The sequence below is a fragment of the Aquarana catesbeiana genome, linkage group LG02 (assembly GCF_042186555.1).
Source record: "Aquarana catesbeiana isolate 2022-GZ linkage group LG02, ASM4218655v1, whole genome shotgun sequence".
Lineage (NCBI taxonomy): Eukaryota > Metazoa > Chordata > Amphibia > Anura > Ranidae > Aquarana > Aquarana catesbeiana.
Window position 1 is genome coordinate 44,788,836 of NC_133325.1, and position 265,011 is coordinate 45,053,846.

At 45.2% G+C, this 265,011-nt stretch overlaps 2 protein-coding genes across 5 annotated transcripts; one reads left to right on the plus strand and one right to left on the minus strand.

Moving 5' to 3' along the window:
• Window positions 1-122,082: 122,082 nt before the first annotated feature.
• Window positions 122,083-196,797, minus strand: PRCP (prolylcarboxypeptidase). The gene is made up of 9 exons (XM_073612822.1): window positions 196,627-196,797; window positions 174,197-174,337; window positions 160,314-160,415; window positions 158,484-158,662; window positions 151,017-151,174; window positions 150,748-150,920; window positions 149,354-149,518; window positions 128,076-128,263; window positions 122,083-125,284 (listed from the first exon to the last, which is right to left on the minus strand). Exons 1-9 carry the CDS (start codon window positions 196,732-196,734, stop codon window positions 125,065-125,067), a joined length of 1,434 nt encoding a protein of 477 aa, XP_073468923.1. The 5' UTR covers window positions 196,735-196,797; the 3' UTR covers window positions 122,083-125,064.
• Window positions 196,798-210,227: 13,430 nt separating this feature from the next.
• DDIAS (DNA damage induced apoptosis suppressor) lies at window positions 210,228-243,502 on the plus strand. 4 transcript variants are annotated; one of them, XM_073612823.1, is made up of 6 exons: window positions 210,228-210,316; window positions 215,558-215,618; window positions 221,600-221,728; window positions 225,267-225,425; window positions 237,743-237,860; window positions 241,268-243,502. In XM_073612823.1, the coding sequence occupies exons 3-6, from the start codon at window positions 221,616-221,618 to the stop codon at window positions 243,440-243,442; spliced, it is 2,565 nt and encodes an 854-aa protein (XP_073468924.1). In that variant the 5' UTR covers window positions 210,228-210,316; window positions 215,558-215,618; window positions 221,600-221,615; the 3' UTR covers window positions 243,443-243,502. The 4 variants fall into 4 exon arrangements, with proteins under 4 accessions (XP_073468924.1, XP_073468925.1, XP_073468927.1 ...); XM_073612824.1 differs by having other exon boundaries at window positions 225,270-225,425; XM_073612826.1 differs by lacking the exons at window positions 210,228-210,316; window positions 215,558-215,618; window positions 237,743-237,860 and having other exon boundaries at window positions 221,604-221,728; window positions 225,270-225,425.
• Window positions 243,503-265,011: the final 21,509 nt, after the last annotated feature.

Genomic DNA, 265,011 nt, shown 5'->3' on the forward strand with positions numbered 1-265,011 from the left:
TTTTAAAGGATTTGAAATAAACTATTTTTATGCCGGTAGTGCCGCCACTGTTCTTTCCTTTGATTGTCCATTTATAATTTTAAAAAGAAAAGAAATGCGCTCGGTGCATAAAAAGTAAAATATTATAGAATATTAGAAAATATTATTAATAACTGAAATTCGTGAGAAGAGTCCTGCAGCTGGACACTATAACCCTGATATTTGGGCAAAAAAGTGGATATAGAAAAAAGCAGTGCAGCGCTGGACAAGTATCACAAGAGTAAAATGTGTTGAATAAGTAAATAAATTACCAACTGAAGTGAGTAACAACTGTTAAAGTAATAACGACTGGTATATATATTAATCAATCAATAAAGTGCTCATAAAGATATTGTAATGGCATAATAAAATATAATAAAGTGAACAACAATCAATATAATGAAGTGAAAGTGAAAATAAAGTCCATAAACATTGGTGTTCAAATGTACATTCTGGATCAATGTTCCACCGCTGGTGCTGCCCACCACCTCGTGATAGAGTAATGGAGGCTTACCGGACAGCCTGCGACCACCCTTATTCAGGGATGTCAAAACAGGCTCAGTAGAAATGTGTAGACCACAGGGGATATCCCACAGGGAGCTCTGTAAATGTTCCTCCACCCCCCTTCCTGAATGGCTAATCAGCAACACCAAGGAGCAATACGAAGGATGCGACCCCAGGGATACTTCTTATATGGCAATTAATGTTAGCTTCCGATGAGTTCCAGCAGGGGTAAACCCGGCCAAAGGTGTTGCTTTAGGGAGACATTAAGGTGGGCGTGCTGGAGAACAGGCGAATCGTGCCGCAACTATGCATATCCTACAGTGGCAACTTTACATGGACTCACACTAAGGCAGCATTACCATCCTGGGAGCAGTTAATCAAGTTGAACTTTGAGGAATCAATCAAGCTGAATATGATGATACCTAGCTTGTACTGCATGTCCAGCGATGGCAACTCTACAGTACATGTCTGGACACATGCTAAGGCAAAGGCAGCATTGTTACACTAGGAGCAGTCAATCACACTGAATATGCTGGTACCTAAGCTTGTACCACATGTCCTATGGTTACAACTCTACTTAGACTCATGTTAAAGCAGCATTGCCACCCTATTAACAGTCAATCAAGCTGAACATTTAGGAGTCAATCAACCTGGCCATATTGATACCTCAGCTTCTACTGCATATCCTTCTGTGGCAACACTACGTAGACTCACGTATACTCCATTCAAAATGACAGGTTCACTTTCAAGTCTGCTCCACCAGACACATATACCTTAAAATGGGGAACAAGACAAGGAATTGGTCGCACACTGGAACTCCAAATTATCTCGATGTCATCTTTATTGTCAAAGGGTCAGACAGATACAGGCAATGGTAAAACCATTGCCTGTATCTGTCTGACCCTTTTTTGACAATAAAGACGACATCGAGATAATTTGGAGTTGCAGTGTGCGACCAATTCCTTGTCTTGTTCGTCTTCCATGGTGGTGAGCCGAGGTCTGCACCTGTGATCCATCCTGCACCTGAGTTTGCCTGGAGCGGTGTGCTTCTCTTTGTTCTTTGCTACCTTAAAATGGGGGACAAACTTTCTCTTCCTGGTTCTTACAGTCCTACCCCCCCCCCACCCCCACCCGATGACATGGTGTCAGATCTCAGACAGAGTTCTGATGCCGTGTCATTTTCCTGGGAGGTGATATTATGACTGGTGGGAAGTATTTTTTTTTGGTATATATGATGTAGGTAGCTCAGGAAATAGCAACGCACACATCATCGGAAGTGGGAGACCACCAGTATAACAAGGGCAGAAAAACATATTTTTAATTCATGAAAAAAATCTGTTGACAATTTGCAGGGGAGAGCGAGAATGACATGATTGGCATACGTGAATTTTTGGTTCGAAAGTGCACTTTAAACAATGTTGGGCTGTTTACTGTTTTTTTTCTGTGATAAAAACATAAAAAAAATGGGACTAACAAAGGCCTTTTTCGTCTGCCACAAGAACAGGTCCAGGATAGTTGAAAGGAGCTCCTGCAACCCACAGGTACCCTTTAAAGCCCATTACACTCTTAAAAACCAACCATGTCTCTGCAGCTAGAGAGGAAGCAGTTTGGGGCAGTAAAAACATGGATCAGACATGGGGTTTTACCTCCTCTCAGTGTCAACAAGCCTTAAAGCCGGCCATAGATGGATTGAACTTCAGCCGGTTCTTTAATGGCATCTCGGTCTTAGTCCGTAGGGTTTAATTTTGAGTTGGCCCACCCTTTGCAGCTATAACAGCTTCAACTCTTCTGGGAAGGCTGTCCACAAGGTTTAGGAGTGTGTCTATGGGAATGTTTGACCATTCTTCCAGAAGAGCATTTGTGAGGTCAGGCACTGATGTTGGTCTAGAAGGCCTGGCTCTCAGTCTCCGCTCTAATTCATCCCAAAGGTGTTCTTTATTACAAAAAAGGAGAGGAGTTAAGAAATGAGGACATAGCCTGGTAAGGTCAAATACTTCCATCCCTGTCAATGTTGAAGAGGAGGGAAAAAAGGGGGGAGGAGAGGAAAATGGGACTTTAAATGGAGCGTGCGGTTGTGAGTAAGTAAATAAATAGATAAACTTAATATGTAATGATTCATAAACAAGATATATTATGGTAATAATATATTTTAATCCAATTTGGTTCATACATGGTATTGATACAAAATCAAATAAAGTTCATAATATAAAACAATTACAATACAAAGTTTGGACAATATGATCTTGAGCCTCTCTAATCCCCAACATTAAGGGTAAACCAGTGTAGAATAATTATATTAATTCGGCTTTACAATCAAGATCTGTATTTATGCAGTCTGGGTCCCTTTTAAGCTTTGACATTGAAAAAGCTCATTCAGCTCAGCATAAGACAAATCTTGAAATAGCTAGGTTGTGTGCATGTCATTTTTGTAACAGTTGTTCTACATGTGCTGAGTTAATGACTAAGGTCAGTAGGTCAGTGATTTCACAGATAAGAATATACTCAGTATATCTGTCATAAACTTTATTGTAAAGATCTTTTTAAAGGTAAAAACATATTATCCATAATATAGTTAGTTATTTGATATAGTTATTTAATTAGTTAGTTAGATTGAGTTTGTGTGAATTAGTATATATTTATATATGTATCCAATTATAGTTTAATATGCATTTGTAAGGTTTGGTACAGAATTGCATTTCTGTAGTTTAAAAGATATCCATTACAAGAATTTGGCCATTTGGAAAGGTCATTCACCTTGAGTTTTTTATAAGAAACTGTTGTGTGTTACTGACAATCAAAGAGGTTTAAGAGACGTGTCAGCTGTTGGCAAAGAGAATATTTAGAATAATCACGAATATGATCATTTCATTTTTAGTTCTAGCCGTATATGGCTATGACTTTAGTCTGCTGACTAGTTGATTTGAAATAGTATAAAAACAGAGTGACACTTCACTTCAGCGCGCACACACTTTACTACACACACACGACACATCACACACACACACAAACAGAAGGACTTCATTACCTTTTCACATACACAAAGAAGAACACACGCATTCTTACTCTACAGAAGACATTTCGTTTACATTAGGCCTAAATACAGCCTACCTCACAAACAGCTGCTAGAGCGGACATCTCTCTGACATAGAAAAGCACCAACGGAGCTGAGACATGTCTTGAACCTTCTTGATACAAGTTTTTGTTCCTATTATTATTTTTGTTTTACTACATCAAGCTGTAAGAAGAATTTAACTTTGTATATATTTTCAAGTAATTGCCAAGTGTGACCAAATAAACTCACACTTTGTTTAAAGACAGTCTGGCTACTGAACTTTTGAACAAAACGCCTAAGACACTGTTGACATAACATGTGTCTGAGAAGAGAAGGTTTTTTACACCCTCTCCACATTTTTACAACCAGATTATACAGTAGAGTGATACATAGTCCAGTGAATTCACACAAATATTGCACAGTTTTGCCCAATGTGTCTGAGGTCTCACTGACCCCTATCATTGATAATAAGTCAATAAAAGACAACCATCCTATGAGGAATTGATATAAATACCCATGGAACCTAATGTAGTATGCATAAAATGTTAGAATGATTAGAATTAATAAAACACGGCATCTGTATCTCTACGCGTTTCATGGCTTGGGCCAATCTTCAGTAGCGAAGCAGATCTAAGATAGATAAAAATCGTAATATTATAGTTTCCTAAAATTGTGGGCATAATTAACCACTTGCCGACCACCTGCCGCAGTTTTACTGCGGCAGAATGGCGCGGCTGGGTGAAGCGATGTTATGTTACATCGCTTCGCCCTATGGCCACTAGGGGCGCACGTGCTGCCGGAGGTGTGCGCCCACTGCACGCCCCCCGAGCCGACGCGAGTGCACGGCGGTCATGATCACCGCCGGGTTCCCGCGAACGACACTGAGACACGGAGAACCGGGATCTGTGTGTGTAAACACAGTTTCCAGTTCTCTGAGGGGAGAAGTGATAGATCGTCTATTCATACAGAGTATGAACAGCTATCTATCTCTTTTCCTACACAGTCCCCTCCCCCCTTCAGTTACAAACACAAACAGGGAACACAATTAACCCCTTGATCGCCCCCTAGTATTAACCCCTTCACTGTGACATTTTTACAGTAATCGATGCATTTTTATAGCACTGATCACTGTATTAATGCCAATGGTCCCAAAAATGTGTCAAAATTGTCTGATGTGTCCGCCATAATGTCGCAGTCCCAATAAAAATCGCAGATCGCCGCCATTACTAGTAAAAAAAATAAATAAAAATGCCATAAAACTATCCCCTATTTTGTAGACACTATAACTTTTGCGCAAACCAATCAATATACGCTTATTGCAATTCTTTTTTTTACCAAAAATTTTTGGGGGATATTTAATATGGCAAAAAGTAAAAAATATTGTGTTTTTTAAAAAAATGGTTGCTTTTTTTTGTTTATAGCGCAAAAAATAAAAAAGGGGTGATCAAATACCACCAAAAGAAAGCTCTATTTGTGGGGGGAAAAAGGAAGTCAATTTTGTTTGGGTGCAACGGTGCAAGACCACGCAATTGTCAGTTAAAGCGGTGCAGTGCCAAATCACAAAAAGTGCTCTGGTCAGGAAGGGGGTAAATTCTTCTGGGGCTGAAGTGGTTAATAGATGGTAACAATGGTCTGGATATAAAATACCCCCTAGTGCGTGCTACTTACAGGGTGACTGTGTGATGATGGCATGGTACTGAGGGCCGCGAATCACCTGGGGATATAATTTCCGGGAGCTGAGGTGGCGCGCCAACCAACGCCAACCAACGCAGGACAACATCCAAGGTGGGTATGTGTCAGTAAAAATAGATCAAAAGTAGACCAATCAATAGGGGCCTCTGTGAGAAGTAATATAATATAGGTATGAATTAATAATGTGCATAGTTGCCCAAACACATGATTGCGCTATCATAAATATGTAACTATGGCTCGTTAAAGCCCAGCTGCTAGAATAAAAGGGCAAAAAGTGAGCAAATGAATCACCCAAAAAGGCAAAACAACCGAAATAAGAAAAAAATAAATAGACAAACCTAATAGGTGACTACTGAACTCTTATGCCCTGTACACACGGTCGGTGTGGACGGGAAACGTTCGATGGGAGCTTGTTGTCGGAAATTCCAACCGTGTGTAGACTCCATCGGACATTTTCTGTCGGAATTTCTGACAAATTTCCGACAAACAAAATTGAGATCTGGATCTCAAATTTTCCGACAACAAAATCCGTTGTCGTAAATTTCGATCGTGTGTACACAATTCCGACGCACAAAGTTCCACGCAGGCTCGGAATCAAGCAGAAGAGCCGCACTGGCTATTGAACTTCATTTTTCTCGGCTCGTTGTACGTGTTGTACGTCACCGCGTTCTTGACGATCTGGAATTTCCGACAAGATTTGTGTGACCGTGTGTATGCAAGACAAGTTTGAGCCAACATCCGTCGGAAAAAAAACAGGGATTTTGTTGTCTGAATGTCCGATCCTGTGTACGCGACATAAGGATGCCTCGTTCTAAAACGTGAAAGTCAGAGTGATACCAGTGTCCACTGTAAGGGGATAACATTAGTGCCAGGACCACCTTGGAGTGATCCGACACGGGTGTTCCAACCCACCAACGTCATGCAAAAAGGTGAGAGGGGGGAGCCATCATACGCCAGAGATATCATTCGGTGATTGGCGCCAATCAACTCTCATAGTGCTCACAGATGTAATAACAGCGCCAGCAGAGCAGCGCCGCAAGGACGCCGCTCGTCTGGCGTGTAATACATAACGTCGACGCACAATGCTCATGCACCTCCCAACCCACGTCATGGACGGTAGAGGTGGAGGTAGAGCCCGCAGTGCGTGTCGCAGTTCAATGAAAACCCGGGTGGCCACTACCAGGAGTTTAGGAGTGTGTCTATGGGAAAGTTTGACCATTCTTCCAGAAGTGCATTTGGGAGGTCAGGCACTGATGTTGGATGAAAAGGCCTGGCTCACAGTTTCGGCTCTATTTCATCCCAAAGGTGTTCTATCTGGTTGAGATCAGGACTCTGTGCAGGCCAGTCAAGATACTCCACCCCAAACTCACTTTGGGGAATCATTTTTGGGTGGAACTTCACTTTAAGTGTGTCTGTGTCGTAATAATTTCCCAATTTCCTTTTGGGATTAATAAAGTATTCTGTATTCTGTTTGTCCCCGTGTTCTTGATCTTAGCTGCATACTGCCCTCCTGAACCCTATTCACCCTCTTCATGTATTTATATGTTCCATTCATATCCTCCTTTTCCCTTCTTTCCTCAAGACCGTTCATATTAGGTTCCTGAAGTCTCTTCTGATAATTATCCCTCAGACCATTCACCATTTTTGTTGACCATCTCTGGACTTGTTCTATATTACAAATATAGTTTTGTATCTGAGGTCTCCAAAACTGGACATAGTATTGTAAATGAGGTCTAACTAAAGATCAACTGTATATAGGGGAATCCCCTGCTGGTGATCCCTTTTGTAATACCAAAATATCTATATAGAGGAATTAGAACATCCTTCCTCCTGCTGGTGATTTCTCTAGTAAGCACTAAAATCATTATAGGAGAACGAGGACCTTCTTCGCACTGCTGGTGATCCCTCTAGTAATAACTAAGGATCTATATAGAGGAATCAGGACCTTCTTCCTCCTGCTGATGATCCCTCTAGTGATAACCTAAAATCTATATAGAGGAATCAGGACCTCCTTCCTCCTGCTGGTGATCCCTCTAGTGATAACTAAAGATCTATATAGGGGAATCAGGACCTCCTTCCTTCTGCTGGTGATCCTTCTAGTGATATAAAGATCTATATAGAGGAATCAGGACCTTCTTCCTTCTGCTGATGATCCCTCTAGTGATAACTAAACATCTATATAGATGAAGCAGGACCCCCTTCCTCCTGCTGGTGATCCCTCTAGTGATATAAAGATCTATATAGGGGAATCTGGACCTCCTTCCTCCTGCCGATGACCCCTCTAGTGATTTAAAGATCTATATAGGGGAATCAGGACCTCCTTCCTCTTGCTGATGATCCCTCTAGTGATAACTAAAGCTCTATATAGAGGAATCAGGGTCTCCTTTCTCCTGCTGGTGATCCCTCTAGTGATAACTAAAGAACTATATAGGAGAATCAGGACCTCCTTCCTCTTGCTGGGGATCCCTTCATTGATAGCCAAAGATATACGTAGCGCCCTCTTGTGTACTACTAGTGTTGGTGAAGGCAAATTTAAGTTATGACTCATGGTTAGTTTGTGAGTCTGGAAATTGGGTCAGGGTTACTACAGGTCAGGCTGGATGGCTCTACAGAGGCAGATCTCTGGTACTTCCCCCTGGATCTGGAAGCCGGTAGAAGCTTCTAGAAGTTAGTGGGCGGAGGCCAGTAGGGCATATCTGCAAACTTGAGGGAACTTGGCCAATCCCCAGGCAGAATGTCTTGGCAGGGTGGTTGAGTCAGGCCTTAAATATGGTAGAGCCATGCCAGCAATGGTCGAAGATGGAGTGCAAAGGAGGCTGTAGGTGGCCTGGGGGTCTGGAGAGGGGGGGGGTTCTGCCTCCAGGCTGGGCTTAGGCTGGCTTAGGAAGAGTCAGGATCAAGATCATATGAAGGATGCTTGCCTAAGGAGCAGCAGGGAGCAAATAGGACAGAGTGAGTACATAAGCACACCCAGGGATTCACAAGGGGAGAGACTGCCACATGAAGCAAGCTTTCAGGAGGACAGCGCTGTGCTTAACCCTTCATATATCTTCCCCTGGGAGATCTTCGGAGCAGCCAGGTGGGCTGGTAGACAAATAGCCAAGCCCAGCAGATCCCGGGTAGCCCAGGTAGTTTCTGCAGGCAGTAGAGCTGAGAGCAGTTCTACAAAGGAGAGGAGATACTCCTATATGCAGCTTACAACATACTGTGCTATTTTCTAAAATGGACCGAGAGCTTCTAGTCCTCAAGGGGCTTTTCCTTTTTTGATTGTTAAGGACTGATGGAATCCAGGGAGGAGCACAGTCCAGGATTTTGTACATAAGGAAGGGAATTGTCCCCATTCATTGTTCCAGTCAAGTCGGACATCCCATAACCCCCTTTACCCCATCCATGTTTTTACCCCTAATAAAACAACAAAACCAATCTTGTGTTCAGATACGAGTGGAAAATGCTTGTTACCTGGCTGTACAGGAGTAGGGGAACCAGTTACCAGCAGCCCCTGCGGGGGTAGTGCTACATATATACAGGGGAATCAGGACCTCCTAAAGGTAGAATATTAAAACACATATCCCTAACCTTATTGGAGTATACAGTAATTCTGAAAAGCAGCATTATTTGGACGTTTTTTGCAATCTGCATGCATTGAACATGACTATACGCTTTAATGGACCCTGATCAATGGACGCATTGGTGCATTCATAGGAACCTGCACTGCAAACATACCAGTTATCTTCATAGCATTTTCTGTTTGCACTTGTGGAGTCCCTTTTAGCACATCCCATATGTCAAAGGTGCCAGGTCCTCTTTTAGCAGCATTCCAGAGAGAAGGGCAGAGCCAGGACATCGATCACCTCTGAGTTAAGACCTTCTTTTTCCACTGAAGTGGATAATCTGATCTCCAGCCATTCAGGAAAGCATTACATGGCCATTTGAACACACTGCACAGGGGGGAAATGTCCAGCTTAGCGGCTAAAGGGTTAATGAGGCAGCATAAAAGTGAATGCAAAATGAACAAATATCCGGGGGAAAATCCGAAAAAAAAAAAAAGCTGGATCCCATTATCCCAGGCTGAATTCATTCAAGTAAACAGCTTAAGGGGCTCAGCCGCAGTTAACGGGGGCACTTTATTACCTCCTAAAAATAGCAGCGACCCCCGACCATGGCCCTGGGAACGCTCCATTCACTTGTACTGAGGACCATTTGCATACTATAGGTAGGGATTAGAGATTATCAGGGATGCATAATTGCATTTAACGTGCGTGGTTGCTTAAACACTAAAGGAGGTAATGGAAACCACCCTGGAAAAAATGCACAGAGCTGTAAAAATAACAAAGCTAGCAAAAAAAAAAAATAAAATCTGTAATTTCAAGAGAATTGTTCGTCTATGAAAAATCTTTTCGGCAGAATGGTAGAATTAAATGTGTTTGTTTTGCTGAAATTTCTGTGGAAAAAGAAATTACAAATTGGTGAAATTCACCAATGTAGCAATAAGCAAAATAGTCAAGTGAAACGTAAAATTAATAGAATCCTGCTGATTTTTAAGGGTGTAATAGGCTTTAAATGGCTACTGAGGGTTAATCAGGATGGGCGAGAAGGGCGAGAAGCCAAGAGTATATGTCTCATTCACCAAGAAAGTGGCAGTTGTCAATGATATGGCATTATCAACAACAAAAAATGTGATCACCATGTCACCGCTAACATGGCCAGCACATTCTTTTTTTGAAAGCATATTTCAGCTATTGTCTATCAAGGGAGAAATCGGTAATTTTGCTGCTAAATTATTCAGCCTTCTCCGAGGGACTGAAATTGTTTGCTTGTTTTCCATCCTACCCTGTTTCCCCGAAAATAAGACCTAGCGTGATTGTCAGTGATGGCTGCAATATAAGCCCTACCCCCCAAATAAGCCCTACCCTGTTTCCCCAAAAATAAGCCCCACCCTGAAAATAAGACCTACAAGGACTTTAACTAGGGCTTATTTGGGGGGTAGGGCTTATATTGCAGCCATCATCGACAATCATGCTAGGTCTTATTTTTGGGGAAACAGGGTATGTCTATTTTTCTTCCCTGTGCAGTAGTAGAATGCTGTACCATATTAGCAATTTACTAATACAGTCTATAACTATCTTCTCTAGTATGTCTGCAGTCTATGACCATCTCCTCTGGTGTGTCTGCAGTCTATGACCATCTCCTCTAGTGTGTCTGCAGTCTATAACCATCTCCTCTAGTATGTCTGCAGTCTATAACCATCTCCTCTAGTATGTCTGCAGTCTATGACTATCGTCACTAGCATGTCTGCAGTCTATGACCATCTCCTCTAGTATGTCTGCAGTCTATGACCATCTCCTCTAGTATGTCTGCAGTCTATGACCATCTCCTCTAGTATGTCTGCAGTCTATGACTATCGTCACTAGCATGTCTGCAGTCTATGACCATCTCCTCTAGTATGTTTGCAGTCTATGGCCAACTCCTCTAGTATGTCTGTAGTCTATGACCATCTCCGTAGTATGTCTGTAGTCTATGATCATCTCCTCTAATATGTCTGTAGTCTATGACCATCTCCTCTAATATGTCTGTAGTCTATGACCATCTCCTCTAATATGTCTGTAGTCTATGACCATCTCCTCTAGTATGTCTGCAGTCTATGACCATCTCCACTAGTATGTCTGCAGTCTATGACCATCTCCTCTAGTATGTCTCCAGTCTATGACCATCTCCACTAGTATGTCTGCAGTTTATGACTATCATCACTAGCATGTCTGCAGTCTATGACCATCTCCTCTAGTATGTCTGCAGTCTCTGACCATCTCCTGTAGTATGTCTGCAGTCTATAACCATCTCCTCTAGTACTTCTCCAGTCTCTGACCATCTCCTCTAGTATATCTACAGTCTCTGACCATCTACTCTAGTATGTCTGCAGTCTATGACCATCTCCTCTAGTACGTCTCCAGTCTCTGACCATCTCCTCTAGTATGTCTCCAGTCTCTGACCATCTCCTCTAGTATATCTACAGTCTCTGGCCATCTACTCTAGTATGTCTACAGTCTCTGAGCATCTGCTCTAGTATGTCTCCAGTCTCTGACCATCTCCTCTAGTATGCCTGCAGTCTATGACCATCTCCTCTAGTATGTCTCCAGTCTCTGCCCATCTCCTCTAGTATGTCTACAGTCTCTGAGCATCTGCTCTAGTATATCTACAGTCTCTGACCATCTCCTCTAGTATGCCTGCAGTCTATGACCATCTCTTCTAGTATGCCTGCAGTCTATGACCATCTCCTGTGATAAGTCTGCAGTGTATGACTGTTTCCTGTAGAATATCTGCAGTCTTTGACAATCTCCTGTACTAAGTCTATAGTCTATGAATGTCTACTGTAGTATGTCTGCAGTCTCTGGCCATCTTCTGTAGCATGCCCATAGCTATAGGCAACAGTTTTTTTCCCCAAAAAACATTTAAAAAGCCAGTGCAATCTCTGATTGGCATACCTGTGTAGTGCCCCATAGAGCTACTGTTTGTTAAATTTTGTTTTTGGCCCCCCTGTAATCAGGGAAAGCAGCATTTGACTAGTTAGGTCTGCTCTGGGCTCTATAGGTGTGGTCTCAATTACTTACACCTGACTCCCAAGGAACCCTGCGACATAGTGGTTGGGAGAATATGACCTCAGCCTGCATGTTAATATCCCCCCAGTCAATCCCTGGTCATTATGGCAGGTGACCAGCATGGGGCTGAGGGGGGTATAAATGGGATAGAGGATAGAGTTCAGAGCAGAAGGCTCTGTTCCTGGGGGTAGTAAGACCCAGCCTGTGGCATCTCTGGGAAATCTGCCTGGATCTGCAAGCACTTTTTGTGGGGTCCCAGCTATGGTTTGGTTGGGGGACCTCTGTTCTATCCTCCTGGAGTATTCTCTAAAAGCCTCTTAAAGATCCTGGACACAGGCTGCTGGAGTACAGAAGCTGACTGACCCTCCACATGTCTGCACTGAGATCCTGAACAACTGGAGGGCCATAGTTTGGAGACCCCTGCTCTAGGGGAATAGCCGCACTCAGGGAACTCTTGGCCTGCCCTAAAAGGGCTTTTGTAATCCGCTCTAGCCCCCAACCTCCATTAGGGTCACAAAGTCTACTGACGGCTCTCCTGGGTGCAGGTCAACTCATCCCCAGCTTCCTGCCCTGTACAGGTTCTTCGCGTTCTGGTTACATCTGTGTTTGGCTCCCATGCTCCAAATGCACAAGGGTTCCTCCCAACCAGGCTTTTAACTGGGCACTGACTCACCCATGACATCTCTGCAGGAGGGCTCTGGCTAAAGGGGGCCTAGCACCACGATGACACCTGATGAGTCTGCTGTATGCAGACACCATCCTGGCACAGAGCCACATACTGGCAGATTAGCTAGCTGCACCTGCCTACAAGCAGAACTCATCTCCACATACAAACTGTTGCTCTGTTCCTTGGACAACCTGCCACCCCCCCCCCCCCCCACCACATTAAAATTTGGGGAGCTTTTACTATATAAGCTTAGTTTACTGTTAAAAATAAGTGTGAAATGCATGACTCCGGTGGGTGTAACAAGATGTCCGCTTGCCACCTTCTTACTGTATCCTTACTGTGGATGAGTGCAAGATGGTCGTGACGGAAAATCACTTCCGTTACAAAATCTGACGGGTCGCCTAATCTGATGAAACACCGGGCTGCAGAACTGTCGGAAAACCGGACACTTTATTAATTAAAAAAACGCACATGTGCCATAACACACCGCAATTGAACGCTTAAAGCGTAACTCCACTTTTGTTGAGGAAACCCCCCCCCCCCCCGGGTGATTTATGTACATTGCAAGGATTATAACACCCTTTGTTGCAGATTCCTACCTTTTGTTATTCTGAAGAAATCACGGCCTGTTCCTCATTGTTAGGGTTGCCACCTGTCCGGGATTCACCCGGACAGTTCAGGTTTGGAATCATGCGTCCGGGTTTCAGACTGGACTATGACTTTCCAGCAGGGTTGCTGGCTGCAGTTATCTAAGCCAGAAGTGTCTGTTACACTCTCTCTCACACTGCCCAAAGCCAGCACTATCAATCCCCCCCCCCCACACACACACACACACACACATACATACAGATGGGAGAGGAGAGAGGGATTGATCTGCACCTCTTCCTCCCGGCCCTACCCCTCTGGGTCTGTCCACACTCTAATCCCTGGCACTCTGCCTCAGAAAAGGTAAGTGGGAGCCAGAGATTTGAAGCCCAGCAGCAACAGATACATCTAGATAAGAGGTGCTGACTGCCATGGGGTGAGTGAGCTCACCATCCATCCCTGTCTGTGTCTGAAGTCCCCCCCCCCCCTCCTCCAATCTCTCTCCTGCCTCCTAGTGTGTACACTAAGGTAAATCAGGGTTCTCAGAGCACCCCTTACATCAGAGTTCCTCTTTATACCAGAGGCTGCAATGTTCCCCCTTACATCAGAGTCCTCTCCATACATCAGAGTTCTCAGTGTTCCCCCTTAAATCAGGGTTCCCAGAGCATCCCCTTATGTCAGAGTCCCCAGAGTTCTCCCTTACATCAGAATCTGCAGAGACCCCCCTTACCGTTTAAGAGAAATCTGCAAGTTCAGATGTAAAAGGGGAATTCTGTGGACTCTGTGGGTTGAGATGTAAAGGTGGACTCTGCAGATTCAGATGTAAAGGGGGACTCTGTGGATTCAGATGTAAAGGGGGACTCTGTGGATTTAGATGTAAAGGGGGACTCTGTGGATTCAGATGTAAAGGGGGACTCTGTGGATTCAGATGTAATGGGGGACTCTGTGGATTCAGATGTAAAGGTGGACTCTGCAGATTCAGATGTAAAGGGGGACTCTGTGGTTTCAGATGTAAAGGGGGACTCTGTGGATTTAGATGTAAAGGGGGACTCTGTGGATTCAGATGTACAGGGGGACTCTGTGGATTCAGATGTAAAGTGGGACTCTGTGGATTTAGATGTAAAGGGGGACTCTGTGGATTCAGATGTAAAGGGGGACTCTGTGGATTCAGATGTAATGGGGGACTCTGTGGATTCAGATGTAAAGGTGGACTCTGCAGATTTATATGTAAAGGGGGACTCTGTGGTCTCAGATGTAAAGGGGGACTCTGTGGATTCAGATGTAATGGGGGACTCTGTGGATTCAGATGTAAAGGTGGACTCTGCAGATTCAGATGTAAAGGGGGACTCTGTGGTTTCAGATGTAAAGGGGGACTCTGTGGATTTAGATGTAAAGGGGGACTCTGTGGATTCAGATGTACAGGGGGACTCTGTGGATTCAGATGTAAAGTGGGACTCTGTGGATTTAGATGTAAAGGGGGACTCTGTGGATTCAGATGTAAAGGGGGACTCTGTGGATTCAGATGTAATGGGGGACTCTGTGGATTCAGATGTAAAGGTGGACTCTGCAGATTTATATGTAAAGGGGGACTCTGTGGTCTCAGATGTAAAGGGGGACTCTGTGGATTCAGATGTAATGGGGGACTCTGTGGATTCAGATGTAATGGGGGACTCTGTGGATTCAGATGTAAAGGTGGACTCTGCAGATTCAGATGTAAAGGGGGACTCTGTGGTTTCAGATGTAAAGGGGGACTCTGTGGATTTAGATGTAAAGGGGGACTCTGTGGATTCAGATGTACAGGGGGACTCTGTGGATTCAGATGTAAAGTGGGACTCTGTGGATTTAGATGTAAAGGGGGACTCTGTGGATTCAGATGTAAAGGGGGACTCTGTGGATTCAGATGTAATGGGGGACTCTGTGGATTCAGATGTAAAGGTGGACTCTGCAGATTTATATGTAAAGGGGGACTCTGTGGTCTCAGATGTAAAGGGGGACTCTGTGGATTCAGATGTAATGGGGGACTCTGTGGATTCAGATGTAATGGGGGACTCTGTGGATTCAGATGTAAAGGTGGACTCTGCAGATTCAGATGTAAAGGGGGACTCTGTGGTTTCAGATGTAAAGGGGGACTCTGCAGATTCAGATGTAAAGGGGGACTCTGTGGTTTCAGATGTAAAGGGGGACTCTGTGGTTTCAGATGTAAAGGGGGACTCTGTGGATTCAGATGTAAAGGGGGACTCTGTGGATTCAGATGCAAAGGGGGACTCTTGTGATTAATGTCATATGATTAGAAATGTTATTTAATCACAAAGTATATGTATAGTTTATACTATTAAAAAAATTGCTGTGTTTGGGTTTGACTTGAAGAAAAGGTGTCAACCCTACTCTGTGTCCCTGTGCTGAGTGAGTCTAATGGGAGTGGTTTCATAATTATCAGTCAGCTGTGCAGCTGCAGAGCAGTAATGAGGAAAGCTGCTGGGCCTGCATCCCTTTAGACATATTCCTATTGGAAATATCTCACCAAAACATTTTTGTCGCAGGGGATGCCAGAAATCTCGCTATCTTAGGCAGACTTCTGGGAAAATTGCTGAGCCAATCACGCAAGCAGGAAGTTATGTTTCTGGGAAGTGGTCAGTACACACTCTGTGTATAGAACAACTCCAGGTAGCCATATTGTATTTATAGAAAATGACAGCGGCTGCAGATTGAAAAGGAAAGGTAATTTTTAACAACATTAAATTACAATATGACTTGTATCACAATTGTACACTCTATATTATTTTTTCTTTATTTGCTCAAACCCCCCCCCCCCCCCACAAAAAAGGAGTTACCCTTTAAGTGTGAATGGGCCATAAAGGGCATCTCTTGCTGATACTAGTTTTTAGGGCTTTGAATAAAAAAAGGAAAGGGCTCGTCTTTTTTTACTGTCTATGTCACTGCTGGGGAGATTTCCCCTCACTTTATGTCCTGAAGACATGCTACGGGGTGAAAGATCTCCAAAGTGAGGGGAACTTAGCACACACGTTGCAATCTGTGTATGGTGACCCGTAGGCAGTTGTCCTCAGAACAGAGGCCCCCATTGGAAGGGTTCCATTTGCAGAGTATGATTCTCCAATGCATACTGCAGTGCTTGGACTACGATTTGCAAGGACTGTTTGTATTTGGACTGGAATGTTGATTCATTAATTGTTGTATGGATTAAGCACTGGATAATCATACTCACTGATATAATGCAATTTGCACTGTTTAGGATATGATCGGCACTTTATAACAACATTGCACTTTATCATTTAAGATAGCACTTGGGGTTTATATAAATAGATACGTATAGCATAGTATTTTAAATCCTGCAAGGTTCATATAAACCAGTGGTCTCCAAACTGTGGCCTGCAGACCGAATGTGGCCCTTTGCTTGCCTGTATGTGGCCCTTAGGGGATTGTTCCTCACACTGATACGAGGCACTATTCCTCAGACACCAATGATGGGGCACTATTCCTCAGACACCAATGATGGGGCACTATTCCTTAAACAGACACCAATGATGGGGCTCAGTCTATCCACTTACACCAAGGATGGGACACTATTCCTTCCACTGACACCAACAATGGGGCACTATTCCTTCCACTGGCACAGCGATGGGCAACTAGTCCTCCCACTGACACCAATGATGGGATACTGATCCTCCCACTGACAGCAATGATGGGGCACTGAATCTCCCACTGACAGCAATGATGGGGCACCATTCCTCCCCCTGACACCAATTATCGGGCACTAATCCTCCCACAGACACCAATGATGGGATGCTATGCCTTCCACTGACACCAATGATGGGATGCTATGACTTCCACTGACACCAATGATGGGATGCTATGCCTTCCACTGACACCAATGATGGGATGCTATGCCTTCCACTGACACCAAAGACGGGGCACTATTACTCTCATTGATACCAATGATGGCGCACTATTCCTCTCATTGATACCAATGATGGGGCACTAGGCCTGGCCCCAAGCTATCTCTGCTCTTGTCTTCATAAACAAGCTCTTGTCAGATCACTCAGATCTACCGGCAGAGATCTCCTCTACATCTCGGTGCCCAAGAAGATCCGGCGTGGTGGTCGGGCCTTCTCCCACCAGGGTGCCGTACTATGGAATAGCCTCCCTGTCGAACTCCAGGAGGCCCCCTCTATTCTGGTCTTCTGCGGGTTACTGAAGACTTGGTTTTTCACGCAGGTGTTTTCTGCGTAGTCTCTCTCTCTCGTCTACCCTTCTGCCGCTCTGTGCTGCTTCTGGTCCCTGGGCCCTCTCGTTCCAGGATCTTTGCTATGCGCGTCGGAACCCTTCGGGGTAAGATCGCGCTATATTAAGATTCAACTCAACTATTCCTCCCACTAATATGAAAGATAGGGCACTTTTCCTTCCACTGACACCAATGATGGGGTACTATTTTTCCCACTGACACCAATGATAGGGCACCATTGCTCCCACTGACCCCAACTATGGCGCACTGATCCTCCCACTGACACCAAAGATAGGGCTTTATTCCTCCTCTTACTGACCACAGGGGCTATATAATTTTTTTTCTCCCTCTGACACTGAGGAATTTTCATCTCCAATTGGCCACAGTTCGGGCACTCCTGAAGTCTGATGGACAGTAAAGCAGCCCTTTGTTTAGAAAGTTTGGAGACCATTGGATGCACTGGCACGATATGCAACAACACAAGGATAAGTGTAATGCCGCCTACACACGGTCGGACTTTCCGACGGAAAATGTTGGATATGAGCTTGTTGTCGGAAAGTCCGACCGTGTGTATGCTCCATCGAACATTTGCTGTTGGAATTTCCGCCCACAAATGTTTGAGAGCAAGTTCTCCAATTTTCCGCCAACTTCACTTTGTTGTCGGAAAGTCCGAGCGTGTGTACATACGTCCATCGCACAAAAGTTCCACGCATGCTCGGAATCAAGCAGAAGGAGCAGCACTGGCTATTGAACTTCTTTTTTCTCGGCTCATCATACGTATTGTACGTCACCGTGTTCCCACGTTCGTAATTGTTGGCCAACATTTGTGTGACCGTGTGTATGCAAGACAAGTTGGAGCCAACATCCTTTGGAAAAAAATCCACGGTTTTGTTGGCGGAAAGTCCGATCGTGTGTACGGGGCATAACAGTTCGTGCTATCCAGGTGATCCTGGTAATCCCAGGGATAAAGTGAAAAATGGTGATGAAGATATAGTTCCGTGAGTAAATATCACACACAATTCCTCCTAGGGGGGTGCTTGTGACTTCATACATTGAGTGTCACCCTTGTGCTATGTGTGCTCCCCGGCCTCTCACCTCTAGTTCGGTATCATATAGCAGATATATGATTATCCTCCTGGGTAATGTTGGTGGTTGCCTCCTCTTCCTCCTCTTAACCTCTAGGGGGCTCTCTGTTGGGACATCCTATGGGTTCCAGTACTGGGGGATGCTGTGCCTTTAAGGTAGGTGAATGAATGAATGATTTGTAAAGCGCTGCAAATGCGAACTGAATTGCCTCAAGGCGCTAAATGCATTTAGTGTTGTCAGCTTCCAGAAGAGGAAGGTCTTGAGTTTTTTCCTGAAGGCCAGATGGTTTTCTTCCATGCGGATGTGGGTCAGAAGAGCGTTCCATAGCCGAGGTCCTTGGACTGCGAATCTTCGTTCTCCCTTTGCTTTGTAGCGGTATTTGGGAATGAGGAGGAGGTTTTGGTTAGGTGATCAAAGATTGCGATTGGGTGTGTAGTGTTTTATTTTCTCTCGAAGGTATTGAGGAGCGTTTCCTTGTAGGCATTTGTGGGTGAGGCAGGGGGGCTTGAAAGTGATCCGATTCTTTACGGTTAGCCAATGTAGGCTCCTTAGGTCTACATTCATGCTGCCCAGACGCCGAGCTCATATATCAGGGGAACATTCTAAGAGCCTCTTATGGTGCAGTATTATAGTTAATCGCAATTTTTTAAAATCCAAAATGCACTTACATTTATAATGATTAAAAATGGCTGTAATTACAAACTTCCCGGCCTTCGCTTCCACATGACGTCACTTCCGTTCAACGTCTGCCACCGCTCTCGCTCTACACGTTACGTCACACTCAACCCTGAGGAAGTCACCAAGGTAGAGCAGGAGTACCACCTTAATGCAACAACACATGTTGTCCTTAATGTCTAGTAAGCATATATTCCACATACTACCGTTAATTGCCATGCTTTGCGGCACTCTACAACGTAGGTACACTATGTTGTCAAAAGTATTGGGACGCCTGCCTTTACACGCACATGAACTTTAATGACATCCCAGTCTTAGTCCGTAGGGTTCAATATTGAGTTGGCCCATTTTGCAGCTATAACAGCTTCAACTCTTCTGGGAAGGATGTCCACAAGGTTTAGGAGTGTGTCTATGGGAATGTTTGACCATTCTTCCAGAAGAGCATTTGTGAGGTCAGGCACTGATGTTGGATGAAAAGGCCCGGCTCACAGTTTTGGCTCTATTTCATCCTAAAGGTGTTCTATTGGGTTGAGGTCAGGACTCTGTGCAAGCCAGTCAAGTTCCTCCACCCCAAACTCGCTCATCCATGTATTTATGGACCTTGCTTTGTGCACTTGTTGCGCAGTCATGTTGGAACAGGAAGGGGTCATCCCCAAACTGTTGCCACAAAGTTAGGAGCATGAAATTGTCCAAAATGACTTATGCCATGTACACATGACCGGACTTTTCGTCAGACTGAAGGACATTTCGACGGCGTTCCAATGAAACGGACTTGCCTACACACGATCACACCAAAGTCCGATCATTTCGAACGTAATGACGTATGACTGGACTAGAAAGTTCATAGCTAGTAGCCAATAGCTGCCCTTGCGTCCTTTTTTGTCCATCGGACTAGCATACAGACGAACTGATTTTTCGATCGGATTCGGGTCCGTCGGAAAGATTTGAAACATGTTCTATTTCTAAAGTCCGACAGATTTTTCGACAGAAAAGGTCCGATGAAGCCCACACAAGATCGAATTGTCCGACGGATTCGTTCCGTCGGACCAGTTCGGTTGAAAACTCTGGTTGTGTGTACACGGCATTAGGAATTCCCTTCACTGGAACTAAAGCCCAAGCCCAACCCCTGTAAAACAACCCCACACCATAACCCCCCCCCCCCTCCACCAAATGATTTGGACCAGAGCAACAAAGCAAGGTCCATAAAGAAATGGATGAGCGAGTTTGGTGTGGAGGAACTTGACTGGCCTGCACAGTCATGAGCTCAATCTGATAGAACACCTTTGAGATGAAATAGAGTCGAAACTGTGAGCCAGGCCTTCTCATCCAACATCAGTGCCTGACCTCACAAATGCGCTTCTGGAAGAATGGTCAAGCATTCCCATGGACACACTCCTAAACCTTGTAGATGGTCATCCCAGGAGAGGATTAGAAGACCAGGCTCGCAGTCTCCGCTCCAATTCATCCCAAAGGTGTTCTATCAGGTTGAGGTCAGCACTCTGTGCAGGCCAGTCAAGTTCCTCCACCCCAAACTCGCTCATCCATGTCATTATGGACCTTGTTTTGTGCACTGGTCCAAATCATTTGGTGGAGGGGGGATTATGGTGTGGGGTTGTTTTTCAGGAGTTAGGCTTGGCCCCTTACTTTCAGTGAAGGGAACTCTTTATATGTCAGCATACCAAGACATTTTGGACAATTTCATGCTCCCAACTTTGTGCGAACAGTTTGGGGATGACCCCTTCTTGTTCCAACACCAAGCAAGGTCCATAAAGACATGGATGAGCGAGTTTGGGGTAGAGGAACTTGACTGGCCTGCAGAGAGTCCTGACCTCAACCCGAAAGAACACCTTTGGGATGAATTAGAGCGAAGACTGTGAGTCAGACCTTCTCGTCCAACCTCAGTGCCTGACCTCACAAATGCGCTTCTGGAAGAATGGTCAAACATTCCCATAGACACACTCCTAAACCTTGTGGACAGCCTTCCCAGAAGAGTTGAAGCTGTTATAGCTGCAAAATGGGCCAACTCAATATTGAACCCTACGGACCAAGACTGGGATGTCATTAAAGTTCACGTGCGTGTAAAGGCAGGCGTCCCAGTACTTTTGACAACATAGTGTACCTATGTTGTAGAGTGCCGCAAAGCATGGCAATTAACGGTAGTATGTGGAATATATGCTTACTGGAAACACATTAAGGACAACATGTGTTGTTGCATTAAGGTGATACTCCTGCTCTACCTTGGTGACTTCCTCGGGGTTGAGCGTGACGTAACGTGTAGAGCGAGAGCGGTGGCAGACGTTGAACAGAAGTGACGTCATGTGGAAGCGAAGGACGGGAAGTTTGTAATCGCAGCCCTTTTTAATCTTTATAAATGTAAGTGCATTTTGAATTTTAAAAAATTGCGATTAACTATAATACTGCACCATAAGAGGCTCTTAGAATGTTCCCCTGATATATGAGCTCGGCATCTGGGCAGCATGAATGTAGACCTAAGGAACCTACATTGGCTAACTGTAAAGAATCGGATCACTTTCAAGACCCTCTGCCTCACCCAAAAATGCCTACAAGGAAACGATCCTCAATACCTTCGAGAGAAAATAAAACACTTGGAGTAGAGGAACTTGACTGGCCTGCAGAGAGTCCTGACCTCAACCCGATAGAACACCTTTGGGATGAATTAGAGTGGAGACTGCGAGTCAGACCTTCTCGTCCAACCTCAGTGCCTGACCTCACAAATGCGCTTCTGGAAGAATGGTCAAACATTCCCATAGACACACTCCTAAACCTTGTGGACAGCCTTCCCAGAAGAGTTGAAGCTGTTATAGCTGCAAAGGGCGGGCCAACTCAATATTGAATCCTACGGACTAAGACTGGGATGCCATTAAAGTTCATGTGCATGTAAAGGCAGGCGTCCCAATACTTTTGGTGAATATGGAGTGGCTCAGTTCTAGTGGGGAATTGGAGACATTGCCCACATCCCTAATGAAGCATAGAAACAACAAAACAGAAACCCTCTGGCGGGACTTTGAAAGTTAATGACTCCAAAAATTGTATGTATAGACAGTAGATATAAAAAATATAAATTTAATGATACAAAGATATCTGCTTCCACATTTTTGATTTCATAAACTTTTATGCCACTTTCTCCTGATGAAGAGGAATGACGCATAACCTTGAAACGCGTAGAGTCTCACTTTGTATACTCATACCAGAGTGATGTAAAATAAGTGGTTTTCTATGACTTCATGTGAACATATCATTGATCTTGTATATTTGTGATGTAAATTTTTAATGTATTAATGTTTTAGAATTTGTATCATTAAATTTAGATTGTTTATATCTACTGTCTATACATACAATTTTTGGAGTCATTGCCTTTCAAAGTCCCGCCAGAGGGTTTCTGTTTTGTTGTTCAATATTTTTGGTAATAAAAGACCTCGCCTCCTCTTCCTCCTCTTAACCTCTAGGGGGCTCTCTGTTGGGACATTTCTATGGGTTCCAGTACTGGGGGATGCTGTGCCTTTAATGTAGGTCTACATTCATGCTGCCCAGACGCCAAGCTCATATATCAGGGGAACATTCTAAGAGCCTCTTATGGTGCAGTATTATGGTTAATCGCAATTCATTAAAATCCAAATTGCACTTACATTTATAAAGATTAAAAAGCACAGTGATTACAAAATTTCTAGGCTTTGCTTCCGCATGACGTCATTTCTGGTCCGCGTCTGCCACCGTTTGCCCTACGCGTTACGTCACAGTCATCCCTGAGGAAGTCACCAAGGTAGCGCTGGAATATCTTTGAATGGTATACCGTTAATGATTACTCATATACCAGCTGGGACCACATTATGTCTACGGCAAGAATGTGAAGACCATTTTCTAAGAATGCAATGACCTATAACTCAAGGATATTTTACCTGATTAACTCAGCGTTAGTAACTTACCATTAGTCAGCCAGTGTTACTTGATCTGTACATTTTACATCGACCAATAGCCCCCCCCCCCCCCCTTTTTTTCATTTCATTCAAGGGTATCATCATATTAGAGATCCCTGGGGGCCATTCACAGTGAGACTGTAATATATTCCTCACACCATGGAATTTGGGACTTTTTTCTCCCATTTTTTTCTCTTTTATATGCCATTGATGCGATTTTATCGCATGCCAGTTTCACTGCGAATGGTAGGCTGGTGTCCGGACTTTCTGTGTTTTGGTGTTTTGATTGTTTTTATGTGTATTGTTGTGTTTATATGTTTTTCTGTTTCTGAAGGTTTTTCACTTGATCCTCTTCTTTCGGGGGATCTTCCCTCTCGGAAAGGAGTTTGTTGTACGAAGCTGTATCAATATTTAAAGCCGCATTTTTTTCATCTATGAAGTTTTGCGCCTGCATTGGGGCCAATAAATTTTGTAATTTTATAGAATCAAATCCAGACCTAGACTTTTTTGTTGCAGAAGTAGCCGCCGTTTGATCCTGGTAGGAATACCAGGATTTTTTCTTCTTTGGCTACAGCAACGATACCATATTTAGGTAAACAGTATCAAGGTGTATTTATTCCACTTCTCACCATCAGTTTTTGGTTCAGCAGGACTGTTTTTTTCCCCCTGTCTTCCTTTCTTTGTTAGCGCAGGAATATCACCTTTTATTAATGCAACAACATGTTGCCCTTAAAGAGAAGTTCCCATTTAAAAAAAAACAAAATTAAAAGTCAGCAGCTACAAATACTGCAGATGCTGACTTTTAATTGGACACTTACCTGTCCCAGGGTCCAGCGATGCGGGGGATCGAAGCCCCACTCGTCTCCCCCTCCGTTCCGCGGCGCCGGCATTGCAACTGTGGGCGCCGGGCTGTGGCTTCACAGCCGGGCACCCACTGCGCATGCGCGAGCGGCGCCGCGCGCCGTGATTGGCCGCTCAGTCATCTGGGACCTGTAATGGGTCCCAGATGATTGACAAGAGGGAGGGAGCAGAGCCGAGTCCTTCCTGTGCCAAGGGGAAGTGATGTCACCAGCCCAGGCACTGAAAGAGGCAGACTACGAGGGACCCCCTAGCAACAGGCATTTAGAGGTGAGCAAAAAAAAAAAAAAATTCCAAATGTTTTTTTTTATTTTTTTTTAGGCACATTCATACTTTAATGTGTTTCTAGTAAACATGTAACCCTTTTTTTCAAACACAACAATGCATCTCCACACACTACCGTCTATTGCCATGTGTTGCGGCATTCTACAACGCAGGCACGTTGCCTTAGCATGTTGGGGTGCCATTCAAAAATAATGGCATGAAACGCAGCAATGGCAACTCCCCCAAATGTTTTTCTAGTTAGCTCATACCCTTTTTTTTTCTGACACAATGCACTAGCATATGTTACATCCTACAATGCAGGTGCAATGCCTTGGTGCAGTGCGTTGGGATGCCATTCATTTTGATACGCAGCAAGGCATGTTGTTCTAAATCTTTTTCTAGTTAGCACATTATCTTTTTTTTTTTTTTTTTTTAGCCACCAGGACATTTCTCTGGGAAAATTCCTGCGGGAAAGTGAGTGTCACCGTTCCAGGTCTATGGTGTCACTTCCTAATGGTGCCTTAATCTGATGACATTCTTGTATCAGTGGGAATTTCTGGCCTCGTCTGACAAGCATTATGGGCCGGCTTTGACATACAGCCTGCCGAGCCTAAATAGGGCTCCATTCTTCCTCGCCAGCTGAAAGAAAGCTTTGTGCTGGGGATTCATTAAACTGTGCTACACAGCCTGGCCTAAATGGGGCTCAATAATGAACAGTCGATTTAACTGGAAAAGCTGCTGGACTTGTTAAATTAAAGGGAAAATAACGTCCAGCTCCGGCTCGCTCTGCCAGGAGAAAACAGGAGGGGACCTAGGAGAAAAAAAAAAAAAAGCTCCTTTTTATTGAGATACCGTAAATAATAACTCACAGCGTGTTGTACCGGTGACATGAGAGAGAAAGTAAAGCCGTCCTCTTTTCTTCTACTTTACCACAACAGTTATATACAGAAATGGCAGATATTTCTCCTTCCGTGTTTTGTGCTAACACTCAACTGAAAGTTCAGCTTAGCTTTAGCTGAATATATTCCAAGAGTACTACTTGCTGACCGGGGCCTTTTTCTGACATGTGTTGTTTAACTAGTAAAAATCATGACTAGGGTATAAAAGATGCTTTGTTCTCCTGACTGCTGGATCACCGCTCCACCACTAACCTTTTCTTAGGAAAAGACACATGAAACCCAAGATGGAGTTTAATGATCGTAGAAGCCTTTTATTAACAGCATTAAAAATAACATATCAACATATAAACATATGAACCTATAAACTTATGCAACATATGAACATTCAGAACAGTCTGACAAATAGGAGTAACAAGGTCGTTATGGGCATCTACTTCTAGTACCTGCGTAATCACTGTAAATGTTTAGGCCTCCAGCCGCAACAAACACTGACTCAAGAGACAAACAACTACTCGCAGATACCACCAACCATAATAATGGGAACCATACCGCGGACGGGTCCCAACCATACTAATGGAAGCCGCACTGAGGACGCGTCCCAACCATAATAATGGGAGCCGTACCGAAGATGGGCCCCAACCATAATAATGGGAGCTGTACTGAAGATGGGTCCCAACCATAATAATGGGAGCCATACCAAGGACGGGTCCCAACCGTACTAATGGGAGCCGCACTGAGGACGCGTCCCAACTGTAATAATGGGAGCTGTGCCAAAGACGAGACCCAACCAAAATAATGGGAGCCATATCGAGGACGGGTCCCAACCATACTAATGGGAGCCGCACTGAGGATGCGTCCCAACCATAATAATGGGAGCCGTACCGAAGACGGGTCCCAACCATAATAATGGGAGCCATACCAAGGACGGGTCCCAACCATACTAATGGGAGCCGCACTGAGGATGCGTCCCAACCATAATAATGGGAGCCGCACTGAGGACGCATCCCAACTTTAATAATGGGAGCCGTACCAAAGACGAGTCCCAACCATAATAATGGGAGCCATATCAAGGACGGGTCCCAACCATACTAATGGGAACCGCACTGACAACGCGTCCCAACCATAATAATAGGAGCCGTACGGAAGACGGGTCCCAACCATAATAATGGGAGCCATTCCGAGGACGGGTCCCAACTATACTAATGGGAGCCGCACTGAGGACGCGTCCCAAACATAATAATGGGATCCGTACCGAAGACGGGTCCCAACTATAATAATGGGAGCCATACCAAGGGCGGGTCCCAACCATACTAATGGGAGCCGCACTGAGGACGCGTCCCAACCATAATAATGGGAGCCGTACCGAAGATGGGTCCCAACCATAATAATGGGAGCTGTACCGAAGATGGGTCCCAACCATAATAATGGGAGCCATACCAAGGACGGGTCCCAACCATACTAATGGGAGCCGCACTGAGGACGCATCCCAACTGTAATAATGGGAGCTGTACCAAAGACGAGACCCAACCAAAATAATGGGAGCCATATCGAGGACGGGTCCCAACCATACTAATGGGAGCCGCACTGAGGATGCGTCCCAACCATAATAATGGGAGCCGTACCGAAGACGGGTCCCAACCATAATAATGGGAGCCATACCAAGGACGGGTCCCAACCATACTAATGGGAGCCGCACTGAGGACACGTCCCAACCATAATAATGGGAGCTGCACTGAGGACGCATCCCAACTTTAATAATGGGAGCCGTACCGAAGACGAGTCCCAACCATAATAATGGGAGCCATACCAAGGGCGGGTCCCAACCATACTAATGGGAGCCGCACTGAGGACGCGTCCCAACCATAATAATGGGAGCCGTACTGAGGACGGTTCGCAACCATACTAATGGGAGCCACACTGAAGACGCGTCCCAACCATATTAATGGGAACTGTACCGAAGACGGGTCTCAACCATAATAATGGGAGCCATACCGAGGATGGGTCCCAACCATACTAATGGGAGCCGCACCGAAGATGAGTCTCAACCATAATAATGGGAGCCGTACCGAAGACGAGTCTCAACCATAATAATGGGAGCCATACCGAGGACGGGTCGCAACCACACTAATGGGAGCCGCATTGAGGACGCATCCCTACCATAATAATGGGAGCTGTACCGAGGACAGGTCCCTACAAATGTATATATTTTTCCATAATCAAACCCATATAAGGACCTTGCACTCTACCAATCATATACTGTAAGTGCTATATTAATAATGCTAAACTGCCCAGAAACATCTTCCCAATACCAAATCCCTTTTAACCCTGTCATGCCTGCCCTGCATTCATTCTTTTTCTTTTCTGACTCCGGGCCTTTCTATATTTTTTGCTGGAAAATTACTTAGAACCCCCAAACATTATACATTTTTTTTTATCAGAGACCCTAGAGAATAAAATGGCGGTCGTTGCAATATTTTATGTCACACGGCCTTTCAAACACAATTTTTTGGGAAAAAAATACACTTTGATGAATTAAAAAAAACAAAAAGTAAGGTTAGCCCAATTTTTTTGTATAATATGAAAGATGATGTTACGCCGAGTAAATAGATACCTAACATGTCATGCTTTAAAATTGCGCATGCTCGTGGAATGGCGGCAAACGACAGTACTTAAATATCTCCATAGGCGACGCTTTAAAAATTTTTGCAGGTTACCTGTCTAGGAGGTCTTGTGCTAGAATTATTGCTCTCACTCTAATGTTCCCGGCGATACCTCACACGTGTGGTTTGAACACCATTTACATATGCGGGCGTGACTTACATATGCGTTCACTTCTGCACGCGAGCACTGGGGGGGGGGGGGAATGGGGCGCTTTAAAACATTTTTTACCTTTTAACCGCTTCCCACCTGCCGGCCGTCAAATGACGGCTGGATGGCGCGGCTCTCGTTCTGGGTGGACGTCATATGACGGCCTCCCAGAACGACCGATCTTGCGTTCCCATGGGGGCGCGCATCACGGCGAACGGTCAGTCTGACACACCGCTACACCGATCTCAGTAAAGAGCTTCTGACGGAGGCTCTTTACCACGTGATCAGCCGCGTCCAATCACGGCTGATCACGATGTAAACAGGAAGAGCCGCTGATCGGCTTTTCCTCACTCACGTCTGACAGATGCGAGTAGAGGAGAGCCGATCGGCTGCTCTCCTGACAGGGGACTCTGTGCTGATTGTTTATCAGCGCAGTCCCCCCTCGGATGCCCACTCAGGACCACCAGGATGCTGCCAGGACCACCAGGGATGGCCACCACACTGGACCACCAGGGCAATGGCAATCAGTGCCCAGGCAGCTGTCAATCAGTGCCCATCCCCAATACCTGCCAATGCCATCAGTGATGCATAACAATGCCATCTATCAGTGCCCATCAGTGCCACATATCAGTGCACATCAATGCCCATCAGTGCCTAGCAGTGCCGCCTATCAGTGCCCATCAGTGCCTAGCAGTGCAGCCTATCAGTGCCACCCATAAGTACCCATCAGTGCAGCCTTTCAGTGCCCAGCAGTGTCGCCTATCAGTGCCCATCAGTGCCCACCTGTACCACCCATAATTGCCCATCAGTGCCGCGTATCAATGCCCATCAGTGCTGCATATCAGTGCCACCCATCAGTGCCGCCTACCAGTGCCCATCAGTGTCGTCAGTGCCCATCAGTGCCACCTCATCGGTGCCGCCTCATCAGTGCCCATCAGGGAAGGAGAAAACGTACTTATTTACAAAATTTTATAACAGAAACAAAAGAAACACTTAAAAAAAATTAAAATTTTAGGTCTTTCTTTACTTGTTTAGCAAAAAATAAAAGTGTAGCATGACCGCGCAATTGTCATTTAAACAGCGACAGCGCTGAAAGCTGAAAATAGGCCTGGGCAGGAAGAGGGGATGTAAGTGCCCGGTATTGAAGTTAATTTTACCCTGTCATTTTATTTATTTATTTATTTGATCACTTTTTTTCCCACTACAAGGAATGTAAATATCCCTTGCATAGGTGTGCGCAAAGAGTGTGCCGGGTGTGCCTGGGCACACCCTAATCACCCTGTGTGATGCAGATTCCCCCTGTTTAGACCCCTGATATTTCACCGAAGCCTCCTAATGGGGCTCCTAAAACAATAATAAAAACAAAAAACTCCTGACACTGAGCTTTGGGGTGCCCTTGTAATAGAAATAAGTATGACAGGTCCTCTTTATTGAGAGGTAAAAAAGACCCCAGATCTCTCTTTTACCCTTTAAAAGCAAGAAAAAAAAGACATGTTAGCTTTTAGAAGAAGAGATCTTGTTTATTTGCCGGAGGACCGGAAGTAACTTCGGAGGTCGCTCTGGTCCTCCAAGGGCATAGAGCCGAGTGGGGGCTATTTTGCCCTCACTCAACTTCCTGCCTTGCCATCGGCTATGGCAGCTACTTACTGCCATAACAACGGTATTTAACGTCAAAGTCATAACGTCAATTTACAGTTAGGTGGTCGGCAAGTGGTTAAAAATGAAAGGTATACCAAGTCTTACAGTAGAAAACAGCCACAGCCTGAGTAAAAAAAAGCCAACGTGTCCCCTGCCAGCATGCTGCAGAGAAGCATGCCTGCTCTCTCTGTGTGGAAGCAGCAGTCTCTCTGCAGAGGTCTAACATACACGCGCACTGCTAAGAGATCGACAGAAATTTGTACCTAAGTTGTATTGTGATCTCTATTTGATTGTACAGTTTGATATGTATTTTTAAAACTCATTTTTATTTGATGTGATCAATAAAATGTGTTTAATTTTTTTTATATACCATATAGATTGTAGTATTAATGCCTTAAAAATCCCAGTCCAGACCAATTTATTACAGTAGGTGTGTCAGATCTCTGCAGAGAGACCACTGCTTCCACAAAGAGGGCAAAGAACCTTCTTTGGAGCATGCTGGCGGAGGGACAGGCGCTGCTGCTGCTTCTAAAGAAAATGGACTCTAATGCCGCGTACACACGATCGGAATTTCGGCCCGCAAAAGACCGATGAGAGTTTTTCATCGGAAAATGCGACCGTGTGTATGCTCCATCGGTCTTTTGCTGGCGGAATTCCAGCCAGCAAAAGATTGAGAGCATGCTCTCAATTTTTCGGTCGGGAAAAGTTCCTATCCGAAAATGCGATCGTCTGTGGCAATTCCGCCGCGCAAAATCCCTATGCATGCTCAGAAACAATTCGACGCATGCTCGGAAGCATTGAACTTCATTTTCTCGGCTCGTTGTAGTGTTGTACGTCACCGCGTTCTTGAGGGTCGTAATTTCAGCGAACTTTTGCGTGACCGTGTGTATACAAGGCAAACGCGAGCGGAATCCCGTCGGAAAAACCATCATATCTTTTAACGACGAGAATTTCGATCGTGTGTATGCGGCATTAGACTTTGTACATCTTTTTTGATGCATCTGAAATGTATTTAGTTGGGGGGCAGGAGGCGGAGCCTAGCGGAGCAGACATGCATTGTTAGAGCTCCACACCGCTGAGGAGAGAAGAGAAGGACAAAGCGGAGCCTGCAGGCTCAAAAGGTATCCATTTGAACCTTTTTGCCCCGGGAACAAACTGTGAAAGTTTGGGCAGGAAATATGGTACTGGGAGGAAACCGTGGCAGAAATAAAAATCACCTCACAAAGAGCTCACAGGCACTCACTGCAACTAAAGCAGCTCCAGTTACCTCACAAGATACAGCATCAGGGCGCTCTCACAGACAGAAAATGTCACAGCAAGACTCTCCATTTGAGTCAGATACAGAACAAATCCTCTCACAAACTTCTCCATAAGCCTCCTCAGTATCCCCAGTAATATTATTACAATTTGAAAAGATGCTTCATAAGGCTTTAAAACAAACCTCAGACCAAATAACAAAAAGCCTAACCAAAGAAATAAGAGAGCTGGGAAACCACACCGCAGCCTTAGAAATAAAAATGGATGAAATTGAAATTACAACCCAAGAAAATATAACAGAATTGGAACAATTAAAAAAAGAGAATTTAATACTTCAAACTAAGCTCGAAGATTACGAAAATAGAGCCAGACGTTCAAACTTGCGCATAAGGGGAATACCTGAAACTGTGACAGACCTGCAATCTACTATTACTGCTCTATTACAAGAACTAAAGCCAGATATCCCTATTGAACGTTTAGAACTGGACAGAGTACACAGAGCCCTCACAGCCAAAAAGAAAGATGGACCCCCACGTGATATAATCACAAAATGTCATTATTACAGAACGAAAGAACAAATACTAATTGCTGCAAGAGAAAAAAAGGAACTTAATTTTCAAGGACACAATTATCAAATTTTTGCTGACCTATCCCAACTTACTATTACTAAAAGACGATCCATGAAACCCCAACTAATGGAACTGCAACGCCACAACATTATGTATCAATGGGGCTTCCCCTTTTCAGTCAGATTTAACTACCAAGGTACAATTTACAGAAGCAGATCAGCAGATGAACTACAACAAACCCTTTTAAAATTAAATCTGACAGAACCCACAAGCAGCAACACCCCCACACGCAGAAGAATGGCGTCATCTTCACCTTCAGGCAGCACCCAGAAAATTTCAGAACAAAATGGGAATCATCATTCTCACAAAAGAGGCCGTTATGCCACATCATCCATGGACCAAGAAGATTCAATGGACTGACATCCTAATTCCTGATATCTCTTCATTTATTATACTAAGAGATGGTTCTCTATAAAAAACCTGTATTTATAACTGAATGTAACTGCATTCTGATAGTCACACACTGTGTGGGATCATGTTACATTCCAGTTATATTTCTTATTACTTCTGATTCATATAGCCTTAGAATATATAAGTGAAATAAGGAAATTCTTGTTCAGTTATATATTATCAGGTAATAACAATAGATTTATTACTTTTTAGGACAAATATGTTCAATAATCCAGAAGTAATGGAAGCTTTTCCTTTCTCTTCTTAAAACAAATATATTATTACCTAACTAGTTCCTAGAATTATGTTTTTGTTTATTCTAATCTGAAGCAATACAACCTCAATTTTATGAGTTAACATATCTAAACAGTTACATATGAATAAAATATGTAATTGTTTATTCTAAAAGGGTTAAAATCCCAAAATAATTCAAACTATCTTCATCAATACCAAAGTTATTAACAGTACCTTTCTAACTGAATTATTTAGCCTAGGGCAAGACTAACCATATACAACCACCCTGGAATAAATAATTTCAACAAAAACTATATTCTGCACTCCAATTAATGAAACATCATTTTGATGTCTTTTGACATAGCACTTCTCTCCTGTAAGCGGAAGATCCGTGTACCCCCATTAGCCCTCCTCATTCTCCCAACCATATTATGTGGGAGTGTGACGAAGGCACTTATTCCCCTGAGAGAGATATTTATTCTCTTTCACAGGTAAATTGTGATTACTTGCAAAAAATAATTTATACAATGTATCATCTAATCTCATATGTTTTTTGTTTACTCTTTACTCCAGAATTCACTGGTTTCTTTTCTATCTATTCATCTCTTCAGTCCACACAGGTTGATCTGCGCAGTCAGCTCTGCATAACAAAAAGTAAGTCAAAACTATTTGATCTATTGCCATGGCACCACTGAATATACTTTCCCTGAATGTTCAGGGAATAAATGTCCCTCAAAAAAGGACCAAAGCCTTCCGTACTTTCCATAACAAGAAGGCTCACATAGTATGCCTCCAAGAAACACACTTCACCAAAGATTCTACTCCAAAATATATTTCTCCTTTTTATCAACAAATTTACACGGCTTCTGCCTGTACCAAGCAAAGGGGTACTCTAATTGCATTTCACCGATCCACACCATTCACCTTATCATCAGAAATTAAAGACCCAGAAGGTAGATACCTGATACTCATGGGTTATATAATGGATACAGCAATCACGGTGATTTCCTACTACGCTCCTAACAAACAACCTACACCATTCCTCTCACATATATTACAAGTGATTAATACACACAAAATAGGAACAGTGATAATGTGTGGGGATTCGAACCAGGTCCTCCTCCCATTTCTAGATAAATCACCTTTTACACCATCCAAAATAACCTCTAGATTACCTTTTTCTCAACTTCTTTCCAAATACAATCTGGTAGATTCATGGAGAGAAAGTAACCCAATGAAAAAGAAATTCACTTATTTCTCGCACCCTCATCAAACCTTCACCAGAATAGATCATATTTTTCTAACAATAGGAATGATACCAGAAATTATTGCATCAGATATAATTCCGATTCCGTGGTCTGACCATAATGCAGTATACACTACTATAGCCTCAGCCATACCAAAAGCGCATGACCCAACGTGGTACTTACCAGACATAATGCTCAAACACTCACTACATCAGATGGCCATTGAACAAGCTTTAAAGGAATACATATCAATTAATAATACAACAGACATCTCCCCAATAACACTGTGGGAAGCTCATAAGCCTGTCTTGCGTGGTACAATACAAAGACAAATGGCAATATTTAAACGGGAAGGCAAAAATCTAGCAAAAAAACTAGAACTCAATTTTAATGCAGCCTACATATCATTTCAAGATAATCCATCTCAGAGTACAAAATCTCATCTGGAAAAATCTAGATTGGAATACGATCTATTTCTCACTGAGTCAGTTGATAAATCCCTCAAACGCTCCAAACACAATTTCTACATGAATACAAACAAACCAGGTACATATTTGGCTCGGGCATTAAATTTAACTAACAAATCTTTCAAACCAATACGTTTGAAATTATCAAAAAATGTTTACACTTGTAATCCAGTTAAAATAGTCCATAAATTTCACTCACATCTCGCAACTTTATACAAGACAAACAATGAATTTAATCCTACAGAGGCTGAATCCTTCTTCTCAAAAATAACCTTACCTGAGTTATCTCAGAATTAGGGATGAGCTTCGTGTTCGAGTCGAACCCATGTTCGACTCGAACATCGGCTGTTCGATCGTTCGCCGAATTGCGAACGTTATGGGCCGTTCGCGCTAAATTCGTGTGGCGCGTCACGGCCCATAATTCACTGCGGCATCGCAGTGCATTGCTGGCTGATGATTGGCCAAGCATGCACTATGACCCGCATGCTTGGCCAATCACAGCGCCGTCAGTAGAGAGAGCTGTAATTGGCCAAAGCCAGGGTGGCTTTGGCCAATTATGGCTCAGGGGATTTAGTACACACCCCACACTATATAAGGCCGCCTGCACGGCGGCCCTGTGTAGTGTGTGTTCCGGTGTGCTGAGAGATAGAGAGAGAGAGAGACAGTGTCATTTGATTTGAGTTAGATAGATTAGGCAGAACAGTCAGTCAGTTAGCTGCACTTACAGTGTATTGTGTATATATATGCATCCCAGGTGTTGCATATATATATATACACTGTATTCAGTTTAGCTAGATCCGTTCCTGTTATCTTCTATCTAGACTATTTACATTTAATGCAGTGCGTCCTGCTCACAGTGTTCAGCTAGATCCGTTCCTGCTATTTACATTTAGTGCAGTGCGTCCTGCTCACAGTGTTCAGCTAGATCCGTTCCTGTTATCTTCTAGACTATTTACATTTAGTGCAGTGCGTCCTGCTCACAGTGTTCAGTTAGATCCGTTCCTGCAATTTACATTTAGTGCAGTGCGTCCTGCTCACAGTGTTCAGCTAGATCCGTTCCTGCTATCTACATTTAGTGCAGTGCGTCCTGCTCACAGTGTTCAGCTAGATCCGTTCCTGCTATTTACATTTAGTGCAGTGCGTCCTGCTCACAGTGTTCAGCTAGATCCGTTCCTGCTATTTACATTTAGTGCAGTGCGTCCTGCTCACAGTGTTCAGCTAGATCCGTTCCTGCTATTTACATTTAGTGCAGTGCGTCCTGCTCACAGTGTTCAGCTAGATCCGTTCCTGCTATTTACATTTAGTGCAGTGCGTCCTGCTCACAGTGTTCAGCTAGATCCGTTCCTGTTATCTTCTAGACTATTTACATTTAGTGCAGTGCGTCCTGCTCACAGTGTTCAGCTAGATCCGTTCCTGCTATTTACATTTAGTGCAGTGTGTCCTGCTCACAGTGTTCAGCTAGAGCCGTTCCTGCTATTTACATTTAGTGCAGTGCGTCCTGCTCACAGTGTTCAGCTAGATCCGTTCCTGTTATCTTCTAGACTATTTACATTTAGTGCAGTGCGTCCTGCTCACCTGATGCTGATGTAACCGAATAATTTTTTTTGAAATCTCAGATCCCTTCAAAGACTGCCTATGCTGATGCTGAGTGACTATCCCTGAGTAATTATCCTCTTCCTCCTCAATCATCACGCTGATAGCTTGTAAGAACATTTTTGGTTCTGGGCGCCACCACCAGTGCCTAAGGCACAATTTTTCAGCCCCTGTTTAACAGGGGCGTGTAATTACAATTTTTGATGTAATACTTTGCAGCAGGGCTCGTTCCTGCATTCCAACTAGAGTGTCTGTGAGGGGTTGCAGTGTTGTGGCACAGCACCAGTGCCTAAGGCCCAATTTTTCTGCCCCTGTCTAACAGGGGCGTGTAATTACAATTTTTGATGCAATACTTTGCAGCAGGGCTCGTTCCTGCGTTCCAACTAGAGTGTCTGTGAGGGGTTGCAGTGTTGTGGCACCAGCACCAGTGCGTAAGGCCCAATTTTTCTGCCCCTGTCTAACAGGGGCGTGTAATTACAATTTTTGATGCAATACTTTGCAGCAGGGCTCGTTCCTGCGTTCCAACTAGAGTGTCTGTGAGGGGTTGCAGTGTTGTGGCACCAGCACCAGTGCCTAAGGCCCAATTTTTCTGCCCCTGTCTAACAGGGGCGTGTAATTACAATTTTTGAAGCAATACTTTGCAGCAGGGCTCGTTCCTGCGTTCCAACTAGAGTGTCTGTGAGGGGTTGCAGTGTTGTGGCACCAGCACCAGTGCCTAAGGCCTAATTTTTCAGCTCCTGTTCAACAGGGGCATGTAATTACAATTCTTGATCTAATATTTCACAGCAGGGCCCTGTGAGGGCTTACAGTGTTGTGGCCACAGCAACACCTAAGGCCCAAATTTCTGCTGAGTATATAGGGCAGGACCCTACTTTCAAACATCTAACTTACAAACGACTCCTACTTGCAAACGGAAGGAGACAACAGGAAGTGAGATGAAATCTACCCCTAGGAAGGGAAATTCTCTCCTGTAAGAGTTAATATGGGAAAACAATTTCTCCTTTCCACTGATGCTTTCCAATCCTTGTTCCACAAAAAAACCCAAATTTTCAAAAAACATTTTTCATTGGGACAAAAAAGTGAGGTGAAATCTTCTGAAGAGGAGGAAAGACAGCAAAACAAATGTCACAGGGGTGATAACCCTTCCCTATGTTTTCCAAAAAGCTTAGAAAAGATTTTTTGGCTGGAGCTAAACACGTTAAAAATGTTCAAAATTACAAACAGATTCTACTGAACAACAAACCTACAGTCCCTGTCTTGTTTGCACCGCCTGTATACTGCTGTTCAGAGTATATAGGGCCTGGTGGCCCCACACCTTTCCTTATTTTAATTTGGGTGCGGGGTTCCCCTTAATATCCATACAAGACCCAAAGGGCCTGGTAATGGACTGGGGGGTACCCATGCCGTTTGTCTCACTGATTTTCATCCATATTGCCATGACCCGACATGACATTAAACCCGCAAGCAGTTTTAAATGAGATTTTTTCCTTTAAAAATGACATTTGGTGCAGGGACTGTTCTAAACATGGGAAACACGCGTCACTTTACAGGCATACTATAGACACCCCCCAGGTACGATATTTAAAGGAATATTTCACTTTTTTTTTTTTTACTTTAAGCATCATTAAAATCACTGCTCCCGAAAAAACGGCCGTTTTTAAAAGTTTTTTTTGCATTGATACATGTCCCCTGGGGTAGGACCCGGGTCCCCAAACCCTTTTTAGGACAATACCATGCAAATTAGCCTTTAAAATGAGCACTTTTGATTTCGAACGTTCGAGTCCCATAGACGTCAATGGGGTTCTAACGTTCGTGCGAACTTTCGGTCCGTTCGCGGGTTCTGGTGCGAACCGAACCGGGGGGTGTTCGGCTCATCCCTACTCAGAATCAAAAAAGCAGTTTGGATGAGCCTATAACTATAGATGAAGTTGCTAACGCCATAAAAGACCTAAAACTTAACAAAAGACCAGGCCCAGACGGCTACTCGGCTTTATACTATAAAACATTCTCAGAAATACTCTCTCCCATTCTCACTGAAACTTTTAACAAACTTCTAGATGGACATTCTTTTCGGCAAGAAACACTAATGGCAATTGTTTGTATGATCCCAAAACCCCTTTCTGATGATACTTCCTGTGTGAATTATCGGCCTATCTCTCTGTTAAACCTCGATATTAAATTATTAGCAAAAATAATAGCAAAACGCCTCAATAGCATTATAGGAAAATTAATACATAGAGATCAAGTAGGCTTCATGCCAAATAGACAGGCAGGCGATAATATACGCAGGGCAGTGTTATTGGCACATATTGCTAAAAAACGGAAAATCCCTTTATGTTTTCTATCTCTCGATATTAAGAGGGCATTTGACACAGTATCCTGGCAATATATGCAATATTCATTACAAAAATGGGGTTTTGGACCCCACTTTTTAACATGGATCAAAGCATTATATAATAAACCCAAAGCCTATATAAAATATGCTGGATACAAATCTGAAGCCTTTAATATCGAAAGAGGTACCCGACAGGGTTGCCCATTATCTCCCTTATTATTTGCCCTTATACTCGAACCCATGGCCCAATACATCAGAACAAACCAAACTATAACTGGCATTGAAGTAGGAGGTATTACACACAAATTATGTATATTTGCAGACGATATATTACTTTTTCTATCATCACCACAGGTCTCTGGTCCTAACTTAATACCAGCTCTTGATGGATTTGCAGCCCTATCCGGCCTTATGATTAATCCTAAGAAATGCCTAGTGCTTAATATTTCACTCACAAACATGGAATTGATCCCGGCTAGGGCTGCACTCCCATTCACATGGGCAGAAAAATCAATTCCATATCTTGGAATTCATTTAACAGCATCTCATTCTGACTTATTCTCAACCAATTATCCTCCTGTATTAAGACAGATCACAAATCTAATAAAACAATGGTCGCAACTTCCTTTATCCTGGATGGGGAAGATTAATGCAATCAAAATGACTATTCTACCCAAATTGCTTTATCTATTCAGAGTCCTCCCTATTCCAATTCCTTCCTATTTTTTGAGAATAGTACAAAAAAGAGCAACTTCGTTTATATGGGGCTCTTCTAAACCACGTATACCTATACACACACTACATCTTCCCAAAAATAAAGGAGGCCTGGGATACCCTAATTTTACTAACTACTACAGAGCAGCACATTTGGCCAGTCTGTCCAAATACCATGCAAAACAGGAAATCCCATTATGGGTATTTATAGAGGCTTCAGAAAATGACCCTCTATTAATATCAAATTTATTATGGCTTGATCCTAAAGACCGCTTTAAAATTCATAATCCCATAACTAAACACTTCTTATCTCTCTGGGATAAACTAAAAACCAAATATCAGTTACAATCTCCACACAATCCTCTCCTTTCTTTTATCAGAAATCCAGCCTTTTATCCGGCATGGATCTACCCAAAATCTTTTAAAGCTTGGACAACATCAGGCATTCAGACACTAAATGACTTCATAGCATCTAAATCATTCCTTTCATTCCCATCGCTTAGAGAAAAATATGATCTACCAAACTCAGAGATATTTAGATATCTCCAAATCAAAAATTTCTATACACCATTCCTAAAGGGGATACACCATTATCCCAATTATCCATTTTTGAATCAATCTGTACAAAAGATCCATTTGCTAAAGGTACAATTTCATCACTTTATAATCAATTATATGGAGTAGCAAATCTTAATAGACCCTCTTACGTTCAGAGGTGGGAGGAGGACCTGGGACGAACTTTAGAAGACACGGACTGGTCTAACATATGGCTCACATCTAGGTCATCTTCACCCAACATCTTAGCACTGGAGACAAATTATAAAGTCCTAACTCGCTGGTACCTTGTACCCGCTAGAGTGGCAAAATATTCACCTAATACCTCAGCTCTTTGTTTTCGAGGATGCCCAGAAATAGGCACATATTTACACATATGGTGGACGTGCCCAGTAATCCAAACCTTCTGGAAGGAAGTCTTCGTGATTGCATCTAAAATATTTAAAAAAATAATACAACCAGATCCATATTTAACTTTACTTAATCTAAAACCGGAATGGTTAACACTCTCTCAATTCAAACTAATGATCCAACTAATAACGGCTGCAAAACAAACAGTGGCCAAGGCATGGAAATCTCCTACATTGGTACTAGCAGAAACAATTCACAGAATGAATAATACAATGTCCCATGCTAAGATGGTAGCCATCGATCAAAATCAAATTCCAAAATTTGAAAAACTTTGGCATCCTTGGATAAAACAACAGTTCCTGTCAAACTTCAATGACTCTGTCCTGTTGCCATGGTAACAGAATAAATGACTTACAGAGACACCCATTCTAAGGCTTCAAAGAGAACTAAAAAGAATAATAAACTGACGTGCGGGACAACCTTGTGGACCATACCTCTACCTTTCAACCCTTTTTCTTCTCTTTCCTTTTCTCCACCTTACGATTAAAGCTCATTATCAGAATTTATTTGACCTATATACACTCTACTTGTAAACAATATGTATAGTAGGTATAAATCATTTAAATACCTACAAAAGTAACTAAGGAAATTATATATATCTTTAATTTAGGTTTACGTGAACCCAATGTTTAATATTTATTTTATTTATTTATTTCAGGTACTTATATAGCGCCGTCAATTTACGCAGCTCTTTACATATATATATTATACATTCACATCAGTCCCTATACCCTCAAGGAGCTTACAATCTAAGGTAATATTTGAAATTTCATGATATTTACCTATATAAACCCTACTGTAAAACAATGAGCTTACTTTATAGATCCTTGTAAACTTACTTTATGTATCTTTATAACATTGTATACTCAATAAACTTCTTTTGACAAGGAAATGTATTTAGTTGGCAACCCAGTGTTAATTCAGGGCATTGAATGGGAAATTGTGACAATACATGGGCAACAAGTGGGAAATTATTGCACCTACCTTTGCCTGCCCTGGCTTTGCATTGGAACAGCGCTGGGAAAAGCTGACCCACATAGCTCAATAGACCTGTGCAAATAGTTTCGTTTGGAATTCGTTTTTTAAAGAATTTCGACAAATTAGTTAATTCAGAAAATTAACAAATTAAGGAAAACCCGTTTAACGAATTTTTGCGAATATTCGTAAATTTGAAAATTCGTAAATTTGTAATTTCGGAAATTCGAAAACCCAAAAATTCGAAAATCTGAAATAATAACTAATAATAACTTAACTATTACTAACTATTAAATTATAGGTATTGGAATTTCCTTTCAAATTTGGCTGTTATGCCCCGTACACACGGTCGGATTTTCCGATGGAAAATGTCCGATCAGAGCGTGTTGTCGGAAATTCCGACCGTATGTAGGCTCCATCGGACATTTTCCATCGGATTTTCCGACACACAAAGTTTGAGAGCAGGAGATAAAATTTTCCGACAACAAAATCCGGAAATTCCAATCCTGTGTACACAAATCCGACGCACAAAGTGCCACGCATGCTCAGAATAAATAAAGAGATGAAAGCTATTGGCCACTGCCCCGTTTATAGTCCCGACGTACGTGTTTTACGTCACTGCGTTCAGAACGATCGGATTTTCCGACAACTTTGTGTGACCGTGTGTATGCAAGACAAGTTTGAGCCAACAACCGTCGGAAAAAATCCTAGGATGTTGTTGTCAGAATGTCCGAACAAAGTCCGACCGTGTGTACGGGGCATAAGTGAACGTTAAGAATTTATTCGGAGTTGCGAATTATCCGATATAACAAATGTCGTATCTAAACGAATGGAACCTAACTAATTAATAATAATAAATAACAATAATAATAATAATAATAAAACTTTTTTATTATTATTATTATTATTTATTAATTTGTTGCATTCCATTTGTGTAGATGCGACATTCGTTATTTCGGATAATTCGTAACGTTCACTAACAGCCAAATTTGAAAGGAAATTCCAATACCTATAATTTAATAGTTAGTTAATATTAGTTAGTTAGTTATTATTTAGAATTTTGGGATTTTCTTTCTCATTTTGGGATTTTACGAATTTACGAATTTTCGAATTTATAAGCTTACGAATTTACGGATTTTCGAATTTACAAATTCACGAATTTACGAATTGCGATCATAACGAATGACCCAAAAAAAAAAACGAATTAACAAATTTTTTGTCAGTGCACGTGTCTACAGCTCAATACACCTGGTATAAACACGCCCTAAGGCATGTTGCGGTGATCTGGCAAAAAAATGGTGCATGCGCCATTTTCTTGGCAGCACACAACAGCAGGACACTGCAGCACACATCCATCAGCAAGCTGCATTGGAATGCCATTCAGAATGCATGGTTCGTGCCCCATACCCGGAAATGCAAAATCACGTATATGTACGCGATTCTGAGCAGCCGGCCCACACTGTAGTGCGCAATCTGCAAGTGGTCAATAATTTTGTTTCATCGTTATGTTAAAATGTTTTCAGTTGTTTCGTATATATTCAGATTCAGTTAGTAGAATTGTTATTTTCCAATTGATTAAAATTTTTGAAGATGGCTATATTCATTCTATTCTATTCTATACTAATGTATTCTATTATTTACTTTTCTATTCTTTTCTGTTCTTATCATCATCTTATTTCACTTTGATACCTTAATATATTTATTGTAATATGTTTTCATTTTGAATTCAAATTCATTTCCAAATTTTTCGAATTAATTTTCGAATTTTCCGAATTCAAACTCGTTATTTAATTTCCTTCAATTTTTTTTTTGGATTCATTGAAATTCTTTTTTATTGTGATTTGGAAATTCGGATACATCTGAATCTCCAAAAACAAATGTATTTTTCAAAAAAACAATCGAAACAAAACGCACATGTCTACCCCTGTAATGTATACTTTAAAGCGGTTGTAAACCATGAATTTTGCAAGAAAAAAACGAAAAAACAAACAAACTGCAAGGCATGGGCATAATGTGCTAGTATGCATTGCATACTAGACTTTTCGATGGATTTTACGACAGACTTTCTGAATGAGCGGACTTGCCTACACACAATCAACCAAAGTCCGATGAATTCGTACGTGATGACTTACGACCGGACTAAAACAAGGAAGTTCATAGCCAGTAGCCAATAGCTGCCCTAGCGTGGCTTTTTGTCCGTCGAACTAGCATACAGACGAGCGGACTTTTCGACCGGACTCGAGTCCGTCGGACAGATTTGAAACATGATTCAAATCTAAGTTCATCCAACTTTTGAGAAAACAAAGTCCACTGGAGCCCACACACTATCGAATTGTCCGACGAAATCCAGTACGCCGGGCAAAGTCTGCCATAAAGTCCGCTCGTGTGTACGCGGCATAAGCCCTCCAGTGCTGTACTGTCACTGCTGAGAGGGCTGACTTGTTCCCCCGGTCTTTCTTCCAGGTTCGTGGGCTCCGGCTATGTGATTGGCGAAAGCCGTGATGACGTCACTCCCGCGCATACGCATGGGAACTCTCAGTTTCGGCACGAAGCTCTGAAGTTCCGGCAAGGTATGTCGGACCTTCAGAGAGCATACGCCGGTGATGTCACTGGCTGCATGCAGAGTGAATATCTCGTAAACGGTGCACATTTTACCTTCAGGTAAACCTTATTACAGTATAGGCTTACCTGTAGGTTAAAATGACCAAGCGGGGTTTACTACTGCTTTAATTATTTGCTGCTTTAACATGTTAGTGCATTTATGTATTTTAAAGGTATTCATTCAGGATATTTGTTACTTTTATTTAACCTCTTGCTGACCACCCAACGTACATTTACTGCGGCAGGACGGCCGCTCTACGCAGAATCACGCACCTGTACATGATCCTGCACTTCCGGGCAGTGTTGCCAACCTACCAGATTGAAATTTACTGACACGACACCCAAAATTTACTGGCAAAGCCACGTTTTTACTGGCATTTCCAAAAGTTACAAAATTACAGTTGTAAGTGCAAATTTCAGTATTTAGGCTACAAATAAGTACAATATGCAATTAGCAATGTAATTTAAGATATATATTAAGGCAAAAAGCATACTTCTTATTTTATTCTCAATATAGTAAGTAAGTGGCTCAGGGACAGGACTCAGGGGCAAGAAATTTGAATGGGCGACACACTCCCATGAAATGGACTCTCACAGTGTCACTCACGGCAATTTTGCAGCACAGATCACTGACGCATCCCATCCTGAGTCACAGTGTCACTCTCTGTCCATGCCAGGTGGTCCTCTCAGTCCCCTCCAGTCCAAACAGCACGGACAGTCCTGCTCCCAGCTTGCCTTCCTCCCGTCCCGCAGACCCGCACACGAGGCTCTGGTCGCTCCGCTCGGCTCCCTTGCACCATGACATCACATGACACGCTCAGTCTCCATCTCCGCCAGACCCGCCCCCCGTTGGTACCAACTGAACACACTGTAGCAGGCACTTGGATGGTCCTGGCCGGCTCCGGACCCGAGCTGTGCATGCCCAGTCCTGAGCCAAGCATCACAGCCATATTTTTTACTGGCAACCTTTTCCTCTTACTGGCATTTACTGGCAGGAGAAAAGTGCCCATTTTTTACTGGCTGCCAGTAAAAATACTGACGGTTGGCAACACTGCTTCCGGGTCTCGAGAGCGCACGCACGCCGCCGCTGGCCTGCTCGCCGGTCCCCAAAAAAGTTTTACTCAGAGCTAGTTTACACTTGCTTCAAAACACGTATTCGGACAGGCTTTGCTAAAGCTCTCTGAACGCCACCCAAAGCTCCTGTCATCAAATAAAATGCATAAATAAAATGCTTACAGTCCTGTTTACACCTTGCTTTTGCTTGGGGCTTCGATGAGGCTTTGGTGGAGCTTTGATGAGTTTTTTGGTGGAGCTTCGATGAGTTTTTTTGGTGGAGCTTCGATCTGGCTTTGGTGGGGCTTCGGTGAGGCTTTGGTGGGGCTTCGGTGAGGCTTTGGTGGAGCTTCGATGAGCCTTTGGTGGAGCTTTGGTGAGACTTCGATGGGGCTTCGGTGAGGCTTCCGTGGGGCTGCAAGCGAGCTTTGCCATAGACTTTTATGGAGGCTTTGAAGACGCTTTGAAGCACAACTAAAGCTATATGGGGTATAATTTTTGAAGTGAAGCTGAAGCAAAGCAAAGCAAAGCAAAACACTTCAAAGCGTCTTCAAAGCCTCCATAGAAGTCCATGGCAAAGCTCGCTTGAAGCCCCACCGAAGCCTCACCAAAGCCCCACCAAAGCCCCATCGAAGCCCCATTAAGGCTCCACCAAACCCTCATCAAAGCTCCACCAAAGCCTCACCGAAGCCCCACAAAAGCCCCATCGAAGCTCCCTAAAAGCTTCATCGAAGCTCCCTCAAAGCCTCATCGAAGTTCCACCAAAACCTCATCTAAGCCCCACCGAAGCCTCATCGAAGCACCAAGCAAAAGCAAGGTGTAAACCATTTTATTTAGGGCTCATTTACACTTGCTTCGGCTTCAACAAGGCTTCAGACACACTTTGTTAAAGCTCTCTGAAAGCCAGTCAAAGCTCCTGTCACTAAATAAAATGGTTAGCTTACAGTCCTGTTTACACCTTGCTTTTGCTTTGCTTCAAAAATTATACCACATGTAGCTTCAGTGGTGCTTCAAAGTGTCTTCAAAGCCTCCATAGAAGTCTATGGCAAAGCTTGCTTGAAGCCCCACCGCAGCCTCACCGAAGCCTTATCGAAGTCCCACCGAAGCCTCATCAAAGCCTCATCAAACCCTCATCAAAGCCTCAAGCAAAAGCAAGGTGTAAACAGGACTGAAAGCTAACCATTTTATTCAGTGACAGGAGCTTTGACTGGCGTTCACAGAGCTTTACAAAGCGTTTCCGAAGCCATGTTTTGAAGTAAGTGTAAATGAGCCCTTAATATCCAATTTGTCCGCCTCAATATCGCAATCCCAAGTCACAGATCGGCCCCATTACTAGTAAAAAAATTCTAATAAATTAAAATCCCATAAATACTGTATATTCCATAGTTTGTAGACGCTATAACTTTTGCGCAAACCAATCAATCTACGCTTATTGGGATTTTTTTTTTTTACCAAAAATATGTAGCAGAATACATATTGGCCTAAATTGATGAAAACATTTTTTTATTGGATATGTTTTATAGCAGAAAGTAAAATATTTTTTTTTTTTTTTTAAACATGTCAGCTTTTTCTGTTTATGGCGCAAAAAATAAAAACCGCAGAGGTGATCAGATACCACCAAAGAAAAAATAATATATCTGGCAATTACTTTTTTTCTTTTTTTTAGGTTTTACATTTTTTTTCCGGGGAGGGGCTGAGAATTGGTCTTACACTCCGTAAAATGCAAAGCAAAACAGAAACCAACAGAACTTGTAGCACAAACAGCCTTTATGATGTTAATGGGGGGAGAAGAATGAGGATAGTAGGAATGATGGCACTGATCTAATTATGGTCAGGCCAATATAGCCAAGTCACTGAAAGAGCCTCGCAGAAGCCGCACACAAAACAGCCGGAAAACAATACGCAACTTAGCAACAGGCAGAGAGGAAAAAAAAAAAAAAAAGATCCCTTTCTGCGCACAAAGGACAGTTTATGGCCATTTTCTTTTGTTTCTTATTTACAAGAAAAGTCAGGCCATGTTTTTAAAATGAGTTACTTTTTCGGTTTTCCAGACTTTATTGGCAATTTAGAATCTCGGATATCTTCTAGAACCGGCGAATGCGCCAGAGAATGCCAACAAAGTATCTTCAGAGAGGTTGGCAGCAACAAAAAAAAAAAAAGCGGCGGTTTATTGGCTGTCAGGATTAAAATTTGGGGGAGTTGTTGTACTGGTCATAAGTAACGTACCACCTGATCCCCTCCTGGCATTATACTGACCATTAGGTGATTTCAGTTAAAGGGCAAGTCTACTCAAACTGATATTTTAGGTAATGGTGGAGCCTGGTGGGCTGAGTAGGCTCATGGCTTGTTATACACTCCCCGGCCACTTTATTAGGTACACCTTGCTAGTGCCGGGTTGGACCCCCGTTTGCCTTCATTCTTCGTGGCATAGATCCAACAAGGTGTTGGAAACATATCTCAGAGATTTTGGTCCATAGTGAAATGATAATATCACGCAGTTGCTGCCGGTTTGTCGGCTGCACATCCATGGTGGGAATCTCCCATTCCACCACATTCCAAAGGTGCTCTATTGGATTGAGACTGTGACTCCAGTGTGCTTAGTACAGCCAGTTCCTCCAATGCGCCCATTGCACCCTGGGACTCCCGTGACTCCAGCGTGCCCAGTACACCCAATGACTCCAGTGTGCCCAGTACACCCAATGACTCCAGTGTGCCCAGTACACCCAATGACTCCAGTGTGCCCAGTACACTCAGTGACATCCACTGTGTCCGATATACCCAATGACTCCAGTGTGCCCAGTACACCCAACGACTCAAGTGTGCTCATTACATCAAATTACTCTAGTTTGTCCAGTACACTCAGTGACTTCAGTGTGCCCAGTACACCCAATGACTCCAATGTGCCCAGTACGCCCAATAACTCCAGTACGCCCAGTGACTCCAGTATGCCCAATGAATCCAGTGTGCCCACTAAGTCCAATGACTCCAGTGTGCCCAGTACATGAAATGACTCCAGTGTGCTCAGTACATCCAATTACTCTAGTGAGCCCAGTATACTCAGTCACTCCAGTGTGCCCAGTACGCCCAATGACTCCAGTGTGCCCAGTACATCCAGTGACTCCAGTGTGCCCAGTACACCCAGTGACTCTGGTGTGCCCAGTATGCTCAATGACTCCAGTGTGCCCAGTACACCCAATGACTCCAGTGTACCCAGTACACCCAATGACTCCAATGTGCCCAGGAAAACCAGTGACTCCAGTGCAGTGTTTCCTGTGTGACCTTAGTGCCTGACCATATAGTGTACCCTATAATACCATTGTGCCCAATGCACCCAATGACTCCAGTGTGCCCAGTACACCCAGTGACTCCAGTGTGCCCAGTACACCCAGTGACTCCAGTGTGCCCAGTACACCCAGTGACTCCAGGGTGCCCAGTACACCCAATGACTCCAGTGTGCCCAGTACACCCAGTGACCCCAATGTGCCCAGGACACCCAGTGACTCCAATGTGCAGTACTTTCACGTGTGCCTTCAGTGCCTGACCATATAGTGTACCCTATAATACCATTTTGCCCAGTGCACCCAATGTCTCCAGTGTGGCCATTGTACCTTGGAACCAGGGGTAGCCCATCCATTAAGGGCGCAGGGTCATTGCCCCCTCTATCCATCTCTGCCTCCCCTATGCATGTGTCCAGCCCCTTTCAAGACGCCAGATGCATGGATTCCAATTGGGGGGGGAGTTGCAGAATTACATCAAATTACTCTAGTTTGCCCAGTACACTCAGTGACTTCAGTGTGCCCAGTACGCCCAATGACTCCAATGTGCCAAGTACGCCCAATGACTCCAGTGTGCCCAGTACACCCAGTGACTCCAGTATGCCCAATGAATCCAGTGTGCCCACTACGTCCAATGACTCCAGTGTGCCCAGTACATGAAATGACTCCAGTGTGCTCAGTACATCCAATTACTCTAGTGTGCCCAGTATACTCACACTCCAGTGTGCCCAGTACGCCCAATGACTCCAGTGTACCCAGTACACCCAATGACTCCAATGTGCCCAGGAAACCCAATGACTCAAGTGCAGTGTTTCCTGTGTGACTTCAGTGCCTGACCATATAGTGTACCCTATAATACCATTGTGCCCAATGCACCCAATGACTCCAGTGTGCCCAGTACATCCAGTGACTCCAGTGTGCCCAGTACACCCAGTGACTCCAGGGTGCCCAGTACACCCAATGACTCCAGTGTGCCCAGTACACCCAGTGACTCCAATGTGCAGTACTTTCACGTGTGCCTTCAGTGCCTGACCATATAGTGTACCCTATAATACCATTGTGCCCAGTGCACCCAATGTCTCCAGTGTGGCCATTGTATCTTGAAACCAGGGGTAGCCCATCCATTAAGGGCGCAGGATCATTGCCCCCTCTATCCATCTCTGCCTCCCCTATGCATGCGTCCAGCCCCTTTCAAGATGCCAGATGCATGGATTCCAATTGGGGGGGGAGTTGAAGCACTGATTAGAGCCAGAGGCTCTAATAGGCTTCAAAATAGGGTGCACTCGGGGCACAGAGAATGCGCTCACAGCCCACCCAGGTGTAATACAACAGTCAATGAATATTCGCTATTGTAACACTGATTCTCCTCCCGGCCAATCAGGAAGCAGGTTTTGATGCCCGTCACCCAATTGGCTGAAAGGACAGGCAATCCTATTGGATGCCTAGGAGGAGGAGGGGAGGAGACACACACTGAAAGCCACCGATGGAGGAGAGGACACAGGGCCGCTGCATGCTGCCCGCCAACTGCCTAGATGGGGTAAGTGCCCGGACCGACCGGCAAATAGCGCGGGGGGGTGCTGCCGGCCGCTCGGTGGGTTGTTTGCCGTCCCCACCCCCCCCAAAAAAACACCAGCCACCACTGTTTGTGGCTCCAGAGTGCCTAGTATATCCAGTGACTCCAGTGTGCCTAGTACATCCAATGTCTCCAGTGCACCCAGTACACCCAGTGACTCCAGTGTGCCCAGTACACCAAATGACTCCAGTGTGCCCAGTACACTCAGTGGCTCCAGTGTCCCCATTACTTACCTGTGTGTCTTCAGTTCTTTACCCTGATAGTGTACCTTAGAATTCCAGCGTGCCCAGTACACCCAGTGACTCCAGTGCACACAGTGTAAACTGTAACTCCGCCAGTGTACCCAGAAGATCATGACTCACTGTAGTAGCACCACATACTACAATGATTGTCAACTTCCCCAGCAGCCCATCAGGCAGAACTAATGCTTACTTACATTGTGGCCATGCGGGACCAATGTAAGTGTAATGCAATACAAATAATTTCCAGAGTTCAGCTTCTGGCCTGGCCCCACATCCCTATAAGTGGGCATTTATGCCTAGGGGGAGGGATGGAATCCCCAATCATGTGACCACATTGGCTGGTACCCATTTTTGCCTCTCATGGCACCCTTGGTTGGAAGAGATGCTGAAAAGTGGGAGCAACATGTCTATGGCCTCCCTAATCAATCACCAACTGTTCTGGTACCAGAGGTACAAGCAGACATTAATTGCTACCTGGCCAAATTTCCAGGTAATGATCAGTAAAGCAGATCTAAGCCCTAACTGGATGACCTTCAGGCTTCATGCACACTGGGGCTTTTGAAGGAGAAAAGCAGCTTCAAAAATATACCTAAGCCACGTTCTTGCAAACCTGTTTAGGTGTGTTTAGGAATAGCAGGGTCTTAGATGATTATTTCAGTTGCCAGAATACTAATTTATTTTGGTAATTGAAATGAAAAATGCTCAAGCTCTAAACTTGCCTATTGCTTTGCTGCAGTGTGCACAGTACACCCAATGACTCCAGTGTGCCCAGTACACCCTATGACTCCAGTGTGCCCAGTACACCCAATGACTCCAGTGTGCCCAGTACACCCTATGACTCCAGTGTGCCCAGTACACCCAATGACTCCAGTGTGCCCAGTACACCCAATGACTCCAGTGTGCCCAGTACACCCAATGACTCCAGTGTGCCCAGTACACCCTATGACTCCAGTGTGCCCAGTACACCCAATGACTCTAGTGCCCAGTACAATCAGTGACTCCACTGTGTCCAGTATACCCAATGACTCCAGTGTGGCCAGTGCACTCAATGACTCCAGTGTGCCCAGTACACCCAATGACTCCAGTGTGCCCAGTACACCCAATGACTCTAGTGTGCCCAGTACAATCAGTGACTCCACTGTGTCCAGTATACCCAATGACTCCAGTGTCCCCAGTCCACTCAATGACTCCAGTGTGCTCAGTACATCCAATTACTCTAGTGTGCCCAGTACACTCAGTGACTCCAGTGTGCCCAGTACGCCCAATGACTCCAGTGTGTCCAGTACGCCCAATGACTCCAGTGTGCCCAGTACGCCCAATGACTCCAGTGTATCCGGTACGCCCAATGACTCCAGTGTGCCCAGTACGCCCAATGACTTCAGTGTGCCCAGTACGCCCAATGACTCCAGTGTGCCCAGTACACCCAATAACTCCAGTGTGCCCAGTACACCCAATGACTCCAGTGTGCACAGTAAATCCAATTACTCTAGTGTGCCCAGTCACTCCAGTGTGCCCAGTACGCCCAATGACTCCAGTGTGCCCAGTACACCCAGTGACTCCGGTATGCTCAGTACACCCAGTGACTCCGGTGTGCCCAGTACACCCAATGACTCCAGTGTGCCCAGTACACCCATTTAGACGCGTCTTCGAGCATTTAAAAGCATTTATGCGCTCTTATGCAGCGTACACAGGAGTGGACTTTTCGACCGGACTGGTCCGACAGACTGGTCCGACGGACAGAGTCCGGCGGACAATCCGATCCTGTGTGGGCTTCATCGGACCTTCAGCGGACTTTTCCAGTCGAAAATCGGACGGACTTTAGATTGGAAACATGCTTCAAATCTTTCCGACGGACTCGAGTCCACTAGAAATAACCGCTCGTCTGTATGCTAGTCCGACGAACCAAAAACCGACGCTAGAGCAGCTATTGGCTACTGGCTATCAACTTCCTTATTTTAGTCCGGTCGTACGTCATCACGTACGAATCCGTCGGACTTTGGTCCGTTTGATCAAAAGTCCTTCGGAAGTCCGTCAAAAGTCTGCCGAAAGTCCGCCGGAATGGCCGTCGGACTTTTGTTGCCGAAAAGTCAGCTCGTGTGTACGCGGCCTTAGGCGCATTTTGGTGGGGTTTTTTCCAAACTGCTCCTTTCTTGAAACCGCAAGTGATTTTTTTTTTTCTGCTTTTAAACACCCTCATCTCTAAACCCCTGTACACGCCTCTGTGTGCATCCACACACATAGACAAACATGGAGAGGCGTTTAAAAGCAGAAAAAAAGGGTAAACCATCTGTAAAACAGGCATTTTTTAGGTCAAGCGCCCATGAGCCCTTAGTTTCCTGAAACACTGTGCATCAATGTAAACAATTTTCGCATAAGTCTATTTTGCCTCTCTGTGCTGCTGATCCCCATACATCCTATTTGCAGCCACTTCATTCCTTCATATACTTGCTCCAGCATTATCAGCACATCATTGCTGTAGACCAGCTTCCAAGTCTATGCAATATGTGTCGGCACGGCTTGTGGCCTCCATGAGGGACAATGTGGGAGCACAACTGGAAGGCACTTTCACTCCATAACAGGAAGTGCCTAAACAAAGGCCTCCGAACAAAGGTGGGATCATTATCAATATTATTTTCAATGAAAGCTTCAGATTTAAAAAGACTGAAAAGAGTTTTTGATTGTACCGCTGTCCAGGCCTTTGGCAAACGAACTGCCTCTTGCTACAACCAAATATTTCACATTTTGACAAGAGCACCTGCCGCCATATTTCTGCACCCCTTAGCCGTGTTAGCACATCGGAGGTATGGCTTTTTGGCTGCAAATTCTTCCATGAAGATCACTTCCGGCCAGACTCTTCTCCAGACAGTAGATGGGTGTACCTGGATCATACTGATTTCCACCAGTTGATGGCACTGCTGGACATCTTTTGATGTCGAAGGGAAGAAAGCATGGCGTGTCTTTCATTTGCTGCATTAACGAGGAAGTAAACTTCCATCACTAAATTTTACCTATCGGTAAGCCTATAATAAAGCTTACCTATAGGTAGTGTAAATATTTCCTAAATATGCACCATTTAGGAGATATTTATTGTACATGCAGCCAGTAACATCACTGGCGCATGCGTTCTGAAGGAACGGCCACCCATGCCATTCCTTCAGAGCCCTGTGCCGCATGCACTGGAGTGACGTGCTCCGGAAGCAAGACAGGTGCAGATAGAAGCAGCCTGATGACATTGCATCGCTGGAATGCTTCATTTTAAGGTAATTTTCACACAATGTGCTAGTATGAGATGCATACTAGCACATTATGCCTTTACCTTGCAGGTCAGAGAAAACAAAAAAAAACGTCCAGCGGTTTACAACCGCTTTAAGTTACTTTGGCCACTGCGTCTACGGACCTAAACCTTGTCCATTTATTTGTTCTTTTTCAAAAGAGCTATAAACTTGAAACATCTTGAAACCCCCCAGTCTGCTTTGAAATCTTTGCCTGGGGGAGACCTTGCTGATGCACAATAACTACCTTGTGTCTTGCTGCTATGCTCAGTCTTGCCATGGTGTATGACCTGTGACATCAAACTGTCTTCTACAACCTCACCATAGTAGCAGAGTTTGGCTGTTCCTCACCCAGTTTTAAGCCTTCTGCACAGCTGTTTCTGTTTCAGTTAAAGCTGAGTTCCGCCGATTTTTTTTTTTTTTTTTAAAGTCAGCAGCTACAAATACTGCAGCTGCAGACTTTTAAAATAAGGACACTTACCTGTCCAGGGCACCTGCGATGTCGGCACCCGAAGCTGATCTCTCCCTCGGCTCTCGGGTGCTCCCGCCACCATCTTCGGTAAGGGAATCAGGAAGTGAAGCCTTGCGGCTTCACTTCCTTGTTTCCTACTGCGCACGCGAGACTCGCTCTGTGCTATCCCACTGGTCCCTCCTGTCTTCTGGGACCTGTGTGTCTCCCAGAAGACAACAGGGGGGACGGGAAGTGGCATAGATACCCGCGGGTGGCTCGGGTATCTATGCCCGGAAGTGGGAGCAAAATACCTGTATTAGACAGGTACATGCTCCCCCCTCCCCCTGAAAGGTGGCGAATGTGACAACGGAGGGGGGGAGGATTCCGAAAAGCGGAAGTTCCATTTTTGGGTGGAACTCCGCTTTAATGACTGTGTTTTGACCTACATATGAAATTGATGATCATTAGCACCTGCTTGGCATAATTGATTAATCATACACCTGACTCTAATCCTAAAAAATCCCTGACTTTTTGCAAGTGTAAGAATTGATGCTGGTTTGAAGCCAAAGGGTAGACACACCAAATATTGATTTTATTTAGATTTTTCTTGTGTTAGACAAATAAAAAAAAAAATACTTTTGAAAGCATTTATTCACGCCTGCCTAAAACTTTTGCACAGCATTGTATATGAATGTATGAGGTGTTGTGTCTAAAAAGTTTGGTGAATAGTCCACTATCTGAATGGCAACATGGGCCAGGTGCGCGTATGCACATGGCTATCCAGAGACACGTCGAGAAGCACCACCTAGCGTGGAGTACACGTGACGGTCAGGGTAAACCTGCTGCGGGCAGTCGATCATAATCAGTGTGAGAGGTAGGGCCATAGTGCAATGTAGCAACAAGTGAGCATCAAGTTCTGCTACAAATTCGGGAAAACGGCGACGGAGACGCATGAAATGTTGTTGCAAGTGTATGGGAAGGAAGCTGTGAGCAGAAAATGTGTTTATGACTGGTTCAAATGCTTTCGCAATGGGATGGAAACGGCTTTGGATGAGTCACGTTCGGGTCGGCCGTCGACAAGCAGAATGCCAATTCAATATAATTAAAAAAAAAAAAAAAAACTACAAAAACTTTCTGTGAAAAAAAAAAACATATGGGATGTACTGTATAATATATACGGATGACTGCCTTTACACACACAGGAACTTTAATGGCAGCCCAGTCTTAGTCCATAGGGTTCAATATTGAGTTGGTCCACCATTGCAGCTATAACAGCTTCAACTCTTCTGGGAAGACTGTCCACAAGGTTTAGGAGTGTGTCTATGGGAATGTTTGGAATTAATATATAGGATATATTGGATGAGAAGGCCTGGCTCGCAGTCTCCGTTCTAATTCATTCCAAAGGTGTTCTATAGGGTTGAAGTCAGTTCAGTCAAGTTCCCCCACCCCAAATTAACCTTGCTTTGTGCACTGGTCCAAATCATTTGGTGGAGGGGGGATTATGGTGTGGGGTTGTTTTTCAGGGGTTGGGCTCGGCCCCTTAGTTCCAGTGAAGGGAACTCTTAAGGCGTCCAAGGCAAGGTCCATAAAGACGTGGATGAGCGAGTTTGGGGTGGAAGAACTTGACTGGCCTGCACAGAGTCCCGATCTCAACCCAATAGAACACCTTTGGGATGAATTAGAGCGGAGACTGTGAACCAGGCCTTCTTGTCCAACATCAGTGCTTGACCTCACAAATGTCCTTCTGGAAGAATGGTCAAACATTCTCATAGACACACTCCTAAACCTTATGGAGAGTCTTCCCAGAAGAGTTGAAGCTGTTACAGTTGTGTGAAAAAGTAATTGCCCCTAAACCTAATAACTGGTTGTGCCATCCTTGGCGGCAACAACTGCAATCAAGCATTTGTGATAACTGGCAATGAGTCTTTCACATCTCTGTGGAGCAATTTTGGCCCACTCTTCTTTGCAGAATTGTTTTAACTCAGCCACATTGAAGGGTTTTCTAGCATGAACGGCCTGTGTAAGGTCATGATACAGCATCTCAATTGGATTTAAGTCCGGGCTTTGACTAGGCAACTAAATTTTGCTTTGTTTGAAGTTTGAACCATTTGGAGGTGGACTTGCTGTTGTGTTTCGGATCATTGTTCTGGTGCATAACCCAAGTGCACTTGAGCTTAAGGTCACAAACTGATGGCCGGACATTCTCCTTTAGGATTTTCTTATAGAGTTTAGAATTCATGGTTCCATCAATTATGGTAAGTCGTCCAGGTCCTGAAGGTGCAAGGCAGCCCTAGACCATCACGCTACCACCACCATGTCTGACTGTTGGTATGATGTTCTTGTTATGAAATGCTGTATTCGTTTTATGCCATATGTAACGGGACGCACACCTTCCAAAAAGTAAAATATTTCTCTCATCAGTCCACAGAATATTTGCCTAAAAGTCTTGGGGATAATCAAGATGTTTTTTAGTAAATGTGAGATGAGCCTTTGTGTTCTTCTTGGTCAGCAGTGGCTTTGGCCTTGGAACTCTCCCATGGACGCCATTTTTGCTCAGTCTTTCTTATTGTTGAATCATAAACACTGATCTTACCTGAGGCAAGTGAGGCCTGCAGTTCTTTAGATGTTGTTCTGGATTCTTTTATGACCTCCTGGATGAGTTGTCGTCGTGCTCTTGGAGTAATTTTTGTAGGCCGGCCACTCCTGGGAAGTTTCACCACTGTTCCATGTTATCTCGAGTTGTGAATAATGACTCTCCCCGTGGTTCACTGGAGTTCCAAAGCCTTAGAAATGGCTTTGAAACCCTTCCTAGACCAATACATGTACATTACTTCTAATCTGTTCTTGAATTTTTTTAGATTGTGGCATGATGTGTGGATTTTTGTGATCTGTTAGCGTGCTTCAATTTGTCAGACAGCTTCTATTTATGTGATTTCTTGATTCAACAGGTCTGGCAATAATCAGGCCTGGGTGTGACAAGTAAAATTTAACTCAGCTTTACAAAAAAGTGTGGTTAATCACAGTTCATTCATTATTGAGCATGGGAGGGAGCAACTACTTTTTCACATAGGGTGGGCCAACTCAATATTGAACCCTACGCACTATGACTAGGATGCCATTAAAGTTTATGTGTGTGTAAAGGCAGGCGCCCCAATACTTTTGATAATATAGTGTAAATGGGATCCAAAAAAAATTAACTGCTTCCATGAACCAACAGCACCATTCCCTCCTCGTCTTCCTGTGCCAGAAGGATGCAGCAATGTCACGTACAATAGACACAGTGTGGTCCTCGTTGACTTTTATTTGTCTTGGAGGGAAATTCAAAAGAAACAAATGATGCCAGTCAGTGGAGTGATAAAGATGTTCAGCAAACACTGCACCGGATCTCAAGTAAGAACGTTTATTCTGGATAAGTTAATCTGATTTTTATGTAGTCCTACTTCAGGCAGACTGAGGAGAGCTCCTCACATGTGGGTTGGAAGGGTCTGCTTGTCTATGTCTGTGCTGTTCCAGTCTCAGCCATCCAGTGATCAGCTGTCAGCCAATGACAGCTGATCATGTGATGTAAACAGAGCCAGTAATAGGCTATTTTTGATAGGTGATAGCGTGAGGAGAAAAGAAAAAGCCGATCACCGGCGGCTGTCAGAGGGCATACTTGCCAACTGTCCCGAATTTCTTGGGACATTCCCGGGATTTAGACCCTTTTCCCGATTTAATAGTTTCCCGGGAGATGTCTCGAGAAATTCAGTTTTTCCCGATTTTCGCGGCCGAGGTTCGCACCGCTGGCCGCTAGAGGTCCGCATCGTCATCGACATCGTCTCTGCCGGCCACCATTTTCAAGGAGACCGTAGGCTGGCTAGATGGCTACAATAGAGATTGAGCTGCAGCGCCCCCCACCCCTCGGCCCGCTCCGCCCCGCTGCCAGTCACTGTGACTTGTTATGGAAAGGGGCGGGGGATGGGCGACGCCACAGCTCAATCTCTACTGTAACCAAGCGGTTTCGCTTGACCAACTTTGGGGCCGTATAGCCTGGATGTCACGGGGGGGCCGGTCTAGATGTCACGGGGGGGCGGTCTGGATCGCACAGGGGGGGCCGGTCTTGATGTCACAGGGGGGGCCAGCCTGGATGTCACGGGTGGGCTGGTCTAGATGTCACGAGGGGCTGGTCTGGATGTCACGGGGGGCTGGTCTGGATGTCACAGGGGGGGCTGGTCTGGATGTCACAGGGGGGCTGTATAGCCTGGATGTCACGGGGGGCCAGTCTGGATGTCACGGGGGGTATAGTCTGGATTTTACAGGGGGGGCGGTATAGTCTAGGTGTCACGAGGGGGCCAGTCTGGATGTCATGGGGGGGCCAGTCTGGATGTCACAGGGGGAGCCGTATAGTCTGGGTGTCACGGGGGGGTAGTATAGCCTGGATGTCACGGGGGGGCTGTATAGTCTGGATGTCACGAGAGGGCGTATAGTCTGGATGTCACGGGGGGGGGGCGTATAGTCTGGATGTCATAGGGAGGGCTGTATAGTCTGGGTGTCACAGGGGGGGCAGTCTGGATGTCACGGGGGGGCCGTATAGTCTGAATATAACAGGGGGGCACCAGATGTAAGGAGGACTGATGGGGACACAGATGTAAGGAAGACTGATGGGGACACAGATGTAAGGAGGACTTTGCTGATGGGGACACAGATGTGAGGAAGGGTCCGCTGGGGACACCTGATGGCATCTGGTGGCAGGCAACGTGGCAGGTGACACGCTCAGGGCTCCAACTCATTATGGTGAGTTGAATGATTTCATTTTATATTACAATGTAATAATAGAAATAATGCGCTTCAATCAACCTGACACCATAACAATCATGATGCCGGGATGATGGAAGCGCTAACACCAGGTGTTTGGAGTATCTTTATCTGCTGATTGTTAAACTCTGGAATACACATTTTTATTGTGGTGTAGGATCTGGGGCTGCTGTCCCTCCATCCCTGTCCCCCCCTGTCCCCCCTTTCCCCCTTTTCCTCTCCATCCCTCATTCATCTCAGACTCTAACCACACCCCATTTGAGCCACGCCCATTTAAGCCATGCCCACCCTCCCACATAAACCACGCCCATTTGCCGTGCGGCGTGCTTCGCGCGCTGCATTTTTTATTTCAGCTATGTCACGCCCACAAATGCATGCCCCGCCCCTAACTATAATGCGACTCCACCTACAGCCAAAAAAGTGTCCCTAAAAATATTTTTACAATGTTGGCAACTATGTCAGAGGGACATCGGTCCCGATTAAGGAGCGCTCCCGCCAGCTCATCTGTGCCCACCTGTGCCACCTGCCAGTGTCACCTATCAGTGCACAACAGTGCCGCCTACCAGTGCCCACCAGCGCCACCTACCAGTGCCCACAGTGCCACCCATCAGTGCCCACAGTGCCACCTATCAATAACACCAATTAGTGCCTCATCAACAGTGATGCCCATCAGTGTCATCTACCAGTGTCCATCAGTGTCACCTACCAGTGTCCATCAGTGCCACCTATCAGTGCCATCTATCAGTGGTAAGTATCAGTAACACCTATCAGTGCCCATCAGTGCCATCTATCAGGGCCCATCAGTGCCATCTTATCAGTGGCCAACAGTGCCGCCTTATCTGTGCCCATCAGTGCCACTTTATCTGTGCCCATCAGTACCGCCTTATCTGTCCCCATCAGTGCCGCCTTATCTGTGCCTATCAGTGCCGCCTTATCTGTGCCTATCAGTGCAGCCCATCAGTGCAGCCTATCAGTCCCCATCAGTGCCGCCTCATCAGCGCATATCAATGAACGAGAAAAATGATCTGTTTGCTAAATTTGATAACAAACTATGAAACATGATTTTTGTTTAGCAAAAAATAAAAACCCCAGCTGTGATTAAATACCACCAAAAGAAAGCTTTATTTGTGTGAAAGAAATGATAAAAATTTCATTTGGGTACAGTGTTGTATGACCGCGCAATTGTCATTCAAAGTGCATCAGCGCTGAAAGCTGAAAATTGGTCTGGGCAGGAGAGGGGTTTAATAGTGCCCTGTAAGAAAGTGGTTAAATCAGTATTTTTTGCTAGAACATTACTTAGAACCCACCCCCCAAACATTTTTTTTTAAGCAGTAAACCTAGGGAATAAAATGGCGAATGTTGGAATTTTTTATGTCACACGGTTTTTGCGCAACAGTTTTTCAAACACAATTTCTTTGGAAAAAATACACTTTAATGCATTTTAAATTGCATTTTAATACCCCAATTGTTTTGTAAACTATAAAAAGATGATGTTATGCTGAGTAAATAGATGCCTAACATGTCATGCTTTAGAATGTCATGCTTTAGAATTGCGCGCGCTCGTGGAATGGCGACAAACTACAGTACTTAGAAATCTCGATAGGAGAAACTTAAATTTTTTTTACAGGTTACCAGTTTGGGGTTACAGAGGAGGTCTAGCGTTACAATCATTGCTCTCACTCTGACGATACCGCACATGTGTGGTGTGAACACCATTTACATATGCATGTGTGTATGCGTTCAGTTCTGCACACGAGCACGGAAGGACGGGGGGCACTTTATTTTATTTTATTTTCTATTTTTACACTCTCCCTTTCATTTTTTTTTTTTTTTTTTTAGCACTCTTTTTTTTTTCTATTACAAGGAATGTAAACATCCCTTGTAATATTTCTTGTTTCTTGTTAAAAAAAAAAACATTCCTTGTAATAGAAATAAGGATGAATTAAAATGAAATAAAGATCTCTCTTTACAGAGAGATCTAGGGTCAAAAAGACCCCAAATCTTTCCTTTACCTTTAAAAGCAAAAGATCAAAAGAAAAAAAAATGTTTTGATCTTTTGCTTTAAAAAAGAAAAAAAAAAGATTACTTCCTTCCTAGACGGGAAGTGACATCATGACTTCACTCCAGTCCTCTAAGGCCATAGAGGTGATCAGAGACAATCTCAGGCACACAGGTAAAAACGGTGAGTCCGAGAAACACCGGTGGGAGACGGGGTGGGTGACGTCCCCTCCCACTGCAGCTAATGAGCCACTCAGACTGCTTTCATGAGAAAGCCAGCTTCCGGCTGAAAAAAAACCAAAACACCGGGGTTATAGCTGATAGTTTCAGCCATAGCCCCGGTAAATCATTTGCAAACCACAACGTATACATACGTATTGCAGTCAGCAAGTGGATATAGTATAAGTATTATACCAGGCCAGCTGCACTTAAAGGGGAGTGGGGCTTAGTTAAAGACAAACTGTAATAAAATGATGTTGTCCTTTAACCCTTTTGTGTAGTTTTATGTATTTTTTGTTTATTTATTGTAGGCCTAAAGATTAGTTAAAAACCCTCCAAGACATTATATACAGTGCCTTGAAAAAGTATTCATACCCCTTGAAATTTTCCACATTAAGTCACATTACACCCAAGAACGTAATATATTGGGATTTTATGTAATAGACCAACACAAAGTGGCACATAATTGTGAAGTGGAAGGAAAATGATAAATGGTTTTCATTTAAAAAAAAAAAAAAAATATGTGAAAAGTGTGACGTGCATTGGTATTCAGCCCCCATTACTTTGATACCCCTAACAAAAATCGAATGGAACCAATTGCCTTCAGAAGTCACCTAATTAGTAAATAGAGTCCACCTGTGTGTAATTTAATCTCAGTATAAATACAGCTGTTCTGTGAAGCCCTCAGAGGTTTGTTAGATAATCTTAGTGAACAAACAGCATCATGAAGGCCAAGGAACACACCAGACAGGTCAGGGATAAAGTTGTGTAGAAGTTTAAAGCAGGGTTAGGGTATAAAAAAAATATCCTAAGCATTGAACATCTCATGGGGGACTGTTCAATCCATCATCCGAAAATGGAAAGAGTATGGCACAACATCAAACCTACCAAGACATGGCCGTCCACCTAAACTGACAGGCCGGGCAAGGAGAGCATTCATCAGAGAAGCAGCCAAGAGGCCCATGGTAACTCTGGATGAGCAGCAGAGATCCACAGCTCAGGTAGGAGAATCTGTCCACAGGACAACTAGTAGTCGTGCTCTCCACAAATCTGACCTTTATGGAAGAGTGGAAAGAGGAAAGCCATTGTTGAAAGAAAGCCATAAGAAATCCCATTTGCAGTTTGTGGGGGACACAGCAAGCATGTGAAAGAAGGTGCTCTGGACAGATGAGACCAAAATTGAACTTTTGGCCTAAAAGCAAAACACTATGTGTGGGGGGAAAACTAACACTGCGCACCACCCTGAACACATCATCCCCACTGTGCAGCATAATGTTGTGGGGATGCTTTTCTTCAGCAGGGACAGGGAAGCTGGTCAGAGTTGATAGGAAGATGGATGGAGCCAAACAGAGGCGGCTCTAATTTGGCAGCCGCCTAAGGCCTCGTACTCACAGGGGCCTCACGGCCACCTAATTTGCTTGTGCTCAATCACTGATGTGGACGCCGGCGGCTCCACCGACCCCCGCTGGGACTCTGTGGCCCAGGGGCTGACTGACAAATCAGGTACTGCCTGAGGAATAGCGGCCCAAGCACGGAGCGGCTGCATCCCGGTCCGGTGGCAGCAGGTGCGGGGAGCGGGATAGTAGAGGCCTCTAAGTGGCGGCACCTCCCGGCTCACCTGACCTCTCCGCACCTTCCTCCAGCTGAGCTGCCCAGTGACTGAAGATGAAGGAGTTCTGCCTCCAATCTCCTGATGCCGCCTGGCCGACCAGAGAGAACGTGAGTACCTGTGCAGCCTCCGTGTGTGCCTGGATAGGAGGAGCGGTGGGCGCCTGCATATAGAGGAATTGATCTTTCCATATTCCTCCTGCAGCCGCTGAATGTCTGCAGGAGGGAGAGGAGGAGAAGTGAGCATTCAGCGGCTGCATGGAGGAATATATAAAAAATCACTTCCGCTATATGCAGGCGCCCACCGCTCCTCCTATCTAACTTCTTCTGCGCCCCCCTGCTCTCCGCCCCCTCCCTGTGCTCCCTGGCTCCGGCCCCTGTTCTCCGCCCCCTCCTTGTGCTCCCTGGCTCTGCCCCCTGTTCTCCGGCCCCTCCTTATGCTCCCTGGCTTCCCCCATTATCTCTGGCCCCTCCTTGTGCTCCCTGGCTCCTCCCCCAGTGCTCTCCACCCCCCTGCTCTCCAGCTCCCCCTGCTTTCCACTCCCATTCTTTCTGACTCCCCTCCTCTCAAGCTCCCTCCCCTCCAGCCCCCACCCCTCCTATGCTCTCCATCTTCCCCAGTGCTTTTTGCCCCCACCCCCAGTGATCACCAGCTCCTCCCTGCTCTTTGCCCCCCCAGTACTCTCTGCCCCCACCACCCAGTGCTCTCCAACTCCTCCCTGTTCTTTGCCCCCCTCTCCTGCTCCTGCCAAGTGCTCTCACAGACTGGGACATGGAGCACAGGAGGGTCTGCAGACAGGGACAGGGCTAGGGATCTCTCTCACCCCCTTTCCCACCCCCCCTCTTTCTCACCTCCTGCTATCTCTCTCCCCCCCTCCCCCTTTATGTCACCCTCCTTTCTCTCACTCGTCTCTTTCTCTCTCGCACCACCCTTCTCTCTCTCTCCCTCACCCCCTCTCTTTCTCACCTCCCTCTTTTGTGTCACCCCCAGTCACTCTCACCCCCACTCACCCCTTCCCACCGCTCACTGCCTCCCTCTCACCCCCCCTCTCTCTCCCCCCCCTTTCCCTTGCATGGGAAATTCTTAGAGGGGTGGGTTGCCACCTTGCTGGGTCCCAGATGTTTTATTGGGTGAGGAGGGTGCCCTGGAAGTGGGCATGAGTGGGGTCTCATGTGTAAGTTTCGCCTAAGGCCTCACAAAGCCTAGAGCCGCCTCTGGAGCCAAATACAGGGCAATCTCAGAAGAAAACCTGTTAGAGTCTGCAAAAGACTTGAGACTGGGGCGGAGGTTCACCTTCCAACAGGACAACGACCCTAAACATACAGCCAGAGCTACAATGGAATGGTTTAGATCAAAGCATATTCATGTGTTAGAATAGCCCAGTCACAGTCCAGACCTAAATCCAATTGCGAATCTCTGGCAAGAATTGAAAATTGCTGTTCACAGACACCCTCCATCCAATCTGACAGAGCTTGAGCTATTTTATAAAGAAGAATGGGCAAAAATGTCACTCTCTAGATGTGCAAAGCTGGTAGAGACATCCCCAAAAAGACTTTCAGCTGTAATTGCAGAGAAAGGTGGTTCTACAAAGTATTGACTCCGGGGGGCTGAATACAAATGTACCCCACACTTTTCACATATTTATTTGTAAAATATTTGGAAAATCATTTATCATTTTCCTTCCACTTCACAATTATGTGCCACTTTGTGTTGGTCTATCACATAAAATCCCCAATACAACACATTTACATTTTTTGGTTGTAACACGACAAAATGTGGAAAATTTCAAGGGGTATGAATACTTTTTCAAGGCACTGTATTTTCTGAAAACAGAGACCCTGGAGAATAAAATAGTGGTTGTTCTAATGTTTATGTCACACAATATTTATACAATGGTTTATCAAGTGAAAAATCTGACACTAAAATTCATTTTTAGGGCAATATATATTGCCAATTTTTTTGTGTTTAGGAAAGAGATTCCATCGACTGACATCATCACGCTTGCCAGCAGTCTCACAGGTAGCGGCTTATTTTGAATACATGGAGGAATTTTATATTAACAATTTAGAAAGCCCTGTGTTATCCACACTATTGGAGTGTTTTTCCCATTCCCTGTTGATACCAGTGACTTAATGCGGCACTGGAAGCGGATGAGGCAGATGAGGCGGCTTCGGTAATCCTATATGGGGATTGTACCATACTCCTGTATATACTGATCTCTGTGCTTCGAGGTCCAACCTTCTGGTAAGCCTTGTGCCGCGTACACACGACCGGACTTTACGGCATACTTGGTTCAGCGGACCAGAGTCCCCCAGACAATTCGATCGTGTGTGGGCTCCAGCAGACTTTTTTTCCCCAAAGGTTCGACGGACCTAGAAATGAAACATGTTTCAAATCTTTTCGACGGACTCGAGTCCGGTTGAAAAGTCCGCTATTCTGTATGCCAGTCCGATGGACAAAAACCGACGCTAGGGCAGCTATTGGCTACTGGCTATGAACTTCCTTATTTTAGTCTGGTCGTACGTCATCATGCACAAATCCGTCGGACTTTGGTTGATCGTGTGTAGGCAAGTCCGTTCATTCGGAAAGTCCATCGTAAAGTCCGTCGAAAAGTCCGCGGGACAAAGTCTGCCATAAAGTCCGCTCGTGTGTACGCATTGGATTTACGTACGTTTAAGTTTTGGGTTTGAAGTGGTTTACCAGGGCTATGGCTGTCAGCCATAACTACAGTATTAAATGTTTCAGCCGGCCATCCTCTTTTCACTAAAAGCTATCAGAGTGGCTGATTAGCAGCTGGGTCACATTTAGAAGCCAGATGGTCTCTCCTTCACCAATATAATCTAGGAGGCTGGGAGCGGAGTAATGTCACTTGTGGTTTAGGGAGGATGTAAACAATGTTTTGTTTTTGGAAAGCATCTGATCAGATTTAACGTAGAGGAGAGATCTAGGGTCCTATAAACCCCAGATGTCTCCATAAAGAGGACCTGCCATATTGTTATCACAAGGGATGTTTATAAAAACAATAAAAGTAATAAAAAAAATAATAAAGGGACAGTGTAAAAATACTTTTTTTAAAAATAAAATTAATAATTTAACATTTTTTTAAAGCACCCCCTGTCCCCTGTAGTGGTGTGCAGACAGGGCTGGTGCTACCACTAGGCAAACAAGGCAGGCGCCTAGGGCGCACTGCTGCCTAGGGCGCCCAGCCACTGGTGTTTCTACTCTCTTCTCTCTGCAGCAAGCAGCTAAGTCTCAGCATCAGCAGGCAGCCACTGCTCCATTCGCACATAGTGTCAGAGGTGTAGTGATGGCGGAGGACTGTGTCTGTGTCCCGACTCCGAATGAATGGAAGCAAGCAAACATTCATTGATGGGCACTGGTAGGCTGCATTTGATTGGCGATGGTGAGGCTGCATTTGATGGGCATTGGTAGGCTGCATTGATGGGCGCTGGTGAGGCTGCATTGATGGGCGCTGGTGAGGCTGCATTGATGGGCACTGGAGAGGCTGCATTTGATGGGTGCTGGTGAGGCTGCATTTGATGGGCGCTGGTGAAGCTGCATTGATGTGCATTGGTGAGGCTACTTTTGATGGGCACTGGTGAGGATGCATTGATGGGCGCTGGTAGGCTGTACTGATGGGCGCTGGTGAGGCTGCATTTGATGGGCGCTGGTGAGGCTGCATGGTGAGGCTGCATTGATGGGCACTGGAGAGGCTGCATTTGATGGGTGCTGGTGAGGCTGCATTTGATGGGCGCTGGTGAAGCTGCATTGATGTGCATTGGTGAGGCTACTTTTGATGGGCACTGGTGAGGATGCATTGATGGGCGCTGGTAGGCTGTACTGATGGGCGCTGGTGAGGCTGCATTTGATGGGCGCTGGTGAGGCTGCATTGATGGGCACTGGTAATCTGCACTAATGGGCGCTGGTGAGTCTGCATTGATGGGTGCTGGAGAGGCTGCATTGATGGGCGCTGGTAGGCTGCATTGATGGGTGCTGGTGAGGCTGCATTTGATGGGTGCTGGTGAGGCTGCATTGATGGGCACTGGTGAGGCTGCATTTGAAGGGTGCTGGTGAAGCTGAATTGATGGGTGCTGGTGAGGCTGCATTTGATGGGTGCTGGTGAGGCTGCATTTGAAGGGTGCTGGTGAGGCTGCATTGATGGGCACTGGTGAGGCTGCATTGATGGGTCCTGGTAGGCTGCACTGATGACCGCTGGTAAACTGTACTGATGGGCACTGGTGAGGCTGCATTTGATGGGTGTTTCATTAAAAAAGTTAGTTTGGGCAGGGCAAAGGGGGTGGAGTCAGGGGGGTAGCCAAGGGGGCAGCAATATGAGGTTTTGCCTAGGCTGCCAAAAATCCTTGCACCAGCCCTGTGTGCAGAGGTGAATGTACTACACATGGGAGGCATCACTGCAAACGTTAGAGCAAGAGCAATAAAACTAAGCACTAGATTTCCTCTGTAACTCTAAACTGGTAACCTGTAAAAAAAAATGTAAACGTCACTGAGATTTTCATGTACCTTAGTTTGTCGCCATTCCTCAAACGTGTGACATTTTAAAGTGTGACATATTAGGTATCTATTTACTTGGCATAACAACATCTTTTATATTTGACCAAAAAAATTAGTTATAAATCATGATTTTTTTTTGCAATAAATTTTTTAAAGTGTATCTTTTCCAAAAAAAAATTGTGTTTGAAAAAACGCTGTGCAAATACCGTGTGATATTAAAAATTGCAATGACCGCCATTATATTCCTTAGGGTCTCTGCTTAAAAAAAATGTTCTTAATGTTTGGGGGTGCTAAGTAATTTTCTAGCAAAAAATACTGATTTTAAGTTGTAAACAAAAAGTGACAGAGGAAGGCCTGCTGGTGGCGTTTGGTTTGACATTCACTGAAGTCTCACTTATGCTGCGGAAATTCTGGCGAAGAAGAAGAAGTGAAGTGACGCATGTAGCACCTTGGGTTCTTTTATTTAGAACAGCACATTGGAAGATTCTGTTAAAAATGGTTGTTGAAGAATCTCACTACTAGCACTGCAGTTTATATGTACATTATGCTGAGAAGTCTTTTATTACTATTATTTGGATTTATATAGCGCCAACAGTTTTATACAGTAGACATGTGCACTGCCGAAAAATTTGTTTGTTATAGTTTTCGTTTCATTCGTTTTTTTTTTTCTTTTTTCGTTTTGCAGGTCATTCGTTATGATCGCAATTCGTAGAAAATTGCAATTAGAAAATTCAAAAATTTGTAAATTCGAACAATTTATATATTTGTAAATTCAAAATTTTGTAAATTCGAAAATTCGTAATTTTGGAAATGTAAAAATCCGAAAATAAGAAAAACAATCCAAAAGTTTGAAAGAATGAAAATCAGAAAATTCTAAAGAATAACTAACAATACCTAATTATTAAATTATACGTATTGTAATTTCCTTTTAAATTTGGCTGTTAGTGAGCGTTATGAATATGAATTTATCTGAAGTTACGAATTATTCAAAATAACGAATGTCGCATCTAAGCAGATGGAACGGAACAAATGAATAATAAATAATAATAAAAAGTTCTTCTTATTATAATTATTGTTATTTATTATTACTAATTCATTACGTTCCATTTGTTTATATACGGCATTTGTTATTTCGGATAATTCGTAACTCGGGATAAATTCTTAACGTTCACTAACAGCCAAATTTGAAAGGAAATTCCAATACCTATAATTTAATAGTTAGTAATAGTTAAGTTATTATTAGTTATTATTTCAGATTTTCAAATTTTTGGGTTTTCGAATTTCCGAATTTACGAATTTTCAAATTTAAGAATATTTGCAAAAATTTGTTAAATGGGTTTTCGTTAATTTGGATATTTCCGAATTAACTAATTTGTCGAAATTCAATAAAAAACAAATTCTGAACTAAACTATTTGCACACGTCTATTGAGCTATGTTGGTCAGCTTTTCCCAGCGCTGTTCCAATGCAAAGCCAGGGAAGGCAAAGGTAGGAAATTCCAATACCTATAATTTAATAGTTAGTTATTATTAGTTAGTTAGTTATTCTTTAAAATTTTTGGATTTTCTTTCTTATTTTCAGTTTTCTTTTTAATTTTTGAACTTACAAATTTTTGAGGCTATAATTTAATTTTGTTATTTCAGATTTTAGAATTTTTGGATTTTCGAATTTACAAATTTCCGAGTTTACGAATTCTCGAAATTACAAATTTACAAATATTTGGAAAAAAAAAACATTAAACGGGTTTTCGTTAACTCGGATGTTTCCGAATCAACGAATTTGTCAAAATTCATTTAAAAGACGGATTGGGAAACGAAACGAATTGCACATGTCTATTACACAGCGCTTTACAATATTAGTAGCAACAGTAGTAACAGTACAGTTACAATACAATTCAATACAAGAGGAATCAGAGGGCCTTGCTCGTTAGAGCTTACAATCTAAAAGTCTTTCTGCTGGCTGCTGGTTGCATGATTTTTTTTTGTTGTGGGTTTATATAAATTATTCTATGTAAGTGTCATTACATTTTATTTTATGGATAATGTGGTTTTATTTTGATTTTTTTTTTTTTTTAAAAGCAACTTTTTTCTCCTTTGTACTTTTATTATTGTAAAAGTATAACATTTTGCAGAAAATTATAAATTAATTAAAAAAAAAAGAATAAAATAAAATGCCCGTCCATTGTTTAGCTTATGAATGGGTCTTCTTCTGAAGGGTACGGCTTGGCGCATTTCCTGGCCATCATTTGGGCTTTATTCGTATTGCTCTTTGGCCGCGCCAAACCCAGCAGAACACTTCCTGTGCCTGTCCTGTGTGTGTGGTCTGACGCCTCGCCTTCTCCTCTCAGACACTTCACAGCTCCAAGGTCGAGCAGGTCATCGGAATGCTAATAGGAAGCCTGATTGATGAGCCGGTGTCACCCAGAAGAATGGGATACTTAATTAATGACTTCTGCTCGGTTTAAGAGCAAGGCTCCCCCTCGCTGCAGAATTCCCCCTGTAATCCCAACTTTCCCCCAACATAATGGGGAACTTCAAAGCCACACATGGTCAGGTTTTTTTTTATATCCCGGGGGGGGGGGGGGGGGGGGGGGCTGGTTCACCGCCATTCCGCTTACTTTGTTTACAAGGGTGGCCAGGCTCTGCTCCAAGGTTAAAAAATAAAAGGTTGTATTGTTTGGAGGGAAAATGGTGATTTTTTTTTTTACAAGTTATTCTTTCTGTGGGCTGCAGTTATTGGGGCTTATTTACACCACACCGGGTGTGTTAATGCGCGCAATAAGGCATGCACTGCTGTACATTGTGAATACACGCTGATGTGCGCTGCATTTTTAAAATGCATGGCAGTACTTTATTTTACTTTCCCAGCTTTTATATCATTCTTAGCGCTTATTCACACCAGCTGTATTAGGTTGCGTTGGACAACATTGCCCAACATACTCCCAGCGCAATAACATAACAAGGAATTTTGCTATATGTGTTATGGCGTCGGGTCATACTAATGCAATGCACTGCAGCACATGGGAAGAATTCTAATAAAAAATAACTAATGCGCAAACCAAATGTGTATGAGTCAATGAGTGGCTGCCGACATGAACATTGATAAAAATATAAATGTAAATAATGTGGCGCTTACTGAGTATAAAGTGCGAAAACTTTCAAAGTGACAGTGCAATGATAAAATGACAATGCAGCAATCAATACTACAATAGAGGATAATAATTCCAAAAACGTGATCCAAAATGTCAACAAAAATCCAAAAAGACGAAAAAAGTTCATAAAGCGCTTGTGCAAAAAAAAAACCAATCCGAATCAAATTGTGAAATCAATGTCAAAATTCAGTTCATAAAATGATATGCTTCCACCATCCATAGTACACCAATGATGTGCCCCAGCCTCTCACCTCAGTTTAAGACCCCTACAGGTCTAGTAGTGTTTCTGTTATAAATATCTCTAGTGGAGGCTGGTGCTCAAAATTTTTGAGGGGGGGGGGGGGGCGCAAAAAAATTTAGAAAAAAATCATCAATTGCTGCCCCTGTGCCCTCAAATGCTGCCACTGTATCATCAAACGCTGCCACTGTGCCATCAAACGCTGCCACTGTGCCCATTATACGCTGCCACTGTGCCAAACGCTGCCACTGTGCCATCAAATGCTGCCACTGTGCCCATCAAACGCAGCCACAGTGCCAAACGCTGCCACTGTGCCCATCAAACGCTGCCACTGTGCCCATCAAACGCTGTCAGTGTGCCCATCAAAGGCTGCCAGTGTGCCCATCATATGCTGCCAGTGTACCCATCAAATGTTGCCAGTGTGCCCATTAAATACTGCCGGTGTGCCCTTGAATGCCCCCAATGTGACCCCCGCCCGCTCGCTGTCTGCCCGTCACTTACCCTGTCTTGGTGGGGCAGCAGGTTACGGAGACGAGCGGGGTCCTTCCTCATCTCCCATCCTCTCCTCCATCGTGCGTCTCCTGCCGTCCTCATCTCCCATCCTCTCCTCCTGATAGGCGTCCAATAGCGGCGCCTGTTGTTTTAGCCAAGCAGGTGACAGATAACAGACCTGAGCACCTGATTGGCGAAGAGAAGGTTTAGTGTTAGGAAAGTGAATATTCATTCGCTTTTCTAACACATCAGCTGCTCGCAGGTCACCTTTTTTGACGCCTATTAGAGCCTATGGCCCCGCCGCTGTAATTCAGGCTCCCTGCACCCGAAAAGGGGCCGGGCGCCTAAATAGGGGATGGCAGCGGCGGCCATAGATAGATTCATGCAATGCTGTTCATTGTATACCATTACATCCTGTGGCAGAGGATCGTAAGGGTTTTGTTTCAATCAAGTCTGTGGCAGAGACTTTTGTTTGTGCTGCGTACTGGCTGCTAGGTTGGTGAGAGAAACCTATCCAAAAGATTCAACTCTACAGAGCGAGTATATTCAGCTACAAGTTTTCAATCCCTAATGCTACACAAAGGACATTAAGAAAAGGTATTTGAGCTTCCCTGTAGCTTTCCTTCTACCTCTTTCCTGCTACTTCCTTCAATTTACGTTCATTAAAGCATTGGAAAAGATATTCAAGTGTCCGGTGCCTACATTGTTTATGGTAAACTCAACGGTACCCTAGACCCGGTTCTGGTGAAATAAAGGTAAAGAAGATGACGGTAACAGTCCGCTTAAACCAGCAGCTCCACCGTGAGTTAGTGCTACAGTAGTGTAGGTAAATTTAGGCTTGGCTGGAAGGCAAACCTGTGTTTTGAATCAGTGACATCAGGCAGCACCTCTGGTACTTCCCCCTACTTGCTGGAACTTTGGAGAAACATCCTGAAGAATGGGAGGGAGGTTAGGAGGAGCTGCCTGGAGTATTGATGAGGGCCCCAACCAATCCCCGGCCAAATGGGCTGGCAGGGGGAGGGCACCTCTTAAATACTCTGGGTCAGCCCAGTAGGGACAGTGTGGGATTCGGATGGAAGCTGGGGAGTGCTGGGGAGGCTGTCGGAGGCCCTTGAGGGTAGTCCCCTAGTCTGGGTGGGGAGGTGACCTCAGGCCTGGGGCCCAGGTGCTGGAGGGATCCTCTGAAAACACAAAGAGGAGTCCTGTGGAGAGGTACGGGAGCAAGAGTGAGGACAGAAGGAGTCAGTGAGCACATCTGGGAGATCTCCAGGGAGAAGACAGCCAGGTGACTGGAGAGTGAGCAGTCTGGGAGAACGGAGAGACAGCCTGAGAGGACTGGTGAGTGGCAGTCTAGGACGGCTGGAGAGTCAGTTTGGGAGGACTGTGGAAGAGTAGCCAGGAGGGCTAGTGAAAGGGGCAGCTGCAGCCAAGTGGACTGGCAGTGCCTGAAGAGGGGGTGCTAGGATCAATAGCCACAGGAAGGTAGCTGGACACTGGGACTTTTTTTCTACACACCAAAGGGGCCTGCCTGGAAAGGGCTTTTGTTTTGCTGAATCTGGCTGAGTGCATTGTTAGATCCCCCGGACAGTGTTCCAGTTAGGCCCGAGTGTCTCTGGAAGCAAGGTATGTGTTGGAGGAAGAGGAGTGTATACAGAGAATGCATATAGTTGAAGTGTCCCTGAAGAGACTTTGTTCCAGTTAAGTGGGCATCCCATAATACCCCTATCCCCATCCAAGTTATTAACCCCTAAATAAAATAAAAAAAACAAAGCTGCATGGACTGTTTCCTGTCTCAGTGAACCTGTGGAAAATGTGGTTTGCCTGGCTGTGCAGGGTGGGGGATCCCTATTCACCAGCGGCTCCTATGGGGGTAGCGCTTCATATGGATGAAATGTTAGATCTACATCACTTTTGGCTCTGCCCCACCCTGGCTGCTATATTATTAGGCTATCTGCAGCTTCTGCACACAGCCTGGTGATGTCTATTGTCAGTGTGCAGGAGTATATGTCCTGATTATCATCAGCAGAGGTAAGTATAGCATTTAGCTCATGAGACTGCCAGGCTGCTCTTCACTGTGCTAGGTAACATCATTTTCTTAGGCTCCTCCACTGTAGGCACTGTGAACAGCACCATGGACAGGAGTGATAAGCTGCTGACATTGGATTAAAAATGGCGACACAAAGCACCAGGTGGGGTTCTTAAGCTGGAAAAATGGTGGCCTCATCGGTGAAACTACAAAATGAGGTTAATAGGATAATGGTAAAAGGTGTGAAACAATATGGAGACAGGGGGATGGGGCTATTTCTTGACTCTCAATATGTATAATGGTGTAGCGACCTCCTGAACCTCTAGGGGCCTCATGGTGACCTCAAGAGTTAGGGAGAGCTGACATCCTTGCTTGTAGAGTGGGTTAACAGGCATGGTGGGTGTAATGCAAGATGAAATGATGGGCGCCAGTCACTTTTTGAATGCGAACAAGAGATTTATTGTCTCTTAACAAGAACTGTGGGAGAGTGGGTTATAGGGCCAGGACACCCTTAGGTAGATGTAATGTTAATTGGCAGACTCCAAGACACTATAGGTAGACAGCTATACAGGGAAAGGACTCCAGCCGGATGCCATATCTGTATAGGTAGGACCGCTGTCTCCTATGGCAACTGAACTTGTAACAGTCACTAAACATAACTCTTGGTAACACAGAATAGTTCTTGTCTTATCTCACCGTATCCCACTGTAGGTCTTCACTCACTGAGCTCCCAGTCTCTCACTAGACTTCCAGATCCCAGTCGTCACGGGATCTCCTGAGCTCTTCCACAGCTAACCCGCTGTATTCTCCTCAAGTGTCACCCCCACTAACCCGCTGGGTCCCTGGCTTGGCACTCGCTGAAGCTTTCCCACTTCTTCACTGTCCCTGGCTGGTGAGGAGACTGCTCTGGTACTTAATCAAGCTTACGCACAGTAGTCTCCGGTAATAAGGTGGATGGTCCCTTAGAGGCGACTGTTTCCCCTTTACCTCTGACCACAACTGGTTCCCCGTCCTGAACCTTCGCAACTCAGTTGGACTCCAATCCTGCAGTCCCAACCCTACGCTGCTTCTCCTGCTCCTGGATAGGCCTCAGGCAGCCTAGCAGCCAGGTGTCCCCGGGATAGGCCTCTGTCTTCCGACCTAGAAACCCGGGGTGACACATGTCCACCCAGACAGCCGTCCAGGTAGGCACAGAACGCAGATCACCTGACACCATCCAAATAAATAGGCTCTCCCAGCAGGCCAAGGGACTAAAGAAACCCCTGCCAATTGTCTGAGACACCCCATTAATCCATAATCTGACCTTGCTATGCCCTTGTCAATCCAATGCCACCATCCACAGTGTCACCTAGTAGTGACAGAAGAGAAAAGGGGCAGCAATTCCAGAATTAGAGAGGAATCAGTGGATCTTCTAACAATTAGCCAGCATAATTACTACCTGGCAAACTAAATTTGTTACCAACTCTGCCTAAACACCAGGGTGCTACATAGGTTTAGGTTGAGAGCTCAGATAAGTTGGAGTTAGGGACCACACTTGCAGAGGTGCCATGAAGTGGTAGTTTGGCTTTACATGTATATCCAAATGCATGCAGCAAAACCCTCTGTTTTTAAACTAAACTTTGAAATCTGGATTAAGTGGTAGAGAATTTTTGTGTAGTGCTATTAGTAATGATCTTCAATAAATATTGATCTTTATTTAGTGAACAGCTACATTGTGAATGCCCTAAACCCACTGACCTGGCAATAAAGTTCCAGGAACATTCATCTCAGGTAGTAATTATTTCTTACAGATGGAACATGGAATGGGAACAATTCACTTCAAGATTAACTTGAATTGTCTATTGCACTAGTCCAGTGAGTGGATCTCCAAACTCCCCCAAGATTTTATCCGGCTCACAGGTAAGGTCAGTGGCATTTTCTCAGATGATACCAGTAGACCACTTCCTCTACTTACTGTGGCTGAATAGGTCATACACTTTTTGTGCGGTTCTACCACCACTTTATCCTGCAGGACTTGCTCACTCCCTACTGAATCCACGAGTAACACCTCTACCTTTGCTTATCATTGTAATTTGTTTAGGGTGTATGCCGCTGTAGCACCCTCATAGAGTAGTGTGAGTTATTAGGTAAATTTAGTTGGCTCCTATGTAATTAGTGGAGCAAGGGTTGATTGTTTAAGGGCTCCTCAGTGTCTCACAGGCTGCTGCTCCGATTATTTCCCCCTGTAATCTAGAGGATTGTAGAACTATAGTGGGAGGAAGAACAGAGTAAGCAGCCTGAATATTTATGGGTCTCCAGCCAATCCCTGGGGAGATGTGCCAAGTAGGTGGGTGGAAAGCCCATAAATAGCCTGAGGCTTGAGGCAAGGGCAGAGAGTTCCTGGGTACAGTCCTGCTGGAGGAGACCCCTGTGATTAAATGCATAGATTGAGGATTAAGGTTAACAGAGGCTGCCAATAGTCTCCACTTAAAACTCCCTCCAACCTGCACCCAGACTCTGCAAGGGGGGATTCTGATGGAAACACTGACCCTGATGGAAGGAGGACTATGCTTGGGACCCTGATGTAAAGGGTGACTCTATCTAATGGGAACCCTTATATAAGAGGGGACTCTGATGGGGATTCTGATGTAAAATGGCTCTGATGTAAAAGGGAATCTAACGGGGACACTGATGTAAGGGGGAACTTCTGTATGATATAAAGGGTGGCTCTGATGAGGACTTTGACATAAGGTGGGAATCTAATGGGGGGCTCTGATGTGGGGGGAGGTTATATATATTTTTTTTTTGGCCCGCCAATAATTTGTAAAATATACAATGTGGCCTTGCAGAGGAAAGAAATTTGCACAATTCCCCCATCAAGGGATAGTGCTGACAGGTAAACCCCCCGGGGAAGCCATCCTCCCTGGGCCCAGGAGAAGATAGTGATAGAATATGGCAGGCTGGTTGTACCCAAGTGGATTGATTGATCAACTTGGTACATTCAGTTTGTCCATTAACGGTTCTAATTAAAGATTCAAACCATGTATGGCCGAACTTAGAGCCAGGAGAGACTGACTTAGCCACCTGTGGCTTGAATCTTGGCTGATTCAGCAGAACTTGGCTGAAATTTGAGCCGGGCATGGATGGCTTAGGTCTATAGAGATTGAGGTCAAAGTTTAGAAGTGGGATAATTGATTCAGAAATAAGAAGTAACACAATCCTCACCTCAAATGAGAGTCTTTTTGAAATGCCCATATACCGAATACGCAAAGAAATACAACCATTAATGAAATAAAATAGAAAATAAAATATTTTTCTTGACACACTTGAAAAGTTATGGATGGTAATGGTTATTGTAAAAAGTATACATTCATAATAATCTGAGTTTGAGGCCTTGTTCACACTTGCAGTGACCATATTTGGTCAATAACATTGATTTCTTCAGTTCTAATGAGTGTCAGAAAGATACCCCAGCATTATTATGGACACAGGTCGCACAAACACCTTAATCAAATCACCATGGAAGGGCAGATGTTATTGTTCAAGGAGGAATGTGTTTAATTTCTGGAATCACCCTGTTCTAGTTACATAGTCCCATCATTGATGTCAAGAAGACTTTACAGGCGTTAATCTTTCGATTTACATGGTGTGAATTGTTGTCCAAAGCCAGGTTTGGGATGGTAAACTGGAATTATATGTAGAAGATGGATGCTTTTACACATACAATGCTATATTAACATATCCAACACATACGGTATATCCAAGATACTTTCCCCTCAACCTGAGGTATTTTAGTAAATGTTCTAATACCTGTGATTGTATCGGTTCCTTTCCTAATAGATTTAGGGAAGCATGTAAAAAACAGCCCACAATACCTAATCACTAATTCCTTTATAGGTAGGCTTTTCACCTTGTTTGTGAGTTTTTTTTCTTGTAGAAATGTATAGGGTCTTCTTGTAATTTGATGTAGAGTGTAGAGTGTAGTGCAGCCTTTTCCAATCTTTTTACCTAGAGGAACCCCCAAAATAAATTTTTACATCGCAGGGAACCCCTGATAAAACCAATTTATAGGGGGGGGGCAGTGTGAAAAATGACCCTTACATTGGTGGTGAGTGGAAAGAATGCCCACCTTACCATAGTGGTCAGAATGCCAACCTTACAGACAGATGAAAAGAGCTTTAGAGTATCTTGCAGCTGGCTCTGTCCAGTGGCGTGGCCCCAAAACTATGCAAGCACCTTTGAATGAGAGGTCAATAACCATTAAATAGGAGGTCTCTCGATCAGCTCAAAGAACCCCAAATAACCTCTGGAGGAACACTATGGTTCCATGGAACCCTAGTTGAAAAAATGGCTGGCGTAGTGTTGTCACACCTACACCAACGCAGGTGGTCAGATACTATAACTGGCTACTGTGTTCTTCGCCTATAGCAGCCCCCTTTCCCATAAGGCAAGCAGGCCTACTGGTACATGGTTGCCCCCAGGTCTTATACACAATTCTATAGTGCCTGGCCACCACGCCAGAGCAGGTGAAAACTGAGCAAAACAAAATCACTTGCGGCTGGCAGACAGGTAGAGTGGTTCTATGACAGTCCAGATACAAGGCAGTCTGAGTTGAGGAAATAGTCCAATATCCGGTCCAAGGTCATACACCGGGAAATCCAAATCCAAACTAGCAGAGCAGACCAGACAGACAGGGAGCATGATCGGGAATTAAACACGTATCGCTCTCTATCACAAGCATGAGACTGAAGGTTTGGCTCGCTTATAATCCTTGGATGTGGACAAAGAGACAGGGAGAATGCCATAGCCAAAACCAGAATGCTGGAATGACTAGATGCTCCTAACAAGTGTTTTATACAGTAGCTGCCTGTGTGCTTCCTGTAAATAGTCAGTGGTGTTCATTATACAACATATATAAATGGCACATTCTTTGTCTGCAGGCTTTACGATAATCTGCTTGTTTCTTTCAAGGAACTGATAGCTGAATGTTCCTGTAGCTGCCTTTCTTAGCTTTGCAGAATTTTGTTTATGACTCTTTGCCTGAAGTTCTCAATTAATTTGTCAGATTGGGAATATTTCCAGGTCTAAGGGTCCAAGTGGAGGTTTTTTTCTACATTGTAACATCACGTTGTACTCTGTTATTCTGTGCAGTAACATGTTGCTTTACTTAATGATTGAACTTTTGCACATCTCAACTTTTTTTTTTTTTGACAGGTTGCTTTTAAAGGTCATTAAATGACACGTCTTTGGTAGGGATGAGCTTCGCGTTCGAGTCTAACCCATGTTCGACTCAAACATCGGCTGTTCGATCGTTCGCCGAATTGCGAACGTTATGGGTCGTTCGCGTCAAATTCGTGTGGCATGTCACGGCCCATAATTCACTGCGGCATCGCAGTGCATTGCTGGCTGATGATTGGCCAAGCATGCACTATGACCCGCATGCTTGGCCAATCACAGCGCCGTCAGTAGAGAGAGCTGTAATTGGTCAAAGCCAGGGTGGCTTTGGCCAATTATGGCTCAGGGGGTTTAGAACACGCCCCACACTATATAAGGCCGCCTGCAGGGCGGCCCTGTGTAGTGCGTTCCGGCGTGCTGAGAGATAGAGAGAGAGAGAGACAGTGTCATTTCATTTGAGTTAGCTAGATTAGGCAGGACAGTCAGCGAGTTAGCTGCACTTACAGTGTATTGTGTATATATATGCATCCCAGGTGTTGCATATATATATATATATATATATATATATATATACATTGTATTCAGTTTAGCTAGATCCGTTCCTGTTATCTTCCTACTGACAGGCAGGCTTGTCTTGTTACAGTATTTACAGCTACCTGAAGAAAATTGCCAGTGTTCTTTTGATCCTATTAGTACCACAGTCAGGCAGCTAGACTTATTTACAGTTAGTGTAGTGCGTCCTTCTCACAGTGTTCAGTTAAAGCTACAAGTTAGTTTAGTGTGACCTCTGCACAGTGTTCAGCTAAAACTACAAGTTAGGGTAGTGTGTCCTCCTCACAGTGTTCAGCTAAAGCTACAAGTTAGTTTAGTGTGACCTCTGCACAGTGTTCAGCTAAAACTACAAGTTGGTGTAGTGTGTCCTCCTCACAGTGTTCAGCAAAAACTACAAGTTAGTGTAGTGCGACCTCTGCACAGTGTTCAGCTAAAGCTACAAGTTAGTGTCGTGCGTCCTCCTCACAGTGTTCAGCTAAAACTACAAGTTAGTGTAGTGAGACCTCTGCACAGTGTTCAGCTAAAGCTACAAGTTAGTGTAGTGCGTCCTGCTCACAGTGTTCAGCTAAAGCTACAAGTTAGTTTAGTGTGACCTCTGCACAGTGTTCAGCTAAAGCTACAAGTTAGGGTAGTGCGTCCTCCTCACAGTGTTCAGCTAAAGCTACAAGTTAGTGTAGTGCGTCCTCCTCTAAAGCTACAAGTTAGGGTAGTGCGTCCTCCTCACAGTGTTCAGCTAAAGCTACAAGTTGGTGTAGTGTGTCCTCCTCACAGTGTTCAGCGAAAACTACAAGTTAGTGTAGTGCAACCTCTGCACAGTGTTCAGCTAAAGCTACAAGTTATTGTAGTGCGTCCTCCTCACAGTGTTCAGCTAAAACTACAAGTTAGTGTAGTGAGACCTCTGCACAGTGTTCAGCTAAAACTACAAGTTAGTGTAGTGCGACCTCTGCACAGTGTTCAGCTAAAGCTACAAGTTAGTGTAGTGCATCCTCCTCACAGTGTTCAGCTAAACCTACAAGTTATTTTTTTGCAAGCTCTGCACAGTGTTCAGCTAAAGTTACCTGTAGAAGGTTGATGTTGTTTTCCTGATCCTATCACTACCGCAGGCAGCTAAATAAGCTACAAGTTATTTTTTGGCGAGCTCTGCACAGTGTTCACCTAAAGCTACCTGTAGAAGGTTTGTGGTGTTTTCCTGATCCTATCACTACCGCAGGCAGCTAAATAAGCTACAAGTTAGTGTAGTGCAAGCTCTGCACAGTGTTCACCTAAAGCTACCTGTAGAAGGTTGGTGGGATTTTCCTGATCCTATCACTAACGCAGGCAGCTAAATAAGCTACAAGTTATTTTTTGTCGAGCTCTGCACAGTGTTCACCTAAAGCTACCTGTAGAAGGTTGGTGGTGTTTTCCTGATCCTATCACTACCGCAGGCAGCTAAATAAGCTACAAGTCAGTGTAGTGCAAGCCCCCTCCTCTTCTTCTTCCTCCATGGCTTCTTCCTGTGCTTTGTCCTCGGAACCAGCGGTGCCTTGTAGGCGTTCAAGGGGCTACACATGTACGCAGGCCAAAAGATGCCATGCGGTGCTTGAGCTGGTGTGCTTGGGGGACAGGAGCCACACTGGGGCAGAGGTTCTGTCAGCTCTGCAGGGGCAGGTTCAGAGGTGGTTGACGCCACGCCAACTTAAGGCAGGAATGGTGGTTTGCGACAATGGCACCAACTTCCTCTCTGCCCTCCGACAGGGACAAATGACCCATGTGCCCTGTTTGGCTCACGTCCTTAACTTGGTGGTGCAGCGGTTCTTGGGCAGGTACCCGGGCTTACAGAATGTCCTGAGGCAGGCCAGGAAAGTCTGTGTGCATTTCCGCTGGTCATATAATGCCAGTGCTCGGCTGGCGGACCTCCAAAAGGAGTTTAACCTGCCCAAGAACCGCTTAATCTGTGACATGCCGACCAAGTGGAACTCAACGTTGGCCATGCTGCAGCAGCTGCACACGCAGCAGAGGGCCATCAATGAGTACCTGTGCGACTATGGCACCAGGACAGGGTCAGGGGAGCTTGGTTTTTTTTCCCCACGCCAGTGGGCCATGATCAGGGATGCATGCACTGACCTGTGACCATTTGAGGAGGCCACGAGGATCGTGAGCAGTGACAGTGCATGCATGAGTGACACTGTCCCCCTTGTCCACCTGTTGGAGCACACGCTGCATGGAATAATGGACAGGGCACTTGAGGCAGAACAGAGGCAGGAAGAGGAGGACTTCCTTAGCTCTCAAGGCCCCCTTTATCCAGACAGTGTTCCTGCGTGCCCGCCGATCACACAGGAAGAGGACGAGGAGGATTGTGTCAGTATGGAGGTGGAGCCTGGCACTCAGCATCAGCAGCAGTCTTTAAGGGATCAGTCCCAAGAAACACATGGACTTGTACGTGACTGGGAGGAGGTGGCTGCGGACCATGTCGTCCTTAGTGACCCAGAGGACTCCGGACCGAATGCCTCAGAAAACCTATGCTGCATGGCCTCCCTGATCCTGCAAAGCCTGCGTCTGTTTATGACCCGCATGCTTGGCCAATCACAGCGCCGCCTTAACAGAGAGCCATAATTGGCCAAAGCCAAGGAGGCTTTGGCCAATTATGGCTCAGGGGATTTAGTACACGCCCCACACTATATAAGGCCGCCTGCACGGCGGCCCTGTGCAGTGTGTTCCGGTGTGCTGAGAGAGAGAGACAGTGTCATTTCATTTGAGTTAGCTAGATTAGGCAGGACAGTCAGTCAGTTAGCTGCACTTAAAGTGTATTGTGTATATATATGCATCCCAGGTGTTGCATATATATATATATATATATATACACTGTATTCAGTTTAGCTAGATCCATTCCTGTTATCTTCTAGACTATTTACATTTAGTGCAGTGCGTCCTGCTCACAGTGTTCAGCTAGATCCGTTCCTGTTATATTCCTACTGACAGGCAGGCTTGTCTTGTTACAGCATTTTGAAGAAAATTACTGGTGTTCTTTTGATCCTATTAGTACCACAGTCAGGCAGCTAGACTATTTACATTTAGTGCAGTGCGTCCTGCTCACAGTGTTCAGCTATCTGTTATCTTCTTACTGACAGGCAGGCTTGTCTTGTTACAGTATTTTAAAGAAAATTACTGGTGTTCTTTTGATCCTATTAGTACCACAGTCAGGCAGCTAGACTATTTACAGTTAGTGCAGTGCGTCCTGCCCACAGTGTTCTGCTAAACCTACAAGTAAGTGGGGTGCGTCCTGCTCACAGTGTTCAGCTAAACCTACAAGTTAGTGGGGTGCGTCCACCTCACAGTGTTCAGCTAAACCTACAAGCTAGTGGGGTGCGTCCTGCTCACAGTGTTCAGCTAGATCCGTTTCTGTTATCTTCTTACTGACAGGCAGGCTTGTCTTGTTACAGTAAATACAGCTACCTGAAGAAAATTGCTGGTGTTCTTTTGATCCTATTAGTACCACAGTCAGGCAGCTAGACTATTTACAGTTAGTGCAGTGCGTCCTGCTCACAGTGTTCTGCTAAACCTACAAGTTAGTGGGGTGCGTCCTGCTCACAGTGTTCAGCTAAACCTACAAGTTAGTGGGGTGCGTCCACCTCACAGTGTTCAGCTAAACCTACAAGCTAGTGGGGTGCGTCCTGCTCACAGTGTTCAGCTAGATCCGTTTCTGTTATCTTCTTACTGACAGGCAGGCTTGTCTTGTTACAGTAAATACAGCTACCTGAAGAAAATTGCTGGTGTCCTTTTGATCCTATTAGTACCACAGTCAGGCAGCTAGACTATTTACAGTTAGTGCAGTGCGTCCTGCTCACAGTGTTCTGCTAAACCTACAAGTTAGTGGGGTGCGTCCTGCTCACAGTGTTCAGCTAAACCTACAAGTTAGTGGGGTGCGTCCACCTCACAGTGTTCAGCTAAACCTACAAGCTAGTGGGGTGCGTCCTGCTCACAGTGTTCAGCTAGATCCGTTCCTGTTATCTTCTTACTGACAGGCAGGCTTGTCTTGTTACAGTAAATACAGCTACCTGAAGAAAATTGCTGGTGTTCTTTTGATCCTATTAGTACCACAGTCAGGCAGCTAGACTATTTACAGTTAGTGCAGTGCGTCCTGCTCACAGTGTTCTGCTAAACCTACAAGTTAGTGGGGTGCGTCCTGCTCACAGTGTTCAGCTAAACCTACAAGTTAGTGGGGTGCGTCCACCTCACAGTGTTCAGCTAAACCTACAAGCTAGTGGGGTGCGTCCTGCTCACAGTGTTCAGCTAGATCCGTTTCTGTTATCTTCTTACTGACAGGCAGGCTTGTCTTGTTACAGTAAATACAGCTACCTGAAGAAAATTGCTGGTGTTCTTTTGATCCTATTAGTACCACAGTCAGGCAGCTAGACTATTTACAGTTAGTGCAGTGCGTCCTGCTCACAGTGTTCTGCTAAACCTACAAGTTAGTGGGGTGCGTCCACCTCACAGTGTTCAGCTAAAGCTACCTGTAGAAGGTTGGTGGTGTTCTCATACTACAGGCAGGCAGTTGATTTTGCTAGCTGCAGTATCAGTATATATATATATATATATATATATATATATATATATATATATATATCCCAGCTTAGTGCAGCTACAGGCCATTAGTATGTCTGGAAGGCCAAGAAGGAGAGGCAGACAGTCACAAGCCAATAAGAGAGGGCAAGCAGGCTCTGTGTCTAGTGCTGGTCGTGGAGACGGTGCATCCTCATCAGCACATGGCCATGGGACACGCTTGGCCTTTTTTTCGGCAGCTGGCCATGTTGAGCCGCAACATGCGGAAGACTTGGTCGAGTGGATGACCAAGCCGTCCTCATCCTCCTCATCCTCTCTCACCCATGCCCAGGGTACTTTGTCTGGCAAAGCAGCGGCCTCTTCCCTCGGCTCAATGTCATCAGTGACTCCTTCCCTAGCCCCACCATGTCCTCCTGAGGAGTCCCTCGAACTGTTTGACCACAGTGTTGGGTACATGCTCCAGGAGGATGCCCAGCGTTTGGAAGGCTCTGATGATGATACTGAGCTCGATGAAGGCAGTAACACGAGCACGGACAGAGGGGGTGCCCAAGAAGGACAGCAATCTGGCAGTCATGCTCCCCCTGCTGCAGCATACTGCCAGGTTTGCTCCAGTGATGAGGAGGGAGGGGATGATGAGGTCACTGACTCAACGTGGGTGCCTGATAGGAGAGAGGAGGAGGAGGAGGAGGCGGCACATCACCAACGAGGCAGGATGCCCTCCAGGGGCCAGCCTAAGGGCAGCACATTGACTGCATCACACCCCAAAGCTCCACATGTGCAGGGCGCTGCAGTCTCTGCGCGTTATTCAAAAAGTTCTTTGGTGTGGGCCTTTTTTGAGACGAGTGCATCAGATCGCACCGCTGCTATTTGCAACATATGTCTCAAGCGTATCTCGCGTGGCCAAAACATCTCCCGCTTGGGTACCACATGCTTGACCAGACATATGTTGACCTGCCATGCAGTTCGTTGGCAAGCGTATCTAAAAGACCCACACCAAAGAACAAAGAGGACCTCTGCTTGCTCCTCATCAGCTGAGATTTCCAACCCCACTAGACCTTCAGTCCTCTCTGAGACCTGCACTGAGAGGAATGAAGGTGTAGAATTAGGTGTGTCACAGCCACGTACTTGTGGGCAATCTGATTTTGGTACACCGACGTCAGATTGTACCAGGCAAATTTCCCTGCCCCAGCTGCTGCACCGCCGAAAGAAGTTTGCTCCCAGCCATCCACATGCCCAACGGTTGAATGCTAGCTTGGCAAAATTGCTAGCACTTCAACTGCTGCCTTTTCAGTTGGTAGACTCTGCCCCCTTCCGTGAGTTTGTGGAATGTGCGGTTCCTCAGTGGCAGGTACCCAAACGCCACTTTTTCTCACGGAAGGCGATTCCGGCTCTCTACCAGCATGTGGAAGGCAATGTCCATGCCTCGCTGGACAGGGCGGTCAGCGGTAAGGTGCATATTACCGCTGACCCATGGTCCAGCAGGCATGGACAGGGACGTTACCTAAGTTTCACGGCGCATTGGGTGACTCTGCTGGCAGCTGGGAAGGATGCAGGACAAGGTGCAGTAGTGTTGGAGGTTGTTCCGCCACCACGCCTCCAAAATGCTAATGATTGTGACACACCTCTCTCCTCCACCCCCTCTTCTTCTTCTTCCTCCATGGCCTCTTCCTCGGAACCAGCGGTGCTTCGTAGTCGTTCAAGGGGCTACGCAAGTACGCAGGCCAAAAGATGCCATGCGGTGCTTGAGCTGGTGTGCTTGGGGGACAGGAGCCACACTGGGGCAGAGGTTCTGTCAGCTCTGCAGGGGCAGGTTCAGAGGTGGTTGAAGCCACGCCAACTTAAGGCAGGAATGGTGGTTTGCGACAATGGCACCAACCTCCTCTCTGCCCTCCGACAGGGACAAATGACCCATGTGCCCTGTTTGGCTCACGTCCTTAACTTGGTGGTGCAGTGGTTCTTGGGCAGGTACCCGGGCTTACAGGATGTCCTGAGGCAGGCCAGGAAAGTCTGTGTGCATTTCCGCCGGTCATATAATGCCAGTGCTCGGCTGACGGACCTCCAAAAGGAGTTTAACCTGCCCAAGAACCGCCTAATCTGTGACATGCCCACCAGGTGGAACTCAACGTTGGCCATGCTGCAGCGGCTGCACACGCAGCAGAGGGCCATCAATGAGTACCTGTGCGACTATGGCACCAGGACAGGGTCAGAGGAGCTTGGTTTTTTTTCCCCACGCCAGTGGGCCATGATCAGGGATGCATGCACTGTCCTGTCACCATTTGAGGAGGCCACGAGGATAGTGAGCAGTGACAGTGCATGCATCAGTGACACTGTCCCCCTTGTCCACCTGTTGGAGCACACGCTGCGTGGAATAATGGACAGGGCACTTGAGGCAGAACAGAGGCAGGAAGAGGAGGACTTCCTTAGCTCTCAAGGCCCCCTTTATCCAGACAGTGTTCCTGCGTGCCCGCCGATCACACAGGAAGAGGACGAGGAGGAAGAGGAGGACTAGGAGGAGGAAGATTGTGTCAGTATGGAGGTGGAGCCTGGCACTCAGCATCAGCAGCAGTCTTTAAGGGATCAGTCCCAAGAAACACATGGACTTGTACGTGGCTGGGAGGAGGTGGCTGCGGACCATGTCGTCCTTAGTGACCCAGAGGACTCCGGACCGAATGCCTCAGCAAACCTACGCTGCATGGCCTCCCTGATCCTGCAAAGCCTGCGTAAGGATCCTCGTATTCGTGGTATCAAGGAGAAGGACCAATACTGGCTGGCAACCCTCCTTGATCCACGTTACAAGGGTAAGGTTGCGGACCTTATCTTGCCATCGCAGAGGGAGCAGAGGATGAAACATCTTCGGGAGGCCTTGCAGAAAGGTCTGTGCAACGCGTTCCCAGAGACTGGGAGGTTACAAACTCCTGTTTCTGGACAACGTGTTGCTGAGGCTTCGGTCAGTCAAAGAAGGAGCGGTGGAGAAGGTGGCCGTCTGACCGATGCGTTCAGACAATTTTTTGGTCCGCAGCCCCAAGGTATGATCGGTTCCAGCAACCATCGCCAGCGTCTGTTTTACATGGTGCAGGAATACCTAGGGGCAAGATCAGACTTGGACACCTTTCCCACCGAAAATCCTCTGGGTTACTGGGTCTTGAGGATGGATCACTGGCCAGAACTTGCACAGTATGCAATTGAGCTACTGGCCTGTCCTGCATCCAGCGTTCTTTCGGAACGCACATTCAGTGCTGCTGGAGGCGTGGTAACCGATCACAGGGTGCGTCTGTCCACTGACTCGGTCGATCGACTGACCTTCATAAAAATGAATGAGTCTTGGATCACCACCAGCTACCAAGTACCTGATGCTGATGTAACCGAATAATTTTTTTTTAAATCTCAGATCCCTTCAAAGACTGCCTATGCTGATGCTGAGTGACTATCCCTGAGTAATTATCCTCTTCCTCCTCAATCATCACGCTGATAGCTTGTAAGAACATTTTTGGTTCTGGGTGCCACCACCAGTGCCTAAGGCACAATTTTTCAGCCCCTGTTTAACAGGGGCGTGTAATTACGATTTTTGATGTAATACTTTGCAGCAGGGCTCGTTCCTGCATTCCAACTAGAGTGTCTGTGAGGGGTTGCAGTGTTGTGGCACCAGCACCAGTGCCTAAGGCCCAATTTTTCAGCCCTTGTTTAACAGGGGCGTGTAATTACAATTTTTGATGCAATACTTTGCAGCAGGGCTCGTTGCTGCATTCCAACTAGAGTGTCTATGAGGGGTTGCATTGTTGTGGCACCAGCACCAGTGCCTAAGGCCTAATTTTTCAGCTCCTGTTCAACAGGGGCATGTAATTACAATTCTTGATCTAATATTTCACAGCAGAGCCCTGTGAGGGCTTACAGTGTTGTGGCCACAGCAACACCTAAGGCCCAAATTTCTGCTGAGTATATAGGGCAGGACCCTACTTTCAAACAACTAACTTACAAACAACTCCTACTTGCAAACGGAAGGAGACAACAGGAAGTGAGAATAAATCTACCCCTAGGAAGGGAAATTCTCTCCTGTAAGAGTTAATATGGGAAAAACATTTCTCCTTTCCACTGATGCTTTCCAATCCATTGGGACAAAAAGTGACGTGAAACCTTCTGAAGAGGAGGAAAGACAGCAAAACAAATGTCACAGGGGTGATAACCCTTCCCTATGTTTTCCAAAAAGCTTAAAAAAGATTTTTTGGCTGGAGCTAAACACGTTAAAAATGTACCCGTTCAAAATTACAAAGAGATTCTACTTAACAACAAACCTACAGCCTGTATACTGCTGTTCAGAGTATATAGGGCCTGGTGGCCCCACACCTTTCCTTATTTTAATTTGGGTGCGGGGTTCCCCTTAATATCCATACAAGACCCAAAGGGCCTGGTAATGGACTGGGGGGTACCCATGCCGTTTGTCTCACTGATTTTCATCCATATTGCCAGGACCCGACATTACATTAAACCCGCAAGCAGTTTTAAATGAGATTTTTTCCTTTAAAAATGACATTTGGTGCAGGGACTGTTCTAAACACGGGAAACACGCGTCACTTTACAGGCATACTATAGACACCCCTCAGGTACGATATTTAAAGGAATATTTCACTTTTTTTTTTTTTTACTTTAAGCATCATTAAAATCACTGCTCCCGAAAAAACGGCCGTTTTTAAAAGTTTTTTTTGCATTGATACATGTCCCCTGGGGTAGGACCCGGGTCCCCAAACCCTTTTTAGGACAATACCATGCAAATTAGCCTTTAAAATGAGCACTTTTGATTTCGAACGTTCGAGTCCCATAGACGTCAATGGGGTTCTAACGTTCGTGCGAACTTTCGGTCCGTTCGCAGGTTCTGGTGCGAACCGAACCGGGGGGTGTTCGGCTCATCCCTAATTAACAGTAAGGACTAGGCATAAGATGACATTTGGCGTTCAGATCAGAATAGACAAGTAGCAAGCAGTGGTGGCTGGTGTTTTTTTTTTTTTTGGGGGGGGGGGCAGCAAACAATACCCCCGCCCACCCTCCCCGGGTTACAGGGGTCACTGGCGGGGTTCCCCCCCACCAGTCAGTCAGTCTGGGCCCCCCGCACTTACCCCCTGTCATGGGCAGCGCTGCGGGCGGCGGTGATTTCCCTCCGGGCTGCAGGCGGCTGCTTTCTTGGTTCCCCTGCGTCTCCTCCTCCCTCCTCCTCCTAGCGGATCTCCTTTTTAGTGCCCCATCATTGGTTTTAATGGGAAGAATAGCACCCTATCGTTGGTGTCAGTGGGAGGAAAAGTGCCCCATTGTTGCTGTCAGTGGAAGGAATAGTGCCCAATTGATGTTGTTAGTGGGAGGAATAGTGCCTAATCTTTGATGTCAGTGAGAAGAATAGTGCCACACTGTTGGTGTCAGTGGGAGGAATAGTGCCCAATCATTGGTGTCAATGGGAAAAATAGCGTCCTATCGTTGGTGTCAGTGGAAGGGCAAGTGCCCCATTGTTGCTGTCAGTGGGAGGAATAGTGCCCCAATTGGTGGTGTTGGTGGGAGGAATAGTGCCCAATCATTGATGTCAGTGGGAAGAATAGTGCCCCATCGTTGGTGTCAGTGGGAGAAGTAGTGCTGCACCGTTGTTGTCAGTGGGAGGAATAGTGCCCCTACTGGTGGTGTTAATGGAAGGAATAGTGCCCCATCACTGGTGTCAGTGGAAGGAATAGTGCCCAAATCATTGGTGTCAGTGGGAGGAATAGTGCCCCATCGTGGGTGTCAGTAGGAGGAATAATGCCCCTATTAGTTGAGTCAGTGGGAGGAATAGTGCCCCTATTGATGGTGTTAGTTGGAGGAATAGTGCCCCATCATTGGTGTCAGTGGGAGAAATAGTGTCCCTACTGGTGGTGTTAGTGGAAGGAATAGTGCCCCATCACTGGTGTCAGTGGGAGGAATAGTGCCCCATCATTGGTGTTATTGAGAGGAATAATGCCTCATCATTGGTGTCAGTAGGAGGAATAATGCCCCTATTGGTTGTTTCAGTGGAAGGAATAGTGCCCCTATTGGTGGTGTTAGTTGAAGGAATAGTGCCCCATCATTGGTGTCAGTAGGTGGAAGGGTGCCATCAGTGAAAGGAATAGTGCCCCATCATTGGTGTCAGTAGGAGGAATAGTGTCCCATCATTGGCGTCAGTAGGTGGAAGGGTGCCCCATCATTTGTATCAATGGGAGGAATTGTGCCCCAGTGTTGGTATCAGTGGCAAGAAATATGCCCCCATTGTTGGTGTCAGTAAGAGGAATAGTACCCCAAGGGTCAGATAAAGGCAAGCAAAGGGTCACATCTGGCCCACATTTCGGAGATCACCGGTGTAGGAAAATGCCTAATGGTTTCAATTTCCAGAATCTAGAAATCACTGCAATATTACACGAATCCTTTCAGGTGAGGTAATTATGACTCTCAATACACGCAATTAGCCTGTGAGAATAACTCTACCCATCAATACGTCGGTTTGATTTTTGAAGCATCTGCAAGTACTTTTGCTACCATTAGGAACAGACAGAGGAACTTTTAAATTGCCTTTCAACTTGAACGTAAATGTTTGTGTCCCAGAAGATCCACCGAGTAATAATTAGGAGGTCCTGCTTTGAAAAAATCAGCAGCTAAATAAGCAAAATAAGGGCAGAGAGGAGCCTGAGAACCAGCCAGTCACCGAAAACAGCTTATAAAACCAAACAGCCCCAGCCACTTGGCGCTCATTTGCATTTGTATCAGACGCTTGGCGTATGGCGATAAAACAAGCTTTATCGTTTCACTGGAACTCGGGCGCTATCATGGGAAACATCTGTGTATGGAAACAAAGGGCAGCCATCGCATCTACTGATCCTGTTATTATGCTTCTCCAGCCATCGTGTTTGTATAATGCGGCCTCTGTATTCACACATGTTGGCCGCGCGTTCTCAGGTTGGCTGTAAAGAAGGACAGCAACAATTTCAGCTACGATAAAGTCGGGGTGGGGGAGTTACGTTATCGAAAAAAGGACAGTAACAAAGAGTTCTGAAAACTAGGATCCATAGTATGCGTTGTCTGTTCATGTCCAAGAGTACCTGTCATTTGGTGGAAGACATGAAGCTATCAGGTTTTGAGTGTAGAGGAAGGAGATGCTGAGCTTGGCTCTTCCAGGGATAAAGGTTTTTGATGTATTTTTGAGCTTCTTGTTTAATCATTTGGCCTTCAGAAGATTTTACCCCCTTCATGACCACTGTAGTATTTTAACTGGCAATTGCGCCGTCATGCAACACTGTACTGTGTACTCAAATCTCCAAAAAAGAAAATTTTGAAAAAATAACAGTATACCGTATTTATCAGTTTATAACATGCACAGGCGTAGAACCTGCACATTCATTGGCTGTTTACCCTGATCGGGGAAGTGCTGTGTCCAAGGGACACAGGCTTCGCCACCGAGAATCTTGTGTTATGTGATTGGCTGTGATTTTGACACAGCCGATCACGTGGTAAACAGCCAATTTCATTGGCTGTTTACCGCAATCGGTGAAACGATGTGTCCGAGGGACGCACGCCATCCCCGATCGCCGTGCTGCGCGCCCCCCCTGGGCGGGCGCCGGCATGTTATCCTGCTGGACGTCATATGACGCCAAGTCAGTATAACGCAACCACTTCCTGGACGTCAATATGCTATTGACCGGGCAGGAAGTGGTTCAATTAATTTTTCATTTTTATTGTTTCACTTTAAGCATCATTAAAATCACTGCTCCCATAAAAATGATCCTCTAAAAAAAAAAAAAATGTTTTATTTATACATGTCCCCCAGGGCAGTACCCGGACCCTCATACCCTTTTTATGGCCAATAACTTGCATATAAGCCTTCAAAATGGGGACTTTTGTTTTTTTCAAATTTGGGTCCCATGGACTTTAATAGGGTTTGGGGTTTGGGTCCGAAATTTTGCGATGTTCTGGTGCGAACCGAACCGGGGGGTGTCCGGCCCATCTCTAGTTGCTTTTACCTTGTTTCTGTAATGAGGAACTGCTTTTATTACTTACACTTGACCCCCTATACATGGAAGTGCCCAAAACCCTATTTGAAAATCACCCTTTACAATTGTACATGAAGATACAAAATGAAGCCAACATGCGTATCTAGAAGTAGTTCATCACATTTAACTGGACTTATTCTGTAATGTTAAAGACATTTCACGTTTGTCCAAGCCACATTTTCAGTTCTAAGGAGTGTCGGGAAAATACATCAGCATTTATATCTACACAGGTCGCACTGGTACCTTGATCCAATCACCATGGAAAATGTAGATGTTGATTGTCCAAGAACAGGATGGGAGGAGTTAAAATTGTGAAACCGCCCTGTACTAGTTACATAATCACATTCTTGGTGTCAGGAATATTTCATAAATGTTAATCTTTTGAATTACATGGCCTGTGTATTATTGTCAAAATGGCAGGGTAGAGATATTAACCACTTCCAACCTATAGCAGAATGACGGCCGGGCGGTGGTTCAGTTATCCTGACTGGGCGTCATATGATGTCCAGCAGAATAACAGCCACTGCACACCCGTGGGAGCGCACATTGCGGCGATCGGTGGAGCGGTGTGTCAGTAAAGAGCCTCTGGCTGAAGCTCTTTACCATGTGATCACCCATGTCCAATCACAGTTGATCACGATGTAAACAGGAAGAGCCGTTGATCGGCTTTTCCTCACTCGCGTCTGACAGACACGAATAGAGGAGAGCCGATCAGCTGCTCTCCTGACAGGGAGGGTCTGTGCTGATTGTTTATCAGCGCAGCCCCCCCTCGGATGCCCACCCAGGACCACCAGGATGCCACCAGGACTACCAGGCATGCCACCACACTGGACCACAAGGTATGCCACCCTAGACCACGAGGCAGCTGCCAATTAGTGCTCATCCCCAATGCCTGCCAGTGACATCAGTGATACCTATCAGTGCCATCTATCAGTGCCGCATATCAGTGCCCATCAGTGCCACGTATCAGTGCCCAGCACCGCCACCTATCAGTGCCCATCTGTGCCCAGCACTGCCACCTATCAGTGCCACTGATAAGTACCCATCAGTGTAGCCTTTCAGTGCCCATCAGTGTCGCCTATCAGTGCCCACCAGTGCTACCTATGAGTGCCCATCAGTGCCGCATATCAGTGCCCATCGTCGGTGCCCATCGGTGCTGCCTTATCAGTGCCCGTCAGTGCCGCCTTATCAGTGCCCATTAGTGAATGAGAAAACGTACTTATTTACAAAATTTTATAACAGAAACAAAAGAAAAACTTTTTTTTTTTTTTTTTTCAAAATTTTCAGTCTTTTTTTATTTGTTTAGCAAAAAATAAAAACCGCAGAGGTGATGAAATACCACCAAAAGAAAGCTCTATTTGTGGGAACAAAATGATAAAAAATATGTTTGGGTACAGCGTAGCATGACTGCGTAATTGTCATTTAAACAGCAACAGCGCTGAAAGCTGAAATTTAGCTTGGGCAGGAAGGGGGTGTAAGTGCCGTGTATTGAAGTGGTTAAAACTGCATTATATGTGGAAGACAGATGGGGAAATTTACTAAGACTGGTGCACACAGAATCTGGTGCAGCTGTGCATAGTAACCAATCAGCTTCTAGGTTTTATTGCCCAAGCTTACCTGAACAAGCTGAAGTTAGAAGCTAATTGGTTACTATGTACAGCTGCACCAGATTCTGTGTGCTCCAGTTTTAGTTAATCTCCCCCAAAGTGTCAAAAGTCCCCAATCCAGTACAGTGATGGTTGTTCCAGTTTGACGTAGATGGCCTCTATTATGCCTCTTGCCAACTGCTTGTCCTCTCTTTCCTAAGGCAGGCCATACATTATATAATTGCTCAATTTCCCCATCAACACTAATCCCTCCTGCTGTGCTATTGAGGTTTCCCAGCCGTCACCGCTGGTGACATCGTGGCCACCTCCAATATTTAGGGAGCTCCCTCCTTTCACAGTGACTTCTCACAAGAAATACAAAGGGCTCCCATTACTCCCTTTGACCTCATCAACAAAAATAAAAATTCTTAGGCAGGTTCTAGGCTCTTTTTTTGTCTTTGTTTTCATCTAGTAATCTGGCCAGGAACATGCTACCTATCCTAGGGTGTCCCCACTTAGAATGGAGGAGCAACAGAGCCACTCTTTGATCAGCAGCATTTCAGTGGGACCGTTGGATCCCTCGCCAAAACAGTGACATCTTCTCCCAGGCTTTCTCCTGGATGCCGGGTTTTTGACTTCTTGATTGGCCAGAATCCGGCAGGGATGATGTGACTCCAACACATCTGCATGGGACATTGTAGCCAATGTAGCACCAATATTTAAAAAGGGCCCAAAATATATCCCTGGGAATTACAGACCAGTTAGCCTAACATCAATAGTATGTAAACTCTTGGAGGGGATGATAAGGGACTTGACCAGTGTAGTCCAGATTTTACCCCCATCTTGTACTTACCAAAAACAGGCCACCCATACTCCAACCCCCATACCTTCCTAAATAATGAGACCACACCATACTTCTGGAGTATAAAATGGCCACGACAGCCTCTTTATTAACACCGTATAAAATTAACTCCAATATCAAAACTTTAAATATATAAATAACATATATATATAACATATATATATAACCTCAGGTAACGATCAACCAATTTAAACCAATCTATTGGTCAGTGACGGAGCTACACCCTATTTTACCACCCATCAAAAACAGTACACTGCGGGCACCATGATTTAAACTGAATAAGGCCTCCAGCTGTACCGCTCGGAGACAACCCCTACCCGCAGTGCAACATACCGGTATTCCATTTCGGAATACACAGGAGGGGCCATACTATTGATGACCCCCCACCCCATTTTAACCTTTCATTTACCGCTACCGTCACCGACCAACATCAAAAAACCAGCCATCCAGCTGTCATGACGACGCTCATCCACTGATCCTGAAACGAAAAACACACACATTAACCGGCACAACAACACATCACCTAGGGAGGGAGGGTGGGAGATTCTGCCTCCTTGTGTCTTTTCACCCCACGCACTGCCCGTTCTGGCTCCACCCCCACCTTATAACTGGACACTCCCCCCAACTTTCCTCCTCTCTCCTCCCCCTACCTTTTCCCAAAACTTAACCCTGTGTGTCACTAGACACACTGTCATGCCCGGCCCTGCTCTAACTTCATTTCTTTCATCGCTCCGGGCCTTACTTGACCAGTGTAGTCCAGATTTTACCCCCATCTTGTACTTACCAAAAACAGGCCACCCATACTCCAACCCCCATACCTTCCTAAATAATGAGACCACACCATACTTCTGGAGTATAAAATGGCCACGACAGCCTCTTTATTAACACCGTATAAAATTAACTCCAATATCAAAACTTTAAATATATAAATAACATATATATATAACATATATATATAACCTCAGGTAACGATCAACCAATTTAAACCAATCTATTGGTCAGTGACGGAGCTACACCCTATTTTACCACCCATCAAAAACAGTACACTGCGGGCACCATGATTTAAACTGAATAAGGCCTCCAGCTGTACCGCTCGGAGACAACCCCTACCCGCAGTGCAACATACCGGTATTCCATTTCGGAATACACAGGAGGGGCCATACTATTGATGACCCCCCACCCCATTTTAACCTTTCATTTACCGCTACCGTCACCGACCAACATCAAAAAACCAGCCACAGCCCGAAAAGGATGAAACCTTATCCTTAAGGGCCCCTCCACACCCTCAAAGCCTTCTGAATTCCGTCCTGCAATCCCATAGACCAAAGATCAATCCCTACATCCGTGAGGTGAACCCCATCCTTTCTCAAATAGAGGCCTACATTTAACTCCAATTCTCTGTGACGAATCACCATGCCCCCTTGTTGCACTATAAACCTTCCAACCACCCTATTAACTCTTATCCGAGCCTTGTTGATTCTTTCCACTGACCTGGCATTGCGCCACGTCGTACGTGCCACAATATCTGACCATAACAGCAGTGTCTGCGGAAATTTAGAACGGATGTGTAACAAATCCGCCTTAACAGCCGCTATCAGCTCCCTGACAGTACTTACTCCAAAATCATTGCCCCCGGCGTGAATAACCAACACATCCGGAAGCCTATCGAGCCATGCATATCTCTCCACCTCTGGCACCACTCTACCCCACAACATGCCTGGTCTCCCCAACCATCTGATAAACGCCTCCCTCCTTGATATGCCCAACTGCCTACCATCGGGTCTCGCATCACCTCTCCTTGCCCCCCAACACACATACGAGTGTCCTAGTATCCAGACGAGGCGTGGAGACACTCCATCTGAAACGAAAAGACAACAAGGAACGGTGACACCAGTAAAACCAAGACTACCCCGCCATCTGCGTACAAACATCAAAACCCTTCATCTTCATTTTTTTTTTTTTTTTTTTTTTTTTTTTTTTTTTATTCAACTACTAATTGAGGACGGATGTAAGTGCGGAATCTCCTTGATTCCCAACGCCCGATCCTCTTCACCGCCGCCTCGTCCAATCCACATCTGGCAGCTTCTGTAGCCGCCCCAATGCGGAAGGAGTGTGAGGCGTAAGCCTTCCCATCCAAACCTACTGCACCCAAACATTTCCTAAACACTGCCACAAATTGAAATCTGGATAAATGCGATCCATCTGCATGACACAAAATTGGCCCCTCAACTGACGGTCTCACTTTTTGAAAAGCGCTAACCGTTCTTACCGGACACACTGTTGATCCTGGCAAGGCGAACAACCACACATCCACGCCCCTGCCAAGCTGATCTGTTTTCGATCTGCGCAGCCGTAAACCCACCCTGTCAGCGTGAGTACTTACATCCTGAACCAAAATACCTCCCGCTTCCTTCCTGGACGGACTAACCAACTCGCCCACCCTAAAAGCCCCAAAAAAGGCTAACGAAAAAGCCGCTGCAAACAATAAACACTCATAACTTGAATCACAAACAAATCGTAACTGTGCACAGATTAATACCAGGTTTTGAAACGTGACAGGCCTACGGTTATCCCTTCTTTTTTGACCTTTCCGATACCCTTTTAGTGCCTGCCTCACCCCAAAATCTTTAGTCCAATCCCCTTTTCCTTGTAGCTTAAAGAGAAACGACAATGCGGCCAACTTTTTACCAATGGACGAAAATGCCACCCCACATTCCATATTCCTAGCCACAAAATATAGTACCATTAATCTCGCTTCCCCGCCAGCCTCACTAACCCCAGCTTCACAGATAAGTCCTGACCATTCCTTCCATACCTTCACATATGCCGCCCAAGTGGACTCACTCACAGACCGTTGTATCCATCCCGCGATGACTCCAATGCCAGCTCCCAGATCCACTCCGGGCAAGGGATTCCTTCCAACTCTGCATCCGGAGCTAATTCCCTGAACTTGTCCCACTGAAAGCGAGACAGTGAATCAGCCAGTGTGTTATCGACTCCAGGTATGTGGACAGCATATATGAAAATATTCAATTGCAAGCAACGCAAAACCAACTGCCGTAATAGCCTTATGACAGGTGGGGAAGACGCCGACATGCGATTGACTACCTGCACCACTCCCATATTGTCGCAATTCAATCGCAACTTCAGGTTCTGACAAGACTTCCCCCACAACTCTATAGCCAATACTACCGGAAATAATTCCAGCAATACCAGGTTACGCAGGAATCCCGCTTCCACCCAGGATTTTGGCCAATGCTCCGCACTCCATTGCCCTTGAAAATAAGCCCCGTAACCAGTTGACCCCGCCGCGTCTGTAACCAACTCCATGTCAAAATTACTTACCGGGCCCTCCATCCACACCGACTTTCCATTGTACTCTATCAGAAAATGATACCATACCTTTAGGTCCTCTCGATGCTCTTTCTTAAGCCTAACGAAATGTGTAGGTGCTTTAACCCCTGCTGTAGCCGCTGACAGCCGGCGGCAAAAAACTCTGCCCATCGGTATTATCCTGCAAGCAAAGTTCAATTTTCCTAGCAATGATTGAAGTACCCGCAGCTGTACTTTCCTCATCCCATGTATCTCTCTGATTTCTATCTGCAGATCCCCCAACTTGTCCTGCGGTAACCTGCATTCCATTGCCATGGAATCAATAACAATCCCCAAAAAACTAATCTCTGTCTTGGGGCCTTCTGTTTTTTCTGCTGCCAGGGGCACCCCAAATCGTTCCGCAATGTGTTGCAGCGTTGCCATGAGGATCGCACACACCTTGGATGAAGGGGGGCCTATGCATAGGAAGTCATCCAAATAATGGATCACCGATTCTAGCCCTGACACATCCCTTACCCCCTTTTCCATATCGCCTAACCCATCGAACAGCCGCGTCAAACGAAGTGTACGACACGGTACATGCCTCCGGGTCAATAAAATCGTTAACCGAACCCCCTTTTGGGAATGATAAGTGGTGAATCAACCGAAACTTGTTCGGTTCCTTCTTTGGTACCACACCTAATGGGGACACTACTAGAGCCTTAAACGGCTGTTCCCCAAACGGCCCCCCCATCCGCCCCAATTTTACCTCTTTCTCCAATTTTTCCCCTACCACCCCCGGGTGTTGTACTGCGGATCTCAGATTCCGAGCCACCGGAGGCACCACCTCCAATGAACACGGTATTTTAAACCCCTCAGTAAAACCCTCAAACAACAACCTCGCTGCCTCCCTATCTGGATATTTACTTAGGAAAGGCCGCATCCTTTCCGCCATCACCGGTGTCGTCCCTCTTGTTAACAGTATCTCCGGTACGCTTTCCTTTTTTGAAACACCGTGCCAGGGTATGGGTTCCCCCACACCCTGAGCATTCATGTTTAAACTTGCAAGATCCACCGAACTTACAAGATCCTTCATTGTACTGCCAGCACACTCCCCATTTTCTGCCGGCCGGTAGTCCTGGGGAGTGGGTACCCCCGGCCCCCCCCTGAAATAACTGAGGCGGGGCCCTAGCAGACGTCATCAGTCTCATCCATAAGCTAATGTCCTTATGGTCCCAACGCAGCTCCGGACGCATCGCTCTGCGTTGACGAAACTGCTCGTCATACCGTAACCAAGCCGTACCACCATATACTCTGTGTGCTTCCCCTATAGCATCCATATAACAAAACAACCCAGAACAATGTTCTGGATTCTTTTCGCCAATGACGCTGGCCATGATAGCAAATGCTTGTAACCAATTTACAAACGTCCGCGGTATCAGTCTATACCTCCTCTTTTCCTCATCCTCCTTCTTGGAATCGTTGGGCTCAACCCTGTCCAGGTTAAACTTTTCCAATGGCAACAAGGAGAATATCTCTACATATTCCCCTTTGTGAATTTTGTCTCTCACTTCCTGTTTCAGATGAGCTCCTAGCGGGCCCTCGAAACATACATATATCTCACATTTCGCTGCATCTGCCAGCCTTACCACATCGGTCTTACCCTTAGCTTCCGGGCCCCCTTTTTCACCTGACGTGTCCTTACCTGTCACCGGCTCCACCGTCTGGTCCGCTTGACCCACCGTAACCGCCCGTTCCACCGGCCCAACCCCTAGGTTCACACTCACAACCTGTTCTTCATCCTGGGCACCCCCTTGTGCATCCCCTTGTGCATTGCCAAAACGACCTACCAGCACCCGTAAACCCTCCAATAGCTCCTGAAGCTGTCCCGTGGACCCCGAACTGGCGGATACTGTACCCGCCACTTGTTGGTCCGGAACCTGTCTAACCGCCCGCGGCGAAGGTGCCGCCACCCCCCGTGCACTTGTTGCCACCACCCCCAACAAGCCCTGCAATGCATTGGTAAATGATAGATTGTCACTGGACTTACCGGGCTGACCAGGAGACCTCCCAACAGCCGCTGAGCCGCCTTCCCTCGCCGGTGCTTGCTGGCTGGGCTCCTCTGCCTCATCCGACATTTCCTCCTCTGATGGTGCCCCGTGCGCTGGAACGGACGCCACAGGCGAATCCCTCCTGGAGCCCCGGCCTTCTGCATGCTGTATGGCTTGTCCCCTGTTGCGATCCGACGAGAGCACATGCTGCCCTGACGTCCCTGCAACCGGGCCAGCCTGCACACGATCCCGTCCGCCATCTTGTGACACCTCCGCGCCGCCGAGTGAGCTCCGCCCCCTCGCAGCGTATCTTGACCCTCTGCTCACCGCTTCTCCTACTCCCGCCACTGCTCTGCTATCCTCCCCCCCACGCTCGTTTAGAGCTGCTGGGGTGCCAGTCTGCTGTTTTCCTCTGGTGACCGTGCGCAGGGAAGCGGCGCCCTTGCGGCCCGTGGCCCCGCCCGGTGAACTCTGACCCCGCCGTGAAACGCGCCCGGGCCTCCCCGGTGCCTCCTTGCTGCTCCGTTTTGACGGCGGAAGCGATCGTTCTTCCCCTGGACTCCTCTCCGTTCTTCCCGGTCTGTTTACAGGCCCCGGCGAGTACCGTGCCGGAGGCCGCGATCTCCGCGCACGCGCCGCCGGCTCCTCCGCCCTCGCCGATCCGCTTGCCTCCCCTCCGAGCATCTCCACCACTTGTCCGTGCAGCCAATCCGACCCTCTCACCTCCGCTGCCCGCCTCAAACGCTCCAACAAGTCCTCTAAACCGGCCATAGCTGAGGAGCAGAGAGATTCTGCCTCCTTGTGTCTTTTCACCCCACGCACTGCCCGTTCTGGCTCCACCCCCACCTTATAACTGGACACTCCCCCCAACTTTCCTCCTCTCTCCTCCCCATACCTTTTCCCAAAACTTAACCCTGTGTGTCACTAGACACACTGTCATGCCCGGCCCTGCTCTAACTTCATTTCTTTCATCGCTCCGGCCCTTACTATATACGAGATTTTAGTAATGAGAACGGTATCATTAGCAGTAATCAGCATGGATTCATGAAGAATCGTTTTAGCCAAACCAATCTATTAACCTTCTAGGAGGAGGTGAGTTGCCATCTAGATAAGACCCCTTTCACACCAAGGCGCTTCAAAAACGCCCTAAAACGCCTTAGCGTTATTACCGCATTTTAACAGCGTTTTAGGGGCGTTAGCTGTAAAATTAACGCAACGCTGCAGGCGTTTTAACAGCGTTTATCAAGCGTTATTGAAGCATGTGTTATTGATGCTATCTTTCTGCTTGCATGTTTATCCTTTGTGATATCATGTCTTGTAAAGTAACAAGCAGTGTCTTGTTTTACGTCAAATCTTCATTTTTCTGGGATTAATTCTTTTTTTCTGGCACTTTAATTTTGTTTTTTTGGCACTTTGATGGTCTGTTTAATCATTCTGACCTTCCCACAAGTTCAGTCCTGTTGTTGTAGATGCTCTCTTTTCTGCTTGCATGTTTACCTTTTTGTGAGATTGTGTGAATTTTCTACAGCTTAGGGCGGATTATAGGCGCTATTCAGGCGTTTTTACAGCGTTTTCAATTCATTTCAATGGAGAGGGGCGTTTTTGAAGCGCTTTTTTCAACACCCAAAAGCTGCTCCAAAGATGCTGCTTGCAGGAGTTTTCTCAACGCCCCGCCAGCGCAACGCCTCAGTGTGAAAGGGTCCATTTAGATGCATGGGGAGCATTTTATGAGCGTTTTAGTAGCGTTATTTTTAGCACTAAAACGCTGCAAAAACGCCTTGGTGTGAAAGGGGTCTTAAGGAAGGCCCATAGACGTGGTGTATCTGGATTTTGCAAAAGCATTTGTCACACTTCCCCATAAACGTTTACTGTACAAAATAAGGTCCGTTGGCATGGACCATAGGGTGAGTACATGGATTGAAAACTGGCTACAAGGGCGAGTTTAGAGGGTGGTGATAAATGGGGAGTACTCAGAATGGTCAGGGGTGGGTAGTGGTGTTCCCCAGGGTTCTGTGCTGGGACCAATCCTATTTAATTTGTTAATAAACGATCTAGAGGATGGGATAAACAGTTCAATCTCTGTATTTGCAGACGATACTAAGCTAAGCAGGGCAATAACTTCTCCGCAGGATGTGGAAACCTTGCAAAAAGACCTGAACAAATTAATGGGGTGGGCGACTACATGGCAAATGAGGTTCAATGTAGAAAAATGTAAAATAATGCATTTGGGTGGCAAAAATATGAATGCAATCTATACACTGGGGGGAGAACCTCTGGGGGAATCTAGGATGGAAAAGGACCTGGGGGTCCTAGTAGATGATAGGCTCAGCAATGGCATGCAATGTCAAGCTGCTGCTAACAAAGCAAACAGAATCTTGGAATTAAAAAGGGGATCAACTCCAGAGATAAAACGATAATTCTCCCGCTCTACAAGACTCTGGTCCGGCCGCACCTGGAGTATGCTGTCCAGTTCTGGGCACCAGTCCTCAGGAGGGACGTACTGGAAATGGAGCGAGTACAAAGAAGGGCAACAAAGCTAATAAAGGGTCTGGAGGATCTTAGTTATGAGGAAAGGTTGTGAGCACTGAACTTATTCTCTCTGGAGAAGAGAGGCTTGAGAGGGGATTTGATTTCAATATACAAATACTGTACTGGTGACCCCACAATAGGGATAAAACTTTTTCGCAGAAGAGAGTTTAACAAGACACGTGGCCACTCATTAAAATTAGAAGAAAAGAGGTTTAACCTTAAACTACGTAGAGGGTTCTTTACTGTAAGAGCGGCAAGGATGTGGAATTTCCTTCCACAGGCGGTGGTCTCAGCGGGGAGCATCGATAGCTTCAAGAAACTATTAGATAAGCACCTGAACGACCGCAACATACAGGGATATACAACGTAATACTGACATATAATCACACACATAGGTTGGACTTGATGGACTTGTGTCTTTTTTCAACCTCACCTACTATGTAACTATGTGACATTTATCACTAATCATGAATCATGACCCTCAGACCATATGCTGGGAAATTGGTTAAAAAGTAGAGTGTAAAAATACATACAATGCATAAATAAATATAATAAAAATGTAAAATAACTGTAAAATGTACAGAAAGACTTCTCACTGTGTTAAAAAATGCTTCAAAACACATTTATTAGCTCTATGGGGTCTTTTATTAAAACATTTGTTAAATAAATGCCAGGCTAGACAAACTTTCTCCACATGTTATGTAAATGAATTCCTATGATCATCAGCTCCTTCTAGTGGCCAAAATGTGGTATAATTTTCTGAACTTCCTCAATAAGAAAATGTACTGTATTCTGGTCACTAGATGGAGCTGACATTCATAGGACTTAATCTATTACAGAAAATATGGGGAATAATTGGTCAAGTTTGCACGAATGTGTGTGACATTAGTCCCAAGGGATGCTTGATTTTTGACCACTATGAGTTTTTATACAAATGTATGATTTTTTTAATACCTTAATGATTCCCTATGGCGCCTGCTGTGTCATATTTTTTTTTTTTTTTACCACTACTATACCTTTGGACTGGATTTTAAAATGTACAAATGCAGCAATTTAGAATTTGGTTAAAAGGTTTAGCACAGGGAAACAGTTTTTGAAAGATAAAAAGTGAATTTTACATACAACTATATGGATCAGACCAAAATGAGGGACAAATGAGGAGCAATGAGGGACAGAGGGACATTGCTCCAAATCAGGGACAGTTGGGAGCTATGGTATTCCTGTCAATGAATTAATCAGGTAAAGTACAATTTGACTGTATTGTGTGGGCTTTCCTATGTAGAACTCAGAATTACCACCTTGTTTAAAGTATGTCTGAAGCCAAAATATTTTTGTTGTTTTAGACAGAGTAGAGAAGGGTTAACACCCCTGTCAGTTTATTATTTTTTTTGCCATCTGTGTCCCGTTGGGGTGTACAGCGTGACCGTGCCCACAGGACCCGCAGACTCCATGTCTGCCGGTGTCCCGCCGATCGTGTCACGGAGCCGCAGAACGGGGAAGTGTAAACAAGGCATTTCCCCGTTCTGCCTTGTGACATGACAGAGGTCACTGCTCCCTGTCATCGGGAGCAGTGATCGCTGTCATGTCAGTGGTAGCCCATCCCCCCCACAGTTAGAATCACTCCCTAGGACACACTTAACCTCCCTGGCGGTATGATTATTTCGGATTTTAGGTGCTGAAAGCGGTACCATTATTTTGCATGGAAATTTGGCGTTTTATATTGTAGGTCTGTAAATCTTAACAATAACACACTTAAATCTGTCCACCAAGAGTCTAGTAGATATCCTGGGTATGATAAAGTTTGAAACACAAAAACATAAATTATAATATAATAAATAAAAATAAATAATTAAAAAAAATTTTAAAAAATAGTAATAAAATAAATTTCCCCACAATTCACTATCGCTCAATTCTGCAAGTGTTCTAATTTATTATCGCTGTTTTCTAGCTGGTCTAAAGCCACTTTTGACGTAAAGGGACACTTTTTGGTTGCTATGGACAATCCCCAGTTTCCAGGCAGAAAGAACAGTGTATATCATGTAAAACTGCATGCAGGGCATGGGCCAGAGCACTGGGAACAAAAGGGATGTGAAATCATTTCATACAGTACTGTAATCTGTAAGATTACAGTACTGTATGTGTTATGATTTTGACAGTTTTTTGAATTTGCCGCCAGGCTCCGCCCCCGTGCGTCGCGCCGCTCGCAGGGAACGGAGCCTGGCACGGAGAGGCTTCGGGCAGAGGACGGAGCCCACGGACACTGCGGGGGACATCGCAGGATCCCGGGGACAAGGTAAGTAACGCCGCCCCAGGATCCTGCAATGCGATCCCGAGTGTGGCTCGGGGTTACCGCTAATGGGACTGAATTTTAACCCCGAGCCACACTCGGGAAAACCGCCAGGGAGGCTACCCCCTTCATCGCCCCCTAGTGTTTAACTCCTTCACTGCCAGTGTCATTTACACAGTAATCAGTGCATTTTTATAGTACGAATTGCTGTATAAATGACAATGGTCCCAAAATAGTGTCAAAAGTCTCCGATGTGTCCGCCATAATGTCGCAGTCATGATAAAAATCGCAAATCGCCGCCATTACTAATCAAAAAAAAAATTAATAATAAAAATGCCACAAATCTATCCTCTATTATGTACACGCTATAACTTTTGCACAAACCAATCAATATACGCTTATTGCGAATTTTTTTTTTTTTTTGCCAAAAATATGTAGAAGAATACATATCGGCCTAAATATCGGCCTAAACTGAGGAAAAAATTAGTTTTTTTATATATTTTTGGGAGATATTTATTATAGCAAAAAGTTAAAAATATTGCTTTTCTTGCAAAATTGACACTTTTTTTGTTTATATATCGCAAAAAATAAAAACCAAAAGAAAGCTCTATTTGTGGGAAAAAAAGGACGTCGATTTTGTTTGGGTGCAACGTCGCACGACCGCGCAATTGTCAGTTAAAGCAACGCAGTGCCGAATCGCAAAAAGTGCACTGGTCAGGAAGGGGGTAAAATCTTCCGGGGCTGAAGTGGTTAAACAGTGACTTGTGGGGGGGGTTTCGGAATAGAGTTTTTTTTTTTTTGTTTTTTTTTAAGAGCCAAAAAGTCCATAAGCCAGGATGCTGATTTGGGATTTTTGTTTCACTTTTTATCCTCATTCCAATGCCCCGCTGCTTGCTGATGGAATTAATAACATAAGCAGCAGGATGCTGGTGGCCGGGGCGAGGTCTGTCCAAATAATTATTAAACAGCACTGAGAGCGTTCTATAAATTACATTGTAACTTGCGGAATCCTGGGCGCTGCTGGTGTGACTCAGGCTAACACACTTTATTGCTCCGTCACCCCCCACCGTCCATCCTTTCATTACGTATAGAGCGCATGAGAACTGTACGCCACCACAAGCAAACCCACCACTGACAACACATCATGAAAGGGAAGGTATTTGCTTTACAGTTGTGCTCATAAGTTTACATACTCTGGCAGAATTTATGATTTCTTGGCCATTTTTCAGAGAATATGAATGATAACACAGAAACTTTTCTTTCACTCATGGTTAGTGTTTGGCTGAAGCCATTTATTATCAGTCAACTGTGTTTACTCTTTTTAAATCACAATGGCGACAGAAACTACCCAAATGACCCTGATCAAAAGTTTACATACCCCAGTTCCTAATACCGTGTATTGCCCCCTTTAACATCAATGACAGCTTAAAGTCTTTTGTGGTATTTGTGGATGAGGCTCTTTATCTTCTCAGATGGTAAAGCTGCCCATTCCTCTTGGCAAAAAGCCTCCAGTTCCTGTAAATTCTTGGACTGTCTTGCATGAACTTCACGTTTGAGATCTCTCCAGAGTGGCTCAATGATATTGAGGTCAGGAGACTGAAATGGCCACTCCAGAACCTTCACTTTATTCTGTAGTCAATGACAGGTCAATTTGGCCTTGTGTTTTGGGTCATCGTCATGTTGGAATGTCCAAGTACGTCCCATGCGCAGCTTCCTGGCTGATGAATGCAAATGTTCCCCCAGTATTTTTTGATAACATACTGCATTCATCTTGCCATCAATTTTGACCAAATTTCCTGTGCCTTTGTAGCTCACACATCCCCAAAACATCAGCGATCCACCTCCGTGTTTTACAATAGGAATGGTGAACCTTTCATCATAGGCCTTGTTGATTCCTCTCCAAATGTAACATTTATGGTTGAGGCCAAAAAGCTCAGTTTTGGTCTCATCACTCCAAATGACTTTGTGCCAGAAGGTTTGAGGCTTGTCTCTGTGCTGTTTGGCGTATTGTAAGTGGGATACTTTGTGGTATTTGAGTAGTAATGGCTTTCTTCTGGCGACTCCACCATGCAGCCCATCTTTCTTCAAGTGCCTCCTTATTGTGCATCTTGAAACAGCCACACCACATGTTTTCAGGGAGACCTGTATTTCACCTGAAGTTATTTGTGGGTTTTTCTTTGCATCTCAAACAATTTTCCTGGCAGTTGTGGCTGAAATTTTAGTTGGTCTACCTGACCGTGGTTTGGTTTCAACAGAACCCCTCATTTTCCACTTCTTGATTAGAGTTTGAACACTGCTGATCGGCATTCTCAATTCCTTGGATATCTTTTTATATCCCTTTTCTGTTTTATACAGTTCAGCTACCTTTTCCCGCAGATCGTTTGACAATTCTTTTGCTTTCCCCATGACTCAGAATCCAGAAACGTCAGTGCAGCACTGAATGAAAGATGCAAGGGTCTGTCAGGAGTCCAGAAACTCATTGACCTTTTATACACACACACGCTAATTACAAGCAAACAGATCACAGGTGAGGATGGTTACCTTTAATAGCCATTCAAACCCCTTTGTGTCAAGTTGTGTGCATGTTATCAGGCCAAAATCACCAGGGTATGTAAACTTTTGATCAGGGTCATTTGGATAGTTTCTGTTGTGATTAGGATTTAAAAAAAGTAAACCTAGTTGATTGATAATAAATGGCTTCTGCCAAACAATAAACATGAGTGAAAGAAAAGTTTTTGTGTTATCATTCATATGCTCTGAAAAATGGTAAAGAAATCATAAATTCTGCCAGGGTATGTTACATAGGTTGGACTTGATGGACTTGTGTCTTTTTTCAACCTCACCTACTATCTAACTATGTAACTATGTAAACTTATGAGCACAGCTGTATATATTTGGTTCTAAAAATATATATATATTTTTTTAATCTTTGGAAAATTTTTACTGCCTATTATATTACTGTCTAGTGCAGGGTTTTCCAACTAGGGTTCCACCAGCAGTTGCTAAGGGGTTCCATGAGCAATGGGTACTTTCCATCTCTTATGTCGTGTACACATGACCAAACTTTTCGACAGCAAAGGTCCAACGGAACAAATCCGCCGGACAATTCAATCGTGTGTGGGCTTTATCGGACCTTTGCTGTTGAAAAATCAGACGGACTTTAGAAATAGAACATGTTTCAAATCTTTCCGACAAACTCGAGTCTGGTCGAAAAATCCGTTCGTCTGTATGCTAGTCCGACGCACAAAAAGGGGCGCTAGGGCAGCTATTGGCTACTGGCTATGAACTTCCTTATTCTAGTCTGGTCATACGTCATTCATGTTCGAATCTGTCGGACTTTGGTATAATTGTGTGTGTAGGCAAGTCCGGGTTTGTGGGTGGGTACAGCGTGGTGCGGTGATAGTAAACACTCAGAGTCCAATTGCAAGAAAAAGAACTGTATTGAAGTCAATGTTGGGTAAATGCACAACAAGCCCAGTGGAATAGCACCCAACCGGGAACACTCACAGGCTGGAGTAACAATGGGCAATAGCAGAAGGTCTCAGGTGTGCCGACAGCATCTGTCTCAGGGGGTAAACTGTGGCCTGGCCGGTCCAAACCCAAGTGGGGAGGCTTCCAGGAAGAAGGTTGTGTCCCTGCACTTTCCCTACTCCTCTGGAACCTTATCCTACGCTATGCACTGTCCGTGACAGGTAGGTGACCTGTCCTTACTCTAGCCACATGCGAAATATGCGCCAAGTGCAGAAGCCAGGGTCCTAAATAGACTCTGCCTGACCCAAGATGGCAGCCAGAGTCACATGGGCTGCCAGCATCCAATTGGATAGCTGACCCAGGAAACCATAGAGGAACATTGTCCCTCCTGACTTCCTCTCCGTCTGCAATGCCACTGTGGTTGAGCACCACCCGCCAGTGTTGCCAACCATCAGTATTTTTACTGGCAGCCAGTAAAAATCATTGACTCAGGAGGGGACGAGTCGTGTCAGTGAGGTGTCATCATCTGCACACTGCTGTCAGTGTCACTGTGAGAGTCTATTTCATGTGTGTATGCCTGCCCATTTTAATTTCTTGCCCTCCTGTCCCTGAGCTACTTACTTACCATAACAAACATAAAATAGGAAATAGGTTTTTTGCCTTAAAGTCTACCTTAAATCAAATTTCAAATTGCACATTGCACTTGTTTGTAGCCTAAATACTGAAATTTACACTTAAAACTGTAATTTTGTAACTTTTGGACATGCCAGTAAAAACGTGGCTGTGCCAGTGAATTTTTGGTTTCGTGCCAGTAAATGTCAATCTGGTAGGTTGGCAACACTGCCACCCGCAGTGGAGAAAGCAGATTGCACCTGCCTTCCCTGGGATCAGAAAGTTATTTCAAGGGCTCCTGTGTTGAAAAGGTTGAGAAAGTCTGCTGTAGTGTGTCCCTCCCGGTGTTTTAGCACAGATGCAGAGATGTAGTGGATTGGGGCTGAGCGCTGTACCAACTGCCCTGAACGCATAGGTACCACAGCATCTAGCCGCTTCCAACAATAGGCTACCATAGACTTTGACAGGCTGCAGGCAATGGGGCTGGATGCTGAACCTTTCCCTCCCGGGCACACTGCAGCTAGATGGATTGTTTGCAAGGAGCCTTAAGGAGACACTGTCCCCTAAAAGAGTCTTTGTAAAGCCCCTCCCCACTGAACCCCTAATACTTGCCTTATTGAGAGTCCCAAGGTGTGGGACTGTCTCGGTAAACCACAGTTGGACAGTTGGCATCCATGGGTATGGGGGGCCTGTGACCTCCTCCCATGTGGCAGTGCTCAGTCACATGACCAGGGGTTTGATGTCACTGCTCTACTTAATGTCCAAAAAGCTTACACTAGGGTTCTAAGCCCTGGCTGCGACAGAGTCAGTGGCGGTGTAGAGAGAGCCCACTGGGAAAGTGGGGAAAAAAGGGGCCTGAATGGCCAAGTTGAAAGTGTCTGTTTAATCCATAGGTTCTGTTTAGAACAAGAAATCCCAAGCTTCCTAATCTTTCTTAAAATAAATCCTCCAACAGGTGCCTACTTACCTCTTTGCTGTGGAAATGGTCCCCCGGAATGTTAACAGCCTTGGTGCAGAAATCTTGTTGGAAGCTGCCTGTGGAGCAGTGGTGGCTGGTGGTATATTTGGGGGGGCAAACAATGCACCCACAGCCACCCCCCCAGTCATTCCAGTCACCAGCTCCCCCCACCCCGGTCGGTCGATAAGCTCCGCACTTACCCCCAGGCAGTTGTTCCCTCCGGCTTCATCCCATGTGTCTCCTCCGGTGGCCTCCATGTCTCCACCCTCCTCCTCTCTCCTCGTCGTGGTCCAATAGGATCGCTTGTTGTTTTGGCCAATCAGGAAATGGGTTTCATGGCCCGCTTCCTGATCGTTGGGGAGGAGATTCAGTGTGAAAAATATTTTTTCATGATACTTACCTGTAAAATCCTTTTCTTGGAGTACATCACGGGACACAGGGCAACCATAATAATGACTATATGGGTTATACACCACCTACTGGTGGATGGACACTGGCAGATAGCCAAACAGGAAGTCCTCCACTATATAACCTCTCCTACACAGAAAGGACCTAAGTTTTGTAGCAAAGCAATGAATATCCCAAAAAAGATGGGAGGGACCTCTGTGTCCCGTGATGTACTCCAAGAAAAGGATTTTACAGGTAAGTATGACGAAAAAATCCTATTTTCTTTACCATACATTACGGGACACAGAGCAACCATAATAATGACTATATGGGATGTCCTAAAGCAATGCACTTGAGGGGAGGGAGGCACAATCACAGAAACTGCCACCTGAGAAGGACTCCTTCTGTCGCCCAAAACTTACTGCAGCCAAAGCAGTATCTTCAGTGGCTTTGATATCTATTTGGTAAAATTATGTGAACGTAAGAACAAAAGACGATGTGATGGCCTTAAATCATAAGGCACTGACACCTGATGGCCCAAGATGCCCTCACACACCTGGTAATGAGCGCTTTTACCTTGCCCTTTCAAGCCATAGGCTCGAATAATTAACTGGCAAATCCAATGAAATTAGTTAACTTGGATGCCTCCTGCCCATGCTGGGCTCTACTGGCAGCACAAACCAGAATTCCTGACCTGTACCAACAAATCAAGTAATTCTGGCTGCCAGAACTACCTCCAGAGTATGCAGTGATCTAACTCCTGCAAACTGAGGATCAGAAAAGAAGGCAAGACATTGTCTTTATTCAAGTGAAAACTAGACGACACCATTCTAGGCAAAAAATAGATGAGGATGCAACATCACCTTATCATGATGTAAGAACAAAAATGGCTCCTTGCATGAAAGAGCCGCCAACTCTGACACGCCGCTTAGTGAAGTGATAGCCACCAAAGAAGCCACTTTCCGAGATAAAGGACCAACAGAATCCCCCGATTGATACAAAAAGTGGCCTCTGCAAGGACAGTCAAGATCAAATTCAAGTCCCAAGGACACAAAAATGGCCTGACAGGCGGGACTGTCTACGTTACACGCTGTATGAATCAAGGAGTGAGAAACAACGGCCTCTGTAAAAAAAATGTATAGGGACAAACTCTGACCCTTAACTGCACTTAAAGCCAATCTTGTTTCCCCTACCAATTGGAGAAAGAAAAAGAAAATCTCTCACCCACAAATTTCTGCAGGTGCCACTTCCTGGCTTCACCCCAGGCAAAAAAATATTTCCAAGTCCTGTAATTGAAGTTCCCCGAAGCTGGCTTCTAGGGGCTCAACAGTTCTGAGATACAGGACTCAAGACCATTAGGTCCCGCTGGACTGGGAGTGTCCAAGGAGCGACCCCCACTACACTCACTATGTCAGGGTACCAAGCCTTCCTGTGCTAATTTAGCTAACATTATTATCAGTTTTGCCCCCTTCCGGATTCTTCGCAAAAGATGTGGCAGAAGTCAAAACAGAGGGAAGCTTCAAATGAGGGAGGACTGGTCCCTAAGGCGTTACCAGTGCATCTACCCCTATTGCCAGTGGGACCCTTGTCCCAGACACAACCTGTCCCAACTTGTTGTAGAACTTGGAATATAGTAGATTCACCTGCAGAGTTCCTCCTGCCACTATTCTATACCTGGAATATGCACTGACGATAGAGACAGCACTTGTCCTGTCCCTAACAGAACGTGGTTCACCTTCCTGAGCCACATGACTCCTGGTGCCGCCCTGGTGGTTGACATATATGCCCCTGCAGAGGCTTTTCCGGATAGAACCTACAACTGGTTTGTACCATAATCCAGAGCAAGGCATACTGGCCAAAAGCTCCAAGATATTTATGGGCAGTATTCTCTCCTGTGGAGACCAAGTCCACTGAACTGTAGCCACCCTCAAACCAAATGGAGAAACTGGCATCAGTGGTTATTATCTTCCAATATCTGAAAGGAAGAATTCAACCTTTCTAAATTCTGAACCATCAACTACCAATCTTTAGCTGTGCAACACCCCAGGAACAGAGCCCTCCGGCAATCCAATGCCATGGATCTTCAAGTTCCAGACAGAGAGAATGATCCTGAAGTAGGACTGTACATAAAGAATATGCTTCGACCTAGATACAGCTTCCTACTGCAAAATGTATCGAAGGAAAATCTGGACCAACTGCTTCTTGAGCAAAGGTTATTGAGGTATACTGAGATTGGCACCCCCTGTGTCTTTAGCAAGTCCAGCACCAGAGATAGGAGCTTTGTGAACCTCAGAAGCTGTGACCAGCCTGAAGGCTGGTCACAAAAAAGAAAATAGATGACTTTCCACTGCTATTACAGAAATCTTTGATGAGGCTTGAAACAATCGGCATATGAATCTGTGTGTTTCCTAATGCAGGGAGATCATCACTAAACAGACCAAGCCTGAAACAGAAGGATGCTCAGTGGATTGAGATCTAAAGATAGACATCATGTCCCTTTTCAGTTTTGAAGCTGCTACCATTTAATTGTTTTACAATAATGAGCCCATAACTTTTGCTCCAAGACCCAACGCAAGGCAAAAACTGACCCGACTAAGGAAGGAGCGAACCCCCTCAGAGACTGCTCTAAAATCTTATGGTCTGAGATACCCTCAAACACAGCAATCTCAGATGCCTCCCTCACTTAGGAGGGAAACCTGGGCAGTCTCCAATCCAAGTATTAACCAGGCTTGAGCCGAGATCAGGCGCCACAGTGGCTCAGATCACCCTGATGCCATTGGTTCAACAGGAGATGTGAACATTGCCAGACCTCTGAACCTGAGGGCGGTGTACCTGCCTCACCCTTCTAATGCCGCATACACACAGTTGTAATTTCCGAAACAAATGTTTGATGTGAGCTTGTTGTCGGAAATTCCGACTGTGTGTAGGCTCCATCGGACATTTGCTGTCGGAATTTCCAACAACAAAAATTTGAGAGCTGGATCTCAAATTTTCCGACAACAAAATCTGTTGTCGTAAATTTCAAGCCTGTGTAGACAATTCTGACGCACAAAATTCCTCGCATGCTCGGGATCAAGCAGAATAGCCGCACTGGCTTTTGAACTTCATTTTTCTCGGTTCGTCGTACGTGTTGTATGTCACCGCGTTCTTGATGTTCGGAATTTCCGACAACATTTGTGTGACCGTGTGTATACAAGACAAGTTTGAGCCAACATCCGTCGCAAATAAATCCACGGTTTCGTTGTCAGAAATTCCAATTGTGTGTACGCGGCATAAGTCATTTAGCTAGTCTAATGCTATGTACACACGATCGGACATTCCGACAACCAAACCGTGGATTTTTTTCCGACGGATGTTGACTCAAACTTGTCTTGCATACACACGGTCACACAAATGTTGTGGGAAATTCCGAAACATCAAGAACGCACTGACGTACAACACGTACGACGAGCCGAGAAAAATTAAGTTCAATAGCCAGTGCGGCTTTTCTGCTTGATTCCGAGCATGCGTGAACTTTTGTGCGGCGGAATTGTGTACACGCGTTCGGAATTTCCGACAAGTCTTGTTGTCAGAAAATTTGAGAACCTGCTCTCAAACAGTTGTTGTCGGAAATTCCGACAGCAAATGTCCGATGGAGCATACACACGGTCGGAATGTCCGACAACAAGCTCACATCGAACATTTATTGTCGGAAAGTCCTATCGTGTGTACAGCCCATTAAGGATACATAATAAAGTGACTGCATTAGACAAACTAATACGCAGTTCCAAAAGGATGCAGGCATAGACAATGTTGGTCTACCGCTATACAACCCCCCGTAGGTATACAAGTATTCTTGCCATTCATGCATCTATGTATGCAGCTCAAGGCAATAAGCACATATGTATGTTATCCCTAGACCAGTGATGGCACCCCAGATGTTTTGGAACTACATTTCCCATGATGCTCATGCCCTCTGCAGTGAAGTTGAGCATCATGGGAAATGTAGTTCCAAAACATCTGGGGTGCCGAGGTCCGCCATCACTGCCCTAGACTAATAAGCACATATGTATGTAGTCCTAGACAAAAAGGAAAAACAGATATGTATGTAGTCCTAGGCAAATAAGCACATATGTATATAGTCCTAAGCTAAAAAACAGATATGTATGTAGTCCTAGGCAAAAAGAAAAAACAGATACGTATGTAGTCCTAGGCAAATAAGCACATATGTATACAGTTCATATGAAAACATGGCAGCCTGCGTTTAAGCAATATGCATTTATGGAGGCATGTATTTTTGGAAGGATGTAGGTATGTGCTTATGCAAATATGCGTTTAGGCAAAACACGAAAGCGCCTGTCCATGCAAACACGCCCTTAGGTAATACGTGCCCATGGAGACATGCATCTACGGAATAAGCAAGCATGCGTTTATGAAATGTGTTTATGCAACATATATTATGCAACACATATCTTTGCAACATGCATCTCTGCACCATGTGTTTATGCAAACATGCATCCACACAAACACGTATATCTATGCAACATGCATACACTTATGCCCACAGGTCTATACAAACACATTCTTCTAAAAACCTGCGTCTTCGCAACACGCGTCCACGCAAACGTGCCAAACCAGCCTTGGGGGGCTGCATGCTTGGTGGTTGGGCGCCGCCTGCTTTTCGGGCGCAGGGGCCACGGGGTGGGGCGGCTGGTGCCCTCTGCAAACATGTGTCTATGCAAGCTTGTGTTTATTCAAGCAAGCAAGCACGTGTCTATGCAAACATGTGCCTATGCAAGTAAGCAAGCATTATGAAAGATGTATACTATGCTGCACCTGGGCCCATACTAGTTATAGTAAGGATTAGCAAAGTACATAGGCATCCAATGCAGCCTCTATGCTGCTTCAACAGCCTAAGGCCTCTTCCACACCTGTGCGACCCGTCCTGCGACTTGGGACTGCAAGTTCGCCTGACAAGTCGTACCCCATGGATTTGCAATGAGTACCCTTCACATCTGTGCGTCTTCAAATCGCAGCGACTTCAAATCAGCCCCTGCATTACCCCCGGTCAGACCTTGACATGACTTGAGGTCCATAGACCTTAAGATGACACAGTCACTGCTTCACGTTGCTGAAAAATAGCATCAAAGTTGTGGCAAAATCGTGCAACTTTCAAGTCGCACAAGTGTGAAAAAGAGCCCAAAACTAAGCTCCTGCAGACCCAATGCATGCTATTCTGGAGACACAACTCCTTCAAGTGCACCGATGGCCATGTTCTTCCAAACATGTGCTTATACCACATGAATGTATGCAACATCAATGCAAAACGTGTTTATTCAAACAAGTGTTTAGACAACAAGCTTGCAGGCATGTATACTTTGCTGCACCTGCCCAATTGCACTTGGCCCCATATTAGTTTTTAATAGTTTAGCACATATGCCTGCCATGCAGTCTTTTTCTGCTTCAGATCAGCCTAAAAGTAAGCCCCTGCAGACCAAATGCACATTATTCTGAAGTTTGCAAGTATGCATAGGGTTTTCTTTAAGTCAAACCCAAACACTTTCGTGGCGCAATGCGATTTTTTTTTTTATAGTATATACTATACATATATTTTGCGATTAAATAACATTTCTAATCACACACCTCCCAACATTTTGAGATGGGAATGAGGGACACCTACTAGCAAATGTATGTAGGCATAGGACACGCCCCTGGCCACACCCCCTTAAAGGAGAATTAACCAAAAAAAAGGTTAATTCAATCCACAAGTGCTTTTTTTCACCACTACTGTTCCTTTATATTGGCTTTTAAAATTTACAAATGCAGCAATTTAGAATTTGGATGAAAGGTTTAGCGCTGGAAAACACTTTTTGAAAGATAAAAAGTTCATTTCATATACAACTATATAGATCAGACCAAAATGAGGGACAAATGAGGGGGAAAGAGGGACAGAGGGACATTGCTGCAAATCAGGGACCATTGGGAGCTATGTAATCATATAAAGTTAATCACAAGAGTCCCCCTTTACATCAGAGTCCACAGGTTCCCCCTTTATATCTGAACTCGCAGAGTTCCCCTTCACTGTAAGGGGGGACTCTGCAGACTCTGATGTAAGGGTAAACTCTGGGGATTCTGACATAAGGGATGCTCTGGAAAGCCTGATTTAAGGGGGAACACTGAGAACTCTGATGTACGGAGAGGACTCAGATGTAAGGGGGAACAATGTGGCCTCTGGTGAAAAGGGGAACTGTAAGGGGTGCTCTGAGAACCCCGATTTACCTTAGTGTACTCACTCAGAGGCAGGAGAGAGAAGGGGGGAGACTTCAGTCACAGACAGAGATGGATGGTGAGCTCACTCACCCCTTGGCAGTCAGTACCCCTCATCCAGATGTATCTGAGGCTGCTGGACTTCAAATTTCTTGCCCCCCACTTTCCTTTTCTGAGGCACAGCGTCGGGGATTGGAGTGTGGGTAGACACAGAGGGGTAGGTGCGAGAGGAAGAGGAGCAGATCGAGCCCTCTTGCCTCTCCTGTTTGTGAATGGGAGGGGGAATTGTTAGTGTTGGCTTTGGGCAGTGTGAAAGAGTGTAACAGACACTCTCAGCTTAGACAACTGCAGCCAGCAACCCTGCTAGGAAGCCAAAATCTGGTCTGAAACCCGGACAAATGTTTCAAAACCCGAACTGTCCGGGTGAATCCCGGACAGGTGGCAACCCTAAGTATGCACCTGTTTAACTGCACCAGGCCCCATACCTTTTTTGTGTCAAATGAGCATTATTCTGGAGACACACCACCTTAAAGTGGTGTTCCGGCCGAAATGATACTTTTTAAATAAAAATACCCCTATAATACACAAGCTTAATGTATTCTAGTAAAGTTAGTCTGTAAACTAAGGTCTGTTTTGTTAGTTTATAGCAGTAGTTTGTTATTTTATAAACTTACAGCAGGCCGTGGCCATCTTAAGTGTGGGCATCTGAAGCCAGACTGTATTTCTTCCTGGATCTCATCCTTGCAGATCTCGCACATGCTCAGTGCAGCACAAGCAGTGTAATAGGTTTCAAGTCAGGTTTCCATAGCAATGGCAGTGTCAGAGGAAGTTGGCGCCCCTTCCCAGAAGGCATTGTAAACAGGAAATGATGCGATGGGCTGCGGCCAGGGAGGAGGAAGTGAAAAATGAATACAGCAGATATACAGTAGGTGCTGAGAAAATTTTTTTTTTAAATATCCAATTCGTTTACAGTGCACAGTTTGGTGAGGGGTGCTGAAGATTTGTAAAAATGGGTGGAACTCCACTTGAAGTTCCACTTTTGAGTAGACATGTGCGCCGTCAATAAATTCCTTTTGTTTCGTATTAGAATTCATTCGTATTTCGTAATTCGTGTCCGAAATTTTGTTCGAAATACGAATTTTCGTTAGGTTCGCTAACTTTTCGTAACAATTACGAATGTTGGTTATGATGAATTTATCATTATGAGGGGCTCCCACCATCCCTGTGCTGTGCTGACTTCCTGGGGTTTTTAACTTTTAGGTTTGTTAACTTTTCGTAACAATTACGAATGTTCGTTAGGAATCTGGATCCGAAATTTGTAAATGAAATTTCGTATTTCGTACAAAATTCAGAAGCATAGCAATTCGTATTTCGGATCCTCCTGAATGTACGAATTTACGGAAATTCGTACGAATTTTCGATTCGTATGAAACTAATCGCACATGTCTACTTTTGAGTGGAACTCCGCTTTAATGTTCAGGCGGTGTTTAACACAGTTGAGAAGAGTTATACCACTCTATCGCCATCTAGTGAGGAAATGTACACATAACTGATTTTCATGTGATCAGCATAACTAATGCTGGAGACACAAGGTGAATTTTAATAACTTAAGGACCGAGCCGCTTTCTGAGATTTGTTGTTTACAACTTAAAAACTGTTTTTTTTTTTATATAGAAAATTACTTAGAACCCCCAAACATTATACTTTTTTTTCTCTAACACCCTAGTGAATAAAATGGCGGTCGTTGCAATACTTTCTGTCACACCGTATTTGCGCAGCGGTCTTACAAGCGCAGTTTTTTTTTGAAAAAAAAATACACTTTTTTAAATTCAAAAACAAAACAATAAAGTTAGCCCTTTTTTTTATATCGTGAAAGATAATGTTACGCTGAGTAAATTGATACCCAACATGTCACTCTTCAAAATTGCGCCCGCTCGTGGAATGGCGACAAACTTTTACCCTTAAAAATCTCCATAGGCGACTTTTAAAAAAATTCTACAGGTTGCATGTTTTGCGTTAGAGAGGAGGTCTAGAATTATTGCTCTCGCTCTACCGATCGTGGCGATACCTCACATGTGTGGTTTGAACATCATTTTCATATGCGGGTGCTACTCACGTATGCGTTCGCTTCTGCGAGCACGACAGGACAGGGGCATTTTAAAAAAAAATGTTTTTCTTATTTATTTTACCTTTTTATTTTTACACAGTTTAAAAAAAAAAAAATAATTGTGTCACTTTTATTCCTATTACAAGGAATGTAAACATCTCTTGTAATAGAAAAAAAGCATGACAGGACCTCCTAAATATGAGATCTGGGGGTCAAAAAGACCTCACATCTTATATTTACACTTACAGTCATGGCCGAAATTGTTGGCACCCCAGAAATTTTTCCAGAAAATCAAGTATTTCTCACAGAAAAGTATTGCAGTAACACATGTTTATTCCCTTTGTGTGTATTGGAACAAAACAAAAAAAAGGAGGAAAAAAAAGCAAATTGAACATAATGTCACACAAAATTCCAAAAATCGGCTGGTCATAATTCTTGGCACCCTTTCAAAATTGTGGATAAATAAGATTGTTTCAAGCATGTGATGCTCCTTTAACCCCTTGCCTCCCAGGCCAATTCTGACATTTCTCTCCTACATGTAAAAATCATATTTTTTTTTGCTAGAAAATTACATAGAACCCCCAAACATTATATATGTTTTTTTAGCAGAGACCCTAGAGAATACAATGGCGGTCATTGCAAATTTTTATCTAGCACGGTATTTGCGCAGCAATTTTTTGAATGCATTTTTTTGGGTAAAAAAACAGTTTTAGACTTTAAAGAAAAAACAAAACAAGAAAGTTAGCCTAATGTTTTTACATAATGTACAAAATTGCACACGCTCATGGAATGGCGCCAAACTTCGCTATTTAAAGATCTCCTTAGGCAACGCTTTAAAAATGTTTACTGGTTACATGTTTTGAGTTACAGAGGAGGTCTAGGGCCAAAATTATTGCTCTTGCTCTAATGTTCGCGGCGACACCTCACATGTGTGGTTTGAACACCGTTTTCACATGTGGGCGGGACTTATGTATGCGTTCGCTTCTGCGTGCGAGCTCACGGGGACGGGCGCTTTAAAAAAATTTTTTATTGTTAATTTTACTTTTTTTATTTTAGCTTGACAATTTTTTTTTTGATCACTTTTGTTTCTATTACAAGGAATGTAAACATCCCTTGTAATAGGAATAAGCATGGCAGGTGCTCTTTACAGTGAGATGTACCCCACATCTCACCTCTAGGCTATGCTAAACATCCAGGGCTGGCGGATCCTGTGACGGACTCACCGATCGTAGCGGCGAGTCAGTAGAAGCACCGGAGGGTGGCAGGAGGGCGGGGATGTCCCCTCTCGCCTCCTGTAAGAACGATCAAGCCCTTTAAGAGCTATGGGCGGAAGTGACGTTTTGACGTTGCTTCCGCCCTGCAATGTCATGGAGATGGGTGGGGGGCATTTTCCCCTCACTCGTCTCCATGCCCAGCTAGTGAAAGCATCCGATCGCCTCTGCCACTGCCGATGGCTCTAGTAAGCGGAGGAGGGCACCGGAGCGCAGCAGGAGGGGGGGGGGGACCTCTCCCCCTGCCGATAGAAGTGATCTTGCGGCGAATCCACCGCAGAGACTACTTTTATCTTGAAGCGGACAGCCGGCCAAACAAGAGGATAATGGGGTTTTGGCAGCTAGCTGCTGCCATAACAAAATCAGAATGTATATCGGCGTGCGGTGGTCCGTAAGTGGTTAAACCCTCTGGTAGTAAGATATTTAAAGTGTTACTAAACCCACAACTGTAAAATCGGTCTGTATATGCAGTAAAGCATGCTTGTTATACTCACTGAGGAACTCAAGGGGTTAATCCTCTGCATTGTGTAAAAAAGCTGTTTGATCCAATCTTCTCTGATCCTCCCCTTCTTTTACTGTCCCAAATCCATCTCCTGATAGTACAGAGCATTGGAGACACTCTGCACATGCTCAGTTCGGTGTGCATTAATAGAGAGTTTTTCTTTTGTTTTTTTTGGGAGGGTGCATACGATTAGCCCAGGGCCAATCAGCCCTGCCTAGACAGAGGGTCAGGGGTCATGAAGCCTCATAGGACAGTCAGAGGAGAATGAAAACTCCTTCTACAAGCTTTAACCAGTGTGTAGCCAGACTCCGATTGAAGGCACAAGACTGCTTCTATAAGTGCTGACGAGAAAAGGTATTTAGCAGTTTATATTTACTAAAATAATTGCATTTCCATGTTCTGTGTACTGCGGGAGACCAGATTTAGTGAATGCAGGGTCCTGGGTTTAGTAACACTTTACAGTACTTATTGACCATGACAATTTTTGGTTTACTCGTTTCAACATGCTGCAAGTAAAGTGGTCACATTTCAGCAGCAATTAAAGTCACCCTAACCTTAGATGAGGAATAGGCAACCTCGGCCCCCCAGCTGTGCCCCCTGCCTCAGAGTCCTGCCTGTGGCAGTCAGAGTCTTGCAATGCCTCATTGGACTTGTAGTTCCACAACTGCTGGATTGACCAGCTCCTTGCCAGTACTTTATAGAGAACAGCTGCTGCAGTAGAGCAGCTACAGCATGTCTAAGTGGGAAAGTTTAAAAAAGTGCTGGATGGAGGGGGGACGGGGATGGGGCACAGGCTTCGGGTGCTGCTGTCATCAGACCGGCGAGACTGTGTTTATCCTTCACCCCCTCGTTTGCCCTCATAGGTATGTGCAGGGCAGAGAGGGCTCATTGCAGCCGTCGGGAGAGAAGCCTGGCTTCTGTGTTTACAAGTGACAGTGAGCAGCAAACAGTGCTGGAGGTGGTAGAAGTCCATTCCGACACATAAAGAACAACTCTACTTTAGTAAATCATATTTAAAAAGGGGTTGTAAAGGTTCGTGTTTTTTCACCCTAATGCATCCTATGCATTAAGGTGAAAACACACCTGTCAGTGAATACCCCCCCCCCCTCACTGTTTTACTTACCTGAACCTTGAACTTGTCCCACGGGGACGCGCTGCCTCCCTGCCCGGGGTTCTCGGCTGTTGACTGGATAGATTGATAGCAGCGCAGCCATTGGCTCCCGCTGCTGTCAATCAAATCCAATGACGCGAGCGCCAGGGGGGCGGGGCCGAGTGCTACATTCGGCGTCTATGGATGGCAAATGCTGGACTCGGGAGTGCACCCGCAAGGTAACCCCCTCAGGAGAGAGCTTCTCCCAGGGGGGAGATCTGATGTGGGGAGGAGCCGCCGGGGGACCCCAGAAGAGGAGGTTCGGGGCCACTCTGTGCAAAACAAGCTGCACAGTGGAGGTAAGTGTGATATGTTTGTTATTTTTTTTTATTGAACCTTTAGCGTCACTTTAAGGTTTGTGGGGTATCCAGAATTAAATTGAACTAGCAGAATTCTTCTCTGCGATAGAAGCTGGAGAAAAGGAATGTTGCATGAATCTCCCTTGTAAAACCATGTTATGCAAATAAATTGAGCTGACCAACAAAGGTGTGAGGGGATTTTTGCTTGGGGGAGACTAAGGACTTTTTTTTTTTTTTTTTTTTTTTTTTGAGGATCAGCAAGATGCTTTACCTGCAATGATATTCATAGGTAGTGAAGAGCTACCCCCCCCCCCCCCCCGGGGGGCTGCTGGATCTTCCCTAACAGTACAAAGGCTGTCAGTCACCCACTCACCAGTCCATCACTCTGGCTCCAATTAATCAGTCTAGGGGGTTGTCTTTATTTGGTCATTTTTTTGCTTGCACGGGGAGAGGGTATCAGGGCATGCAAAACTTCAAAATGCTCAGCACTTGATAATTAGAGTACAATCTTCTCCTTGAGCAATAGTGGATGTTGAACAGTCCAAGGCTCTCAGCTGACGATCACGGGGCAAGTCTTTTTTGGCATCTGGTCTATTCTGTGCTGATGCATAACTGCTGGTATCCCGTGCAGATTCCAGAACACTATACAGAAACAGATCAGTTTATGGTCCACTTCCTCTGGACATGCATAGCTCCCAACTGTCCCTGATTTTGAGGGAGTGTCCCTGATCTGGAACAAAGTCCCTCTGTCCCGCTTTTCTCCTCATTTTGGTTGGATTTATATAGCTGTATATAAAATGCACTTGTGGGCTTAACAAATCTTTTGTGTGCGCAATTCTCTTTTAAGGAGGTGTGTCCTATACCTGCATACTTCTAATAGGTGTCCCTCGTTGCCATTTCAAAAAGTTGTGAGGTATGGGACACAGCCCAGTGAGTGAGACGGCACCTCTCCAGACCAGATCACTGGTGGTGAAGTTCTGCAATCAGCTTCCAGCAAAGTCCATCAAGGCCCTCAACCCTGACACTGCTGAGGCCTTATAGGGGCAGCTGTACAGTCCATGATGCTCTGGAACCATCCTGGGAAGAAGGAAGGGTTTCAGACTATTTATCACCTTTCAAGCCCCCTACTGGACACTCCTTTCCAGGGATTGGCTGGAACCTGATAAATATTCAGGCTGGTCATTTTGAAATCTCCCAGCATAAGCTCTGCAAACTTCTTCCCGAGGCAGGGGGAAGCAATCAAACTCCCACCCTGTGAAACTCTGAACAGACCAGGCCAAACAATTGCTGCTCCCTTGATTACAGAAGGAGCCAAAAACTAAAATTTAACTAGCTGCTGGGGAAATTTCATATTTCCCCATTTAAGTTGGCTCACAATATCCTGGTTACCTTAACTGACTTTATACCAAAGGAATGTCATTACAAACTGACCAAGTCCTTAAAAGGTCAGGTTGCTCACAAGTCCTGTATGCAACACAGCTAAAAACTTGGAATATTCAATCTTGTATCAGAGCTGCTATCATGCATGCATCCGATTCTGATCATCTGTGCCACGCTGTGAAAGCAGGCAGGACTCCTTGGTGAAACGGCATCTTTAGTGAAGTATTATTGTTATATTTTCTATTACTCCATTTGTTATCTGTCATTACTTAAATAAAGGTTATATTTATAAGTATTTGTGTGATTACTCTTTGCACATCTTGAATACAACCCCAAAAACATAAAAACGATCATGTAGCCGTGATAGAACACTAGCATCCTACGCTAGGAGGGCGTTTAGAAAAGTCTCACGACAACTAAATCTCTTTTGGTTGGCTGGTCCCTGCAATAGAAGACTGTATAATCCCCTCATTGGCTAAGTGGTTAGCACTTCTGCCTAGCAGCACTATGGTCGTGAGTTCAAATCCCAACCATGACACCTCCTGCTTGGAGTTTACATGTTCTCCCTGTGCCTGCGTCCTCCGGGTACTCCAGTTTCCTCCCACAGTCCAAACACATGCTAGAAGGTGAATTGGCTTTTGTCTAAACTGGCCCTAGTACGTGTATAAATGTGAGTTAGGGACCTTAGATTGTAAGCTCCTTGGGGGGGGCAGGGACTGATGTGACTGTACAATATACGTGTAAAGCTTTGTGTACAGTAAATGGACAGCGCTATATAGGTACCTGAAATAAAAAACAAAACATGTGGGTGGCAACTCTGCAAATTTCAAACACAAGACAGGTTCATCAGCAATGACCGTATTCGAAAAAATTAAATCTCACATTTAAAAGTAAAAGTAAATTGACTAGAAGCCATTAGAATTTTGCTTAAATATAAATGTTCTAGTAAAAAACTCCCAGTCCATGCTGGATCACAGATTAGAAATAAGTTTTATTGCCTTGATAAGGTCACTGACTGTCAGAACAGTACAAAAATTTGAAAAAAAAAAAAGGAGAACACAAAAATACACAAAAAGGATCCAGTCCTTACAAAATTACAAGATTACAAAAGTTATTTTAAAGACTTGTTAAAGTTGGAGACGTAGTCTTATTCAGTAAGGCAAACCGTTCAATGTACACTGACCCATACGAGTTGCTGTGGGTTAATGTAAACCGTCATCACTTTACGTATGGGCTTTACTGAGTAAGCTTCCTGGTAAACTGTTCGCCTCTTTAGGAACAAAAAATAAAAATAATATTCAAGCATTTTTTACATCTTTACTGGGAAAAGTAACTTATTCTCATGGAAGTGAACATTTGATAAAAGCCACATTGCAGGGCTCAGCACATCCCAATGCTTTCTATCTAAATCGGACTTATTTTCTGCCCATATAAAAACAGATAACAGAATTGCACAGTACAGTGGGCCACTTTAAGGGGTACATTTACTAAAGTCAAATAAACTGCAGTTGCTCCAGAGCTTAGTAAATGAGCAGAAGCTCTGCTGACTTCCATCATCCAATCATGTGCAAGCAAAAATGCCTTTAAGGTTTTCTTGCATGCGATTAGGTACTCTTTGCAAAGTGAAGCTTGGCCTCATAAGCTCACTGAGTGCACGGTCTATTTGCCTGTAGTAAATTTACCCAAGTGTCTGTGGGGTTGATTTATTAAAAAGGCAAATAAACTGTGCAGTTGCACTCTGCAAGAGCAGTTGCTCCAGAGCTCAGTAAGCGAGGGGAAGCTCTGCTGACCTTGACCATCCAATCATGTGCAAACAAAAAGGTTTTTGTTTTTTTCCTTGCACGTCATTGGGTATTCTTTGCAAAGTGAATCTTTCCCTGATTTACCAAGCTCTGGAACAACTGCTCTTGCAGAGTGCAACTGCACTTTGTAAAGTGCACATTCTATTTGCTTTTAGACCCCTTTCACACTGAGGAGGTTTTCAGGCATTTTAGCGCTAGAAATGGTGCTTGGAAGCCGCCTCCCATTTATTTCAGTGTGACTTGTCCCGCAAGCGCACTGCCCCAGTGTGAAGTTAGGAAAAGTCCTGCAAGCAGCATCTTTGGGGCAGTTTGGATCGGTGTATACACGGCTCCCAAAACTCCCTTCCCATTGAAATAAAAGGCCAGCGCTTCCAAAGCGCCTGAAAAGTGCTTCAGAAGCACCACAATACGGGTGGATTGCTTTTAACCCCGCTAGCGGCCAAAGGAGGGTTAAAAGCGCTCCGCTAGCAGTCAAAAAGCTCCACTTAAAGGTAAACCGCCGTGAAGACGAGCGGCGCTTTACCGCTAGCGCACAAGCAGCCCCGGTGTGAAAGGGGTCATAGTTAATCAACCCCTGCGTGTCCTTTGTGATATCTCACAGAATACGGGGAAAGTACTGGCATTACAAAATAGCAGTAGAGATACCCAAGTTGTGAAGAATGCAGTAGGCCAAAGCTTAGGTATCCAGGTAAGTAGACATCTGGGGCCCTTGGATGATGGGTTACACTTAGACTTCAAAGCAATTATGGCACTAAAGTACAATAATTTAGGAAACAAAGAGCATATCTTTTCGAAAGCTGTGCAAGCGCACACAACCACGGACAAACTTCAGCTCAAATGTATAAAGGCCTGAAATTACAGCCTCAGCAGCCTACAATGCATTGAGGGCATGTAAAACAGGTCAATCATTACACTGTAGGATGTCCTGTAGGCAGGCCAGAGCTTGTGCTTGAACCAGAAATCACTGCACATTTATGGCACATAGGGGTTGATTTACTAGAACTGGAGAGTGCAAAATCTGGTACAGCTCTGCATAGTAGCCATCAGCTTTCATTGTTGAAGCCTAACTCAACAAAGCTGAAGTTAGAAGCCGAATGGCTACCATGCACAACTGCACCAGATTCCAAGTGCTCCAGTTTTAGCAAAATCTCCCCCATAGAGTTTAGGAAAGAAAAGACATATGCAGCCAACACACCATGAAGCCATTTTATATAGTCCAACTATTTATGGGAGCAATTACCAAATATCTGGACTATAGATCCATTATGTACTGGCAACATATATTGTCTTCTATGTGGATAGCAGTTGACTATCTGCTTGGTGCTGCAAAAAAAGCTCCAGGCCTCTCCCAGGAACGAGTGACAGGAATAGAACAGAACTATGGATGTGGTTCAGGAGTTTGCACAGAGCACAGCTTCCTGATGCCGTTCCCTCAGTACAAAGTGGGCAGTTTTCTGATATGGTTTAGAAAAGACAAAAAGGGGTTGATTTACTAGAACTGGAGAGTGCAAAATCTGGTGCAGCTGTGCATGGTAGCCGATCCGCTTCTAAGTTCAGCTTGCCAAATTAAGCTTTGACAAAAACAAAAAACTGGAAGCCGATTGGTTTCTATGCAGAGCTGCCCCAGATTTTGCACTCTCCAGTTTTAGTAAATCAACCCCTATGTATAGGTCACCAGCACACTATGGATCCATAACACATAGTTTAAAGCAATTACAATATAAAATATCTGGACTACATAAGTATCCATGAACTGTTGGAAACACTTCTTCCTTTTTCAGATGCCAGTTGACCAGCCAGTTGTTACTGAAGTACCCCCTTACTCCACTCTTTTCCCAGGAAGGAGTGTGATAGGAATAGAACTAGTGATGTAGTTTAGAGGGTCCCCCCGGTGCACAGAAGACAGGTCCCTCATGTGGTTTAGGGTTGCTCCACCTGCATCTCATTTCATTACAAGTTTGCTTTAAAAGCAGAATACCTCCAAAACATGTTTTGGTTATAGATCTTCTTTAACTTGGATCAATTTCTACTGCTTTCAGACAGAATAAAGTTTTCTAGGTAATTGGCATTAAGAAAGGTGAACAAGGTCCTGAGAAGATATGGCAATCCAGCAATCCCAGTGTTCAAAAGTCTGTTTCCAGAGAAAGAATTTTAGAAGTCCTGAATGTTTAACTGTTGTCTGTATTCCTCAATCCATTTCTTCATGTAAGCCACTTCCAGAGCACGAGCCTCGATCACCGACTTGGGGTCAAAATCGCTATTGGAGCGCAAGTCCAGATGGTGAGCTCCATCTGGTATAAGAATGGCGACCAGCGAATCGCTGAGGCTCTGCTTGACTCCTCCAGCCGACCACGGGTCTAGATCACCATTACTGGAAAAGAATCATATGTTCAGATTGCCTTTTAGGAAAAACAACAGAATCAAAATGACCAGAAAGTTCACTGTATGTGAAACCTGAGCTGGAACAGTGTCTACACTCTACTGCGACAGACTAAACACTTATAAGCATATAATCTTCCAACTCATTCCATAGCTAAATGGATAATCATTGGCCATGAATGTTGAGTTAGCAGAGCAAAACCAAATCAAACTTGACTTTGCAGCTGGGTAGAGGTTTCCATTTGGGAAGGGTGGCATTAAGCCAGGGATTTACAGCCCCTTTCACTCATACTACCCTGTTTCCCCGAAAATAAGACCTAGCCTGATTGTCGGTGATGGCTGCAATATAAGCCCTACCTTGTTTCCCCTGAAAATAAGATCTACAAGGACTTTAACTAGGGCTTATTTGGGGGGTAGGGCTTATATTGCAGCCATCACCAACAATCACGCTAGGTCTTACTTTCGGGGAAACCGGGTAGTAAGGTTTGCCCATGTATAATTAAAGTTGTTGTAAACCCAACATATACCTAGTGCAGTGACTGGCCTCAGGGGATACACAGAGATTAAACAAATCCTCCTACATACAGTATCTCACAAAAGTGAGTACACCCCTCACATTTTTGTAAAATATTTTATTTTATCTTTTCACACTGAAGAAATGACACTTTGCTACAATGTAAAGTAGTGAGTGTACAGCTTGTATAACAGTGTAAATTTGCTGTCCCCTCAAAATAACTCACACAGCCATTAATGTCTAAACCGCTGGCAACAAATGTGAGTACACCCCTAAGTGAAAATGTCCAAATTGGGCCCAAAGTGTCAATATTTTGTGTGGCCACCATTATTTTCCAGCACTGTCTTAACCCTCTTGGGCATGGAGTTCACCAGAGCTTCACAGGTTGCCACTGGAGTCCTCTTCCACTCCTCCATGACGACATCACAGAGCTGGTGGATGTTAGAGACCTTGCGCTCCTCCACCTTCCGTTTGAGGATGCCCCACAGATGCTCAATAAGGTTTAGGTCTGGAGACATGCTTGGCCAGTCCATCACCTTTACCCTCAGATTCTTTAGTAAGACAGTGGTCATCTTGGAGGTGTGTTTGGGGTCATTTTTTGAAGCGCTGGCTTCAAAAAAAAAAAAAAAAAAAAAAAAAGGGAAGCCCGATTCACCAGCCGGCACTGGAAGATGGAGGGGGGACACCGAGGATGGGGAAGCCACTGCAACATGTGAGTCCAGGGGCAGCACAGGATAAGGGAGCTAGTGACCAGGTTGGGGGGGGGGGGTAGGTCAGGTCCATTTAAAGTCACTCACCCCCCCCCCCTGACCGATGGAGCACCAGCTGCCACTGCTTAGGGGTTGTTTTACAAAAGGCAAAATAGACTGTGCACCTTCCAAAGTGAAGTTGCTCCTGAGCTTAGTAACTGAGAAAGCTTCACTTTGCAAAGAATACCCAATCACATGCAAGGAAAAAAAAAAACCCAAACATTTTTGCTTGCAAGTGACTGGATTATGGACATCAGCAGAGCTCCTGCTCATTTACTAAACTCTGGAACAATTGCTCTTACAGTGTGCAACTGCAAAGTGAACAGTCTATTTGCTTTTAGTAAATCAACCCCTATGTGCTCTAGATTGAGACAAGTACACACTATAGAGGGATATGCTTTGTTCATATTTCATGTCCAAGGTTTACAAACACTTTAAAGCGAACTGTGCCTTGCCTATGCAAGACAGCCAGTTACACCCTCTCATTGTGGGTGTAGTGCCTTCAGAGGGAAGGACAGCGTCCTCAGCCCCGTGTACGTCAACTAGAGTGAACGGGCGCTTCAAGGCCTCCTTACCTCAATCCTGGCAGTGTGAAAGGAGAAGGAGTGAAGGAAAGGCTAGTGAGTATTTGCTGTTAGGAGGCATTAAAAAGAACCTGTTGCTTTGCTCCACATTTACAAAAAAAAAAAACCACACACACACACACACACACACACACACTTGAGCAATTTAAAAGTAGTATGGCCAAAGATTTTTGTCAATACTTCTCTTGTGGGCCACAGGAGTACAATTACTTTTGCCCTCCTATGACCCAGAGTCAGCTTATAGTAGACTATGGCCAGCTGACAAAGCAAAGCCACTCCAGACTTGGGAAGCGTCCTGACAATACTGTCAGGATCCACCCCGCTTCCTGGCTGACGCTGCCTCTCAGCGCACAGCTGAGAACTTGAACCCACCGCTTCAACCCTGTCCCCAGCCCGGCACTCCAGTGAGCACTGAACGGGTATAGCTGAGAGCGGTGACTGACAGGGACTGCTCTCTGATCAAATCAGCCCAAGAACTGAGCAGTGGTCACGTGATCACTTCATTCCTCGGGCCCAGAGACAACGTGGGAGAGCTGCTGCAGTGGGGCGGCGAGTATATTACAATTTTTTTTTTCTCAAATCCCATACTATTTATTTATACCAGTGTTTCTCAACTCCAGTCCTCAAGGCGCCCCAACAGGTCATGTTTTAGGGATTTCCCTCAGATGAAACAGCTGTGGTAATTACTAAGGCAGTGAAACTGATCAATTCACCTGTGCAAAACAATGGAGAGCCTGAAAACATGACCTGTTGGGGCGCCTTGAGGACTGGAGTTGAGAAACACTGATTTATACATTTCTTACAAACTGTGGCTATTGCAGACAAGACCACTAGATGGCACCCTCATAAAGGCTGCGATATAAAAAAGGACAGATTTCCCCCCCCCCCCCTTCTTCTTCTACCCACTATCCCACCTACAAGTATGAACATTCCTACCTGAAGAGGATGTTGCTGGCGGAACTGATGTTCTTCCCACCGTACATGGTTGTGATCCATTTTTCGCGAGGCCGCACTCCCCACTGTTTGTAGCATTCATCTGAATAGGTTTTGAAGTCCCACTTTTGGGGCTCAAACATGTCATTGACTCCATCAGAGCAAAATGGCATCACCATCTCTGTGCAAGCCTAAAAAGGAACAAAAAAAATAAAAAAAAATAAAAAAAAAAACACAACACGTGTTTACCCAGTTTTACAGCAAGATCCAAAGATTCTCACTATGAACTCTAACAAAGTCCCATTGGTCCCGGTAAAGTTACAAAGCTTTAACGGACATGGGCCAGCTGTGTGAAATGCATTGTTCTCACCAAGGTATACATTACCCCAGACTTGAAGGGGTTACCACTTAATACACCCAACAGCTGCGTTAAGTAGGGTTTGCTTTGACACATGACAAGACATGAAGCCATAGATAATTGGGTCCACTGTGCAGAGCAGCAATCAAGGAATCTAGTCAGCCCTCATACCTACACACTAGGCTGGTTATTACGGCCATCTGTGCAAAGATCTCGTCTTCCGGAATTACAAGGGAAGTGTTTAAATACTTTAAGCATGAGGGTTCCCATAACATTGTGTGATGTAGGTCAGGTTTTGTGCCAGAAAGGAGAAATCATGGATTGCATACCAACCTAGGGACTAAATCAGGGGTCTCCAAACTTTAAGAACGGGCCAGTTTATTGTCCTTCACACTTTTAGGGTAGGAAAAGATGGTGACCCATCATAGGTGTCGGTGGGAAGAATAGTGCTCCAAGGGCCAGATAAAGAACATATCCAGCACCAAGGCCGTAGTTCGGAGACCGCTATACTAAAGTCAAATAAAAAAAAAAAAAAAAAGAAGGAGGTTACAGGTCTCCAGTTTGGATTTTACCAAGTGGAAGTTTCATGTGCTTATAATTTTGCCTTTCCCCTCCTCCCCTTTTCATCCACACAAAAATCAAAACGTAATAAATAAAAGCATTTTATTTTCAGTACATTATCCAAAAATAAAAAAAAACCCTTATGGCTGGTACTTCAAATTGTATCTACACCAGGGAAGCCATTAATTTTTTGGTCATTGGGAAAAAATGCTCCTCTTACAGTAGTAGTCAAAACACCTTCCTTTACAGACAGCAAAAACGGATCATTGGCGTCATACTGCTGGCTAAGGATGAGCCGAAAACGCCCCGGTTCTGTTTGCACCAGTACTTGCAAACAGGTAAAAAATTTGGACGAACACACACACCCCGTTAAAGTCTATGGGACACGAACATGAAAAATCAAAAGGACCAATTTTGAAGGCTTATATGCAAGTTATTGCCAAAAAAAAAAAAAAAAAAAAAAAGAGGCTTTGGGGACCCGGGTCCTGCCCCAGGGGACATGTATCAATGCAAAAAAAAAAAAAAGTTTTAAAAACTGCCATTTTTTCGGGAGCAGTGATTTTAATAATGCTTAAAGTGAAACAATAAAAATGAAATATTCCTTTAAATATCGTGCCTGGGGGGGCGTCTATAGTATGTCTGTAAACTGCCGCAGTTTTCCCGTGTTTAGAACAATACCCATTACCAATTCACATGGGAGGGGGGGGGGTGAGACGGGATCTAGGGGTCCCTTTGTTAAAAGAGGCTTCCAGATTCCTATAAGCCCCCAGCCTGCAGACCATCACAACCAGCGTGCTCAGATAAGGGTCTGGTATGGATTTTTTTGGGGGGACCCGCATACCATTTTTTTTTTTTTTGGTTTGGGGTTCCCCTTAATATTCATACCAGACCCAAAGGGCCTGGTAATGGACTGGGGGGAACCCATGCCGTTTTTTTACAATGAGTTTTATCTATATTGCCGAGACCCGACAATTCATTACAGCCGCGATCAGTTTTAAATGACTTTTCCTTTAGAAATGTAATTTTGTGGTATTGTTCTAAACACGGGAAAACTGTGCCACTTTACAGGCATATTATAGACAACCCCCAGGTACAATATTTAAAGGAATATTTCATTAGTATTGTTTCACTTTAAGCATTATTAAAATCACTGCTCCCAAAAAAAAAAAAAAGTCAGTTTAAAATTTTTTGCTTCGAAACATGTTCCCTGGGGCAGGACTCGGGTCCCCAAACACTTTATGACAATAACTTGCATAGAAGCCTTTAACATGAAAGACCAAAAAGTGCTCATTTTAATGTCCCATAGACTTTAATAGTTTAAAAGTTTAATACTTTGCTGCGAACACCGCGTAATGTTCGCTGTTCGGCGAGCTGGCTCATCTCTACTGCTGGCTCTGCCACATGGCATTGGCCCTGAAACTATGCTGAATCCATCAAGTGGGAAGTCAGCCACAGCTCATGGATCTGCTATCCACCTCTGGAGGAATCCTGGTTGGGAATGGTTGATGTAGACAGTGTGGTGCACATCTCGCAGAATTGTAATTACAGTGCCTTGAAAAATTATTCACGTTCCTTGAAATTTTACATTTTGTCATGTTACAACCAAAAACGTAAATGTATTTTATTGGAATGTTATGTGATAGACCAACACAAAGTGGCACATAACTGTGAAGTGGCAGGAAAATGATAAATGGTTTTAAACATTTTTTTACAAATAAATATGTGAAAAGCATACAAGGCGTACATTTGTATTCAGCCCCCCCGGAGTCAATACTTTGTAGAACCTCCTTTCTCTGCAATCACAGCTGCAAGTCTTTTTGGGGATGTCTCTACCAGCTTTGCACATCTAGAGGGACATTTTTGCCCATTCTTCTTTGCAAAATATCTCAAGCTCTGTCAGATTGGATGCAGAGCGTCTGTGAACAGCAATTTTCAATTCTTGCCACAGATTCTCAATTGGATTTAGGTCTGGACTTTGACTGGGCCATACTAAACACATGAATATGCTTTGATCTAAACCATTCCATTGTAGCTCTGGCTGTATGTTTAGGGTCGTTGTCCTGCTGGAAGGTGAACCTCCACCCCAGTCTCAAGTCTTTTGCAGACACCAACAGGTTTAATTCTAAGATTGCCCTGTATTTGGCTCCATCCATCTTCCCATCAACTCTGACCAGCTTCCTTGTTCCTGGTGTGTTCAGGGTGATGTGCAGTGTTCGTTTTTCACCACACATAGCGTTTTCCTTTTAGGCCAAAAAGTTCAATTTTGGTCTCATCTGACCAGAGCACCTTCTTCCACATGTTTGCTGTGTCCCCCACATGGCTTCTCACAAACTGCAAACTGGACTTCTTATGACTTTCTTCTTGTCACTCTTCCATAAAGGTCAGATTTGTGGAGAGCACGACTAATAGTTGTCCTGTGGACAGATTCTCCCACCTGAGCTGTGGATCTCTGCAGCTCCTCCATAGTTACCATGGGCCTCTGGCTGCTTCTCTGATGAATGTTCTCCTTGCCCGGCCTCTCAGTTTGGGTGGACGGCCATGTCTTGGTAGATTTGCAGTTGTGCCATACTCTTTCCATTTTCAGATGATGGATTGAACAGTGCTCTGTGAGATGTTCAAAGCTTGAGATTTTTTTTTTTTATAACCTAACCCTGCTTTAAACTTCTCCACAACTTTAACCCTGACCTCTCTGGTGTGTTCCTTGGCCTTCATGATGCTGTTTATTCACTAAGGTTCTCTAATAAATCTGAGGGCTTCACAGAACAGCTCTATTTATACTGAGATTAAATTACACAATTTAAAATTAACAAAAGTGAAAATTAAAAAAAAAAAAAAAAACACCAAACACCTCACATGCAGCCTGTGCAAACCCCCCCACCGCTCGTCATCTGACCAGCACACACTTACCCCATCCTGGTGGTGGGTGACGGCGGCGAGCTGTGGGACATGCAGCAGGTCAGACGGTGTCGTCCATGGTTCTCTGTCCTCCCGTGCGTCTTCTTCCGCACGGCATCCAACCGGAGCGCCTGTGCCTTCAGCCAATCAGGTGACGGGTATTAGACCCACGCCTCCTGATTGGCTGAGCTTCAGTGTTAGCAAAGCAAATGAATATTTGCTTTTCTAACACACCTGGGTGGACAGCAAGCGCAATGCTTTGCGCTCCAAGTCCACCTTTTTTGAAGCCTATAGCTCTAATCAGAAAAAAAAAAAAAAAAACACACACACCACACCCCCACGGCTGTAATTCTAGCACCGGTGTCAGAAAAGGGGCTGGATGCATGAATAGGGGTTGGTTACAGCGCCCATGGATAGATTCATGTTGTGCATGAATCCATCCATTCTACACAGAGGGGGCAGCGCACATAATAAACGCACAGCCACTGGTGGACTCTATTTACCAATTACCGTAGGCGACTTCTGAAGGCAATTGGTTCCACTAGATTTTAGTTGGGGGTATCAGAGTAAAGGGGGCTGAATACAAATGCATGCCACACTTTTCAGATATTGATTTGTAAAAAAATTTTAAGGATCGATTATTTTCCTTCCACTTCACAATTATGTGCCACTTTGTGTTGGTCTATCTCATAAAATCTCAATAAAATACATTTATGTTTTTGGTTGTAACATGAAAAAATTTGGAAAATTTCAAGGGGTATACTTTTTCAAAGCACTGTATTATAAAAATACACACACTATTATTATTATTCACATACTACAACATTGGGGTGAACTGCAATCACCAATTGGGACAGGCTTTGGTTTGCTCCAATCCACCAAAAAGGAAGCAGTCCGTGTTGGACCGCCAATCAGCTGTGGCCTGGGCATTCCCCCACCCCGTAGCTGCACCTAAACAAATGGGCAGAGATGCTAGTGACATCACCGACCTAATATGGCCATATCAGGTCAAAATGCCCTGGCTGCAACTGATTGGGCCACCACTGACCACTTCTTTCTGGTTTCAGCCAAAACATGAATTTAAACCCTTCCTAATCTGCACTCAAACAGTGATATCCTATTATTTGCATGCAGAGCTCATTATTTACATGGAGCACAAAGTTTCACAGCCTTCTGTACATTAGTTTCCTGAAAACATCACGGCACCCTGCCTCCGTACTCTCCTCAAGAACCCTCAGCCTTGATGCATGTTGATGGACTTTAGGGGGGAGTTATGCAAACATCAAAGTTACATAACGGGCGGATGTCAGTCTGGTGGGGGTGGGCTGTCCTAGGTGCATGGATGCGCAAGTCCACTCAAGGCAACACCCATGCATTATGATGATCCATGACTGAAAGAACTGAAGTCCAAAAGAATAAGAAGAAGCAGGTCAGGGGAGGAAAAATTAGGAAATTAGGCTCTCTCGCTCTGACTTACTGCAGCTTATAATGCACATTGTGAGAAGCTCACAGTGAGGGCAGGGTAAGCTATTTCATTCCAGGAGAGGAGCCGATACAACTGTGCAAGACAGAAGGGAAAGCTGGAGGTCAGATTTAATGCCATTTAGGAACATTGCCCATAAAGTGCCAGGTCACTTTAGCTAAGAAAAGGGGAAGGCGGGGCGTGGCCGAGACATGGAACAGAGCGGACGTGTATGAGCTGAGCTCCGTCTGACCCGCTCCATACTTCGCTCCTTGCAGCAGCACAAATTGACCCAGACGCCGGCTCTGTGAGATGCCGACACGGAGGAAGCCATCCCCGCAGCCCCGGAGAACCCCACGGCTCCGTTCCAGCTCTCTTGAGGCCTTTTTTTACGGGGGAAGACGGTCGGGAGCAGAATCCAAGATGGCGCCGGGTGAGTCTTCACAGGCCGCACACGCGGCATCCCCAGCCATGTCGCCGCGCCATCCACCGACATCCCCCCTTCTCCCATCCTCTCCAGAATCCAGAGGAAGCCCGTTCAGTAGCCCGGGTAGGAGGGATGCGGGGAAGAGCCGTGACCATACCCCTCTGCACGCTTTCCCGGCCCGATCTGCCGCCTCTCCCTCCCCCAGCTCTGGACTCTCCCAACACATAGCCCCAGGACTCAGAGACCCGCACATAGCCCAAGATGACGGCGACCTCAGGTCCCATATCCTTGCCCTTCCTACCTGGGCAGACATTGAAGGATTCATGGCCCGCATGGAGAAGGCCTTTAGAAAGGACATTGAGGATTTACAAGCTGACACTGCCCACATAGGAGGCAGGGTGGAGGCCCTAGAGGCGACAGTGGAGGACATTAACCCTTCCCTACAGGCTTTACAAGCACACAGTAAAATGCAGGATCAACGGATTGACTCTTTGCTCGATCAACTTGATGATGTGGAGAATAGAAGTCGCAGGGTCATTATTCGCATTAGAGGTCTGCCAGAAGCCACAGGCCCTAGGGACATAATCCCCTCACTTCAGGGGCTGTTCACCCAAATTCTGGGGAGAGAAGCTCCCGACCATATAGAGATCGATCGTGCGCACAGGGCCCTTAGACCTCCCTCAGAAGACCCTGATAAACCACGAGACATTATCTGTAAACTGCATAAGTATACTGTGAAGGAGCGCATCATGTTTCATGTTAGAGGTATGCGCCATGTGGATTTTGATGGAGCACAAGTGTCCTTATTTCCGGACTTATCCAGACGCACGCTGATGCAGCGCAGGGCCTTGAAGCCTCTGCTGGCAGTCCTGCAGGAAGCACACTTGGTATACCGCTGGGGATTCCCCTTCAGCCTTTCCGTCACAAAAGATGGCCAACAAATCACTTTGCGGAACAAGTCAGATCTTCCTCATTTCCTCTCACGCCTTGGTCTCCCCCCTGTGGACATACCTGATTGGCGCATTTCCTCTGAAGTTCCACTACCAGCCCGTCAGGAACCTTGGCAGCAAGCCCGCCGCAGACGACGCAACAAACCTCGGAATGGACAAACTGCCGCAACGGAGCAAGACCCTCCTTCTTCCCCAGCTGTACGTTGAGGTGGAGAAACGACTTTGGAGGCTTCAACTTTCCACCCACAGGACTGGCGTTATGTCCGTGTTTTGGTTCTAAATTCTGCTGGTTCAATTTTTGCTGTTGCAGATAATTCTCACATACACCTGACTTTCAGAGGTGCTCACATAGAGGAGCGGGTCCCCTCAGTTGGGGCTCCTGTTTAGTGACTCTCCACTTTCCCCCCATAGGTAAACTCATGAGAGTTACATTCCTTGTAGAAGGAAATGCACGACGCAGTGATCGCCCGCATTTTGTGGTGCCACTAGGCCGGCGGGCGATCTCGGCACCGTTGCACCTAGAGGTTACTGAATACCCACAGGGTATTACGTTTTTTGTTTTCTTGATGTTCCTAATTTTTCTCCCAATGCTTTCCCCCCCTCTTTTTTTATGGTTTTTCTCCTCAATGTTTTATGATGATGTCTATGGAAGGGTTGTCTATCTATTGCATGGGTTATACTCATTTGCTTTTCTTATCAGCACTTTAGATTTGCTGGGTCGTATGCCGTGGCTCTCTCCTCGCTCTCTTCGCGCCCTCTGGGGGACCCTATGGATAACCAGCAATGGCTGATCTGAAAATCGTGTCATACAACGTACGGGGCCTGAGTTCTCCATCCAAACGCAGTAAGTTGTGGCTTGAGACAAAGAGATCTGGTGCACATATCTTATTATTACAGGAAACTCATTTCAGAGCTGACTCAGTCCCTCGCCTCCCCACACACAAATACAATCAATGGTTCCTCAGCAATTCACCCAAATCTAAATCAGGTGGGGTCACGGTGGCGATCCATAAAAATTGCCCCTTCATCACCACTGACCACCGCGCAGATCCTGAAGGCAGATTTGTTTTTCTGAAAGGCACTATATACATCCAAAAATTTACAATTGTGGCGCTGTACGCTCCCAATTCTAGGCAGCTAGATTTTTTGGAGAGGGTCCTGGATTCCCTCTCCGAATTTCGCGAGGGGCGTCTCATTGTGGGAGGGGACTTCAATGTGTGCCCCGACCCGCAGTTAGATACCTCTTCAGGCCACTCTACACACTCATTTGCGTTTCTTAAGCGCTTCCGTAAAACCTTACACGCTAGTCATCTGATCGACTGCTGGAGAGTGACACATCCTACTGGAAAAGATTTCAGCTACTATTCCGCTACACATAAAGTGTACACGCGGATAGACCTTCTACTGGTAGATCAACGCCTTTTGGAATCACTCTCTGGCTCGTCGATCGGATCTATGACGATTTCCGATCATGCACCCATTTCCATCTCCCTGGCACCTTTGTCTTCAGAGGCTCGCCAATGGACTTGGCGCCTGAACGAAAACCTATTAGATGATGCAGTAGCGTTAGCTCAGGTGACAGATGCTATCTCTCTGTATTTCAAAGAAAACGCGACGGGAGAAACTGGGGTAGCATATGTTTGGGAGGGACATAAAGCTGTGATAAGAGGTGAATTTATTGCCCAAGGAGCTAGGCTCAAAAAGGCCCGCTGTGGGGAACTCCAATCCTTGCTGACACAATTGCGTACAGTAGAACTCAAACACAAAACGACAATTGACCCCTCTTTTATACGAGAAATTAACAGCCCTCAGGGCACAGCTCTCAGACCTACTAGAAAAACGAACCCGTGACAGACTCCGATACGTCTCATATAAATTCTATGAGTTTGGTAATAAGTGTGGCAAACTACTGGCCAGGGCCCTGAAACGGCAACGCACATCCGGACATGTCCATAAAATTCAAACGCCCTCGGGATCCCAAACTGTACTATCCTCTAAAATTGCAGATGCCTTTCGCGATTATTATGCCCAACTTTATCAACTCCCAGCCACACTTGCAGGACATACGCCCTCTCAGAAGGCAGACCGTATTGCGCAATACTTGGAGGAGGCACTCACACCACAAATTTCGCAACAAATTAGTGCTCAGCTTGATAGGCCTATAGCGGTGGAGGAAATAGAAGCAATCATTAAGGATCTTCCGCATGGGAAGAGCCCTGGTCCTGATGGACTAACTAATGCGTACTATCGCAAATTTTCTCACCTCCTGGCTGCCCGAATGTGCACATATTTCAATGCGTTAGCTTCGGGCACCACCCTCCCGAGGGATGCGTTGATGGCGCACATCACCGTCCTTCCGAAGGAGGGCAAGGATCCCTCCACCCCTAGCAGCTATAGGCCGATTTCATTACTGAACACTGATATCAAGATTTTCGCGAAAGTGTTGGCTAATCGCCTCAAACCTATCCTCCCATCGGTGATTCATACAGATCAAACGGGTTTTATAACAGGTAGGGAGGCTAGGGACAACTCCAATCGAGCCATACAATTGATACACTGGGCGAACCTGCGTCGGCCCAGTGCACCCTGTCTTCTCTTATCCACGGACGCTGAGAAGGCCTTCGACAGGGTGGACTGGGCCTATCTGCAGGCGGTGCTCTCTCGATTGGGCTTGGGAAGTAATATGCTCCAATGGATAGGGTCATTATACAGTTCCCCCGAAGCGCGGGTTAAAGTAAATGGAACGCTTTCCAACCCCTTTCCTATTCGAAACGGTACACGGCAGGGGTGCCCCTTGTCCCCCTTGATTTTTGCCCTCACTCTAGAACCACTACTCAACATAATCAGAGCAAACCCTAATATAAAGGGGCTCACGGTGGGAACGACAGAGCATAAACTATCGGCTTACGCAGACGACGTTCTTTTCTATGTTACAGACCCACTGATCTCCCTACCTAACATCATGTCTGAATTAAACAGATTCTGTTCTTTATCAAATTTCAAAATTAATTATAGCAAGTCCGAGATTCTCCCCCTCAGTGTTCCTCAAGCAATGCGCTCCCAACTACAGGCCTCCTTCTCCTTCACGTGGTGCTGCTCTTCCTTAAAATACCTGGGGATTCACCTCCCAGCTGATATAACACAACTTTACTCATGCAATTTTGCACCATTACTCACAACTATCAAAGCTGATTTAACTAGGTGGGATCGTACTTCCTTTTCGTGGATGGGGCGGGTCAGCATACTGAAGATGAATGTACTGCCACGAATTCTGTTTTTTCTCCAGATGATACCTATTGCTTTGCCCAGATCTCTTTTCTCGACCTTCAACAGCCTATTTGTCAAATTTATTTGGCAGGGTCATGTACCCCGCTTAGCTCTCCGTACGCTACAACGCCCTAAAAATATGGGAGGACTGGGAGTGCCTTCTGTCCGCAAATATTATGAGGCAGTGGCCCTGCAGAGAGTTCTCGACTGACACCACCACACCTCTACCAAGGCTTGGGTTCCTCTCGAGAAGTTTCTGGCGGGACGCAACTTGTCTCATGCCCCTTGGCTCCCGCGTGAGAACAGAGGTCTTTCGAGCTTTGTTTCCCCGATCACTATACATGTACTGAGATTGTGGGATACCATTAACTCAAAGGAGCACCTGTCACAGCCAACGTCCCCGCTTGCACCGCTAGGAGGCTTTCCCTGGTTCACTCCAGGGGAACACCTTTCCTACCTCCGCAATTGGACTGGTGATGGGGAGGTTCGCTGTGGACGGTTTGTTCATGAACAAGGTATGGTGTCCTTAGACTGGCTCCGATCCCAGTTTGGTAGCTTTCCTATGGATGGATGGCGATATAGGCAACTACAGCATTTTATTAAGAGTTTACCTCTTCCTGTGCGACCCCCCTCATCACTAACCCCCTTCGAAAAACTATGTAAATCTGAGGGCCCCATTGCTCACTCTATCTCCTTGCTTTATGCGATGCTGCAGTCTGCGGAATCTCAGAACAAACCTACATACATTAGGGAATGGGAGAGAGACCTGGGACACACATTTACTGAGGTCCAATTGAATAACCTTTATCGGCTCACTCATAAAAGCTCAATAGATACCAAAACGCAGGAAAATTGTTTCAAACTATTAACCCGATGGTATAAGGTACCAACGAAATTGGCGAAAATATATCCGACATTTTCGGCTGCATGTTGGAGGGGCTGCGGGCTTAGGGGCACTTTCCTACATATTTGGTGGGAGTGCCCGAGGCTCCGGCCCTTCTGGCTAGACGTTAGAGCCCAGATAAAGGTTATCCTAGATGTGGATTTACCGGACTCCCCCATGGAGTTCTTGCTGCATGTGCCATCCACCCCACTAAGTCAGTACCGGAAGTCGATACTCCCACACCTCTTAAATGCTGCACGGCGTTTGATCCCTGTTCACTGGAAATCAACCCGTATTCCGAGACGAACCGAGTGGATGGGCCTGATTGACTCGGTCATGGCAGCGGAGGAGTGGATGGCAAAATGTAAAGATAAGTTTGATAAATTTTATGCAATCTGGGCGACATGGACACATTATAAGTCTAGGGATACGGCGACTCCCCTCCAGGCTTCCCCTGGGGCCGCTTCCTGTAGATCAGACATTGCTGGAGTTGCCCCTTAAACAACTTTGAAGGATGAGAGCCACGGCATACTTATTTAACCCCAAGATCTACATAATGATAATGATATTGCACTTTTAATTCACACAGTTGTGCTAGCCATTAGACAGATATGTCAGGGATTATTAGATATACCCATCATCCTCCCTCCCCAATTTTCTCCCTCTTTTTTACCCCCTTCCCCACCCCCCCTTTTTTTTCCGGCTAGGGTCTAACTCTTGGACACTAACAGGATGTTGTTTACTTAACATGGTTACTGTTGACCTGCTTAGATGTAGTGGTGGTTTCAACCATAGATTCCACCTCTATTATGATGGTGGACGCAGGATGAAGAAGTCATAAGTATCTCATGACACACTTACGTCAAGGTTTTAGTAAAAGTTTGCACCGTTTGTTCTTTTACTCTTTAAAGCACATCCTTTTAATATATATGGTTTGGTATACTTTTATGGTACTACACTGTGATTTATTAGATCCCCCCCCCCTTTTTTTTTCTTCTCTTTGTACCCCCTGTATTATTATTTGTTATATTTGAAAATAATATATAATAAAGATTATATAAAAAAAAAAAAGAAAAGGGGAAGGCATATACCTAATATTAAGCCAACCCAACAGCACTCAGGACTGGTAATAGGCCGCTCATGCAGTGTACTATATCATGGTGAGGTAAGGGAGAAAGTCACATGTTCCTCTGTAGGTGGGTTTTGTTCATACAGGTGAACAGGGAGCACCATACCATCATCAACTTGCTCCCTGCCATCTGGGCAAGATCCAATGTTTCAAGATGTGGAGGTGCACGCGACATGATCAGAACTTACAAAGAAATCCTGCTGGGGGCTCTGGAGGGCAAATGGGGCGGCATAAAAATCATGGAGGGCAAGTAGCCCGTCAACCCTAAAGGGTTGGATACAGCTGCAATTCCAGACATCCCCTGCAATAGGGGAGACATTTACTCCTAAAAAAGGGAAGCAGAGCCTGCAGATTCTCTTCAGCCCCGCTCACTGTATATATACGTCATTTTTTTGAAGATGGATATCTCGGTAACGGCAGCAGCTGCTGCCACAACCGAGATATCCATCTTTTCAGTGAGCGATTCTGTACACGATAATGGTGGTCTCAGCGGCGGGTTCGCCGCGAGATCACCGTTATCGGCGGCGGGAGAGGTGCCACCCCCCCTCCCGCCGCTCTCCCGCACCCTCCGCCGCTTACCGGAGCCGTCGGTAGCGGCGGAGGCGATCGGGTCCTTTCCCTGCTGAGGTATGGAGACAAGTGAGGCCAAGATGGCGCCTACCCGTCTCCATACCATGTGACGGCCGGAGCGACGTCATTACGACAGCTCCGCCCACTCTCTTAAAGGCACAAATTTTTTTAGTGTCATTTTTTTAAACGACTTTTTTTTTTTTTTTTTGCATTTTAGTCTAAATATGAGATCTGAGGACTTTTTGACCCCAGATCTCATATTTAAGAGGACCTGTCATGCTTTTTTCTATTACAAGGGATGTTTACATTCCTTGTAATAGGAATAAAAGTGATCCAAATTTTTTTTTTTTAAAAACAGTGAAAAAATAAATAAAATAAAATAAATAATAAAAAAAAAAAAAAAAAAATTTTTTTAAAGCGCCCTGTCCCGACGAGCTCGCACGCAGAAGCGAACGTATACGTGAGTAGCGCCCGCATATGAAAACGGTGGTCAAACCACACATGTGAGGTATCGCCGCGACCGGTAGAGTGAGAGCAATAATTCTAGCCCTAGACCTCCTCTGTAACGCAAAACATGCAATCTGTAGAATTTTTTAAACGTCGCCTATGGAGATTTTTAAGGGTAAAAGTTTGACGCTATTCCACGAGCGGGCGCAATTTTGAAGCGTGACATGTTGGGTATCAATTTACTTGGCGTAACATTATATTTCACAATATAAAAAAAAATTGGGCTAACTTTACTGTTGTCTTATTTTTTTTTTCAAAAAAGTGAATTTTTTCCAAAAAAAGTGCGCTTAGAAGACCGCTGCGCAAATACGGTGCAAAAAAAAGTATTGCAATGACCGCTATTGTATTCTCTAGGATGTTAGAAAAAAAACAATATATAATGTTTGGGGGTTCTAAGTAATTTTCTAGCAAAAAAACCTGTTTTAAACTTGTAAACACCTAAAATCCAAAACGAGGCTGGTCTTTAAGTGGTTAACTCATGAGTAGGGATGAGCTTCGTGTTCGAGTCGAACCCATGTTCGACTCGAACATCGGCTGTTCGATCGTTCGCCGAATTGCGAACGTTATGGGCCGTTCGCGCTAAATTCGTGTGGCGCGTCACGGCCCATAATTCACTGCGGCATCGCAGTGCATTGCTGGCTGATGATTGGCCAAGCATGCACTATGACCCGCATGCTTGGCCAATCACAGCGCCGTCAGTAGAGAGAGCTGTAATTGGCCAAAGCCAGGGTGGCTTTGGCCAATTATGGCTCAGGGGATTTAGTACACACCCCACACTATATAAGGCCGCCTGCACGGCGGCCCTGTGTAGTGTGTGTTCCGGTGTGCTGAGAGATAGAGAGAGAGAGAGACAGTGTCATTTGATTTGAGTTAGATAGATTAGGCAGAACAGTCAGTCAGTTAGCTGCACTTACAGTGTATTGTGTATATATATGCATCCCAGGTGTTGCATATATATATATACACTGTATTCAGTTTAGCTAGATCCGTTCCTGTTATCTTCTATCTAGACTATTTACATTTAATGCAGTGCGTCCTGCTCACAGTGTTCAGCTAGATCCGTTCCTGCTATTTACATTTAGTGCAGTGCGTCCTGCTCACAGTGTTCAGCTAGATCCGTTCCTGTTATCTTCTAGACTATTTACATTTAGTGCAGTGCGTCCTGCTCACAGTGTTCAGCTAGATCCGTTCCTGCAATTTACATTTAGTGCAGTGCGTCCTGCTCACAGTGTTCAGCTAGATCCGTTCCTGCTATTTACATTTAGTGCAGTGCGTCCTGCTCACAGTGTTCAGCTAGATCCGTTCCTGCTATTTACATTTAGTGCAGTGCGTCCTGCTCACAGTGTTCAGCTAGATCCGTTCCTGTTATCTTCTAGACTATTTACATTTAGTGCAGTGCGTCCTGCTCACAGTGTTCAGCTAGATCCGTTCCTGCTATTTACATTTAGTGCAGTGCGTCCTGCTCACAGTGTTCAGCTAGATCCGTTCCTGCTATTTACATTTAGTGCAGTGCGTCCTGCTCACAGTGTTCAGCTAGATCCGTTCCTGTTATCTTCTAGACTATTTACATTTAGTGCAGTGCGTCCTGCTCACAGTGTTCAGCTAGATCCGTTCCTGTTATCTTCTAGACTATTTACATTTAGTGCAGTGCGTCCTGCTCACAGTGTTCAGCTAGATCCGTTCCTGTTATCTTCTAGACTATTTACATTTAGTGCAGTGCGTCCTGCTCACAGTGTTCAGCTAGATCCGTTCCTGTTAAATTCCTACTGACAGGCAGGCTTGTCTGGTTACAGTATATAAAGCTACCTGAAGAAAATTACAGGTGTTCTATTTGATCCTATTAGTACCACGGTCAGGCAGCTAGACTATTTACATTTAGTACAGTGCGTCCTGCTCACAGTGTTCAGCTAGATCCGTTCCTGTTATCTTCCTACTGACAGGCAGGCTTGTCTGGTTACAGTATATAAAGCTACTTGAAGAAAATTACAGGTGTTCTATCCCAGCTTAGTGCAGCTACAGGCCATTAGTATGTCTGGAAGGCCAAGAAGGAGAGGCAGACAGTCACAAGCCAATAAGAGAGGGCAAGCAGGCTCTGTGTCTAGTGCTGGTCGTGGAGACGGTGCATCCTCATCAGCACGTGGCCATGGGACACGCTTGGCCTTTTTTTCGGCAGCTGGCAGTGTTGAGCCGCAACATGCGGAAGACTTGGTCGAGTGGATGACCAAGCCGTCCTCATCCTCCTCATCCTCTCTCACCCATGCCCAGGGTGCTTTGTCTGGCAAAGCAGCGGCCTCTTCCCTCAGCTCAATGTCATCAGTGACTCCTTCCCTAGCTCCACCATGTCCTCATGAGGATTCCCTCGAACTGTTTGACCACAGTGTTGGGTACATGCTCCAGGAGGATGCCCAGCGTTTGGAAGGCTCTGATGACGATACTGAGCTCGATGAAGGCAGTAACATGAGCACGGACAGAGGGGGTGCCCAAGAAGGACAGCAATCTGGCAGTCATGCTCCCCCTGCTGCAGCATACTGCCAGGTTTGCTCCAGTGATGAGGAGGGAGGGGATGATGAGGTCACTGACTCAACGTGGGTGCCTGATAGGAGAGAGGAGGAGGAGGAGGAGGAGGAGGAGGAGGCGGCGGCACATCACCAACGAGGCAGGATGCCCTCCAGGGGCCAGCCTAAGGGCAGCACATTGACTGCATCACACCCCAAAGCTCCACATGTGCAGGGCGCTGCAGTCTCTGCGCGTTATTCAAAAAGTTCTTTGGTGTGGGCCTTTTTTGAGACGAGTGCATCAGATCGCACCGCTGCTATTTGCAACATATGTCTCAAGCGTATCTCGCGTGGCCAAAACATCTCCCGCTTGGGTACCACATGCTTGACCAGACATATGTTGACCTGCCATGCAGTTCGTTGGCAAGCGTATCTAAAAGACCCACACCAAAGAACAAAGAGGATCTCTCCTTGCTCCTCATCAGCTGAGATTTCCAACCCCACTAGACCTTCAGTCCTCTCTGAGACCTGCAGTGAGAGGAATGAAGGTGTAGAATTAGGTGTGTCACAGCCAAGTACTTGTGGGCAATCTGCTTTTGGTACACCGACGTCAGATTGTACCAGGCAAATTTCCCTGCCCCAGCTGCTGCACCGCCGAAAGAAGTTTGCTCCCAGCCATCCACATGCCCAGCGGTTGAATGCTAGCTTGGCAAAATTGCTAGCACTTCAACTGCTGCCTTTTCAGTTGGTAGACTCTGCCCCCTTCCGTGAGTTTGTGGAATGTGCGGTTCCTCAGTGGCAGGTACCCAAACGCCACTTTTTCTCACGGAAGGCGATTCCGGCTCTCTACCGGCATGTGGAAGGCAATGTCCATGCCTCGCTGGACAGGGCGGTCAGCGGTAAGGTGCATATTACCGCTGACTCATGGTCCAGCAGGCATGGACAGGGACGTTACCTAAGTTTCACGGCGCATTGGGTGACTCTGCTGGCAGCTGGGAAGGATGCAGGACAAGGTGCAGTAGTGTTGGAGGTTGTTCCGCCACCACGCCTCCAAAATGCTGATTGTGACACACCTCTCTCCTCCACCCCCTCCTCCTCTTCTTCCTCCATGGCCTCTTCCTCGGAACCAGCGGTGCTCCGTAGTCGTTCAAGGGGCTACGCAAGTACGCAGGCCAAAAGATGCCATGCGGTGCTTGAGCTGGTGTGCTTGGGGGACAGGAGCCACACTGGGGCAGAGGTTCTGTCAGCTCTGCAGGGGCAGGTTCAGAGGTGGTTGACGCCACGCCAACTTAAGGCAGGAATGGTGGTTTGCGACAATGGCACCAACCTCCTCTCTGCCCTCCGACAGGGACAAATGACCCATGTGCCCTGTTTGGCTCACGTCCTTAACTTGGTGGTGCAGCGGTTCTTGGGCAGGTACCCGGGCTTACAGGATGTCCTGAGGCAGGCCAGGAAAGTCTGTGTGCATTTCCGCCGGTCATATAATGCCAGTGCTCGGCTGACGGACCTCCAAAAGGAGTTTAACCTGCCCAAGAACCGCCTAATCTGTGACATGCCCACCAGGTGGAACTCAACGTTGGCCATGCTGCAGCGGCTGCACACGCAGCAGAGGGCCATCAATGAGTACCTGTGCGACTATGGCACCAGGACAGGGTCAGGGGAGCTTGGTTTTTTTTCCCCACGCCAGTGGGCCATGATCAGGGATGCATGCACTGTCCTGTCACCATTCGAGGAGGCCACGAGGATGGTGAGCAGTGACAGTGCATGCATCAGTGACACTGTCCACCTGTTGGAGCACACGCTGCGTGGAATAATGGACAGGGCACTTGAGGCAGAACAGAGGCAGGAAGAGGAGGACTTCCTTAGCTCTCAAGGCCCCCTTTATCCAGACAGTGTTCCTGCGTGCCCGCCGATCACACAGGAAGAGGACGAGGAGGAAGAGGAGGAGGAGGAAGATTGTGTCAGTATGGAGGTGGAGCCTGGCACTCAGCATCAGCAGCAGTCTTTAAGGGATCAGTCCCAAGAAACACATGGACTTGTACGTGGCTGGGAGGAGGTGGCTGCGGACCATGTCGTTCTTAGTGACCCAGAGGACTCCGGACCGAATGCCTCAGCAAACCTACGCTGCATGGCCTCCCTGATCCTGCAAAGCCTGCGTAAGGATCCTCGTATTCGTGGTATCAAGGAGAAGGACCAATACTGGCTGGCAACCCTCCTTGATCCACGTTACAAGGGTAAGGTTGCGGACCTTATCTTGCCATCGCAGAGGGAGCAGAGGATGAAACATCTTCGGGAGGCCTTGCAGAAAGGTCTGTGCAACGCGTTCCCAGAGACTGGGAGGTTACAAACTCCTGTTTCTGGACAACGTGTTGCTGAGGCTTCGGTCAGTCAAAGAAGGAGCGGTGGAGAAGGTGGCCGTCTGACCGATGCGTTCAGACAATTTTTTGGTCCGCAGCCCCAAGGTATGATCGGTTCCAGCAACCATCGCCAGCGTCTGTTTTACATGGTGCAGGAATACCTAGGGGCAAGATCAGACTTGGACACCTTTCCCACCGAAAATCCTCTGGGTTACTGGGTCTTGAGGATGGATCACTGGCCAGAGCTTGCACAGTATGCAATTGAGCTACTGGCCTGTCCTGCATCCAGCGTTCTTTCGGAACGCACATTCAGTGCTGCTGGAGGCGTGGTAACTGATCACAGGGTGCGTCTGTCCACCGACTCGGTCGATCGGCTGACCTTCATAAAAATGAATGAGTCTTGGATCACCACCAGCTACCAAGCACCTGATGCTGATGTAACCGAATAATTTTTTTTGAAATCTCAGATCCCTTCAAAGACTGCCTATGCTGATGCTGAGTGACTATCCCTGAGTAATTATCCTCTTCCTCCTCAATCATCACGCTGATAGCTTGTAAGAACATTTTTGGTTCTGGGCGCCACCACCAGTGCCTAAGGCACAATTTTTCAGCCCCTGTTTAACAGGGGCGTGTAATTACAATTTTTGATGTAATACTTTGCAGCAGGGCTCGTTCCTGCGTTCCAACTAGAGTGTCTGTGAGGGGTTGCAGTGTTGTGGCACCAGCACCAGTGCCTAAGGCCCAATTTTTCTGCCCCTGTCTAACAGGGGCGTGTAATTACAATTTTTGAAGCAATACTTTGCAGCAGGGCTCGTTCCTGCGTTCCAACTAGAGTGTCTGTGAGGGGTTGCAGTGTTGTGGCACCAGCACCAGTGCCTAAGGCCTAATTTTTCAGCTCCTGTTCAACAGGGGCATGTAATTACAATTCTTGATCTAATATTTCACAGCAGGGCCCTGTGAGGGCTTACAGTGTTGTGGCCACAGCAACACCTAAGGCCCAAATTTCTGCTGAGTATATAGGGCAGGCCCCTACTTTCAAACATCTAACTTACAAACGACTCCTACTTGCAAACGGAAGGAGACAACAGGAAGAGATGAAATCTACCCCTAGGAAGGGAAATTCTCTCCTGTAAGAGTTAATATGGGAAAACAATTTCTCCTTTCCACTGATGCTTTCCAATCCTTGTTCCACAAAAAAACCCAAATTTTCAAAAAACATTTTTCATTGGGACAAAAAAGTGAGGTGAAATCTTCTGAAGAGGAGGAAAGACAGCAAAACAAATGTCACAGGGGTGATAACCCTTCCCTATATTTTCCAAAAAGCTTAGAAAAGATTTTTTGGCTGGAGCTAAACACGTTAAAAATGTTCAAAATTACAAACAGATTCTACTTAACAACAAACCTACAGTCCCTGTCTTGTTTGCACCGCCTGTATACTGCTGTTCAGAGTATATAGGGCCTGGTGGCCCCACACCTTTCCTTATTTTAATTTGGGTGCGGGGTTCCCCTTAATATCCATACAAGACCCAAAGGGCCTGGTAATGGACTGGGGGGTACCCATGCCGTTTGTCTCACTGATTTTCATCCATATTGCCATGACCCGACATGACATTAAACCCGCAAGCAGTTTTAAATGAGATTTTTTCCTTTAAAAATGACATTTGGTGCAGGGACTGTTCTAAACATGGGAAACACGCGTCACTTTACAGGCATACTATAGACACCCCCCAGGTACGATATTTAAAGGAATATTTCACTTTTTTTTTTTTTACTTTAAGCATCATTAAAATCACTGCTCCCGAAAAAACGTCCGTTTTTAAAAGTTTTTTTTGCATTGATACATGTCCCCTGGGGTAGGACCCGGGTCCCCAAACCCTTTTTAGGACAATACCATGCAAATTAGCCTTTAAAATGAGCACTTTTGATTTCGAACGTTCGAGTCCCATAGACGTCAATGGGGTTCTAACGTTCGTGCGAACTTTCGGTCCGTTCGCGGGTTCTGGTGCGAACCGAACCGGGGGGTGTTCGGCTCATCCCTACTCATGAGCTTTCCCAAGGAGGTTACAATGAAGGCCCCTTAAAGTGGTTGTATACCCTTGCATATACCCATACCCTCTCTCTCGGAGCTGAGGCCGCCCCTTTTTTTTCTTGGTGTCAAGAAAACTTGTCAGAGGTGACTTCTACAGATAGAGAAAGAGGCAGCAGACAGAAATGACACTTAGTGCTCTGGATTGAGACACGCTATAGGAGATATACGTTGGGTTGAACAGCACTGGTCTACTTTACATCCAGTTCAGAAGAGGGTGAACCAGGGGAGGACAGCACACAATGGTAGCGGTGTCCAGTCAGAATACTGCTACCCATCAGAAAATGTAACAGAAGTGCCGTTCTGAGCAAAAAAAAAAAAAAAAATGCTTACTGCGCATGCGCTGTGCGGCCCAACATAGCCGCTATGCGTTCCAACAGGTTTCCTAATCTGACAGAACACAAAACCAGCAGCAGACTTCTTACACCCAGGCAAGCAGGCAGAAGGTGGCGACGGCCATCTTGGTACACCCCGCAACGGCAAACCTATTACATATGGAAATAGATTATTTCACCTTGGTTGCAGTAAAATAGTCCATTTCAGTATATAAAAGGTGAGTTAACTGCTAAAATAAGTGTGAAATTAAAGACGTGCCTGGGTGTAAGAGGTTCACTGCCACCTTCTGCCACATTAGGAAACCTACTGAAAATGCTTGGCGGCCACGCATAGCGCATGCGCAATAGGCAATTTTGCTCACCGCGTCACTTCCGTTGCATTTTCTGATGGGTAGTGGCATTCTGATAGAACAGCAGCTTTCTGTTCTGGTTTTAGCAATAGTTTTATAAAAGCTGAAGTTGAGATATTTGGCGAGCATTAACTGCTTCCGGACTGCCCCATGTACATTTACTGCAGCAGGGCGGCCCGGCTGTGCAAAAATCACATACTGTACCTGCAGGCCGATACTGCAGCTGTCTCCTGCTGGCTCGAAGCCTGAGTATTGAGCAATCACATGAGCGCTGATCACTCAGTTCCCAGGTTTGCTCTCTGCCCCTCCAGTGCTCACTGGAGCACCAGCCTGCGGGAGGGGGTGGGAGCAGCAACTTCAGGCTCTTCATGGCATGCTGGGAGGCTGAGCCAGCTGTCGATCAGCCAATATTGTCGGGATCACTCCAGAGTCTGGAGCGAGCTTTAGCCTGCTGTTGGCTGATTTTGGGTCACGGGAGTGTACAAGTAAGAGCACTCCTGTGACCCACAAGAGCTTTGGCCATATACAGCTCTTTTAAAGCCTATCGTTTTCCAGCTTAGCATGGTTCAATAGATAAGATAGATAAGATAGATAAGATAGATAAGATATCATTCAGTGACATGTGTTGCAACAATTTCTGTGGCATTACCTGGTAATTCCAGCCAAGATCACTGAGGCTGCCCACAGCGGTCTGAGAGGTGTTGAGGCAAGGCGTCCCCCCGGTGTAATTAAAATACACATTCAGTGCCTGAAAAACATTTTGCAGCAGTCCCTTGTCGTCAAGGTTGGGGTTCTTCAAGTGCTTACAGACTTCCTACAGGAAGACAGTGAAGAGGTTAGAAGTTGGACATTTCAAAGTGCTAAGACAGGTATATGGCCGGTGATGGTCGGATGTGGTGGCTCACACACATTTACATTGCAAGAGGAGCTCAGACACTCACAGGGTAAAAAAAAAAAAAAATGTATGGGCACCTGTCGATCTATCCATGGTGGAAGGACAGCAAATTACATAATCTATGGCCTGCTTAAGTGATAGATCCAGTTTTGTTGGTTTTTAGACTATGGACAACTACCCACCACAATTCTCAGATGGGGATATGCACTGGTAACCACTGACAGGTGTAGTATCCTCCTAGATTAGTGCAGGTTGTTTGGTAAATTTGGTCTAGCTCCTCTAATCAGTGGAGCAGGAGCTGACTGTTCTGGCCTGCTCAGTGTCTCACAGGCTGCTGCTCTTATTACTTCCTCCTGTATCTAGAGGATTCTAGTACCATAGCGGGAGGAAGAACAGAGTGGGCAGCCTGAGTATGTATGGAGAATCCAGCCATTTCCTGGGGAGGTGTGCCCTGTAGGTGGCTGGGGAGCCCATAAATGGCCTGAGGCAGGGGAGAGAGGTCCTGTATCCAGTGCTGCTGGAGGAGACCCCCATGCAGGGGCTCTGCCCCTGGGGCATGATTAGTGGAGGTGACATCTAGAAGACATTGAGGTCCTAGCTGGAGCACCTATTTTGCAAAGCATAGCCCTGGAGTCGGTTTGGGTCTGGAGACGCTCCCTGTAGAGTGCCAGGAGAAAGTTAGAGGAAACGTGTCCAGCTGTCCTACGGTAGTGGGAGTTTGTATCTCCCTCACCGTCTCAATGGTGGAACATCAGAGGACTGTTTAGATCCCTGATATCTCCACCACTGGACTCAAAGTGAAGGGCCCCATCTGAGGGTTAGGGGGCCCCCCCCTTCATGGTTTCTTGTACCGGGGCTCTGATGGTTCTAGTTATTCCTCAGAGTCAGCCTGTGGCCAAAAAGTGCTGCGTCAAGAACCCAGTATATATATATATATATATATATATATATATATATATATATATATATATATATATATATATATATATATATATATATATATATATATATATATATATATCTCTTTGCTTTTCTCAGACCAGCTTGGAGCAGTTTTGATAGCGATTCTAGCAAAAGACTTTCACACAGGAGGGATTTGTTTCAGGACAGCTTCTTTTAAAAAGATAATCTCATTTTTCATAGATTACCTTAATTGGCCAGGCCGGCAATGGCTCCAGGAAACTGGCGGGGTATGGATAGTCTACCATGGCCAGGTTTATCCAAATATCAGACAGCCAGCTTTTCATCATTGCAACATCCTCTTTGCATTTGAGCGGAGAGCACATGTGAAACGTGCTGGACATCCATCGGATGCCATCATCTGTAATAATGGAAGGAGGAAGAAGAACAAATTAACAGGTCCTCCAAAGAAAGGTCATTCCCGACATCTGTACAAAATGATGCCAGAGACACTTACCCGTCTCTGCCATACGGTTTATGGCAGCCCAAGACTTTGATACACTTTCTGCACACCCAGATCCACTCTTCTTAAAATCATTCGTCACAATTTGGTAAAATAGATTACAAGGAACCAAATCCTCAAACTGCCAGATTGGAGCCGAAGCAGCCAGAGCCCTGGAAGTGGAAGGACATGTTTTGGGTGATTAGGTCTCCAGCGGATAGAAGTTGCCAGCACTGAACTTTTAATAAAAAAGGACATTGATATGTCCAGGGATCCAGTGCTGTCCTTACCCAGGCCACCTCTTTGTTGGTCTTCGGGTCCCTGGCACTGGCATGTTTACTGTGGGAAGCAGCAGTGCGACCTTGCGCATGTACGAGTCGCACTGCCACTATCTGATTGGTCCTGCAGCCTCCTGGGACCTGTGGTGTATCCCAAGAGGTTGTAGGGGGGCAGGGTGGTGAAAAACTTTCTCCGAACGCCTAGGCGCTTGGAGAGGAAGTGAGGAGCGGGTACCTGTCAAAACTAGGTAGCCCCCCCCCCCCCCCCAACAATTAAAAAAAATGTATAAAATTTACACACATTCCAAATATGATGGAGGATGATGGGGGGGGTGGGTAAGAAAAGCGGAACTTCCCCATTTGGGTGAAATGCCACTTTAAGTTTTCAGTTTAACCACTTCATCTCCAGAAGATTTACCCCCTCCCCTTTATGACCAGGCCATTTTTTGCGATATGGCACTGCGTTATTTTAACTGACAATTGCATGGGCGTGCGACACTGTACCCAAATAAAATCTATGTCCTTTTTTCCCCCACGAATAGAGCTTTCTTTTGGTGGGATTTGATCACCTCCGCATTTATTTTTTGCACTATAAAAAGACAATTTTGAAAAAAAATATTATTATTATATTATTATTAATAATAAAAAAATAGATCCAGAATAAAAAAAAAAAAACACACACACAGCATATATTGGATTGGTTTGCACAAAAGTTATATCTACAAAATATGGGATTTTCTATGGATTTTTTTTTTTTTTTACTTTTACTAGCAATAGCAGCAATCAGCGACTTCTAGCGGGACAGCGATATTGTAGCAGACAAAATCGACCACCAACTTTTTTTTTTTTTCTCTCAAGGGACCAGTCACACCAATACAGTGATCAGTGCTAAAAATATGCACAGTCACTGTACTAATGACACTGGCTGGGAAGGGGTTAACATCAGGGGCAATCAAAGGGTTAACTGTGTGCCTAGCCAGTATTTTTGTGCAGTGTGCGGGGGGTGCTTTTACTAGGGGGAAGAAATGGATCCTTCTCCCTAATTTGCAGGAACACAGGATCAATGCCTTCCTTACTGACCAAACGGCAGTCTGCCTCTGTACTGAATGATCGGCTGGCGGACAGAGTTTGTGGTATCCGCTGATCGAGCAGGCTGCCGGTGGCGCACATTCACGCCCGCTACCCAGAAGAGCTAGATCACATACAGTTGTGCTCATAAGTTTACATACCCTGGCAGAATTTAGGATTTCTTGGCCATTTTTCCAGAGAATATGAATGATAACACAAAAACATTTTTCACTCATGGTTAGCGTTTGGCTGAAGCCATTTATTATCAATAAACTGTGTTTACTCTTTTTAAAATCATAATGGCAACAGAAACTACCCAAATGACCCTGATCAAAAGTTTACATACCCTGGTGATTTGGGCCTGGAAAAATACACGCAAGTATAGGTCAATGAGTTTCTGGACTCCTGACAGACCCTTGCATCTTTCATCTAATGCTGCACTGACCTTTCTGGATTCTGAGTCATGGAGAAAGCAAAAGAATTGTCAAAGGAACTGTGGGAAAAGGTAGATGAACTGTATAAAAACAAGAAAGGGATATAAAAAAAAAAAAAGATATCCAAGGAATTGAGAATGCCAATCAGCAGTGTTCAAACTCTAATCAAGAAGTGGAAAATGATGGGTTCTGTTGAAACCAAACCACGGTCAGGTAGACCAACTAAAAATTTCAGCCACAACTGCCAGGAAAATTGTTCGGGATGCAAAGAAAACCCACAAATAACTTCAGGTGAAATACAGGACTCTCTGAAAACATGTGGTGTGGCTGTTTCAAGGTGCACAATAAGGAGGCACTTGAAGAAAGATGGGCTGCATGGTTGAGCCGCCAGAAGAAAGCCATTACTATACAAATGCCACAAAGTATCCTGCTTACAATACACAGAACAGCACAGAGACAAGCCTCAAACCTTCTGGCACAAAGTCAAAATGTTTTTGTGTTATATATATATATATATATTTATTATCTGAAAAATGGCCAAGAAATCATAAATTCTGCCAGGGTATGTAAACTTATGAGCACAACTGTATGTGTGTGATCTGGTGCACAGCTGCCATCCTGTTGCAGTAAAAAACTGCTTTGGGGAGGACACCAAGTGGTTACAGAAAGAAGAGATTTCAGTGAAAAATATAGGGCAAAACCCAAGCACCCAACACCCCCCTTATATATAATTTTTTTTTCTGTAGGTTCCTTCTGTCTATATACTCAGGATAACAGCAAAAGCAACTCTCTCTCAGCTTTAATGAGACACATTGGGTTTAATTTACTAAACGCAAAAAACAGTGTTGCACTTTGCAATGGAATTTGTCCCAGAGCTTGGTGAATGTGAAGCTTCACTTTACAAAGAATACCCATTCACGTGTAAGAAAAAAAAAAAAAAACCCACACACCAAATTTTTGCTTCCACATGATTGGAAGATGGAAATCGGCAGAGCTTCCATCTATTTACTAAGCTCTGGGGCAAAGTGAAAAAAAAAGTGCAACTGCTCATTCCAAGTGAACAGTCTTATTTGTTTTCAGTAAATCATCCCCATTGCCACAAGAGCCCATCTCCTCAAGCTAGGTAAATTGCACCTTCCCAATACAGGGAGGCAGCATAGACAGGTATACCTTGGCAGGAGGCGCGTGGCAACTGTGCATTGTAACCAATTAGCTTCAGCTTTAGTTATGCTTTGAAAAGGGGGGGGGGGGGTGGAGAACGTCAAAAGATTCAAGCACAAGAAGGACAGGTTTGCTTTAATTCCAGACCCCACCTCTGCATATACACAACCTTCCTCTAGGCTAGGTTCACACCAATGCGGTGCAAGAAATGCCGTGATCTGGGTGTTTTTCCCCGCACCGCACTGCTGCTTGTGTCAAAAAAAAGAAAAAAGAAAAAAAAAAAAAAGTTTGACATCTCAAAAACGCAGGTCGCGTTAAACTGGTTATAAGGCCTAAAACAAACGTTTTGACCCCAATGCATTCCTTGCAATAGGTATCAGTACCCCCCCATCCCCTTTTACTTAACTGAGCCCCTCATTCCATCAAGCACTGTGCACGTCTGCAGCGCTTCTCTCCCCTCATTTTCTGGTCCCACCGGCTTTGTTGAGACAATTGGCTGCTACTGCTGTCAATCAAAGCTGGTGATTGGGGGGGGGGGGGGGGGCAAGCCACAATGTCTGTGTCTATAGATGCAGGCAGAACAGCTTGGGAGCAAGCCTACACGCACCAGAGAAGGAACTAGAAGCGCCAGTGGGGGCCCCCAGAAGAAGAGGTTCAGACCTGCTCAGTGAATTTTCCATGTATTAAAACAGGTTTGTTTGTTTTTTTTGCATTTGCAATCACTGGAGTACAAGTCCTCTTGTTTTCCTGTGTAGCAAGGTCCCAGGCCTCCTTTGATCTAATGAGAACCTCCAGGACCAGGGATGGCTGACATCCTTCTGTATGTAGTGGATTGTGCAGCATGGTGGGTGCAGAGTAGTCAAGTTATTGGGCACCAGACACTTCTTGGATGCAAAAGAAAGTTTATTTCTCTTAACAAACCTTATTTTTTTTTTTTTTTTTGGGGGGGGGGGTTAGAGCCAGGACACCCTTAGGTAGTTGCAATATTAATTGGCAGACTCCGAGACTTCAACAGGACAGCCATACAGGGAAAGGCATCCAGCAAGAAGCCACATCTGCATGTGTAGGAATGCTGTCTCTTATGGCAACAGTCTTTAATAGTTCCAAACACAAGGCTCAACAGTTCCTTCACTTTCACTACGATCACTACTTGTAGTTCTTCAATACACTGAGCTCCCAGTCTCTCTCTCTCACTAGACTAGACGATTCACTGCCACTGAATCCCTTGAGCTCCTCCAATCTTCACGGTGGCATCTTCCTCAAGAGTCACCCCCGCTTCTCTGCTGGGTCCCTAGCTTGGCACTCCAGATACCTGTCAAGCTTCTCCCACGCCGGCCTGCTCGGTCCCTGGCTTGACACACAAGGCTGCTCTGCAAGTGTCACCTCCGCTGGCTGGGTCCCTGGCTTGATACCCACTGAAGTTTCCCGATTCTTCATCGTCCCCGTTTGGTGCGAATACTGCTCTCATACTTCCTTCAGTTACTCACTGTGGTCTCTGGTAAAAAGGTAAACTCGTTCTTTGTAATAAAGCTTTTAAACTGATTCTGACCTGGAGGCGCTTCTTCTCGGTTTTTCTCTGGTAAAAAGGTGGATGGTCCCTTACTGGCGACAGCTTCCCCTCTACCTCCGACCATGACAGGTTCTCCAGCCGGCAGAACTATCACTTCTGGTTGGACTGAAATCCCAACCCTGCGCTGCTCTCTTGCTTCTGGATAGGCCCTCAGACAATCTAGCAGCCACATGTGCCTGGGATAGGCCCAATCTCCAGCCTAGCAGCCCGGGCAGTACAACACACGTCCACCCAGACTGCCGTCCAGGTGGCACAGAACATAGATTACCTGACTCCACCCGAATATATAGGCTCTCCCAGCAGACAAGGGATTCAAGAAAAACCCCTGCCCATTGACCGAGATACCCCATATACCCATAATCTGACCTTTGGTTTCCCTTCTCGTATTTAGAACCACCAAGTAGTAGAAGAGAAAAAAGGTGCAACAAGACCAAACTTAGGGAGAAATCAACAGATCTCTACCAATCATCCAGGATAACTACTCCTGGCAAGTAAATTTGTGAGGAGCTCCCTGCCTAAACTCAAGGGTGCTACACCTGCAATATTTAAACTGTTCTAGGCTGCAATTTCCATATTTCTAATTTGTTGTTCTACATTTTAAAAGCCATCAGCAGAACAAGTCTGCTCACAATTCCTAAAAAAAAAAAAAAAAAAAAAAAAAAAAAACACCCCACACCCCCCACAGAGGAAATGAAACCTTGAGCAAAATGAAGTTTGTAAAATGGAAAAAAAGAGAAATTATATGACAGCTTGTAGCCTGGCTTCCTTCCTAAGTGGCCCATCCTGACAGATGCGGAACCCAGAGCACAGCCCATGTTAAGACAGGCAGGATACAGAGGTATTTGTAGAGACAGGACTGCTGGAAGAACAGTATTGTATTAAAAGTTGTTTTTTGTTTTTTCTTCTATTTTTGGGGTGAAAATGCTCATAAAAACACTTTCAGGTATGAAACTCATTTTATATTTAACCTAAACAATTTTTTTTTTTTAATTTTATTTTTTTTTACAAAACTTTCCAGCTAAAATTTTTTCAATGCAAATTTAACATGGGGATGAAAATTGTTCTCCAGCTAGTATTTATTTCCTGAGGCTTTATTGAACTGCAAGGTTGATGGTGTGTCTGTTAAAGTGGAACGTTACGCTTATTGTAAAAGGTAACACACACACACACACACATACCTGCTCTGTGCAATTCCATTGCACAGAACGGCCATGAACTTCCTCTTTTCGGGTGCCCTGCCAGAATTCCTGGCACCTCCCCTCTGTCCAGTGCTCCCCATGGGAAGCGGTTTCCCATGGGGGGCACTCATGCATGCTCGCACCTGAGCCCCACTGCTGCCTCCATTGACACAGACAGCAGGACTCGGCCCCGCCCCCCGCTCCCTCATCACTGGATTTGATTGACAGCACTGGGAGCCAATGGCTACCGGTGACCCAGCGAGACCCAGAAGTGAGGGAAGAGAAGAGCTGCAGACGTGCATGGCGCTGATCGAATGAGGGCTTAGGTAAGCAAGAGGAGGGGGGGATGGTGTGTGTGTGTGTGTGTGTGTGTGTGTGTGTGTGTGTGTGTGTGTGTGTGTGTGTGTGTGTGTGTGTGTGTGTGTGTGTTGCGGACACCTAAACATTTTTTTGCCTTCATTCATTCCTTGCATGAAGGTAAAAAAGAAGGTTTAGGCTTTACAACCACTTTAAAACAACTTGATAAATAAATAAAATAAATAAATGTTCTTTGGCAAGGAACATAAATTCCACATTAGTGTGTGCTGTAAAATTACCTCCAGTATTGCTCCGGTTTCCTCTTGCTAGATACTGCCATTTTGCTGAAGCCCAAAGCCCTCGAGTTATTCTTTAGGCTGTCAGCAGATCGGCCTCTAGTGGTTCTAATTTTCTGACTAACGTTCAACTTTAAAGCTGTCCTTCGCTAAAAAATGAAAGTGCCAGACATCCTCCTTCCTCTCTTCTCTTCCCCGTGCCTGCAACCTCCTGGAACACCTTACACATTTCAGGAGGCTGCTGGACCCGTCCCCACAGTGCTTTTGTGTCTGTGTATGAGTAGTGGAGAGTCGGCTGCGAGACCTCTGGAAGTGACAGTCAGATGCCAGAGAGCCGAAGCCCAGTAAAGAATGCGCGCCCCCCCCCCCCCCCCCCAGGCAGACATTGTTGGACTCCATGGACTAGTGAGTGTCCATTTCTCAAAGAAGAACTTAACTGTATCCAACCACCACAAACTGAAAACTTAAACAGAGCTCCATCCAAGAGGGGAAGTTATTCGGAGGGGGGGGGGGGGGGATGGGAAGGTGCTCCTCTTTAATATTCAAAGCAAACCCCCCCATCCATCCATGTCTTTACTTTGAAAAAACACCCCCTAGTGTTTATAGCCACAAGCATCTTGAGTAAAGGCAGATGATTCATGCAGCATTTACTTCCTGCACTCCATATGCCCTTAGCTCAGGCATGCTGACAACCCTAAGATTTTTGGCCTAGGTCAGAAACGAAACTAGGTACTAAAATGAAGAAAATGGCAAAAAAAAAAAAAAATCTGTAGCCCACCCCAAAATCTATACTAGACCCCTTACCTTTGACGTGGTCACAAACATGCGGTCCTGGGAATTAACCTGACAGCAGTCAAGATGCACTTCATGTATAGAACTTTATTTCAATACATTTCTGAACAGATCAATTTTTTCTTCCGCAAAAATACATAGTGAAAAATAAACATCCAAAAGATTGCTGCAAAATGAATGACTTACAGCAGGAGAAGTCAGAGGTTTAGGTGGAAGCACTGGCCAAATTTGGCCATTGAGCTTGTTGGTTAACAATGAACTGCTTGAGTTTGGGTCAAAACTCAAGGTTGACCCAAACCCAAAAATCATCCCTAGTATACAAAGCTGGAAAGAAGTCAAGGGCACCAAAAGGACATTACAAAAACACATTTAACACCCCATCCCCTTTTTTTTTGGCTCCGCACTTACCCCACTATAACGTGTGGATATTTTATTCTCATCCAGGCTGCCAGCATTCCACCATAAGACCCCCCAATGGCGATCACTGGGCTGTGCTCGGCGTCTGCACTCTCTTTAATGAACCTTATAAGAACAGCAAAGTCTGCGAGAGCCTGTTCTGAGGTCAGATAATTCAGATGTATGGGGTCCTGTTAGAAGGGAAGCAGACAGTGAACAGTAAAAAGAGATTTTATCAGCGCCATTTCTTTTTTCTTAGAACATCAGTCATAGCTCTGGCTGGAAAGGATCACTAGAAACGTATTCAGGTGAACTTTTTTAGGAGAGGAATGTGGTTTGGGAATTGTTTTTCCGGGAGATAGAGACATGGCATTACTTGAATAACAGTAGTTGTCTTTGTCAAGAGTCTAGAGATATTTATCAGTCGTTTCCCAATCTGACCAGCAATGGACTTTTCCCAGGGCGTGTCATTCTTAAAAATGGTTAATAGGAAGCATTTTCAGGTCAAGCACTATACATCTCATCAGACTACTAGACTGAAGAGCACTTTTAAGACTAATGCCAGATGTAAAAGTCATGCATGTCAATAGCACACCTCCATTGTACAGAAATGTATTCAACGCATGAAAAATTTGTCATAAGCAAATGCAACATTGCTGTAGTTAGTACGGCCCCCTCTTTAAGACAGGGCCGCCATCGGGGGGGGGCGCCCATACACGTGTAGGAGGGGCCTGGGTATCCCGAGGGGCCCAGGCCCCAACCAATAAGTTGTTTCTGCTGTTTAGTAGCAAGTACAAGTCGTTGGTATGAGCCCGGGCCCTCAAACCAACAAGTTGGTAACTTACTGTATAGTAACAGCCAGGGCTTTTTTCTTCTGGCAGAACGTACCAGAACGGCATACCAGCACCTCTGCCAGAGACAGGGAGGGAGAAGCTCTCTCTGTATACTATTGCTTTAGCAGAGTGGCTGCGGAGTGAGCCGATGCAGCTCTTAGTTCCGGCTGCAGCCTGAGAGAGGGGAAGGCGAAGTGATACTATCTGCACTGCCTCTTTCTGCAGACCGGATGCTGGTTTGGGTACCATTTGTAGCTCAGCCATGCGGAAGAGCTGAGCTGTGTGTAGACAGCCTGACTGCTCACTATGGACTTGAGACAAGTTATTGATCATCACATTTTTGGTAAATTGATTCACAATGTCAATGTTGCTGGAAGTGGGCCTGTGTTGTGACTGTCTGTGTTGGATTGGGCTGTCTCTTTGCTGACTATATGGGGCTGTTGGATTCGGTCGGACGACCAGTGGGCGGGCCCTGGGGAATGTTGGTGGTCAGGCCCAGGTCTAAAGCTGTGTAAGGGGCCCTAAAATCTCTGATGGCTGCCCAGCGTCAAGGCAAAGATGACAACATACCAAAAGAAACGTTATACACACATAAGGCAAGCCAATGGAAAGCAGACCCACCAAGTACCCATACAAGTATAAGGGATTACAAATTGGGTTAATCCACATTGGATCAGAATTTAAAAAAAAAATAAAATTTGGCTTGATCATTTCTATGGGTTTCAGAAAGCAATACTGTATCTAACCAAGGACACTTTACAGGGTATCCTCCACCTTAATATAACAGAGGAAGCCATTGCCTATGTTGAAACATTTTGGCTATAAGCCAACTGGGGCCAATGTTTAAATACTAGGGTAAAAAAAGTGGAGCCATTACTCCTCCCATCCTAGATCACTCCTTTCTTTAGAAAGATGTACCCTCATTGCTATAGCCAACAGCACTGCTTTTACTCTCGTTTTTTTAGAATAGTTACAATCCCCAAATCTAAAAAACCTGAAGAATACTTACATTAAAGGACAGGTTACCATAAGGCATGGATTCCCCATAGTAGCGGTGTTCAGCAAATACCAGCATGGCACCAAACTCCTTCGCCTTGTCCCACATGAAGCCCTAGAGAGGAAGAGAAAAAAAAAAACAAACCCAGATTTGATATAGTATATCAATTATAATGTTTAAAATTACCTGAACAGATGAGACTGAACTGAGCACGGTGGGCCTTCTCTACTTTAGTCCATATTTAGATATGCAATGACGGGGCGGGTTGCTTAGAACCTTTGAATTTTTATGTTCATTGAGCTGCAGAGTGCCCACTTTAATGTCACCTTATAATACTGGGAGGACCAAAATCCACAAGGCAATTCCTAATTTTACAAGACAGTGAAGTACTAGTACTATACAGAATACTAAAAGACACTGTCACCTTGCTGGTGCCCTCCCTCGTTGCTCCTTGCTCCCATGCAGCTGTGCTAAATGAATGACTGGCAAAATGGGGGAGCGGTGACATCACTTCCATGGCAATGTGACAGTGCTTGGGCCTAGCAAAATGGCTGCCCTGGAAAGGTCGGGTATAAAAGCCAGCTATAGAGGAGGAAGGAGAGTTCGAAGGATAAAGACACATTGGCAATTAAGTCACTGGCACCTTGCTCAACAGGGTTATTTTTATTTTTTGAAAAAGGAAGACACCATAAATACCACCCAACATCCCTTCCTGGGACCCACTAGAGCCCACTTCCTACCCTGGTCGCCTGCAGAGAGCACTGGTAAGGAAGATTATAGGTGAAAGAGGCAGTCACTGTCCCTTTGCCCAGCATGGAACCTACTTACAGCCAAAACCAGCCTTTTAAACAGATCTATATCTTTTTTTGGTCTCAAGGAACCCCGTTCTAACAATTACTGTACCTACACCTCACGCACATTAGCATGATGGTCAGTGGGAAGAATCCCCTTCCTTTACAGATGGTTAAAAAGACTACTGTGTCAGTGGGAACTTGTCTGGAGGCAGAAATTGCTCCTTGCAAAGAACCCCTAGCAACCTTTAGAGCAAAGTTTCTCAACCAGAGTTCCAGGAAACCCTAGGGTTCTTCCAGAGGTTGCTATGGTTTCCTTGTGCAATTCCTGCCTCTCAGATAAGTCCCCACTGACACCATTGATCTTTTTAGCTATCTGCAAGGGGGCAATTCTTCCCAATGACCACAAGTGCAAGGAGCATTCTTCCCATTGAATACAACACTAAATGTATCAGGAGTCGTATATAGTATTTTTTTCAGGGGTTCCCCAAGCCTGGAAAAGTTCTCAGGGGTTCCTCTGTGCTGGAAAAGGTGGGGAAAGGCTGCTCCAGATGGTTCCATGGAACACTGGTTGAGAATGGTTGTTCCAAAAAGTGCTGATACAAGGTGTAGCACCTTCTACCTGGATAGGTAGGTGCTAGTGTAGGTTTTTGAGTAAGCTGCCAGTGCAGGTAAATTTTAGGCAGGCCTATGCTGTGAGCTAGGCCTGTTTGTTTTTGTTCTGGGGGCAGGGGAGTGGTTTAGTATAGCAGTAGGTGATTGACATGTGCTTCAGCTCTTGGGTGCCTCCTCTTTTTCCAGGGAGAAGGTTCTGGAAAAGGGGCAGGGCAGAGAGCTGGAGTGACATGGGGTGCATGTGGGAGCCTTGACCAATCCCCAACTAGGATTGGCATGGGGCAGGCCTCCTACATATACCCTTGGTCATCCTACTGGTGGGGAGGAGTTGTCGACTGGGTAAACTGGATGATGGAGTGTTACTGTCGTGTACCTCAGGCGGGGGAGCCTCTCTTTACAAGGTCATGGAGAGGTGTCCATGAGACAGACTCTCCAGAGACAGTTGGTCAGCACGTCCGGAGTAAAGTCAATCAGGAGGGATCCAGGCCAGGTGTCAGTGAGTGGAAAGCTCTGGAAAAGACATGCCAGGGGAGCTGGATGTAGAGCCAGAGGGAGTTTTGTGTCAAGTCGCTGCAACCAGGCAAAAGGACTTGCTGGGATCAGTAGTCCTTCACTTTTATTCTTCTGAACTAACTCAGTTGCTACCACGGGGGGGCGGTACTGCAGACCCCTGCCTACAAAAGGCCAACAAACAAAGGAATACCTGGGACTTATTCAGAGTGAGGCCTAGTAATAGCGTGACATGAGACTAAAGTTGGACAGTGAAGGAAGTGTGCCGAGGAGAGGACTGTCAAGTTTAGAGTCAACCATCTTTTGTTCGCTGAAGTATACGCGCAGTTACTTTTACTCTGCTGAGAAGTGAGACGCAGCTACTTTTATTCTGCCAAGTATTATTCATCCTATGGGCAACCCATGTTCCTTTTCCCCAACCAAGTTCAATCCTAAGGTTGCTACCTTTTCTTCAAGTCAAACCCAAACCCTTTAGGAGGCACACAGCAATTTTTTTTCTTACTTGTCAAGTTTGTTTATTGAATTTTAACAATTAGTATACATAAGTACATATGGTGGCAGCAAAAGAAAAGATCACATAAAATTGTAATAATAATAATAATAATAATAATAATAATAAAAATAATAATGAGTTATAGTTCCAACATAAACTACTTTTAGTTAAACTAAACCAATTTTAGCATGGATCTAACTACTCAAAAAGAGGACATCATACATTGTATAAGAAAGGATAAAAACAACTTAGACCAGGTTAATATAAGATGACCTCAGGAGGAAGAAAAATAAAATTTAAGTCATTTTTTTTTTTTTTTTTTAGTATAAAGCTATACATGCATTTTGCTATTAAATAACATTTCTAATCAAATAAAGTTAAAAACAAGAGTCCCCCTTTACATCTCAATCCGCAGAGTTCCCTCTCACTGTAAGGGGGACTCTGCAGACTCTGATTTAAGGGAGACCACTGGGGATGAAAATCAGGGTTCCCAGAGCATCCCTTATGTTTAAAGGGGGGACACTGAGAACTCTGATGTATGGAGAGGACTCTGATATAAGGGGGAAAACTGTGGCCTCTGGTGTAAAGGGGAACTCTGATAACCCTGATTTACCTTGGCGTACTCAGACAGGAGAGAGAAGGGGGGGGGGGGGGAAATCACAGACAGGGATGGATGGTGAACTCACTCACACCTTGGAAGTCAGCACCTCTCATCCAGAAGTTTCCTAAGCTTGCTGGACTTCAAATTTCTGGCTCCCATGTTCCTTTTCTGAGTCACAGTGCTGGGGATTGGATTGGAGTGTGGGCAGACACAGAGGGGTGAGAGGAAGAGGTGCAAATTGAGCCCTCTCTCGTCTGTGTGTGTTTGGGGGGGGGGGGGGGGGGGGAATTGTTAGTGCTGGCTTTGAGCACTGTGAAAGTAACAGACACCCTCGGCTTCTGCCAGCAACTCTGCTGGGAAGCCATAGTCCAGTCATATTTCCGGGTTTCAGGCAGTCTGGTTCCAAACCCGAACTGTCCGGGTGAAGCCCAGACAGGTGGCAACCCTATTCAATCCCCTAAATAAAAGCAAGCGACTGTTCATCAACTGAGGAAGTGTGTCTAATGGATGTCTGACCAGCAGGGTGAAATGTGTGGATGCTGCAACATGTAGCAACCCCACCGCTACAATTTAAGGATCGTTCTATAAAGAGGTTAGGGGGGGGATAGAGTAGAGCCAGAGAAGTCATAAAGCAGGGGGGGGGGGGGTCTTCAAACCACGGCCCGCACCTGGCCCGCCACCGCTGAATGTCCACCCTGAAGTTAACTTTTTCATTAAAACACCAGGTGATTGGTTGCCAGGCGATCCTAGCAACCAAATCACCAGCCTGTTGTGAAAAAGTTAACTTCAGCAATTCCCGCCCCCATCCAGCCGATCTCTGCACCTGTGTAAGATAGGAGAGTTCTACCTACAGTGTGTGTTTGTGGGGTGGGACACTGCAATGAGGGGGGGGGGGCCCTATTAGGGACAGGGACCCCATCTCCGGACCATGCTGGCTGGCACCAGCCACCCTTGGGTGCCAGGATAGGGGGGGGGGGGCAGTATTAGTGAAGGCATCTTAAAAGTGAGTTAAACCTGTACTGTTATCTTTATTTATTAGCAGCTGAATGCGGCCCGCCATGCATTCACATACATTGAATCTGGCCCCTAAGTGGAAAAAGGTTGCTGACCCCTGCTCTATTGGATGAGATCTGGTGACTGTGGAGGACATTGGAGTACAGGGACCTCATTGTCCAGTGGTGAGATGATTGGAGCTTTGTGACACGGTGCATTATCCTGCTGGGAGGAGACATCAGAAGATGAGTACACTGTAGTCATAAAGGGAAGACATGGTCACCAACAATACCCAGGTAGGCTGTGACATTTAAAACAATGCTCAATTGGTACTAAAGAGCCCAAAGTGTGCCAAGAATATATCCCCCACACCATTAGACCACCACCACCAGCCTGAACCGTTGATACAAGGCAGGATGGATCCATACTTTCATGCAGTTTATGCCAAATTCTGACCCTACCATCTGAATGTCGCAGCTGAAAACGAGACTCATCAGACCAGGCAACGTTTTCCAATCTTCTATTGTCCAATTTTGGTGAGCCTGTGCAAACCTTGCCTCAGTTTTCTGTTCTTAGCTGACAGGAGTGGCACCCGGTGTGGTCTTCTGTTGCTGTAGCCCATCTGCTTCAAAGTTTGAGGTGTTGTGCCTTCAGAGATGGTATTCTGCATACCTTTATTGTACCAAGGTATGGCCGGTGAGTATTATTTGCATTAGTTCTGTCCTGTTTCACCAATGTAACGTCTTTCTGTAAGTGTACCAGTATGGCTACAGTGTCCTTACACAAATTCTACAAAGACGTGGCACTCCAAATGAGATCTTTAATTGCAGTTCTATATCCCGGAAATAGCCAAGTACTATGGGAGACGGGACTTTGTGTAAACTACATAAAATGATTCAAACACACTGGGGGAATTTCTGTTAAATGGTTTCATTATTCATTTGTGGTTAATCCGACAGCACACAGAATGGCGCACCCACCCGGTTTAAAATGTAGGTCACTTCCTTGTCCCATGTAGTTCTAGGGGATCTTTCTTTCAAATAACAGTTTTTATTAAACATATACATAGAAAAGTACAAAAGACAATGAGGCTGTAATACCCTGGTTACAACTGGCCAGTGGCCTTGCTGATAAGTATTAAGCATCAAAAGAAGAGCAGCCAAGTATAGTAGCCTCATATTAAATTCCAGGTAACACTTAGTGGTCAACAAGCAGGTCTCAGTTTTGACCTGGACATAGTCTAAGGAGAAGAGGAGGGAAAAAAAAAAGAACATAAAAAGGAAAGAAGAAAAGAGGGGTAGGGTAGTGGAGAGGAAGGGGAGGCTCTACCATCGGCTCAGGGCGGGTCTTCACGTCTATGCCACTCTTCCCAGACCTTATCATGTGCCTCCAATCTATCTTGTAGTCTAGCTGTCATTTTTTCCCCATCAGCTCTATATCTTTTATTCTGGTGTATAGGTCTGTTTGAGTGGGAGGGTCTCGTCTTTTCCAGTGCAGGGCAATTATACATATCCTGACACTCCAGGAAACTGCTTCGACATGTCCTGGAGTGTCGGGATATTTGTAGCCCAGACACTCCAAGAAGAAACAACCTCGGATCCATGGGTACCTGCACGCCCAACAGACGGTTCAATAGTAGTTGCGTCTCGGTCCAGAAGGGGACTATTTTAGGACATGTCCAATAGATATGGTATAAGGTCCTTATGTCTCTCATACACCTCCAACATCCATCCGAGCTAGTGGGGTAAATAGCGCGGAGGACATCTGGCGTCAAGTACCAAAAAAAAGGAATTTTATAAGCGTTCTCCTTATAGAGAGTGTACAAAGGGAACTCTTAGCTGCCTGAGACCAGATTGTCCGCCAGGTAGTTTCTGGAATTTCCTCCCCCAATGCTCTCCCATCGGAGCATATATGCATGTTTACCCTGGGTTGTGAAGCAATGAAAATTTAGTACCCGGTAAGGCTCGATTCACACCTATGCATGTTGCTTTTGAGCGTTTTTGGAGGTTTTTTTTTCATGCTTGGCACGTTTTTGAGCAGCGTTTTTGTAGCGTTTTTGCGGCGTTTTTGCCGCGAATTTGCGTTTTGCGTTTTTTTTCATTTTTTTTTACAGTCTTAAAAAAAAATTACAAAAAAAAAAAAAAAAAAAAAAAAAAAAAAAGGCAAAAACGCACCAAAAATGCTGCAAAAACGCTGCAAAAACGGTGCACTTGCGTTTTTGATGCTTGTCCATTGAAATCCATTACATGCAAAACGCTGCTTTTTGCATGAAAAAAAGTCCCCGACCCTTTCCAAAAACGCAGAGATACAAAAAAGCATTGATGTGAACATGTTCCATAGGAACCCATGTTAAAAAATTCCCATGCATTTCTGCAAAATGCAAAATGCATCAAAAAACGCGCTAGTGTGAATGGAGCCTAAATGTCTGAGATTAACCCTCGTCTTGCCGCACCTTCCAATATCAAACACTCAAATGGAGTAGGAGCCGAGAATTGTAAGTTCGGAGCAAATGATTGAGCATAATGTCTAATCTGCAGGTACCCATAGAATCCAAATTTTTTTTGAAGATCTGTAAATGATAGCAATCTACGCGTACAGGGATGTACCAGGTGACCATAGTGGAATAAGTTCCTCGTCGCCCACGGGAAAGACATCTGATGTGTAAGGCCTGCAGACATTCTGGGATTATATAGAAAAGACATGAGGAGTGACCCCTCAACATAGCTTATGAACTCAAGAGAGTTTACGCCAGAGTGATCTGAGGTGGAGCATGGGACCCAAAAGCTGGGCTGAGTCCACCTCCACCATTGCATTCCAGAGCATACTATTTGGGTGGGCGGGTGCTAGGGGTGCGCATCTTCATTGGCCACACGATTCTATTACGATTATCAGGTCCACGATTCACGATGCATCACGATTACTGCGCGCGGTTTTCATCCAAAAAAATTAAGTAGTCAGAAGAACTCCATTTTTTAAATTTTATCTGTTCTTAAAAAAAAGACAACACTCCTTGCATGTAGCAAAGTGTAAACAGTGCAGACAACTTAAAGAGGAGCTCCAGACTGCCCCCAAATGACTACAGAAGATGGTCAGAGACTGCAGACATGATACAGGAGATGATCAGAGACTGCAGACATGGTACAGGAGATGATCAGAGACTGCAGAAATAGTACAGGACATGGTCAGAGACTGCAGACATGGTACAGGACATGATCAGAGACTGCAGAAATAGTACAGGAGATGATCAGAGACTGCAGAAATAGTACAGGACATGGTCAGAGACTGCAGAAATAGTACAGGACATGGTCAGAGACTGCAGAAATAGTACAGGACATGGTCAGAGACTGCAGAAATAGTACAGGACATGGTCAGAGACTGCAGAAATAGTACAGGACATGGTCAGAGACTGCAGACATGGTACAGGAGATTGTCAGAGACTGCAGACCTGCTGGACATGGTAAGGGAGGTGCCAGACTGTCCTATCCAAGATGAATAATACCCCGCCCCCCTCACCACTAACCTGTCCCCATATAATACGATTACCATAGCGCTCCCCTGCCCAGTGTCACCACAGACCAATTCCCATCCTTCTTCCCCCACCTCTACACAGTGAACATGCAAATAGGGCAATAAATCAAAAAATTGTGTGCAGAGCTTTGCGGTGATAATAAATGCACAAAAAAGTCTTACTTATTCAAAGTAATTCCAGTGCTGAGTGTTCTCTGCTGTGTTCAAAGCATTCACCAGAAATCAGGAATGGCACAGCAGAGAACACTCAGCACTGGAATTACTTTGAATAAGTAAGACTTTTTTGTGCATTTATTATCACCACAAAGCTCTGCACACAATTTTTTGATTTATTGCCCTATTTGCATGTTCACTGTGTAGAGGTGGGGGAAGAGCAGAGGTGTCCTCCATGCGGCCCCCTTACCTGGCTTGACATGCCGCGGCTCCACTCTCCTCCTCGGAGCTCCGTGCTCCACAAGCTGGCCACCGCCACTCTTAGCAGCAGCAGCTCCATGTCCCCGCGAACATGCATACAGCGTCGCTCCTCGCAGGGCAGCAGGGGGATGACGCAAGTCAGAGGCAGCATGAAGGAAAAGCCGGCGCGGCTTACTTCCGCGGCTCTTCGGCGGCTTTCGGCTCCCTTCGGTCGCGGAGGCGGGGCATAACGCGGCGCGAGGATGACGTCATCCTCAATCGATGCCTTAAAGCTATAGCATCGATGCCGCATCGTGGAAGGTCGGATGCCGATGCATCGATTCGGCGATTGATTTCAGCAGCCCTAGCGGGTGCCATCCATATTTTTTCAATTTCTGTCCATCTGTTGTAAGAACGTTGGGGAAACCAGGAGGCCAGGGCCCGCAATTGAGTAGCTTGGTAGTATTTATGTAGGTTTGGAAATGACAACCCGCCCTCCGAACGCGCCACTGTGAGGACCGAGTGTGATATTCTATGCCTTTTATAATTCCAAACAAACATTAAATCTGCCTGAAGTTTCTGCAATTACGCATGTGGTATTGGGATGGGAAGTGTTTGGAAGAGATAAAAAGGAGCTTGGCCAGGATGGTCATTTTAACAGAGGCCACCCTCCCCAGAAGGGAGATATGGTGGACCTTCCATTTTTGCAGGAGATCTCTTATAGATCTGAAGAGGGGGAGGGTAATTGGCTCGATATAGGGTAGAGTAAGAGGGGGGGTAATCTGTACTCCTAAATATTTCAGGGATGTTGCCTTCCAGTGGTATGGAAAGCATTGCTGTAGATGCTGGGTCTCAGATGTTGGGATGTTAATAGGTAACGCTTCAGATTTAGCTGCGTTTATTTTATAGCCCGAGAGAGATCGATAAAAGGTCGAGTTCAGCATGCAGGTTAGGGAGAGAGAACCTAGGCTGGGTCAGGGCGAGTATAATATCATCTGCAAACAGTGCTAGCTTGAATTCCCTTCCCCTCACCGAGATCCCATGTATATTTGGGTTTCTTCGAATGGACGCCGCCAGAGGCTCAACACACAGCGCAAACAATAGCGGAGAGAGCGGACACCCCTGGCGGGTCCCATTCGCGATCGGGAATGCAGGCGACAGGGTAAAAAAGGGGTCTTAACTTGAGATGTGGGATTAGTGTATAGGTGTCTAATGGCCTGCAGAAAAGGGCCCCGAAATCCCATGCAGTTCAACGTGGCGAACAGGAAAGGCCAACCAAGGCGGTCAAAGGCCTTTTCTGCATCCAGTCCGAGAACTAACGCTTCCAGCTTGTCCCTGTTCGCCACGTCTATAAGGTCAATAATCCGTCTCGTGTTATCCCCCGCCTGACACAGGGGGACAAAGCCCACCTGATCCTTGTGTATTAAAGAGGGGAGTATCAGGTTCAATCGCATCGAAAGGAGCTTAGTAAAAATTTTCAAATCAGAGTTTAGGAGCGCGATTGGCCTGTAACTGGCACATAGTGAAGGATCTTTGTCAGGTTTGGGGATCAACGTGAGGAATGACCTCTGCAGGGGATCTTTCTTAATTGTAACTCTTCACACAGAAGAGTCCGGAAAATGCAGCAGTAGATGAAAGTGTCAGTATCTTTGATGCCGTGTACACACGAGTGGACTTTACGACGGACTTTCCGAATGAACGGACTTGCCTACACACGATCAACCAAAGTCCGACGGATTCGTACGTGATGATGTACGACCGGACTAAAACAAGGAAGTTTATAGCCAGTAGCCAATAGCTGCCCTAGCATCGTTTTTTGTCCGTCGGACTAGCATACAGACAAGCGGACTTTGAGTCGACGAAAAGATTTGAAACATGTTTCATTTCTAGGTCCATCAAACTTTTTTTTTTTTTTCCCCAAAAAAAAGTCCGCTGGAGCCCACACACGATCGAATTGTCCGACGGACTCCGGTCCGCCGAACCAAGTATGCCATAAAGTCCGGTCGCGTGTACGCGGCATTAGAGTTCATTTTCAGTGAACAAACCATGCATTTGAACACAACATTAAAGATCTCGAAAGCGAGTTTCCTCTGTAGCTTTGCACTACTGTGCAAAAGTTTTAGGCAGGCGTGGTGTAAAGTAAGACTACTATCAAAAATACATTATATTATATTATCTCAAAGTGAGCAAACAGAAGAAAAAAAAAAAAAAAAAAAAAAAAAAAAAAAAACAGGGCTGTTTTTTCCACTGGGCACGCTAGGCAGTTGCCCGGGGGCCCCACTTGTCTGCAGGGCCCCATCCAGGGCCGATCCTCAGTGCTGCAATCTGCTGATTAAGTTGACTGACTGCACTGGTTGCTCACTTGCTAGAATCGCCGGCCACCCAGCGTCTAGCTAGCAACCAGTGATGTCAGTCAGAGGCCGCCCCAGCATTCATAGCGCGCCGCGGCCGCCCCGGCTGCTAGTGAACAAACTCCGTCCACCTCTGCCATGTTCTTCAGACAGCGTGGATAGGGAGCGGAGCGGAAAGATGGCCCTTGATAGCTGGCGCTGCCTTGCTGCTGTGAGTGACGCACTGTACTGCACCAGGCCAGCAGCCTCAAGTAAGTCAAACACTGTCTACTTAAGTACGTTCAAGTTGTGCATCACACACAGCCACTGTCTGTGCCCCTTTAAAAGCTGCCACTGTGCCCATCAAAACGCAGCCACCGTGCCCATCAAACGCGTGTTATATTGTCCAAACGTTGTGTTAATGTTTGAACACCGATTTTGTTGGAAATACCAATAAATATAGCTTTTTTGATAATTTGCATTTTTATTCTCGTGCGCGATTGTGTAGACAGGGCCCCAGTGCACTGTATTGCCCGGGGGCCTATAATGCTCTTAAGATGGCCCTGGCCAGCAACAATTCCTCTAGGTAGACTTGCACACAGTTTTTGAAGGATCTCAGCAGATAGGTTGTTCCAAACTTCTTGGAGAACTAACCACAGATCTTCTGTGGATGTAGGCTGCCTCAAACCCCATCTCTTCATGCAATCCCAGACAGGCTCCATGATGTTGAGATCAAGGTTCTGTAGGGGCCCAAACCATCACTTTCAGGAAATCTTGCTCTGCTTTACGCTGAAGATAGTTCTTAATGACATTGGCTGCATGTTTGGGGCCGTTGTCCCGCTGCTGAATCAATTTGTGGCCCATTACACTCCTCCCTGATAGTATGGTGGAAAAGTATCTGCCTGTATTTCTCAACATTGAGGACACCACTGATTGGGCAACGTTGAGGACCATAGATGCAGTGGCTGGCCAAGGAAACCTAATGCAGCAGATGAAAGACACATTGTTACCTCCCTTCAACATTGGAAGATATCCAGCAGTGCCATCAGCACAGAACTGCCAGAAATCAATGGGACCGGGGCTTTTTTTCAGCGGGAACGCAGGTCCGGCACCTCCAGCACTGAATGTATGTAATATCATGGGGTGTGGGGTGTGCTGGAGGGTCTATTGATGTTGGCTGCTGGGGGATCTATGGTCACTGATGGGGGATCTGATTTTGTGTGAGGGTCTATTGTTGCTGATGGGTTTTCGTTATTTGAACATTTCCAAGTTAACAAATTTGTTGTATTTAGTCAAAAAACGAATTAGAAACGAAACAAAAATTGCACATGTCTAGACACTAGGATTTCCACAAAATGGCCAGCTATGGAAGCCATTGTCCCTCATGTTTCATTAGAGTGGATGTAAAGCCTGGATAACACCGGGGAACGGTTATAACCCAGATGAAGTTATTTTTTGCAGTATGTGTGCTGCTGGGGAGATTTCCTTACATGTCCTGTCCTGAATACACAACAGGAAACCTGAGGTAATCTCACCAAAGTGTACAAAATCTTAAGCCTCGTACACACGGTACAATTGTTAGCCAACTGAGTGTCTTTTTGTCAAAAGGGCCTGTGCCAGGATCTTAGTTTGCATACTAATGGTGCCACAAACACGAACGTAGTGACGTACTACGAGGAATTTCAGCTCTTGAGCGCCACCCTTTGGGCCCCTTCTGCTAAATTTGTGTTTGGTGAGCATTGATTCCAAGCATGCGTGTTTGTACTTTCGACTTTTGTGTGTACTTACCATATGAAAAACTGACGTCAAACCGCTGTCCGCCGAAAATTTACTAGGCTGTCATCCAACATTTGTTGGCCGAAAGTTGGACAACAATTTGTTAAAAAGGAGCGTATTAACGGTAAGATTTTAGGACAACAGTCTGTCAACAGACAATCCCCTGCCAACAATTGTACTGTGTATACGAGGCTTTATAGAGTTGTCAGAGGAACAGGTGTCCTCATTGGAGAACCTTGCCTTACCCATGGCTCTGGTAAGGCAAGGTTTGTGATCATTTTCTGTCTTGGTGACAATGATCCCCAGATCATATAGAGAGGGCGAATTTCTCCAGTGGGGACACAAACTGCTATAGAATCTGGACCCATCCTTACTTTGCTTTACAAATGCTTTTATAATAAGAAGCTTCAAGTGATTTTAAAGGCAAAAGGTTTTTTTTTTTTTTTTTTTTTTCTTCCCCCCCTCACCTCAATTCATTCTTTGCATCAAGTTAAAAAAAAAAAAAAAACAAAAAAAACAAAATAACCCAACACTTCCAATGCCTCTCTCAATCGAGCGCTGTCCCATGTGCAGCAGTGGTGCTTCTTGTGAGGAGGGAGCAGGGGGTGTGGCCAAGCCATGCTGTGTGTGTGTGTGTGTGTGTGTGTCTATGGACATACACAGCCCAGGAGAGTGCCCACTTTTTTCTTTTTACATTAAAATAAAAAGAAAGGGAGTCCTTAAAGTGATGGCTTGACCCCCACAGAGCCCCGATCTCAAAATCATTCAAAAAAGTCGGTCTGGGATTACATGAAGAGACAGAAGGATTAGAGGCAGCCAACATCCACAGAAGATCTGTGCTTAGTTCTCCAAGATCTCTGGATTATCATCATCATCATCATCATCATCTCTCTCAATCCAGTGCTGTCCCATTTCTGCATTCACATTATGACGTCACGTCTGGCAAAAGTAAGCAAAGCCGAGAACTCGGCTGAAAAGAAAGAGATCGTTCTTTTTTTTCCTGTCTTTCCAGCCTGGAGAGATGTGGGGTCTTATAGACCCCACAAGATGATGATAGAGATAGAGATAATGATAGAAAGATAGAGATATTTTATTTTTAAATGAAATTGTAAAAAATAAAATGTTTAAAGCACCCCGTCCCCGTGTGCTCGCGCACAGAAGCGAACGCATACGTAAATCGTGCCCACATATGTAAACAGCGTTCAAATCACACGTGAGGTATCGCTGCGTGCGTTAGAGCAACAATTCTAGCACTAGACCTCCTCTAACTCTAAACAGATAACCTGCAAAAAAAGAAAAAAAAAAAAAAAAAAAAAAAAAGCGTCGCCAATGTAGATTTATAAGTACCTAATATTTGGCACCATTCCACAAGTGTGCTCAATTTTAAAGCGTGACATGTTGGGCATTTACTTGGTGCAGCACCAAACTTTCACATTATACAAAAGAAAAATAAATAAATATTGGGCTAACTTCACTGTTATTTTTTTAATTCATTAAAAACTTTTTTTGCGAGAAAAAAAAAAAAAAAAAAAAAACACACACGTTTGAAAAATTGTTGCACAAATACCATGTGACAAATAGTTGCACCAACTGCCATTTTATTCCCTAGGGTCTCTGCTAAAAAAACAAAAAAAAACAAAAAAAAAAAAAAAAAAAAACACACCACACACACAATGTTTGGGGGTTCTGAGTAATTTTCTAGAAAAAGAAATAAGGAAAAAGATATTTACATGTAGTAGAGGAGTGCCAGAATAGGCAAGGTATGGAAGTGGTTAAGACTGGTACTCCCTTACAAATTTTTGTTGGAGATAAAAAAAAAAAAAAAAAAAAAAAATGGAAGCCAATACACCTGGATATGTACTTACGGTGTTATTGCTGAACAAGGTGATATCGCCCTCATTGCCAGTATAGAAGAGGATGGGGCCCCCAGGCTTCTTCCAGTGGGTTTCAGACACCAGGTACCGCTGTTTAAATGTGGCATCCTCTGCAAATCCAAAGTGGTCGATCTATAAATAGAAACCAATAAAAAGCATTGAAGCCATGCAGTAATTGTATGAAGGCACCACTCAACCCAGGTCTAAAAGCATTGGAAAAAAAAAAAAAAATCTACCCTTTGTCTTAAACTCCTCTGCAAAATAGCAGTGAACTTTCTGGAGGGACTTTGATCTCGCAATCCTGTATGCCAGCAGAGAGAGCCATTTGTTTTTTGCAAGGATTTATAAAAAAGGGTCAACAATGTACATTTACATCAGTCCCCACCCTCAAGGAGCTTACAATCAAAAAAAGTCACGCACACCAATTTAGGATAGACGCCATTAACCTACTAGCCTGCTTGGCTGAAGTTAGGCTTTAAAGCGTATCTAAACCCAAAAACAAAATAAATAGGATTTATATAGTACTAACAGTTTACGCAGCGCTTTACAAAAGGCCAGACAGTACAGAGGGCCCTGATCGTTAGAGCCTACAATCGCAGCTTACCAGTTTTGTTTTGTTTTTTTTTTAAATCAGATTTTTTTTTTTTTTTTTTTGAAAAAACGAAGAAAAAAAAAGAAAAAAAAAAAACCCTCTTCCATTAAACAAAAAAAAAAAAAAAAAAACCCACACATCAAATAGTATTGCATAGGACATATTTAGACGTACAGCCAGCCGGCTTTATTTCTTCTACATCAATATGTTATATGAAATTACAATCCATATAAAAATAAGAAGGCAAAGCATTTATCTGTGTGTCATTTTGTAGGTTGCTTTTCATGAATCATGAATGACTGGGCATTATATGACGTCAAGCACGATAACATGCGGGGGCGCGCATCGCGGCGATCGGTGGAGCGGTGTGTCAGTCTGACACACCGCTCCACCGATCTTGGTAAAGAGCCTCCGGCGGAGGCTCTTTACCACATGATCAGCCGTGTCCAATCACGGCTGATCACGATGTCAATAGGAAGAGCCGTTGATCGGCTTTTCCTCACTCGCATCTGTCAGACGCGAGTAGAGGAGAGCCGATCAGCGACTCTCCTGACAGGGGGGGTCTGCATTGATTGTTTATCAGCGCAGCCCCCCCTCAGATCACCACACTGGACCACCAGGGATCGCCACGGAAGGGGCAACAAGGAGGAAGGAGCAAGGTATGTACCCCATGGCCATCCATATGTGCCCAATCTGTGCCAATCAATGCCCACAAATGGGCACCATTATGTTTCAGTTATGCCCAGCAATGCCACCAATAAGTTTCATCACTGCCACCTGTCAGTGTCCATCAGTGCCCACCTATCAGTGCCATCCTTATGTACCAATCAATGCCACCTATGAGTGCCCATCAGTGCCGCATACCAGTGCCGCCTATCTGTGCCACCTATCAGTGCCCATCATCAGTGCCACCGTATCAGTGCCCATCAGTGAAGAAGAAAACGTACTTATTTACAAAAAATGTTAAGAGAAACAAAGAAAAACTTGTTTTTTTTTTCAAAATTTTCAGTCTTTTTTTATTTGTTGCGCAAAAAATAAAAACTGCAGAGGTGATCAAATACCACCAAAAGAAAGCTCTATTTGTGGGAACAAAATGATAAAAAAATTTTTTGGGTACAGTGTAGCATGACCGAGACAGCGCTGAAAGCTGAAAATTGGCCCAGGCGGGAAAGTGTCCAAGTGCCTGGTATTGAAGTGGTTATTAAAAAAAAATAAATAAAAAAATAAATAAAAATAATAACCTTAACAATCCCCGATTATTCTCAGATCTCTCCTGGCTCTGCCCTGCTGCCGAGTGCCTCCCATGGCAGGCTGCCTGCTATTGGGGCACTTATGCAGGCTCACTCCCAAGCCGCACTCTCTGTCTCCACTGACAGTAGGGTTGCCACTTTTCCCCCCCAAGTCAAACCCGAACACTTTATTGGCACACAGCAATTTTTTTTATACATCCATTTTGCTAATAAATAACATTTCTAATCATATGAAGTTAAAAAAAAAAAAAAAAAAAAAAAAAGGGGAAGTAGTCCCCCTTTACATCAGGGTCCACAGAGTTCCCCTTTTACATCTGAACTCGCAGAGTTCACATTCACTGTAAGGGGGAGGACTCTGCAGACTCTGATATAAGGGAGATCTCTGGGAACCCTGATTTAAGGGGGGGGGGGGGGGAACACTGAGAACTCTGATGTAAGGGGGGGAACACTGTGGTCTCTGGTGTAAAGGAGAACTCTGGGAAGACAGATTTACCTTAATGTACTCACTCAGAGGCAGGAGAGAGAAGGGGGGAGACTTCAGTAACAGACAAGGATGGATGGTGAGCTCACTCACCCCCTTGGCAGTCAGCACCTCTCATCCCGATGCATCTGAGGCTGCTAGACTTCAAATTTCCGGCCCCCCCTTTCCTTTTCTGAGCCACAGCATCGGGGATTGGAGTGTGGGCAGACACAGAGGGGTAGAAGGAAGAGGTGCAGGTCGGGCCTGTGCTTTGTATAATTATATATATATATATATATATATATATATATTTTTTTTTTTTTTGGGGGGGGGGGGTGTTAGTGTTGGCTTTGGGCAGCATGAACGAGTAAAACAGACACGCTCAGCTTAGACAACTGTAGCCAGCAACCCTGCTGGGAAGCCATAGTCCAGTCTGAATAATGTGTCCGGGTTTCAGGCAGTCTGAAACCCGGAGGCATGATTCCAAACCCGAACTGTCCGGGTGAATCCCGGACAGGTGGCAACCCTAATTGACCGTGTGGCTCAGCCCCGCCCCCGCTCTTTCCTCACTGGTGTGATTGACATTGGCTCCTGCTTGTGTCTCTGAGCCAGTGAGGAGGGAGAGAGTGAGCATGCTGTCATACACGGTGCTCAGGTAAGTATGGGGGGGGGGGGTCTGTCTACACACAGAAGGTTTTTTACTTTAATGCATGAAGGTAAAAAACCTTCTGCCATTAGCACCACTTTATTGCTTTCATTTCAACTCAAGGGAAAGGACAAGGACACTGCATTTTTAGCAAGGTCGGATATTGTTTGCATTTATCCTGAAAAAATGAAAAACTAATGCAGCCACCACATCTAAGGACTGGTAAGCTGCAATAGATTACATTTTGTTCTAGGGTTTAGGTAAAAAAAAAAAAAAAAAAAAAAAAAAAAAGAAGTAGCTACTCCTGAAACAAAAGGGCTTTTGCTAATCTTTCTTGCCTGGCCATCATGCTGACCCTTTGGCCATCATAAATCAAATCACTTGTGCAAAACAAATTTGCAGATATGGTTATCAGTGTTTGCCCATGTACTTATCTCCTGACAGATTTACTTTAAAAATGTAATAGGCTTCACAGTAGTGGGCCTGGCAGCCAGATTTGTCAAGACATGGTCAACAGGATTAAACGTATCTTCATTTCCATGAAAGCGAACCTAATGAGAGCCAGATTCAAAAACACAAGTTTTAATGAACCTAAAAGAAAGTGGCCGAGACATCATTGGTTCATCACCCACTGACACTTTGGAAATTAAGTTGTCAAAATATTTGGTGAATCCAGGAGGTTAAAGGGTCATTTTCAGAGGTCTTGACCTCCAGATGTCTTGTCTTTGTTCTTAAAATGTTGTGGTATGGAAGCTTCAGCTGACCTCCCTTTTCTGCTCCAATATGAACTACAATCATCTGAAGGCACCTTAAAGTGGAGTTCCACCCACTTTTACAACTCTTCAGCATCCCTCACTAAACTGTGCACTGTAAACAAATTGGATATTTATTTTCTCAGCACCTACTGTATATCTGCTGTATTCATTTTTCACTTCCTCCTCCCTGGCCGCGGCCCATCGCATCATTTCCTGTTTGCAATGCCTTCTGGGAAGGAGTGGCAACTTCCTCTGACACTGCCGTTGCTATGTAAACCTGACCTAAAACCTATTACACTGCTTGTGCTGCACTGAGCATGTGCGAGATCTGCAAGGATGAGATCCAGGCAGAAATACAGTCTGGCTTCAGATGCCCACACTTAAGATGGCCACGGCCTGCTGTAAGTTTATAAAACAAACTACTGCTATGAACTAACAAAACAGACCTTAGTTTACAGACTAACTTTACTAGAATACATTAAGCTTGTGTATTATAGGGGTATTTTTATTTAAAAGCTATAATTTTGGCCGGACCACCACTTTAACCAGAGTTTTTGGTAGCTAGGAAGATTAAAAAAAAAAAAAAAAAAAAAAAAAAAAAAAAAAAGTCAACCGTCAAAAGTTCCGAAAACAGGCAACGAAAGGGTGAAGGTTGGAGTTGGTATTGAGAATCAGAAGTAGGTTAAAGATGTTGACTTGTGGCCAGCGAAGTTCAGACAACCAACCAAAAATAAAACTCCCCACATATGGCCACTAAAAGGCACCCTTAGGCCAATCATGCCCGAGTTTGCAGAAAATGCCAGAAAAAGAGGGTGCCTGGGAGAAAGGATCACTGGTTTGTATTATGACCAGCTGAGGCATCTGTGGTGGACCATGGTACATCCACGAACAGCCAATTATCAGAATTGGCAAGACTGGGCAAATCTGATATCCAATGAGCATTCTTACAGCTGTGTGACTTAAGCTGACCATAGTGACAACATTTTAATCCATCTATGGCCAGCTTTAGGAGTTTCCAAAATTATTAAAAAACTGCCACTAGATGGAGAATTGCCTACTGAAGCACAATTTCCAGTAAGAAGTGTTTAAACAAAGGATACCTTTAAATATCATTAAAGTATAATACAATGAACATGAAGCCCTTGCAGTAATGATGTCCATCCTGTCTGAGGAGCTTCCTCAGCTGAGGGAGATAGGAGGTAACAAAGAGGATTTCCTCATTTCACCCACGCTGTGCCTGTCAAGTACCGAGCAGGAAGAGACATTCTCCGGTTCATGCACACGATACGCTGAACTTACAAAATTACAGTGCCATAGGGTTGCATGGCAAGAGGTCCTGCAATTAGCTCAAGAATACCTACTGAACTAGATGGTAGAAAGCTGTAGAATGAACGTTCTACAAACATGCAGATTGTGTCAGTTGAACATTTAAATTTTGGCCTAGGAAGGTGGGGTTGTTGTAGTTTTAATTCTCAAACTCCAAGAGGGAAGAATAGGTATAGACCCCAGGGGGAACATGGCCAGTGGGGCCATACTGCCTTAGGACAGGAAACGCTGAGCATCTACATAGTGGCCTCATCTACCGACTCGTTCAGAGAGAATTATAACTCCCAAAAGTATCTGAAACCAAAAAAAAAAAAAATATATATATGTGTAGTTTTTGATAGGAGTGGTGAGAGGACAGAAGCCCTGTCAGGTTTTTACTGCTGTCTCTGTCCCCATTGGGGATACACCATCTCAATAAGTTCACCTTTGACAGAGGTTCTAACCCTTCACTGTCCAAAACTAATTTAAAAAAAAGTTTTGCCTTTAGTTATACTGTAAGTTGCGAGGTGGGGCCTCCATGGATCAAGCTTGCTTTTCCAGCACATCTCGCGGATGCCCGATTTGATTAAGGATTTGGAGAATTTGGAGGCCAAGCCAATACCTTGAACTCGTTGTGTACCTCAAACTATTCTTCAATTTCTCAGTCCAAGCCACCTTTTTCCATTGCTCCGTGGTTCAGTTCTGATGCTCACGAACCCATTGTGGCCACAGTCGGCACGGGCACCATGACCGGTCTGTGGCTACACAGCAAATTGCATTGCACCCCTCCTCCCAAATCACCCAATTCTCTGAAAGGATTGGATCCAGGCATGTTGGTTGGTAGGGCTCACTGTAACCATCTACACCAAATTAATATTCTCCCTCATCACTAAATCAGTAATAGTTATAAAAATTGTGAAAGGGGCTGGTCTGGTTACTATCCCAGTCAACATTTACAAATCACTAGGGAAGAAACAAAAACCCTTCCCTCCAATCAACTCTGAGCTCTCCTCACTGAGCTCTGCAGAGTGTAACTTCAGCTCTCCGCCTCCTTTTTCCTGACATCTCAGACAAGCTTTACAAATTAAAGGGCAACTAAAAAGGTTAGTTGTTGGTTTAAAAAGGACAAGTTCACCTTTCGTAACATGTTATTACACCCATATCCATGTTACAAACAGACCGACCGCCTCACGAATCCCCACCCCCCTCCCCTCCAAAAGCTAGTGGGGGGGGGGGGGGGGGAATCTTCTCCCTTCCCGCTAGCTGTCACAATTACAAAAAAATAAAAAACCACACACACACACACACACACACACACACCACCCTCCACATGGCTGGGGGGGAGCTCCACACATCCGGCCATGTCACTTATTCCCAGTGTCCGGCAGCCTTTGCGGCTGTTGGCTTGTAGTTTTCAACGAACAACCACAGCACTATGGAAGTTCAGTGTGGTGGTTCATCGAGTCTTCCTGTCAGAATGGAGAAAGGAGGAGAAATAAGCACTTTTTTTTACATGGAAAAAAAAAAAAAAAAAAAATTAAAAATGAAATAAAAAAAAAATAAATGGAGAAAGAAGGGGGAGAGGCATTATCTAGTGCATGCCACAGTATCCTTGGATGCCATCAAAATGTCCCTAACCCTGGAGAACATTAGGGCATCCTCTAGATTCGTAGGTGAATATATATTGTAGTGGCACTGGATTTCTAGAGATCAGAAGTAGGGGGCCTGAGGAGATTTCCAATTAAGGAGGAGTATGGCCTTAAATGCATAAAAAAATAATAAAAGATCTATCCGGGTTCTCATAGCTCTGGAAGTAGTCAATAAATGGACCAGAACCAGCATACAGACATCTAAAGCTGGAGGCAACGAGAAGTTCACAACTGAACGGATACACTTGGAAGCGTCTGCCCAAAAAAGGGACCGATAGCTAGACATTCCCAAAAACACATGTATGAAACTGTGAATTAAACTGGTCTACAACCACTTTAAGGTGTTACTACAGGAATCTTGGACAGTCACATGCGGCATGTAAACCAGTTAACAAAAACAGAACCAGCATACATAAAAGCACCAGCACAACCCACAGATAAGGGGGCACTTGGTTTGATGCCAACTGGACTCGATTTCCTTTCATTATGGAGATATTTTCAGTTTTTTTCTGTTGGGAGTCTTGGGACAGGGTGTCCAGGGAACTCGCCACAATTTGAACACATACAAAAAAAAAAAAAACGAGTTTTGGTTAGAGTATTTTGGGAGGTGAGATCTCAACTTTAAGATCCTTGGTGCCAAAGCACACTGAAAATCCCACAATGCATCCCTTAGCACCAGATTCCTAAAAGTCATGTGTACTACAGGCTCGGACAGCAGATTGCGACAAAGTTTGGAGATAGAGAGAATATATATATTCAAATTATTTTTCACCCAAGCTAAGCCTAGCTGTGCTCTACACCACAAGTCTCCATTGTCACATCAGCAGTCATAGTTGAACTTCTGGCCGTCTCTTCAGGGTGTGAAATCGCTCAGGAAACATGACACTGCTGCAGTCCCAGCTGGTGAAGAGATCAGGAGAGCTACAGATGGGACACCACTGAAAAGTAATTATCAGAACCCTTGGCACAAATCTCTTCATTGTCTTCAGATGAGAAAACAAAGCGTGATGAATCCCGTAAGAGCTCCCCTGTGGTTCCAGAACATCATTATGATCATACGGAGGGGGGACATCTGCATCACCACCTATTTAACAAGGCAAAGAGTAATGTGCGAAGTGCAACATTCTGAGAGAAAGAGAAGGTATACATTACCAAAAAGTATTGGGACGCCTGCCTTTACATGAACTTTAAATGGCGTCTTAGTCCATAGGGTTCGAATTGGCCCACCCTTTGCAGCTATAACAGCTTCAACTCTTCTGGGAAGGTTGTCCACAAGGTTTAGGAGGGTCTATGGGAAAGTTTGACCTTTCTTCCAAAAATCACATTTGTGAGGTTGGATGAGGAGGCCTGGCTCGCAGTATCTGTTCTAATTCATCCCAAAAGGTGTTCCATCATGTTGAGGTCAGGACTTTGTGCAGCCCAGTCAAAATTCCTCCACCCCAAACTCGCTCATCCCTGTCTTTGTGCACAAAAGCAAGGTCCATAGTCATGTTAGAACAGGAAGGGACCATCCCCAAAACTATTCCCACAAAGTTGGGAGCATGAAATTGTCCAAAATGTCTTGGTATGCTGATGTCTTAGGCCCCTTTCACTGATACGCTTTGCAGGCACTAAAGTGCTAAAAATAGCGCCTGCAAAAGCGCCCTGAAAGAGCTGCTCAATTCACTCCAATGTGAAAGCCCCGAGGGCTTTCTCACTGGAGCGGTGCGCTTGCGGGGCGGTCTAAAAAGTCCTGCAAGCCGCATCTTTGGAGCGCTGTATTTACCGCTCCTAAAGTGCCCCTTCCCATTGAAAACAATGGGGCAGCGCTCCAAACCTGCCTGCAAAGGGCCGCTGCAGCGGCCCTTTGTGGGCGGTTTTAACCCTTTTTCGGCCACTAGCGGGGGTTAAAACTGCCCCGCTAGTGGCCGAATAGCGCCACTAAATATAGCGCTGCTTTACCGCCAGCAACACTTCAGTATGAAAGTAGCCTTAAGATTTCCCTTCACTTGAACTAAGAGCCAAGCCCAACCCCTGAAAAACAACCCCACACCATAATCCCCCCTCCACCAAATGATTTGGACCAGAGCACAAAAGCAAGGTCCATAAAGACATGGATGAGCGAGTTTGGGGTGAAGGAACTTGACTGGCCTTCACAGATCTATTTTCTGGAGGAAATTAAACTGAAAACGTATTCTTGCATTTAACTCTATACTGCCTTGCTAAGTTAGCCTGATCCTGAAAAGGTTATTCCCCTTCCCCCAAACCAGAAAGGAGGATATGAAAGAAAACTTGCAGATTACATATAACAGAAGGCAGATTCAGTTCTCTATTGGCCTACCACACACACATTGTACGTTGCTGCACTGGTAAGCTTAAAGCGGAACTTGCCTCCTCTCCAACGGCCCAAATAACTACTGGACTTCAAAACATAAAAGTGGGTACAAGGTGACCTGAAGAGGGCTGTGTACAGGAAATGTCCTCACAGTGTGAAAAGACACTACAATGAATGGGAGGAGGTTTTCAGGCGCTTTGCAGAGGCCATTTCTAGCACTAAAGCGCCTAAAAACCACCCCAGTGTGAAAGTAGTCTTAGCGTTACTTACGATTCTACTTTCTCCTCTCCTTCTCTGTTGGGGTTGACCAAGGTTCTGTTCTTGGGCCTCTCCTAGTCTCAATCTACACCTTCTCCCTGGGTCAGCCTCCCATGGGTTCCACCACCATCTCTTTGCTGACGACACCCAATATCTCTCTACCCCTCAGCTCATTCCCTGTGTCTCCTCACTGATCATTAATTTACTAACCAACATATCAGTCTGGATGTCACACCATTTTCTCAAACTCAGTCTATCCAAATCCAAGCTCACAATATTTCCTCCCCCCACATGCCCCATTACCCTGATCTCTCTGTCAAGATCGTTGGCACAACTAACAGCCCATCCGCGCATTCCAAGGTTCTAGGTGTAATCCTGGACTCTGATCTATCCTTTAGGCCCCACGTCCAAATCTTGCTGCCACAACCCCCCCAACGTCGCCAAAATACATCCCTTTCTAACCAATGACACCACAAAGCTCTTATATTTACTCCCCTGGTCATCTTTCTCCTCGACTACTGCAACTCCCTCCTCATTGGCTTTTCATAGGCCATCCCCCCCTCCAGTCCGTTATGAATGCTGCTGCCAGGCTCATCCCCATCACCAACCGCTCAGTGTCCGCTACCCCTCTCTGCCAATCCCTCCATTGGCTTCCACTCATCCAACAAATTAAATTCAAAATACTAACAATAACTTACAAAGCCATCCACAACTCGGCCCCCCAGCTCTAGCGCTAACCTAGTCTCAAAATATTAACCCAAATCTTTCTCTTTCCTCGTAAGACCTCCTGCTCTCTAGCTCCCTCATCAACTCCTCCCATGCTCGCCTCCAGGACTTTTCCAGAGCCTCTCCCATCCTATGGAACTCCCAACCCCAATCTGTCCGATCATCTCATACTCTGTTTGCTTTTAGACGATCCCTTTATAAAACATCTCTTCAGAGAAGCTCATTCTGTCCCCACCTAACAACTGTACTTTTATTTTCTCCATCCGATCATCCCCCACAGTTATTACCTTTTGGAACACTTGACCCTCCCTCTTAGAGATTGTAAGTTCTAATGAGCAGGGCCCTCCGATTTGTTAAATTGTATGGTCTGCCATACGTACACATTGGAGTTTATTTACTAAAGCCGGAAAGTGCAAAATCAGGCTCACTTCTGCATAGAAACAAATGAGCTTCTAACCCCAGCTTGTTCAATTAAGCTATGGTAATAAAACCTGGAAGCTTATTGGTTTCTATGCAGAAGTGAGCCTGATTTTGCACTTTCCAACTTTAGTAAATAAACCCCATTGTGTACTTAGAAGTGGGGTATGTATGTATATTGTATATTATTTATTTATTTTTATTTTTTTTATTTCTTAATAATTGCAGTGGTAATAACTTGTGAACAACTAAATAATGGTGATTATTCAATAAAGTGTCCAAACAGGAAGAAATCCTTGAAATTGTGTCTCTTGGGGTGATAGATGAACATAAACGCCCAGAGTGCACTTTCCATGGTGGAAGGTGCACTTTTGGTGTTTGTCATCTATCAGATGATACAAGGCAGGATGGATCCATGGAGACAAGTACACACTATAGAGGGATATTGCTTTGTTCACATCTCAGGTCTGAGGTTTACAACCACTTTTGGATTGAGTAGAGAGAATCTGTGTCCCATTAGCAGAATTTCCTTCACTTCCTATGGTGTAGGCATTTTTACAGGGGAGCAAAATAAAAGCTAGGTTCTAATCCTTCCTTACTAGAACACAGAGTGCACATTCTTTAATGATTACTTACTGACACTTACTTTATCGTTAATACGGGTCAGATGTTCTTCCCTGCTGAGTAAGTGTTTACCTACATTACACATCAGTGTGCAGAAAGATCACACGGCTGGCTGGAGATATTCCAACTGAAAAACAAGTGGCAGACTGAAGAACTACTAAAGCAGGGGTGTCAAACTCAAATTCATTCATCGGGGGGCCACATCAGCAAAATGGTTGTCCTCAAAGGGCCAGTTGTATATCTTAAGCCTCGTACACATGATCGGATTTTCGCCCAGGAATTGTGTGATGACAGAATGTTTGCCTTAAAATTCAACCGTTAGTACGCTCCATCAGACAACGGTTTCCAACTTTCAGCCAAACAATGGTTGGATGGCAGGCTACTAAATTTTCTGCGGACAACGGTCTTATGCGGTTTGTTAGATCAACTATTGTTTGCATTAGATCTCACACAGAGGATGCAATATTAACAGTTATTTGCTGGGGGGGGGGGGGGAGAGAATAGTTCTTCAGCGGGTGCCTGTAGTCTCTCCTCACACCTCCGTTCACCTCCCTGCCTCATGGTGATCTCTCCTCAGACCAACAAGCTTAAGTCTTTAGCTAGTCCCCCCTTCTTGCAAAAGTAGGCTAGGCCTACTTTGCACGTTGTAGTTCCGCCCCATGTAGAAATGAATGGGGCCAGTTTTGTGAGACTTCAAGTCCTGTGGTCCTCTGCTGCTGCTTGATTGGCTCCCTCTCCCTGCCAATAGGGACACAGAGAAGAGAGCAGAGTGGGCGGATGCCTGTGAGTAAGCACCACTCAAGGAAGAGGAGAGGGAGAAATCCCCCACAGGCGTGCTCCCCCTCAGCGAGTGCCTGTGTCAGTGTCTATGCAGTCCAGCGGTCGCTGGCAGGAGGTACAGGACCACAGGTGACAGAGCAGCCCCCGCTACACACTCCCCCCCCACCAAAGAACCTTTGGTCCGTCAAAGGAGGTAAAGAATCTATGACCTGTTACATGCTTTTGATACACACACGGGGAAAAAAAAAAAAAAAAGTTAGTGCACAGGAAACCATACAATTTACATCTGCATAAAACCCTGGCAAAGGAACATCCCAACAATTTGCATAGGAGGGGAGGTTGTCCTGCCTACAGGCCCTGGCATTTGAGGCAGCCACAGAATCTCTCTTCATCCTTGCTGTTTTCGCTGGGATCTTTTATGTGAAATATCTCTGAAATTATGTGAGATCTAACATTAAAACTACTTGATCTTACCAGAGCTAATGAATATCTATTAGCCTGAATGATTTTTGGTCAGAAAATTTGATAAGTGGGGTCAGCCCCCCCTGATTAAACCACTTAATAAGTCTCTATGTGAGATCTAACGTTACAACCACTTGATCTTACCAATAGCTTCCGTTTTGGTCAATTTTTTGATAAGGGGGGCTGATGACGGGTTATCCCTCCCACCAATTAACTGTTATTTTTGCTTCTTCTGTGTGAGATCCAACAAAGATCTAACAAACTGCATAAGATTTTTTCAAAAATGTTGATATGGGGGGGGGGTTGGAAGCTAACCCGGCAGAGATCACAATGCATTTTATTACAATGCTGGAACTGGTCATAATACGATAGGAAACGCAGAACCTGTCACTAAACAGATTTGGAAATTATTACAGCCCTGCAGTAAATTAGAAATCCTGGAAATATATAAAAATAATATACAGCCGACCTGAAAGCTTTTTTTTTTTTTTTTTTTTTTTTACTCCTGCAAAACCCTGTATACTGGTTTACAATGTCCACGATTGCTCGCAGCGAGACGATTAGCGGACGCAGAGAGGAAGCGAGTTTGGTTTCCTGCTCGTGTTTGAAAGTTGTGTCTGCAGTGTGACCTCCTGATTAGCAGTGCATAAAAATATATCATTTCACTGGCAGCAACTAACAAGTACTTCCTTATTTTACCCAATTGCCAAACAGAGTCCATTGTTTCTCTGGAGAGACCATTGTTTGTATTAGGCTATTAAAATCCTCATTCAACGACTGCCAAGTACATTAGCTACACTAATCAGGAGAACAATGAGGAGCCCCCGGTACAAAACGGTTTTTATTTTTCCTCTAGTATGACATAACACTAGCAAAAAAAAGTCTTATTGTATACCCAATTAATGGGAAACCCAAAGCCTTTACAGTAGGCATTCAGTCGTGAAATTAAGTGTTCATTTAGGGAGTAAGACTGTTGTGTTATTCATATTTTCATTATTTTATTGATACATTATTGGATACACCAGACAGTGCAGTCAGCATACATGTTGAACTACTACAAGACACCTTGTGCACCACACAGGGAAGCCTGGATGGAAAAGGGTCTGCTTGGTGATGCACCTAGTTTAAATCAATGGACAGTTTTATTAGTATTTTATTGCAAACTAGCATCAGAATAGAAGGTAGCGCTGCAGATACGGAAAACTGGATAGATATGGAAGGAGTAAAAATACCGCCTCGAGGTCAGCCTGGCTCAACTTTAACATAGAGGAACCCTTGAAATAACTTTCCGCTAAAATTTGCTATATCTACAACTCATGATACATTAGTGTGATGGTCAGTAGGAAGAATGCCCCTTAAACTTGGAAAGAATGACCCCTTTACAGATAGCTAAAGACAGGAGTAGGCAACCTTGGCCCTCCAGCTGTGGTGAAACTACAAATCCCATCATGCCTCTGCCTCTAGGAACCATACCTGTGATTGTCAGGGTCTTGCAATGTCTCATGGGACTTGTAGTTTCAAAACAGCTGGAGGGCCGAGGTTGCCTATCCCTGCTAAAGAGATAAATGGTGCTAGTGGCAAGTTATCAGAGAGGCAGGAGCTGCTCATTGCTCAGAGAACCTCTAGCAACCTCTGGAGGAACCCTAGGGTTCCATGGATCCCAGGTTGAGAAACCTTGCTCTAGATACATGTATAAAAAAATAAAAAAAAAAAAAAAAAAAGAGAAAAAGAAGAGTTGTTGGGATGCCTCCTTAGGATACACACTTGAAATTAAGTGGGGCCGGGGACGGCCCCCTCTCCGCCTGCCGCTGACTGGTGAGGGTGCAGACTGCGAGGTCTGTCCAGGCCCAAAGCATGCTGCAAAAATAGACCAGCCGCCGCACACCTCACCCAGCCCAAGTGGTGAGCAGGTAAAAACAGCCTCAGCTTGATTCATCCAGGCCACGTCCCCAACATGTTTCGCCCCACCTTGGGGGTTAATCATGGAGATCTGAGTAAGGTGTGCGGCAGCTGGGATACCTTTTCCTATTTCTGCAAGGGGAACCAGATATTTGACCCATCCGGCTTAATACTTACAGCAGCTAGGGAGATGCGAAGAGCGACATGTGAACAGTGCTTTTGTGGACTGTGTTTTTTTTTTTTTTTTTTTTTTTTTTTTTTTTTTAAAGCCCCCCCCCCACCAGAGTCTTTTGGTAAATTACTCAAAGTGGAAGTCCAGTCAAAAAAAAAAAAAAAAATCCCTATTAATAGTATTGTGATTATCGTTAGATTTGATATTAGTCATTTTCTGGCTAGCTGATTGTTTAGCTTAGAAAGTCTAATCTAAATAACACAGGAAGCGTGCAGAGAACACAGGACAGCTCTGAATTTCTGACAAGATATATTTTTTTTTTTGCACCTAATAAACATAAAACAAAAAAAAATTTTTTTTTTTTTTTTTTTTTTTTTTTGAGATAGAGATGATAGAGAGATGATAGAGAGATGATAGAGAGATGATAGAGAGATGATAGAGAGATGATAGAGAGATGATAGAGAGATGATAGAGAGATGATAGAGAGATGATAGAGAGATGATAGAGAGATGATAGAGAGATGATAGAGAGATGATAGAGAGATATCCCACCAAAAGCCCAGACACACTTAAGGTATATGTAAAATGTTAGTAAATGTTAAATTTCTTGAGATGCTTAAAAAGTTATGTGCAGACTAGGGATCGACACTTTTTTAGACGTATCGGTCGAAAAAAATATAAGAACTGCCCCCCACTGTTTATTTACTTTGACCACTCAATTGCCTGGGAGGGGGGCAGATGTCAGGGCTCCCCTTAGTCTAAAAGGGGCTTCCAGATGCCTACAAGTTCTCCCCACATCCAGACAGAATGTGGGGAGGACTGTGGCTACCCTACAACATGGAGACAAGGTACCTTACAAGAAGAGGGGGACGGGGGTAGCTTTAGCAACTTCCTTCCACCCCTTACAAAACATTGAAAGGTACTGTTTGTGGCCCTGTCTGGTCTAGGAAGGGTGGACCACTTGCTAGTTGTCCTCCCTTTCCTGGACACCCAAGCTGCATGCCTGGATAAGGGTCTGGTTACAATATTAAGAACAACCCACGCTTTGTTTTTTGTTTTTTTTTTTAAATCAAAGAGAACTACATTGCACTTGTAACACCATGTGTATCTTTAGAGCCCATTCACACAGGGGCAACTTTGGATCCCACTTCAAGCCGCCCCTAGTCGCCTCAAGCCGCGCTACATGAAAAAAAAAAAAAAAAAAGTGAATGTATCCGTCTTAATGAACACTACTGCAGTCGCTCCGACTTCAGAAAAGGTTCCTGTACTACTTCAATCCGATTAGAAGGTGACTTGTACTCATTGATTTCAATGGAAGTTGCCTCCAAGTCTGTTCATACTGAGGCAACTTTACAGGAAGCAGAAAGGAAACAGAAAGTGATTTCCTTCACTAAACAGCCAGCCGCCTCCTTCTCACACACAACTGATAAGCTCTGATTGGCCACTTGTAAAGTTCCCTGTCCTGGAGGTGACTTCAAGTTGTGTTGTAAGTCGTCTCAAGTCGCGCTGTGATACATACTCAAGTCGTGTCCAATTTGCCCCCCAAAGTTGCGCTGGAAGTCGTGTTGCCCCTGTGTGAATGGGCTCTTAAGGCATCCCCCAAGCAAGCAATTTAAAGAATTTGGGCTTTTTCAGTGTTTCCCTATCCCAGGGGTGAGCAATCCCCCAGCACTGGTGACGCCAGCGGCACGCAAAGCCTCTTTTGCCGGCACTCGACTCCCTCCTCATCAGCAGAGAGCAGCACAGGGAAGTGTCAGGGAGACACTAATGCATTTCAATCTCAGAATTCCCCACACCGCACTAAGGAGGAGGTACTGCACCCCCACACATTGGAAAAGATGGGAAACGTGGTTTGGTTCTCCAACTTTGCTGTAGCTGCGATTGTCAGCTTTTGTGATGGGGAAGAGATTGGGTGCAGTTCTGCTGGGGGGGGGGGGGTCCCTGTTTCGAGGAAGAGGATTGTCATTGGCCACTGCTAAAGCCAAATCACAGTCCTGTCCACCATCTGGAGGATAATGTCTCGCTTGGTTGCCACTACCAATCTCAGAAAGAAGGGATTTCACTGCGATTGAGAGAACCACAATCAGGTGACAGTTTGTGGAATTACTGTTGAGCTTCTGGGAACTTTGTTGAAATGATTCCTGAACTTTTGTGTCACTTACTACTGAACCCCGGCACTCTGTGTCCCTTTAAGTCACAGCCAGTATTCAGCGCAAAGAAAGTCACACCCAACTTTTGCTGCAGCGCAAAGCACCACACTTTTTCTCAGCTGCGGGGCCCCAATAATGATCCTGCACACAGGCCCACTGCTTTCAGAAAATGCCCCTGACCTGGGCTCATCCATTCCAGATGCTTGTATGTGACATCACATACATCACATACATCCCATACATCATATACATCACATACATCACATACAAGCACGTGGTCTGGATTGGAGAGGTGGATCAGCAGGATGAGTGTGCCAGGACAGGTAGATGTGTCTCATCTCTGCTTCCTGTCACCACTCTGCATATCACATATATTATAGATGAGAAGGGGGTTACAGTGTTGGGCCAGATGTGCAGGGGGGGGGGGGGGGGGGTAGTGCAGTGGGACAGATGTGAAAGGTGTAGTATTGGTGAGACAGATGAGCATGGGGTTACAGTGGTGGGGCAGATGTGCAGTAGTGGGAGAGATGAGATGTGGGTTCAGTGGTGTGAAAGAGGAGCGGGGGGGGGGGTGTTCACTTTTGGGGCAGATGAGAAGGGGGTTCAGGGGTGGGACAGATGTGGAGGGGGGGGGGTACAGTGGTGGGACAGATGAGAAAGGGGGTACATTGGTGGGGCAGGTGAATTGGGGTTGATCTGAAGCATGAGAGTGCAGGATGTTAATTTCTCACTACTAAACTAGTTTACAGCATTTACTTTATATATAAAAAAAAAAAAAAAAAAAAAAAAAAAACACACCACACACACACACACACCTTTTCGTGATTGCGAGTGTGAAGTTGACATTTTTTTGTTACGAAAATCGGCATGCTCAATGTCTTTGAAAACATTTTTCAGCACACTGTGCTCTAAAGGTTGCCCACCCCTGGCCTATAATTTGCCAAAAAGACCCTCTCTCTACATAGCTGCCAACTGTCCCGGATTTCCCGGGACATTCCCGGGACTTGGACTTCATTCCCGGATTTGTGGTGTCCCGGGAAATGTCCCGAAAAATCCGGTTCCCGTTTTTGAAACCGCCGCCGCTAGAGGCTGCCATTTTGTGGAAGTTCAGGAAGACGGCTGGGGGGGGCTAGACAAAGCTTCTGCGTCGCCGCCCACCCCCTGCCCCGCTCCGCCTCGGCCCGCCCCGCTCCGCCCCGGCCCGCCTACCCCCCGCCCCGCTGCCAGTCTGATATGGAAAGGGGCGGGGGTTCTAGGTGGGGGGGAGCGCGTGGGACACCTGATGTGAGTGGGGGGGGGGCACTGGGGACTCCTGATGTGAGTGGGGGGGGGGGGGGCACTGGGGACACCTGATGTGAGGGGGGGCTCCGCCGGGGACTCCTGGTGTGAAGGGGGGGCTCCGCCGGGGACTCCTGGTGTGAAGGGGGGGCTCCGCCGGGGACATCTGACGCAAGGACGGACGGCTGGTGGCAGGCGACGTGGCTGGTGACACGCTCAGGGATCCCACTGATTCTGCATTATGGTGAGTTGAATGATTTCATTTTATATTACAATATAATAATAGAAATAATGCGCTTCAATCATCCTGACACCATAACAACCATGGTGCCGGGATGATTGAAGTGCTAACACCAGGTGTTTGGAGTATCTTTATCTGCTGATTGTTAAACTTTCTAGAATACACATATTTTTATTGTGTAGGATCTGGGGCTGCTGTCCCGTCATTTCCCTCTCTCTCCCCCTCTCCATCCCTCATTCATTTCAGACTCTAACCACACCCTCTAGAGCCACGCCATTTAAGCCACGCCCACAGTTTCACGTAAATCACGCCCATTTTTCGCCGCACTTGTCTATTTTTGCTAGGCCATGCCTGCTGATGAATGCCCCGCCCCATAATTATTGGACAGCTCCGCCTACAGCCACAAAAGTGTCCCACATTTTTTTTTTTACAATGTTGGCAACTATGTCTCTATTGAATGGTATTTTTTTAAAGGTTTTCTTTTGTATTGGCACCCCATGGCAGTGCTCAGTTCTCTTTTTTTTTTTTTTTTTTTTTAAACAGCTTGCCTTTTAGCCTTGGAAAAAATAGTAACATAATATATAGCTAGCTTTGTCTCCAACAGACTTTAGTGGGAACGGACACTCGGTTCAAGGAGGAGTAGACTTCCCACTGGATTTCCTGAACCTCCTGCAAACTGAACCCAGCGCAGTTTTCTCATCCGTACTGATGACCAAGTCTGATACATATATACTAGAATGGGTTCAGACCGTATAACGCAATACACTAAAAAAAGGGTTGCCAAAAGACAGTGGGATGCTAAAATAATCTCAGCCTAGGTACACATATATGCGTTGCAGGAAACACGTTTTCCGAACTGTATTACCCTGTGTGCCAGGGCCAATGAGAAAGCTGTACAGCCTCATCTTGTCCTTAGATGCAAGACAACCCTTGTAACCCTGATGATAATGTCACCAAAGCACCCAAAAATGTTATATTATATACATACACACACACACATACAGACCCCCTTAAATGTTTCACTCTTTGTTATATTGCAGCCATTTGCTAAAATCATTTAAGTTCATTTTTTTCCTCATTAATGTACACATAGCACCCCATATTGACAGAAAAACACAGAATTGTTCACATTTTTGCAGATTTATTAAAAAAGAAAAACTGAAATATCACATGGTCCTAAGTATTCAGACCCTTTGCTGTGACACTCATATATTTAACTCAGGTGCTGTCCATTTCTTCTGATCATCCTTGAGATGGTTCTACACCTTCATTTGAGTCCAGCTGTGTTTGATTATACTGATTGGACTTGATTAGGAAAGCCACACACCTGTCTATATAAGACCTTACAGCTCACAGTGCATGTCAGAGCAAATGAGAATCATGAGGTCAAAGGAACTGCCTGAAGAGCTCAGAGACAGAATTGTGGCAAGGCACAGATCTGGCCAAGGTTACGGGAAAAAAAAAAAAAAAAAAAAAAAAAAAAATATTCTGCTGCACTTAAGGTTCCTAAGAGCACAGTGGCCTCCATAATCCTTAAATGGAAGACGTTTGGGACGACCAGAACCCTTCCTAGAGCTGGTCCTTCCGGCCAAACTGAGCTATCGGGGGAGAAGAGCCTTGGTGAGAGAGGTAAAGAAGAACCCAAAGATCACTGTGGCTGAGCTCCAGAGATGCAGTTGGGAGAAAGTTGTAGAAAGTCAACCAACACTGCAGCCCTCCACCAGTCGGGGATTTATTGCAGAGTGGGCCGACGGAAGCCTCTCCTCAGTGCAAGACACATGAAAGCCCGCATGGAGTTTGCTAAAAAAAAAAAAAAAACCCCACACACCTGAAGGACTCCAAGATGGTGAGAAATAAGATTCTCTGGTCTGATGAGACCAAGATAGAACTTTTTGCCCTTAATTCTAAGTGGTATGTGTGGAGAAAACCAGGCACTGCTCATCACCTGTCCAATACAGTCCCAACAGTGAAGCATGGTGGTGGCAGCATCATGCTGTGGGGGTGTTTTTCAGCTGCAGGGACAGGACGACTGGTTACAATCGAGGGAAAGATGAATGCGGCCAAGTACAGGGATATCCTGGACCAAAACCTTCTCCAGAGTGCTCAGGACCTCAGACTGGGCCGAAGGTTTACCTTCCAACAAGACAATGACCCTAAGCACACAGCTAAAATAACGAAGGAGTGGCTTCACAACAACTCCGTGACTGTTCTTGAATGGCCCAGCCAGAGCCCTGACTTAAACCCAATTGAGTATCTCCGGAGAGACCTAAAAATGGCTGTCCACCAACGTTTACCATCCAACCTGACAGAACTGGAGAGGATCTGCAAGGAGGAATGGCAGAGGATCCCCAAATCCAGGTGGGGCTTCTACTAAATACTGAGCAAAGGGTCTGAATACTTAGGACCATGTGATATTTCAGTTTTTCCTTTTTAATAAATCTGCAAAAATGTCAACAATTCTGTGTTTTTCTGTCAATATGGGATGCTGTGTGTACATTAATGAGGAAAAAAAAAAAAAAAAATGAACTTAAATGAGTTTAGCAAATGACTGATATTGAGAGAGATAGATAGATATATATACACACACACATATACACACACTCTAATAATATATATTTTCTAATAATTATAAAAGTGCAGGACTTGTTCACATGTGCTTTGCACAATTACTACCTTACTATTAGTAATTACTATTACTATTGTGCTTACACAATTTCTACCATGGCTGCAAAGCATACCATCAGGGCCGTGACATGTATAAAGCCCTAGCTACTGCCTCTGTGTTTGAGCCTTGGAGTGCACACCCTAATGCAATAGGCGGCACAAACTTACACTATATTACCAAAAGTATTGGGACGCCTGCCTTTACACCCAATGAACTTTAATGACATCCCAGTCTTAGTCCGTAGGGTTCAATATTGAGTTGGCCCACCCTTTGCAGCTATAACAGCTTCAACTCTTCCGGGAAGGCTGTCCACGGGAATGTTTGACCATTCTTCCAGAAGCACATTTGTGAGATCAGGCACTGATGTTGGATGAGAAGGCCTGGCTTACAGTCTCCGCTCCAATTCATCCCAAAGGTGTTCTATCGGGTTGAGGTCAGGACCTTGCTTTGTGCACTGGTGTGCAGTCATGTTGGAACAGGTAGGGGCCATCCCCAAACTGTTCCCACAAAGTTGGGAGCATGAAATTGTCCAAAATGTCTTGGTATGCTGACGCCTTAAGAGTTCCCTTCACTGGAACTAAGGGGTCAAGCCCAACCCCTGAAAAACAACCCCACATCATAATCCCCCCCTCCCCCCACCAAATGATTTGGACCAGTGTACAAAGCAAGGTCCATAAAGACATGGATGAGCGAGTTTGGGGTGGAGGAACTTGACTGGCCTGCACAGAGTCCTGACCTCAACCTGATAGAACACCTTTGGAATGAATTAGGAGCGGAGACTGCCAGCCAGGCCTTCTCATCCAACATCAGTGCCTGACCTCCTAAATGGGCTTCTGGAAGAACGGTCAAACATTCCCATAGACACACTCCTAAACCTTGTGGACAGCCTTCCCAGAAGAGTTGAAGTCGTTACAGCTGCAAATGGTGGGCCAACTCAATATCGAACCCTACGGACTAAGACGCCATTAAAAGTTCATGTGGCTGTAAAGGCAGGCGTCCCAATACTTTTGGTAATATAGTGCGCGTTTACAGGAATCTGAGGACGGCTGCAATGCTTTCCAGGCTCCTTGAAGGAGAAAAAATAAATATATATATATATATATATATATATATATATATATATATATATATATTCCCCCCCCCCCGCAAAAATATGTGCATTTATTTATTTATTTATTCCCCCAAAAGGTGACCTTATCTGAGAGGCAAAAACTGCTCATTGCTCAAGGACCCCCTAGCAACCTCTGGAGAAGACCAGGGTACCATGGAACCCCGGTTGAGAAACTCCGCACGAATGTATGGTGAACTATAGATAGAATTATTAGCAGAGGCTCCCCGAGACTGAAACATTACTTCGAGGGTTACTCCATGTTAAAAAAGGCTCTTCTAGGAAAAAAATAAATCCCCGACTCTCCGTAGAGAAGGTGTCACCTGTACAACAACTAGACTAGAAACTAGAACTAGAAAGGACGGCACCCAATCAGAGTCAGCTGAGGCCAATCATCTGCTGACTATCAGGAAATAAGCCACAGAAAAAAAGAGAATGAAATGTCAGCAGAGACAAAGGAAGAAATATTATGTCCTGCAAAAAAAATCTTGCGAAATCCAGAAGACGCAAGAGACTCGTGATCACCTGAGACGTCACGTTAACCCTTCTGAGGGTCGTAGCCTCTTGAAATAAGCACTTTGCCAAATTTAAAGTGTTGACATGGATGTGATCAATGTTCTCCCCTGTCCATCCCTTATGGACTCATAGATGTTTGCAGAGCGGTCACCTACCTTTTGGTCAAAGTAACGTGTTTCATAGGTGGGATCAGAGCACACAAGGGAGACCCCCAGGTAGGTCCAGATGAGGACAAGCCACCATGATCCTGCTGGAGATGCCATGTCTGTTATGTGACAGTCTGGGGATTCCCTGCCTGGGTAGAAACTATAGAGGGGAGGGACTTGAGTGGGGAGGAGACTCTGTCGCTTCCCTTTTTTTTTTAACCTGTTCGCTGACAGACTGACACAAAGGCTCAGCCCTTACAGTGTTGCTCAATAGACTTCATCAATGTTAGGTTTTTTTGTTGCGTTTTGATTATTTCTTTAGTCCCGCTCAAGCGAATCTCTTTAACATCAATTGCACTTAATGCAACCACAATCATCTTTAAAAAAAATCTGCTATCACTTTAAAATGTTCTCAACAGGAGATTCTCGGGAAATTTGTGGTTGGGCGACTAAAATCGCAATAGATCGTTTGCTCGCTTTGGAAAATCTTGCTTTTTAGTTGGTAGAGGTCATGGGTGATTTTTTTTAGGCGCTTGATCATGCAAGTGATGTCAGATAGTGGGAAAATGTTTGAAATCAATTGCATCCTGGGTAAATGCCCTGTACACGCGATCAGAAAATCGTACGGAAAATACCACTTTCGAAGCGATCGTACGATAATCGGATCGTTAGTACAGAGCTTTCGAGAGCTGATCAGGACAGTTCATCCAAGAGTATTCTATCGGACATGCAGGAAAAAAATTTTCGTACGATGCCAGATCGTACGATTTTCGTTTTAATCAGTACAGCTATCGTTTCGAAAATGCAATACAAATGCATTACAACACATGACATCACTTCCGAATTTTATTTCTGTCGTGCGGGAATTTTCGTGACTTTAGTAAACTCATCAGATTCGATCTGAGATCAGCATGCAATAAAAAACAGACGATCATTCATCCAATAATCTCATCGCGTGTATGGGGCATTACTGTAGCAATTTTCTTCCCCGATCTTTTGAATGTGTACTGTGGTTAGTTGCACACACATAGCTCCCAACTGTCCCTGATTTCGAGGGACTGTCCCTGATTTGGAGCAATGTCCCTCTGTCCCTCTTTCCTCCTCATTTGTCCCTCATTTTGGTCTGATCTATATAGTTGTATATAAAATACACTTTTTATCTTTCAAAAAGTGTTTCCCGGTGCTAAACTTTTCATCCAAATTCTAAATTGCTGCATTTGTCAATTTTAAAAGCCAATATAAAGGAATATCAGTGGTAAAAAAAAAGCACTTGTGGGTTTAATTAACTTTTTTTTTTTTTGGTTATGTCCCCTTTAAGGGGCGTGGCAGGGGGCGTGTCCTATGCCCACATACGTTTGCTAGTAGGTGTCCCTCATTCCCATTTCAAAATGTTGGGAGGTATGCAACTAGTTGTGTTGCAACAGCGAATGAATACTCGCTGTTGCAACACTGATTCTCCTCCTGGCCGATCGGGAAGCGGGTCTGATACCCATCACCCGGTTGGCTGAAGGGACAGGCGATCCTATTGGACGCCTAGGAGGAGGGGAGGAGGCGCACGACAGTAACCGCTGTGATCTCAGAAGAGGACACAGGAGACGCTGACAGATGACCGCGCCGCAACCTGATCCCCTGCCCAATGTGCCCACCGATCCCCGCCACTGTGTGCCGGCCGATCCCCCGATGTGCTCGGCGATCCCTGACGCCGATGGGGTAAGTGCCGGTAGACCGGCAGACAGCGCGTGCGGGGGGGGTGGGGGGTGGTTGTCTGCCGCCCCCCTCAAACAAAAAAAACCACCAGCCGCCACTGGTCACCAGAATCAGGGATGAACATGGGTTTGATCCGAACATAAACTTGCACTGAACCCAGAAGCAAGCTGTCACTCCCACCAAATCCATACCCAATCAGGGCGTTCCGGGCTTCGCAGCCACATAGAACAAAGAAGCAAGGGAGGCTTGTGACATCATTGACCTAAAATTTCCAGATTGCCATTTAGGTCAATGACATTGTCCAAATATGGCCAATGAAAGTTAATGAAGTCATGAGCATATCGCAGGGTTGCCAACCGTCAGCAAATTTACTGACAGTTTGCAAAAATCAGTGACCTTTACAACTGTCCGTAAATATCAGGGACTGATAATGTGTCCTGCTCTGTTGACTTTTGTAAGAGTAAACCAGGCAAATTACTTGTTCTGACTATTGTCAGTATTTCCATATCGTGCTTGTTTAAATATCGATTGTCTTCATTTTTAATAGGAGTTCTGTCATTTTTTTTTCAGGTTGTTAGTAAAAAATGTGCTCCGTCAGTAAATTCCCCACATGTACCTGGCTACCCTGGCATGTAGGCAGCTGCAGTCTACTTTCTCTACTGTAGGTGGCACTCGTCCGCAGCAGCATTGCAGTTGGAGAGGAATTCAAGAAGAACGTGGTTCCTCTATGGTTTCCTGGGTTACTGGAGAAGGCTATCTGATTGGATGCTGCCGCCCCATGTGACTCTAGCAGCCATCTTGGGTCAGGCAGAGTCTATTTAAGGGCTCATGTACACACAGACTAGGTTGACTGGAGGCCTCTGCAAAATCGCGCAGTGATTTTACTGTGATTTTGCAGCAGGCGGTCAAAACATTCCTATCCTGATTGAACCTCCCCCAACCGTAGCAGCTTCTAAACGCTTGTAAAAGCCTATGTGTACATTGACACATGGCTTTTAAGGAGTTGAGTTTAAGTGCCTTGGCAAATAAAATGCCAAAAGCTCCTAAACTCAAGTTTATAAGCTGCAGTGTACATGAGCCCTAAGACCCTGGCTCCCAGGCTTGGCGAGCATTTGCAAGTGGGTAGAGTAGGGCAGTGCCAGGACAAGGCCATTCGGTGCCCAGGGCAAAGATGCCAAACTGCACCACCCCCTTCCCCCTAATGTTAGAATCAGGGCCCCCCACATCCCTACAATAAACCATTGCACCCAGGGCAGCCTCCCCTCCTGCCCACCCCTTGCCCCCTAGCACAAATCCTCTCCCCCCACTCCAAACCCCCCTCCCAGCACAAATTCTCCCCCCAATCCCCCCTCCCAGCACAAATCCTCCCCCTCAAATTTCCCCCTTCTAACACAAATACCCCCAATCATCCCTACTAGCACAAATTCCCCCCCAAAAAATTTACCCTCCTAGCAAAAATTCCCTCCCCCCTCTACCATATCACCACTTCTAGCACAAACCTCTAAAATCCCCCCTCCTAACACAAATCCTCTTCCCCCTCCCAACACTAATCTCCCCCAAATCACCACTTCTAGCATACACCCCGGATTTCCCCTCCTAGAAAAATTCTTACTCTCTGCCACCCTCAAAATTCCCCCTCCCAACAAAAATTACCTCCTCCCAATCTCCTCGTGGTCCCCCACCTCACATGATACCACAGTGCCCAGGGCAGCCGCCCCTTCTGCCCACCCCTTCTCTGGGCCCTGGAGTAGGGGCAGGTACCCCGTTTGTTAGGGGCAGAACCGGCGGCAAGGAAGGGTTCCACATGAGGAGGGAAAGCGTAGGGTTTGCAACTTCTCTGGGCATCTTCCTGCTTGGGTACGAGACGGCCAGGCCACATTCTGCCACTCCTAACCGGCACTATCAGTTCTGATAACACCTGCTCTCTTCACGCTGTTGGGACCCATGAGTGTTCCCATTTGGGCTGTCTTCCCACCGAATTTATTGTGAACCGTCTCAGCATTACTTCAATCCAAGTTCTTACATCGCACTTGGACTGTGTTTGTTATTGCCACCACACCACACTGCACCCCAACTACAAGCATTCACCACACCACACTGCACCCCAACTACAAGCATCCACCACACCACACTGCACCCCAACTACAAGCATCCACCACACCACACTGCACCCCAACTACAAGCATCCACCACACCACACTGCACCCCAACTACAAGCATCCACCACACCACACTGAATCACAAGCATCTCGGCCCTTTGTTAGGGAACAGCTGTGGGGCACAGGTTTCCCTGGCCATGGCTTATTGGGCACTGATTTGGCAGAAGTGACAGCTTGCTTTGGCGACATGACCATATTAGGTCAATGACATTGTAGAAATATGGTCATATTGTCGCAAGGATCTGCATTCTTTTGTTACGTGCAGATTTGGGGCACGGGATGCCCAAGCCGTGGTTTACTGGGCACTGACTTGGCAGGAGTGATAGCTTGCCATGCTTATCCCTACAGAGACCAAAGCTCATTCACACCATGTGCGGAGAAAACACCACAACACTGCAGAGAGGTGCAAAAAAATTCAGCCAGTCTTAATTTGCCGGGAGGCCATCCATGGACGTCCTCCCGTGCTTGAGCGGCCTGCGTGCCCCCTGCAGGGCGTGCGCGGCGCGCTCTGTGATCAGCGAGTCTATGAGACTCGCCTGATCACAGATCTGAGTAACGGGTCGATCCCGACTCCTTACCACGTGATCAGCTGTCAGCCAATGACAGCTGATCATGTGACCTAAACAGAGCCGGTAATCGGCTATTTTTTCTCCTCACGCTGATAGCGTGAGGAGAAAAAAAAAAGCCAATCGCCGGTGGCTGCGAGAGGGACATCGGTCCCGATCGTGGAGAGGCTTCTGTGTCCACTAGCCTCACCTACCAGTGCCCACCAGCGCCACCTATCAGTGCCCACAGTGCCACCCATCAGTGCCCACAGTGTGTCATCACCAGTGCTGCCTATCAATATCACCTACCAGTGCCACCTATCAGTGCCCATCAGTGCCACCTACAAGTGCCCATCAGTGCCACCTATCAGTGCCTACCAGTGCCACCCACCAGTGCCACCCAGTGCCTTCTTATAAGTGCCCATCAGTTACGTCTTATCTGTGCCTATCAGTGTCAATTTATCTGTGCCCATCAGTGCAGCCTCATCAGCGAATATCAATGAAGGAGAAAAATTACCCGTTTGCAAAATTTTATAACAAACTATTAAACATGTTTTTTTTTTTTTTTCAAAAATTTTTGTCTTTTTTTTGTTTGTTTAGCAAAAAAGAAAAACCCAAGTGGTGATTAAATACCACCAAAAGAAAGCTCCATTTGTGTGAAAAAAAATGATAAAAAATGTCATTTGAGTACAGCGCAGCATGACCGCGCAATTGTCATTCAAAGTGCGACAGCGCTGAAAGCTAAAAATTGGTCTGGTCAGGAGGGGGGGGTTTAAGTGCCCGGTAAGCAAGAGGTTAATGCTCAAAACCAGCAGATGAATAACAGCCCAACATGCAAGTTATTTGTTTCATCTTCACTTTCAAAATTGATGTTCAGTAGAGCAGATGGGGAAGTGATGAATCAGGACAGGGTTGTGGGAAGAAGCCGTGTCACATGCTGGGGGGTCACACTATGCCAGATGGAGATGATGACTACCACTGAGACCCAACTACAGCTCTGCATTCAAAGAGAACCTGTCATAATAATGATTTTACTTCAATAATTGGCTCTAAAAATCAGACCCTCACACTACACCATTGCTGGTAAATGTATCTGATGAGCCAGATCTAAAAGAAAAATTAGGTACCTGCAGATTTGTTTAGGCATTCCTGCTTGATGTCTTTTCTATTGAAATCAATTGCATTTCAACGCAGGCAATAAGCCCAGCCGCACCTACATTGATGCATCACAATGCCATAGCACCCAACTGTCCCTGATTTCGAGGGACTGTCCCTGATTTAGAATAATGTCCCTCTGTCCCTCATTGCTCCTCATTTGTCCCTCATTTTGGTCTGATCTATATAGTTGTATATAAAATGCAATTTTTATCTTTCATAAAATATTTCCCAGCGCTAAACCTTTCACCTGATTTCTAAATTGCTGCATTTGTAAATTCTAAAAGCAAATATAAAGGAATAGTAGTGGTAAAAAAGCACTTGTAGGTTTAACCAATCTTGTTTTTTTTGTACAATTCTCCTTTAAGGGGGCGTGGCGAGGGGGTGTGTCCTATGCCTGCATATTTTTGCCGATAGGTGTCCCTCATTCCAATCTCAAAAAGTTGGGAGGTATGACAATGTGCATAAACACATCATTGCAATGCATGATGAAAATGTGCAACAACACATGTTTATGCACACATGACATGCTTTTTGATAAGCTTACATTGATTTCAATAAAAAAAAATGCATCAGGCAGAAAATGTATAGTTGCAATTCCAGCCTTGAGCCTCGTACACATGATCGGATTATCCAACGGGAATTGTGTGATGACAGGCTGTTGTCGGAAAATCCCACCGTTTGTACGCTCCGTCGGACAATTGTTGTCGGATTTTCCGCGGACAAATGTGGGATAGCGTGCTTTAAAATTGTCTGCCAACAGTTGTGTGTTGCCGGATTTTCCAATCGTGTGTGTACACAAGTCCATCAGACAAAACTCCAAAGTACAAACACGCATGCTCAGAAGCAATGCTCACCATAACACAACATTAGCAGAAGTTGCCCACAGGGTGGCGCTAAAGAGCTGCAAAAAAACACGTACAGTGGAACCTCGGATTACGAGCATAATCTGTTCTAGGAGTATGCTCGTAATCCAAAGTACTTGCACATCAAAGCGAGTTTTCCCATTGAAGTCAATGGAAACGAAAAGAATTAGTTCCGCATTGACTTCAATGGGATGCAATACCGCATGCGGGCAGAGGCGGGGGGGGCGCCGGAGAGCCTCGGAAATGGCCGAAAAGGACCCTTCGGCGGACCTCGGCAAACCTCGAAAAGACTTCCTACCCGAGATTTGCCGAGGTCAGCCGTGCTGTACTCGGGTCTTTCTGTGCATTTCCGAACGTGACGTTCGACTCTGCTCGGCTCCGGCGCCCCCCCCCCCCACCTCAGTACTGCACACCACTTTGGCCTGAATCGTTTTGCAAGACAACACTCGCATACCAAGTTACGATTTTTAAAAATACAGTGCTCGTATTGCAAAACGCTCGTTAACCACGTTACTCGCAATCCGAGGTTCCACTGTAGTTTCGTGTTTGTTGGCCGACAATTCTTTGCCGTTTTGTATGCAAGACGAGTTCCTGGCCAACACCCATCGAACAAAAGTCCTACGCTTTGTCCGTAGAAAATCCGATCGTGTGTATGAGGCTTTAGAGCTTGTTCACGCCATGTGCAAAAGTAGTTTTTAATTTTTTATATTAAAAAAATAACTGGTGATCCCGCCATTGGATTGTCTAGTGGCCGTTTCAATGCCCATTACGCAGGCATGGTCCACCGTTGTCCCCAACAGGAAACCTGACCTGAGAAATGCCATGTGGCCATCCCTGGAGTGCATGTACTCAGAAAGTTGCTGTAATGAGGCTGCAGGAGATCAGCCTGTGAGTGGGTGCAGCACGGTGTGGCGGCAATAACACATACTCAATTTATATAGAGGTATAGCTTGATTGACTATAGTGAGCCAAAAGGCTACAGTAGGTGAGGATTGGGATTTCCAAATGCATAGTTATTGTTTTCTTTGCATAAAACAGGATAACTCTTAGAAAGGTTTCTATATTCTTAGATATCCCTTCATCGTCTATATATCCTAGCAGGCATCTCAAGGGATTACAGATGTTAGGCAACTGAGTGAGGGAGCTGATAAGGACCGTGACCCCCGACCAGAATTTCCTAATCGGCCGGCACTCTCACATTGAATGGAAAAAAGTGCCATCAGCCATGCCACGTTGGAAACATGTTGCGGAGGGTAGACTCTTTAATCTATAGAGTAAACAAGGAGTAAAGTAGGACCTGTATAGTAATTTAGTTTGAATGACTTTATCTCAGGAAGAGACGACAGACGATACCTGAAGGAGCACTTCCTCATAAATATCCTCCGTCAGCTCCGGTATGTCAGAGCGCCATTTATTTTCTGTGGTGCTAATCCTAGTTGTCGTAGTATGAAGAAGAGTTTTGTAGTACGTGGAAACGAGTTTAGTGTGAGACGGATCAGTCAATATACGTTCGAGCAGGGAGGGTTGACTATCGATGTTTTGAAGGCCAAATTGTGTCGCAGTGGTATGGCGTATATGCAGATATTGGAAATAGGCCGTAGGAGGAAGGTCAAAATCCCTGCAAAAGTCAGCAAAGGATCGAAAAATGTTCACTATAAATAAATGGGAGGTCAATCTAACCCCCCTCTTGAACCAGAACCCACCGTCTGTTCAACAGAAGAATTCTGGTAGACCCAGGTTACCCCATAGTGGAGCATTAGGTGAATACGTGGTATGTCTACTGGATGACAGTAGCTTCGAAAGCTTGAGTTTCCGTAGGGTCATAGAGAGAACTTTCGTACCCTCTCGTCCCCTAGTGGAGAGGCGATGTACTAGATTCTGGAGAGATTCATAGGAAGTGAGGATGGCTGCCTCCAATGCTGTAGCTGCATTGTTCTCCTCGGGGTAGAACCACCAATGTGCATGGGCCAACTGCGAGGCCACGTTATAAGTTTGGAGGCAAGGGAGCGCCAATCCCCCCTCCAAAATTGGTAATTCATAGGCTACAGTTGCTGCCTTCTTAGCCAATGGGAACAACACTGTACCCCCCCCACCCAACAGGGAGTGCCGGCGCCTGGAGCGGGCGGTAGAGGGAGGCGTAAATACAACCTGCAGTGTGGGACAGACTTCGTCCTACCAGGAGAAGGTAAGCTGGGCTGAGCACAATGTAGTCAGTACACATACTGTACATACACACGCATGCATGTGTGTTCAAGCTTTTTGGGTGCAAACCCTAACGCAAAAGGCTGCGCACACCTATGCCGCTATCACATCCGAGGCACCCCTTTACCCTGCTCTGGCCCCCTTTACCCAGCACAGCTATTCTCAAAAGACAGGTGCTCGTATGATGGAAGAAGGTACAGAACTTCTTTCAAATCATGATGGAACCCCTACTTGATATAGTCGCCAAGAGCTCACGCAAGAGATAACTGTCGTCAAGAGAGTAGACATGTGCAAAGCAGGGGTGTAAATTCAGACCCTCTAGCTGTACCATTTTTTTTTCCCAGTACAGTAACAGTTTTGGAGCACATGTGCCAGTCCCTGGGGAGCGTAGCAGTCTGTACCAGGTATTACAAGCTGTACCAGTACACTGGGCCTGCAAACCCAACCCTTCAATGCATCAGACCACACAAATATTAATACATATGGATTGTGGTAGCAAAAAAGGGTCAGTGCTTTTTTTAGTGTGTTGTAACTTGATAACGCCACCCTCTCAGGTCTTTAAAAAGTTCCCAATGCCAGTTCCCAACAGAAGAGGTTTTATAGTGACCTCTCCGGAGCCCACACCACCTTCATTCCAGAGCTGACTCCGCTGTAATACTCTTTGGCATCTGAGCTTGAGTTCCCCACCTTTCCATTTTCCGACCCCTATGTCATTGCTAAGTCTTGTAATAACAAAGGCGTCAGTGGAAGAACCCACAGTGCTTGGTGAGGGATGCAGGCAATCCCATACTACTGGAAGGTTTGAATCCCAAAGAGTCTTCTAATGCCCTGTACACACGACCGGTTTTCCCGACAGAATAAACTCTGAAGGTTTTTCCGACGGAGTTCAGACGGAATTACGCTCAAGCTGTCTTGCATACACACGGTCACACCAAATTCTGACCGTCCAGAACGCGGTGACGTACAACACATACGACGGGTCTAGAAAACGGAAGTTCAATAGCCAGTAGCCAATAGCTTTCATCTCGTACTTGTTTCAGAGCATGCCAAGTTCAATACCCCCGCCATCCCCTCCGTACTCCTTTCCTGTACATACTACCCCCACCATCCCCTCCGCACTCCTCTCCTGTACATACTACCCCCATCATCCCCTCCGCACTCCTCTCCTGTACGTACTACCCCCACCATCCCCTCCGCACTCCTCTCCTGTACATACTACCCCCACCATCCCCTCCGCACTCCTCTCCTGTACGTACTACCCCCACCATCCCCTCCGCACTCCTCTCCTGTACATACTACCCCCACCATCCCCTCTGTACGCCTCCTGCCACTCTGCATTTCACAGAGCTCGGTGCCTCCAAGCTTCAGCCTGCCACATTAATGTTGGCTCCCATGGGACAGCCATCTTTAAACCTGGGGGACCCATGCTCTTCAATTACCCGGAGGCCCCATGAGTTATCAGTCGGCCCCTGGCCCAGCAGTAAGAAGGGTCGCTGGTTTGAATCCCAACCATGACACTACCTGCCTGGAGTTTGCATGTTCTCCCTGTGCCTGTGTGGGTTTCCTCCGGGTACTCCGGTTTCCTCCCACACTCCAAAGACATGCTGGTAGGTTAATTGGATCCTGTCTAAATTGTCCCTAGTATGTATGAATGTGAGTTAGGGACCTTAGATTGTAAGCTCCTTGAGGGTAGGGAGTGGACTGATGTGAATGTGCAATGTATATGTAAAGCTCTGCGTAAATTGATGGCGCTATATAAGTACCATAAAGTACCATAAATAAATAAAAATAAAATAAATAAAAATAATGTACTACTTAAAAAAAAATTGCTGTGCACTGCTAATGTGTTTGGGTTTGGCTTGAAGAAAAAGTGGCAACCCTACTCTTATTCCCTAAGAGCCCTTGCACACTGGGCCAGGGGGCGGCGTCGGCGGTAAAACGCCGCTATTATTAGCGGCGTTTTACCGTCGGTATGCGGCCGCTAGCGGGGCGGTTTTACCCCCCGCTAGCGGCCGAGAAAGGGTTAAATACCACCGCAAAGCGCCTCTGCAGAGACGCTTTGCCGGCGGTATAGCTGCGCCGTCCCATTGATTTCAATGGGCAGGAGCGGTAAAGGAGCGGTATACACACCGCTCCTTCACCGCTCCGAAGATGCTGCTGGCAGGACTTTTTTTACCGTCCTGCCAGCGCATCACTCCAGTGTGCAAGCCCTCGGGGCTTGCACACTGGAATGAAAGCAGCGGCACTTTCGGGGCGGTTTGAAGGCGCTATTATTAGCGCAATAGCGCCTGCAAACCGCCCCAGTGTGCAAGGGCTCTTAGAAATGTTGGATGTTTGTTACAGCGTGAGCAAGATGGCCCCTAACAGTGCAATGTTTTCTCTGAACAGAGTCATTAGAGTTTATTTGGCAAACCCTTTTCTGCAAGACTCCTTTCACACTGGGGTGGTTTTTATGCGTTTTAGCGCTGGAAATGGCCTCTACTAATCGCCTAAAAACCGCCTCCTATTCGTTCAAGTGTGACTTTTCACACCGGGGCGGTGCGCTTGCGGGACGTTCCAAAAAGTCCTGCAAGCAGCATCTTTGGGGCGGTTTGGGAGTGCTGTATTTATTCATTGGAATGAATGGCCAGCGTTTCCGAAGCGCCTGAAAAGCAGTTCAGAAGCGCCGCAACAAGGAAGTTTTTAACCCCCTTCTTTGGGGTTAAAAGCGCCCTGCTAGCGGCCGAAAAGCGTGCTTAACCACTTAACGACCACTCACTGTATATACACGTCGGCACTTTAAAGATGGACATCTCGGTATAGGCAGCAGCTGCTGCCATAACCGAGGTATCCACCTTTTCAGTGAGCGGTCAGGTTTACGATAATGGTGGTCTCTGCGCCGCTCGCCCGCGCCCTCCGCCGCTTACTAGAGCCGTCGGTAGCAGCGGAGGCATTCGGGTCCTCTTCCTAGCTGGGTATGGAGATGAGTGAGGGGATGAGTTTGACGCCATTCCACGAGCAGGCGCAAATTTGAAGCGTGACATGTTGGGTATCAATTTACTCGGCGTAACATTATCTTTCATGATATAAAAAAAATTGGGCTAACTTTACTGCTGTCTTATTTTTCCATTTAAAAAAGTGTATTTTTTCCAAAAAAAAGTGCGCTTGTAAGACCGCTGCGCAAATACAGTGTGACAAAAAGTACTGCAAAAACCGTCATTTTATTCTCTAGGGTGTTAGAAAAAAAATGTATAATGTTTGGGGGTTCTAAGTAATTTTCTAGCAAAAAAAACTTGAAAATGAAAAAGAGGCTCGGTCCTTAACCACTTACGGACCGCTCGCTGTCGTTATACGTCGGCTGTTTGAAGAAGAATATCGTTGTTATGGCAGCAGCTAGCTACCATAACCCCGGTATCTCCGTCTTCAGCGGGCGGTCTGTTACAAGATAAAAGTGGTCTCTGCGGCGCATTCACCGCAAGATCACTTTTATCGGTGGCGGGAGAGGGCCCTCCTCTCCCGCCACGATCCGGTGCCCTCCGCTGCTTACCGGAGCTGTCGGCAGCGGCAGAGGTGATCGAATCTGTCACCTGGGCTGACATGGAGACGAGTGAGGGGAAGATGGCCCCCACCTGTCTCCATGACACTGCAGGGCGGAAGTGACGTCAAAACGTCACTTCCGCCCATAGCTCTTAAAGGGCCAATTTATTGTTTTAATTTTTTTAAATGACAATTTTATTTTTTTTTATTGCATTTTAGTGTAAATATGAGATGTGAGGTCTTTTTGACCCCAGATCTCATATTTAAGAGGACCTGTCATGCTTTTTTCTATTACTAGGGATGTTTACATTCCTTGTAATAGGAATAAAAGTGACAATTTTTTTTTTTTTAAAACACAGCGTAAAAATAAAAAATAAAAGGTAAAATAAATAATTAAAAAATTAAAATTTTTTTAACGCGCCCGTCCCTGTGAGCTCGCGTGCAGAAGCAAACGCATACGTGAGTAGCGCCCGCATATGAGAACGGTGTTCAAACCACACATGTGAGGTATCGCCGCAATCGTTAGAGCGAGAGCAATAATTCTAGCCCTAGACCTCCTCTGTAACTTAGAACATGCAACCTGTGGAATTTTTTAAATGTCGCCTATGGAGATTTTTAAGGGTAAAAGTTTGACGCCATTCCACGAGCGGGCGCAATGTTGAAGCGTGACATGTTGGGTATTAATTTACTCGGTGTAACATTATCTTTCACAATATGAAAAAAAATTGGGCTAACTTTAATGGTGTCTTATTTTTTAATTAAAAAAAGGGAATTTTTTCCAAAAAAAAGTGCGCTTGTAAGACCGCTGCGCAAATACGGTGTGACAAAAAGTATTGCAATGACCGCCATTTTATTCTCTAGGGTGTTAGAAAAAAAATGTATGTTTGGGGGTTCTAAGTAATTTTCTAGCAAAAAAACTTGTTTTTAACTTGTAAACACTGATTCTGAAAAAGAGGCTCGGTCCTTAAGTGGTTAAACGCCCCTAAAACGAGCGGCGCTTTAGCGCTAACAAGGCCCCAGCGTGAAAGGGTGAAAGGGATCTAAAGTGCAATGACAGGTTCCCTTTTAGCCAATGTTAATTAAAAACATTTGTGTTGCCCATGGCAACCAGACTGCAAATTACAGTGTCAACTTAGCTGCTCCAAAATACTTTATTTATACGTAAACTCATATCTCTGCCGAATTCTACAAATCCCCCTCACCCCACCCTACTAAACACAGTCACGTGCTACAAATCCCAGTCTACACACACACAAACAGCTAGCACTATCTGTGTATTTAGACTGTCTGCGTCTGCGGCCATTTTGTGGTAGACATTCTTTTATGCCAGATGCGGTTGTGAGCTTCAGCTAAATGGCGCAGTGAGGAAGCCAATACAGATAGAAGCCGGCGGCCTCTAGTGTACGGGCGACGATCCAATAGCGGCTCTCGTTGGAATGTAGGCTGGCAGAACGAGAGGAGCTGCTATTGGTGGAGAAGCAGGTGACCGGTTACGACACTCGGGGGCGCTGCATTTTAAAACAGGAAGAGAGCTGCGTGTGCTGGAGGGGTGAGTTGTTTACAGAAATGGATTGTAACGAATGTGAGACGCAGATTTCTATAGAACAAACATGGGCAGTATGCAGGGCACAGCTACAGCTTCCTTCCCAGTAGGGCATCCTGTGCAACCCTTCACTACCACCTGCCCCTCCCCCCCTAGAGTTGCCACCTCATCCCTTTAATAACCACTTAAGGACCGAGCCTCTTTCTGAGATTTGTTGTTTATAACGCTTTTTTTTTTTTTTGCTAGAAAATTACTTAGAACCCCCAAACATTATACATTCTTTTTCTAACACCCTAGAGAATAAAATGGCGGTCGTTGCAATACTTTCTGTCACACCGTATTTGCGCAGCGGTCTTACAAGCGCACTTTTTTTGGGGAAAAAATTCACTTTTTTGAATAAAAAAATAAGACAACAGTAAAGTTAGCCCAATTTTTTTTTATATTGTGAAAGATAATGTTACACCGAGTAAATTGATACCCAACATGTCACGCTTCAAAATTGCGCCCGCTCGTGGAATGGCGTCAAACCTTTACCCTTAAAAATCTCCATAGGCAACGTTTAAAAAAATTCTACAGGTTGCATGTTTTGAGTTACAGAGGAAGTCTAGGGCTAGAATTATTGCTCTCGCTCTCCCGATCGCGGCGATACCTCACATGTGTGGTTTGAACACCGTTTTCATATGCGGGCGCTACTCATGTATGCGTTCGCTTCTGCGCGTGAGCTCGCCAGGACGGGGCGCTTTAACCGCTTCAGCCCCGGACCATTTGGCTAGCCACAGACCAGAGCGCTTTTTGCGATTCGGCACTGCGTCGCTTTAACTGACAATTGCGCGGTCGTGCGACGTGGCTCTCAAACAAAATTGACGTCCTTTTTTTCCCCACAAATAGAGCTTTCTTTTGGTGGTATTCGATCACCTCTGTGTTTTTTTTTTTTGCGCTATAAACCAAAAAAAAAGCGTCAATTTTGAAAAAAAAAAAAGCAATATTTTTTACTTTTTGCTATAATAAATATCCCCCAAAAATATTTTTTTCCTCAGTTTAGGCCGATACGTATTCTTCTACATATTTTTGGTAAAAAAAAAATCTCAATAAGCGTATATTGATTGGTTTGCACAAAAGTTATAGCGTCTACGAAATAGGGGATAGATTTATGGCATTTTTATTAATAATTTATTTATTTTTCATTAGTAATGGCGGCGATCAGCGTTTTTTATCAGCACTGCGACATTATGGCGGACACGTCGGACACTTTTGACACATTTTTGGGACCATTGACATTTATACAGCGATCAGTGCGATTAAAAATGCACTGATTACTGTAAAAATGACACTGGCAGTGAAGGGGTTAACACTAGGGGGCAGTGAAGGGGTTAATGTGTGTCCTAATTTGTGTTCTAACTGAAGGTGGGGGGAGGGGACTGTGCAGGGAAACTAACAGATCGCTGTTTATACTCTGTATGAATGGACGATCTGTCACTTCTCCCCTCAGAGAACCGGAAACGTTTACACACAGAGACCCCGGTTCTCTGTGTGCCCCGAGCGATCGCGGGAGCCCGGCGGTGATCGAGACCGCTGGGCACTGGGGGGGGGCGCGCGCGCCCCCCTAGTGGCCGTCTATGTTACCAAAGTAACATAACGGCGATTTGCGCGGCCGAGCCGTGTTGCCGCAGTGCAACTGCGGCGGCTAGTCGGCAAGCGGTTAAAAAATGTTTTAATTTATTTATTTTATTTTATTTATTTTTACACTGTTTTTTTTTTTAAAAATAAATAAATTTGGGTCACTTTTATTCCTATTACAAGGAATGTAAACATCCCTTGTAATAGAAAAAAAGCATGACAAGACCTCTTAAATATGAGATCTGGGGTCAAAAAGACCTCAGATCTCATATTTACACTAAAATGCAATAAAAAGAAAAAACAAAAAAAAAAATTTGTCATTTGAAAAAAAATGACAACAGAAAAATGTGCCTTTAAGACGTATGGGCGGAAGTGACGTTTTGACGTCGCTTCCGCCCTGCTTATGGTAAGGAGACGGGTGAGGGCCATCTTCCCCTCACTCGTCTCCATACTCGGCCATGGACAGGTCCCGATCCGCCTCCGCCGCTGCCGACGGTTCCGGTAAGCGGCAGAGGGCGCGGGAGAGCAGCAGGAGGGGGCTGGCCCCTCTCCCGCCGCCGATAACGGTGATCTTGCGGCGAATCCGCCGCAGAGACCACCATTATCGTTAACCGAACCACTGCCTGAAGAGAGGGATACCTGGGTTGTGGCAGCGTCTGCTGCCATTACGGAGATATCCCTCTTCGAAGTCAGGACGTATATAGTCGTGCGGCGGTCGGTAAGCGGTTAAACCTGAACACATATGAATTACACAGGTTCCGTGGCTGATTAAGGTGGTAATTATACTCACTTGGTGTCTTATCTACATTAAATCAGCCACAGAACCTGTGTAATTCATATGTTTTGGGGTTTAAAGGGAGGAGGTGGCAACCCTACCCCCCTGCCACCCCCCAACTCTGTGTAAGCTACACCTCCCTCTAGTCATTGCACAGAGCTAAGGACCCACCTTGCTGCTGATTGGCCCGGTGAGATCACATGCTGCTCTCCCATACCTGGAAGTACAGGCTGCTTCCTATAGAGTGACAGAGGAGGGAGGGGAGTATATGCAAGCAGCGGAAATCTCAGCGGAAGCCGCTTGTCTTCAAAGGTCCTGGCTGGAAATCAAGGGGTTTAAACAAACTTACAGGCTGTAGAGCCGCCCAGTTGCTGTTACAGCACGCAGGATTGCTGCTGCCGCCGCCTGTGGTGGTTCCCGGGGGGGGGGGTTCCCCTGTCCCTCCCAGCAGTGGCGGCCGGTACCACAAGGGGCTGTTCCTGGGACTCCCTCTCATCATTGGCTGGAAACAAGCAGCGGGAGTGTCAATCACAGCCAAGCGAGGGAATGTTGATTCATGTACAGTGCCTTGAAAAAGTATTCATACCCCATGAAATTTCTCTCCTTTTGTCATGTTACAATCAAAAATGTAAATGTATTTTATTGGGATTTTCTGTGGTAGACCAACACAAAGTGGCACATAATTGTGAAGTGGAAGGAAAATGATAAATGATTTTCAAAATGTTTTACAAATAAATATGTGAAAAGTGTGGGGTACATTTGTATTCAGCCCCCCGGAGTCAATACTTTGTAGAACCTCCTTTCACTGCAATTATAGCTGCAAGTCTTTTTGGGGATGTCTCTACCAGCTTTGCACATCTAGAGAGGGACATTTTTGCCCATTATTCTTCTTTGTAAAATACCTCAAGCTCTGTCAGATTGGATGGAGAACGTCTGTGAACAGCAATTTTCTATTCTTGCCACAGATTCTCAGTTGGATTCAGGTCTGGACTGTGACTGGGCCATTCTAACACATGAATATGCTTTGATCTAAACCATTCCATTGTAGCTCTGGCTGTATGTTTAGGGTCGTTGTCCTGCTGGAAGGTGAATCTCCGCCCCAGTCTCAAGTCTTTTGCAGACTCTAACAGGTTCTCTTCTAAGATTGCCCTGTATTTGGCTCCATCCATCTTCCCATCAACTCTGACCAGCTTCCCTGTCCCTGCTGAAGAAAAGCATCTCCACAACATCATGCTGCCACCACCATGTTTCACGGTGGGGATGGTGTGTTCAGGGTGATGTGCAGTGTTAGTTTTCCACCACACATAGCGTTTTGCTTTTAGGCCAAAAAGTTCAATTTTGGTCTCATCTGACCAGATCACCTTCTTCCACATGTTTGCTGTGTCCCCCACATGGCTTCTCACAAACTGCAAACAGGACTTCTTATGGTTTTCTTTCAACAATGTCTTTCTTCTTGTTACTCTTCCATAAAGGTCAGATTTGTGGAGAACACGACTAATAGTTGTCCTGTGGACAGATTCTCCCACCTGAGCTGTGGATCTCTGCAGCTCCTCCAGAGTTACCATGGACCTCTTGGCTGCTTCTCTGATGAATGTTCTCCTTGCCCGGCCGGTCAGTTTAGGTGGACGGCCATGTCTTGGTAGGTTTGCAGTTGTGCCATACTCTTTCCATTTTCGGATGATGGATTGAACAGTGCTCCGTGAGACGTTCAAAGCTTGGGATATTTTTCTATAACCTAACCCTGCTCTAAACTTCTCCACAACTTTATCCCTGACCTGTCTGGTGTGTTCCTTGGCCTTCATGGTGCTGTTTGTTCACTAAGGTTCTCTAACAAACCCCTGAGGGCTTCACAGAACAGCTGTATTTATACTGAGATTAAATTACACACAGGTGGACTCTGTTTACTTATTAGGTGACTTATGAAGGCAATTGGCTCCACTTTTCTCCAGGCTGACTACCACCCTGAAATTGTTTTCCAGCACTGACTGTGTCCAGGCGGCAGCTCCTCATAGGCTAAAATGTGGCGATGTTTCATAACATCACTACTGTAGGAGTATTGTCCAATCCAAGTCTATGGGGAGTCACTAACCAGGCAAAGACAGTGCTAGAAAAGATTTTGGTCCCAACGATATAAACACCATATGGGGTCACCTTGGTAAGTAAATACTGGGGGGGGGGGGGGGGGGGGGGGGGGAGGTATTGTAGGAACAGCAGGCTTGTACTTTAAAGGAATCCTGCATGAAGAAGTATAGATGCTTCCATTGCTGACCGACCCCCTCTACAGAATACTAGTTCCCTGGCTGCCACGTTGATCCAGTAACATCAGAAGATTCTATGTCCCTGACTCAGGACAATTCTGCAGATTAGTTCTGGCTTTCCTGGTCTGTAGGCTGGTTTTGGGGGTCAGTGTCTCAGGTTGTTGAACTCAGAGACAGCCAGGCAACTACCCTGTTTCCCTGAAAATAAGACCTAGCGTGATTGTCGGTGATGGCTGCAATAAAAGCCCTATCCCCCAAATAAGCCCTTCCCTGTTTCCCCGAAAATAAGACCTACCCTGAAAATAAGACCTACAAGGACTTTAACTAGGGCTTATTTGGGGGGGTAGGGCTTATATTACAGCCATCACTGACAATCACGCTAGGTCTTATTTTCCGGGAAACAGGGTAGCATTCTCTGAAGTAGGGCAGCAATTACAGTCTTTGCATTTCCTTCAGCACAGGTTTCCTTCAAGGCACCCTTTAGGTCCCAGTGTGACAGTGCTGGTGGCTGTTAAAAAAACTCTGGGTTAAGGTTCTCATTTCCCAATGGGGCACACCTACATACAAATAAATAACAATACTTACCTTTTCTTCCAGGTGTCTGCAGTCTGGTGGAGTGACATCACAGGCCCTCTTCATCCTACTCTTCCTCCCTGTGGTAGGTCCATCCTAAAAGTCATGTAGCCTTCTCCTGTGAGTGCAGGGTGGGGAGCCCTTCTCCCCCCGGGGCTCACATGAAGAGGGGCGAATGACCCTGGGTGTCTGTGCAGACCATCTTTCCTGTATTTTATTGTGTAATTAGCTACTTGTCTAAAAATATTAATCTGGGGGTAATAGACAGTATCTCACAAAAGTGAGTACACCCCTCACATTTTTGTAAATATTTTATTCTATTTTTTCATGTGACAACACTGAAGAAATGACACTTTGCTACAATGTAAAGTAGTGAGTGTACAGCTTGTATAACAGTGTACATTTGCTGTCCCCTCAAAATAACTCAACACACAGCCATTAATGTCTAAACTGCTGGCAACAAAAGTGGAAGATCCCCAGATGAACATGCAGATGGATGGATTCCTCTTCATCTGAAAGGGGCCTTATGCCGTGTACACACAGTCGGACTTTCCGACGTAAAATGTGCGATCAGAGCTTGTTGTCGGAAATTCCGACCGTGTGTAGGCTGGAGCTGCACAATTAATCGTTAAAAAAATCTTGATCTCAATTCAACCCCTCTGATGATCTCGTTTGCCGATTCTTTCATATAACAAGTGGAGAGACTTATCTGCTCACTCAGCTGTCAAAAGAAAACATCGGGCAGCCTGCCAAGTTTTTAACTTGAAACATTGGGGGTTATTTACGAAAGGCAAATCCACTTTGCACTGAAAGTGCACTTGAAATTGCACTGAAAGTGCACTTGGATGGGCAGTCACTCTAAATCTGAGGGGTAGATCTGAAATGAGGGGAAGCTCTGCTGATTTTATCATCCAGTCATGTGCAAGCTAAAATGCTGTTTTTTTTATTTTCCTTGCATGTCCCCCTCGGATCTACTTTACTTCCAAGTGCACTTGCACTGCAAAGTGTTTTTTTTCTTTCGTAAATAACCCCCATTGTAACTAATTCTTCCTTCTTAGATCTAAAGGATAAACTTCTGTGTGAAAAAAAAAACAGGCAGTCTGCCAAGTTTTGTAAATGTAGGAAGTTTAACCACTTAAAGTCTAAATCTTTTTCTGACCCTTGTTTCTTAAGTTAAAATCAATATTTTTTTGCTAGAAAATTACTTGGAACCCCCAAACATTATATGTATATTTTAGCAGAGACCCTAGAGAATAAAATGGCAATTGCTGCAATATTTTATGTCACACTGTATTTGCCCAGCGCTCTTTCAAACGCAATTTTTTGGGAAAAAATATACACTTCAATGAATAACAAAAAAAAGAAACAGTAAAGTTAGCCCACATTTTTTTTTAAGGTGAAAGATGATATTACGCAGAGAATCGTGAGAGAATCGTGATCTATCTTCTAAGCAAAAAAAAAAAATTGTGATTCTCATTTTAGCCAGAATCGTGCAGCTCTAGATTTTCCGACAACAAAATCCGTTTGCGTAAATTCCGATCGTGTGTACACAATTCCGACGCACAAAGTGCTACGCATGCTCGGAATCAAGCAGAAGAGCCGCACTGGCTATTAAACTTCATTTTTCTCGGCTTGTCGTATTTGTTGTACATCACCGCGTTCTTGACGTTCGGACTTTCTGACAAGTTTTGTGTGACCGCGTGTATGCAAGACAAGTTTGAGCCAACATCCGTCGGGAAAAATCCATGGATATTTTTTTTTTTGACGGAATGTCCAATCAATGTCTGATCGTGTGTATGGGGTATTAGGCTTTGACAAAAAAAAACCTGGAAGCTGATTGGTTACTAGGCACAGCTGCATCAAATTCTGTCTCCACCAGTTTTAGCAAATCTCCCCCCGTTATCTTGCCCGGAATTGACTACTTTCTTGGGGATTGTCTTGCAGATTTGATTTAATAAATATACGTATGAGACATCAAATGGTACATTTTACATATAGAACACACTGCATTCTGTTTCTTTGTCACCAGAGGGAGCTGCTCATCATATTTTGGTACAGGCAGAAACTGTTACTATTCCTGAATCTACACGGACCATTATAATAAGGAAGCGAGGAATTGACAAGTCTGCTAAATGTTAGAGGTGGTTTGATTTTAGTCTACAGACAGAATGGCCCCCTCCTCCTCCCCCTTACCATGGTCTGTAACCTATAAGGGCAGCCAGGTACAGAAGTGTTTCCCATAGAGTGGCATGTACCGTATTTTTCCGTGTATAAGACGCTATTTTTTCCTAAAATAATAGCCTGAAAATCGAGCGGCGTCTTATACACGGTCAGTCAGCCTGGGAGACAGCCGCGCAGCTGCATCGCTGCCCATAGCTTATCAAACGGCTTCCTCCAATCACGAGCCGTATGTTACTGACGTCAGCTGGAGCTGGAGGTGAGGGGGGAAGTGGAGAGTGCGCAGATGCAACAGGGACCGGTGTGTTCTGAGCCCAAGATGTCAGAAAATACAAAAGTAAGTGATTGTCTTACTCTGCAAAATTCAGACCAAATGTAGCCAGCTATGCAAAAGAGCATAGGAATAGAGCTGCAGATAAACAGTTTGTAGCTCCCTCCACTGAGTGTATAATCAGACAGTGGAGAAAACAGGACGAACCCTGCATAATATGCTGGTATTTAAACATTAACTGTAATTACTAAATAAACATGTGTTCTGTTTTACCTATGTTTAAAATATTGAATTCTTAATTTTGGGTTGAAAAAGTGGGGGGCGTCTTGTACATGGGGGCGTCTTATACACGGAAAAATACGGTAATTGGTCAGTATTGCTGAGCTCACAGCAATGCTCATTACAGCATCCAAATGTTTAAAAAAGGAACTCCACCCTTCCCAGCTAAAATTAAAATTTGTATTCTTGGTAACTGTTTCTGTATAAATGAAAAAATAGATATTTACTAGTCAATTTAATGGTGGCTGCACAGATGGGCACAGGATCTGTAGGAGGAGTTCTGTCCTCCTCTCTGCAGCTGATTGCTGAGACAGAGGGGGGCAGAGATGAGTCTTTCCGTGGCTGCACAGATGGGTGCAGGATCTGGCGGAGGATTTCTGTCCTCCTCTCTGCTGCTGATTGCTGAGACAAGGTGTCAGCAGAGACGAGAGGTGCTGCAGCTGCAGAAGAGGTGGGAGGTCCACGTGAAATGGCCGGATTTGGCCCACAGGCCTTGTGTTTGGCTTGTGTACTATTCCATGGAGTCCAGCGCTGTCCTCTTCCAGGTCAAAGTGCTTCCTCAGGGCTTTGCTTCTGCACCCCCATCTTGTATCGCTCTATCCATGGGTCTATAGGATCTGGCAGACGCGTGAAATTGAGCTAAATCCGCCCGCATGTGCAGTAATTCCGCTGAACTTGGCCAGGTTTTATAGACCCGCATGTATCTGCACCTGCACAAGATGTGCGCTGATATCACACACTATACATCATTCTCGCCTAGGTGAGAAAGGTGGAGGTAAAAGCTATAAAAAATTAAAATTTAAAAAAACAGTATTTATTGCTAAAGAGTGAGGATTGGCAGGTTAGTAAGTTATTTTCATGGGTTTTAAGGTCGACTCTAATGTTTTTTTTGTTTTTTTTTTGGAAACCCATCACATGCAAACCCTAACTGAATGACAATTAGGGGCTGAGTACAGTGAGCCCAGGGTGTGTGATGTCCACCAGGGGGCGTGTCCATGACAGCCTGGGTAACAGGAAGTGAGTTAAATGACACTGGCTGCCATTCAAGCCATAAAATTGTTGGAATCAGTGGCAGAAAGGAGTTACTGTAAGTGACCATTTTGGATTGAAGGTTTGTATTGCAACAAAGCACTTTTTTTATTTTTGCTCTTACTGGGCATCTTAGCTGAGGTTCCGCTTTAATATCCTGCTAAAGGGTAAAGCTTCAGTGTGGTCCTGGCAGCTCCCTCAGTATTCCTCCGTAGAACCCCCTAATACTAGAAAGTGGAGGTGTTCCTGAATGCTCCAGACCTGTTCTGCTAAATTTACAAGATGACCCATAATAGTTTCTGTGTTCTTTCATCCTGGATATTGCCTGTATTGGGGTCATGGAGTGGACATTACAGCCTCACAGTCCAGTTACCCTCGTCTCCTTGATTTGATTTTTTCCTTGGTTTTTCTTCTCCTTTTTGGGGTGAAGTTACATTTGATCCAACATTCACACCTGAGCAGAGCGACTTCCTGGTGACTTTGAAGCTTTTTTTCAGGTGGTTTACAAGTGTATTACAGCCGTTTTTGCATGCATATCAAGCTTCAGGAGTTTTTTCTTATTTTGAGCTTAATTTTTTTGCTACCTTCGTTTTTCTTCTTTATTTCCGTCCTTTTTTTTTTTCCTTCCTTCCTTCCTTCCTTCCTTCCTTCCTTCCTTCCTTCCTTCCTTCCTTCCTTCCTTCCTTCCTTCCTTCCTTCCTTCCTTCCTTTTTTCCTTCCTTCCTTCCTTTTTTCCTTCCTTTTTCCTTCCTTCCTTCCTTCCTTCCTTTTTCCTTCCTTCCTTCCTTCCTTCCTTCCATTTTCTTCCTTCTTTCCATTTTCTTCCTTCCACTTTCTTGCTACCTTCCTTTTTTCCCCTTTTTTGCTACCTTCATTTTTCTTGCTACATTCCCTTTTCTTCTTTCCATCCTCCCCTCAATTTTTTTCCTACCTTTCTTTTTCGTGATTCCTTCTTTCCTTCCCTCCATTTTTTTTCCTTCCTGCCTGTTTCTTCTTTCCCTCATTCCCCCCTTTCTTCTTGTTACCTCCCTCCCTCTTTCTTTTTTTTCCTCCCTACCTTCCATTTTCCTGCTAGCTCCCTTTTTTTTTTCTTGCTTTTTTCTTCCTACTTTTCTTTTGTCTTGATCACTCCTTTCTTTCTTTCCATCCACCAATTTTTCTCCCTTCCTTTTTCTTTGTTCGTTCCTTCCTTCCTTCCTTCCTTCCTTACATTTTCTTCCTTCTTTCCTTCCTTCCTTACATTTTCTTCCTTCTTTCCACTTTTTTGCTACCTTCCTTTTTCTTAGTTTCTTCCTTTTATTCCATTTTCTTGCTGCATTCCTTTTTCTTCTTTTCATCCTCCCCTCAATTTTTTTCCTACCTTTTCTTTTTCTTGATTCCTTCTTTCCTTCCCTCCATTTTTTTCCTTCCTACCTTTTTCTCCTTTCCCTCATTCCCCCCTTTCTTCTTTTTACCTCCCTCCCTTCCTTCCTTCCTTCTCATTCCTTCCTTCTCATTCCTTCTTTCCTTTTTATTCCTTCTTTTCTTTTCATTCCTTCTTTCCTTTTCATTCCTTCTTTCCTTTTTATTCCTTCTTTCCTTTCTCCCTTCCATTGTGGAGAGATCACTGAAACTCCCAGCAGCGCTCTCACAGAGAGAACATGTGAAGCTCTGCTGAACTCTCGTTGTGGACCCCGGAATGGCAGATGGGAATTATCCTTCCTGAGGTTGTGCTACTGAAAAGTGTTGTCCTCAAAGATTACATTTTCCATTAAAGGAGAAGTCCAGCCTGAGCTCGTTTGGCTGGGCTTCTCCTAAGAGTCACAGGAGTGCAGTTCGTTTTGCACTCCTGTCACCGATTTTCAGCAGAAAATGGACTGAAGTCTTCTCTCTGCTGATGTCACACAGATCAGTCCAGGCACCTCGTCATCCCGACTTCGGAAGTCTGGATCCGCCAGGTGCCTGGACTGATGGGCCTCTCAGCGAGCTGATGAGACAGCCGCTCAGTGCTCCAATGAGCGAGGAGGAGCAGATCAGGAGAGCTGCTGACTGACAGACAGCAGCTCTCTGCTCGGGGAGCTGTGAAAACTGAACCATCGGCGATGTTCAGTGGCTCGGTTCTCAGTGGAGAGACGCCGGGCGACAGATACAGCATTGGACAAATGCAGCATCAACCTAGCTAAGTATGATTATGGGGGAAAAAATACTTCTCTTTTAAAGTCAAACCAAAGGCAAAAAAAAAAGTTTTTTTGCCTTTAGTTCTACTTTAGGTTGCCTTTATCTTGTTTATTGGATGATAATAAGTAATTTTGTTTTTCTTTCCCCTATAGATTGTATGACATACATATGAATAAAAAGAGGAGGTTTCTCCTTGGCACCGTCCTGTCCATCCAGAATACTGGCTTTACCTATCCAGCCTGTCACAACTGCTTCTCCCGGGTGATACACACTGCAGACAGGTAGGAAACCTGACTATATCAAATCTTCCACCAGATGGCGCAGTTCCCATGCTTGTCTCATTCTTTTCTGCATATACCAAAACAATGGGCTTTATGTGTGGGCTTCTCTAGCCAAAACTTTTTTTTTTTTCTAGTTTTGAATAGGTTATATGGAAGGGTTAGAGCCCCTGTCAGATTGTATTGCTGGCTGTGTTCCCACTAGGGAGATTTACTCTCTTATTTGTTCTGGTGACCACCGTTTAAACCGCTACATTTAGCAGTTGTCACCACACTGGCATAGAGGGGAAACTTCCAATGAGGACACCAGTTATGGTGACCACAGTCTAAGAGGGAATTTTCCTTTTATTTAGAATACATTTTCTCCAAGACAGGATGTCAAGTTAAATCTGACCTCCAATTTTCCCTCCAGTCTTGCACAGTTGTACCGGCTCCTCTCTTGTACTGAAATGGCTTATTCTGATTTCACTGCACACTGTGAGCTTCTCACAATGTACATTGGAAGCTGATGCAAGTTAGATAGAGGCCTTCTCATTTGCTGTCTGGAGGGCAACCAACATTAATCAGCTCTTTCATTCCCAGCCTGACCCTCACTGGCCCACCCCTTATATTCATTGGATTTTGGTTATTTCAATTATGGAGGCCCAGGATCACATGTCAGCTTTGTCTTAAGTGGCTTGCATGCAAATACAGTCTGCCTAGAAACACACTCTTTTTTTTGCATATTGATGAGAGGGGCGAGGAGGAACCAGAACAAGAAAAATATAAGCAGATTACTTCAGCTTTAAATAAGGATATATAGTGTGTGTGTAATATATATATATATATGTGTAATAAATATATATATATATATATATATATCTATCTATATATATCTCTATCTCTATAGAGAGAGATATATATAGATAGATATATATATATATATATATATATATATATATATATACACAGTGCCTTGAAAAAGTATTCTGCATACCCCTTGACATTTTTCACATTTTGTCATGTTGCAACCAAAAACGTAAATGTATTTTATTGGGATTTTATGTGATAGACCATCACAAAGTAATGCGAATTGTGAAGTGGAAGGAAAATGATAAATAGTTTTAATTTTTTTTTTTACAAATAGAAAAGTGTGGGGTACATTTGTATGGCGCCCCCTTTCGCTGCAATTACAGCTGCAAGTCTTTTTGGGGATGTCTCTACCAGCTTTGCACATCTAGAGAGGGACATTTTTGCCCATTCTTCTTCTTTGCAAAATATCTCAAGCTCTGTCAGATTGGATGGAGAGCGTCTGTGAACAGCAATTTTCAAGTCTTGCCACAGATTCTCAATTGGATTTAGGTCTGGACTTTGACTGGGCCATTCTAACACATGAATATGCTTTGATGTAAATCATTCGATTGTAGCTCTGGCTGTATGTTTAGGGTCGTTGTCCTGCTGGAAGGTGAACCTCCTCCCCAGTCTCAAGTCATTTGCAGACTCACACAGGTTTTCTTCTAGGATTTCCCTGTATTTGGCTCCATCCATCTTCCCATCAACTCTGACCAGTTTCCCTGTCCCTGCTGAAGAAAAGCATCCCCACAACATAATGCTGCCACCACCATGTTTCACAGTGGGGATGGTGTGTTGAGGGTGATGTGCAGTGTTAGTTTTCCCCCACACATAGCGTTTTGCTTTTAGGCCAAAAAGTTCGATTTTGGTCTCATCTGACCAGATCACCTTCTTCCACATGTTTGCTGTGTCCCCCACATGTCTTCTCACAAACTGCAAACCGGACTTCTTATGACTTTCTTTCAATAATATCTTTCTTCTTGCCACTCTTCCATAAAGGTCAGATTTGTGGAGAGCACAACTAATAGTTGTCCTGTGGACAGATTCTCCCACCTGAGCTGTGGATCTCTGCAGCTCCTCCAGAGTTACCATGGACCTCTTGGCTGCTTCTCTGATGAATGATCTCCTTGCCCGGCCTGTCAGTTTAGGTGGACGGCCATGTCTTGGTAGGTTTGCAGTTGTGCCATACTCTTTCCATTTTCGGATGATGGATTGAACAGAGCTCCGTGAGATGTTCAAAGCTTGAGATTTTTTTTATAACCTAACCCTTTAAACTTCTCCACAACTTTATCCCTGACCTGTCTGGTGTGTTCCTTGGCCTTCATGATGCTGTTTGTTCACTAAGGTTCTCTAGCAATCCTCTGAGGGCTGTATGTATGTATGTGTGTGAGTGTGTATATAGTCTCACATAAGTGAGTACACCCCTCACATTTTTGTAAATATTTTATTCTATCTTTTCATGTGACAACACTGAAGAAATGACACTTTGCTACAATGTAATGTAGTGAGTGTACAGCTTGTATAACAGTGTAAATTTGGTGTCCCCTCAAAATAACTCAACACACAGCCATTAATGTCTAAACTGCTGGCAACAAAAGTACACCCCTAAGTAAATGTCAAAATTGGGTTCAAAATATCAATATTTTGTGAGGCCACCATTATTTTCCAGCACTGCCTTAACCCTCTTGGGCATGGAGTTCACTGGAGTCCTCTTCCCCTCCTCCATGATGACATCACAGAGCTGGTGGATGTTAGAGACCTTGCGCTCCTCCACCTTACGTTTGAGGATGCCCCACAGATGCTCAATAGGGTTTAGGTCTGGAGACATGCTTGGCCAGTCCATCACCTTTACCCTCAGCTTCTTTAGCAAGGCAGTGGTCATCTTGGAGATGTGTTTGGGGTCGTTATCATGTTGGAAGACTGACCTGCGGCCCAGTCTCTGAAGGAAGGGGATCATGCTTTGCTTCAGTATGTCACAGTACATGTTGGCATTCATGGTTCCCTCAATGAACTGTAGCTCCCAGTGCCCGAAATATATAATAAGATATAATAAAATATTTACAAAAATGTGAGGGGTGTGATAGTGCGTGCGTGTGTGTGTTTGTTCTCACTTTTCCTACTTTATCCAAAATGTATAAATTAGGTTTAGTTGTAGATACACTTTAATTGAAGTGTCTATGAAATAGCCATTGGCTGCTGGAAGGAAACGCATGTTGAAGACACATGTAGAAGTACCATTGTAAAATACAAAATCCATTGGTTGTGTTTCTCCCCCTACATTGACTCGCAGAATAAAGGGACACTCCAGACAAACAATCGGATACACAGGTCAATTATTGGAACAGTTTTACCTGGTAAATGGTTTGTAAAGCAATGCACATTTTTTGTCAAAGTTTTCATTGAACAAACTGAAATTAGAGGCTGGCTGCCTCTGTCCTGTCCCAGTAGCCACATAAGAAGTGAAGGCAAATGTTCTCAGGGGACACAGACCGCAGAAAACAGGAATTAAAAAGTCCTTTATATTGCCGTGTGTGTCCCTGTTTGACAAAGCTTGCTGGTTCCTGTCCCAGTGACTACGTAGGAAGTGAGAGGCAGAAAGTTATAAGCCGCCTTCCCCATTCATTTGGAGTTTAGCTACATGTTATGTTTATTCTGTTTCAGTGGAGGACAGGTCCACTCTTTCTAAAAGACATCTTTTTCCTGCCATCAGCAGATACCAGTGTCAGAAATGCAGCGACACATATCAGAATGCCACCCACCGATACAGACTATGTGTGAAAGTGGCCGAGGACCAGAAGCTCCATATTATCACAGTGTTTGGAAGCTGCGTGGAGAAGATCTTTGGAAGCAGCGCCAATTCCTTGCACAGGTAAATCAGTGCTATTGGACATCTTTACCCCCCCCCCCCAGGCCTTTGAAAAGCAGAATACACTTCAGGCTTTAATATCCAACAAACGGGGCAACACACCACCAAGAACTCACAGGTGCAAGTGAACCCTATCAAACTAAATCCACATAAATGAATTAAAAACCAATCCCTAAGCAGCTGCTAAAAATCCTCTTACACTCAGATCAGAAAAGACAATGCATAATATCAAGACAAGCAGCGCTCATACACTAACATAATGTTAGTATGTACTATATATGCTTGATCTAAAAACAGGAGAAACTAGGCTTGTGACATACAAAATCAATATTATGTAAATATCAGCACCACTATGAGATATAATCACATCAACAAGTACAGTTGTGTGAAAAAGTATTTGCCCCCTTTCTGATTTTTTTTTTTAATTTTTTTGCATATTTGTCACACTTAAATGTCTCAGATCATCAAGCAAATTTTATTATTACACAACGATAACCCAAGTAAATACAAAATGCAGTTTTTAAATTATGGTTTCATTTATTAAGGCAAAAAAGCTTTCCAAACCTGCCTGGCTTAATGTGAAACCTAATAACTGGTTGTGCCACCCTTGGCGGTAATAACTGGTTGTGCCACCCTTGGCGGTAATAACTGGTTGTGCCACCCTTGGTGGCAACAACTGCAATCAAGCGTTTGTGATAACTAGCAAAGTCTTTCACATCGCTGTGGCGCAATTTTGGCCAACTCTTCTTTGCAGAATTGTTTTAATTCAGCCACATTGGAGGGTTTTCCAGCATGAACAGCCTGTGTAAGGTCATGATACAACATCTCAATTGGATTTAAAGTGGGGTTCCACCCAAAAAAAAAATAAAAAATAAATGAAAAATCCAAAAAGAAAAACAAAAAAACATTTGGATATTTTTTTTTTTTTAACTTACCTCTAAATGCCTGTTGCTAGGGGGTCCTTCGTAGTCTGCCCCTTCCAGTGCCTGGGCTGGTGACATCACTTCCCCCTCGGCACAGGAAGGGCTCAGCTCTGCTCCCTCCCTCCTGTCAATCATCTGGGACCCATTACAGGTCCCAGGTGACTGAGCGGCCAATCACGGCGCGCGGCGCTGCTCGCGCATGCGCAGTGGGTGCCAGGCTGTGAAGCCACAGCCCGGCGCCCACAGTTGCAATGCCGGCGCCGCTGAACGGAGGGGGAGACGAGTGGGGCTTCGATCCCCCGCATCGCTGGACCCTGGGACAGGTAAGTGTCCAATTAAAAGTCAGCAGCTGCAGTATTTGTAGCTGCTGAGTTTTTTAATTTTTTTTTTTTTTTTTTGACTGGACCTCGGGTGGAACTCCTCTTTAAGTCCGGGCTTTGACTAGGCCACTCCAAAACCTAAATTGTGCTTTGTTTGAACCATTTGGAGGTGGACTTGGTGTTGTGTTTCGGGTCATTGTCCTGCTGCATAACCCAAGTGCACTTGAGCTTGAGGTCACAAACTGATGGCCGGACATTCTCCTTTAGGATTCTCTGGTAGAGTTTAGAATTCATGGTTCCATCAATTATGGTAAGTCGTCCAGGTCCTGAAGGTGCAAAGCAGCCCCAGACCATCACGCTACCACCACCATGTCTGACTGTTGGTATGATGTTCTTGTTATGAAATGCTGTATTAGTTTTATGCCATATGTAACGGGACCCACACCTTCCAAAAAATTTTTTGTCTCGTTAGTCCACACAATATTTGCCTAAATCCCTTGGGGATAATCAAGATGTTTTTTGGTAAATGTGAGATGAGCCTTTGTGTTCTTTTTGATCAGCAGTGGCTTTGGCCTTGGAACTCCCCCATGGATGCCATTTTTTTCCCAGTCTCTTATTGTTGAATCATGAACACTGATCTTACCTGAGGCAGGTGAGGCCTGCAGTTCTTTAGATGTTCTGGGTTCTTTTATCACCTCTTGGATGAGTCATCGTCATGCTCTTGGAGTAATTTTTGTAGGCCGGCCACTGGGAAGTTTCACCACTGTTCCAAGTTATCTCCATTTGTGGATAATGGCTCTCCCCGTGGTTCACTGGAGTTCCAAAGCCCAAAGCCTTAGTAATGGCTTTGAAACCCTTCCTAGACCGATACATGTACATTACTTTGTTTCTAATCTGTTCTTGAATTTTGTTAGATTGTGGCATGATGTGTGGCTGTTTGTGATCTGTTAGCGTGCTTCACTTTGTCAGACAGCTTCTATTTATGTGATTTCTTGATTCAACAGGTCTGGGTGTGACAAGTGAAATTTAACTCAGCTTTCCTAAAGATTGTGGTTAATCACAGTTCATTCATGATTCAGCAAAAATTACTTTTTCACATAGGGCCAGGCAGGTTTGAACAGCTTTATTCCCTTAATAAATGAAATAATAATAAAAAATTGAATCTTGGATTTACTCGGGTTATCTTTGTGTAATATTAAAATTTGTTTGATGATCTGAATCATTTAACTGTGAGAAATATGCAAAAAAATAAGGAAGGGGCAAATACCGCATATACTCGAGTATAAACCGACTTTTTCAGCCCCCCTCGGCTTATACTTGAGTCTCCCGCTGTGCCATGCTGTCTTAACTGTAGTCGGTGGCCGTTGCTGGGTGTACTGCGCATGCGCGAGCGCGTCCACGAGAACATCTTTCTTGGTGTGTGATAGGGGATTATTGTGCGTTAAACGAAGGCTGCGCAGGCGCGGTGCGGTGGCTAGTGGAGTTGGTGTATTTAATGGGCTGACAACGTGCAGCAGAAAGACGTTCTCGTGGACACGCTCGCGCATGCGCAGTACACCCGGTTGGAGAATTTGATAAATTGGAACTTCTGACAGAGCACCACCGACTGCAGTTGCATGACACAGCGGGAGATCATAGGTACATGAGGCGTGCAGATGGGCACAGTGAGGCTGTAAATGGGCATTGTTGACCCTCTTTTCTACTTACAGTAGCTGCTGCATTTCTCACCCTAGGCTTATATTCGAGTCAATACGTTTTCCCAGTTTTTTTTGGTAAAATTAGGTGCCTCGGCTTATATTCGGGTCGGCTTATACTCAAGTATATACGGTACTTTTTCACACATCTGTATATAGAAACAACTGTGTTGCGCTTAACCACTTCCTTACCGCCGTACGACTATATACGTCGGCACTTTGAAGAGGGATATCTCAGTTATGGCAGCTGCTCTCGCCATAACCGAGCAGCAGAGCCGTCGGTAGCGGCGGAGGCGATCGGGTCCTGTCTCCTGCTGGGTATGAATACGATGAGGGCAAGATGGCCCCCACCTGTCTCCATACCATAGCAGGGTGAAAGCGACGTCAAAACGTCAAAAGGGTAATTTTTTTTTCTTTTTGGTCATTTTTTCAAATGACATTTTTTTTTTTTTTATTGCATTTTAGTGTAAATATGAGATCTGAGGTCTTTTTGACCCCAGATCTCATATTTAAGAGGACCTGTCATGCTTTTTTCTATTACAGGGGATGTTTCCATCCCTTGTAATAGGAATAAGAGTGACCCAAATTTTGTTTTTTTTTTAAAAAACAGTGTAAAAATAAATAAATAATAAATAAACATTTTTTTTAACCACTTCAGCCCCGGAAGAATTTAACCCCTTCCTGACCAGAGCACTTTTTGCGATTCGGCACTGCGTCGCTTTAACTGACAATTGCGCGGTCATGCGACGTTGTACCCAAACAAAATCGACGTCCTTTTTTTCCCACAAATAGAGCTTTCTTTTGGTGGTATTTGATCGCCTCCTGCGGTTTTTATTTTTTGCGCTATATACAAAAAAAGAGCGACAATTTTGAAAAAAACACAATATTTTGTACTTTTTTAAGGGTAAAAGTTTGACGCCATTCCACGAGTGGGCGCAATTTTGAAGCATGACATGTTGGGTGTCAATTTACTCGGTGTAACATTATCTTTCACAATATAAAAAAAATTGGGCTAACTTTACTGTTGTCATTTTTTAATTTAAAAAAGTGAATTTTTTCCAAAAAAAAAGTGCACTTGTAAGACCGCTGCACAAATACGGTGTGACAAAAAGTATTGCAATGACCGCCATTTTATTCTCTAGGGTGTTAGAACCCCCAAACATTATACATTTTTTTTTCTAAGTAATTTTCTAGCAAAAAAAACTTGTAAACACCGAGTCTGAAAAAGAGGCTCAGTCCTTAAGTGGTTAAATAAAATGAATGAATAAATTAATGAAAAATGAAAATAAATATAATAAATCAATAAGTTCAGTCCATGTGTCTTTTAATAAGGATGGGTTCGGGCGTGTTCGCACACTCCACGTGTAGAGCCCGCCAGGAAGTCGCCACGGCGCTGCGCTAATCACAGGCAGGGAGACATTTCCCGATCTCTGCAGCCGCACATCGAGGAAATGTCTCACTACCTGTGATTAGCGCAGCGCCGTGGCGACTTCCTGGCGGGCTCTGCACGTGGAGTGTGCAAACACACCCGAGCCCATCCTTAGTCTTCAATATGCCACCAGTGTAATGTTTTCACATTAGTGAACAGGTGCAGAAGTTCTTGTTCACTCAGTTCCTCCACCTTGTGAAAACCACCACCATAAGCTTAGATGTACTCTTACCAGAGTGTTGACCGCCTGTTACGGGGAGTCAAAAGGGGCTCCTATATCTCATATGCTCCATCCATGGTCACTCCTCAGCTTCAGAAAGATGAAGGGGGATCATCCAGACGTCATATGGAAACCAATACTCCTCTAATCTTAGATCCTGGTTCTCAGTGGGATATGTTGTGATGATTGTGCAGGAAAGGTAGAGAGAGGTGTAGACTGGGTGGAGCAGAGAAGAGCCAGACAATAGTGAGAGTATTGGGGAAGAAGGTGAAGTGTCCCGAGAAGGAGTTCCGCTCCCCATGAATTCAACACTTACCAACCCTAGGCAAGTGTACGGCTCGTAGCCCAGATCTTTCACTTCACTTTCCCCACCATCGGGTCATCCTTGCTGCAGGTTAATGTGGGTCACGCTGTGGTAAATCAAAGGCAAGTGTGTGGCTCGTACCTCTGACTTCACTCTCCCCACCATCAGATCACCATTAATGCAGACTATTGCGGGTCACACTGTGGTCAAAAATCTTTTAAGAGGTCTTCTTTCACACACAATTCAAATGCAGCATTGTCCCTGCTCTGCCCGCCCTGCTCTACCATGGTGGTCGTGACGCGGTGCCGTGGCTAGCCTAGGTAGTGAGGATGCCATATATCGCTTTCGAGCCTCCTGACAAAGTCTACAGTGCATCACTTTTCAGATAGCACACAGGTTTATGATCTGCTCAGCCACCACAACCCAGGTGAATGTGGGTTGTTAAATTAATGGCTGCTGAAAAAGGTGGCCATAATGTTGTCTGCAGCCAGGTGAAAGGAGTTCTAGAAAGCAGGCTGGTAGGCAGAGCAGGGACAATGCTGCATTTGAACTGTGTGTGAAAGAAGACCTCTTAAAAGATTTTTGACCACAGTGTGACCCGCAATAGCCTGCATTAATGATGATCTGACGGTGGGGAGAGTGAAGTGAAGGATCGGAGGTACGAGCCACACACTTGCCTATGATTTACCACAGCCTGAGCCGCATTAACCTGCAGCAAGGATGATCTGATGGTGGGGAAAGTGAAGTGAAAGATCTGTGCTACGAGCCGTACACTTGCCTACGGTTGGTGAGTGTTGAATTCATGGGGAGCGGAACTCGCTTCTGGTGAATATATGGTGATCACAGCGGATTACATCTTGCACTGAAGTCACCCTACCAATAACTGTTTACATACCTGGTGGACTGACAGTTGATGATCACCATCAGTCATTTGCTTACATATATTTCAAGCATACAGCATCTCACAAAAGTGAGTACACTCTCATATTTTTGTAAATTTATTATCTCTTTTCATGTGACAACACTGGGGGTAATATACAGTATCTCACAAAAGTGAGTACACCCCTCACATTTTTGTAAATATTTTATCATATCTTTTCATGTGACAACACTGAAGAAATGACACTTTGCTACAATGTAAAGTAGTGAGTGTACAGCTTGTATAACAGTGTAAATTTGCTGTCCCCTCAAAATCACTCAACACACAGCCATTAATGTCTAAACCGCTGGCAACAAAAGTGAGTACACCCCTAAGTGAAAATGTCCAAATTGGGTAATATATTCACCAGAAGTGAGTGCCGCTCTTCAGCCACTTGCAAAGGTCTCTTCCTTCTTCTGTGCATGTGATGCAAAACCCCCATTCAGCCCTATTCATCCACTACTGGGTTGCATCACAGGCAGCCTTTTTATAGAAATAAACAGAATTATCCGCACATGTGCATGGAAGTGCAGGACCAGCCAAGAAAGTTTTTATGGATGGTTCTAGGAGACTGCACAATGTGGATCAGGCAGCAGTGTGGACAGGCAAGTATAGGACATTGGGATGGAGGAGCTGGGGGAAGGGGATAACTTAAATGAGAAGTGCAGCCAAAGCTGTTTTTGCTGTACTTCTGTGGATCACAGGAGTGCAGTTCATTCTGCACTCCTGTGACCCGTTTTCAGCAGACAGCGGGCTGAAGCCCACTGTCGGCTGGCGTCATAGAGCCAGTCCAGGCTCAGGCAAGATCACAACAATGACAATTCCTGGATCGGTCTGATCAGCTGCTTTCCTGGCCACTGGCGGCAAAGTAAACAAATAGGCGGAACTGGAAGTCGCAAGCTACTCGTTGCTCTCGGTTTCCAGGGGGTTGCAGAGAGAAAGGAATGACGTCAGTTCCTCTCTCTGTTCAGGGCAGCAATCTCTGCCGGCCGCATCGCTCCCCAGCTCTGCGATGAGAAGGTAGAGCCTGGGAGGGTGGTGGGACCCCCTTTCACTTCCCACAGAAGTGATCAAGTGGCTAATTAGTCACTCTGATCACTTCTGTCTTACAGGGAATCACCGGCTGAAAAGATCAATTCCAGGATGATGCCTGTTGGTGCAGGCAACCATCCTGGTATAACTACTGAAACCCAAGGACGTCCTACCGGTGGAAAGTGGTTAAGGCTGAACTCCAGCCTTCACTTTTTGTCTTGCACAGTTTTGTCTTGCTTCAGGCTCCTCTACTGAAATGGCTCACTCTGATTTCACTGCACACTGTCCTCCTCGTTTCCTGGCTTGAGGACAACCAGCATCATCTAGCACTTCCTTCCTCAGCCTGACTGTCCGTGGCCCACCTCTTTTACTCCTTGGATTTAAAGTGGAATTCCGATCAAGTAATAAATAAGCCTAAACCTGCTCCCACCCCCATTCTAAGCCCGTTTTAACTACCCTGCAAAGGAAAGATATCTATACTTGATCTGAGACTGCCCTGGTTCTGGCGCCGGCTTCATTGTAGAGAAGGGACAGCCAACAACGGATGCCCCATGGTTAAGTCTATAAGTGACGTCCTCACCCTGGCTCTGCAGCCATTCACATAGATTCACGCTGCTCAAAGGAGCATCATCTTCGGCATGATCTCCTCAGTGCAGGGTGCTCACCCAGTCACAGCTGTGACCATCAAAGAAAGAAATCCGGATGGCTGCACACCAGTGTTGTGATAACGCATTACACACACAAACTGTGCTTTTTCAAAGCTGTGCAGCCATTGTTCGTGGTCTCTCCTCTACACTGGAGAGATCACATGACTGGGTACTTAGAATAGGCTTAGAATGGGGGGAGGGAGCAGGTTTAGGCTTCGTTAGTATTTGGCTATACTTCCACTTTAAAGTGAAAATAAAGCCTTGGTTTTTTTCATTTAAAAATAACATTCATGCTCTGTGCAGTGGTTTTGCACAGAGCAGCCCAGATCCTCCTCTTCTCGGGTCCCTCTTCACCCCTTTCTGGCCCCTCCCTCCTTTTGAGTGCTCCCACAGCAAGCAGCTTGCTGTTGAGACACCCGAGCTGCAGCTCTGTGCGTCCTTTCAGACACGGAGCCACGGCCCCGCCTCCTCTCTTTCCTCATTGGCTCATTGACTTTGACAGCAGCCAATGGTGCTCCGCTGCTGTCTCGGCCAATCTGGACGGAGCGTCCCAGACAGTCGAAGCTCTCGTGCAACGTCGCTGGATCGAGATGTGGCTCAGGTAAGTATTAGGGGGACTGCTGCACACAGAAGGTTTTTTTATCTTAATGAATAGAACGCAATACGATAAACATTATGCCTTCAGAATCACTTTTAAGTACTTTTAATCATGGAGGTTTATTGTCACATATGGATGTTTCCTAGGGAGGTCTACATGCAAATGCAGCCTGCTTAGAAACTCCCCTCCCATACTGGGAGCACCTCAGTTTTGTTTTGTTTTTCGCCAGTGTCTAAGGTGTTGGTCACGGTTAAAGAAATGCTTTGATGAACTCCGCTGGAGGATCCTTCGGGATCAAGCAAGCTTTGAACCGGATCCATCCAAAGTGCCATTAAGGCCAAAGTGGATGGTACCCGGGCCTCGAGTAAAGAAGGAGGTTTTGTTCCTCTTAGAAGAGCTGGACCCAGGAAAGCAGTGCTTTGGTTATACATCAGATCCCAAAGATTATTGTGTGGCTGGGTGCAATACAGGTCCAGAGTAGTGGAAGTTCTGGAAGGACCCCGGTCCCTGAAGGTCAGTGACATAGCCCGCCGTGATGGGTGAAGGTTGGATCTGAATGTATTTCCAGCAGTATCCTGCGGCGGGAAAGGTAAGTGAAGGGTCATAAGGAACTTTAAAGTTCAGTTATGGATTTCTTCTTTTTAGTAAATTGTCCCCCCCCCCCCTGGCGGTGGCGCACTCCCGATCTGGGGATTGCTGGCGCCCATCCGCCCTGGAAGCTGTCTTCCTCCCTCCCTTCCCATCCTCTCCCCATGCCGGCCCGAACGCGGGAATTAGATTTAAACATGCCGGTGGGCGGGAGAGAGGAGAAGGGGCGTGGCTTAGCACGGTGTGTGTACATGACCCAGCGGTCACGTCCTCACGCGGCGCAGGCGCGGGACTGTTCTCACACATAAACAACACCTCACGGAGGTGTAGGCTGATGGAGGGACAGGACACAGAAACGCTGGGGGCACGTGAGTGGGTGATACTGGCAACAGATGTTTTGTTTGTGCTGCCAGAAGGCCCCAGGAAGGGCCAGGCAGCATCGAAATCTACTATTTCCAAGTGGATTCGGCAACTTATTGTTCAGGCTTATAGTTTATAAGGTAGAGTTCCACCTTTTCAGATTAGAGCAGTTAGTGCTTCATGGGCAGTGCATCACCAAGTCTCCATGACTCAGATCTGCAAGGCCGCAACCTGGTCTTCAGTACATACATTCACTAGACGATATTGCCTTTGGGCGCAGTGTGCTGCAGTATAAGGTCCTCATGTCTGATGGCGCCCTGCTTTATTTGGTGTCACCCTCCCCTCATATGGCATTGCTTTGTGACATCCCACATAGTTATTACTATGCCGCTCTGTGTCCCGTGATGTACGAAAAAGAAAATATGATTTTTATAACCGCTTACCTGTAAAATCCCTTTCTTCGAGTACATCACAGGGCACAGAGCTCCCGACCCTCTTCTTGGGATACTTATTGCTTTGCTACAAAAACTGAGGTGCTCCCAGTATGGGAGGGGTTATATAGGGGAGGGGACCTCCTATCTTGGGTGTGCCAGTGTCCATCACCTGAAGGTGGCCTAAATACCCACATAGTTATTACTAAGCTGCTCTGTGTCCCGTGATGTACTCGAAGAAAAGGATTTTACAGGTAAGCTGTTTATAAAAATCCTATTTTTTGATGCTTCGTGATGATTCGGTAATGCTTCTTTGAAGCTTCAATGAAGCTTGTCAAATGCCCTGTGTGTGTTGATATTCGATTTGTTTTAAAGAAGCCCAGTAGGACTCGGCTCAGTAATACCCCCACTCAGCAGATCCCCAGCTCAGTAGTACCCCTGCTCAGCAAGTCCCCAGATTATTAGTGCCCTCGTTCAGCAGATCCTCCTGCTCAGATCCACCAGCTCTGCTGATGCCCCACTTAGTAGTACCACCAGCTTTGCTGATCCCCTGCTTAGTGGTAACCCCCAGCTCTGCTGATCATCTCGTTTGCTGATCCTCCTCTCTTTCCGATCCTCGCTATATTGTTCACCACGTCTGACATCTGCTAGTTTCTCCTACTCTGGTCCCCCAGCTCTGCTAATCCTCCTCTCTTTCCGATCTGCCGCTCAGTCCTCTCAAGTTTGTGCTCACCTTCTGCTAAAGCGTTCCCATGTTGCACACTACCAGTTAGGGCTGGGGAAAAAAATGGATTTGAATTTTGAATCGAGATGAGAGGTCACATTGATAAAAATTTTCAGCAAATCGATTTTTTAGTTTTTTTTTTTCACCAGGACCGGCGCTGACACCGCGCCGGTTCTGAGGAGCTGTGGGCAGGAGTTTTTAGGTGAGGCCGCGGCTTCGGCCTAGTCCGCGAGGCCGGACGCCGCGGACTAGGCCGAAGCCACGGCCTCGCCTAAAAACTCCTGCCCGCAGCTCCTCAGGACCAGCGCGGTGTCCATAAAAAAAAAAAAAAAACTCGATTTGAAACGTGAATCGAGTTTTTTTTTTTTTTTTTTTTTTTTAAATTGCAGATTTTTTTTTTGGAGAAAATCGCCCAGCTCTACTACCAGTGCCGTCTGCTAGTTGCTTTGCTCCAGTCTAGACCCCGCTCACCTTCCTACTGCTCCACACTGTACACCAGATGTGATGTCTGCACCAGACACTCCCAGAATATCTACACATGAACCTGAAGTGACTGCGGTTGATGTCTTTCCAGTTCGCCTGCTGGTTTCCCAGTGCATCCTGGGATATCTGATACCTGCAATGCCTCCCAAAAAAATGAAGCTAAAGCTGAATCAAAGTCCCTCAAAAGCTTTAGGTGTTGTAAGCGAGCGTTGTCATAGACTTCTATGGAGGCTTTAGAGACCTTTTAAAGCACCAAGAAAATGACATGGGGTATAATTTTTGAAGCAAAGTGAAGCAAAGCAAACGCAATGTGCGAACAAGAATGTAAGTGTAAGGTAACCATTTTATTTACTGACAGAGGCTTTAATTAGAATTCAGAGCTCTTTCACCACTTGCCAGCTGGGCCATAGACAAATTATGTCCTGGTCGGCAAGTAGAATACTGGGGTTATGGCTGCAGCAATATGTCATTACCACGGTATTGTGTTTTTGTTTTTTGTTTTTTTCAGCAAGCGATTCTCTACAAGATAAAAGTAATTACGCCACTGGATCACTTTTAGAAGTGACAGGAGGGGTGCCTCCCACGGGTTCCTGGACCTACCTGATCGATCAGTGAAGCCCGGGACCCTTCCAGCGCGTGCCGGTGGCTTGCAATAGAGATGCGTGAAGGCAAGATGGCCTCCGCTTATCTCTATGGCCTTGGAGGACTGGAGCGACATCATGACGTTACTTCCAGTTCCCCCGTCATGTAAACAAGGCTTTGTTTTTGATCTTTTGCTTTAAAAAAATATATATTTTATTTATATTTTGCATTTAAAAGGTATAGGAGAGATTTGGGGCCCTGATAGACCCCATATCTCTCCATAAAGGGGTCCTGCAATACTGTATTGCTACCGCAAGGGATGTTTACATGTCTTGCGATGGCAATAAAAGTGATATAAAAATAAACTGTAAAGGGACCGTGGAAAAAAAAAAAAGGAATAAAATAAATCTTTTTTTTTTTTTTTTTTTCTAAAGCCCACCCCCCCCCGCACCCCCCCCCCCCCCCCCGCACAGTGCTGAATGCATACGTAGGTTACGCCCACATATGAAAACGGTGTTCAAACCACACAAGTGAGCGTGAGAGCAATATTTCTAGCACTAGATCTCCTCTGTAGCTCTAAACTGGTAACTTGTAGACATTTTTAAAGATTTTTAAGTACCGAAGTTTGGCGCCATTCCATGAGCGTGTGCAATTTTAAAACATGACATATTGGGTAGCTATTTACTCAGCGTAACAAAATTATTGGGTTATATATTGTGGGTTTTTTTTGTTTTGTGTTTTAATTCATTAAAGTGTATTTTTTTGAAAAATCACTGCGCAAAAACCTTGTGACATTAAAAATTGCCATCACCACTATTTTATTCTCTATGCCCTCTGCTAAAATATATATATATATAATATTTGGGGGTTCTGAGTAATTTTCTAGATATGAGGGAAGTGTCAGAATTGGTCCAGTAGGCAAGTTGTTAAATAAAGCATGTCCAATGCCACAATTTGAAGTGTAAACGAGTCCTTTGGGGTTTATTACTTTTATACTCTATATTTTTCAAATTTAATTATACTCCGTTTTAAATTTATTTTATTTGTTTTTTTGTTTTTCTATAAGGCATTTGCAGGAGTCCGACCAACCTTCATGTGATATAGGATGGGATAAGGCTCAGCAATTGTTGTATCAGGCAGCAGAGGATTGTCTCATTGGCAGAAGCTTCATATTTGCTGTGAAGGTAAATAGAGACATTTTATGTGTTCGAAACACGTGCATTCTTTCATGTTGCTAGTGTTAGTTATGGAAGGAAGAAGGAAAAATTGTTGGTCGATGAGGGAAACCCAATCATATTCTCTTTCTGGGAAACCATTTTTGGGCTAAGTTCCTAATTTTATTTTAAATATGCAGTGGTAAGAGGTATCACTGAAGGTGGACTTAAAGCCCCATCACTAGTCACTGGTGTCAAGGCTACAGGGGACCCGTCCTCGTCCAATTGCTCAAACTGAAAGTGAAACAAGCCGCACCACCTCCAGATTGTTTCTTTTTTTATTAAACATGATTGTATAGAGATTCGTGCATTACAAACAACATCATCCACCTGGCCCTGCTCCTCCAATGTGTTTCATCCCAGGAGAGGCTTGTGGTCCACCATGCCCTGCTCCTCCTCCACCAGTATATTTTACCCCAAGAGAGTCTGAACTTTAACCAGACCCTGCTCCTCCTCCACCAGTATATTTTACCCCAGACGAAGCTTAAAATTCACCAGACCCTCCTCCTCCAAAATGTCGCACCCAGTGAGGGGCTTATCATCTACTAGACACTGCTCATCAAACATATTTCACCTTGGTAGGGCTTACCTTTCAACAGACCCTGTTCCTCCTTCTCCTCCAAAATACTGCACCCAGTGAGGGGCTTATCATCCACCAGATCCTGCTCATCGAACATATTTCACCCTTGTAGCGTTTACCATCCACCAAACCTCGCTTCTCGTCCTCCAACATTTCACCCCAGGAGGGACTTGCTATCCACCAAACCCCGCTTCTTCCCCGCCAACATGTTTCACCCTGGGAGGCACTTGCCATCCACCAGACCCCATTCTTCTTTCTACAACACGTTCAACACCCCTTCGGAGGGGCTTATCAACCACCAGACTATGTTCGTCCTTCAATATATTTCACCCCAGCAGGAGCTTATCATCCATAAAACCCTACAACATTACATTTTGGGGGAGGCTTACCATCCACGAGACCCTGCTCCTCCTCCCAGGGGGAAATGCATTGGAGGAGCAGGAGATTGATCTGGTGAACAGCACTGTTTGTAATGAGTGGTTCCCTATATGACAAAGTTTACCGAACGAGAAATTAGAGAATTTGGTAGTGGTAGTGCAACTTCTTTTGACTTTTTTGTTTGTTTTTTTTAACTCAGAGAAAAAGGTTTATTAAGAAAATGCCATACAATACAGTCCAGAGTACACATACGTCAGCACACAATGCATTCAGACATCAAGTACAGCAATAGTAAGGATACAACCCTCACATAACAAATTTAATTTTCATTTTTTTTTTTTTTTTTTTTCTTCAAGCAAAATCTTTTATTGAACAAAGAGAAAAGATACATACAGCAGGCCATCGTGACAAGTGTCAAGTATAGTGTACAGTATTTCTTGATAAACTTTATACAACAACATCCCTTATTAATGTACAGATAAACACAAGACTAGATGATCGGTACCAATTACGTTAGGGGTGAAAAAACTTCTGACACTGACCGCTGTTGTGCCAAGAAATGACCCCCGTCGAATAATGCCCGCCCTGTACTGCGCAGACGCAGCGCTTGCGCAGTACGGAGCACAACTGAGCCGCGAAAGTCTCCAAACATGAACAGCTGTACACGGCACCTGCGCAAAGAAGATGACGTTCTGCCACACGCTCGCGCACGCTCCCGATGCTCGTGCAACTCTGTAAGGGGCGGGTGTATTATTGCCTACAGAAGAGGCCGTATTGTATCATGAAGGGCAGAGCTGATACGATGGGGGTGGGGTGGGTGTGGATTTCTCAAAGGGATGTATTATTGATTGAAGCCCCCATCGTATCAGCTCTGCCCATCATGATACAATACGGCCCCTTGCAGAGTTGCACGAGCATCGGGAGCATGCGCGAGCGTGTGGCAGAATGTCGTCGTCTTTGCGCAGGTGCCGTGTACAGCTGTTCATGTTTGGAGACTTTCGGCGGCTCCGTTGTGCTCTGTACTGCGCAAGCGCTGCATCTGCGCAGTACAGGGGGGCATTTCTCATCAGAACACTGGCCCCCAGCCACCTATTTTACTCCCCTGAGCCCTTCATTTCCTCGGCAGAGACGCGCTCTTCCTCTCTGCCTGAGGTTCTCGGCTCTTGTTTGGATAGATTGATAGCAGCGCAGCCATTGGCTCCCGCTGCTGTCAATCAAATCCAATGATGCAGGGGCCGGGGCGAGTCCGGCATTCTGTATTTATAGACGCAAATGCTGGACTAGGGAGCGGGACCACAAGGTGAGGAGCCGCCAAGGGACCCCAGAAGATGATGATCGGGGCCACACTGTGCAAAACAAACTGCACAGTGGAGGTAAGTATGACATGTTTATTTCTTTTTAAAAACGAGCGTTTACAAACCCTTTAAGCTATGACAATAAAACCTAGAAGCGCATTGGTTACCATGTACAGATGCACCAGATTCTGTGTGCACTAGTTTTAGTAAATATCCCCCTATGAGTTAAGTCCAGTGAGGTGCGTGACACTAATATTTATATCTGACAGCTTTATAGTACTCTTGGAAGATGGCTATTGCTTTAGTTCTGGGAGAGCAACGCTGATCCTTCTGAACTCTGCATCTTGAACAGGAGAGTCGTTGCAGCTGCCATGCCCCCCTTTCCTTTCTCCTGCCCATTCACAGAAGCCTTAGTATTACAGCATGTGAACACATTCACAAAATACAAAGGCTTCTCTGAATGGGCAGCAGAAGGTAGGGACAGGCATAGCTGCTCTGTGTGCCTTTCTCCTCTCTCACAGCCCAGAGTGTCTGAGTGTAATTTCTGGCACAACAATAAACCTGTCAGATATAAATAATAGATATAAGCTCAGGAGATGTCATTAAGCTCCTTGGGCTTAACTCATAGTGTGCCTACTTTTTACAAAGTGGCTGAATTCCTGGAATTCAGTTTTAAGGAAGCTTGCTAAGAGACATGAGAGATGCTTCTCCTAGGAAAGCTGCTGGCCTGGCTGTCATGTTGGTTTTGAGTGGAGAACCTAGAGCAAGCATGCCGGTAGTGAAGTCAGACCTCTTGATCTCCCCACTTCTGCCAGATCTGGTATGAAGCCCCAGAATTACCATGAAAGGCAACTAGCATTTTCAAACGTGGCTTTGCTATTTCCCTGTCAGCAGTCTCCTAGAGACCAATATGTACAGAGAGGGGAAGGGGTTGGCACCTCTGTCCCCATGTAGACAAAATGCTATCTTGCTTCCTGTCTTGGTGACACGAGGGGAGGGGGATTCTAATGAATGACAACACAGCAAAATTATAATAATAACAACCCTTCCTATATCCAAAAAGATAATTTATTGTTTTGGCTGGAGTTCTACTCTTTTCATTATGCATTTGTGTTCCATAACAGGTTCCAGATCATCTGCAGAGGGACGGATCGAGTAACTCGTCACAACTTGTCGCCTGCCAGATTATTCCTATAAAGGATGACCATGCCGTCAGCATCCTTAACCGCTACCATCGTCTGGTGGAGTTCATATCCAGCAACAGCATGATAAACACCAGACACGAACTCTCTGCACAGTCCACTCACAGAGGCTTCTGGGATCTGACCGATTCTGAGAGCAGCCATAGTCTTCATCAAAGTGCGAACCAGTTTGCAGATTACTGGCAGCAGTCCCTCGGCCTAGCCTCCTCACCCACACTGAACACATCAGCAGAAACTTCATCCTGCAGTCCCAGCCCAAGTCAGACAAACAAGGCCAAGGGAAAGTCTTGCGAGGGGGAACATAAATTCAAGAAAAGCATTGTCCTTGCCCAGGGAAATGTAAAACCTACAGATCATAAAGTCATTGTTAAAGATTACTTGTGCATTCCAAAGAACAGTCCTCTGAGGGTTAAAAGTCCTTCAGCAAATATAGTTGCTACATGTGGCTACAATCAGTGCCCATCACATGCAAACTGCCTATTCTCGCGGATGAGCTGCCAGCATCACCGCCATCTGCAAAATGTTTGTAATTCAAACAGTTACGGGTGCCAAGATTGTTCAGCCTGCCTTAAGTGTTTTCCTTCCCAAAAGACGCAGACAGCTGAAAGCCATCAAGACGGAAATGGAACTTGGGATGAATTCCCGTTCTCTGAAAGCCTCAGCGAGTTTATAGCAAGACTTGAGAACTCGGAAGAGGAAAGATTTAACTTTAGCGTCAAAGAGAATAAGTTTAGAGTCGGCAACAAAAAGGAAGAGTTTTATGAAGGCCATTCCAAAACTGCTCATGACCTCATTAAAACACCAGTTGCCTTGTTAGCACCATCCAGTAAGAAAATCAAAACACCTACAAAGACCAGAGCACCACACTGCTTGGGGGACACAAGATCTAACACCATTGCATCAAAAGAGCCTTATGAAGTTATTCAAAGTGACGATCTTCAAGAGGCCTTGGCCAGTTCTGCCTCGGAAAACCTTCAAGGACTTTTACAGAAGCGTTTTATACCTGACTTCTCGTCAAAAGACACAGTTGTTAGTGTAGCCAGTTCAGTGAGCTCTTACCACGACACCTTTTTACCGATGAATGAAAGCGCACCTTATATAGTTACAGAAAGTAAAAGAAACTTAGAAATAAACACTATCAATAAGAGCATAACCAAGTATATCCTTTCTGTAGGGCATTATAGCTCTTCTCATCCTAAAGAGACAGGAGATGTAGATCATGAGAGCAGATTGGATCTTGATCTTTTAAAGTCTGACAACCTGGAACCAACGAATGCAAGTCCCGGAATCTACAATGCTTCTGCCGATCTCTTCGATGACGTGGAGAAAATCTCAGGAGAAACACTACAGTCAAAACATACAAGATCCCTCAAAAGAAGTTATGCGAAGGAGGTTAGAAACTTAAGGACTCCTTCTTCATGGGAATCGCCATGTACAGATGTCATAGTTCGAAGAAATTCACAATTCCAGGCCAGTTATTTGCAGGAAGTTCATGAAACTGGCACCATACATGATCTGCTGTCATGCTTGCAGTCCACTCCAATGCTAAGACCACTCTCAGAGTCCAGTTTTTTTACTGGAGATGGTTGTATCCTCAGTGACCCCAGAGCACCTGTTCTTTCCAGGAGATCAAGTAATTCTCTTACAAATTTCCTGCTGAAGAAAATGAAACAGTCACTGTCAAGAACCAAGTCAAACGTGTATTGTACAACTTCTGATAATTTACGTCTCTGCTCACCGATCTTCTCTTCGTTTTCAGAGATATCAAGGTGCCACGTCTTACAGAGGAAAAGCACACAGGTCATTAAATCAGGAAAAAAGAAACTGATATTGGAAGACAAAGAGAACTGTAATATCCGAGGATTTAATGGCGTGTCTAATGAGGATGGAGGAGACCGAAGCATTGTGATCAGACAGGAAATGGAGCGGTCCGAAATTGACATAGTGCAAGATGGAGTAACCACATCTCCATTGATGCCCCCTTTGCATAGGTTTATTGTAGAGAACTCTCTTCCTAGTGAATGGTCTCCAGAACTTTTCAATGAAAAGTCAAATGTTTCTAAAGAAAATGACACTCTTCAGAGGCGACTGTTTTAAAAGGGAGATGCGTTGTTTGCTGTTCAACTATACTATTTATTAAATGAATTGTAAGGCCGAGTTATGTTTTTTTTTTTTTTTTTAAGAAAAAGTCATGTTTTCAATTTCCATGGGGTGCACTTACTTTTTCACATGTAAAAAGAGTTGAAATTGAAGCGCTATACCACTGCTAAGAGGTCCAGATACAATTTTATTTAATTAAGGGTACAATTCGTGAAGTAGTCAACGCATTTCGGGGTCTAAGTGCCCCCTTCATCAGGGTTTTTTTGGTGTGAATTCAAAGCACAGGCCTAATAAGCAGCATGTTTGGGTTGCTGCAATTTCAACTCTTTTTCCATCAGACTACAAGCCAAGGAGACTGTGGAGATCCTCCCGGTTTGTGTAGAAGCTGCCTGCCCAGGAACCAAATCATTTACACCAACAGTGATACCTTTAACATAACAATACCAGTAAAAAAAAAAAAACCTACGGGTCCAGTGCTATCTTTCCACTTTCCTTTCTTTTTTACATAGGAGTATGTGTGTGTGTGTGTGTGTGTGTGTGTGTGTGTATGTATGTGTATATGTGTGTATATATATATATATATACACACACAGAGTATCTCACAAAAGTGAGTACACCCCTCACATTTTTGTAAATATTTTATTATATATATTATCATATATATAATATATTATCATGTTGACAACACCGAAGAAATGACACTTTGCTACAATGTAAAGTAGTGAGTGTACAGCTTGTATAACAGTGTAAATTTGCTGTCCCCTCAAAATAACTCAACACACAGCCATTAATGTCTAAACCGCTGCCAACAAAAGTGAGTACATCCCTAAGGCCCCTTTCACACTGGACCGGTTTTCAGGCGGTATTGCGCTAAAAATACCGCCTGAAAACCGCCCCTAAACAGCCTCCGCTGTTTGTTCAGTGTGAAAGCCCGAGGGCTTTCACACTGAAGCGGTGCGCTCGCAGGACGGTAAAAAAAGTCCTGCAAGCCGCTTCTTTGGAGCGGGGAAGGAGCGGTGTATTCACCGCTCCTAAACCGCTCCTGCCCATTGAAATCAATGGGACAGCGCGGCTATACCGCGGTAATACCGCTGCTATAGCCGCGCTGTACGAGCGGATTTAACCCTTTTTCGGCCGCCAGCGGGGGTTAAAACCGAACCGCTAGCGGCCGAATACCGCTGCAAGAACGACGGTACAGCAGCGCTAAAAATAGCGCTGTTGTACCGCCGACGCCCCCACCGCCCCAGTGTGAAAGGGGCCTTAGTGAAAATGTCCAAATTGGACCCAAAATTTCAATATTTTGTGTGGCCACCATTATTTTCCAGCACTGCCTTAACCCTCTTGGGGCATGGAGTTCACCAGAGCTTCACAGGTTGTCACCGGAGTCCTCTACCACTCCTCCATGACGACATCACGGAGCTGGTGGATGTTAGAGACCTTGCACTCCTGCACCTTCCATTTGAGGATGTCCCACAGATGCTCAATAGGGTTTAGGTCTGGAGACATGCTTGGCCAGTCCTTTACTTTTGCCTTCAGCTTCTTTAGCAAGGCAGTGGTCGTCTTTTGAGGTGTGTTTGGGGTCGTTATCATGTTGGAATACTGCCCTGCGGCCCAGTCTCCAAAGGGAGGGGATCATGCTCTGCTTCAGTATGTCACAGTACATGTTGGCATTCATGGTTCCCTCAATGAACTGTAGCTCCCCAGTGCCGGCAGCACTCATGCAGCCCCAGACCATGACACTCCCACCACCATGCTTGACTGTAGACTAGACACACTTGTCTTTGTACTTCTCACCTGGTTGCTGCCACACAAGCTTGACACCATCTGAACCAAATAAGTTTATCTTGGTCTCATCAGACCATAAGACGTGGTTCCAGTAATCCATGTCCTTAGTCTGCTTGTCTTCAGCAAACTGTTTGCAGCCTTTCTTGTGCATCATCTTTAGAAGAGGCTTCCTTCTGGGACAACAGCCATGCAGACCAATTTGATGCAGCGTGCGGCGTATCGTCTGAGCACTGACAGGCTGACCCCCAAACCCTTCAACCTCTGCAGCAATGCTAGCAGCACTCATAAGTCTATTTCCAAAAGACAACCTCTGAATATGATGCTGAGCACGTGCACTCAACTTCTTTGGTCGACCATGGCGAGGCCTGTTCTGAGTGGAACCTGTCCTGTTAAACCGCTGTATGGTCTTGGTCACTGTGCCGCAGCTCAGTTTCAGGGTCTTGGCAATCTTCTTATAGCCTAGGCCATGTTTATGTAGAGCAACAATTCTTTTTTCAGATCCTCAGAGAGTTCATTGCCATGAGGTGCCATGTTGAACTTCCAGTGACCAGTATAAGAGAGTGAGAGCGATAACACCAAATTTAACACACCTGCTCCCCATTCACACCTGAGACCTTGTAACACTAACGAGTCACATAACACCGGGGAGGGAAAATGGCTAATTGGGGCCAATTTGGACATTTTCACTTAGGGGTGTACCCACTTTTGTTGCCAGCGGTTTAGACATTAATGGCTGTGTGTTGTGTTATTTTGAGGGGACAGCAAATTTACATTGTTATACAAGCTGTACACTCACTACTTTACATTGTAGCAAAGTGTCATTTCTTCAGTGTTGTCACATGAAAAGATATAATAAAATATTTACAAAAATGTGAGGGGTGTACTCACTTTTGTGAGATACGCTTTATTTATTTATATATATATATATATATATATATATATATATATATATGCACACACACACTATATTACCAAAAGTATTGTGACGCCGGCCTTTACACGCACAATAACTTGTAGAAATTAAATTTTTTCTACTTGTTTTTGGAAAATGTGGAAAGAAATTGAAAACACATTTTTTTTTTTTTACACAAAGTTGTCCATTTATACAATATTTCTAACACATAGCATGTACAAACCAAAAATTACACCCCAAAATAGATTCTCCTGCTCCTCCTGAGTACGGCGATACCATATGTGGGAGACTTTTTTTTTTACAGCCTGGCCACATACAGAGGCCCAACATGCAGAGAGCAACATCAGGTGTTCTAGGGGCATAAATGTCAAATCTAATTTGACTACCTATTACACTTTTGTGAGACACTGATGGGCACTGTAGTGGCATGGATGAGGCATGGATGTGCATGGCTGGGTATGGCTGAGTAGGGCTGGGTATTTTTAAGTATGGCTGGGTATTGCTGAGAAGTGCTGAGTATGGCTGGGTATGGCTGAGTATTGCTGGGTATGGCCGGGTATTGCTGGGTATGGCTGAGTAGTGCTAAGTATGGCTGGGTATTGCTGAGTATGGCTTGGTATGACTGGGTATTGCTGGGTATTGCTGAGTATTGCTGAGTATGGCTGGGTATAGCTGGGTGTTTCTAGGTATGGATGGCTGTGAGTATGGATGGGGATGAGCATGGATGGATGAGTCCTGCAATGGGCGCAGAGCAGCGCTGTGGGCAACACAGATCCAGCCCGCAGTGCTGCTGCACCCGATCTCTCCCCTCTCTGCTCACACTGTACCGATCGGTACAGAGAGGGGAGAGAGGAACCGGACATGATGATGTTGTTTACAAGTGATCATTTGACAGAGTGATCAGGTGCTAAACGGCCGCTGTCAGCGTCCATTTACCGTGATCCGTCCGGGAGCGCTGTAGCCGTTGTAAAGTGGTTAACTAGCATGACCACTGCCTGGCTTCACCAAAAAGGACATTTTTATCCACTTTCTGGATGTGGTTCTGGCTGTAAGAGTCTATATGCTTCTACAGGAAGACTGGTTTCATTTTTGCCATCCAGATGGACTAAGAAAAGGTGCACTAGCTTCTTGTCCACCATCTCTAGGTGTAAGACAGGCCATCATTCAAGTTAAGGATCTCAAAGGATTGGGTTCCTCCCTTTGCTGTCAAGGCACACTCTAGTAAATTTGTGAGGGCTTTTACAAGGCTGCCATCTGGTCTTCTGTTTACATGTTCTCTGAGTTCTATCAGGGGACATTTCAGCCCTAACTCATGCTAGGTCAGGGCGAGGTGCTTCATTTGTGGGACATTAACCCGCCTTGCGGCACAATCCTTCGCACCGAGCAACTTCCGCCCGACGCCCATAGTATGTATTACCGTCCTACCCTTGTATATTTACAATCATGCTTTTGGTCTTCTGTGATCCAGAACCTTGCCTCAGAATGCACTGGGCCCTAAACACCGCACTTGGTTCAGCCCTGTCCAGCCACAGCCTGTTGAAATGCTGGGACTGGACCTGGATGGCCCTATGCACAAGGGGCCTAAGGCTTACTGTGTGCCTCAATGGACTCCAAGAGAATGGCAGCCTCCAATTTCTACCAAGTACGATTAACTGTACAATATCATTGATAATCACACTGGTTCTGACGTTGGTGTGTGGCCATGATAGAGATGCCGACTTATGTGAAATGGCTCAGTATTCTCTGTAATATGGCGGTATTATATAATTGAATAAACCAAATATCTGTGTACCACATCTTGGCGTCTGCTTGATGAAGAAAGGAAAAAAAAAAGAGGCTCTTATTTTCCCATCATCTTCTGATCTCCTTTCACTTATTTTAATTACACATTTATTAATGCCAGGAGAGTCAAAATAGAGAGAACGATTACCGCATAATCTCCTGATTCATCGCACACTGCGCACAAAATAGGATGATATTACCGCATTATGGTGACCTTCAAACTGCGTGAGTCAGACCAGATTTCATTGAACTCACAACACTCCTTCCTGCCACTTGTTTACTTCTCTAAGCTCCTGCTGCCTCTCTGGTGTGGCTCGGGGTACAGGCAGTATTTCTGCAAATACTACCTCGGCGGTCTTTTTCCCTAATATAGCCCCTAAGTCCCTGAAATCATTTTTAGGATGCTCCATCTTCTTTTAACTTTGTCATGTGTACCAATATGTATCATGACAGTTGGGTCCTTCCAAGCCCCACCCAACAATCTGTCCATGTAATGTGTCAAATCCAAGCGCCCAATACACACTGTTCGGCGATCATGGTCTTTGCCCTGTCTGTCCTTCTAACAGTTAAGTCCCCTCCACTAGTATCTGTCTATCCTTTTCTATAACCTTGCCCCCATCCTCACTGGAAGAGTTTTTCCCTTGGCAACTAGGTGAGTTAATCTGCTCCATCAATATCACTCCTAAACTGATAACCCCAACATCACGCAACTGGGTGTATTTATTGGGATGTACCAAGTCAGGACTAATGCTTTTCTCTCTACCCTATCTTCTGTCACCCAAATACTTTCCTCTGGTGCCGGCACCTCCACCCTCCTCTACGCTGGCCTCTGCCAGCACCTGACAGGTATGGCCCAAGCTCCATTTCAGGTTGATGATGCTTTGCTGTGCTGCCAGTGAAAACATAAATGTGTACAAAATACACAATACATATAGTGCTCTTCTGGGGTATGTAAGATGAACTAGTCCATAAATGTATAAAGTCCATAGTGGAAGCAGTAAATTAGGAGGAAGGATGGATAGATGGATGAGGGAAGATGATAAAAGTATGCTTCACCCCTGCAGCTCCTGTAGTGGATCTTGGTAGGGTCACCTCATGAAATAAAAGAGAAGCAAAAAGCAGGGCGTGCTGAGGTTAATACAAGCCAAAATACCTTTATTAAAAAAAACAGCATGCGTGAATGTATAGTTTATACCAATCTGCCAGACTGTGAATAGTTGAATAGGACACCAGAGCACAAGGCAGCAATAAGGCCAATGTGTGGGATGGCGACTGCCAAGCATGGAGTAGCAGGAGACCAAGGCTCCAATATCAGCCGATGAGTGAAGAGAACCTGTGGCGTCTGAAGCCAATCTCCGGGGATGATACTTGACTTTTTCCACATTTTGTATGTTACAGCCTTATTCCAAAATGGATTAAATTCATTATTTTCCTCAAAATTTTCCTCAAAATTCTACAAACAATACTCATAATGACAACGTGAAAGAAGTCTGTTTGAAATCTTTGCAAATTTATTAAAAATAATTTTGCCATGACACTCAAAACTTAGCTCAGGTGCATCCTGTTTCCACTGATCATCCTTGAGATGTTTCTACAACTTGATTGGAGTCCACCTGAGGTAAATTGAGTTGATTGGACATGATTTGGAAAAACACATACCTGTCTATATAAGGTCCCACAGTTAATAGTGCATGTCAGAGCACAAACCAGAGACGGGATTGTATTGAGGCACAGGTCTGGGGAAGGGTACAGAAAATGTCTGCAGCATTGAAGGTCCCAATCAGCACAGTGGCCTTCATCATCTGTAAATGGAAGAAGTTTGGAACCCTCAGGACTTTTCCTGGAGTGGGCCGCCTGGCCAAACTGAGCGATCTGGGATGAAAATGGCTGTGCACCGATGCTCCTCATCCAACCTGATGGAGCTTGAGGGGTCCTGCAAAGAAGAATGGGAGAAACTGCCCAAAAACAGGTGTGCAAAGCTTATAGCATCATACTCAAAAAGACTTGAGGCTGTAATTGGTGCCAAAGGTTTTTCACCAAAGTACTGAGCAGAGGCTGTGAATACTTATGTACATGGGATTTTTTTTGTTTTGTTTTTTTATAAATTTGCAAAGATTTCAAACAAACTTCTTTCTCGTTGTCATTATGGGGTATTATTTGTAGAATTTAAACAAAATGTGGAAAAAGTGAAGTGCTGTGAATACTTTACGGATGCACTGTAGGCGTCAGAAACCCAAGCTGAATAGACAAATTTAGTAAACCCCAAAAGGTACTAATGGGTTTTTAAAGGCAACTGAACTAAGAGGAAATATTTTTATAGTATAAAACATAATTTTTAATTATACATCCATAAAATAGTAGGGTACATCATTATTGTAACTGATAAAAATAATCAACAGTAAAACCGCTGACTTGTAAGGGTATATACAAAATCAGTGATACTCTCCTCTCTAATACAGACGCGTTTCAGGAAGCGTTCAGTCCTTTCTTCAGGTGTGTTTAGGATAAGTTCACAAACATTGAGTTCTATAACAGAGCATAGCAGTTAGCAAAAAAGGGGCAAGGAGATAACATAACATGGATACATAACGATAGCCAAGGTGGTTGTGATAACATTCCATCCCTGTAAAAACAACATATGTAGATCATCGTAGATGTGTGAAGAAATCTCACTGTGACACAACTTGAGGTGCCTCAGATGTCCCCAGAAGGAATATGTTCCATACAGGATCCCACTTGAAAACCATTAAACTTGGCCACAAATAGTCTGGTGTGTAGAAAAGAAAATAAACTAGGGATCCAGGGATCTAAGGGAGGAAAGGGGCAAAAAGACACACCGTCTAAATCTGTATGTAGGACTGCTGTCCAAATCAATATATAGTATATGATGGGATAAAATTGTACCTTAAAACCTCATACGTGTAGCCCATGCAGAGAGCCCCATTGGTTCTTCAGGGGTATCCAATCTCTTTGAATAGATGGTACTAAAAGGGAGAATCAAAATTAGTCCCATAATTAATATGGAAAGATTGATATAAGAAAAAAAAAGGGGGGGGGGGGGGATTAAGCATATAGCTTACTATAGGGCTTAGCATGAAGAGGTATGGTGTGGATCCCAGCAACAAGGCAGCAGTGCACGATGGAGTTGTGTCAGCTGCCTTAAATGTGGCCAAGGACAGCGACGCATGCACAGTGCGCACGGGGGAGGGTGTGTGTGCGCACCGCAACTTCCGCATTGCGCATGCAGAATCGCGCATGTGCACTGCATCCTTGCTTGGCGTAATGCGCGTCGGTGATTGCACGTGTGCCAAATGGTAACAGGGTGATCCCCCAAAGCATCCATGCATGACGCTAGTCCGTCGGTGACCTCATGCATAGGTGGTCCATCGATGCACACACAGCGAGTGGCCCCAGGAGGGGAAACAGATGCTCAAGGGCCAGGAGCCCAACCGCCCCGTACTCTTCACTGGGCCATTGAATAGGCCGCCCACATGAGCATGCGGGAGGCCTGGGTGCACCCGATGGGAGCATATACGGTCTCAGGCTGGGCAAATAAGCACCCCCTAGTGGCACAGAATGAGATTACAACAAAAGGAAAAGATGGTAATATGTGGAGAGGTTAGACAGGGTAACCCAAGGACATGACAGGACCATAAGAGCAAAACCATATACAGCCAATAATATTTATGTCTTACATAATCTTATGTAGTATTCTAATTTTCTGAGATAAAGAATTTTGGGTTTTCATTAGCTGTAAGCCATAATCATCAAAATTAAAAGAAAGAAATGCTTGAAATATATCACTCTGTGTGTAACACATTTATATAAAATATAGAAAGAGGGCATGGGAAACACTGCGCTAACAAGTGAAGACCAAGGGAAGCAGCTACATACAATCTGACAAAAACAATGAATATATAAAATAAAAAATGTAGCGCATAATGTGTGTGTATGTGATCAAGGACAAACTATTACTAATTTGTACTTCAAAAAAGATAGGTGGAACATCAGCCAAATGGCCTGTGCTAAACGTAAAGTCAATGGATAAATGTTAATAAGTGAGATATAATGTCCCGCAGAACAGGAAGGTTAATATACTCCGAAATCTGGTGGTGTGAATAGTTGTCCGAAATTGAACTTCACAGAAACCGGATCATAACAACAAAATGAAGCGATCATGGAAGGAATGGTATGTAGAAAAACTCTTACCAGATCCCGTGGATTCCCGTGTCAACGACAGGGAATCACATGAGCAGTGTGCCACCCAGGGCGTGGAAAGGGACGTCCTGTCACTCTAATCCTCTAGGCTGGAATCTGCATGGATCTCCGGGGGCCGCCAGGCAGGTCCTCACAGCAAACAACCAGGATATGAATCAGGAGGGCAAAGACGTCACTTGTAGAGCTGAAGTAGGCACTTGACCTCATTAGGAAGGTATGTGGAAAGAAAAGATATGCCTCCACATGGTGCAGATAAAAAAAGGGGGTATTTTTATTTCTAAAAAAACACCATAACAATAAAAAAACGTGATCACAATGCATTAAGAAGGGTGGGCAACATGGACGGTGGTATATGAGCCTGACGCGTTTCGACCTCTCATGCCCCTGTTGAAGACCCCCTAGGTCGAAACGCGTCGGGCTCATATACCACCCTCCATGTTGCCCACTTATTTTAATGCATTGTGATCACGTTTTTTTATTGTTATGGTGTTTTTTTTAGAAATAAAAAATATCTTTGATTTACTCCTCCCTTAACTCAGGGCTCCAACCTCCCTATCTTATGTCCCTAAATGAGAGCGGGATTTATCTCCCATTGATTCGGCGGATTGGAAAAAAGCCTGGTCTAATATTGTGAAATGCTCCTTTAACACAGCAACCCTAGAGGCAGCCTATAAGTTACTCCTCCGCTGGTACTGGGTTCCGTCCCGTATTGCCAAATCTAATCCATCCTATAGCGATAGATACTTCAGGGGCTGTGGTCAGCATGGAGATTAACTTCATATCTGGTGGTCCTGCCCCCCTGCCTAGCGGGATTCTGGTCAAGGATATTTGGTCTTCTGCAGGGCCGATCCTAGGGTCACAGGCGCCTGGGTGCAGAAATATATCTGGCGCCCCCACATGGGCGTGGTCATCTTACTAACTCCTTCCCTTTACTAATGTTTCTATGGCAACAACTCCACCTCTCCATCTGTAAGCCCCACCACTTTGTTTTATGGCATAGTGGCAGCGTTTGATGGGCACACTGACAGCGTTTGATGGGCACTCTGGCAGCGTTTGATGGGCACAGTGGCAGCATTTGATGCGCACAGTGGCTGTGTTTGATGGGCACAGTGGCAGCTTTTGATGGGCACAGTGGCAGCTTTTGATAGGCACAGTGGCACTGCGTTTGATGGGCACAGTGGCAGCTTTTGATGGGCACAGTGGGTGTTTGATGGGCACAGTGGCAGCATTTGATGGGCACAGTGGCTGTGTTTGATGGCAGAGTGGCTGCGTTTGATGGGCACAGTGGCTGCTTTTAGGCGGGGCACGGTGGCTGCATTTGATGGGCACAGTGTCTGTGTTTGATGGGCATAGTAGCTGCTTTTAGGCGGGGCACGGTGGCTGCATTTGATGGGCACAGTGGCTGTGTTTGATGGGCATAGTAGCTGCTTTTAATGGGCACAGTGGCTGCGCTTGATGGGCACAGTGGCTGCCTTTTAAGGCACAGTGGCTGCGTTTGATGGGCACAGTGGCAGCGTTTGATGTGCACAGTGGCTGTGTTTGATGGGCACAGTGGCTGTGTTTGATGGGCACAGTGGCAGCGTTTGATGGGCACAGTGGCTGTGTTTGCTGGGCACAGTGGCAGCTTTTGATGGGCACAGTGGCTGTGTTTGGGCACACTGGCAGCTTTTGATGGGCACAGTGGCTGTGTTTGATGGGCACAGTGGCAGCTTTTGATGGGCACCGTGGCACTGCATTTGATGAGCACAGTGGCAGCTTTTGATGGTCACAGTGGGCGTTTGATGTGCACAGTGGCAGCTTTTGATGGACACAGTGGGCGTTTGATGGGCACATTGGCAGCTTTTGATGGGCACAGTGGGCTTTGATGGGCACAGTGGCTGCGTTTGATGGGCACAGTGGCAGCTTTTGATGGGCACAGTGGCAGCTTTTGATGGGCACAGTGGCTGTGTTTGATGGGCACAGTGGCAGCTTTTGATGGGCACAGTGGGCATTTGATGGGCACAGTGGCAGCTTTTGATGGGCACAGTGGGCGTTTGATGGGCACAGTGGCAGCTTTTGATGGGCACAGTGGGCATTTGATGGGCACAGTGGCAGCTTTTGATGGCACAGTGGCAGCGTTTGATGGGCACAGTGGCTGTGTTTGATGGCACAGTGGCTGCGTTTGATGGGCACAGTGGCTGTGTTTGATGGGCACAGTGGCAGCTTTTGATGGGCACAGTGGCAGCTTTTGATGGGCACAGTGGCACTGCATTTGATGGGCACAGTGGCAACTTTTGATGGGCACAGTGGCTGTGTTTGATGGGCACAGTGGCTGTGTTTGATGGGCACAGTGGCTGTGCTTGATGGGCACAGTGGCAGTTTTTGATGGGCACAGTGGTTGCGTTTGATGGGCACAGTGGCAGCTTTTGATGGGCATAGTTGCACTGCATTTGATGAGCACAGTGGCAGCTTTTGATTGGCACAGTGGGCGTTTGATGGGCACAGTGGCAGCTTTTGATGGGCACTGTGGGCATTTGATGGGCACAGTGGCAGCGTTTGATGGCACAGTGGCTGCGTTTGATGGGCACAGTGGCTGCATTTTATGGCACAGTGGCAGCTTTTGATGGGCACAGTGGCAGTGTTTGATGGGCACAGTGGCTGTGTTTGATGGCACAGTGGCTGCGTTTGATGGGCACAGTGGCAGCTTTTGATGGGCACAGTGGCTGTGTTTGATGGGCACAGTGGCAACTTTTAATGGGCACAGTGGTTGCGTTTGATCAGCACAGTGGCTGCTTTTAGGCGGGGCACGGTGGCTGCATTTGATGGGCACAGTGTCTGTGTTTGATGGGCATAGTAGCTGCTTTTAGGCGGGGCACGGTGGCTGCATTTGATGGGCACAGTGGCTGTGTTTGATGGGCATAGTAGCTGCTTTTAATGGGCACAGTGGCTGCGCTTGATGGGCACAGTGGCTGCCTTTTCAGGCACAGTGGCTGCGTTTGATGGGCACAGTGGCAGCGTTTGATGTGCACAGTGGCTGTGTTTGATGGGCACAGTGGCAGCTTTTGATGGGCACAGTGGCTGTGTTTGATGGGCACAGTGGCAGCGTTTGATGGGCACAGTGGCTGTGTTTGCTGGGCACAGTGGCAGCTTTTGATGGGCACAGTGGCTGTGTTTGGGCACACTGGCAGCTTTTGATGGGCACAGTGGCTGTGTTTGATGGGCACAGTGGCAGCTTTTGATGGGCACCGTGGCACTGCATTTGATGAGCACAGTGGCAGCTTTTGATGGTCACAGTGGGCGTTTGATGGGCACAGTGGCAGCTTTTGATGGACACAGTGGGCGTTTGATGGGCACATTGGCAGCTTTTGATGGGCACAGTGGGCTTTGATGGGCACAGTGGCTGCGTTTGATGGGCACAGTGGTTGTGTTTGATGGGCACAGTGGCAGCTTTTGATGGGCGCAGTGGCTGTGTTTGATGGGCACAGTGGCAGCTTTTGATGGGCACAGTGGGCATTTGATGGGCACAGTGGCAGCTTTTGATGGGCACAGTGGGCGTTTGATGGGCACAGTGGCAGCTTTTGATGGGAACAGTGGGCGTTTGATGGGCACAGTGGCAGCGTTTGATGGCACAGTGGCAGCGTTTGATGGGCACAGTGGCTGTGTTTGATGGCACAGTGGCTGCGTTTGATGGGCACAGTGGCAGCTTTTGATGGGCACAGTGGCAGCTTTTGATGGGCACAGTGGCACTGCATTTGATGGGCACAGTGGCAACTTTTGATGGGCACAGTGGCTGTGTTTGATGGGCACAGTGGCTGTGCTTGATGGGCACAGTGGCAGTTTTTGATGGGCACAGTGGTTGCGTTTGATGGGCACAGTGGCAGCTTTTGATGGGCGCAGTGGCAGCTTTTGATGGGCATAGTTGCACTGCATTTGATGAGCACAGTGGCAGCTTTTGATTGGCACAGTGGGCGTTTGATGGGCACAGTGGCAGCTTTTGATGGGCACTGTGGGCATTTGATGGGCACAGTGGCAGCGTTTGATGGCACAGTGGCTGCGTTTGATGGGCACAGTGGCTGCATTTTATGGCACAGTGGCAGCTTTTGATGGGCACAGTGGCAGTGTTTGATGGGCACAGTGGCTGTGTTTGATGGCACAGTGGCTGCGTTTGATGGGCACAGTGGCAGCTTTTGATGGGCACAGTGGCTGTGTTTGATGGGCACAGTGGCAACTTTTAATGGGCACAGTGGTTGCGTTTGATCAGCACAGTGGCTGCTTTTAGGCGGGGCACGGTGGCTGCATTTGATGGGCACAGTGTCTGTGTTTGATGGGCATAGTAGCTGCTTTTAGGCGGGGCACGGTGGCTGCATTTGATGGGCACAGTGGCTGTGTTTGATGGGCATAGTAGCTGCTTTTAATGGGCACAGTGGCTGCGCTTGATGGGCACAGTGGCTGCCTTTTAAGGCACAGTGGCTACGTTTGATGGGCACAGTGGCAGCTTTTGATGGGCACAGTGGCTGTGTTTGATGGGCACAGTGGCAGCGTTTGATGGGCACAGTGGCTGTGTTTGCTGGGCACAGTGGCAGCTTTTGATGGGCACAGTGGCTGTGTTTGGGCACACTGGCAGCTTTTGATGGGCACAGTGGCTGTGTTTGATGGGCACAGTGGCAGCTTTTGATGGGCACCGTGGCACTGCATTTGATGAGCACAGTGGCAGCTTTTGATGGTCACAGTGGGCGTTTGATGGGCACAGTGGCAGCTTTTGATGGACACAGTGGGCGTTTGATGGGCACATTGGCAGCTTTTGATGGGCACAGTGGACTTTGATGGGCACAGTGGCAGCTTTTGATGGGCACAGTGGCAGCTTTTGATGGGCACAGTGGCTGCTTTTACTCACTTACTTTAAAGTTCCTTGACGGTGACCGGCCTGGTGCAGTGCAGGGACAGGGTGTCACTCACTGTGACTCACAGCAAGGCAGGCAGCCGCAGCTGAGCAGCTCTGCTCTCTCTCTGGTCTTCAGGAGGAGTTCAGACGAGACATACTCCGAGTCGAGTCCGCTCCGCTCCCTCTGAGCTACGCTGTCTGAAGAACATGGCAGAGGTGGGCAGAGCTTGTTCACCAGCCGTGGAGGCGGCACGCAAAGAATGCTGGGGCGGCTGCGGCTCGCTCTGAATGCTGGGGTGACTGCGGCCTCTCTGACGTCACTGGTAGCTAGCTAGACGCCGACCGGGAGGCCAGCGATTCTAGCAAGTGAAGCGAGCAACCAGTGCAGTCAGCTTCTCGGCGCCCCTCTTCTGTAGGAAGTTTGCAGCGCTGGGGCCGGGTGCACCCTCTGCACCCGCCCAGGATCGGCCCTGGTCTTCTGTCTACTCTCTTCCACACATCCCCCCCGCAAGGATGCCAAGTTGGCCTTACTCTACTGCCCAATCCCGGGCCTCTTTTCCTATCAGCATTAATTGGCCATCTATTTGTTTATAGCTGCGAAGCGTGCAATAGCACGGACCTGGAAGAGGTCGGCTGTCCCATTTGCAGAGGTGAAGAGCATCTTAACGACTCTCATGATTAATGCGAAGATGTCTAGTAGTCTCCATGACTCCCACGCCAAATTCCTCAAGGTATGGGGACCGTGGTGGTCCTACACTCTTCCCACTTTGCATCCGACCAGCCTAGGCCTCGTTAGCTGGCCCCCGACCTTGGGAAACTCTTTCCTACCTACTCTAACTATTCTGCACCTTCTTTTCCTTCTCTGTCTTTCCTTCTCATCTCTTGTGTCCCTTCTTTGCCATCTGCCCCCCCCCCCTTTTTTTTTTTTTTTTTATTTTCTCATTTTTGTTTTTTGCTTGCTCGTATGACCCGATCCCAGTTTTGCTTTTCTAAAATTTCTGTGGACTACTTCACACCTCAACCCCTGAGCATTTAAGCTCAGTCACCCTATGTTGGCCGGAGTGTTGTTGATGTTCGACAGTTCTTACTTCCAAGCATGTTTCCATTGTGTATTGTTAAGCTGTACCATGTTATGCTTACTGCTTATATCCCCTGCGCCGGATCATTACAGTTGTTCTCACTTCTCATATATTTCAATAAAAAAATTGTACCAGAAAAGAGGAGGTTTTTCCTTGGCACCGTCCTGTCCATCCAGAATACTGGCTTTACCAATCTAGCCTGTCACAATTGCTTTTCCCGGTTGATACACACTGCAGACAGGTAGGGAACTCTCTCCTGTTTATTTTAAACTGTCCACCAGATGGCGCAGTTCCCATGCTTGTCTCATTCTTTTCTGCATATTAATAATATACAGGATTTATATAGCGCCAACAGTTTGCGCAGTGGCTTACAACATACAGAAGATAGCATAACCACAACATGTGTGGGCTTCTCTACCCAAAACTTTTTTTTTTCTATTTTTGGATCGATTATAGGGAAGGGTAAGAGCCCCTGTCAGATTGTATTGCTGGCTGTGCTCCTACTAGGGAGATGTACCCTCTCTATTTGTTCTGGTGACCACCGTTGGGGAAGAAAGTGATGGTTAATCCTAAGTTTAGCAGTTATTGCCACACTGGAATAGAGGGGAAATCTTCCAAAGAGGGCACCAGTTATGGTGACAACAGTCTTTCTTTCATTTAAAACAAATTATCTCCAACTTCCTGTTTCTCCAGGACAGGATGTCAAGTTAAATCTGACCTCCAACCTTCCAGCCTTGCACAGTTGTATCGGCTCCTCTCCTGGACTATAATTACTTACTCTGATTTCGCTGCACACTGTGAGCTTCTCACAATGTACATTGGAAGCTGTAGGACATCCAACTTCATCCGGCTCTTTCATTCCCAGCCTGGCCAACACTGGCCCGCCCCTTATATTCATTGGATTTAGGTTCTTTAGTTATAGAGGACCAGATCACGTGGGAGTTTGTCTTGAGGGGTCTGCATGCAAATGCAGTTTTCCTAGGAATGCCCACTCCTCCTGTTATCCACACGTCAAGGCACTTTGATATTTGCTTAACTCTTACCAAGAGCCGGCCCATGGCTTGCATTAGGGCGAAAGCTTCTTGTGAGGAGTACTGAAGCAGGAGGCTTTGATGTTTTTGAGACTCTATGTACAGCACCCTGCCAGCCCCTTCCACCAGCCACGATCTGCCTGCATTGCGAAGCACAGAGACTCTGTGATGATGTCACTGGGTCTAAAACAAGGTACCTTGTGAATATAGAAAGTTGTTTGTTTTTATATATATATATATATATATATATATATATATATATATACATACAGTATCTCACAAAAGTGAGTACACCCCTCACATTTTTAATTCTATCTTTTCAACACTGAAGAAATGACACTCTGCTACAATGTAAAGTAGTGAGTCTACAGCTTGTATAACAGTGTAAATTTGCTGTCCCCTCAAAATAACTCAACACACCCCCCATTAATGTCTAAACCGCTGGCAACAAACGTAAGTATGCCCCTAAGTGAAAATGTCCAAATTGGGCCCAATTTTCCCTCCCCGATGTCATGTGACTTGTTAGTGTTTCAAGGTCTCAGGTGTGAATAGGGAGCAGGTGTGTTAAATTTGGTGTTATCGCTCTCACTCTCTCATACTGGTCACTGGAAGTTCGACATGGCACCTCATGGCAAAGAACTCTCTGAGGATCTGAAAAAAAAAGAATTGTTGCTCTACATAAAGATGGCCTAGGCTATAAGAAGATTGCCAAGACCCTGAAACTGAGCTGCAGGATGGTGGCCAAGACCATACAGCGGTTTAACAGGTCAGGTTCCACTCAGAACAGGCCTCCCCATGGTCCACCAAAGAAGTTGAGTGCACGTGCTCAGCATCATATCCAGAGGTTGTCTTTGGGAAATAGACGTATGAGTGCTGCCAGCATTGCTGCAGAGGTTAAGGGGTGGGGGGTCAACCTGTCAGTGCTCAGACCATACACCGCACACTGCATCAAATTTGTCTGCATGGCTGTTGTCCCAGAAGGAAGCCTCTTCTAAAGATGATGCACAAGAAAGCCCGCAAACAGTTTGCTGAAGACAAGCATACTAAGGACATGGATTACTGGAACCATTTCCTGTGGTCTGATGAGACCAAGATAAACTTATTTGGTTCAGATGGTGACAAGCGTGTGTGGAGGCAACCAGACACACAAAGACATGTGTGTCTTGCCTACAGTCAAGCATGGTGGTGGGAGTGTCATGGTCTGGGGCTGCATGAGTGCTGCCGGCACTGGGGAGCTACAGTTCATTGAGGGAACCATGAATGCCAACATGTACTGTGACATACTGAAGCAGAGCATGATCCCCTCCCTTCAGAGACTGGGCCACAGGGCAGTATTCCAACATGATAACGACCCCAAATACACCTCCAAGACGACCACTGCCTTGCTAAAGAAGCTGAGGGTAAAGGTGATGGACTGGCCAAGCATGCCTCCAGACCTAAACCCTATTGAGCATCTGTGGAGCATCCTCAAATGGAAGGTGGAAGAGCGCAAGGTCTCTAACATCCACCAGCTCCGTGATGTCATCATGGAGAAGTGGAAGAGGACTCCAGTGGCAACCTGTGAAGCTCTGGTGAACTCCATGCCCAAGAGGATTAAGGCAGTGCTGGAAAATAATGGTGACCACACAAAATATTGACACTTTGGGCCCAATTTGGACATTTTCACTTAGGGGTGTACTCACTTTTGTTGCCAGCAGTTTAGACATTAATGGCTGTGTGTTGAGTTATTTTGAGGGGATAAAAATCTTTTCATGTGACAACACTGAAGAAATGACACTTTGCTACAATGTAAAGTAGTGAGTGTACAGCTTGTATAACAGTGTAAATTTGCTGTCCCCTCAAAATAACTCAACACACAGCCATTAATGTCTAAACCGCTGGCAACAAAAGTGAGTACACCCCTAAGTGAAAATGTCCAAACTGGGCCCAAAGTGTCAATATTTTGTGTGGCCACCATTATTTTCCAGCACTGCCTTAACCCTCTTTGGGCATGGAGTTCACCAGAGCTTCACAGGTTGCCACTAGAGTCCTCTTCCACTCCTATATGACAACATAACGGAGCTGGTGGATGTTAGAGACCTTGTGCTCCTCCACCTTCCATTTGAGGATGTCCCACAGATGCTCAATAGGGTTTAGGTCTGGAGACATGCTTGGCCAGTCCATCACCTTTACCCTCAGCTTCTTTAGCAAGGCAGTGGTCCTCTTAGAGGTGTGTTTGGGGTTGTTATCATGTTGGAATACTGCCCTACGGCCCAGTCTCCGAAGGGAGGGGATCATGCTCTGCTTCAGTATGTCACAGTACATGTTGGCATTCATGGTTCCCTCAATGAACTGTAGCTCCCCAGTGCCGGTATTCTGACCAAAAGTGTCCCCCTGATCGGATAGTGTCCGCTCCGTACTGCGCAGGCGCCGTGCTTGCGCAGTAAGGAGGACAAAGGAGACGCCGAAAGTCTCCGAAGAAAAACAGCTGACGAAGAAGTATAAACAGCGCCTGCGCAATAGATGTAATATTCTGTCACAGGCTCCCGCACGCTCCCGATGCTCGAGGGGGTGGATTTATAAAATGTGTGGATGTTTGCGGGGCTTGTTTAGTAAGGTTAAGGGTGGGTTTAGCAATGTTTATGGGCGTGTTTAAGCAAGTGACACAAACAAGTAGGCATATGCCCTTATCACCGCCCATCACAGCGCCCCTTAGAAAGTTGTAAGAGCCTCGGGAGCGTGCAGGGGCATGTGACATGAAATGTTATCAAGTGCGCATGCGCCCAGCTCAGCTGTTCATTTTCGGATATTTACGGAGTGTCCCGCTGCGCTTGCACAGTAGAGAGCGGACAGTATCCGATGGGCCAGCTGCGCTTGCACAGTAGAGGGAGGACACTATCCGATGGGGGACAAAATTCGATAGGACACCGGCAGCACTCATGCAGCCCCAGACCATGACACTCCCACCACCATGCTTGACTGTAGGCAAGATACACTTGTCTTTGTACTCCTCACCTGGTTGCCACCACACACGCTTGACACCATCTGAACCAAATAAGTTTATCTTGGACCACAGGACATGGTTCCAGTAATCCATGTCCTTAGTCTGCTTGTCTTCAGCAAACTGTAGGCTTTCTTGTGCATCATCTTTAGAAGAAGCTTCCTTCTGGGACAACAGCCATGCAGACCCCTTCAACCTCTGCAGCAATGCTGGCAGCTCTCATACGTCTATTTCCCTAAGACAACCTCTGGATATGACGCTGAGCATGTGCACTCAACTTCTTTCGTCGACCATGGCGAGGCCTGTTCTGATTGGAACCTGTCCTGTTAAACCGCTGTATGGTCTTGGTCACCGTGCTGCAGCTCAGTTTCAGGGTCTTGGCAATCTTCTTATAGCCTAGGCTATCTTTATGTAGAGCAACAATTCTTTTTTTCAGATCCTCAGAGAGTTCTTTGCCATGAGGTGCCATGTTGAACTTCCAGTGATCAGTATGAGAGAGTGAGAGCGATAACACCAAATTTAACACACCTGCTCCCCATTCACACCTGAGACCTTGTAACACTGAGTCACATAACAGTGGGGAGGGAAAATGGCTATTTGGGTCCAATTTGGACATTTTCACTTAGGGTTGCCAGTGGTTTAGACATTAATGGCTGTGTGTTGAGTTATTTTGAGAAGACAACAAATTTACACTGTTATACAAGCTGTACACTCACTACTTTACATTGTAGCAAAGTGTCAATTCTTCAGTGTTGTCACATGAAAAGATATAATAAAATATTTACAAAAATGTGAGGAGTGTACTCACTTTTGTAAGATACTGTGTGTATATATATATATATATATATATATATATATATATATATATATATATAAATAAATTAGCATGTTGATGAGGGAGGCAAAAGAGGAACCAGGTTAGGCAGACCATAAGATCACTTCAGCTTTAAATAATGAGATATATACTGTATGTTGTGAGATTATGGTGATTTACCACTTGCCTACTGGGCACTTAAACCCCCTTCCTGCACAGGTTAATTTTCAGCGTTCAGCGTTGTCACACTTTGAATGACAATTGCTCGGTCATGCAACATTGTACCCATATGAAACTTTTATAATTTTTTCCCCACAAATCGAGCTTTCTTTTGGGGGTATTCAATCATTGCTGGGTTTTTTATTTTTTGCTAAAAAAATGAAAATTTTGCAAACAGGTAATTTTTGTCCTTCATTGATGTGTGCTGATGAGGCTGTCTTAACCCTCTTGGACATGGAGTTCACCAGAGCTTCACAGGTTGCCACTGGAGTCCTCTTCCACTCCTTCATGATGACATCACGGAGCTGGTGGATGTTAGAGACCTTGCACTCCTCCACCTTCCGCTTGAGGATGCCCCATAGATGCTCAATAGGGTTTAGGTCTGGAGACATGCTTGGCCAGTCCATCACCTTTACCCTCAGCTTCTTTAGCAAGGCAGTGGTCGTCTTGTAGGTGTTTGGGGTTGTTATCATGTTGCAATACGGCCTCCCTGAGTATTGTTGCTGTCCCTTTATGACTACAGTGTCCCCATCTTCTGATGGCTCCTTCCTGCAGGATAATGCACCATGTCGCAAAGCTCCAATCATCTCACCACTGGACAATGAGGTCACTGTACTCTAATGGCCTCCACACTCACCAGATCTCATCCAATAGAGCACCTTTGGGATGTGGTGGAATGGGTGATTGGCATCATGGATGTGCAGACAACAAATCTGCAGCAACTGCGTGATGCTATGATGTCACTATGGACCAAAATCTCTGAGGAATGTTTCCAAAACCTTGTTGAATCTATGCCATGAAGAATGAAGGCAGTTCTGAAGGAAAAAGGGGGTCCATCCCGGTACTAGCAATGTGTACCTAATAAAGTAGCCGGTGAGTGTAGCTGTGCTCATCTCGGCTGTGAGCACTTTCTACAGACAACCAAGGGCAGGAGGAATGCAGAGTGCGGGAGGACGTGTCAGGCTCTGCATTTCTCTTGCCGTTGTTTGTCCCGGGAGAGTGCTCACAGCCGAGACAAGCTGTAGCTATGAATCAGACGTCTCCTTCAGAGACTGCTCATTGCTGGTACTCCCAGGAATGAAGGAAGGATGGCACTTTACAGAAGCATCTACATAGCATTGTATGGCTTCCATGTATATTTGCAACTGAAGCTTCTGTTTATCTGACTTTTAAAGTCCAGTTGTAAATTTAGTCTGGGCCATTCAGTGAGACAGAGAGCGGCAGCCGCCATCCTCCCAGCCTTTCCGCGGATGTGACGGTAAATCTGCCCGATAACGAGTAACAGAAAAAGACGAGTGCAGATAGACGGGACACTTGTTTGAACATCAACCATTTCATTTAAATGACAGATAATATTTGATGTTTTAAACAAAATGTCATCTCCCTGTTTCCATGTAATTTGTGATGTGCCGCGGAGACAATCAAAATGTAAATGAACGAGCAAACCTCTCTGCTTGTTTTGTAGCTGAAAATAGTTTAACGATCCGCTGATAAAAAATATGACATTCTGTTTACAAAACTATGTTTATTTCCAAACTAGATACATTTATTGTGTCAAAAACCTGACATTTTCACTTCAAGGACATGCCTAACCCAAACTTGAAGCTGAACTCCAGCCTTCGCTTTTTGTCTTGCACAGTTGTACAGGCTCCACTTCTTTACTGAAATGGCTTACTGTGATTTCACTGCACACTGTGAGCTTCTCACAGTGTGCAATAATAGCAAGTCAGATAGAGTCTGTCTCATTTCCTGCATCATGCCCCAGGTTCAGCATCAGTGAGAGTAACCAATTGTCAGAAACCATGAAATCAGACTGAGACAGAAGTACAGTTAAATCACACTTGCTTAAATATAAAAGTAAAAGAGAACAAGCGCAGTCAAAAC

Bases quoted from the DNA above. Each gene is read 5' to 3' on its own strand.
- PRCP (XM_073612822.1), bottom strand. From the start codon at position 196,734: ATGGCATCTCCAGCAGGATCATGGTGGCTTGTCCTCATCTGGACCTAC. The intron at 160,416-174,196 runs GTAAGTACATAT...CTTCCTCTCTAG, and splicing joins CCTTGTTCAGCAATAACACC to GGCTTCATGTGGGACAAGGC. The intron at 158,663-160,313 runs GTAAGTATTCTT...CCCTTCTAACAG, and splicing joins ATGGTAACCTGTCCTTTAAT to GACCCCATACATCTGAATTA.
- DDIAS (XM_073612823.1), top strand. From the start codon at position 221,616: ATGAATAAAAAGAGGAGGTTTCTCCTTGGCACCGTCCTGTCCATCCAG. The intron at 225,426-237,742 runs GTAAATCAGTGC...TTTTTCTATAAG, and splicing joins AGCGCCAATTCCTTGCACAG to GCATTTGCAGGAGTCCGACC. The intron at 237,861-241,267 runs GTAAATAGAGAC...GTTCCATAACAG, and splicing joins GCTTCATATTTGCTGTGAAG to GTTCCAGATCATCTGCAGAG.